The sequence below is a fragment of the Pseudophryne corroboree genome, chromosome 6 (genome assembly GCF_028390025.1).
Source record: "Pseudophryne corroboree isolate aPseCor3 chromosome 6, aPseCor3.hap2, whole genome shotgun sequence".
NCBI classification, from domain to species: domain Eukaryota; kingdom Metazoa; phylum Chordata; class Amphibia; order Anura; family Myobatrachidae; genus Pseudophryne; species Pseudophryne corroboree.
In genome coordinates, this window is record NC_086449.1 from 571,131,849 (window position 1) to 571,397,111 (window position 265,263).

Below are 265,263 nucleotides of genomic sequence, written 5' to 3' on the forward strand. Positions count from 1 at the left end.
GTACCTCAAGGCCATAGCAAATCAGGATTAGTGCCCTTCCCTTTAACTATAGGGGAGGTACTTGAGCTAAGTGGTGGGAGGCCGGTGGACAGGAGGTTTAATATCTCCAGTCCTCCTAGTTTGAAGCTCCACCAATATCATGTGGATAGATCCCTAGTATGTTTTAACATTTCCAATCCCCGAAAGCCGGGAAATTGGGAAGTGTCATGGAATAACCAAACCATGACCTTTTCATACAGAGCCGATAGAATGCCTACAGATACAGAACTTATACGCCACATAGCCGGTAGTGGAAAATATTTCCGATATAGGTATACCCTAGGAAGTAGGACCATGAGAGTTGGAGAGGTATCACCAGGATACTGTGCACATATCGTACAAACTGATACGTGTACTAAACAGATGGGAGAATTAGGGTTAGGAGATTTCATATGGAAAATGTGTAATATGGTAATGTCCTACTCCGTCCCATATGTTCTCCCCGATGATGCATACTTCATATGCGGGAGAAAGGCGTATAAGTGGCTTGCCCCAAACTCAGAAGGGTTATGTTATATTGGAAAAGTACTGCCTGAGGTAATGACCGTATCCCACACTAAAATGAAGGATATTCACCGCAGTGCCCAAGCTCCTTATACTCACACTCATTACGAACACATCGTTAAACGGCACCTAATAGAAAGAACAGAGCATCCGGCCTCTGACCTGATCAATGAATCCACCGGGATTCAATTCCTAATCGCGTTAGATATCACTCGTACCGCCAGAGGAGTGATAAATTATAAATACATATCTGCGCTTGCAAATTTATTAGACAATATCACTGAAATGTATGATGACACATTCAGGTATACCGGAAGGGAGCTCCAAGCTTATAAAACAGAACTGGTTCAGCATAGGATGATTCTCAATTATCTCACAGCTGTGACGGGTGGGTATTGTGTTACCCTAGCGACTCAGTATGGAATAAAGTGCTGCACATATATTACAAACAGCACCGAGGACCCGGTCGAGGTCACAGACAAAAAGATGGATGACATTTTGCAATTAAAATGGGAGTTCCGAAGGAAACACAACCTCACCCTTGCCGCTGTGGGTAATGAGCTGACCAGTTGGGTGTCATGGTTGAACCCGCGAAATTGGTTCTCTGGTTTAGGAGAATGGACCCAAGGTATTATCATGGATGTAGGGAAATTTCTTTTGTGTATTCTGGGTGTCATCATATTGGTTGGTCTGATATTTAGATGCGTTCGGGTTTTAACAAAGTGTAAACGTAGCGCCCGAGTGATGAGTTTAAGAAGTGAAGATACTGTAATAACAACGACTGATTTGGTTTATGACTCAACGATAGAGACAATGTTGTGATGAAAATGTGATTCCACGGTCCGTTTCTTTCACCCGTTTCTCCTTTGTTTTCCTCCAAGGTACAAAGATATCCGCTTGGAAGAAGAATTTGACAACCTTTTACACAGACAACTGATGGACTATGCCATAGACCCCCATATCCCTAGTACCTTTAATTTTACGCTAGCCCAACACTTTTTGTAAGTCTATGGACATTGAGAAAGCTTTTGTTCGCACATTGGCAAAAGCCCAAGGAGACTACAGTCAACATGTACATCGAGACAAGACAAGACAAGACAAGACACAAGACAAGACCTCAATCGGCAAATGTATATTAAACTCACATAGTTTATCACTGCATTTACCATAATTGTTCTTTATCTTCATCTCTACAACCTTCAGGTAATAACACACATAGTCGATAGGGAATATAGGCACAGATATCAGCACTCACATATTCCCCCATTCATGTATCATCAACTAAAATGTGCTCCCCCATTTTGTTGCAACCAAAAGCCGAAAAGAGCTCGGTAAAGTTTGACAGCCCATCCACAGACCCGTACCACGGGATAAGAAGGAATTCAAATGTATACTTCGCTATACCTCGAAGCTTGATTTAAAACACGTATGGCGCGATGATACATGACCCCCCAAACATGGATTCATACACACATGCTTCTGCTATCTCACTAGGTCATACCCTTTTCCTACCTTCTCCTCTCCTCCCCTACCCAACCATAGAAATGTATTATACATGACATATATTTTTCTCTTTTTGAACTGTTTTAGGAAGTGGCAGTTATTGGTGACTGCCAAAGGGTGGACTGTCAAAGTCAGAAAAATATCACGCTACACACTGCCATATATGCACCTCATGCGAGTGCCTGCTGCGTGTGCATGAGCCCTCCCGTGCGTGCGCATACTCTCAGTTGCGTGCACCCGAAGGCGCGAGGTATGCGCATTTACGGTAGAGTTTATGTTCGTCTAGCGGGCGACTCAATCGTAACATATTTTATTCATATAATGTATTTTGTAGATTATGGTCCCTTTGATAGAATCTGAAAGTTTAGTTAATGTAGTATGTTCGGGGACAAAGAGATCCCTCTTTGTTTGATACGAAGGGTCAGACAGGGGTTACACAGTGGTGTTTAGTATCCATCGGAAGAGAATATAATTAGCAATATTCCGGTGTTGGTTTGAAGCGGATTAATCGCTCGTGCGTATAGTTATGGACATAAGAAGTTTATGGACATTTACTATATTTGCACTTTATTACCCATGCGGCGGGAAACCCAGTTTCCCTCCCACCTGAGCAGTTTGAAATAGTCACAGCCCACCTGTATGAACCAACCTATGACCTTTTGTTATAATGCGAAGACGAATTCCTGTGTCCAATGAACAATAAGAATGTAGGGACCATTGTACTGTATTGTGTGTAGTGTATAAAAGGACAAGCCGATCTGGGCCAGCTCTCTACTCTCTTCAACGGTTCTCATTGCTGATAATCGGGAGCTGGATATCCAGAAAAGGCGCTTGCGATTGTTTCCCCTGGTGCGTAAGTTCTCTGCAACCATATTGTCTCTTATTTTAATGTTATAAGCTATTCTCTCTCTCCTTCCCCCTTAAATGTAATTGTATCTTTATTGTATTTTATGTGTAGTGATTCGGTTAGGTATTTTATGTTATCTTGGTAGTGTATAACTTGTATTGTATTATTCTTTTGCAATTGAACGTTCATTCATTTCCTTAAAAGGCGTTAGACCCTTAGACCGGTATTTGAGTGTTTATTATATTGCTAAGGGGTTCTCTGAGCGTCACATACGCTCATACAGCTTTTAAACTAACAAGGTAACACTGTGTTGCATTTACACCTTATCACTGCACAAGGGTTTACAGTATAAGTACATTGTTTATGGTATAGTTATAAAGGTTTAACACTGTGAGCGTCAGCGCCGCTTGTGATCTCCTCGTGGTCCCGAGCGTCCGCTACGCTGATAGCGTATCATTGCGTTAATCGGCAGCCTATAGCGTGCTTGCCTTTACGCTCTAAGCCGTGAGCGAACGTGCCGCTCGTGCGTCTCATCCACGGCTAAGCGTTCGTTACGCTACGTGCGTACTCTTACGGTATTCCATACGCCAATTGCGTACTGTGTTCTTTTACCTTTTAGCGTGTTTTATACAAGGTATAGAATAGGCATTGTCATCTTGCACGGGGGATGGAGAGCAGTGCCTGATGTAACCGCCGGGCTGGGTGGAATACGGCTGTGCAGAGCTGACAAGCGGCTGCAATGTCCAAACGGCTGGATGTTACCTTGCGTGGCACGGTATGGACAGGCTCTCAACTGAAGGCGGCTGACCTGTGCTCCCATGGGCAGCTCCGATTGAGCCTCCCTGCAGTCACCGGTGTATATGGAGGACAAATCGACACTCTGGCGGCGGCTGGTCGATGGTATGTCGTAGTGGCAACAATGATGAAAGGACTGGTTTCCTACACAGGCTCAGGCTGAATCAGACTCCAAGTAGTGTTAACAATAATGAACACCTGTATCCTAACGCGTTTCAACGCCAGCAGGGCGTCTTTTTCCAAAGGCAGGTAACCAGTCCTTTCATCATTGTTGCCACTACGACATACCATCGACCAGCCGCCGCCAGAGTGTCGATTTGTCCTCCATATACACCGGTGACTGCAGGGAGGCTCAATCGGAGCTGCCCGTGGGAGCACAGGTCAGCCGCCTTCAGTTGAGAGCCTGTCCATACCGTGCCACGCAAGGTAACATCCAGCCATTTGGACATTGCAGCCGCTTGTCAGCTCTGCACAGCCGTATTCCACCCAGCCCGGCGGTTACATCAGGCACTGCTCTCCATCTCCCGTGCAAGGGTTAGCGGCTGACCTCAGCAACATCGCTCCGGGCTCTCCCTCTCGTCATCAATATAGCGGCTCGTGGTTTCCGATACAGTGTATTGGCTCACATCATCATTCATTTGAGCGTTAATTCATTGCTGCAAATGTCCTTTTCACTCCAGGACCATTAGAATTAATATTTAGTCACACACTCTCAGGACTGTTCGGGACTCTTATGGAACATGTGAGTTACATGTATGCAAATACAGACTTTTAATTCATTTTAACAGTCACTAATCAAGGTTGCTGTTATATTTAAAACGACACCTCCGGGGTTTTATGTTATGAAATAGCAGGAATATTTATTCTAGCCATAAGAACAGCATTAATTATTCAGACGTAGAGATAAGGTATTCTTATGTTGAATTGTGAACTATACTCCCGGGAGAAATGTTGTAATTATTATCACATTTTATGTATCAAAATAAATGTTTTTTACATTTGATTGTTGAGCGCAACTTGGTATATATTTTCTTACAAACGAGATCTGTAGCCCATAGTCTACAATGGGCTCCTGCCATCTTCAAATGACGGTAGCTGCGGGGGTCCAGTTTTGGGGAATGCTTCATATTCCGGATATTGGTAAATCTGGCAGCATTGCATTCCACATAGAAACCTATGGGGGAGGCAGCTGTCGACGGGAATGGAGGGATCGCAGCTGTGGTCCCTCCTACATACATTCAGTGGATACTTAATATTTGCGGCTAATTTTGAAGAAATAGCCGCAAAAAAGCAATGATAAATGGGCCCCTATGTCAGTTAGGCAACATATTGGCTGATAAACCTGAAATATAATCCCACTTTAATAAGTATGAAGCAATCTTTTCATTACAGCTGACCATGTAGTCAAATATTTTCAAAGGCAATACCAGACCTTATAGCTGTTGGGGATGTATTCCTCACTTTCTGTATCCTTGACTTCATCAGACTTCACTGATTTTATGGCGGCAACTTGGAGTTCAGTGCCCCACCTTAAAAAAAAGGAAAAATATGGTGGATTTGTGTGTGTGTGTGTGTGTGTGTGTGTGTATATATATAATAAATATATATATATATATGCAAATTTATACATATACTATATATACAGTACATATATTATAAACACAACTTACAGAAGTCTATAGATAGCGCTCTTAGCCAGTCTACAGGGACCGGAGCCCACAGTGAATTGGCTGGGCTCCAGCTACAGATGTAACCACGCTCATCCATCCTGTGGGTGAGACTTAGTATGCCGGGCTGTGGCTAGTCTCACCCGTGATGATCAGCTCCATAGAAAGCCTATGGTTGAGGGTGCAAATTAGACTCATGCACATTGTGGCATGTGCATGCATCACGCCAAATAAGTCACACATGTGGCAAGGCGGAGGATGGATGAGCGTGGATACATCTGCATGCTGTGATTTAGCTGTCTGCAGCATGCAGAATCTGCATTCACTAGCAGGACCCATCCCACAGTGCAAGAGCAGGTCAGGTCCACCGTCACTTGCTGCGCTGAGTAGCACTATGCAGGAACCGTCCTGTCCCCTATTGCAGGTATATTAACAGGGCTCCTGGGACAGTGCCAATTAACTCTGAAGCAGCATCTGGTGTGCCGCAGAGCTCCATTGGAAGAGTAGCAGTCACACTTGGATCGTGCTGTGAACCACACAGGTGCTGCTGTACATGCAGTTGCTGCAGTATATGCAGGTGCCCGTTTAGGGATTGGAGACCGGAGGCAGGCGTGGCGTCTCCATTGCCTTTGTGAGTTACGCCTCTGGGAAGCAGGCATAATTAGCACAACATGATTGCAATAAGCAATGGCACTGTTAGAGTTACTACCCGTGTGGGATCGTCCTCACAATTCAGAACAGGTGGTGTCCAGAAATCAGGGGCCTCTCTGCTGCTCCCCAACTGCCCGCCTATCTGGTTGCCTTTCTGTGACTCATCTGTCCAGTCAGTATCCGGTCAGTATCCAGGTGGTTGGGATCCCGACAGTCGATATACCGGTGCCGGAATCCCGACACTGATCGAAAATGCCGCCGCCGACATCCTGACAAGGAGCACCATCTCGGTGCCGGAAACCAGACCGCCGGGAATAGAACAGCTACATAATGGGGGTAAGCTGCAATCAGGGAGATTGCTAGACTTTCAGGGAGTCAGGGAGATTGCTACTATGTCCCTGACAATCAGCAAAAGTCTGCAAGTATGATTCAAAGTTGGAAACAAACCTGTTTTTTTGGGTTGAGCAATTACCTGCTGACTGCACTTGCATCAAGTCACACTGCGCATGTGCCATGATGGTATCGTAATGGTGGGCGCAAAGAGAATTTACTCGCAAAGGTATTGTAGGTCAGGGACCATTTCTGGGAGGTAACAGGGAATGACAGCATTTATGGGTCGTATCTCAGCCTGCGTCTGCAATCCCATATATAGTAACAGTGGCTCCGACGTCTCACTTTCTGCAGCCATAATGCATAATGCATTAGAGTACATCTCTGAATCGGGCCTGATGTCTGTTATAAACCAACAACTACAGAGCCAATACTAATATCATTCTGAAATCCAGTGTCTAACCCTCTGTAGCTCATACACTAACAAATGAAACATTGTCTACCTAGACTAGATATCTTTTGTTCCTATCTGGCAAATGAAAGAGATTTAACCCTATACACATGCAGCCATCTTTTTGGATTACAATGGGATCTCTATGTATTTGTTTATTTTGAGTGTATATTAAACACCAGCACCCACATGAAGTGATCATTCTTTCTTGGGGTTCAGTATGAAATATCGCTGGTCGAGATGTCGGCGGTCACATCGTCTTCCTGACCATGGAGATCCGACATCAGGGGGGTGGGGGGAGTATTTTTACCCCTCCCCTAACCCTAATGGGGTGGTGGCTAGGGCTAACCCGCACCTGGTGCCTAACCCTAACCACCACTCCTTCCCGGGCCTTAGCCCTAACTAGAACTCTGATACTTACCTTTGGGATGTCGACTGTCAGTGTTCCGATGGTAGTCTCCCGAGTGGTGTCGGGATTCCGGCATCGGTCACGTGATGTTTGGCATCCTGACAGCCGGGATGCTAAATGCATCCCCTTTCTGGTAGCTTCTATTGCATATAACACATTTTGTTTATGTGATCAGTTTTAAATTGTTATTTATATGTGTTTTTTTTATTTTAAATAAATGTGTTATATTATTCAAGCTTAGTCAACGCTGTTGTTTTGAGTGCTCACAGGGGAACTGAGCTGCGGAAAGATCAATACTGTATGCCACATAGGGGGTGCTGACAGCTGAGGGGACAGTAATGCATACCTCTCAACTTTTGATTGTTAGGGGTTGGGGCAAGATGCAGCTGGAAAGGGTGTAGGGTATTTGAGTGGAGGGGCGGGGCATCAAATGGAGGGGAGGGACCTAGCACTGACGTTTTCTGCATTTTTGGGGGGTGCCCAACGCTCCCTGAGCGGTTGGGCAGCCTCCGGCTCCACTCCCTGCACTGATAGATGCAGTGCGCATGCGCACGACACCTATTAAGTGATCACCAGCTGCTTTGCAGAGCAGAGCAAGGGTGATCACTGGCTCTCCCAACTGTGTCCCCCCCCCCCCCCCCCCCAATTGTGGGACACTACGGCCCACGGGTGGGACAGCGGGACAGTTTCCAATTAGCAGGACTGTCCTGCTGTATTCGGGACAGTTGGGAGGTATGGTGATGTATGCAACATGGGTTGCTGACAGGTGAGGAGACAGTAATGTATGCAACACAGGGGGTGCTGACAGCTGAGTAGACAGTAATGTATGCAATATGGGGTGCTTACAGCTGAGGGGACAGTAATGTGTGTTACGCAGGGGGAGTTGACAGCTGAGGAAACAGTAATGTGTGTTACGCAGGGAGAGTTGACAGCTGAGGAAACAGTAATGTGTGTGTACGTAACACGGGGAACTGAAGAGACAGTAATGCATGTAACACAGGGGGGTGCTGAGGGGACAGTAATGTATGCAACACAGGATGCTGACAGCTGAGAGGACAGTAATGTATGCAACCCAGGGATGCTGACAGCTAAGTGGACAGTAATGTATGTAACACGGGGTGATGACAGCTAATGGGATAGTAATGTATGCAACACATGGGGTGATGACTGCTGAGGGAATGGTAGCTTCTTTCCATAATGCACTGGTTCCACGTCAAAAACTATTTGGAATAGTAACCTGTGGCAAGCAAAGCGAGATACCGGGCCCGCAGCGTGGCGAGCGAAACGAGCCCGTGAGGGTAAATTGGAGGATCACTGAGTGGGTGGCCGGACAGGGGGAAACCTTAAAAATTGGGAGACTTGCCTGTTCTTCTGGGGGCCGGGAGGGCCACCCGATTTTTGGGAGCCTCCCGGCCATTCTGGGAGAGTAGGCAAGTATGATATAACACAGGGGGTGCTGGCAGCTGAGGGGATAGTAATGTATGCAACACAGGGTTCTGGCAGCTGACGGGACAGTAATGTATGCAACACAGGATGCTGGCAGCTGAGGGGACAGTAATGTATGCAGCACATGGGTTGATAACATCTTAGGGAATATTAATGTATGCCACACAGAGGGAGCAGACCACTGAGGGGACAGAAATGTATGCAACACAGGGGGTGCTGACAGCTATGGGGACACTAGGGTATGCAGCACATGGGGTGCTGACAGCTGTGGGGACAGTAATGTATGTAACACAGGGGGTGCTTTCCTTTGAGGGAACAGTAATGTATGCAACACAGAGGGAGCTGACTGCTGAGGGGACAGAAATGTATGTAACACGGTGAGTTGACTACTGAGGGGGCAGTAATGTATACAACACAGGGAGTGCTGACTGCTGAAGGGACAGTAATCATGTATGTAACACAGGGGAAGCTGACAGCTGAGGGGCCAGTAATGCATGTAACACAGGGGGAGCTGAGGAAACAGTAATGTACAGTATGTAACACAGGGTGTGATGACCACTGAGGGAACAGTAATGTGTGTACCATGGGGTGCTGAAAGGGGAGGCATTTGATATGCCGCCTGTCGGGATCCTTGCGCTCACCATACCGATGCCTGAATGCCGATAACCGGCATACCAACAACTTTTCTCCCTCCAGGGGTGTCGTGTGCCTGGAGGGAGAATAAATAGTGTGGGGCGCGTAGCGCAACATCGTGCCCGCAAGGGCCTCTTTTGCGCTCACCCCGCTGCCTGCATGCCGGTGGTCGGGATCCCGGTGGCGGTATGCTGGGCGCCGGCATAACATACTACACCCAGCTAAAAGAACAGTATTGTATACATAACTCCCAACTGTCCTGCTTTGGATGGGACAATGCCTCTTTTCAGAGACTGTCCCACCCACACGTGCGGAGGAGCACTATCACACTGTGCAGAGCAGTGGGTGAACACTTCACAGTGCATGGACAGTCTCTGGGGGACATCCCAGCATCTCTGAAGTGCTGGGCACGCCCCCAAAATTATGAAAATTGGACATGCAGTGAGGCCTAGCCCCTTCCCATGCAGTCACTCTCCCTTTTTGGGCAAGCACGCATGGTCTCGAAATGAAAATTCAAAATGTTGAGAAGTATGATGTATGCAACACAGCTGAGGGGACAGTAATGTACAGTATGTAAAACAGGTGTAGTTGAGGGTACAGCAATGAATGTGACATGGAGGAGCTGACAACTGATGAAAACCCACCAGCTTCTTTGCATATCACAGCAGCTCCGTACACAGATAAAGGGGGACATTTACTAAGCAGTGAGAAGTTGCCAATGACAACCAATCAGCACTGAACTAACATCTATAATTTGAATACTATAAAATTATACAGATCTGCTGATTGGTTGATGGGGCAACTTCTCCACTGGCTCACTTTTCATCTCTTATCACTGCTTAGTAAATGTCCCCCAAAGCTTGAATAATATAACACATTTAGGGCTAGATGCATCATTGCTTGGAAAGTGATAAAATGGATAGTGAAAAAGTACCAGCCAATCAGGTCCTAACTGCCATGTCACAGGCTGTGTTTGAAAAATGGCAGTTAGGAGCTGATTGGCTGGTACTTTTTCACTCTCCATTTTATCACTTTCCAAGCGATGATGCATCTGGCCCTCTATGGGGGGTATTCAATTGTTTGAAAAGTCAGTTGGGTGACTGTTTTTTCCTATCTAATAGACAGGGAAAAAACAGACACTCAACTGACTTTTCAAACAATTGAATTCCCCCCTATGTTTTATATAGTATGTAAGACAGGAGAGGCTTAAGGGACAGTAATATATGCATAGCTCTCAACTGTTCCTATTTTTGCAGGACAGTCAAATTTTCTTGGACTGTCCTGCAGTGTCCCACGGTGGGGGGACAGTTGGGAGACCCTCTCTCACTTGCTGCCATCAGTGCTTAGTGAATAGACGCTGTGCATATGCGCACAGCATCTATTCACCGTGAGAGAGGGACAGGGGGAATGAACAGCTGCTCACATAGCACTGGGCAGGCCCCCACAGTGATGAAAATGGGAGCTGGGCTAGTGATGATGGCATTCCCATGAAGCCATGCCTCCTTTTTCTGAGCCCTTGACCTTTTTTGGGCGCGCGCGCTGAAGAGTCCTTCTTTAAGGGGACTAGATGTTAGGAGGTGATCGGCGGATGTAATGCCGCCCGAGTCCAACAGCTGTGTGGGAAGCCAGCCGAACTCAGACTTTTTTTTAAAGGCGCAATCACTTACAAAGCATGGTTTTGCCTTGTAAGTGATTGCCCCTTTACAAAAACGTCTGAGTTTAGCCGGACTCAGGCGGCATTACATCCCGCCGATGATGTATGTAACACAGGTGGTGTTGAGGGGACAGTAATGTATGTAACACCAGGGAAGTTAATGGGTCAGTAATGATTGTGACACAGGGAAGCTGAAGAAACAGTAATTGTGGCACGGGGGAGCTGAGGGAAACAATATTGAATGTAACACAGGGGGAGCCAGGAAAATGGTATTGTATCTGACATAGGGAGAGCAGAGGGATAGGATTACCACCTGTCCGGGATTCCTCTGGACAGTCTGGGAATCAACAGTGTTGTCCAGAGTCGGGAGGATTGGAATTACCCAGACTAAACTATAGCATTAACAGCATGAGGGATATGATGGTGCTTTGAGGAATGTAAAGGGCAAGAGGGAGATCTGAGGCATATATAAGGGCATTGAGTCTCTGAACCATTATGAATAGGCATACAGGGACGTTTTAAAAATGGTTGGAACATTACTAGAGGCGTGTAAAGACAAATTGGCTCTGATTTTTAATCAGTGTATTTAGAAACATACAAAGGGGTTATTTATGAAAAATATACAATTGAATAAATGCAGCTACTCATATATGAAGCTATGAGATTGTCAGACAGCAATTAATAAAAAGATGACATATATAACTTTAAAAGCATACATTAATGCAAATATGATACTAATCTAAATGATCAGTACTACTCCTAATCTAATTACTACTATCTATTCAGCGTTTGACGTGTTTCCACACCTAGCAAAGCAGTGCAGGTGCGTTTGGTTACGCAATAGCTGAATCATGTACACTGTAATCTTGGCTGCCCAGCCCATTAGTGTCGCTTTAAAATATTTAAGTACATTTTCCAGAATTAACTTTAAGCCCAAGAACTGGCAGTTTCTCCGGAGTTTTGGCTGACCACAGTTACGTAGAAGTTGGAGTAGTAGAAGTACAGGTAGTAGAAGTAGGAGTAGTAGAAGTAGGGGTAGTAGAAGTAGGGGTAGTAGAAGTAGGAGTAGTAGGTGAGAAAGAAGATTTGCTTATATTAGAGCATGGAAATCATTGTTCCCTTATGCAAATTTGCTTTACACCTCAGTTAATAGGTAGTACTTGATGGCAAGTTCCCTCTGGCTATTGCGTCACAGTTGGCACCAGCAGAGATGTGACCCAGCCTGCCCTGTCTATTGTGATTTATAAACCTGTTCTCCAGTACAGTTAAAACATACAGATTTAGGATACGGTGCTATAAGAAGTCCACCTGCAAGAGCTATGGCTGTTTCCACAGGCATTGGTTTATTTTCCCCCTGGGATTATGTTGTGTTTGCTGCAGTGTTGCTAATCTCTGCAGTCATTGGATTTTATTATGCCTTTGCAGGACGAGGGAAGACCACATCCAAGGAATTCCTGACGGGAGGAAGAAGTATGACAGCAGTGCCAGTGGCAATGTCCCTCACTGCCAGCTTTATGTCAGCCGTCACTATCCTAGGAACTCCAGCTGATGTGTACCGCTTTGGGGCAATGTATAGCATTTTTGCTATATCCTATGCACTGGTAGTCCTTATTAGCGCAGAAATCTTCCTCCCTGTTTTTTATAGACTTAATATAGCAAGCACTTATGAGGTATGTCATAATGGTATTATTATACTGTATGGTAATAGGTTTTATACACTAGTTACACTATTACTCTTAATTGTCCTGTGAATTACATTGTTATATTTATTGAATATCCTGAAAAATATACATCCTACAAGTAGAATATGGAATTGAGTTGCAAAAGACATAGGGGGATATTCAATTGGTGCCGGTTTTGCAGACAGTTGGAAAAACGTCACTTTTCACCAGTTTTTAGGTCAAATATGCATTCTACCTATTCAATCAAAGTGAAGTTTTTTGACTGTCGAAAAAACCAGCACTGTCGGAAAACAAGTGGATCGGCTAGTTACTCGCCGATCCACATGTTTTTGTAAAAAACACGGCTGTTTTAGAAAGTTTACCGCTGATGCAGACATCGACATGTTATCAAGTTGTATCTGCATTGTCGGAATGCTGGCCGGAAACGGCCAACATTGAAAAGGGACGTCTCGGATCCTCTCCATCAGAGAGGATCCAAAGTCAATTGAATATACCCCATAACCAACAGTTGCACAGGTGTGGAGGGCAGAGGAAATATATAGATAGTGAAATAGAGAACAAATCAAAGGCTCAGTTGCAGAATATTAGTGAAATATGAAGAGAGGAGGGAACGGACCGGTTGGAACAATGGGCCTAATTCTGAGTTGATCGCAGCAGCAATTTTGTTAGCAGTTTGGCAAAACCATGTGCACTGCAGGAGGGGGCAGATATAACGTGCAGAGAGAGTTAGATTTGGGTGGGGTGTATTCAAACTGAAATCTAAATTGCAGTGTAAAAATAAAGCAGCCAGTATTTACCCTGCACAGAAACAAAATAACCCACCCAAATCTAACTCTCTCTGCAAATGATATCTGCCCCCCCTGCAGTGCACATGGTTTTGCCCAATTGCTAACAAACTTGCTGCTGCGATCAACTCAGAATTACCCCCAATGTTGGAACATTGTTATGTACATAGCTTAATGCCACAAACTGAATAGATGTCACCATGTGCACTCTGAAGATGATAAAGATTAGTACAGTCACAAACAGTATGAGCATCAAGGATTAATTGAATATGTGGTAACATTTTGTTGACCAAAAAAATGAAAGAAGTTTAACTGGCTAAGGAGTTTCCAGCCATAACGGGACAAACATTCCCTTGTTAAAACTGTACTCAAATACCATATTATTTATTAGATACATGTGAGTCTGGTCAGATAAGTGCTCAGTATGGTGCAATTACAATATATATTTAGGACTCTATGAAATTTACACAAAGAAAACCAAAATGTAAAATTCAGAACTTTCCTGCAGACTATTGTCAGACTACATTCATACTAATCCGCTGCTGGGCGAGATTTGTGGACTGCTCTATTCCATCTACAGTCAATTGTCTTTAATATGCAGCATATGGCCTATTATTTCTCTGGGATTTAATTATTATTATTATTATTATTATTCTAATTCGCAGTGACTAATGCAAATTCTCTTATAGTATTTAGAACTTCGCTTTAACAAATGTGTTCGGATACTTGGAACAGTCATTTTTATCATAGAGATGGTGAGTAGTAAATTATATTCTCGACATTGTCTAAAGTATAAAAAATATATTCTGTTGCTTGTATTGGTGTAATTGGTGTTAATAGAACACAAGGGACGCTTAAGTTGTCCCATGGTGGCAGTAACCACTGCTTCTACGCGAGAATGGGACAACATCTGCTGAATCTAGGCACAAATGACAAAGCACATAAACTCATATGTTTACAACGACCAACTACATAACACAGACACTTAAAAGAATTAGGACTTTTGTCCCTGCTGATGAGAGTTCTATGAGAAGGTGTTCATGCCTCTACTAACGGTACATCAGTTGGTAAGGGATTCCGGCGCCGGTATATTGTGCGCCGGGATCCCGACAGACGTTAAACCGAAGACCACCCCTTTTAGGAGACGGTAAGGAGATCAGAGCAGTACAGAAGCACAAGGCATGCTCTTCATGATCTTGTCATGCCCCCAATGCAGTGTAACTACCCCTTTGCTCTCACTACTGCAATTTTCAACATGAGTATGCCAACGTTCCCTTACTTTCATTAGGTTTATAATAACTAAATTGAAGTCAAACATGCAGAATATAAAAAAAAAAAAAGGAAACGTTTAAATGAATGAGAAGGAAGGTCAGTAATTGCTGTAGTTGTGTTTTTTTCTACAACATCTCACAGGAAAAAGTACTAATTGCGTAACATATCTAAACACTGCAACAAAAGTGTTTTGTCTGTAATATATTTAAATCGGGATAGATCACCATCTTCATGTTTTGTTGTACACTTTGCCGTCTCTCAACTTCTTGACTTGCTAACACTAGTTTGGTATCCTTTTTTTTTTTTCACAAATAAATTCCAGTTATACAGTATACAAAACATCTTAAAACAGTAATCACCAATTCGTGTATAGTGCTAACCTGTATCACAATACCAGAGTGCATGTGCTCCAAGAATTTGTTATCAGAAGGGTGACATTTTTGAAATAAGGTGAAGACACGCTTTTAGAAATAAATGTGAACTATAGTTTTATGTAAATAAACCAAGTAGTTTTGATCATCAAACATACATCTAATTAATCATGATTCATCTTTTAGTTCTAACTAATGTTTTAGTCAAACGTCACAAAGTATGCCATGTCCCTTGGGGGGCATTCTGAAATACTGGGACCCCAGTCCCTTACCCTCTAATAAAAACACCCCTTTAATACCACACAAAGCCGGCCCTAGGCATAGGCAAACTAGGCAAATGCCTAGGGCATTTGGACTGCCTAGGGGCACAAGGAGCTTCTCCTGTTTAAAATGATATACAGCATGCCTTTATTATGAGTGTGACTGCAGCTGTATCTGCATATGAACTGCTACGTTATAGTGCATTCCTGGAAATCACTGTAACGTAGCATTTCGTATGCAGATACGAAAGTGTCCTAGTCACATAGTTCTAGTCACATAGCAATGCAAATAAGATGCATTTTCTGCAAAAAAGGCATCCGACGTTAGCACAGCTGCCAGCTGACTCACGCCAGGCCTCTCCTGCTGAATGGCATATAGAGGCAAGATGTATGAGGCCACATCTGTATCCAAGCAGAGGCAGAGGTCACAGTGTTAGCAACCGTGTGAGTGCTGTGTGCGGGTGGTTTGGTTGTGCAACAGTGTTCGGCATATGTGTAAGTGGCATTATGTGCGTCATTATGTGTATATTTGCATTAATAATGTTCAGCATATGTGTAAGGGGCATTATGTGTGTCATGTGTATAAATGCCTTAATAATGTGTGGCATATGTGTAAGGGACATTATGTGTGTCATGTGTACAATCGCCTTAATAATGTGTGGCATATGTGTAAGGGACATTATGTTTGTCATTATGTGCATAAAGGCATTAATAATGTGCAGCATATGTGTAAGGGGCATTATGTGTATAAGGGCATTAATAAAGGTTGGCATAATGTTTAAGGGGCATTACTGTGTATAAGGACATTAATAATGTGTGTCATATGTGTAAGGGTAGTTACTGTGTGGTATTATGTGTGTAAAGGCATTACTAATGTGTGGCATTATGTGTACAAGGTGCTCTACTGTTTTGCGTAATGTATAGAAAGGGCACTACGGTGTGGTCTAATGTGAATAAAGAGCAATATGGTGTGGTCTAATGTGAATAAGGAGCAATTCAGTGTGATGTAATGTGAATAAGGAGCACTACTGCGAGGAGTAACATATATAAGGTAAAGTGGTTCTACTTTATGATGTAACGTGAATAAGGGGCTTTACGGCATGATATAATGTCAATAAAGTTGCAGTACTGTGTGACATAATTTGAATTAGGGGTACTATTGTGTGGCCATACCCCTTCCCAGCAAGAACATGCCCCTTTTTGGGCTACGCGCCAAATGTGTGCACTATTTCTATTTAAAATGTAGGAGGTAGGAGCACCAAAATGAGGGCTGCTATGGGCGAGGGGTGTCGGTGCCGGGAAAGGGGTGCAGGGTCAGAGGCGGAACTAGTGGCGGTGCTAGGGGGCCCCAACCAAAATCTTGCCTAGGGCATCATATTGGTTAGGGCCGGCTCTGATACCACCACATGCACAAGCCACTGGCATGCACAGGACTGACGTGGATAATCGTCCTCGAATTGGGGCAAAAGTCTTGAGCCGCATATTTTAATATTGGTGTGTCATGCAAAAAATGTGTCATCCGTGTCAGTCAGTGCGTGGAGTGCCGAGATAGCTGGAAAACACTGTCTTAGCAGAGAAAGATCAATGAAAATGACATGGTTTTTTTTAGTAGGCTTTCTGCAGCTCTGGACCATGTACTACCACCCCATAGTTATTATAATCCAACACTGATCAGAAAAATATATATAACTTACAATTATGTTTGATTTTCCAGGTTTTGTATACTGGCATTGTGATCTATGCACCTGCCCTGGCACTGAATCAAGGTTTGTAAATCAATATAAAACGAAATAATTGGATTAGGGCTGAATGATTTCTCCTGGCACATGAAAAACACACTCTGAGACGGAAGTTAGGGTTTACATATCTAGACAATGATGGCTGGAGTTTGGGTTTAGTGTATTTTAGTGAAGAATAAATTAGCACAGAATGGTGGTTGTATTTTAGTATCGGTTTAGTTAAGGATAATGGCTTTTTCCAACTGTTTCAGTATGGGGTACTTGGACTTTTGTAAAATATTCTCATGAGCAATTTTAAGTGCTGAAATCTCCCGGGTCCGACAGCTAGCCTGAGTAAGCTTCAGCTCACACAGGCTGACCGATGCCTGAAATCATTGCGAATCAACAACCAATTGTCACAATGGTCATCTTATTAAGGCCTAAGGCGCAGCACTCGGATCTCACAAAAGCATGTAGAAGACATCTATCTTCTAAGACGCCTCCTGCTGCATTTACATTTTAATTACGCGGAATTGCACAGTTGCTTCCTTGCGGCTGTGCAATTCTTTACAAACACGAATTAGGCCCATAGTACTAAACAATATCAGCATAAATCATAACAAGGAAGCTAGTGTTTAAAAAATCAAATTTGCGATCTTAAAATTAAACGTACCTCTCATATTTTCCACAGTATCCTGAGTTACAGTATATGGCTGCTTGAAAAAAGTCAATGTGCAGCTCACAGAGAGAAAAATGAAAAAGTTAATATAGGAGAGAACAAGCCTACGCCTTGACTCATGTTTACAAACCCTGCACATAACGAAGCGCAGTAAAAAACAACAACACAAAAAGAGTTCTTACAGAAATGGATCATGAGGCTGCTCTTTGGGTTGTGATAAAAGAAAGGTATATACCAGAACTGGCTTACACAATAACACTTAAGGATGGTTTGTGATGAAGTAAATTGTACAATTTATTACACTAAAACATCTTTAAAAACACATATATAGATCTTAATAAAAATTCCACAGTGTTCTCAATGAGGTAGAAATGAATGCATACAAATTTGAATTGCATTGTCCAAACTCCTATATCAGTATTATTCAAACCCTGGCTAGGATCCTCTCTTTATTTTATATATATATATATATATATATATATATATATATACACACACACACACACACATATACATGCATATATATATATATATATATATATATATATGTGTTTTTAAAGATGTTTTAGTGCAGGGTGGCCAAAGCGTTGATCGCGATCCACTGGTAGCTTGTGGAGCTCCCGCAGGTAGATCGAGACCATTTCCGGCTTGGAGCGTTCCCAGTAATGCATTTGCAAGTGTGCGTGCCGTCAGCCGCCACCCGCCACCCGCCATGTGAGGAGCCTGTGCATTTGTTGGATCCAGTTGGTTCCAGTCAGCGGCGGCAGGAAGCGTGACTCAGGAGCAGGCACAGCGTGACAGCGGGGGTCTGCCAGCAGGGAGCCTGAGTCTAAAGCAAGCCAGCCAGCGGGTAGACTCTGAAGCCGACCAGCGTCAGTTCTTCACAGGGGTCTGTTATGCACTGGGAGGGGGAGGGGAGTCTGCACAGGGGTGGCATCTGCACATAGGGGGTACTGTATGTTACACAGCTGTTCTGCAATGGGAGTGAGGAGGGGATATTCTGCACAGGGAGGGGGAGGGTAATTACACAGGGGCTGTTCTGCACACAATCATGACAAGATTATATTTATTAATATTAATGTATTTTTTGTAATGTGAACACTGCTATTGGTGCTGTTATTTAATGTTGTCATTACTAATGCTATTTTTAAATGTGCGCGTGAGTATTGCATACCTCCCAACTTTTCCCTTCTGTAAAGAGGGACACACGCGCGGCTTCGCTCTGAAAATGGGGTGTGGCCTACAAAGGGGGCGTGGCTTCGCGGAGGACCCACGATCGCGAGCCACGCCCCGTTTTCGTCACTGAAGGGGCATGCCCAGCGCTCTGTGAGCTGCTGGCATGCCCCCTCTCCCTCTGTCTCCAATGAATAGACGCTGTGCGCATGTGCACAGCGTCTATTCACCGCTGCTCTGCTAAGCAGGGCAGCGAGAGACAGAGCCACCCAACTGGCCCCCCCCCCCACCCCCACCGCGGGACACTGCAGCCCGCGGGTGGGACAGCGGGACAGTCCCCAAAAAACGGGACTGTCCCGCGAAAATCGGGACAGTTGGGAGGTATGGTATTGGTGTTGTTATTTTATGGCATCATTATTAATGCTATTTTTAAATGTGTGCATCACTATTGGTGTTGTTATTTGACGTCGGTAGATCACCGGTAAGTCAGTGAACAAAGAGTAGATCCCAGGTCCTAAAAGATAGAGTATAGGGTAGAGAAGGGTCGTGGCGCCAAACCAATATGAGCTGCAACCTGCTGGTCAGATAGGCTAACCCCGTGGCCAAGTGTGTAAGTGGCAGAAAAAAGTTTAGACCAGATGGTGTGCGCTAATTGGTGAAAAAAAATGTAGAATAGTACTTCCCTTATAGAGCTTCTAGGCGTGGGTTTTACCGCATATTCATATCACATTGATCCATATGTGGGAGAAAAATGAACATATATAGTGTAATACGTTTAAAATAGAAGGTTTTAATACAGAAACAATGACGGATAAGGTAAAAAATAATAATAATGATATAGGCTCCAAATTTTTGGTAATGAATGGAAAATTACCAGAGAGCAGAATAATACAGGTGTTTAAAAGTTAGCCTTAAAATTCATGTTGACTGCTTGATATTGATAATATTATAAGTCCAGGAGTCAAGTAAAGGTGGAGGTTTACCAGAATGGATGAAGTGAGTGCACATAAGATGTTGCCCAGGGGAGATAACGGCTCCGGAACCAGTACTCCAACGTCCACAACGCTTCGTCTGTCTGGTAAAGCTTCCTGTGATTTGCTTGTCATACAGTGCCGACGCGTTTCGGGATACCTCCCTTCATCAAGGCTGCAGGTCCTAAAAGTCCAGCCATCCCTGTTTTAGTGTAATAAATTGTATCATTTACTTAATCACAAACCGTCCTTAAGTGTTATTGTGAAAGCCAGCTCTGGTATATACCTTTCCTTTTATTGCTTATGCTAGCCATACATCAAGACGATCTTGCTCCAACCAGCCAACTAGTTGGCTGGTTTGAACGATAGTTGGGCAGTGTGTGGGAGCAAACGATAATCAGCCGTTTGCTCCCACACGCTGAAAAACGCCTAAAAACGGTCGGTCCAACTTGTTGGGTAAATCAAACCTGTTTGATTTTTCCCAACTGATCGTTCAGGTGTGGGGGAACTTTCCCCCCAACTGAACGATAAGTAGGCGGACACTGGCCACAGTGTCCACCTACTTCTGTCACCATCACTGCCGGCTGGGGCTGCTCCTGTCACCCCGGCAGGGGAGCGGGAGAAGGACAGGAGCTGCTGCTGTACTAATATTAGTCTTTACTTTGGGGATCTGACCTGCCCTAATACCAGCTGCTGTTGACAGCACACTCAAAATTCTTTGGGGTGTGAACCTAATTGTGATATGTTAATATAAGTATTTTTATATGTCATTAATGAGTCCACTTTCTGGCTGTAGCATAATTATTGTCATCACTGTGGTTTGTCTAATGAGAGGCCTGGGGCCGTACAATTTTAGTAAGTATAGGCAGTGGTTTCACAAGGGGGGTGCGGGCCGCATCCAGGTGTCACCTGCCGATGGGTGACACCAAAGTGCCAGCTCCTGCTCAGTGACAGGAGCAGGGTGCAGGGCTGGTAACAGACATCTTGGGGCCCGGTACAGTGATATCTCTGGGGCCCCCTCGGAGCAACGGAATTTGCTGTGCTATATACAGTAATTATCTATTATTAAATAAATATATATATATATTTATTTATCTACAGTATACAGATTACAGATATATAAATATGTATATCTCTCCTTCCACCCCCACACACACCACAGTCTGTCTCTCCCCAATAACGCCATGATGATTCCTTGCCAGACACTAAGTGGCATACACTTGGGGCCCCTCTGATCCTTGAGGCCCGGTACAGGTGTACCCTTTGACTACCCCTGTCGCCGGCTCCGGCCGGGTGCTGCAATGTAATATTATGTGCAGCACCCCGGCTCCTGTCACCGTGTAGAAGTCGGCATTGCAAATAAGGCATCCTCTGTGTGCAGCCCGTATCTGCCGTACCCCCGAAGTGACAAAAACGGGGGCCGGGAAGACTGTCCACCCCCCCGTCCCTCTAAGCCACTCCCCCATCCACTAAGCCACGCCCCATGTCGAGCCTGCTGCACCGGGTGATGCCTCTGGTAGAGGGTATATTTTTTATACATATATATATATATATATATACAGAGGCAGAACTCTGGGAGGCAACGGAGTCACCTGCCGCCGGGCTCCTGCTTTGAAGGGGCGCACCTCTCCTCCTGTTCTGTGTGTTCAGCGACATTAATCAATTAAGTTAATTGACAGCAGCCGGTATCTTTTCCGTAGCCGACTTCCCCACTAGTCACTGCACCTTACAAATCACATCCTCTTTATTATAGATACACTGGAAGCAGACACCTTACTGATGAAGCTATTTGCTCCTATAAAGGAAACATGAGAATTCTAACTATATGAAGTTATTTCTCTGACAATTATAAGTAACTTCATATAGTTAGAATTCTCATACTTCCTATGCAAGAGCAGATATCTCCATCAGTAAGGTGCATGCTTCAAGTGTAAAAGCTTGTGGGTTCTAATCCTGGATATGGCACTAGCAAATTAATTGTCAGAGAAATAATCAGCATCGTGAGTGACTGAGCAGATCTATGTAGTGTGTGGTTGGACCCCTACATAGATCTGCCTAGTTGCAACGGGTTTTGTAGTAGCTTCATATAGTTAGAATTAGAGATGAGCGGGTTCGGTTTTACTCGGATCTCAAAATGGCATTTTATTGGCTCACGGATGATATATTGGGGGCGGGGGGGGGGGGGGGGGACACACCAATATTTTTCTTGCCTCCGGGCAACTGGGACAAACTTACGCCACTGTATATATATATATATATATATATATATATATGTATATATTTTTTTTTTCTTTCTCTATGATAGCCAAGATCTGTCACTCTGTGACTGTGTGGATAATGCTGGGCGTGGCTAGGAGCTCTCATTGGGTTAGCAGCAGGTCTGTCACACCCAGTCCACAGTTGATTGGGTGAGAAACGCCCTCCCACACAGGTTACATCCACTGGGAGGCTCTGCCCTTTGGCTGCTGTGTGTTCCCAGAGCAGGATTAATAATGGGGCTGTCACTGACCTAGGTTGGGGATGTTGTGAACTCGGGGGCTCTCCCGATGGCAGGGGAGAGGAACCACAGTTGGGTCGGAACAGGGATGGCTTGATATAGGTCTTCCTCATACAGGACTCTGACAGTAAAGCTTGGTGAAAATATTAAAAAACTTTATTGCAGGAAGGGAGCAACACAATGTCACATAGCAGAGAAGGAACGTATGGAGGGAATGTCCAGGCCTATAGGAGAACTTGTGAGCAATGTTAAAGATTCCAGGAAAAGAAGTACTTGTGAGTGTTGGTACAAGATAATAATGACTGAAGAACTTGTGAGTGATGGTTTTAAAGATACTGATGATTTGAAGAACTGGTGAACGGTGGTTAAAGACTCTGATGATTTGAAACACTTGTGAGCGATGGTTGCTGATGATTTGTATGACTTGAGAACGGTGACTAAAGATACTGATGATTTATAGAACTTGTGAGCGGTGGTTAAAGACACTGGTGATTTGTATGACTTGAGAGTGGTGATTAAAGACACTGTAGAACTTTGAGAACGGTGGTTAAAGACACTGATGACTTGTAGAATTTGAGAACGGTGTTTAAAGACACAGATGACTTGTAGAACTTGAGAGTGGTGTTTAAAGACACAGATGACTTGTAGAACTTGAGAGCGGTGTTTAAAGACACTGAAGACTTGTAGAACTTGAGAGCGGTGTTTAAAGACACTAAAGACTTGTAGAACTTGAGAGCGGTGTTTAAAGACACTGAAGACTTGTAGAACTTGAAAGCGGCGTTTAGAACGCAGCCCACGCTGACTCCAAGAAGCACTGGTGACTGGATTGCAGAGGAACACACCAGCCGCTGTATACGCTGGAACTGTGCAGCAACTGGCACCTGGAAGCGCCGCAGACACTAGGGTACGACTGCAGAGAGACTCGCCGGGAACAAGAGCACTGGCATCCACTTCAGGGGAAAAGACGATACTCAGGCGCCGAGGCGCTGCCCGGCGTCTGCCTTTGAATCTCCCGCCTCCGCGGGATTAGCGGAACAGTCTGATGATGTCACCTGCTCCCCGCCCACGAGATGCCAGGTGTCATGGCGGCGCCCCTGCCCCGGGGAACCGCCGGGAGCCGCGCCAGCCAGGCGCCGGAGCCCGTGGACCATCGAAGGCGGAGGCCGCAACACAGACCAGCAGGCACGCAGGGGTAAGCGCGCTGAACGCCGCCTATGGCGTGTGACAGTACCCCCTCCTCCAGGAGTGGCCCCCGGACACTTTCCAGGTTTTGTTGGATGTCTGGAATGGAAAATCCGCACCAGTCGGGGATCCATAACTTCAGTAGCCTTGACCTAGCTCCTCTCCTCGGGGCCAAAACCTTTCCACTCCACCAAATACTGTAGATTCTTGTGAAGATAACGAGAGTCAAGAATAGCTTTGATTTCAAAGTCCGTTCCAGCTTCAGACTCTGCAAAGGTTGGCCTTGGGGACTTTGAATGGAACCGGTTTAAAATGAGGGGGCGAAGGAGAGAGACATGAAAGGAGTTTAGTATCCGGAGGTGGGAAGGTAATCCCAATTTGCAGACAACTGGGTTCAGGACTTGTAACACGTGGTAAGGACCAATAAACTTTGGGGCAAACTTCATAGTGGGCACCCTCAACTGGAGGTTGCGGGTGGAAAGCCATACCCTGTCACCAACTTTGTATTGGGGAGCTGCTCGTCGCTTCCTATCCGCAAAGAACTTTTAGCGGCCAGAAACTCTCTTGAGATTAGCATGAAGTCGACTCCAAATTGGCTGAAGTGCCGAAGAGTAGAGGCTGCAGCAGGAACATCCTCCGGAGGACAAATGGATAATTCAGGAACTTGAGGATGGAACCCATAATTAATGAAAAATGGGGACTCACCAGTCGAAGAGTGGTACAGATGATTATGGGCAAACTCGGCCCATGGCAACAGTTCCGCCCAATTATCTTGCGAGGGAGAAAGATAAACACGGAGAAAAGTCTCTAAATCTTGATTGACGCGTTCAGTTTGCCCATTGGTTTGTGGATGGTAAGCGGATGAAAACTTGAGTTTTATTTGTAAGGCCGTACAGAGAGCTCTACAGAATCTTGCAGTGAATTGTACCCCCCGGTCAGAGATGATTTCCTGAGGTAAGCCGTGCAGGCGGAAATGTTCTCGGATAAATAACTAAGCCAAGTTGGGAGCTGATGGTAACCCAGTCAAAGGTACAAAATGTGCCATCTTAGAGAAACGGTCGATAATTACCCAGACAGTATTGTGACCCTTGGAGAGGGGCAATTCGGTGACAAAGTCCATAGAGATATGGGTCCAAGGCCTCTGAGGAATGGACAGTGGATGTAACAACCCCGCAGGAGGCAAACGAAGAACTTTGTGCTGAGCACACTGAGGACATGAGTTGACATAATCTTGAATATCCTTCTTCATAGTGTCCCACCAGTAAGACCTTCGTAGAAACTCCCACATCTTTTGAACTCCAGGATGACCGGAAAACTTGGAAATATGAGCCCACTGCAACAACCTTGGTCGAAATTTAGCTGGCACAGACATTCTCCCAGGAGGAGGACCCAGAGCGGTGGGAGCCGCTGACATAGAAACTGGACTGAGAATCAAAGCCTTCTCAACAGAATTCTCCTCATCCGAAGCTGTTAAGGAACGGGATAAAGCATCAGCCTCGGTGTTAAAAGTCCCAGCCCGGTACTTAATAACCAACGAAAACCGAGAAAAGAAGAGCGCCCATCTAGCTTGACGGGGATTCAAGCACTGGGCCGTCCTGAGGTACAGCAAATTCTTATGATCAGTGAAAATTGTAATTAGGTGTTTAGCACCTTCCAAAAGATATCTCCATTCCTCCAAGGCAGATTTTATTGCCAAAAGATCCTTGTCTCCAATAGTGTAATTCTGTTCCGCAGGAGAGAATTTGCGAGAATGGAAACCACATGGATGTAACTTCCCATCTGGAGCGTACTGCGAAAGCACGGCACCTATGCCTACCTGAGCATCAAACTCCAAAAAGAATGGTTTTGAAAAATTTGGTTGTTGAAGTACTGGAGCGGACATAAAGGCTGCCTTTAACTGAGCGAATGCTGCTACAGCTTCGGAGGACCAATGACTTGGGTCAGAACCCTTCTTGGTTAGGGCAGTAATAGGTGCCACGATGGTAGAGAATCCCTTTATGAATTTCCAGTAGTAATTTGCAAAACCCAGAAATCGTTGTACCGCTTTCAAGGAAAAAGGCTGAGTCCAGTCCCGGATGGCAGTGAATTTCTCTGGATCCATACGAAGCTCCGTGCCCGAAATGATGTAACCAAGAAATGGAATAGAAGGAACCTCAAAAGTACATTTGGAAAGCTTGCCATAAAGATGATTCTCTCGCAATCGAAGAAGTACCTCTTTGACCTGTATTCTGTGCTCTGTGAGATTTTTAGAAAATATCAGAATGTCATCCAAATATACCACTACACTTAGGTATAGCATATCTCGAAAGACTTCGTTAATGAATCCCTGGAAGACGGCAGGGGCATTGCTGAGGCCAAACGGCATTACCAGATACTCGTAATGCCCGTCCCTGGTATTGAAGGCCGTCTTCCATTCGTCCCCCTGTCGGATACGTATCAAATTATAAGCTCCCCTTAAATCAAGATTGGTGAAAACTCGAGCTCCGCGAACTCTATCAAAAAGCTCCGTAATGAGCGGCAAAGGATACTTATTCTTAATGGTGACATCATTTAGACCACGATAGTCAATACATGGTCTCAGCCCTCCGTCCTTCTTCACAAAAAAGAAACCCGCCCCGCCGGGGAGGTGGAGGGGCGGATGAATCCTTTCTGCAGATTAGCCTTGATATAGTCCGACATAGCTTGGGTCTCGGGCAGTGATAAGGGATAAGTGCGACCCCGAGGTGGTATTTTCCCCGGAATGAGCTCAATGGGGCAGTCCCAGGGTCTATGCGGTGGTAGCTGATCGGCTGCTTGCTCCGAGAACACGTCAGAAAACTCCCGATAGGCCTCCGGAATGAGCCCTTCATCTGACTTGGAAGATTCACGAAGCGGATAGACAGGGGTGAGACAATTTGAATGACAAAAAGAAATCCAAGATGTTATTTGTGTCTAACTCCAGTCGACGTGAGGGTTGTGAAGTTTAAGCCAAGGAAGGCCAAGAACCAGATCGTGGGGCATCTCACGAATCACTAGGAACTCCAGGTGTTTTTGATGCAGAGCTACCACTTGCAGTTTGATTGGTACTGTGCAACTTGAAATCAAACCGTTAGAAATTTGGGTACCATTGATAGCAGTCAACGTAATAGGTCGCTCGACCGACCGTAGCTGTAAACCCAGATCCTGGGCACAGGAAAGGGAAATAAAATTCCCTGCAGCCCCTGAGTCCAGCAGAGCCTTAACGGGTTTGGCTATTGACTCGGAGAACAGAGACACGGAGAGTAAACAGTCCACTGGCGGAGAAGGTTTAGAAGAAACCCCTAGCTCGACTCCTCCGGAACAAGCTAGGACTGCCCGTTTCCCGGGCGAGACATGCAAAACTTGAGAAAGTGATCCGCGGCTCCACAGTAGAGGCAGAGTCTACCCTCACGACGACGCTGACGTTCTTCTGGGGACAGCCGAGATCGATTAATCTGCATAGGTTCATCAGGACTTGGAATAACCGTTTGCTTAGACGGAAGAGATCGGACCCTTGATCGATATGACCGACTACGTTCACCACCTCATTCCTGCATGCGAAGATCCACCTTTACACAGAGCGAGATCAACTGTTCTAAAGAATCCGGCAAATCTCTAGTGACCAACTCGTCCTTTAGACGATCGGAGAGCCCGTTCCAAAAGGCAGCCCGAAGGGCATCATTATTCCAGCGCAGTTCTGAGGCTATGGTCTGAAAATTAATCACATACTGTCCCACTGAACGAGAGCCTTGTCGGACACGAAGCAAGTCTGCAGACTTCGGTCGTCCTGCCGGGCTCATCAAAGATCCTCCGGAATGACGTAATGAAATTGGTGTAACTAGAAACCAATGGATCAGATCGCTCCCATAACGGAGACACCCAATCCAACGCTGAACCCTCGAGCAAAGAAATAATGTATGCCACCTTGGACCGATCAGTAGGGCAGTTATGTGAAAGAAGTTCAAAATGTACCTCGCACTGATTAAGAAAACCACGGCAATTCTTTGGATTCCCATTATAGCGAGAAGGAGTAGGGAGCTGAAGGCGTGACCTGGTTCCAGAGGAGGATGGAATATTACTAGAGACAACCACTGGAGCGGGTACTGGAGCTAGGGCCGGTACTACTGTAGCCAGAGAAGTCTGAATTTGATCCAGCCGGCCAGATAATTCCTGGAGATAATGCATCACCTGGCCCTGTGCTGCTTCCTGACTTTGTACTCGAGAAATCAAGTCCTGGATGGTACTTGCCTCTGGGCTCCGATCCCCCGGGTCCATGAGGCCTGAGTATACTGTCACTGACCTAGGTTGGGGATGTTGTGAACTCGGGGGTTCTCCCGATGGCAGGGGAGAGGAACCACAGTTGGGTCGGAACAGGGATGGCTTGATATAGGTCTTCCTCATACAGGACTCTGACAGTAAAGCTTGGTGAAAATATTAAACAACTTTATTGCAGGAAGGGAGCAACACAATGTCACATAGCAGAGAAGGAACGTATGGAGGGAATGTCCAGGCCTATAGGAGAACTTGTGAGCAATGTTAAAGATTCCAGGAAAAGAAGTACTTGTGAGTGTTGGTACAAGATAATGGTGACTGAAGAACTTGTGAGTGATGGTTTTAAAGATACTGATGATTTGAAGAACTGGTGAACGGTGGTTAAAGACTCTGATGATTTGAAACACTTGTGAGCGATGGTTGCTGATGATTTGTATGACTTGAGAACGGTGACTAAAGATACTGATGATTTATAGAACTTGTGAGCGGTGGTTAAAGACACTGGTGGTTTGTATGACTTGAGAGCGGTGATTAAAGACACTGTAGAACTTTGAGAACGGTGGTTAAAGACACAGATGACTTGTAGAATTTGAGAACGGTGTTTAAAGACACAGATGACTTGTAGAACTTGAGAGCGGTGTTTAAAGACACTGAAGACTTGTAGAACTTGAGAGCGGTGTTTAAAGACACTGAAGACTTGTAAAACTTGAAAGCGACGTTTAGCCCGCAGCCCACGCTGACTCCAAGAAGCACTGGTGACTGGATTGCAGAGGAGCACACCAGCCGCTGTATACGCTGGAACTGTGGAGCAACTGGCACCTGGAAGCGCCGGAGACACTAGGGTACGACTGCAGAGAGACTCGCCGGGAACAAGAGCACTGGCATCCACTTCAGGGGAAAAGACGATACTCAGGCGCCGAGGCGCTGCCCGGCGTCTGCCTTTGAATCTCCCGCCTTCGCTGGATTGGCGGAACAGTCTGATGACGTCACCTGCTCCCCGCCCACGTGATGCCGGGTGTCATGGCGGCGCCCCTGCCCCGGGGAACCACCGGGAGCCGCGCCAGCCAGGCGCTGGAGCCCGTGGACCATCGAAGGCGGAGGCCGCAACACAGACCAGCAGGCACGCAGGGGTAAGCGTGGTGAACGCCGCCTATGGCGTGTGACAGGGGCTGATGGAGCTGCAGCTCCAGGTCCACACCCCAAAATAGGCCCACTGCATCTGCAGCAACATACCAGGGACGTGCAGTCAGGGGAGGCAGGGGAGGCAGTGCCTTCCCTGTCATTAATGATTAAGATAATACAAAGAAGATGCATATGACACATATTCTGTGTCATATGTATCCTCTTAATATTATTCTTATCATTGCTCCCCTCCTTATGTGTTTGGGAGGCACCGATCGTGGTGCCTCCCGTTGTCTCTGGGGAAAGGTATGGGAGCGGGGGGCGGGCACGGGCGGGGACTAGCCAGGGGCAGTAAAAGCCCATTGAAAATATATGGGAAAGCGGCACCATTGGAGGTGCCGCTTTCATACAGGGACGTGCTTTCAACCTATGAAAGCACGTCCCTGTCAGTGAGGCCACAGTGATTGGCCAGCGGATCCATCACTGGATCCGCTGTCAATCACTTTGTGGGCGACGCTGGCGGAGGAGGTGCGGGCGGCTGTATGCAGCGGTGGTGCGGGCGGCGGGATGCAGCGGTGGTGCGGGCGGCGGTGGAGCAGGCGGTGGGTTGCGGCGGCGGTGCGGGCGGCAGAGGTTTACCTTTAGCCTGCAGAGTTTGGCAGCGGAGCCGTACCAGTTTCAAAAATGGCGCCTCAGCGTCATTATTGAAATTCAAGATGGCCGCCGCGAGCCAATCACGGTTTGCCACGTCATCGCCCCGGCCCCTCCGGCTGACTTATATAAGTCAGCGCGAGGCAGAGGAGCGTCAGTCCGACGGCGGAGGAGGAGCTGTGAAGAGCTCCTGAAGAAAGAAGACGCCGAAAGTCCTGGATGGGCGGCGGCTATGCAAAAGAGCTTAGCAGCCGCCGCCCACCAGGTGAAGACGCTGGAAGCCCTGGGGAGGTGGCGCCCCCCCAGGTGAAGACGCAGGAAGCCCTGGGAAGGTGGTGGCCACGCAAAAGAACTTATTTTTAAGACCGTGTGGTGTTTTATTTTAATATTTTCTTTACAGGTGGACTACAGGTGCCAGCGGGCCCTTTATGTCCGGGCATGCTGGCACTTGTGGTTCTCCAAGTGCCAGCATGCTGGGGCAGGCTTGCTGGGACCTGTAGGCCACCTGTAAAGAACAATATTACTATTCTTTGCAGGTGGACTACAGGTGCCAGCGGGCCCTTTATGTCCGGGCATGCCGGCACTTGTGGTTCTCCAAGTGCCAGCATGCTGGGGCAGGCTTGCAGGGACCTGTAGGCCACCTGTAAAGAACAATATTAACACACAATGAACCCCGCACCCACCGCCACCAGGGGTGTGGGGCATAGCACTGGGCTATCAGCCCAGTGCTGGTTATTGCTCGGGAGGGGGGACCCCATTTTTAGTTTTTGGGGTTCCCACTTTCCGAGGAATTCCAACCCTGGGCTGACTGGCTGGGGGGATGATTAATGTTATGGCAGGGGGACCCCACACTGAGTGTCTCTCCTGCTATGGCATTACTCCCCCTGGCTGGTTCTGCCTAGTGCTGGTTTTATTGATGTATCGGGGGACCACACTTTTTTTTTTCTCGGGGGGGAGGGGGGGGGGGGGCTTGTTAGCTGCCAGTGCCTCCCCAACCAGTGACCTCACCGCACGTCACTGCAACATACCCTCCAACAATTTACGGATAAAAATCGCTACAAAATTGAAAAGGGGCATAGCCACGGGTACTGTGGCGTGGCCACACCTCTTTTCCTATACTTTCAATGGAAGTTTGGAGAGCCAAAAATCGGTACAGAGCATAAAAAAGGTACTGTACCTGCCAAAAATGTACAGTTGGAGGGTATGCCATTGCATCTGCAGCAAGTCTCTGTGCTGTAGAAAGGGAAAAGAAATCCTTTTACTGCAGTGTCCGATGTCCTGCTGACAGTCCGCCTGCCCCCTCTGCCATCAACAATCCCCACTCCCTAGCCGCGACGCAGGTGGAACAAAAGCTGCTGTGGTCACCGGCATAGATGTGTATGAAAGCGCCGCACCGGAAGGCTTTCATAGCCCTCCCTGCGCTGCATACTCTCTGAGCCCAGGAGCCTCCTCTGCGCGTGATGTCACAGAATTGCCTCCCTGCCACAGCCGTGTCCAGATCCCCAGAGGCCCTGACTCCGCAACACCGCACCTGGGCTGCCGGCCTGGAACCTAGAGATGGCTAATGTAATGGATAGAGTGGATGATATCGCGGAGGGTAATGTCTGGACGCTGAATCAATGTAAAAGGTGACAGTGCAGTGCAATGCAGTGGGTGTGCATTGTCACTGACACTGCACAGCACTCTCACCTTTTACATTGATTCAGCGAGTCAGCCAGTTCTGCCAGCCAGTCGCTATTGTTAGCGCCGGTATCCCAACCCGCCGCATTACAGGGAAGTAGACGTACTAAATAAACGACACCTCCCAGCAGCCCTTAGCTGTAGTTTATTGAGTACATCTTCTTCCCTGTAATGCGGCGCGTTGGGACACCGGCACTAACAATAGTGACTGGCTGCTTGGCTGCTGTGCAAGTCTCCGGGTGAGCCACTGCCAAAGGGAGGACAGCTGCTTAGCTGCTTCCAGGTGGAGAAGCATTACCCGCCCCTCGCCCCACTCGCAGTACTTTCGGGCCCCATCCGCGGCACCCCGACACCCCCCCTCCACAGCCGCAGTGGCTCTGGACCCGCTCCCCCACCCGCAGCACCCGCCTTCCCCCACCTGCCACACCACCGCACCTGCCCCTCCACCACCCGCGGTGGCTCCAGAGCCCCACCCGCGGCACCCACGCACTCGCCCATCCCCCACCCGTGGCACCACCGCACCAGCCCCTCCCCCACTCATGGCACCTCCAGAACCGCCCTCCCCCACCCGCTGCACCCCCGGACCCCCTCCCCCATCCGCGTCTACCCTGCACCCGCCACTCCCCCAACCACAGCACCTACTAGGTGATTTAATCACCACAAGGGCGTGCAAAGGTTAAGGGGGCGTAGCCCCTTACGATGGTGTGAAAAGCGCCCGTAGGGCGTGATGAATCACCTGGTATATATATAGTCCACATATGTATAGCACACCAAGTAGCCATCCACATAGAAACCAGCACACCATAGATTTTCAAATGCTTTAGTGTCCAAAGATTTTCACAAAAATTCATTGAGAGCAGCAAGTATGACATTGTTCCATCCAAAAAATTGTAAGCTTTAAAACATGTTACTTATGCCAAACTTCAGGAGGTAATAGTTATATAAGGCCCAACAGCGTGACCACCTTCCTCAAGGGCTCCACAATTTCTGACCACGAAACTGCTCCTATAAGTAGCCAGGGCGCCTGTCATAACTTTCACGATCATCTACACCGGTGTTACCTCTCTCACCCTTCACGTCATCTCACCCTTTCGTGTTCACCACTAACTGTGCTGGTGGAATGCACGCCGGCCGCCGCTGGAACGCACTTCCGGTACCGGTCAGTATGGCGGCTCAGCGGTCCGTGTAATGCTAATGCGGTAGAGTGTGGAACGCAACTCAGTTACTGCTGGAACGCACTTCCGGTTCCGGTATGTGCGGCGGCTGAGTGATCTGTGCTCTGTATTTCAAATGGTGATATTTGTGCTCCGGGATACAGGGACTTCAGCACCTGATGTACTTTAAAAAAAAAAAATCTGTTTATTGTAATTTTCAAGTGATTCAATATAAAACATAAACAAAGAACAGGTAGGCAATGAATGAAGTGGATAAACAACATAGCTGTGTATATCTATCCATGGTAGATGGTGAATATTCAACATCGTAGGAAATATGAAACATAAATGGCATATCAGTAATTCGTACCATATGTTGAAAACATTAAATCCTCAATAGTATAGTAACATAGACATAACTAGCGATCCAATAATGAATTAAAGATCGTGGAGTCGAAACAAACTGAGACTTCCATCAGAAACATAGTAGTACAAGATTAGAATAAGGTGCACATACCCCTATGACAAGTCCACACACAATGAACTATGTAAACCAGTCAGAACATCCCTTCCTGGAGCATATTAGTTGAGACAGTAAATACAACTATATAGGAAAGAAGAGAAGAAGAGAAAGGGGAGCAACAAAGAATGAGAATGGGGGGTGGGGATACACATAAGGGTAAATAGGGAGGGGAGGTGAGTATGTTCTATCACGAGGCAAGAGAAGCATCAGTAATTGATACATTGGTATAAATTCGAAAAGTATTAGAACTATATATATATTTTTTTCCCTTTGAGATTATTATAATGCAAAAGTGAAGATTATCATATCGTAGAGTCTTCTAGAATCTTCCTGTGGAGGAACCATTCAGTATGTTCAAATACTCTAAATATTTGAGTTTGTGTGGCCTGATCCCGCAAATCAATATAAAGGCCCCATTTTTTGTAAAAAGATTTAACACCCAGCTCAATATTAATTTGGACCGATTTCCTGTCATAATATAATATCTGTAAAAGTTTACCATGAACTTCTACTAAAGTTGGAGATGAGGACGAGAGCCAGTGGGATAAAATAATTTTTTGGGAAACCGTTACCAAAATTGTGAGAAACGGTAGAGTCCGCCGTTGCCTAGAAGTTAAGTCCCATTCTGAAAAATTTGCACATATGCAGGATAAGGGTGTCGCCGTCACACAGATATGCAACAGCTGATTAATATAAGCCTCTAATTTATGCCAAAAACGCCGGATCAGACCACACTCCCAAAACATATGATAAAAAGAAGCTGTGCGGATATGGCACTTGGAACATTCCCCGGTTTCCGTGGGGTTAAACCTAGCATGTTGTATTGGGGAGATATTCTGAGATATAGGCTCTTTGCAATGTACGGAGATGGACTTCCTGTAGGTAGGGTGAAACCAGAGCTTTCAGAGTAGAAACATAATGATCACTGAGTTGATGATGACTGGTCAGGCCAGGGATGTCTTTACGCCATTGAGCGAGTAGTCTATCCCATCTACAGTCTGCCGTATTCGATGTTAGAATGGTTTAGATCTGTCTAATGCGTGTTGTGCCAGCCCTATGAATATTAAGTGAGATCAGCAATGGGTTAGAAGGAGAGGGTGTGTCCCGTGAAGTAGTGCGTATACGAGTGACTGAATCTAGGTAATGTCGAGTCTGGAGATACATGAAAAAATGAGAATGTGGTAAGTCATAACTCTCTTGGAGGGACGAAAATGAAAACAAGGAGCCTCCTGGGTCAAATACTTTGGAGGAATTAGATAGACCCTTCTCTTTCCAGAGCCGGTAATTCCTGATGTACTTTTAAGTGGAAGCGAGTGCGTTTTTCTTCTTTTTATGTATATATATATATATATATATATATACACATAGACTTTTTGCGATACTTTTTGTGTGGACATATTAATTATTTTGCTTAACGTTGACCATTGTTTTGTTTATTTCAGTCTCAGGATTTAATCTTTGGGGAGCAATGATTGCAACTGGACTACTATGCACTTTCTACTGTTCAATGGTATGTTGTCTTGCTACTTTTGAATTTGTTATTATATGCTACGATTTTGTATTTGCTAAACAAATTAGATTTGTGTCCTCATTTTTATGTTGTGAATTTGATGCTGTTGGTATTCTTAGAATAACAACACTATAAAAATGAGGAACAATGGGCTTGATTCATGTCTGCAAGTAAAGCAAAAAAAAGCACTTAACCTTGTGTCTGGAACAAACCAAGTTGCAATGTAAGGGGAGCAAATATGTTTATATTTTAGTCTGTGCAGGCCAGGTTAATACTGGCTTCTTTTGCATGTAGCCCACAAATGTTGGACAGCTTTATTTTTACATTGCAATTTAGATTTCAGTTTAAACACACCCCATCCAAATCTAAATCTCTCTGCACATGTTACATTTTCCCCACCTGCAGTGCCACATGGTTTTGCCCAGTTTCTTGCTTTTTTTTGCTTTACTTACAAACATGAATCAGGCCCAATATATTACAATAGAATTTGCCCTTTTGATTGCTCTGCATTATATATACGCAGCCATTTTATTCACTTAATAGTATCACAAATGTGTATTATTTGTAATACTTTTCTCATTCCCTTATTTTGCAACCTGGTTTCCATTTTACCTGAATCTGGAGCAGATTCAATGCTTGTAGGCTGTCCTCAACAGTTTATGTATAAATGATATCAGGTAAACTAGTCTAGCTAATCTGATGGGGAAAAGAAGACTTCATTATAAAATAAGTTTACACTAGTTCATGCTTGGTGGGGAATTCAATAGTTTTTTTTGGTGCTCTGGGCCAAACGAAACAATTCAATAGTTGCTCCATTCAGATGCAAATACCACAGGCAACCATTTATTTCTGCTCGCCCCCTACTGCGGTAGTCAAGCAGAAATGTGCAAAAAGTCAGAATTTTCCCACATTTTCCCTGTTACGCCCAGTGTTGACACGATCAATGTCAACTTTGTGAATGTCAAACATATTATAAACTAAACCACTAAACATTACTTAGGAACTTATTAATGATGTTGCTACCCATCTCATAACATCTGCACCCACAATCACACACACTTGTTACCGGCTTACAGTTACACAAATAACATGAACATATCAGAATAGCCGCTGCGTTGTGTACCATTGGCGTGGTAAACTCTGTCCACTTAGTATGTCTCTGTAATAGCAACTTCTAATAGTAATAATTGTGGATATGCATTAAACTCTGGTGGTTTAAGCATAAGTCTATCCTTCTTCCTCCAACACATGGATGCACACGGTGCAATATGGCTTGAAGTCACTGGTGTATCTATAATGGGTGCAGCGCGTGCGCCGTGCGGTACACACAGTGTCCAATGGGGCTACCACAGCACACCTTGCACCCAATTTGTACCCTCTGGAGTCCTGTGTCGGGAGCATCAGCGCTGGACAAATCACTAGGAAAATGGTGCAGAGGCCATTTTCCCGGGATTTTGCGCATGCGCTGTTGGAAACTCACAAGCAAAAGGGCCGCTGCACCATTTTCCTAGAGACGTACGCATGCACACTAGACTCTGGTACAGCGTTAGGGTCCCCAAGTGACCCTAGTGCCCAAAGTCTATTGCTCTGCTGGCTAGAAAGGAGGTGTCCTGGATGGAGACTGCACACAGGCCTCCTCCTCTGTTGATACGCACCTACTTGAAGTAGTCATTGTCATATAGGCTGCCTTCCAAAGAAGGTAACTTTATAGCAGAGGTGATCAAATTGCTGTGTATGTGCACAGTATTAGGTAAATCAGAACATGAATTATCTGTTATACAGCCATGGATCCTGCAAATGTCAAAGGAATCCCTATCAGCTCCGCACTTGATAGAAGTCAAGGTTTTTCTAAATTTATCGCCTGCTCTAGCACTGCAGCAGTGGCGTAACTACTGCCCCCGCAGTCCTCGCGGTGGCTTGGGGGCGAGGGGCTGCGGGGGCGCCACTGACTTAGAACAGATTGACATGCGGACGAGCGTCCGCATGTCAATCTGCGGTCTCCTTCCCTCCGCTGCTGTGTTGGAGGGACACGGAGGGCACTGCGCGCGCCTCTCCAGTGTCCCTCCTGGCTCTCCGGCCGGTGTAATAAAGGAAGTGCCGTTCGTGAGCTCTGATTGGCTCACGAACCGGCACTTTCTTTATTAGACCCGCAGGAGAGCCAGCAAGGACACAGGTGAGGCGCGCGCTGTGCGCTCCGTGTCCCTCCAACACAAAGGAGCGGCAGGGGGGGGGGGAGAATAGGGGAGCAGGCACTGTGGGGGAATATCTGGCACTGAGGGCATGTACCTGGCGGCACTGTGGGGGAATATCTGTAACTGGGGGCATATACCTGGCACTGTGTGGAGGAATATCTGGCACTGGGGGCATTTACCTGGCACTGTGGGGCAATATCTGGCACTGGGGGGAGCAGGCACTGAGGGGGCTTATGTGACACTGGGGGGGAATATCTGGCACTGGGGGCATATACCTGGCACGGTGGGGGAATATCTGGCACTGGGGGGAGCAGGCACTGAGGGGGCATATGTGGCACTGTGGGAATATCTGGCACTGGGGGCCAGTGGCGGAACAAGCAAGCGGTGGGCCCAGGTGCAACAAAATGCTTTGGGGCCCCCCCCCCCCCCCATCCCATCCAAGTCCACCCCATGGGCAGTGCGCGCCGTAGGCGCGCGCAAAAATACATAGTGGCGTGGCTTCGTGGGGAAGGGGTGTGTCCACAAAATAATACCAATTCATAAAACGGTGCACAGTAGTCTCCATTCTTCAAATTACGCCGCACAGTAGCACCACTACACCAGGTAGAGACCCTTTTACTCCTTACAGCGAACAGATTCCCCTTTTTACACATAACGACAGACAGTGTGCACTTTTTACACATAACGGCAGACAGCGTGCCCTCGTTACACATAGCGGCAGACAGCATACACTTTTTACACAATGGCAGACAGCGTGCCCTCGTTACACATAGCGGCAGACAGCGTGCCCTCGTTACACATAGCGGCAGACAGCGTGCACTTTTTACACATTACGGCAGACAGCGTCCCCATTTTACACATTACGGCAGACAGCGTCCCCATTTTACACATTACGGCAGACACCATACACTTTTACACATAACGGCAGATAGCGTGCCCTTTTTACACATTACGGCAGGCAGATTCTACCTTTTTACACATAGCGGCAGGCAGATTCCCCATTTCTCTAACGTCCTAGTGGATGCTGGGAACTCCGTAAGGACCATGGGGAATAGCGGCTCCGCAGGAGACAGGGCACATCTAAAGAAAGCTTTAGGATCACCTGGTGTGCACTGGCTCCTCCCCCTATGACCCTCCTCCAAGCCTCAGTTAGATTTTCTGTGCCCGACGAGAAGGGTGCACACTAGGGGCTCTCCTGAGCTCTTTGTGAAAGTTTTAGTTTAGGTTTATTATTTTCAGTGAGACCTGCTGGCAACAGGCTCACTGCATCGAGGGACTAAGGGGAGAAGAAGCGAACTCACCTGCGTGCAGAGTGGATTGGGCTTCTTAGGCTACTGGACATTAGCTCCAGAGGGACGATCACAGGTTCAGCCTGGATGGGTCACCGGAGCCGCGCCGCCGGCCCCCTTACAGAGCCAGAAGAGCGAAGAGGTCCGGAAAAATCGGCGGCAGAAGACTTTCCTGTCTTCAGATAAAGGTAGGCGCACAGCACCGCAGCTGTGCGCCATTGCTCTCAGCACACTTCACACTCCGGTCACTGAGGGTGCAGGGCGCTGGGGGGGCAGCGCCCTGAGACGCAATAAATCGATAGAAAACCTTTTATGGCTAAAATAAATGCATCACATATAACTCCTGGGCTATATGGATGCATTTAACCCCTGCCAAAACATACAAGAAAACGGATGATAAGGACGCCGAGAAAGGGGCGGAGCCTATCTCCTCAGCACACTGGCGCCATTTTCCCTCACAGCTCAGTTGGAGGGAAGCTCCCTGGCTCTCCCCTGCAGTCACTACACTACAGAAAGGGGTTAAAAAAGAGAGGGGGGCACTAATTAGGCGCAGTATAAACAATACAGCAGCTATAAAGGGAAAAACACTTATATAAGGTTATCCCTGTATATATATAGCGCTCTGGTGTGTGCTGGCAAACTCTCCCTCTGTCTCCCCAAAGGGCTAGTGGGGTCCTGTCCTCTATCAGAGCATTCCCTGTGTGTGTGCTGTGTGTCGGTACGTTTGTGTCGACATGTATGAGGAGAAAAATGATGAGGAGACGGAGTAGAGTGTCTGTAATAGTGTTGTCACCCCCTGGGGGGTCGACACCTGAGTGGATGTACTGTTGAAATTGCGTGACAGTGTCAGCTTTGTATAAAAGACAGTGGTTGACATGAGACAGCCGGCTACTCAGCTTGTGCATGTCCAGACGTCTCATACAGGGGCTCTAAAGCGCCCGTTACCTCAGATACAGACGCCGACACGGATACTGACTCCTGTGTCGACGGTGAAGAGACAACCGTGATTTCCAATAGGGCCACACATTGCATGATTGAGGCAATGGAAAAAGTTTACACTCTTCTGATAATATAAATACCACCAAAAAAAGGGGTATTATGTTTGGTGAGGAAAAACTTCCTGTAGTTTTCCTGAATCTGAGAAATAAAATGAGGTGTGTGATGATGCGTGGGTTTCCCCCCGATAACAATTGATAATTTCTAAAAAGTTATTGGCAGTATACCTTTTCCCGCCAGAGGTTAGGGTGCGTTGGGAAACACCCCCTAGGGGGGATAAGGCGCTCACACGCTTGTAAGAACAAGGGCTCTACCCTCTCTGGAGATGGCCGCCCTTAGGGATCCTGCTGATAGAAAGCAGGAGGGTATCCTAAAATGTATTTACACACATACTGGTGTTATACTGCGACCAGCAATCGCCTCAGCCTGGATGTGCAGTGCTGGGTTGGCGTGGTCGGATTCCCTGACTGGAAATTTGATATCCTAGATAAGGACAGTATATTATTGCCTATAGAGCAATTAAAAGATGCATTTCTATATATGCATGATGCACAGCGGAATATTTGCCGACTGGCATCAAGTATAAGTGCGTTGTCCAATTATACCAGTAAAGTGGTCAGGTGATGCGGATTCCAAACGGCATTTGGAAGTATTGCCTTAACAAAAAAGGGGATGTACCCCAGGTCGCCTCTCAAAATAAGACGCCGTATTATCAGGCGCAGTCCTGGTTGGCAAGCGGACAAAAGGGTTCCTCTTTTCTGCTCGTGACAGAGGGAGAGGAAAATGGCTGCAGAGATCAGCCAGTTCCAAGGAACAGAAACTCTTTTCCGCCTCTGCCAAGCCCTCAGTATGACGCTAGGGCTTTACAAGTTCAGGCACGGTGGGGTCCCGTTCTCAATGAATTTCAGTGCGCAGTGGGCTCACTCGCAAGTAGACCCCTGGATCCTTTAGGTAATATTTCAGGGGTACAAATTGGAATTCGAGACGTATCCCACTCGCCGTTTCCAAAGGTCTGTTTTACCGACGTCTCCCGCTGACAGGGAGGCAGTTTTGGAAACCATTCACAAGCTGTATTCCCAGCAGGTGATAATCAAGATACCCCTCATGCAACAGGGAACGGGGTATTATTCCACACTATTGTGGTATCGAAGCCAGACGGCTCGGTGAGACCGTTTTTAAAATCTAAAATCTAAAATCTTTGAACACTTGCATACAGAGGTTCAAATTCAAAATTGAGTCACTCAGAGCAGTGATTGCAAACCTGGAAGAAGGGGACTACATGATGTCTCGGGACATCAAGGATGCTTACCTTCATGTCAAAATTTACCCTTCTCACCAAGGGTATTTCAGGTTATGGTACAGAACTGTCACTATCAGTTCGGACGCTGCCGTAGGGATGGTCCACGGCACCCCGGGTCTTTACCAAGGTAATGGCCGAAATGATATCCCTTCGAAGGAAGGAAATTTTAGTTATCCCTTACTTGGACGATTCCCTGATAAGGGTAAGATCCAGGGAACACTTGGAAGTCGGTGTAGCACTATCTCAGGTAGTGTTGCGGCAGCATGATTGGATTCTCAATATTCCAAAATCGCAGCTGGTTCCGACGACTTGTCTTCTGTTCCTAGGGATGATCCTGGACACAGTCCAGAAAGAAGGTGTTTCTCCCGGAGGAGAAAGCCAGGGAGTTATCCGAGCTAGTCAGGAACCTCCTAAAACCGAACCAAGTCTCAGTGCATCAATGCACAAGGGTTCTGGGTAAAAATGGTGGCTTCCTACGAAGCAATCCCATTCGGCAGATTCCACGCAAGACTTTCCAGTGGAACCTACTGGACAAATGGTCCGGGTCGCATCTTCAGATGCTTCAGCGGATAACCCTGTCACCGGGGACAAGGGTATCCCTCCTGTGGTGGTTGCAGAGTGCTCATCTTCTAGAGGGCCGCAGATTCGGCATTCGGGACTGGGTCCTGGTGGCCACGGATGCCAGCCTGCGAGGCTGGGGAGCAGTCACACAGGGAAGGAATTTCCAGGGCTTATGGTCAAGCCTGGAGACATCTCTTCATATAAACATTCTGGAACTAAGGGCCATTTACAATGCCCTAAGTCAAGCGAAACCCCTGCTTCAGGGTCAGGCGGTATTGATCCAATCGGACAACATCACGTCAGTCGCCCACGTAAACAGACAGGGCGGCACGGGAAGCAGGGGGGCAATGGCAGAAGCTGCAAGGATTTTTCGCTGGGCGGAAGATCATGTGATAGCACTGTCAGCAGTGTTCATTCCGGGAGTGGACAACTGGGAAGCAGACTTCCTCAGCAGACACGATCTACACCCGGGAGAGTGGGGACTTCATCCAGAAGTCTTCCACATGATTGTGAACCGTTGGAAAAAACCAAAGGTGGATATGATGGCGTCCCGCCTCAACAAAAAACTGGACAGGTATTGCGCCAGGTCAAGAGACCCTCAGGCAATAGCTGTGGACGCTCTGGTAACACCGTGGGTGTTCCAGTCAGTGTATGTGTTCCCTCCTCTGCCTCTCATACCAAAAGTACTGAGAATTATACGGCAAAGGGGAGTAAGAACGATACTCGTGGCTCCGGATTGGCCAAGAAGAACTTGGTATCCGGAACTTCAAGAGATGCTCACGGACGAACCGTGGCCTCTACCTCTAAGAAAGGACCTGCTCCAGCAGGGGCCTTGTTTGTTCCAAGACTTACCGCTGCTGCGTTTGACGGCTTGGTGGTTGAACGCCGGATCCTGAAGGAAAAAGGCATTCCAGATGAAGTCATCCCTACCCTAGTCAAGGCCAGGAAGGACGTAACCGCAAAACATTATCACCGCATTTGGCGAAAATATGTTGCGTGGTGGGAGGCCAAGAAGGCCCCTACAGAGGAATTTCAACTGGGTCGTTTCCTCCATTTCCTGCAAACAGGACTGTCTATGGGCCTAAAATTAGGGTCCATTAAGGTTCAATTTTCGGCCCTGTCGATTTTCTTCCAAAAGGAACTGGCTTCAGTGCCTGAAGTTCAGACATTTGTAAAAGGGGTACTGCATATACAGCCTCCTTTTGTGCCTCCAGTGGCACCTTGGGATCTCAATGTTGTGTTGAGTTTCCTAAAGTCACATTGGTTTGAACCACTCACCACTGTGGACTTAAAATATCTCACATGGAAGGTGACGATGCTGTTAGCCCTGGCTTCAGCCAGGCGTGTGTCAGAATTGGCGGCTTTATCATATAAAAGCCCTTATTTAATATTTCATTCTGACAGGGCAGAATTGAGGACTTGTCCTCAATTTCTACCTAAGGTGGTTTCTGCATTTCACATGAAGCAACCTATTGTGGTACCTGCGGCTACTAAGGACTTGGAGGATTCCAAGTTGCTTGACGTGGTCAGGGCCCTGTAAATATATGTTTCCAGGACGGCTGGAGTCAGAAAATCTGACTCGCTGTTTATCCTGTATGCACCCAACAAACTGGGTGCTCCTGCTTCTAAGCAGACGATTGCTCGTTGGATTTGTAGTACAATTCAGCTTGCACATTCTGTGGCAGGCCTGCCACAGCCAAAAAAATTTAAAATGCCCACTCCACAAGGAAGGTGGGCTCATCTTGGGCAGCTGCCCGAGGGGTCTCGGCTTTACAACTTTGCCGAGCAGCTACTTGGTCAGGAGCAAATACGTTTGTAAAATTCTACAAATTTGATACCCTGGCTGAGGAGGACCTGGAGTTCTCTCATTCGGTGCTGCAGAGTCATCCGCACTCTCCCGCCCGTTTGGGAGCTTTGGTATAATCCCCATGGTCCTTACGGAGTTCCCAGCATCCACTAGGACGTTAGAGAAAATAAGAATTTACTTACCGATAATTCTATTTCTCGTAGTCCGTAGTGGATGCTGGGCGCCCATTGCAAGTGCGGATTGTCTGCAATACTGGTACATAATTATTGTTACCAAAAAATTCGGGTTATTGTTGTAGTGAGCCATCTTTTATAGAGGCTTCTCTATTATCATGCTGTTAACTGGGTTCAGATCACAAGTTGTACAGTGTGATTGGTGTGGCTGGTATGAGTCTTACCTGGGATTCAAAATCCTTCCTTATTGTGTACGCTCGTCCGGGCACAGTATCCTAACTGAGGCTTGGAGGAGGGTCATAGGGGGAGGAGCCAGTGCACACCAGGTGATCCTAAAGCTTTCTTTAGATGTGCCCTGTCTCCTGCGGAGCCGCTATTCCCCATGGTCCTTACGGAGTTCCCAGCATCCACTACGGACTACGAGAAATAGAATTATCGGTAAGTAAATTCTTATTTTTTATACATAGCGGCAGGCAGATTCCCCATTTTTATACATAGCGGCAGGCAGATTCCCCATTTTTACACATTGCGGCAGGCAGATTCCCCATTTTTACATTGCGGCAGGCAGATTCCCCATTTTTACACATTGCGGCAGGCAGATTCCCCATTTTTACATTGCGGCAGGCAGATTCCCCATTTTTTACATTGCGGCAGCCAGATTCCCCATTTTTATACATAGCGGCAGGCAGTCCCCCCTTTTTACACATTGCGGCAGGCAGTCCCAACAAATAAAAAAAGAAAGAGACAGAAAGAAAGAAAGAAAGAAAGAAAGAAAGAAAGAAAGAAAGAAGAATTATACTTACCCTTTCTGTTGGCTCAGGCTCCTCGGTGCAGCTTCCCGGGCAGTAGAGAAGAAGGAGGAGGGAGGTGAAGGAGGGAGCCGCAGCAGCGCTGTGTTACTGGTGGAGGCGCTGCTGCTGCTGCCCCTCTGCTTCCCTATAGGCTGTTCTCAGAGACAGCCTATAGTGAAGCAGAGGAGCAGCAGCAGCAGCGCCTCCACCAGTAACAAAGCGCTGCTGCGGCTCTCTCCTTCACTGAGAGACTGTGACCTGTTTGTATATGAGGGAGGGAGGGACGGACCCTCCTCCCTCCTTCGTGTGCGGGTGGCCAGAATCGTTCCTTATGACGGGCGGGTCACAGGAGCGCTGGTGTGCGGCTGCGGCATGACATACAATGAGTCATTGTGACTCATTCATGTAATGCCGGCCGGCGGCTGTGGGCCCTTGAGTGCGGCGGGGCCCCAGTGCAATGCACTGCCTGCCCCGCCAGTAGTTCCGCCCCTGCTGGGGGCAAATACCTGGCACTGTGGGGGAATATCTGGCACTGGGGAAAGCAGGCACTGAGGGGGCATATGTGGCACTGTGGGGGAATATCTGGCACTGGGGGCATATACCTGGCACTCTGGGGGAATATCTGGCACTGGGGGCATATGTGGCACTGGGGGGGGTATATTTGGCACTGGGGGCATGTACCTGGCACTGGGGGCATATGTGGCACTGGGAGCACGGCCCTACCAACAAGCACTACCCCCTAGCAACGAACATGACACGCAGTGCATGAAACCCCTGGCAACGAGCATGACACCCTGAGCATGAAAATCCCTGGCACCGTGCATGGAACCAAGAGCATGAAACCCCTGGCAACGAGCAGGTAATTTAAAAGTAATTAGAAGCCTTACTGTAGAACTTAATGTGTAATGGGCATTACCATGTGTGGCATAATGTATCATGGACATTGCGGTGTATGTCATAATGTGTCAGGCATTACGGTGTGTTGTATACTATATCACGATCATTGTGGTATGTGGTATAATGTCTCAGGGTCATTGCGGTGTGTGTCATAATGTGTCACAGACATTGTATGTGCTATAATGTATCAGGGGCATTGCAGTGTGTAGCATAATGTATAACGGGCATTGCGATTCCTGTCATAATGTGTCACAGGCATTACGGTGTGTGGCATAATGTGTCGGGGGCATTACAGTGTGTGCATATTGTGTCATGGGCATTATTGTGTGTGGCATAATGTCTAAGGGCCATTGCAGTATGTGGCAACATGTATACTGGGCATTACTATAAGGAGGAAAAATGACAAATAATGTAAGGGGCATGAATCAGGATTATTTTTCTTTCCTGTGGTGGCTAACGTCTGGGCGTGCAGGTTGCAAAACTGGGGTATAAGGTAGACTTTTCCTGCAATGCCACGCCCCTTGATGTGAAGCCACGCCCATTTCAACTAAGCCACACACCCTTTTTGGCGGCACGCGCATATTTGTCCCTTTACTACTGCCAATTATGGGGGGGGGGGGGGCGCCAAAGATTTTTTTGGACTGTGGGAGAAAAATTTCTAGTTACGCCACTGCACTGCAGTACTTGCTTCTCACACAGAGAGGGTAGGTGGCAGAGGCATAAGTTAATTCATATCCCCCCCCCCCTTTTCCCACTCGGCCCAGTTCAGGTATACACACAAAGCCACATATACACGCATACACACACTTACATATAGAAAAATACACACCCAGCCACATTTACACACAGCCATATACACACACACACACACACACACACACACACACGCACGCACACACATTATACCACTTATACACACATAGCCACACATATACACATAGCCACATATCTACATACTCACAGTCACACATACGCAGCCACATTTACACATACACACACACACACACACACACACACACACACACATACACACACACTGTCCCCACACTGACTCTCTCCACCATAAAGTTCCATCTTCTCACCAGTTGACGGGCAGCTGTGGTGTCAGCATGTGGGGGCCGGAGCCGGTTAGCTGTGCTGTGAAACGGGAGCCGGCCATCCGTGGTCCGGAAAACTGAGCTGGGCAGCTGCGCTGTCATGGGGGCGGGAGACGAACAGCCGTGGGGTGTCATGCGGGAGCCAAGCGGCCGGGGGTGTCAAGCTGAGCATCGGCGCTGTCTGGGGAGCCGGGCAGCTGCAATGTGCGGCGGGAGCCGGCCAGCCGTGGTCTGGAAGATGGAGCTGGGCAGATGCGCTGTCAGAGGGGCGGGAGCCGGGCGTGTCATTCGGAACCCGGGCAGCAGCACTGTCACAGGAGGCAATGGAGAAGGTGCCCCCTTCACTGCTGGAGCCCGGCGGCAACCGACTCCATTGCCTCCCGGACTACCACCACTAGGAGGTGGTACTTTTTACCCACTGCCCCACCCTCCCGTTGTGCAAACGCTCGGGAAAGAGGCAGTTGCAGAAGCAGCCAGTCCTCTCCCTACATGCCTTCCAACCCCTGAGACTTTTGGGAGAGGCAATCTAGCTTTCTATTGGTCAGCAGCAGCCCTCTTTGTGGGGGAGCCATCTTTTAATCCTTCCTGCTGCTTATATGGTGTTTAGTGCAATAGAAGCAAAGGGTCAACAATGGTAAAGGATAGGATAATGAAGGAAAAGTGAAGTAAGAAAGTGGACACAATAGGAATGCCCTATATAGGCAAATGCAAATTTGCTTGATACATCAACTTTGTCAGGCGTTTTCATATTATAGTGTATGTATTATTATTCCTTTGTTTTTTTTCCATTTGTATTCCATAATATGTGATAACATGGATCCAATTTTTTATTTATTTTTATAGTCTTTACTAGGTGGGAAATGTACTAAGCCTTAGAGACTGATAAAGTAGAGAGAGATAAAATACCAGCCAGTCAGCTCCATACTTCCATGTTACAGACCATGGGGCAGATGTATTAAGCCTGGAGAAGGGATAAAGCAGTGATAAAAAAGTGATAAGTGGAAGGTGATAACGCACCAGCCAGTCAGCTCCTAACTGCACTCCTGCAGAACATTGCACTCAAATAACTGCTTGTGAATATATACTTGTCTAGTTTTATTGTAAATGAGAGCTGCAGATCATCACTACTGATTGCACTGAAATAGTAAATCGCAAATTGGGTGATAAGAATTATAGCATTGCTCTAGGCATAAGGCATCTGCTTTTATATTAGATTGTGCACATGATGGGTTGCTATTGATAAATTGGAATATTATCTCCTGAGTATAGGCATGAGGGCATGACTGTGATAAATCTCAGTTGGTTGGTTTGTTAGTTTTTTTTCTTAAAACTGTTTTATTACTAGTCATTGCTGGGGGAGGGTTCATTGGAGTTTGGATGTAATCAGTGTATTCACATGCTTGGTCCATTACTTAAAGAGCATTAGGAAGGCTTAGGCCGTAGGCTTGTGGGCCATTACTTCAAAGGACATTATTCAAAGGATAACTACAAGTTTAAAAATAATTTCGACGTTACACCGACGTTAAACCAAAGGAAAACAGAAGAACAACAATCATTCCACAATCTGGGCCACTAAAGGACAGCTTTCAAACAAATGTGAGTCCAGTTCCTCTACACATCAAACTACTCCAGCCTGAGTAACCCATTCTTATAACTTAAATCTGTGATAGGAACGCTGCAAGACCTTTCCACTTCATCCGCAACTACACAAATTTATGTCTATAGCTTACCAAAACCAACTGAATTCTCACCTGTACCAATATTATCTGTCTCTTTACACTCTGAAAAGACATCCACAAACTGCTCACTACAGCTCTCTCTTATGCAAACTCATGTATGTTTTTTTATGCAATGATTGGCTTGTAATTGGCATTGCATGTGTGGGGAAGTTGCACAGTGAAACATAGTTTATTATTGCATGCTCTCTGGTGTTTATCTCCTTTGATCATTTGGTCATTGTGGTCAGATGTACTATATATTTACATTTAGGGAGGTGTATTCATGGTGTAAAGGACACAGTGTGATTCCTGATTAGTAAAAAAAAAAAATATATCAAACACTGAGCAACATCCCCAAACAGGTAATTTCAACTTAAACTTGTCATTTATTTTGTACAGTCTGGACATGGCTACTAATAACAAATGCACAGACAAAATTCTTAAAACTATGTGTGCAAATGCAAGGAGCTTAGGAGACAAAATTCCAGAGCTAATTGCGATAATGACAAGGGATAACCTGGATTTTGTGGCAATTACAGAGTCATGGTGCAATGAAAATCATGACTGGGACATAGCTATACCAGGATACAATTTATTTAGGAAGGATATAATATGAAGAATAGGAGGAGGGGTAGCAATGTATGTGAAAATGCTACTTTAATACAAAATGTTGAAGACAAAACTGAGGCCCTTTGGGTCACCATAAAAACTGGGGAGAAGGATGTTATTTGCATTGGGGTGATCTATAGACCACCAGGCCAGGGGCAGGATTTGGACAGGAACCTATTGTTGGACATCACTAAAATGGCTTTAAAGGGAGAAGTCATAATCATGGGAGACTTTAATTTACCTTATGTAAATTGGGATGGGTCTTTTGCAAGTTCAGCTACAAGTGGCAAATGTCTACATTCCTTACAGGGAGCATCTCTCAAGCAATTGGTGACAGAGCCCACTCGCAAAGATTCAATATTAGATTTAATTCTTACAAATGGTGATAGGATATCCAACATATATGTGGGTGAGCACCTGGGATCCAGTGATCATCAAGCAGTATGGTTTAGTATAAAGACAGGATCCAACTCCTGTCACACAAAAACAAAGGTGTTGGATTTTAGAAATGCTGACTTTGCAAAAATGGGGAGATGTTTAAGTGATTCATTGGCGGACTGGTGGAACTTGGAAGGAGTGCAGGAGAGGTGGGAAAAACTGAAAAGTGCAATACTAAGTGTAACTGATCTTTGTATCAAAAGAGTTAGGAAAATCACCAGGAAAAGGAAGCCAGTGTGGTTCACAAACGAAGTATCAACTAGTGTGAAAGCAAAAAAGATGGCTTTTAGGAAATACAAACAGACTCAAAATAATAATGACAAAGAGGTGTACCTGGGCAGACGGAAGGATGCTAAGAAAGTGACAAGACATGCAAAGGCAGAAGCTGAGGAGAAAATGGCCCAGTCAGTATATAAAGGGGGCAAAACTTTTTTTTAAGTATATAAGTGAAAGGAGAAAATCAAATGGAGGAATAATAAGACTTAAGACAGAGAGTGAGCATTTGGTGGGGGGTGACAAGGCAATAGCAGATCACCTAAATAATTATTTTTGCTCAGTATTTACTACAGAAGAAGGGATGGGGCCACAGTTAAGTTGCAAGGACATTCATAAAAATAAGGTAGATGAAAGTACATTTACAGAGGAGAAGGTCCTAACAGAACTTTCACAACTAGAAGTGGATAAATCAATGAGACCAGATGGGATACACCCAAGGATACTCAAAGAGCTAAAAGATGTGCTGGTTACACCTTTAACAGAATTATTTAACCAGTCACTAAATACAGGTGCTATTCCAGAGGACTGGAAAAGAGCAAATGTAGTTCCACTGCACAAAAGTGGAAGCAAGGAAGAAGCAAGTAACTACAGACCAGTAAGCCTTACATCAGTAGTAGGGAAAGTAATGGAAAAACTATTAAAAGAAAGAGTTGTGGAATATCTTAAATCAAACCACTTACAGGATCCAAAACAGCATGGATTTACTGGTGGGAGATCATGCCAAACAAATCTTATTGACTTTTTTGACTGTGTGACGAAAATAACAGATCAAGGGGGAGCTGTAGATGTAGCATATCTAGACTTTAGTAAGGCATTTGACACTGTCCCACATCACAGACTGCTAAATAAACTTGAAAGCGTGGGGGTGGATTATAAAACAGTTAAATGGATAAGAACCTGGTTGCAGGATAGGAAACAGTCAGTTGTAGTTAATGGAGTGCAATCTATGGAGGAAAATGTTACCAGTGAAGTACCCCAGGGATCTGTACTTGGTCCAGTTCTCTTTAATATCTTTGTTGGTGACATTGCAGATGGTACTGAAGGGAAGGTATGCCTTTTTGCAGATGATACAAAGATATGCAACAGGGTAGACACACCGGGAGGGGTAAAACAAATGATTGATGACCTAGGTAGGCTTGAGAAATGGTCAAGAACATGGCAACTACAGTTTAATGCTAAAAAATGCAAAATCATGCACTTGGGTCTCAAAAACCCAAAGGCTAAATATAGTATCAAAGGTACTATAATGGAAACTACTGAGGAGGAAAGGGATTTAGGAGTCACTATTTCAAGTGACTTGAAGGCAGGAAAGCAATGCAACAAAGCAATGAGAAAGGCAAGTCAGATACTTGGTTGCATAGGCAGAGGAATCAGTAGTAGGAAAAAATAAGTAATAATGCCACTGTATAGGTCATTGGTGCGGCCCCATCTGGAATACTGTGTCCAGTTCTGGAGACCATATCTCCAGAAGGATATCAATACATTAGAGAGTGTACAAAGAGGGGCAACTAAAATGGTGCATGGCCTACATCACAAAACGTACCCGGAAAGGCTAAAAGATCTTAACATGTATAGTTTGGAGGAGAGAAGGGAAAGGGGGGACATGATAGAAACTTTCAAATATATCAAGGGTCTTAACAAAGTTCAGGAGGGAAACATTCTTCAAAGGAAGAGAAACATTAGAACTCGAGGACATACACTGAGACTCGTGGGGGGGGTTCAGGGGAAATTTAAGGAAAAAATACTTTACAGAAAGGGTAGTGGATAAGTGTAATAGTCTCCCATCAGAGGTGGTAGAGGCTAAGACTGTAGAGCAATTTAAACATGCTTGGGATAGGCATATGAATATCCTTACAAAGAATTAAGGTTCCAAAAGGGTTGAGATTGCCTAAAGCAGGGGTGGGGAAGCCGTTTGGTCCGGCCCACCAGCTTGTGTCAGTGAGACACGCTGCCGCTCAGTCCGGCGGCAGCATGTCTCAGCTGTCAGAACAGGGAGGAGAGCGCAGCTGTCGAGCGGGAGCGGCGGCGTGTAGTACTTCAAACCAGCCGCCGGTCCGTGAGCCAATCAAAGCTCGCGGACCGGCAGCCAATCAGGAGCCGCGGCTGCCGGTCCGCGAGCTCTGATTGGCTCTCGAACCGGCGGCTGGTTTGAAGTACTACACGCCGCCGCTCCCACCCGACAGCCGCGCTCTCCTCCGTGTCCCACGGTAAGCAGCACGGAGGGGAGGGGGGAGGGCATCTGTATACCTCGCACTGTGGGGGCATCTGTATACCTGGCACTGTGGGGGCATCTGTATACCTAGCACTGTGGGGGGCATTTGTATACCTGGCACTGTGGGGGCATCTGTATACCTGGCACTGTGGGGGCATCTGTATACCTGGCACTGTGGGAGGCATTTGTATACCTGGCACTGTGGGGGCATCTGTATACCTGGCACTGTGGGGGGCATTTGTATACCTGGCACTGTGGGGGCATCTGTATAACTGGCACTGTGAGGGGCATTTGTATACCTGGCACTGTGGGGGCATCTGTATACCTGGCACTGTGGGGGCATCTGTATACCTGGCACTGTGGGGGCATCTGTATACCTGGCACTGTGGGGACATCTGTATACCTGGCACTGTGAGGGACATTTGTATACCTGGCACTGTGGGGGCATCTGTATACCTGGCACTGTGGGGACATCTGTATACCTGGCACTGTGAGGGGCATTTGTATACCTGGCACTGTGAGGGGCATTTGTATACCTGGCACTGTGGGGGCAATTGTGGATCTGGCACTGTGGGGGCAATTGTGGATCTGGCACCGCACTATTGGGGGCATATGTGTATCACGTCCCATTTTAACTGGCCACACCCATTTTTTTGGCGCGTGCTTCCGGCGCGCACACACAGTACCTCTAAGGGGCAGACCTACTGGGGGGCAGGGTCATTTTTTAAGTTGAGAATTTTTGTATGGCCCCCGAAGGATTTTATAAATATCCAAATGGCCCTCGGTAGAAAAAAGGTTCCCCACCCCTGGCCTAAAGGATTAAAAAAAAAAAAGGGGCAGACTAGATGGGCCAAGTGGTTCTTATCTGCCGTCAAATTCTATGTTTCTAACTGTCATTTTTTAAACCCGTAATGATTGGTTGATGTGTTATCATCTTTCACTTATCACTGCTTTTTCACTTCTCCAGGCTTAATACATCTGCCCCTGTGTTTGAAAAATTACAGTTAGGAGCTGATTGGTTGGTACTCTGACAAGATAGCTGGAATAGTGTTTGAAGAAAGGTATATTTGCCCCAGGTTTCTAACCTATGTATTTTAACAACCCAGGAATATGTTGAGCTGGCTAAAGGATCCTGGGGTTTTGTATAGAGAGTGAAGGCAGGCTCCATCCATTAGGCCCAGTTTGAGTCTTAAGGCCTGGAGGCCAGGGGCTATCTAGTTAGCTCGGATAAGCCGGCGCGCGACGTGACTTATTGGGGATTTTGTTTCGCCTGCCTCAGGCAAGCGAAACCAAATCCCCGGAAACAACTACGTTTTCATGCGAAAACTGGGCTGTTTCTACCGAAAAACACACAGGTTTCAGTGAACCTGTGTGTTTTTCAGGAGGTCAGCTTTTTTTTTACGGAGCGATCAATATTGAATAGCCTGTAAAAAAAATTTGGCAAAACATCGGGAAAAAGTCAGAAAAACGTCAGTTTTTAGGACCCGAAGTTAATTCATGTAATTGGATATCCCGCTCTGTGAGAGAAAACCTGGTACTGAAAACAATTGAGCTATGTTCAGTGAAACTTCTTGTGCTTCTGTAGTGTTTGTCAGGACTGACATATGTTTAGTCTGTGCCAGACAGCAAGGTATTTATTTTGATGCGCCCGGTCTCTGGGACTGCAGGGCAAGGTCTCCCTTGTAAAACCACCTGTATACAGTGCTGTGACTTTACAAACACTTGAGTATTCTACATGTCTTTATACAGGCAGTGTTAGTTAAGAAAAAGTGTACCTATTATAGTATATATTGTACCAGTATTTTGATATATACCTCCGGTTTAGGACCGTGTTGTGTTATACATATATCTGTACATATACTAGTTCAGTGCAGTTTTATTGTCATAATAATTATCTGCATTGCCTGTGACTGTGTGTGCCTGTATCTGCTGTGTGGTTTCACTTTCAGTGTTTCCCAGATATATATATATATATATATATATATATCACTATATTCTGTACCCTAGGGGACTAGGTGCGTCAGGGTCATAAATATAGTGCGTCACAGTATTTACCCAGTACGTGTATTATACTGTGTACTCAGTCACATAATACCGGATTTAATCACTGGTGTTGTGTACTCTGTCTACAGTCACATACTAACAGATTTATTCGCAGATATTGTACTCTGTCTGGCTTTATCGTACTAAGTCGCTCTGTTGTTGCATTTGTGTACAATGTCTAACAAGAAGGCAGTAAGTCTGTGGACACTCCTGCATCATGCAGAGCATGCGCCAAAGATTTACCAAAGGGGGAAGCCGCTGACACTGTTAGAGGCGGAGAAATGCGTAAGAGGCCTCCTATATCATCCGTCCGGTACCGGTCTGAACTTATATCCACCTGCAGGCATCTACACTATTGTTTGGACACTCCAGATATGGCACCTCTAATGGGATAAAAAGCACCAGGAGCCGGGAGGAACCATTACACTGGACTGAAGGATCAAGCATAGATCCATTAAGCAGGTGACAAAAAGGCAGCGTTGCTACATTGATGTTGACTGATAATTGTTTTAAAGCCAATGCAATATAAGGATCAGCATGTTATACTAACTAACATTGTTGTAAGGCTTGATACAACTAACCAAGTAGCTACTATCAGCGGCAACAATTAACACCTTGCAAAGGACTATATACTACCCCTGTGGTGGCCAACGCGTGGCTCTAGAGCCACATGCGGCTCTTTCTTTATTCAAATGTGGCTCCCAACACTCAAAGTCACGTGACCACAAGAGATCTGTAACCCGCTGCACTCCAGCCAGACATGCAGCAGCACTACGTAGACTGAGAACTGAGGGAGCCAAATACACATGGGGGAGCTGGCTGGAGTGACACAGGCGGGTGCTGGCTGGAGGGACACAGGCGGGTGCTGGCTGGAGTGACACAGGCGGGTGCTGGCTGGAGTGACACAGGCGGGTGCTGGCTGGAGGGACACAGGCGGGTGCTGGCTGGAGGGACACAGGTGGGTGCTGGCTGGAGTGACACAGGTGGGTGCTGGCTGGAGGGACACAGGCGGGTGCTGGCTGGAGTGACAGGTGGGTGCTGGCTGGAGTGACACAGGAGGGTGCTGGCTGGAGTGACACAGGTGGGTGCTGGCTGGAGTGACACAGGAGGGTGCTGGCTGGAGTGACACAGGCGGGTGCTGGCTGGAGTGACACAGGCGGGTGCTGGCTGGAGTGACACAGGCGGGTGCTGGCTGGAGTGACACAGGCGGGTGCTGGCTGGAGGGACACAGGCGGGTGCTGGCTGGAGGGACACAGGCGGGTGCTGGCTGGAGTGACACAGGCGGGTGCTGGCTGGAGTGACACATGGGGGTGCTGGCTGGAGTGACACAGGCGGGTGCTGGCTGGAGTGACACAGGCGGGTGCTGGCTGGAGTGACACAGGAGGGTGCTGGCTGGAGTGACACAGGTGGGTGCTGGCTGGAGGGACACAGGCGGGTGCTGGCTGGAGGGACACAGGCGGGTGCTGGCTGGAGTGACACAGGCGGGTGCTGGCTGGAGTGACACATGGGGGTGCTGGCTGGAGTGACACAGGCGGGTGCTGGCTGGAGTGACACAGGCGGGTGCTGGCTGGAGTGACACAGGAGGGTGCTGGCTGGAGTGACACAGGTGGGTGCTGGCTGGAGGGACACAGGCGGGTGCTGGCTGGAGGGACACAGGCGGGTGCTGGCTGGAGTGACACAGGTGGGTGCTGGCTGGAGTGACACAGGAGGGTGCTGGCTGGAGTGACACAGGTGGGTGCTGGCTGGAGGGACGCTGGAGGGACACAGGCGGGTGCTGGCTGGAGTGACACAGGCGGGTGCTGGCTGGAGTGACACAGGCGGGTGCTGGCTGGAGTGACACAGGCGGGTGCTGGCTGGAATGACACATGTGGGAACTGAAGTATATTATGTGAATCTGGCTTTCCAATATATTTTATCCGAATCTGGCTTTTTCAATTATTTGATATAGAAGTGTCATTTTCATTGTATTTTATGTTGGATCTGGCTTTTTCAATGTATTTTATACCAGGGGCGTGGCCTAGCAGGCACAAGGTCACACCCCATTTTTGCAAGTGCGCCTTCGGCTCGAAATCGGCTCATTGATGTACCTAACAAGATTTCTTGGCTCTTTGTCTCTGACTGGTTGGCCACCCCTGTACTACCCTAACAAGTCTAGAGACTAACTAATTAGCTAAGTTTGGAAATCTTGCTTATTAATATCACCGCTGATGTTTGGAACTAATTGCCTTTTGAATTATTGCAATTCTCTGCAGGACTGACCGGCACTTGTGATGAGATTTGTTAATTGTGTAATTGTTTTTAATTTTTTTATTGTGAAAATAAAAGAGCACACCTTTTTATAAGCGCTGTTATTTGTGTATATACTGTGTTTCTTTAAGGGTTGAGTACTCTCCCTTTTTAACAGCTGCTAATAAATTTGTGTGGACTTTTTTAGCATTTAATATATGCGCACGAATTCTGTTTAGCGAGGAGCGCAATGACGGGGCAGGCCTCCCCCTAGGGGACCCCAGGGTGGGAGGCCGACTTCTGCAGTTCATCCAGGTCTGGTTAAAGACCACATCAGATGCATGGGTGCGGGAAATTGTCTCTCATGGGACCGCAGTCTCCTTCAAGAGACGTCCCCCTCGCCAGCTTTGCACCATGCTTATCCCTTCGGATCTGTTAAAGGCTCAAGCTCTACAAAAGGTTGTGGGTTCCTTCCTGAATACAAGAGTGGTAGTGCCGGTTCCTCTGGCCCAGAGAGGCAGAGGTTACTACTCGACCCTGTTTCTAGTTCTGAAGCCCAATGGGTGTTTCCAGCCTATACTCAACCTCAAATCACTGAACAAGTTTGTGAGAGTGTCCAAGTTCCGTATGGAAACATTGCGCTCAATTGTACTGGCTATGGAACCTGGAGACTATATGTTATCACTGGATATACAGAATGAGTACCTGCATATACCTAATGCCATGTCACATCAGTAGTATCTGCGGTTTGCTATTGGCAACCTCCAGTATCAGTTCCAGGCTCTACCATTTAGACTGGCTATGGCTCCTTGGATCTTCACCAAGGTCATGGCCGTAATGACGGCCCATCTCCGTCACCAGGAAGTCAGGATCCTGCCGTATCTGGATGACTTGCTGATTCTGGCAAACTCCCACGATGTCCTCCTCAGTCATCTGCAACTGACGGTAAGCTTCCTACAAGCCCACGGGTGGCTCATCAATTGGAAGAAATCCTTGCTGGTCCCAGCTCAGAGCATGGTGCACCTGGGGGCACTCCTGGACTCACACAGTCAATAACGTTTATTGTCTTCAGAAAAAGTCCTGGGACTTCAAGACAGGATAACATGCTTCCTTTGTCGCCCCAGAGTGTCGATACACTCGGCAAACAAGTACTTGGCCTGATGTTGTCGGCATTCGACATGGTAGAGTATGCTCAATTTCATTCTTACCCTCTGCAGAGGTAAATCCTTTCCAAGTGGGACGGCCTACCTCATCGGATCAGATCTCACATGATCACTTTGACTCTGAAGGTTCGCCTGTCGCTGACCTGGTGGCTACAGGACCAGCAATTGAGCACAGGCCGTCCCTTCTGGATCCCCGACTGGGTCCTGTTGACGACGGATGCCAGTCTGAGGGGATGGGTGCGGTTTTAGAGCAACACTCATCTCAGGGTCGCTGGGCCAAGAAGGAGTCACTCCTCCCAATAAACATCCAGGAGTTGTGGGCGGTATTCAAGGCCTCTGGTACAGAACAGGCCGGTTCAAGTACGGTCAAACAATGCCACTACGGTGGCATACATAAACCATCAAGGCGGCACTCAAAGCCGCATGGCTATGATGGAAGTGTCAAAAATCCTCTGTTGGGCGGAATGCCCTGCAAAAGTCTCCATTTGAACCTCTTGAGACAGTGGACCTTAAATGGGTGGATGACAGGACTTAGGCGCATTGTCCTGTCATCCACCCTTTCTAATATTTCATTGTGAAAGGGCAGTTCTTAGAACTCGCCCAGGTTATTTACCTAAGGTGGTGTCATCTTTTCACCTTAACCAAGAGATTGTGGTTCTGGCCTTTATCTCTTCTGATTTGTCCTCCAAAGAGCAGTCTTTGGATGTGGTACAGGGTCTCCGTATATATGTGGAGAGGCCTACCTCTATCAGGAGGTCAGACTCCCTCTTTGTCTTGTTTGGTTTTCACAAACGTGGCTGGCCTGCGAATATGCAAACCTTGGCCAGATGGAGTAGAATGGTGATTGCACAAGCTTATGTGCAGGCTGGTCTCCCAGCTCCTGCTGCTATTAATGCCCATTCTACTCGGACTGTTGGACCTTCTTGGGTGGCTCGCCGTGGCGCATCTGCAGAACAATTGTGCAAGGGGGCTACGTGGTCCTCTGTGAACACGTTTATTGGGTTCTATGCCTTTGATACTTCTGCCTCCCAGGATGCTTCCTTTGGACGCCGGGTTCTCATACCCGCTAAGGCGCGCCCCCTCCCTTGAGGAACTGCTTTAATGTTTCCCTGTGGAATCCAATGTATCCTGCTGCAGAAAAGGAGAGTTATGGTAGACTTACCATTGTTAACTCTCTTTCTGCGAGGTACATTGGGTTCCACAGGGTGTCCATCCTGACGCACCTAGCTTCTATGGGTTTGTATGGCATTAGCCGCTGGTCCCTTCTCCTGTCATGAAAATGTGGTTCTATGTGATTAACATTTATCTTCTCTCTTACCTGCTCCTACATTGGACTGGTTAACAAAACTGAGCTCACAGTGCCTGGAGGCGGGGTTATAGAGGAGGCCCCAATGCATCCTGGGACAGCCTAAAGCTTTAGCCTGTTGGTGCCTCTGGATAAAGATCCACTCTACACCCTGATGTTTCCCTGTAGAACCCAATGTACCTCGCAGAAAGAGAGTTAACAATGCTATGTCTACCATAACTCTCCTTTTTTAACCTTTGGATTTTTGATACAAAATTTTGAAGTGCATGATTTTGCATTTTTTTGGTAGTAAACTGTAATTGCCACACTTTTGACCAATCCTCTAGTCTACCTAGATTATCAATAATGTGTTTTACCCTTCCTAGTTTGCCTACCTTGTTGCATACCTTCATGTCATCTGCAAAAAAGTATACTTTCCCTTCAATACCATTTGCAATGGCATTGATAAAGATATTAAGAAGCATTGATCCAGTGGCTTTGCAGGAAAAGACTAACTTATACCCCAGTTTTGCAACCTGCATGCCCGGGCATTGGCCACCACAGGAGAAAAAAATCCTGATTCATGCCCCTTACATTATTTGTAATTTTTCCTCCTTATATTAAAACCCAAGAGACATTATGCCACACATCTTAATGCCCGTGACACATTATGTCACACACCATAATGCCCCTTACACATTATGCCAGACATCTTAATGCCCGTGACACATTATGTCACACACCATAATGCCCCTTACACATTATGCCACACACCGTAATGCCCATTACACAATATGCCAAACACTATAATGCCACTGACACATTATGCCACACACCGCAATGCCCCTTACACATTATGACACACTGCAATGTCCATGATACATTATGACACACACCGCAATGCCCATGATACATTATGCCACACACCACAATGCCCTGACACATGCCACACACCACAATGCCTGTGATACATTATGCCACACACCACAATGCCGGACACATTATACCACACACCGCAATGTCCGTGACACATTATACCACACACCGCAATGCCTGTGATACATTATGACACACACTATAATGCCTGTGACACATTATGCCACACACCACAATACCGGTGATACATTACGCCACACACCGCAATGCCCATTGCAAATTATGCCCCACAGTAAGGCTTCCAGTTACTTTTAAATGACCTTCTCGTTGCCAGGGATATCATGCTCTGGGTTCCATGCTTGTTGCTAGCTGTTTCTTGCCCTGGGTTTCATGCTCATTGCCAGGGGTCTCATCCTCTGGGCGTTATGCTCATTGCCAGGGGTGTAATGCTCATTACCACGAATGTAATGCTCATTGCCAGAAGTTTGCTGTGGGTGTAATGCTCGTTGCCAGAGGTGTAATGCTCTTGGTGTCATGCTTGTTGCCAGGGGTGTAATGCATTTGGTGTCACGTTCATTTCCAGGGGTGTAATGCTCATTGGCACCAGCGCATAACACTCACACCACTTCTGGGGTAAAGCTGTAGCGCCGTGCCCCCTGTCAGACGCTAGAGGTCAAGTATAACCTCTAGCATCTGTCTCCTCCAAGGCAGCGGCCATTTTAGGAGGGATATTTAGCAGATTTACATGCGGACAGGTGGTCCGCATGCGAATCTGCTTAAACAGCAGTGGTGCTCCCCAAGCCTGGCGCCTCCAAGCTTCCGCCCGTGCACTGGTCCAAGTACAGATCCCTGGGGTACTACACTGGTAACATTTCCCTCCTGTGAATACACTCCATTTATTATAACTCTGGGGGTAATTCAGACCTGATCGATAGGGTGCATTTTTTGCATCCCTGCAATCAGGTAGTCGTCGCCTACAGGGGGAGGGTATGGTGTGTGTGCAGGTGTGCGTTTGCTTTTGCTGCAGAGCTGCACAAACATAAGTTTGTGCAGTCTCTGCACTGCCCCAGACTTTCTCAGCCGCTGCGTGATCGGGGCCGGAGCTGACGCCAGAAACCCTCCCTCCGAACGCCGGGTCCCTCCTGCGTTTTCCCGGACACTCCTTGAAAACTGCCAGTTGCCACCCACAAACGGTCTCTCCCTGTCAATCCCCTTGCGATCGCCGGTGTGTTCGAAATTTTCGCACCATCCCGTCGCTGACCGGCGATCCCCATTGCTGCGGTCCGTCACACCTGCGCATTGCTGTGCATACACATGCCCCTCTGTTTTCTATCCTGCAACCAAGATCTTATCCATTCAACCATCCGAGGGCGGTATCCTATTAGGTGTGGTGAGTTACTGCACAGTAATAACGGGCTTTTTTAGCCTGATAACACTATAGGGCTATAGAATTACAGCACGTTTTTACCATGCGGTAACTCATCCATTATCAGCCAGTAACACATGGGATCCGTGATAACATTGCAGACCCATGTGTTTACGTCCAATAACGGGTCTCCTGGGGCTGCTTATCAGGCTTCAGCATGGCATGCGAAACAGAATCCCTGATAAATGATGACTTATTACCAGGCTAATAGGATAGCCCCGGGGGAGATCCTTTAGCTGAGGTACCGTATTTGCCGGCGTATAAGACGACTTTTTCCCCCTGAAAAACATGCCTCCAAGCGGGGGGTCATCTTATACGCCGGGGGTCGTCTTATACGCCTGGCATACATATAGCGAGGGGCGTCACTGCCCCTGGTGACACCCGGTGCGGGAAGTCGCGAAACAGGGGCGTGACCTAGCATAAGGGGGCGTGGCCTCACGGGCGGACCCCCGTTTTCAGCAATCCAGGGGGTTAAGAAGATGTTGGCTGCCCCCCCCCCCCCCCCCCCCGTGGAGTGCCTTTATCTCACCTGTGTCCGGTGAGTGTACGGTGAGTGTACGGTGAGTGTACGGCGCTACCGGCGGGTGAAGCTGTGCTCTGGCAAGTCTCTCTCGAATGCAGTGCCGGCTCCTACACAGGGACAGGAGCCAGGTGCTGCACGTATTGTTACAGTGCAGCACCCGGCTCATGTCACTGAGCAGGAGCCGACATTTTGGTGTCACCCCTCGGCGGGTGACACCCGCCCCCACGTTGACGCCACTGCATATAGCTGCCCCAAGGGTTACACTTTTATACATTTCATACACTCTCCTCGGCCCCCCCCCCCATTCTTATGCATACCTTGATACTCCAAATCTCTTATAAAAGACATGTCAGTGCTGCCGCTGTCCTCCCTGCCTAACTGCCTGTCACATTCAGCAGTCACATTCAGTGTGTGGAAGGTGTGCGGAAGAGGGGGTAGTCTTATATGGCGAGTACATAACAAACTCTATATTTTGAGTGGAAATGTTGGGGGGTCGTCTTATACGCCCAGTCGTCTTATACGCCGGCAAATACGCTAACTCACCGCAGCTAATAGGATACCGCCCTTATTATCCAATGCTTTCATGTTTATTTAGATGTCTGCGATGTGGGATAGTGTCAAAAGCCTTACTAAAGTCTAGATAAGCTATATCTAACTATATGACTATAAGCAGTGACATGTCATTTTAATAATTAATAAATACTGAAAAAGCATTGCATGTGTGCTTGAAATGAATTATCATATTGAGTAATGTTAAAAAAAGAGTAAGACGTTTTTGGAACATTATAATCAATAAGCCACTTACTTATTAAAATAATAAGTACATTTTGATATATAAGATCTAGAAATTAAATCTTAAATAGATACATTTTTGAATAAAAAATAAATAAATATTATTATTATTATTATTAATGCATAAAAATCCTCGACAAGTTCAAATCTGCCTTGCTATACCATTAATAAGTCACTATTATACCTCTAGTAGAATTTGCTGGTTCTCGCCTTACCCCTTATACAGTACCTCTCAGTTTAATGAACTATCTATATCCATTATTTGATGTTACATAAATTGAGACTTTGCTGTAATTAGTGGGGATATTGGCCCTCATTCAGCTTCATTAGCAGTTTTGCAATCTTATAAAATCGCATACACGGCCCGTCCAGCACAGGGCAAGGCCACCCAGCATGCACATAGCCGGCAGTGTAATTGCCATCACATCTCTGTTTTGTGGAAGCTTCAGTAGGCAGGCTGCGAAGGCAGGAGCACGGAAGCCATTTTTCGGGTTGAAGCGTTATGTGTGACGTCACGTAGCCGCCCCGAACGCTGCATCGCCACCCTGTACCGCCCCGCAGACGCCTCTGCCTGTCAATCAGGCAGAGGTGTCCGCATAACTGAGATACGATCTCATCTCCCCAGGCCCGCGCATTTTGCAGTGCGGGTCTCGCACGTGCACACTACAGCGGGCTCGGGGAGAATGCGAACGCATCTCAGATGCGTTTGATACTGAATACCCCCCATTATCTGCTAAATATTTTAACAGTGGGTGGCTTTGCTATTATCGTCATATACTTAGACCCAACAGGCAATGCTTACATAACTTACATAAGGATTTTAGTGATTGTTATTAAATATTGAACTTTGAACTTAGGGGGTAATTCAGACCTGAAGTTTCATGAAAAACTGCTCCAAATCCTTTAATTGCCATTTTTTTTAGTAATCCGTATCACATTCCCCATACTTTAATGGGGAATGTGATGTGGCCGTATTTACAAAAAAAAACTATTTTTTTTTAAATAATGCAGTGTGCCCTGTGATAATCTCACCAGCTCAGGCTGGCGAGATCACAGGGCAGTACTGCGATGTACACCCTTTGCCCAGCTTTCTCTGCCCCCTGGCAGAGAAAGCTGTGCGGGGACCGGGCTCCAGTGATCAGCTCCGTATGTCCGATGGACACACAAGCTGATCACAGTGTACAAAAAAAGAAAAAAAAAGGTTAAACCCCCCCCCCCCCCCCCCCCCCAAACATACCAGCTCCGGTGAGTGTTGCTCCCCCATATGCTGCGCTGTGACCCCGGTGCAGTAAAGTGATACAGCAAAACGGCAGCTCACTTTACAGCACCATGGGTCACAGCTCAGAAGAAGGACCCGGCCCGACAGCGCTCACCGGAGCAGCGCAGGGACAGAACTTGACCGCAAGTTCTGTCCCTGCATGCGATAATTGATACATCCATGAGATGTACTCAATTGTTGCAGTGCGAGTTTGGTCGAGTTTATCACCTGTCATCCTCATCATCAGATGGGGATGGTGATAAACAGACCTCTTAACCTTTGCTACTGTATGTATTTCAGCTTTCTTCCTATTTAATGCCATCTTTGCATTTATTTATTTATTTATTGAATGATGTCTGGCCATCTTCTGTTGGCATATAAACACAAATGACCCAGGAACTACTATTTAACAAGCTGCTCTATCTGGTGTCCCATTCTTATTCTTGCAATTTCCCTTTCTATGTGACGCTACCACTTCCCACAACAACAAAAACTTAAGCCCCAATTCTTCTAATGTAAGCATTAAAGTGGAACTCCACCCAGAAGTAAACTGATTGTGGTTGTAAAATTCAGTCATACCTAACTAGATTAAAAGAGCAATTGTTCTTGAGATTTAAGAGATTATCACATCTTGACACCTGCTAAAGGGTAAATTATCCATCCTCATTTTCAGTGAGTAATACATACATGCCGACTATTAAAAAAGCATTTCACAGAGATTGTGAAACCAACACCTATGAACGCGGCGTTATAGTGGAAATGTACTGCTGCGTCTGAGCATTGCTGCTCATTAAGATCTAGTTGTTGGCGAAAAGACAATGATACTATACATTTCAAGGCCTGTTCATGTACTGTGTTCTACTCACCTGTTATTGCATATAAGTGATAAGTGGCCACGAGAAACCTTATTTGAAAATGCGTGTATCCATAGGGATCATGGTGCCTTATAACTAATGCAGGCAAGCAACACTTATGTCTTATCTCATTTGAAAAACATAATAATAATAAATATATATATATATATATATATATATATATATATATATATATATGACCCCCCCAAGCACATAATAGCTATATAATGAGGGTAAGGTGATATTAAGGAGATTGCTAGACTCTTCAGGGAGTCAGGGAGATTGCTGCTATGTCAAGGGATTGCCCACCTCATTTCTGGATACTGGAACAATGTTATGTCTTTGTTGGGTGATCTCACTACCTCGCTAACTTCAAAGGACCCCTTGTATGTATTGTTATGCACACCGATTCCAGGGGTTCCCCCCCCCCCCCCCCCCCCACACACACACACACACACACACACACACACACACACACACACACCTGCTTACCTGTTACCTACTTGGCTGTTGTATAGCAAACCGAAGACAAATTCCTAGTATACGTAAGTATACCTGGCCAATAAAGCTGATTCTGATTCTGATTTAATAAGCTCTGTGGACACTTTTTCAATGCTGCCAAATAGTTAATTGCCCTATATTGTAAGCAGTCTGCTGCACCCTCCATTACTGCTCTAATAAACAGGGTTGGGTACACTGCTTCCTTGGAGTACATTACTGCTCTTCTACCTGATAAAATAAAATAGCTAAGTTCCATGAAGTCTGGGGCTGGGCCCTCGTGGTTCTCTCATTTTAATTGTACCCTGCCTGGACTTGGCAGATTCTCACTTTTGACTCTGTGAATTGTTCTATTATGACAGATAGTCTTTTGCGCTGTCACCTTACTTTTGTATATGTGATACTGAAGATACTTTATTGCCTGGTGAAACTTTCCTTTCCCCTCCTTCCTCCCCCTGATGTCCCCTTTATTATTATTATTCTTATAAAATATTGTTGTTTGCAGATAATGGGGGACATGTACTAAGCAGTGATAAAAGTGAAGAAGTGAGCCAGTGGAGAAGCTGCTCATGGCAACCAATCAGCTGCTCTGTATATGTTTATAGTATGCAAATTATAAATGTTACGTCAGTGCTGATTGGTTGCCATGGGCAACTTCTCCACTGGCCCACTTTTATCACTTCGTTCTTAGTACATGTCCCCCTATATCTTAAAAAAAGCAACTTATAGGTAGTTTGTTAATTTTCAGTAAGGACCATAGTGCTCTCCTTGATATTATGGTTTGAGTAATTTCAGGTCATTGTGTAATACTATTGTTAAACTATTTGCATATTGCTCTTGTGACTAGCCGTTTTATATTTATTGGCTTTTACTACATTTGATTTGCTGATTGTAAAAAAAATTTTTCTATGCCTACTACCTTGATAAATAAAGAGATCAAAAAAAAAGTTCTACAGCATAACATTTTGCAATGTCTTCCTACCTAGGGTGGTCTGAAAGCTGTAATCTGGACAGATGCATTCCAGATAGTAATTATGGTGGCAGGTTTCGTAGCTGTCATCATAAGAGGTATAGTGGTGCAGGGTGGAATCCAGTCTATCCTCAATGATGCCTATTATGGAGAGAGATTGAATTTTTGGGAGTAAGTATTCTATCCCCCAGTATGTTTTATTGCTTACATTGTGTTCATTCATTGATCTTACCCCTTATCTGGAAGTCACTTGTCCCAAAACCTTTGAAAACATAAAAGCAAAATGTTACTATAGCCAAATGACAGTCACCCCAATATACAGAAGATCCAAAGTCCCAAACATTTCAGATAATAGATCCTCCATTGAGGAGACATTCAAAAATTAGGGGACTGGTTTTCACTGTGCTAGAATAGTCTAAATTAGATGGCGATCATCTGAATAATATGAAATACAGTGGACCAAATTGCTATTGGGAACTTTGTTCATTTTAGATGTACGGTGTGCTTGCTATGCATAGATGTAAAATGTAAATGATTGTTTGTCCAACAAAAGCCATAGGCGCCGCACTGTGAAAGTCTTGGAATCTAGCCTCAATGAGAAGTAACATATTTTGTAATAATATTTAACATATTATTGAATTATAAACTTACTTATCTTTTAATATTGATTTTAACATAAAGGGGGGAACTCATCCTATGGTCCTCTATAGATTACATGTTATTTGGTGTATAAAGTGTACAACGTTTATGTTACATGAAAGCCTTTACTTTCCAGTGGGCAGCAGGGAGTAGATATGCTCGATGATACTACTTATGTGTGTGTAGTACATATCTCACCTTACATGATCCTATACCGCTTCTTTTCTATTTTCTGCAGCTTTGATCCAAATCCACTTAGAAGACACACATTTTGGACAATTGTGATTGGTGGAACATTTTTGTGGACGGGAATCTATGGGGTTAACCAGACTCAAGTGCAAAGATATATAGCTTGTAAGACCAGATTTCAAGCAAAATTGTGAGTTGCATTAGTTAAGTGGTTTAGTGGTTTTAGATTCCAAAACATTCTCATGCATTTGGAAAAGCCAACTTTGCCCTCAAGTCATTTAATGAATTCCTTTGTCCAACTTTATTTCATTAATGTTTCACAATAAGAACAAGTTGGTTGAATGGATTAAGAAGAAAAGACAGAACAGACTTGCTAGCTATGTTGAAGTATTACTGCCATAAGAGGTTGTGGATATATCGGGCCCCATAACATAGAATCGTTCTCTGTAATAGAGAGGTATTTATCAAAGCATGAAGAGATATAACGTGGAGAGATATAGAGCACTAACCAATCAGCTTCTAACAGTCCTTTTACAGGCTGAGTTTCAAAAATGAGGAGCGAGTGCTCAGGATTGAGCAAGAAGGAGTTTAAACACTTAGACCTATGATGTATTGCAGTCACTAGGCGGGGAGTGTGAGGGTTATGTTTTTCATGGTCTGTTTTCATAGGTCCAATGAGGGAGCTGTGAGGGAGTATAGTGGGCGGGGCTATAGCATCCATTTTCCTGTGTATGAGATAGAGCTCTGTCTCTTTGAGTTTTTGTTTCCCCTCTCTTTCCTATTTTCCCCTTTTTTGTCAATCCTGGTGCATTAGCGAGACAGAACGGCTGTCCAGTGGCTATGTCAGGGGCATGATTAATTTGGGTGCGTGCTCTAGCAATGCATAGGTCAGCTGGTTTCACTCTCTATGAGATTAGCAGCAATGGCTGTCTGGCCGTGCTGTGCTTGGCATTGTTAGGGGGTTGGAGCCTGGTAAAGTATACTTGCTCTACAAGGCAATTGGCCATGCAAGTATTACAATAGCAAACATTGAGCACTTGGTAAGTTGTTACCCACTGGACATTTGCCTTTCCACTATTATTCAGTAGGTTATTTCGATTGCCTTTTCTTTTTTCTTTTTGGTGTTAATTAATAAGGGATTGACCAGTTTTAAATGCAACAGTGTCTTCATTTTAGGTAAGTGTAAGTAAGTTGTTAGGTTAAGTTTTAAGGTGTGCAATACAGCATCTGACGATAAGTAGTTTGACAGGAGCTAATTGGTTAGTGCTTTTTTCTGCAGCAGGGTACATTGTGTTCCACAGGGAAACATCGGGGTGTATAGTGGATCTTGATCCTGAGGCAACAACAGGCTAAAGCTTTAGACTGTCCCAGGACGCATTGGGGCCTCCCCTATAAACCCCGCCTCCAGGCACTGTGAGCTCAGTTTCGAGTTGGTGCCTGCAGCAGCAGGTCACATAACAGGGGGGCTGCACGTGGCAGCCCTGAAAAGCTTTCTAAGAAGACTTCAAGGGCCGCAGCGCTGATATGTCAGTGTGACATTCTGTGCTGCGGCTCCATCACCTCCCATGCGGCGTAGCATACTCCCATGGCCTGTTCCCACGCAGGTACTTACGGCGGAGATGCTCCGGCTTTAGGCACACGGTCGCAGTCGCTCTCCTGGTTCGCGTGGCTGCTACGGGGAGTAGGTAAGAGTGTCCCCCAGGCGGAACCTGTCATTAAGTTGCATTCCTGACGCGGTCTAGGGAGACACTGTCACCGAGCAGGGACCTCACTAGACCACCAGGGCATAGGAGTACAGGTCGAGTTTACTAACGCCCATTTTAATTAGACTCCATAGTCCCAGGCGGTGAGGACCAGCATAGGGGGAGCTGGCGCTTAACCTGTGTCCCCTCCCCCAGTCCAGGGCGCCATCTATTGCAGATTTTCCCGCCCTGGGGCTGCCTCACACTCTCCCTCACTCCCTGACTGAGACGCTGGGCGCCATCTTCTAAGCATAGCTGCGGCTGGTCTCTGGAACTGCAGGGCAAGGTCTCCCTTGTAAAGCCGCCTGTATACAGTGCTATGACTTTGCAAACACTTGAGTATTCTACATATCTTTATACAGACAGCATTAGTTAAGATAGAGTGTACCGATTACAGTATATATTGTACGTGTATTCCGATATATACCTCCAGTCTAGGACCGTACTGTGCTTTATATATATATATATATATATATATATATATTTACATACCCTAGCAGAATTTGTGATTTTCTGGCCATTTGTCAGAGAATATGAATGATAACTCACAAACTTTTCTTTCATTTATGGTTAGTGGTTGGGTGATGCCATTTATTGTCAAACAACTGTTTTTACTCTTTTTAAATAATAATGACAACAGAAACTACCCAAATGACCCTAATCAAAAGTTTACATACCCTGGATATTTTGGCCTGATAACATGCACACAAGTTGACACAAACAGGTTTGAATGGCTACTAAAGGTAACCATCCTCACCTGTGATCTGTTTGCTTGTAATCAGTGTGTGTGTATAAAAGGTCAGTGAGTTTCTGGACTCCTGAAAGACCCTTGCATCTTTCATCCAGTGCTGCACTGACGTGTCTGGATTCTGAGTGATGGGGAAAGCAAAAGGACTGTCAAAGGATCTGCGGGAAAAGGTAATTGAACTGTATAAAACAGGAAAGGGATATAAAAAGATATCCAAGCAATTGAGAATGCCAATCAGCAGTGTTCAAACTCTAATTAAGAAGTGGAAAATGAGGGATTCCGTGGAAACCAAATCATGGTCAGGTAGACCAACAAAAATTTTAGCCACAACTGCTAGGAAAATTGTTCGGGATGCAAAGAAAAATCCACAAATAACTTCTGCTGAAATACAGGACTCTCTGAAAAAAAGTGATGTGGTTGTTTCAAGATGCACAATAAGGAGGCATTTGAAGAAAAATGGGCTGCATGGTCGAGTCGCCAGAAGAAAGCCATTACTACGCAAATGCCACAAAGCATCCCGCTTACAATACTCCAAACAGCACAGAGACAAGCCTCAAAACTTCTGGAACAAAGTCATTTGGAGTGATGAGACCAAAATTTAACTTTTTGGCCACAACCATAAACGTTACATTTGGAGAGGAGTCAACAAGGCCTATGATGAAAGGTACACCATTCCTACTGTGAAACACAGAGGTGGATCGCTGATGTTTTGGGGATGTGTGAGCTACAAAGGCACTGTAAACCTGGTCAAAACTGATGGCAAGATGAATGGAAAATTTGCACTCATCAGCCCAGAAGCTGAGCATGGGACGTACTTGGACGTTCCCACATGACAATGATCCAAAACACAAGGCCAAGTCGACCTGTCATTGGCTACAGCAGAATAAAGTGAAGGTTCTGGAGTGGCCATCTCAGTCTCCTGACCTTAATATCATTGAGCCACTCTGGGGAGATCTCAAACGTGCAGTTCATGCAAGACAGACCAATAATTTACAGGAACTGGAGGCTTTTTGCCAAGAAGAATGGGTAGCTTTACCATCTGAGAAAATAAAGAACCTCATCCACAACTACCACAAAAGACTTCAAGCTGTCATTGATGTTAAAGGGGGCAATACACGGTATTTATTAAGAACTGGGGTATGTAAACTTTTGATCAGGGTCATTTGGGTAGTTTCTGTTGTCATTATGATTTAAAAAGAGTAAATACAGTTGTTTGACAATAAATGGCTTCACCCAATCACTAACCATAAATGAAAGAAAAGTTTGTGAGTTATCATTCATATTCTCTGACAAACGGCAAGAAAATCACAAATTCTGCTAGGGTATGTAAACTCATGAGCACAACTGTATATATATATATATATATATATATATATATGTGTGTGTGTGCATATACTAGTCCAGTGCAGTTTTATTGTCATAATAATTATCTGCATTGCCTGTGATAATGTCGATATTACCTTAAAACACAAAGCTATACCTTAAAACACACTTTTACCATGGAGCCGCTGCGGCCGATGAACTTAGTACACACGTTACGTACCTTATACGCTATTTGCGTAATGAGTCTCGTACCATGTACGGACTCTGCGTACAAACGCCGCATTGAGGGTTCAAAGTACACGCAGCGCGTACGCACCCAATTAATACACCTTAAAACCTTATACAGTTATTCAATGTAATACACTTTAAACCCTAGAAAGGAAATGAGGACACAACACCGATTTGTAATTAATCTCTGGGCTCCGACACCACAGAGTGATATATCTGAAAGGGGGTTTAACAATACATATTATGCACTACAATACAACAGAGTAAATGGCTACAGTCAATGTACATACGTGAGAATATTCGCATGCGCTTCCCGGTCCGGTCCTCCGCTATTCAGGTTGAAAGCGTTGAGAGTCTTGTGTGTGGCCGGGCAGCAGCAGGCTTTATTTATACAATACTTCCAAAAGCAATACAATGGATACTGTAATCCCTTTGTCCATTGGACACAGGGATGCATCTTTACAGTACAGGAGAGGTCATAGGTTGATTTGAAAAGGTGGGCGATGTCTTTCTTAACTGCTCTTGTGGGTGGTCTCCTCTGGATTCCCGCCGCATACATAATATACAGTAAATACAGTTTATATCTATATTCTACTTCTGCACATAACTAACAACAGGAACATGCGATCTTCCTCAGACCAACACCGGAATGTTTCCCTTAAAATACCCTACAGCTGGATACCAAACGCCACCTTATAACCTTAGTTTGTCCCCTCCTATCATGTAAAGACGAATCCCCTTGATCTGGAATCATTTAAACTGTTGATACTTTCAGATGTGGTGCAGGGGGACTATGTGTACAATGTGCACTATTTGTATTAAATATGTAATGTTTTGATAGCCCTCTATGCCCCCACAAACTCCGCCGTAAATACCCATATCACGCGCAGGAACGCGGGAGCGATCATACGCAAATTGCGGATATGTGCACACACGGCGGAACAAATGCACGCGCAGCGGGCATGTGTGTGTGGTTAGTACGTGATGTGTGTACTGCAATATTTTTCGACATTGACACCTGTGACTGTGTGTGCCTGTATTTGCTGTATGTTTTCCCTTTCAGTGTTTCCCAGATATATCCATCACTATATTCTGTACCCTAAGGGACTAGGTGCTTCTAGGTCATATATATAGTGTGTCACAGTATACATAATACCAGATTTATTTGCAGGTGTTGTGTACTGTGTATTTAGTCACATACTAACGGATTTATTCGCAGGTATTGTACTCTGTCTGGCTTTATCGTACTAAGTCGCTCTGTTGTTGCATTTGTGTACAATGTCTAACAAGAAGAGCAGTAAGTCTGTGGACGCTCCTGCATCATGCAGAGCATGCGCCAAAGATTTACCAGAGGGGGAAGCTTTGTATGATGGTCTGTGTATTGTATGTCATACATCTCCCAGTCAGTCAGCAGCTCCTGTAACCAATCAGGAGCCACCCAGGACTGCATTCACAAACCTACTAGGTACTCTGGTGGAACACATTAAGCCCCCTATGGGACCATCTATGCCACTATGCCATAAATTGTCCCTATGGTTAATCCGCCATGGGCGGAAAATGTGTCTAACCAGTTGCAGCAATTAAATCAATCCTTAGTCAGACAAAACTCTACTAAAGGTCACTCCCATGTCTCTGGGTCATCTAAGCGGGCTGCTTTCTCCTCACAATCCACAAATCTCTCAGATGTTTCATCTGAAGAGGAGGGGGAGCATACTGTCCTGTTGATGAGGATTCCACTACTGTGGCTAAGAAAATTGATCTGTTTAAATGGCAGATGGTGGTTAAAAATCTATTACCCTATTCTGACCATATGGTGGACATCAGCCAGGAACCCTGGTCTAATCCAGGGAAGAAATTCCAACGGTCTAAACGGACCTTGGCTCGCTATCCTCTCCCTGCAGAGTAATGTAACAAGTGGGAAAATCCACCACCGGTTGATTCTTATGTCACCCGCCTAGTGGTGTCATCAACTCTGCCTGTCACCACTGTCACTTCACTGAAGGAACCGACAGATAAGCATGTGGAGGGATGACTGAAATCTATTTACTCCCTTACAGGTGCTGTACATAGACCCACTATTGCAGCCTCTTGGGCTGCAAAAGGTATTGAAGCTTGGGTTCAGGCATCAGAGGAAGAGCTGCCCGAGGATGTATCTGACAATGCCAGACAATACCTGTCTCACATTACCATCGCTGCCTATTACATTCAGGAGGCGTCCTCTGAGGCGGGTGTGTTGGCAGCCAAAACGTCGACTACGTCTGTCCTGGCTCGCCGTATTCTGTGGTTGAGGTCATGGAAGGTGGACCTAGACTCCAAAATGATCTTGGAGGTACTCCCCTTTAACCACTAAACTGACGATTATTTCGCCAAAAACCACTCCGAAATTGTCAGGGTTTTTTATGAGTGAATTAGATGAAGAACATGAATTTAACCCTATCAAAAATGATTTTGGTTAAAAAAATATATAATAATAATATTTTTTTTATTTTTCTAAAATCTTTTACCAAACATCGAAACATCGATCGGGAACATCGCGACCAGCAGAACATCGGAAACATCGCGACCATCGTGGCTTTCATTTTGAAAGCCCGGACAGCCTCGAGGCACACAGGGGGTCTTGGGGGAGTTAATTTACACTTCCCCAGTGGCTGCTATTGTCTGCAGTCACTGAAGGGGGGGTCCTGCTGTGCTGACTAATCAGCAGTGATTGGCAGCACGGCAATCAGTAGGGGAGAGTGCAGGGAGGCAGAGGGACCTTTTCCGGTCTCTCTGACAGCAGCAGTGGAGGGAAGTTTCCCTTCCTTGCCGCTGCTAACACAGTTTATCTGACTGGTCGCATCCTGTGCGACCAGGTCAGATAAAGCACTTGCAGGCATACCCGCATCTGATGCGACCATGCCAGCCAAGTGGTTAAGGAGGACATTTTATTTGGGGAAGACCTTAATAAAATTGTGTCTGAGTTAGCAGCTGCTAAAGACTGCTTTTCTCCCAAATACTAATCCTTCGGCACAGAAGGCTAAAGGTACCGCTTTTCGTTCCTTTCAGCCTCAAGGAAAAGCAATAGGTCAGGCATACCCGAGACAGTCTTGTGCTCCCAAAACCACAAAGCCCAAGGCTAAACAATCCTAGGCAGCCCGTCAGCCTGCTCCTAAACAAGACAAGCCTGTCGCGTGACGGGGCGGGCCTCCCCGGGGGACTCCAGGGTGGGAGGCCGACTTCTGCAGTTCACCCAGGTCTGGTTAAAGACCACTTCAGATGCATGGGTGTGGGAAGTTGTCTCTCACGGGTATGCAGTCTCATTCAAGATCCGTTAAAGGCGCAAGCTCTGCAAAAGGTTGTAAGTTCCCTCCTGAATAATACAGGAGAGGTAGTGCCAGTACCTCTGTCCCACAGAGGCAGAGGTTACTACTCAATCCTGTTTCTAGTTCTGAAAGCCAATGGGTCTTTCCGGCCTATACTCAACTTCAAATCACTGAACAAGTTTGTGAGAGTGTTCAAGTTCCGTATGGAAACATTGAGCTGAATTGTACTGGCTATGGAACCCAGAGACTATATGGTATCCCTGGAAATACAGGATGCGTACCTGAATATACCCATTGCCATGTCGCATCAGCAGTATCTGTGGTTTGCTATTGGCGACCTCCACTATCAGGTCCAGGCTCTGCCATTTGGACTGGCTACGACTCCTTGGATCTTCACCAAAGTCATGGGTGTAATGACGGGCAATCTCCGTCACCAGGGAGTCAGGATACTGCTATATCTGGATGACTTGCTGATCCTGGCAAAATCCCATGATGTCCTCCTCAGTCATCTGCAACTGATGGTAAGCTTCCTACAAGCCCACAGGTGGCTCATCAATTGGAAGAAATCCTCGCTGGTCCCAGCTCAGAGCATGGTGCACCTGGGGGCACTCCTGGACATACACAGCCAGCGACTGTTACTGTCTACAGAAAAAGTCCTGAAGCTTCAGGACAGGCTAAGATGCTTCCTTTCTCATCCCAGAGTGTCCATAAACTCGGCAATGCAAGTACATGGCCCGATGGTGTCGGCATTCGACGTGGTAGAGTATGCTCAATTTCATTCCTGCCCTCTGCAGAGGTTAAGTCTTTCCAAGTGGGACGGCCTACCTCATTGGCTCAGATCTCACATGATCACTTTGACTTCGGAGGTTCGTCTGTCACTGACCAGGTGGCTATAGGACCAGCAATTGAGCAGGGGCCATCCCTTCTGGATCCCCGACTGGGTCCTGCTGACTACGGATGCCAGTCTGAGGGGATGTGGAGCAACACTCTTTCAGGGTTGATGGACCAAGGAGGAATCACTCCTCCCAATAAACATTCTGGAGTTGCGGGCGGTGTTCAATGAATTGACTCTCGCCCTGCCTATGGTACAGAACAGGCCGGTTCAAGTACGGTCAGACAATGCCACCAGGGGGGCATACATAAACCATCAAGGCGGCACTCGAAGCCGCATGGCTATGATGGAAGTGTCAAAAATCCTTTGTTGGGCGGAATGCCATCTGCCAGCAATATCGGCAGTGTTCATTTCGGGCATCCTAAACTGGGAAGCAGACTTCCTCAGTCACCAGGATGTGCTCGCCGGAAAGTGGAGTCTTCATCCGTAAGTCTTTCAACTCGTAGTGGACAAGTGGGGCCTACCAGATGTAGACCTGATGGCGATGGCGTCTCGACGCAATCACAAGGTTCTGGTCTTCGGATCAAGGACCAGGGGTCCTCAAGCAGCATTCGCGGAGGCACTAGCAATTCCATGGAACTTTCGGCTGCCTTACGTGTTTTCTCCAGTGCCACTCCTGCCCAATCTCCTGCGGAAGTTAAAACAAGAAGGAGGAATACTACTTCTAGTCGCTCCAGCGTGGCCCAGACGGCATTGGTTCTCAGACCTGCAGGGTCTATCGACAGAGCGCCCCCTTCTACTTCCTCAGCGCCCAGACCTCCTCGTACAGGGCCCTTGTCTTTATCCGGACCTGGCCAGACTGGCTTTGTCCTTTCATCCACCCTTTCTGATATTTCATCGTGACCGGGAATTCTAAGAACTCGCCCAGGTTATTTACCTAAGGTCGTGTCATCTTTTCACCTTAACCAAGAGATTGTGGTTCTGGTCCTTATCTCTTTTGATTTGTCTTCCAAAGAGCGGTCTTTGGATGTGGTAAGGTCTCTCCGTATATATGAGGAGCGGACTGCCTCTATCAGGAGGTCAGATTCCTTTCTTGTCTTGTTTGTTTTTCACAAACGTGGGTGGCTGCGAATAAGCAAACCTTGGCCAGATGGATTAGAATGGTGATTGCTCAAGCTTATGCGCAGGCTGGACTCCCAGCTCCTGCTGCTATTTAAGCCCATTCTACTGGTCTGTTGGACCTTCTTGGGCGGCCCGCCGTGGCGCGTCCGCAGAACAATTGTACAAGGGGACTACGTGGTCCTCTGTGAACACGTTTATTGGGTTCTATGTCTTTGATACTTCTGCCTCCCAGGATGCTTCCTTTGGACATCGGGTTCTCATACCCGCTAAGGTGCGTCCCCTCCTTTGAGGAACTGCTTTAGGACATCCCCGATATTTTCCTGTGGAACACAATGTACCCTGCTGCAGAAAAGGAGAGTTATGGTAGACTTACCATGGTTAACTCTCTTTCTGCGAGGTACATTGGGTTCCACAGGGCGCCCACCCTGATGCATCTAGCTTCTATGGGTTTGTATAGCCTCTGGTCCCTTCTCCTGTAGTGAGAATGTGGTTCTATGTGACTAATATCTGTCTTCTCTCTTGCCTGCTCCTGCATTTGACTGGTTAACGAAACTGAGCTCCACTGCCTGGAGGCGGGGTTTATAGAGTAGGCCCCAATGCATCCTGGGACAGTCTAAAGCTTTAGCCTGTTGGTGCCTCTGGTTTAAGATCCGCTCTACACCCCAGTGTTTCCCTGTGGAACGCAATGTACCTCGCAGAAAGAGAGTTAACAATGGTAAGTCTACCATAACTCTCCTTTTCACTCTCTACTTCATCTTTCTCCATGCTTTGGTAAATGTGAAAAAATTGACAGTTACCCATATCTTTTAGTACTAAAAATCTATTTACTATTCCTTTTCACAGTTAACAGTACCTACTCACACTAACGCTGTGTTGTATCTGAGTTTAGGATGGGCTTTTTGCTAACCATTACCTGTGGGATATTTGCTCTGTGCATTAGGGGCCCTTCCCACCCAGAGCATAGTCTCTGTACAGTACAGTTCATATGTAGGACAGTCGGGTGGCACTAGATATCCTGGCTGTCGGGATCCCGGCACTCAGCATACCGGCAACTATTTTCCCTCTTGGGGTGTCCACGACACCCCTGGAGGAAGAATAAATAGCGTGGCGAGTGCAGCGAGCCCGCATGGGGCTCTTTTGCGCTCACCAGCTGCAGGCATTCCGGCGGTCGGGATCCCGGTGCTGGTATGTTGGTCGCCGGGATCCCGACAGCCGGGCAAGCGTAGTAGACCCGGACAATCATATCACTTTTTTCCAGCTTCTACTGCTTGCTTGAGAATATTATATAATTTTTTTGTTTCTTAAATAAATTTGCAACTTACTCCTATTAATAAGATCTTTACCCTGCTCCAAATAGTATCTTAAAGCCCTGTAGCTAATATTGGGGGTCATTCCGACCCGATCACTTGCTGCAGTTTATCGCAGCACAGCGATCGGGTCGGAACTGCGCATGCGCCGGTGCCGCAGTGCGCCGGTGTATGCCGGACGGCCGAAGGCCGTCGTTCCCTATCAAGTGCCTCTGCCTGATTGACAGGCAGAGGCGGTCGCTGGGTGGGAGGGGTCGGCACAGCGGCGTTTGGCCGCCGTTATGGGGGCGCGGTCCGGCCAACGCAGGCGTGGCTGGACCTTTAGCACAGCTACGATCAACTCGTAATGACCCCCATTAACCAATAATGTTGGGTGGCAAAAAAACAATAATGCTTACATAGGTTGATAGAGATGGAAATGGGGGCGATTCAATTGTTTTCCCCTGCGGCTACCACTAGGGAGCGCAAAACGGAGCAATTCAATTGTTGCTCTGTTTAGACACCCGTTAGCCATGGGGGCGACATTTCTTCTCGCAGCCTCCCTTACTGGAGTTTGGATGCCCAAAGCAGGACTTTAGATGGGCTTAGTCTTTTTACACAGCTATAACCTGTCTGTTACGGTGTGGCATGCACGATATTCATAGGCGACCAAAAACAATTGAAGTCTGACTAATTGTTTGGTCATCCTAACATCTCGTTTAGATTAAAAATATATACGCCAAAACAATTAAATCGCCCCCAACCACTGGCTTATCTATAACAGGTGCAAGGTGTGCGGTGCACAGGGGTCCCTGGGTGCAGGGGGCGCACAAACACAGCCCACCATGCTTTCATTTAATTATACGTACCTCTCTGAAAATGGCCGCCACTGCACAATAGAGATGTCCCCGGGAACGTGGCGTGGCCAACATGTTCCCGGAGACCTGCACATGCGCAGTACAATCTGGCATATTGCCAGAGTCTGCTGCGCCGCCGGAGAGGAGTGGGCTCAGTCAGAGACTGCACATGACCCCCTCCTCTCTTAAAACGCCTCTGCCCCATTTCACTATTATGCAATAATAGCTATATAATACACAAAAGTATAATTCTTGTATATATATAATATGTGTACGTGATATGAGTTTTTATGTGATCACATTGTTTGTTAGAGAAAAGTATGTGTCTGCAGGAATAATGCAGTCTATAGTGAAAATGATTACAGATATTAGAAGGCACCTCAGCAATTTGTGATCTCTAGAAAAGCACTCAGCCTGCGCCCTAAGCCCTCATATAGACAGGGACTATGATACAGCAGATGTAAAATTGCAGCAGGGGATAATATATGCACTATACTGTTTAATCAATTCTCCTAGGTTGTTACTGTGCCAGTGGTTGTCTTACTGTTTTCTTTATTTCCTATTTGCCATTTTTAGGTCTTTGTACATGAACCTGATAGGATTATGGGCTATCTTGACATGTGCTGTGCTCTCGGGTCTCATACTCTTCTCAAGATATAAGGATTGTGACCCATGGACTGCAAAGAGAGTGTCTGCTCCTGACCAGGTACTTGATAAAACTAAAGTTCACAAGAATGTTCCCAGGAAGCATAGCTGCCAAGGGGAAGGGAGTGTAGCTGCTACAGGGCCATCTTATTGTATAGGAACACTGGGCATCAGAATGGCTATCAGAATGCTGATTGGTATGTAGATGGCTCGAGCTGGCAGTCATTCACTGTGTGAAAGCATGTGGAGAGACCGCACAGGACTGCAGGGGGGTTAATTTATGATTTATGTTTTTTTTATTATTTATTTCATGAGAATGGGTGGGTAGGGGCCAAGGGCATAGCTACCATAGGTGCAGAAGATGCGGTTGCTATGGGGCCTGAGCTGTCTCTGGGGCCTGGCACCCTTCCCCTGCACCTAGTTATGGAGCCCTGCTGGCAGCTATTACCTAAGAAGTGTGCTCTCCCAGCTGGCTCTGCTTCTCCTGAGTCCTAACTAATGCTTAGAGGAGGCGTGGCTCAGTCTGCAGGGACATCCCTGGACCACGGCCACTCCTCCTCCCAGCGGGAGGGGGGGGGGGGGGTGGCGAGAATCTTTAAGTAGTCGGGGGTAGGGGATCTTTAATTCACAAGGGGGGGGGGAGGGTGCCTACTGCAGTTAGGTGGGGGACTGGGGGGCCTGACTGACTAGGCCCTAATTCGTATAGCTACGCCCCTGGTAGGGGCCCCAGTTAATTGCTTTGCCCAGGGCCGACAATGGTGTTAAAATGTCCCGGAGTTGCAAACCAAGTTATTTGCTGTTTCTTCACTTCTGTATACAGTTATGTTTTTTATTATCTTTGCTTAATCAATAAACTGCTTTTGTAATTTATATAATAGCCACATTAGGCTATTTAGGATGTTTAATTAGCTTGGATTGCTTTGTTAAATGCAATATAAACATGGCCACATTTGCTGACTTTTGAAAAAGCATTTCAGGGAGATTGTGAAAGTAACAGCATTCCGTGCGGCTGTGTACTGCTACATCTGAAAGGCGTGTCATAAAAATGACTTACATCCAAACGTAAATGAGCCCCAAAGCAGTTATTAAGAGCTACTTGTTGATGAAAGGACACTGATACTTCTCAGGACTTTCTCATATATTGTGTTTTACAAGAGGTTCCATATAAGTGGGGACGAGAAACCTTATTTAAAAATTCATGTAGGGATAATTGTGCTGTATTATAACCAATGTAAGGAAATAGCACTAATGATCCCATATGAATGTATATATCCCTGATTTCTTTTTTTCCCTCCAAGAATATATCAGCTACATAATGGGGATAAGGTGCAATTGGGGAGATTGCTAGACTCTTCAGGGAGTCGGGGAGATTGCTACTATGACAGGGAGTCTCCCTGACAATCAGGGAGCGTTGGCAAGTATGAGGCATGCATTTATCCTAAAGCAATCTGATATGGACAGTCCATTATTATTTAGATATCTGTACCAAAATGTTATCATGAACAGAAAGAAGTTTTGGATCCGCACTAACCAAAAACAAATAATATTAAGGATATGTGAAGACCAATATTAGGACTGTTATAATCAATATGAAAGTGTTTTATTGGCGGTGCTCCCAGATGTTTTGAAGGCTAGACTACAGTTAAGGTTAGAGAAACAACGACAATTAAACTCTTTTTGGGAGCACTCATTTAAAAAATAATTATCAGCACATTGGCTAAAGTTGGCGTTAAAAAAACTTGAGTACCTGTTTAACAAATGAGCTTCAAGTTAAAATATTTTGGTGAAAATCTGAGTTTATAAGTTTATAGAGTTCCAGAAAATTAAATTGTTGGGAGGAATCCTATACTCACTGCATGATCAGGATGCTGTGTAGATGTAACGTCTGTGCCAATCAACAGTATGTATAAAGATAGTGTAGATAAATAGGAGTGAATCCACAGTTAATTGTCTCCTGAGATAATGCCCACGGCACCTGGTATTCCCAGGTGGTCTCCCGTCCAAGTACTGACCAGGCCTTTCCTGCTCAGGGGTGTATTCAATATCTGTCGGATCTTTTCCAACTAAAGGATCCGACAGGTCAGTATTCAATGCCGTGCCAAACCCGACAGGTTTGGCCCGTTACCAACAATGGCTAACTGACTTTCTTTAAAGTCGGATTAACATTGTCGGAAATGGGGCTAAAACTTGTCGGGTTTGGCCACGCTTCCAACAGCTAACGTAGATTCCGACAATCCACGTGGTTTCCGACAAATCAGGAGTTCCCAACTTGTCGTAAAAAAACAGCCGGCATTGAATAGGTCGGAACCCTTTCTGACCTAAACCGGTCGAAAGCTGCCGTCTTTCCGACAAGACGGCAGCTTCCGACAATAATTGATTACACTCCTTAGCTTCCGAGATCTGACAAGATCGAGCGTATTCAGGAGACCATCAACTGTGGATTCCCTAATCCTTTGAACACTCCTCTTTATCTACACTATAACATAATCCAAACACACATCATTATATTCAACTGTATTCTTTAATTATTTTTTCAGATGAATGCTACCAAAAAGAGTATCATGCCAGTACATTCTTCTACCTTACCCAGTGTTGATGTCTCTTTTTCTCATGTGTGCTTTACAAACTGCCCACTAGCACTAACATAATCCTGCCCTGGGACTAAAGGAGTCCACATGGGGGGTCATTCCGGAAAGTCGTCGGTGCCCAGCGATCGCCTCTGAGACAGAGGCGGTCGCTGGGTGGGAGGGGGCTGAACGGCGGCATTAAGCCGCCGTTTAGTAGGTGCGGTCCGGCCAACGCAGCGTGGCTGGACCGTTGGGGGGGCGTGGCACGGCGGCTGCGTGACGTATCACATCACCGCAGCGGCCAGGAGCTGCGCTGGCCGGGAGTTATTCCACAGATACAAAGGCATCGCCGCTGTGCGATGCTTTTGTATTTGTGTGTGGGGGCCCGGCACTGACATGCGGGGCGGACTAGCCCTGTGTTGGGCGTCCCCCCGCATGTCTGAGTTTACAATCGTAGCTGTGCTAAATTTAGCACAGCTACGATCAACTCGGAATGACCCCCATAATGACTAGACATATGATGGGGTACCCAAAAGAAACAGGAATTAATGATTAATGAATTATTTGTACATTTTTTCCATTGCTCAAAACATTTTTTAAACACCTCCTTATTGACGCCTTTTAGTACTTTTGTTGTTTTTCGTTTCCCACCTTTAATATCAGCAAAACGTTTTCCTTTGAGGTCTCTTTTCATCTGAGGAAATAAATCAAAGTTGCACGGGGCGAGATTGGGTGAATACAGTGGGTGAGGCAAACGGGTCATATCATTTTTGGTTAAAAGTTGCTTAACACTGCGCTGTGCGGGCAGTTGTGTTGTCATGATAGAAGAACCAGTCACCTGTTCTCCACAAATCTGGACGTTTTTCCTCAAATCATGACGCAACCTTTTCAAAACTTCCAAATAAAAACTTTGGTTGACAGTTTGACCCTGGGGTACACATTCTGAGTGCACAATCCCTCTCACATCCAGGACACAAATGAGCATTGTTTTAACATTTGACTTCACTAAACATAGGTGAAAGAGTGAATAACTCGCTGGAAAAACAAACAATCACTGCAGTCAAATGCTACCTTCCCCAGCAACGTCAGCACTCAGCGGGGATAATAGCTCAGAAGGATTGTGCAAACATTCACCTAGCGGCGGAAGCCCGTACTACAAGCTTCTCGCCCTCTAGGACACGATTCCTGTTTCTTTTGGGTACCCCCTCGTATAATATAATTATTGTTATATAGCTCAGCATATTCCTTTGTGCTTGTGCAGTTACAGTATATACCATGAGTGGCAGCATCTTTCAGTTAATATGGTATGGGCTCTCAGCAGGGACGTGCGGTGAGCTAAATAGTTCAGGAGGCACTGGCTAGCACCAGAGCCAGATTTACATGCAATATATGAGCCAAAGCGTACATCTGGGCATTACACACAGTTGCGGCACTGCCTCACCTGCCATAGACTTTTTACTCCAGAGTGTTGGCTATAAAAATGATTAGAATAATGCAAAGAAGATATTTCAAACAAATTCTTTGTGTTTTTCATATACTCTATACCAGGCTTTCCCAACCACGGTCCTCAAGGCACACTAACAGTGCATGTTTTAGTGATATCCAGGCTTCAGCACAGGTGACTTAATTAGTAGCTCAGTTATTTTGAGTTAACCATCTGTGCTGCAGCCTGGATATCACTAAAACCTGCACTGTTGGTGTGCCTTGAGGACTGTGGTTGGGAAAGCCTGCTCTATACCATAGGTTCTCAAACTCGGTCCTCAGGACCCCACACAGTGCATGTTTTGCAGGTCTCCTCACAAAATCACAAGTGAACTAATTAGTTCCACCTGTGGACATTTTAAAAAGTTTCAGTGAGTAATTAATACACCTGTGCACATGCTGGGTTACCTGCAAAACATGCACTGTGTGGGGTCCTGAGGACCGAGTTTGAGAACCACTGCTCTATACAGTCAAAACTCTGGCACAAACGTTAGTATGACAGGAAAGGCTCTGCCTCACCCCACCGCAAGTCACTGGCTTTCAGCATGCTGTAAATAGGTCGGAGGACTCAGGTAACCCGTTTACACTGCCCCTTAATGCGGGTCCTACCCGTGACCAACCCTGCTCGCTACGCGACCCTTTTCCATTGAGCAAAAACCCGGGTTGATGCGCGTTCATGTGCAGAAACTAGTGATGAGCGCCTGAAATTTTTCGGGTTTTGTGTTTTGGTTTTGGGTTCGGTTCCGCGGCCGTGTTTTGGGTTCGACCGCGTTTTGGCAAAACCTCACCGAATTTTTTTTGTCGGATTCGGGTGTGTTTTGGATTCGGGTGTTTTTTTCAAAAAACCCTAAAAAACAGCTTAAATCATAGAATTTGGGGGTCATTTTGATCCCATATTATTATTAACCTCAAAAACCATAATTTCCACTCATTTTCAGTCTATTCTGAATACCTCACACCTCACAATATTATTTTTAGTCCTAAAATTTGCACCGAGGTCGCTGGATGACTAAGCTAAGCGACCCTAGTGGCCGACACAAACACCTGGCCCATCTAGGAGTGGCACTGCAGTGTCACGCAGGATGTCCCTTCCAAAAAACCCTCCCCAAACAGCACATGACGCAAAGAAAAAAAGAGGCGCAATGAGGTAGCTGTGTGAGTAAGATTAGCGACCGTAGTGGCCGACACAAACACCGGGCCCATTTAGGAGTGGCACTGCAGTGTCACGCAGGATGTCCCTTCCAAAAAACCCTCCCCAAACAGCACATGACGCAAAGAAAAAAAGAGGCGCAATGAGGTAGCTGACTGTGTGAGTAAGATAAGCGACCCTAGTGGCCGACACAAACACCGGGCCCATTTAGGAGTGGCACTGCAGTGTCACGCAGGATGTCCCTTCCAAAAAACCCTCCCCAAACAGCACATGACGCAAAGAAAAAAAGAGGCGCAATGAGGTAGCTGACTGTGTGAGTAAGATAAGCGACCCTAGTGGCCGACACAAACACCGGGCCCATTTAGGAGTGGCACTGCAGTGTCACGCAGGATGTCCCTTCCAAAAAACCCTCCCCAAACAGCACATGACGCAAAGAAAAATAAAAGAAAAAAGAGGTGCAAGATGGAATTGTCCTTGGGCCCTCCCACCCACCCTTATGTTGTATAAACAAAACAGGACATGCACACTTTAACCAACCCATCATTTCAGTGACAGGGTCTGCCACACGACTGTGACTGATATGACGGGTTGGTTTGGACCCCCACCAAAAAAGAAGCAATTAATCTCTCCTTGCACAAACTGGCTCTACAGAGGCAAGATGTCCACCTCATCATCATCCTCCGATATATCACCGTGTACATCCCCCTCCTCACAGATTATCAATTCGTCCCCACTGGAATCCACCATCTCAGCTCCCTGTGTACTTTGTGGAGGCAATTGCTGCTGGTCAATGTCTCCGCGGAGGAATTGATTATAATTCATTTTAATGAACATCATCTTCTCCACATTTTCTGGATGTAACCTCGTACGCCGATTGCTGACAAGGTGAGCGGCGGCACTAAACACTCTTTCGGAGTACACACTTGTGGGAGGGCAACTTAGGTAGAATAAAGCCAGTTTGTGCAATGGCCTCCAAATTGCCTCTTTTTCCTGCCAGTATAAGTATGGACTGTGTGACGTGCCTACTTGGATGCGGTCACTCATATAATCCTCCACCATTCTTTCAATGGTGAGAGAATCATATGCAGTGACAGTAGACGACATGTCCGTAATCGTTGTCAGGTCCTTCAGTCCGGACCAGATGTCAGCATCAGCAGTCGCTCCAGACTGCCCTGCATCACCGCCAGCGGGTGGGCTCGGAATTCTGAGCCTTTTCCTCGCACCCCCAGTTGCGGGAGAATGTGAAGGAGGAGATGTTGACAGGTCGCGTTCCGCTTGACTTGACAATTTTCTCACCAGCAGGTCTTTCAACCCCAGCAGACTTGTGTCTGCCGGAAAGAGAGATCCAAGGTAGGCTTTAAATCTAGGATCGAGCATGGTGGCCAAAATGTAGTGCTCTGATTTCAACAGATTGACCACCCGTGAATCCTTGTTAAGCGAATTAAGGGCTCCATCCACAAGTCCCACATGCCTAGCGGAATCGCTCCGTGTTAGCTCCTCCTTCAATGTCTCCAGCTTCTTCTGCAAAAGCCTGATGAGGGGAATGACCTGACTCAGGCTGGCAGTGTCTGAACTGACTTCACGTGTGGCAAGTTCAAAGGGCAGCAGAACCTTGCACAACGTTGAAATCATTCTCCACTGCGCTTGAGACAGGTGCATTCCACCTCCTATATCGTGCTCAATTGTATAGGCTTGAATGGCCTTTTGCTGCTCCTCCAACCTCTGAAGCATATAGAGGGTTGAATTCCACCTCGTTACCACTTCTTGCTTCAGATGATGGCAGGGCAGGTTCAGTAGTTTTTGGTGGTGCTCCAGTCTTCTGTACATGGTGCCTGTACGCCGAAAGTGTCCCGCAATTCTTCTGGCCACCGACAGCATCTCTTGCACGCCCCTGTCGTTTTTTAAATAATTCTGCACCACCAAATTCAAGGTATGTGCAAAACATGGGACGTGCTGGAATTTGCCCATATTTAATGCACACACAATATTGCTGGCGTTGTCCGATGCCACAAATCCACAGGAGAGTCCAATTGGGGTAAGCCATTCCGCGATGATCTTCCTCAGTTGCCGTAAGAGGTTTTCAGCTGTGTGCGTATTCTGGAAGGCGGTGATACAAAGCGTAGCCTGCCTAGGAAAGAGTTGGCGTTTGCGAGATGCTGCTACTGGTGCCGCCGCTGCTGTTCTTGCGGCGGGAGTCCATACATCTACCCAGTGGGCTGTCACAGTCATATAGTCCTGACCCTGCCCTGCTCCACTTGTCCACATGTCCGTGGTTAAGTGGACATTGGGTACAGCTGCATTTTTTAGGACACTGGTGACTCTTTTTCTGAGGTCTGTGTAAATTTTCGGTATCGCCTGCCTAGAGAAATGGAACCTAGATGGTATTTGGTATTTGGTACCGGGGACACAGTACCTCCAACAAGTCTCTAGTTGGCTCTGCAGTAATGATGGATACCGGAACCACGTTTCTCACCACCCAGGATGCCAAGGCCTCAGTTATCCGCTTTGCAGTAGGATGACTGCTGTGATATTTCATCTTCCTCGCAAAGGACTGTTGGACAGTCAATTGCTTGGTGGAAGTAGTAAAAGTGGTCTTACGACTTCCCCTCTGGGATGACCATCGACTCCCAGCAGCAACAACAGCAGCGCCAGCAGCAGTAGGCGTTACACGCAAGGATGCATCGGAGGAATCCCAGGCAGGAGAGGACTCGTCAGAATTGCCAGTGACATGGCCTGCAGGACTATTGGCATTCCTGGGGAAGGAGGAAATTGACACTGAGGGAGTTGGTGGGGTGGTTTGCGTGAGCTTGGTTACAAGAGGAAGGGATTTACTGGTCAGTGGACTGCTTCCGCTGTCACCCAAAGTTTTTGAACTTGTCACTGACTTATTATGAATGCGCTGCAGGTGACGTATAAGGGAGGATGTTCCGAGGTGGTTAACGTCCTTACCCCTACTTATTACAGCTTGACAAAGGGAACACACGGCTTGACACCTGTTGTCCGCATTTCTGTTGAAATACCTCCACACCGAAGAGCTGATTTTTTTGGTATTTTCACCAGGCATGTCAACGGCCATATTCCTCCCACGGACAACAGGTGTCTCCCCTTAAACAAACCACCTCACCATCAGAATCCTCCTGGTCAATTTCCTCCCCAGCGCCAGCAACACCCATATCCTCCTCATCCTGGTGTACTTCAACACTGACATCTTCAATCTGACTATCAGGAACTGGACTGCGGGTGCTCCTTCCAGCACTTGCAGGGGGCGTGCAAATGGTGGAAGGCGCATGCTCTTCATGTCCAGTGTTGGGAAGGTCAGGCATCGCAACCGACACAATTGGACTCTCCTTGTGGATTTGGGATTTCGAAGAACGCACAGTTCTTTGCGGTGCTACTGCTTTTGCCAGCTTGAGTCTTTTCATTTTTCTAGCGAGAGGCTGAGTGCCTCCATCCTCATGTGAAGCTGAACCACTAGCCATGAACATAGGCCAGGGCCTCAGCCGTTCCTTGCCACTCCGTGTGGTAAATGGCATATTGGCAAGTTTACGCTTCTCCTCCGACAATTTTATTTTAGGTTTTGGAGTTCTTTTTTTACTGATATTTGGTGTTTTGGATTTGACATGCTCTGTACTATGACATTGGGCATCGGCCTTGGCAGACGACGTTGCTGGCATTTCATCGTCTCGGCCATGACTAGTGGCAGCAGCTTCAGCACGAGGTGGAAGTGGATCTTGATCTTTCCCTAATTTTGGAACCTCAACATTTTTGTTCTCCATATTTTAATAGGCACAACTAAAAGGCACCTCAGGTAAACAATGGAGATGGATGGATACTAGTATACAATTATGGACGGACTGCCGAGTGCCGACACAGAGGTAGCTACAGCCGTGGACTACCGTACTGTACTGTGTCTGCTGCTAATATAGACTGGTTGATAAAGAGATGTAGTAGTATGTATAAGTATAAAGAAGAAAGAAAAAAAAACCACGGGTAGGTGGTATACAATTATGGACGGACTGCCGAGTGCCGACACAGAGGTAGCTACAGCCGTGGACTACCGTACTGTACTGTGTCTGCTGCTAATATAGACTGGTTGATAAAGAGATGTAGTAGTATGTATAAGTATAAAGAAGAAAGAAAAAAAAACCACGGGTAGGTGGTATACAATTATGGACGGACTGCCGAGTGCCGACACAGAGGTAGCTACAGCCGTGAACTACCGTACTGTACTGTGTCTGCTGCTAATATAGACTGGTTGATAAAGAGATGTAGTAGTATGTATAAGTATAAAGAAGAAAGAAAAAAAAACCACGGGTAGGTGGTATACAATTATGGACGGACTGCCGAGTGCCGACACAGAGGTAGCTACAGCCGTGAACTACCGTACTGTACTGTGTCTGCTGCTAATATAGACTGGTTGATAAAGAGATGTAGTAGTATGTATGTATAAAGAAGAAAGAAAAAAAAACCTCGGGTAGGTGGTATACAATTATGGATGGACTGCCGAGTGCCGACACAGAGGTAGCTACAGCCGTGAACTACCGTACTGTACTGTGTCTGCTGCTAATATAGACTGGTTGATAAAGAGATGTAGTAGTAGTATGTATGTATAAAGAAGAAAGAAAAAAAAACCTCGGGTAGGTGGTATACAATTATGGACGGACTGCCGAGTGCCGACACAGAGGTAGCTACAGCCGTGAACTACCGTACTGTACTGTGTCTGCTGCTAATATAGACTGGTTGATAAAGAGATGTAGTAGTATGTATGTATAAAGAAGAAAGAAAAAAAAACCTTGGGTAGGTGGTATACAATTATGGACGGACTGCCGAGTGCCGACACAGAGGTAGCTACAGCCGTGAACTACCGTACTGTACTGTGTCTGCTGCTAATATAGACTGGTTGATAAAGAGATGTAGTAGTATGTATGTATAAAGAAGAAAGAAAAAAAAACCACGGGTAGGTGGTATACAATTATGGACGGACTGCCGAGTGCCGACACAGAGGTAGCTACAGCCGTGGACTACCGTACTGTACTGTGTCTGCTGCTAATATAGACTGGTTGATAAAGAGATGTAGTAGTATGTATGTATAAAGAAGAAAGAAAAAAAAACCACGGGTAGGTGGTATACAATTATGGATGGACTGCCGAGTGCCGACACAGAGGTAGCTACAGCCGTGAACTACCGTACTGTGTCTGCTGCGACTGGATGATAAATAATGATATAAAAAATATATATATATCACTACTGCAGCCGGACAGGTATATATTATATAATGACGGACCTGCTGGACACTGTCTGTCAGCAGAATGAGTTTTTTATAGAATAAAAAAAAAAACACCACACAAGTGAAGTCACACGACGAGTGTTTAACTTTTTCAGGCAATCACAATATAGTATACTACTAACTATACTGGTGGTCAGTGTGGTCAGGTCACTGGTCAGTCACACTGGCAGTGGCACTCCTGCAGCAAAAGTGTGCACTGTTTAATTTTAATATAATATGTACTCCTGGCTCCTGCTATAACCTATAACTGGCACTGCAGTGCTCCCCAGTCTCCCCCACAATTATAAGCTGTGTGAGCTGAGCACAGTCAGATATATATACATAGATGATGCAGCACACTGGGCTGAGCAGTGCACACAGATATGGTATGTGACTGAGTCACTGTGTGTATCGTTTTTTTCAGGCAGAGAACGGATATATTAAATAAAACTGCACTGTCTGGTGGTCACTGTGGTCAGTCACTAGTAAACTCTGCACTCTCTACACTTCTACAGTACTCCTAAGCTCCAGTAAATCAGGTCAATCTCTCTCTCTCTCTCTCTCTTCTAATCTAAATGGAGAGGACGCCAGCCACGTCCTCTCCCTATCAATCTCAATGCACGTGTGAAAATGGCGGCGACGCGCGGCTCCTTATATAGAATCCGAGTCTCGCGAGAATCCGACAGCGTCATGATGACGTTCGGGCGCGCTCGGGTTAACCGAGCAAGGCGGGAGGATCCGAGTCTGCTCGGACCCGTGAAAAAAACCATGAAGTTCGGGCGGGTTCGGATTCAGAGAAACCGAACCCGCTCATCTCTAGCAGAAACCAGGATTTTTAAAGGCAGTGGAAAGGGGTATAAGAAATGTGTATACTATACACTGTATAACATTGATCAGGCTCACTTTGCAGTGCCTAGAACATTATATTTGGGTCTAAAATTAGTGGTACAGTGCTATTCCTGATATTCACACATTTTGCCTTTGAGTAGTCTCCTCTGAATCTGTGCATGTTATAGTCTTGTCTGACACCTTACAACCTGCATATTATTACAGCTCATGCCATACTTAGTGCTGGATATTCTCCAAAACTATCCAGGAGTTCCCGGCCTGTTTGTAGCCTGTGCTTACAGTGGCACTTTAAGGTAAATCATTTATATTTTAAGATATATGCATCATACATTAATTACTTATCATAGGAAGTGTATATCTTTGTGTACCGAGCTGACTGTTCAAGTAATTTTATGTTTTACAATGTTTCTCTTACGTCCTAGAGGATGCTGGGGTCCACATTAGTACCATGGGGTATAGACGGGTCCACCAGGAGCCATTGGCACTTTAAGAGTTTGAGTGTGGGCTGGCTCCTCCCTCTAAGCCCCTCCTACCAGACTCAGTTTAGAAAATGTGCCCGGAGGAGACGGTCACACCTAGGGGAGCTCTATTGAGCTTTTCTAGTTAAAGTTATTTTTCGAGTTTATTTTTTTACAGGAGGCTGTTGGCAATGGCCTGCCTACAACGAGGGACTAAGGGGGGGAGCAGTGTCCGCCCTGCGGGGTTTGAGCCACTGTCTCCGCTTACTGGTCACTGAGCTGAGGGGTTGGATTGTTCTCCGCCACAGGGGACCGCTTGCCCCAGCAGCATGCCGCCAACCCCTTACAGTGCTGAAGAGGGTTGAGTGTGACACCTACCCCCCTAGCAAGCGGGGAGCCGGTGTGAAGATGGCGGCAACGGGGAGGGAGCGCAGTATTAACTGCGCTCCTATGAAGGTTCAGAGGCACATGGTGCGGTGCTGTGAGGGGTGCCCCCACACTGGTCATCAAGTCTGTCGGGGTCCGCGGATCTCAGCCAGCAAGTTTTACCTCAGGCCAGTATAATTCCTGAAGAGCGGGAATACACCGCCATTAAGGGGGCGGAGCTTCTCCTCAGAGCAGACCCAGCAGCGTTCCAGCGCCATTTTCCTGCCTGCACAGCGCTGGATGGAAGAACAGGTCCCTCCACAGCAACTTCAGCTATCAGTACATGGTACCAGGGGGTTGTATAAGGGATGGGAGGCTGTAAAATGACTGTGTCTCCTATTAAAAGACACAGTCTGCGCTGACAAGGGGTCTCCCTTTGCTGAAAGCGCTGTGTGTGGGTTGGCTCCGATCTCTGTGTCTCTCTTGTGTTTCTTGGGGGGGGGGGATACTCTGTCTGCCCTCACCTGTGTGTGTGTGTGTGTGTGTGTGTGTGTGTGTGTGTGTGTGTGTGTGTGTGTGTGTGTGTGTGTGTGTTGACAATGCTAAATTCCTATGTCGTATAAACAACCCTTATGAAGCTAAGAACACTGTACGCTGTTTACTTAAGAAATACCGTAATGGTACGCTATTTGCGTAACGATCGCTCAGCCGTAGGCGAGACGCTCAAGCGTCACGTTCGCTCACGGCCCAGCGATCACAGGACACGTTAATGGTTATGTCTAGGGGAAAGATTCGCTATGGCGTAGCATACACTCGAGACCACGAGGAGGTCACCAGCGATGCAGACGCTCACAACACTATACCTTGATATTAAACCTTATACCGACGAAACACACAGAATACCTTTAATGTGAGTACAGGGTGTAAATGCAACTTTGTGTAGCCTGACTACCTACAAAGCTGTTTGAGCGTCACCGACGCTCAAGTGAACACTTAACACTATAGTAAATACACAGATACTGTTTTAGGGTTCCGAAGCCTATTATCTGTATTATATCTAGTATACTTGTAAAAGAGTAACACAGTACAAATGATACACTACAATATAACAAAGACTTCCTAACCAAACACCTAACTAAGGGATAAACTACAATACTATCCTGGCCTAACACAATACAATACAATACTATAAAGTTTAGTCTAGGGGAGTTACGAGAGAAAAGAGAAAATAGAGAGAGAGAGATAGACACAGAGGGAGAGAGAGGAATTGGCTCACAGAAAGACAATGATTACGGAGAGAACTTACGCACAAAGGGTATGATCGCCTGCGCCTCGATATCCAGCTCCCGATTATCAGCAGATAACCGTTGATGAGAGAGTGAGAGCTGGATGTGGTCGGCCTGCCTATTTATGCCCCACACACAATGCAATCTCCTGGTCCTACAATCCTTCAGTTTATTGGACACAGGAATTCGGCCCTGTACTGTAACCAAAGGTCATAGGTTGATTCATACAGGTGGGCTGTGCTGAGTTTAAACGGCTCAGGTGGGTGGGAAACTGGGTTTCCCGCCGCATACCTGAGTATGGGTAAATAATAGAAATGGACATAAACTTCTTATGTTCATAACTATTCGCACGAGCGATTAATACGCTCCAAACCAACACCGGAATATTGCTAATTAAATACTCTTCCGATGGGTACCAAATACTGCTGTATGACTCCTGTTAGACCCTTCGTACAATACAAAGAGGGATTCCTCCGCTCAGGGACATTCTATCTAAACCAAACTTACAGAAACTATTGAGGGGAACATGATCTATAAACGACATTAATTGTGAACTTTTGTAACGAATGAGTCGCACGCTACGATCACATAAACTCTACCGTAAATGCGCATACTGCGCGTGCGAGTGCACGCTATTGCGGGTATGCGCTTCCACGGGAGAGCGTACGCATGCGCAGCACGGACCAGTGTGCGGTGAAAATATGGCAGTGTGCATTGAGACATTTTTCTGACTTCGACAGTCCACCCTTTGGCAGTCAATAATAACTGCCACAAAATATTTAAGGAGAAAAATGTAAGTCAGGGGTTAATTGATTTCCATGGTGGGGAAAGGAGGAAGAATGGAGTAGGTGTGAAGAGAGTATGACCTAGTGAGAAAGCAGGAGCATGTGTGTATGAGTCCATGTTTGGGGGGGTCATGTATCATCGTGCCGTACGTGTGGTAAATCAAGCTTCGAGGTATTGCGAAGTATACATTTGAATTCCTTCTTATCCTGTGGTACAGGTCTGTGGATGGGCTGTCAAACTCTACCGAGCTCATTTCGGCTGTGGTTGTAACACAATGGGGATGCACATTTTAGTTGATGATACATGAATTGGGGGGGGTATGTGGTTGCTGCTATCTGTGCCTGTATTCCCTATCGACTATGTGTGTTATTACCTGAGGGTTGCAGAGATGAAGATAAAGAACACTTACGAAAAATGCAATGATATTCTATGTCAGGTTAATGTACGTTCGTCGATTGAGGTCTTGATTGGTGTCGTTTGATTGCAGTCTTCTTCTTTGTGCTTTTGCTCATAAATCGTGAGTAAAGCAAACAACGTCCATGGATTTACAAAAAAATGTTGGGCTAGCGTGATTTTAAAGTTCCTAGGGAAACTGGGGTACCCATGGCATTGTCCATAAAATCTTGTATATCAGGTCGTCTGCTCTTCTTCTTTCCATCTTTCCGTTGTCGGCCCCTTGGCTCATCAGGTCCTTCGTCTACGTGGGTCTTTGTACCTCGGAGGAAAACATAGAAATGGGTGAAAGACGGACCGTATACTCATTACATCATTACGTCATGGTTTCTAGCATTGGGTCATAAATCAAATCCAGGTTAATTACAGTTTCCTCACTCCTCAAGCTCATCACTTTCGTACTTTGTTTACACCTCATTAAAGCCTGCCCGCATCTAAATATCGATCCAATAGATATAACGACACCCAAAATGCATAGGAGAAACTTTCCAACATCCATTATGACTCCTTGAGCCCAGTCTCCTAAACCGGAGAACCAATTTCGCGGGTTCAACCATGACACCCAACCAGTCAGCTCATTACCTACAGCAGCAAGGGTGAGATTGTGTTTCCGACGAAATTCCCACTTTAATTGCAGAATATCGTCCATCTTTTGGTCTATGACCTCTACCGGATCCTCGGTGTTATTTGTGATATATGTGCAACACTTTATACCGTACTGTGTTGCCAATGTAACACAATATCCGCCTGTTACTGCTGTAAGGTAATTAAGAACCATCCTATGCTGAACTAGTTCTGTTTTATACGCTTGAAGTTCTCTTCCAGTGTATCTAAACGTGTCATCATACATTTCAGTGATATTATCTAACAAATTGGCGAGTGCGGAAATGTATTTATAATTCATCACACCTCGAGCGGTACGAGTGAAATCTAACGCTACCAGAACCTGAATCCCGGTGGATTCATGGATAAGATCAGAGGCCGGATGCTCTAACCTTTCTGACAGTTGTCTTTTAACTCGGTGTTCGTAGTGAGTGTGAGTATAAGGAGCTTGGGCACCACGGTGTATGTCCTTCATTTTGTCATGTGTTACAGTCATCACTTCAGGCAATACTTTTCCAATATAACACAATCCTTCAGAGTTTGGGGCAAGCCACTTGTACGCCTTTCTCCCGCATATGAAATATGCATCATCGGGGAGAACATAAGGGACGGAGAAGGACATGACCATGTTACAAACCTTCCAGGTGAAATCTCCTGACCCTAATTCTTCCATCTGCCTAATGCACGTATCGGTCTGTACGATATGTGCACAGTATCCTGGTGATACCTCTCCAACTCTAGTAATCCTATTTCCTAAGGTATACCTATACCGGAAAGATTTTCCTCTACTGGCTATGTGGCGTACAAGCTCTGTATCTGTAGGCATTCTATCTGCTCTGTGTGAAAAGGTCATGGTAAGGTTGCTCCATGACACTTCCCAATTTCCCGGTTTTCTGGGATTGGAGATGTTAAAACATATGAGGGACCTATCCACATGGTATTGGTGGAGCTTCAAACTAGGAGGGCTGGAGATGTTAAACCTCCGGTCCACCGGTCTCCCACCACTTAGCTCAAGTACTTCCCCTAACGTTAAAGGAAATGGTACTAGCCCTGATTTGCTGTGACCCTGAGGTACTTGAGAGCATACCCAACAATCTGTTTGGTTCAACACGTTACCCACTAGAGAGTGATAGTCACTCAATGGATGCCGGTCCATATGGATATTAAAACTAGATTGGCATTGCTTTATGCATCCATCTTCAACCAGATTACCACAGAGCCTACAGATACAATTTTCCTCAGCTAACAATCCATCACAATTTCTTCTATCGGATCGTTTTCTGATACTCGCCTTTGCTTGTTGGATTGGTTGATCTTGGAAAACTACGCCTCCATCATCATAATCGGAACCCATTCCAGAACCTCTCTCGACCTCTATGGTACTCTCGCCGGAACAGACTGCTCTGGTCAACATCATGGTTAACATCAAAATCCGGATCACAGTCTCTTTGGGCAAGTCCATCTTTGAGGAGGAAATGGAGAAGAATGAGAAAGGGGAAAAAGAAATATCAAGGGAGAAGGGATGGGAAGTGGAGAAAAACAATAAAAGGGAGAAGGGAGTCGACAACTGCTTTCGATCTTCAAGGCTCAGGTGCCGCCTCAGTCCTCCTGGAACAGACACTCCAGTGATACAACCTCTACCGTCTGTTCCTTATCACGGGACTTCTCTGGGTCAGCAACCTTCTTGCAGTGGGATGAATGGACCCAAGTCTCTCTCTCAGCAACCTTCAATGCTGTGGTGCTAGTCAATAAGACCTGGTATGGTCCTTCCCATCTATCAATAAGACAACCTGAGCGTAGAAAATTTCGTATCATTACATAATCCCCAGGTTCAATGTCATGACAATTACTATCTGGTAAATCAGGAATCACCAACTTCAGATTATCATTTTGACTCCTCAACTGCTTACTCATGTTAATCAAGTACTTTACAGTTACTTCATTGTTACATTTCAAATCATCCTGAGGGTTAATCATGACATGCGGTTGTCGACCAAACAGAATTTCAAAAGGAGACAGATTAAGAGGGGACCTGGGAGTGGTTCTGATGCTATACAAAACAATGGGTAAAGCTTCTGGCCACGTCAATCCTGTCTCTGCCATTACTTTACTCAATTTATTTTTAATAGTGCTGTTCACTCTTTCGACCTTCGCACTCGCCTGTGGACGGTACGGAGTGTGCAGCTTGCTATCAATTCCCATCAACTTACACATTCCTTGAAAGACATCACCTGTAAAATGGGTACCCCTATCACTTTCAATTATTCTAGGGATACCATATCTACATACAAATTCCTGCACAATTTTCTTAGCTGTAAACATGGCGGTATTTGTAGCTGCTGGAAAAGCTTCGACCCAATTCGAGAAAACATCTATACAGACAAGTACATACTTTAAGTTTCTACATGGGGGCAATTGGATGAAGTCAATTTGTATTACTTGGAAAGGGCCGCCGGCAGGTGGGATATGGGAGGGTTCTGTAGGTATTGCCTTTCCAATATTCTTTCTCAGACAGGTAAGGCATGACATTGCTCTTTTACCAGCATGAGAGGAGAATCCTGGGGCGCACCAGTATGCTCTTACCAATTTGCACATCCCCTCCTTGCCTAGATGAGTCAGCCCGTGAGCTGCTTCAGCCAGACATGGAAGGTATGCCCTGGGGGCCACTGGTTTACCATGTCCATCCGTCCAGAGCCCTGAGGGCTCCTGGCCATATCCCTTTGCCTTCCAGACTGCTCTCTCTTGAGTGGAACACAAATTCTGCATCTCACACAACTTCTGTGTGTTGATGGTATTAAATACCATCAACTGTGTGGTGTCTGTCCGTATGGGGGTAGCAGCTGCAAGCTTTGCAGCTTCGTCTGCTCGGCTGTTACCAAGGGATACTGGGTCTTGGCTATACGTATGTGCTTTACATTTGATAACAGCCACTCTGTCGGGTTCCTGTATCGCTGTTAGAAGCCTTTTTATATACGCTGCATGCGCTATCGGTGTGCCAGCTGCCGTCATGAAATTTCTGAGCCGCCATAGGGCTCCGAAATCATGGACTACCCCGAACGCGTATCTAGAATCGGTGTAGATATTGGCAGACTTACCCTTAGCCAATTCACATGCTCTGGTTAGGGCGACCAGTTCAGCAACCTGGGCTGAGTGAGGTGGGCCTAGCGGTTCCGCTTCTATGGTGTCTTGGTCATCTACGACTGCGTATCCAGTACACAAGTCTCCCGAGTCTGACTGTCTGTGACAACTACCGTCCGTGTAGAACGTGAGTTCTGCATCTTCTAGTGGATTGTCACTGATGTCAGGCCTTGCGGTAAAATTTTGGGTCAAATATTCCATACAATCATGTGCATCCTCCTTTGTATAAAATCCTCCTTCCCCATCACTCTCACCTCCCACCCTTTGTGCCTGTCCAGGCACACCTGGGAGAAATGTTGCAGGGTTTAATGCGCTGCATCTCCTTATGGTGATGTTTACTGGGGCCATTAATGCCAATTCCCATCTCGTAAACCTTGCTGATGAGACATGTCTGGTTTGGGCAGAATTTAATAAGGCAGATACTGCATGTGGTGTATGGATTGTGAGGTTGTGGCCTAGCACGACATCTTCGCTTTTCGTCACTAGCAATGCTATCGCCGCAACGCTACGCAAGCATGTGGGGAGGGACCGCGCTACCGTATCTAGCTGAGCGCTGTAGTATGCAACTGGCCTGCTGGCGTCACCGTGTTTTTGTGTTAGTACACCTGCTGCGCACCCAGCACTTTCTGTTCCGTATAGTTCAAAGGGTTTCCCATAGTCTGGCATACCTAGTGCAGGTGCCTGTGTTAGACACTGTTTGAGTCTCTCAAATGCCGTTTCAGATTCGTCTGTATGCGAAATCCGATCAGGTTTGTTTGAGGAGACCATTTCCTGCAGAGGTAGTGCCAATATGGAAAACCCTGGGATCCAATTACGGCAATACCCACACATTCCTAAAAACGTTCTGATCTGTTGCTGGGTTTGTGGTAGTGTCATGTCTCTAATGGCTTGGATTCTATCAGCGGTCAGGTGTCTCAGTCCTTGTGTTAGACAGTGTCCCAAATATTTTACCTTAGCTTGGCATAATTGCAACTTGTCTTTGGAGACCTTGTGACCTGTGTCTGAAAGGTGAAACAGGAGCTGTTTCGTATCTTTCAGGGATGCCTCCAATGAATCAGAACACAGTAGTAGATCATCCACATACTGTATCAACACTGATCCACTTTCCGGTTGGAAAGACTGTAAACAATCATGCAAAGCCTGAGAAAATATACTTGGACTATCTATGAAACCTTGGGGTAATCGAGTCCACGTGTATTGGACTCCTCTGTATGTGAATGCAAACAAATATTGACTGTCAGGGTGCAGAGGTACCGAAAAGAAAGCGGAGCAGAGGTCAATAACAGTGAAAAATTTGGCAGTGGGAGGAATTTGCATTAGGATGACAGCTGGATTAGGCACTACGGGGAACTGACTCTCGACTATTTTGTTAATCCCCCTTAGATCCTGCACTAGCCTGTAACCCCTCCCCCCACTCTTTTTAACAGGGAAGATGGGACTATTTGCTGTGCTGGACGTTCTTACTAGAATGCCCTGTTGTAGCAAGCGCTCTATTACGGGAAAAACTCCTAACTCCACCTCTGGCTTCAGAGGATACTGTGGGATTTTTGGAGCTATCCTACCATCTTTTACTTGCACTACTACTGGAGCTACGTTTGCCATTAATCCAGTGTCTTGTCCATCTTTTGTCCAAAGTGAATCTGGTATCTGAGATGTCATCTCTTCTACCTGGGATGGGTTCCTATTTGTCATAATGGTGTGTGACATTAATTTTGATGGGGAGTCTAACATATCTCGTACTTCTTGAGCGTGATTCTCAGGTATGTCCAAGAATACACCTTCAGGAGTACAATAAATGACGCAACCCATTTTGCATAGTAAGTCTCTTCCCAGGAGATTGGTCGGTGCCGATACAGCCAGCAAAAAGGAATGCTTGGTGTGCAGAGGCCCTATTGTAATCTCGGCTGGTTTGCTAACAGGGTAGTGCTGGACTACTCCTGTTACTCCTATGGCTGGAACTGTCCTACTAGTGGTTCTCATGCCCACTGTCGAATTTATCACTGACTTGGCCGCCCCTGTGTCTACAAGAAAATTTAAAGTTTTACCAGCTACATTGATTGCAATCTCTGGTTCACTTCCAAGACTAGCAATCAACTTAACTGGCTGCAGATTACAGGTATGGCCACACCCCTATTGGGTATGGTGACCTCCCTGAATCCCAGTGGCAGCAACTACTTGTGGGGGAGTTAGCTGGGAACTACCAGAGGCGTGCCAATCTCTGTTCGGGGGGTATCTTTTTGTTTCCCCTGTATGTGGCTCAAAACTCCGCCTCTGTGGACCCTGCTCCCAATGTCGTGTGTGGTGTTGTTGTCTGGGGGGTTGAAAAGATCTTTGTACATTCTTTGATCTACATTCTCGTGCAAAATGTCCTGGTCTGTTACAAGAAAAACATGTTATTCCACTTGCCTTACCCACAGGATTCGGTGGTACATACGCAGGCTGCCTTGTGGTCAGCGCCTGTATACTTACGGACATCAACTTATCACTTTGCGACTCCCTGTGCCTAGTGATGTTTTTGTCGTGATCAACAGCAGCCTCTCTCAAAGTGGACACTGACAGACCTCGCCAGCATGGCTGCGTGGTCTGTACCCTAGCCTTTAATGTTTCTTTCAAACCATCCATCAGTACAGATACTGCTACTTCTCGATGGTTTGGGTTGGTCTTTATGTCTTCTATACCAGTGTATTTTGCCATTTCTGATAATGCCCGGTGGAAATATTCTGCTGCCGTTTCAGACTCCTTTTGTTTAATGGAGAATAGTTTATTCCATTTAGCAACGGCTGGGAAATATTCTTTTAGCTGCAAATTTATCCTTTTTACATTATCCTGGTCGTACACATCTGTAAGTGGTACCTCTTTGTCTAGTCCACAATCAGCCAAGAATTTAACTGGGTCGACACTGGGGGGTAAGCAAGCTCTTAGCACTACCTGCCAATCCTTATTATTGGGCTCTAAAGTGTTTCCTAGATCCCTGATATATTTTTGGCTTGCCACTAAATCCTTTCTGGGGTCTGGGAATTCAGACACTATGGTCCTTAATTCCATTCTAGTGAACGGGCAATACATGGCGATGTTCCTGATGGGTGTGACTCCTGATGCATCTGTTTTCCCATTGGGAACTACTATCACCTTAACTGGATTAACTCTTATAACTTCACTCTGTGTAGATTCTACAGCTTGGGGTGTAAGTGTTTCAGTGTAATGCATGGTGCCGTACTTACCTGATGACACGACCTCACCTATCCCTCCGCTAGGGGCCTTCACTAATCTCGTGGCTGTTGATGTGCCTACTGTAGTCTCTGAAATGGTGGCTGCAAGAGAGAGAGCTGAAATTGTTGATGGATCGTCTTCTTGATCACACTCCTGGGGAAGGTTCAAAACAGGGTACAACTTGCACGGGTTAATACTTGCATGGGTTATTTGGTTAACATCATTAACATTAACATGGTTACTAAGAGTTTTAGTTTTACAACCCAGTGCGTCTTTCTCCGTAATCAACTTCTCTCCTGATATATATGGTGGAGGAGGAGCTGTGGCTATCAGTTTCCTTACTGCCCCAGATCCTGCCGCCAGAGCCAAACCTCTCTGTATCTCACCTTCCTGGTGCCACAACTGTAAATAATCATAATGCTGAATTCGTCTCTTTGTTGGTTTTACGAGACATATCCTCCTCCTTAAATTTTGTAACACTTCCGGGCTGAAACTACCTATTCTTGGGAATTTGTCCCTGTCTTGTACAGTCATTCGTTCCCATTCATCACATAAAACCTCTGTGTGACTACCGTATTTTTCACACATAATGTATCTTGCCGACCCAACTGGTCGGTTCTCCGAATCAACCTGAACCTGGGTTGATCGCCCCCTACCTGAGCAACTGGCCCCCATCGTCTGTAGGTGTTGCTTAGTCCTCCTTGGATTTTCTGTATCAAGGTTTTCAGCAAGCCTTTACAGACAACCAAATTACTCCACAGTAGGCCGGCGGTGGCGGTTTACCGAGTACCCCACTCACTCGCCCACCTCGACCAATACGACCTGATCACACCGATGTGGTGCTGGCGTACTCGATACAGGGCCCCTATGGAACCTTCAGTTTACTGGAACATATGAGGGATACCCGCAGGACACTTACTCTTTCCAGTAAACGTTGGGGTTGTTAGATAGTTCCTGAGTGACCAGCGAACTTCCCTTCCAAAAATAAAAAATTACACAAATCACGTCAGAATGTACAAATAGCGTTTATGACCTTCGTACACAAATAGTACCGGTCAGGTTTACTAATGCACACAATTACGTGCGGTACAATCGTTCAGCACATAAGCAACTAATCTTATGTGCGGAGCGACCAGTGGAATCGAAAATTTCGGCTGCGAATTCCTTCAGCCAGAGCTTAATGGCCTATATGGGTTCTGCACCAACACCCCAGGCGTTGTGCCACTGGACTTTTATAGCGGACCTTTTTACCTTATGACCTCCTGGTCTTGTTACCTTATGACCTCCTGGTCTTGTTACACCTTATGGTCCGCTATACTCTAATGCTCAAATATTTATTTAACCAGAGATGCCTCCCTAGCCACCGTATATGTCACTTACACGTATGTTCCTTGACGAGTACTCGGCTTTCCTTTTGGTTCCCCCTTTAAAATTGTATAAACACACTCACTCAACACATGTACACTTTTGTTTCTACCTCTATTTCTGCGCAGAAATTGTCTTCAGGCCAAGAGTGTTACCAATTAGGAGCAGGATCTGTTAAACTAAATTTCAGATTTTCCAAAAATAGATTTGCGTTATTTACCGCGTCGCGTTATCTACCGCTGTGCGTTACTTATCGCCTTTGCGCCACTTATCGCTTTTGCGCTACTTATCGCTTTTGCGCTAATTCAACTTTATCACAACTTGAGCTACGTGGGCGTAACCAGACGCTACGTTGCGTAATGTACGCTGCGTGCGTCTGCCTTTCGGATTGCGTACGCTAGTCTTTGTTAGCGACACGTGTACGCAATGCAGAGGATCCACCGTAACACAATATTTATCAATGTAGATGATCCCTGATCATCCACCGCAATCCACACTGCACACTGGCTGCCTCGTCTCTAAGACAAAACCGTGTTCTATACTTTAATTATTACTTTTACTATTAAATAACAGCAAATCTCTTTTTGCACTTTCTATCAACTATAAAATTGGCAAACAGGAATAGTGATATACGAAAAATGAAATATACAAGTGGAAAGAAATGCAGGTATATGCGTGCGTACGCAAGACAAAAGAAAAATAAACAGTTTTAAAAGACACAAGCGTTTTGTTCTTACTTCCGGTTACCGGGTTCCTTCAGCACTCTTTACCTAAGCGAAGCAGACGCTTATCCCGTCAGCAACTGTGAGACAACCTCCCACCCTTTTGCTGGGGGATAAAGTCTGCTGATCTACCTAGTGCAGATGTGAAAAGGACCGGGCGAGCCCGCAATTGACAATGCTAAATTCCTATGTCGTATAAACAACCCTTATGAAGCTAAGAACACTGTACGCTGTTTACTTAAGAAATACCGTAATGGTACGCTATTTGCGTAACGATCGCTCAGCCGTAGGCGAGACGCTCAAGCGTCACGTTCGCTCACGGCCCAGCGATCACAGGACACGTTAATGGTTATGTCTAGGGGAAAGATTCGCTATGGCGTAGCATACACTCGAGACCACGAGGAGGTCACCAGCGATGCAGACGCTCACAACACTATACCTTGATATTAAACCTTATACCGACGAAACACACAGAATACCTTTAATGTGAGTACAGGGTGTAAATGCAACTTTGTGTAGCCTGACTACCTACAAAGCTGTTTGAGCGTCACCGACGCTCAAGTGAACACTTAACACTATAGTAAATACACAGATACTGTTTTAGGGTTCCGAAGCCTATTATCTGTATTATATCTAGTATACTTGTAAAAGAGTAACACAGTACAAATGATACACTACAATATAACAAAGACTTCCTAACCAAACACCTAACTAAGGGATAAACTACAATACTATCCTGGCCTAACACAATACAATACAATACTATAAAGTTTAGTCTAGGGGAGTTACGAGAGAAAAGAGAAAATAGAGAGAGAGAGATAGACACAGAGGGAGAGAGAGGAATTGGCTCACAGAAAGACAATGATTACGGAGAGAACTTACGCACAAAGGGTATGATCGCCTGCGCCTCGATATCCAGCTCCCGATTATCAGCAGATAACCGTTGATGAGAGAGTGAGAGCTGGATGTGGTCGGCCTGCCTATTTATGCCCCACACACAATGCAATCTCCTGGTCCTACAATCCTTCAGTTTATTGGACACAGGAATTCGGCCCTGTACTGTAACCAAAGGTCATAGGTTGATTCATACAGGTGGGCTGTGCTGAGTTTAAACGGCTCAGGTGGGTGGGAAACTGGGTTTCCCGCCGCATACCTGAGTATGGGTAAATAATAGAAATGGACATAAACTTCTTATGTTCATAACTATTCGCACGAGCGATTAATACGCTCCAAACCAACACCGGAATATTGCTAATTAAATACTCTTCCGATGGGTACCAAATACTGCTGTATGACTCCTGTTAGACCCTTCGTACAATACAAAGAGGGATTCCTCCGCTCAGGGACATTCTATCTAAACCAAACTTACAGAAACTATTGAGGGGAACATGATCTATAAACGACATTAATTGTGAACTTTTGTAACGAATGAGTCGCACGCTACGATCACATAAACTCTACCGTAAATGCGCATACTGCGCGTGCGAGTGCACGCTATTGCGGGTATGCGCTTCCACGGGAGAGCGTACGCATGCGCAGCACGGACCAGTGTGCGGTGAAAATATGGCAGTGTGCATTGAGACATTTTTCTGACTTCGACAGTGTGTGTGTGTGTGTGTGTGTGTGTGTGTGTGTGGAGTGTTTGGTGGTCTCCTTTAGCTATGTCCATGGACACTGTGTCATATGCTGTAGAGGATTTATCCTCCCAGGATGATCCCATTCCATGTAATCAGGGTAGCACTGGTTTAGCACAGATACCAGCAGGGGAACAGAGTGGTTTTCCTCTATCAAATCTTGGATTTCTCAGATTTCTGACAGTGTTGCAAGAAATGAATCTGCAACCCAGGTATTACAGAGCTCTATGGCCGTGTGCAATTGTTGATAGAGGCTATCAGGGATGTGTTAAATGTTAATGATACCACACCTGAGCAGGTTGAGGAAGCTTTTTCACTGAAAATAAAAAAGCCTCGCTAACCTTCCCTGCGTCAAAGGAATTGAATGCTATATTTGAAAAAGCATGGAAAAACCCTGAGAAAAAATTCCAGGTCCCTAAAAGGGTCCAGGTGGCTTTTCCTTTCCCTGAGGAGGATAGGAAAAAATGGGAAAACCTGACGATTGTTGACGCCTCTGTGTCCAGACTCTCAAAGAAGGTGGTTTTACCTGTTCCAGGATCTACCGCCTTAAAGGAGCCGGCTGATAGGAAAATTGATAATACGCTTAAATCAATGTATACTGCTTCAGGGGCCATATTACGTCCCACTATTGCTACTGCATGGATTGCAAAGGCAATAGTAAAGTGGTCGGCTACCTTACTTGAGGATTTGGATACGATGGATAGGGATGACGTTGCATTGTATTTACGCAACATACATGAATCTGCAGGTTTTATGGTAGAGTCCATGAAAGACCTGGGTTCCATGGCTGCGGGAATATCTTTCATGTCTGTTTCAGCTCGTCGGGGACTGTGGCTGCGCCAGTGGTCAGCCGACGCGGAATCCAGAAGAAGTGTGGAGTCCCTACCCTATACAGGTCAGGCTCTCTTTGGGGAAGCTCTAGACCCGTGGATATCTACCGCAACAGCGGGTAAGTCTCCGTTTCTTCCCTCAGCAGCACCTGCTCTGAAGAAATCTTTCTCTCCAGCTGCAACTCAGTCCTTTCGGCCTAACAAACCTAGAAAGGCCAGAACACCCAATACCTTCTTTAGGGGAGGTCGGGTTAAGTCCAAGAAACCTGCCGCTGCAGATTCCCAGGAACAAAAGCCTACATCGGGTACGCCTAAGTCCTCCGCATGACGGTGGACTGCACACCACGGTGGTGGGGCCAGTAGGAGCAAGACTCAGACATTTCAGTCATGTCTGGGTATCGTCCGGCCTGGATCCTTGGGTGATAGATATTGTGTCTCAGGGATACAGGCTGGAATTTCAAAGTCTCCCTCCTCATCGCTTTTTCAAGTCAGGCTTACCAACTCTGTTGGAGGACAGCACAGTACTACAAGACACTGTCCAAAAGCTGGTGGAGACACAGGTCGTTGTGCCAGTGCCACCTCACATGCTGACCAAAGGTTACTATTTAAACCTTTTCGTGGTACCAAAACCTAAAATCATTGAACCCCTTTCTAAAGGAGTTCAAGATTAAGTCTCTCAGGGCGGTGATATCAGGTCTGGAAGAATGGGAATTCCTGGTATCACTGGATATCAAGGATACGTACCTCCACATTCGGATCTGGCTGCCGCCTCATGCTTATCTCCGCTTTGCATTGCAGGACTGTCATTTCCAGTTCCAGGCCCTGCCATTCGGCCTCTCCACAACACAGAGGGTGTTTACCAAGGTGATGGTGGAAATGATGATTCTCCTCCGCAAGCGAGGTGTGAACATCATTCCATATCTGGACGATCTGCTGATAAAGGCATCGTCCATGGAGAAGCTACTGCAGTCCATTGTTCTCACAACACGACTGCTCTAGTGTCAAGGTTGGATTCTGAACCTTCCAAAGTCACATTTGGAACCAACCCAGAGGTTGTCCTTTCTGGGAATGATCCTGGATACGGAAGTGCAGAGGGTGTTTCTTCCGCAGGAAAAGGCGTTGGTGATACAAGCTATGGTCCGGGATGTCCTGAAGCCACCCCGGGTGTCAGTTCATCAATGCATTCGCCTATTGGGAAAGATGGTGGCCTCTTACAAGGCTCTCCAGTATGGGAGGTTCCACGCGCGGACCTTCCAACTGGATCTCCTGGACAAGTGGTCGGGATCTCACCTCCACATGCACCAGGGAATTCGTCTGTCACCAAGGGCAAGGATTTCACTCCTCTGGTGGCTCCAATTACCTCACCTTCTGGAGGGCCACAGGTTCGGGATTCAGGCGTGGGTCCTTCTAACCACGGATGCGAGCCTCTGGGGCTAGGGAGCAGTCACTCAAGGAGTAACCTTCAAGGACGGTGGTCAAGCCTGGAAGCCGGCCTGCCCATCAACATCCTGGAACTAAGTGCCGTCTACAACGGTCTTCTTCAGGCGGCCCCTCGTCAGAGAAATCGGGCCATTCAAGTGCAGTCGGACAATGTAACAACAGTAAAAAACAGAACCAAATATTACGCCCAGGCGCTCACAAAACAAATATGCACTTCCCTCAGATTTTTGATGCAGTAGATCTGGGGGTTTCTTCCTTTCAATTTTCAAGATGTATTCATATGCATGAAAGAAAACACAAGACATACACCCCGATCCTCGTGTATTACTGTGAGGTAATATTGATATTCACTCTATGCAATTTCCCATAGAACAATAAGAGAGTAACGGGGAGTCCGCCCTTCCAGGACACTTACAACAATGCAGATGGAACACGCATATCAATAAGATCTTTGTGGTTAATCATCCATCACCATGTGAGCAAAGAATACCGGGGTTGCCCCCTATATAAGGCACTCACGATTTTGCTGATACACAATATGCACGTAAGGTGGGTCTTTTCCTTTCCACTCCTTATTTTAAAAGGCCATGCACTTTTCTCCAAAAGAAATATATCGGAGAAGATGTTGAAGTAAAAAAATATTTTTTTATTTTAACAAACAAACATCAGGTAAAAGCAAATGGTGATCGTACCTGAGTGGATAGAGGTGGTAGGTGTTATACAGAAATAACGGGGCCCCGTTAGTCTGGTCTCCTTCAATCTCCACAAGGGTACGTGTATCCGTCCAGTGCAGGCCTACCCACCAACGTGGGTCCTTGACAAAGACCCTGGCGTTTGGTTCTGTTTTTTGGTGCATCTGTTTGTGTGGAACTGTTGTGATTCCATATCCAATTAATGTTCAGGCTGCAACACATTAGCGCACAGTGGCTTACATAAACCGACAAGGCAGAACGAAGAGCAGAGAGGCAAAGTCAGAGGTGACAAGAATACTCCTCTGGACAGAAAAACACGTGTTAGCATTGTCAGCCATCTTCATTCCGGGAGTAGACAACTGGGAAGCAGACTTCCTCAGCAGACAAGATCTCCATCCAGGAGAGTGGGGTCTCCATCCGGAGGTGTTCAAGGAAATAACAGATCTTTGGGGACTACCCCAAATAGACATGATGGCCTCTCGTCTCAACAAGAAGCTTCGTCGTTATTGTTCCAGGTCGAGGGACCCACATCAGTGGCAGTGGACGCCCTGGTGTCTCCGTGTGTGTTCCAGTCAGTGAACGTATTTCCACCACTCCCACTCATCCCAAGAATCCTAAAACTCATAAGGAGAACAAGGGTTCAAGCGATCCTCATTGCCCCAGACTGGCCAAGAAGGGCTTGGTACGCGGACCTTCTGAATCCACTGCAAGAAGAGCCGAGGCCTCTTCCTCTTCGGGAGGACCTGCTGCAGCAGGGGCCATTCGCCTATCAAGACTTACCGCGGCTATGTTTGACGGCATGAAAGTTGAGCGCCTGATACTTGCTCGGAAGGGTATTCCGAAGAAGGTTAATCCTACCCTCATACAGGCTAGGAAAGGGGTAATGTCTAAACATTACCATCATATTTGGAAGAAATATGTCTCTTGGTGTGAATCCAAGAAGTTTCCTTTGGTGGATTTTCAACTGGGACGTTTCCTCCTATTCCTGCAAGCAGGAGTGGATATGGGCCTGAGGTTGGGTTCTGTAAAGGTCCAAATTTTGCCCCTATCCATTTTCTTTCTGAAGCAAATGGCTCCCTGAGGATCAGACCTTTTTGAAGGGAGTTCTGCATATCCAACCTCCCTTTGTACCGCCTACGGCACCCTGGGACCTTAACGTGGTGTTGCAATTCCTTCGGTCGGATTGGTTTGAGCCTCTACAAGAGGTTGGGGTCAAGTTTTTTACATGGAAGGCTGTCACGTTGTTGGCCTTAGCTTCTGATAGATGTGTGTCCGAGCTGGGGGCTTTATCATGTAAAAGCCCTTACTTGATCATCCACGAAGATGGAGCTGAGCTCCAGACACGTCAGCAGTTTCTTCCGAAGGTTGTGTCGGCATTTCATATCAACCAACCTATTGTGGTGCCAGTGGCTACTGACTCCTCAATCACATCAAAGTCCTTGGATGTTGTAAGGGCTCTGAAGATTTATGTGAAGAGAACTTCTCGTCACAGAAAGTCGGACTCTCTGTTCGTCCTATATGATCCCAAGAAAATTGGGTGTCCTGCTTCTAAGCAGACGATCTCTCGCTGGATCAGGTTCACTATCCAGCATGCTTATTCTACGGCAGGACTGCCGTGTCCAAAATCTTTTAAGGCCCACTCTACTCGTAATGTGGGGTCTTCCTGGGCAGCTGCCTGGGGTGTCTCGGCAGTGCAACTTTGCCGAGCTGCAACTTGGTCTGGGTCGAACACGTTTGCAAAGTTTTACAAGTTCGATACTTCTGGCCTCTGATGATCTGAAGTTCAGTCAATCAGTTCTGCAGGAGCCTCCGCGCTCTCCCTCCCGTTCTGGGAGCTTTGGTACTAATGTGGACCCCAGCATCCTCTACGGACTACGAGAAAATGATTTACAGGTAGGTACCAAAAATAAGAATTTACTCATCGGTAATTCTATTTCTCGTAGTCCGTAGTGGATGCTGGGACTCCGTAAGGACCATGGGGAATAGCGGCTCAGCAGGAGACTGGGCACAACTATAAAGAAAGCTTTAGACTACTGGTGTGCACTGGCTCCTCCCACTATGACCCTCCTCCAGACTTCAGTTAGGATACTGTGCCCGGAAGAGCTGACACAATAAGAAATGATTTTGAATCCGGGTAAGACTCATACCAGCCACACCAATCACACCGTATAACTCGTGATACAATATCCAGTTAACAGTATGATAACAACTGAGCCTCTCAACAGATGGCTCAACAATAACCCTTTAGTTAACAATAACTATATACAAGTATTGCAGACAATCCGCACTTGGGATGGGCGCCCAGCATCTACTACGGACTACGAGAAATAGAATTACCGGTGAGTAAATTCTTATTTTCTCTGACGTCCTAAGTGGATGCTGGGACTCCGTAAGGACCATGGGGATTATACCAAAGCTTCCAAACGGGCGGGCGAGTGCGGATGACTCTGCAGCACCGAATGGGCAAACTCTAGGTCCTCCTCAGCCAGGGTGTCAAACTTGTAGAATTTTGCAAATGTGTTTGACCCCGACCAAGTAGCTGCTCGGCAAAGTTGTAGAGCCGAGACCCCTCGGGCAGCCGCCCAAGAAGAGCCCACCTTCCTCGTGGAATGGGCTTTCACTGATTTAGGATGCGGCAGTCCAGCCGCCGAATGTGCAAGCTGAATCGTACTACAGATCCAGCGAGCAATAGTCTGCTTTGAAGCAGGTGCACCCAACTTGTTGGGCGCATACAGGATACATAGCGAGTCAGTCTTTCTGACTCCAGCTGTCCTGGAAACATAAATTTTCAGGGCCCTGACTACGTCCAACAACTTGGAAGCCTCCAAGTCTTTAGTAGCCGCAGGCACCATGATAGGTTGGTTCAGATGAAAGGCTGATACCACCTTAGGGAGAAATTGGGGATGAGTCCTCAATTCTGCCCTATCCATATGGAAAATCAGATAAGGGCTTTTACATGACAAAGCCGCCAATTCTGATACACGCCTGGCCGAAGCCAAGGCCAACAACATGACCACTTTCCACGTGAGATATTTCAATTCCACGGGCTTAAGTGGCTCAAACCAATGTGACTTTAGGAAATCCAACACCACGTTGAGATCCCAAGGTGCCACTGGAGGCACAAAAGGGGGCTGAATATGCAGCACTCCCTTAACAAAAGTTTGAACTTCAGGTACTGAAGCCAGTTCTCTCTGTAAGAAAATCGATAGAGCCGAAATCTGGACCTTAATGGAACCCAATTTTAGGCCTATAGTCACCCCTGACTGTAGAAAGTGCAGGAAACGGGCCAGCTGAAATTCTTCCGTTGGGGCCTTCCTGGCCTCACACCATGCAACATATTTTCGCCATATGCGGTGATAATGGTTTGCGGTTACTTCTTTCCTAGCTTTAATCAGCGAAGGAATGACTTCCTCCGGAATGCCCTTTTCCTTCAGGATCCGGTGTTCAACCGCCATGCCGTCAAACGCAGCCGCGGTAAGTCTTGGAACAGACAGGGCCCCTGCTGCAGCAGGTCCTGTCTGAGCGGCAGAGGCCATGGGTCCTCTGAGATCATTTCTTGAAGTTCCGGGTACCAAGCTCTACTTGGCCAATCCGGAACAATGAGTATAGTTCTTACTCCTCTTCTCCTTATTATCCTCAGTACCTTTGGTATGAGAGGAAGAGGAGAAAACACATAAACCGACCGGTACACCCACGGTGTCACTAGAGCGTCCACAGCTATCGCCTGCGGGTCTCTTGACCTGGCGCAGTACTTTTCTAGCTTTTTGTTTAGGCGGGACGCCATCATGTCCACCTGTGGCCTTTCCCAACAGTTTACAATCATTTGGAAGACTTCCGGATGAAGTCCCCACTCTCCCGGGTGGAGGTCGTGCCTGCTGAGGAAGTCTGCTTCCCAGTTGTCCACTCCCGGAATGAACACTGCTGACAGTGCTAACACGTGATTTTCCGCCCATCGGAGAATCCTTGTGGCTTCTGCCATCGCCGTCCTGCTTCTCGTGCCGCCCTGTCGGTTTACATGGGCGACCGCCGTGATGTTGTCTGACTGGATCAGTACCGGCTGGTTTTGAAGCAGGGGTTTTGCCTGACTCAGGGCATTGTAAATGGCCCTTAGTTCCAGAATATTTATGTGCAGGGAAGTCTCCTGACTTGACCATAGTCCTTGGAAGTTTCTTCCCTGTGTGACTGCCCCCCAGCCTCGAAGGCTGGCATCCGTGGTCACCAGGACCCAGTCCTGTATGCCGAATCTGCGGCCCTCTTGAAGATGAGCACTCTGCAGCCACCACAGCAGAGACACCCTTGTCCTTGGAGACAGGGTTATCAGCCGATGCATCTGAAGATGCGATCCGGACCACTTGTCCAACAGGTCCCACTGAAAGGTTCTTGCATGGAACCTGCCGAATGGAATTGCTTCGTAGGAAGCTACCATCTTTCCCAGGATCCGCGTGCAGTGATGCACCGACACCTGTTTTGGTTTTAGGAGGCCTCTGACTAGAGATGACAGCTCCTTGGCCTTCTCCTCCGGGAGAAACACTTTTTTCTGTTCTGTGTCCAGAACCATCCCCAGGAACAGTAGACGTGTCGTAGGGACCAGCTGTGACTTTGGAATATTTAGAATCCAGCCGTGCTGTTGTAGCACCTCCCGAGATAGTGCTACCCCGACCAACAACTGCTCCCTGGACCTCGCCTTTATCAGGAGATCGTCCAAGTACGGGATAATTAAAACTCCCTTCTTTCGAAGGAGTATCATCATTTCGGCCATTAACTTGGTAAAGACCCTCGGAGCCGTGGATAGACCGAACGGCAACGTCTGGAATTGGTAATGACAATCCTGTACCACAAATCTGAGGTACTCCTGGTAAGGATGGTAAATGGGGACATGCAGGTAAGCATCCTTGATGTCCAGTGATACCATGTAATCCCCCTCGTCCAGGCTTGCAATAACCGCCCTGAGCGATTCCATCTTGAACTTGAATTTTTTTTATATATGTGTTCAAGGATTTCAAATTTAAAATGGGTCTCACCGAACCGTCCGGTTTCGGTACCACAAACATTGTGGAATAGTAACCCCGTCCTTGTTGAAGTAGGGGCACCTTTACTATCACCTGTTGTGAATACAGCTTGTGAATTGCCTGTAACACTGCCTCCCTGCCTGAGGGAGTGGTTGGTAAGGCAGATTTAAGGAAACGGCGGGGGGGAGACGTCTCGAATTCCAGCTTGTACCCCTGAGATACTACTTGAAAGATCCAGGGATCCACCCGTGAGCGAGCCCACTGATTGCTGAAATATTTGAGACGGGCCCCCACCGTACCTGGCTCCGCCTGTGGAGCCCCAGCGTCATGCTGTGGACTTAGAGGAAGCGGGGGAGGACTTTTGCTCCTGGGAACTGGCTGTATGCTGCAGCTTTTTCCCCCTACCTCTGCCTCTGGGCAGAACGGACGCGCCCTTAACCCGCTTGCCCCTATTGGGCCGAAAGGACTGTACCTGATAATACGATGCTTTCTTTGGCTGTGAGGGAACATGGGGTAAAAATGTAGACTTCCCAGCTGTTGCTGTGGAAACGAGGTCCGAGAGACTATCCCCGAACAACTCCTCACCCTTATAAGGCAGAACTTCCATGTGCCTTTTGGAATCTGCATCTCCTGTCCACTGCCGAGTCCATAACCCTCTCCTGGCAGAAATGGACATTGCACTAATTTTAGATGCCAGCCGGCAAATATCCCTCTGTGCATCCCTCATGTATAAAAGTGCGTCTTTAATATGCTCTACGGTTAGCAATATAGTGTCCCTGTCTAGGGTATCAATATTTTCCGACAGAGAATCTGACCATGCAGCTGCAGCACTGCACATCCATGCTGAAGCAATAGCTGGTCTCAGTATAACACCTGTGTGTGTGTATATATAGACTTCAGGATAGCCTCCTGTTTTCTATCAGCAGATTCCTTCAGGGCGGCCGTATCCGGAGACGGTAGTGCCACCTTCTTTGACAAGCGTGTGAGCGCTTTATCCACCCTAGGGGATGTTTCCCAATGTGCCCTATCCTCTGGCGGGAAAGGGTACGCCATTAGTAACCTCTTAGAAATTACCAGTTTCTTATCAGGGGAAGCCCACGCTTCTTCACACACTTCATTCAACTCTTCAGATGGAGGAAAAGCTACTGGTAGTTTTTTCTCTCCAAACATAATACCCTTTTTTGTAGTACCGGGGGTAACATCAGAAATGTGCAACACATTTTTCATTGCCTCAATCATGTAACGTGTGGCCCTACTGGAAGTTACATTAGTCTCATCGTCGTCGACACTGGAGTCAGTATCCGTGTCGACATCTGTGTCTGCCATCTGAGGTAGCGGGCGTTTTAGAGCCCCTGATGGCTTTTGAGACGCCTGGGCAGGCACAGGCTGAGAAGCCGGCTGTCCCACATTTGGTATGTCGTCAAACCTTTTATGCAAGGAGTCGACACTGTCGCCTAATTTCTTCCACAGCACCATCCACTCAGGTGTCGACCCCGCAGGGGGTGACAACACATTTATAGGCATCTGCTCCGCCTCCACATAAGCCTCCTCATCAAACATGTCGACACAGCCGTACCGACACACCGCACACACACAGGGAATGCTCTGACAGAGGACAGGACCCCACAAAGCCCTTTGGGGAGACAGAGAGAGAGTATGCCAGCACACACCAGAGCGCTATATAACACAGGGATCCCACTATAAATAAGTGTTTTTCCCCTATAGCTGCTTATATTATATATACTGCGCCTAAATGTAGTGCCCCCCCTCTCTTTTTTACCCTTCTGTAGCTTGTACACTTCAGGGGAGAGCCAGGGAGCGTCCTTCCAGCGGAGCTGTGAGGGAAAAATGGCGCCAGTGTGCTGAGGGAGATGGCCCCGCCCCTTTTCCGGCGGACTTCTCCCGCTTTTTCTGGAATTCTGGCAGGGGTATTTTTACACCTATATAGCCTTCCTGACTATATATGGTGTAGATTTGCCAGCCAAGGTGTATTATATTGCCCTCAGGGCGCCCCCCCCCCCCCCAGCACCCTGCACCCATCAGTGACCGGAGTGTGAGGTGTGCATGAGGAGCAATGGCGCACAGCTGCAGTGCTGTGCGCTACCTTGTTGAAGACTGAAGTCTTCTGCCGCCGATTTTCCGGAACACTTCTTGCTTCTGGCTCTGTAAGGGGGCCGGCGGCGCGGCTCCGGGAACGAACACCAAGGTCGGGTCCTGCGGTCGATCCCTCTGGAGCTAATGGTGTCCAGTAGCCTAAGAAGCCCAAACTACCACCAGTTAGGTAGGTTCGCTTCTTCTCCCCTTAGTCCCTCGCTGCAGTGAGTCTGTTGCCAGCAGATCTCACTGTAAAATAACAAACCTAAAATATACTTTCTTTCTAGGAGCTCAGGAGAGCCCCTAGTGTGCATCCAGCTCAGCCGGGCACAAGATTCTAACTGAAGTCTGGAGGAGGGTCATAGTGGGAGGAGCCAGTGCACACCAGTAGTCTAAAGCTTTCTTTATAGTTGTGCCCAGTCTCCTGCGGAGCCGCTATTCCCCATGGTCCTTATGGAGTCCCAGCATCCACTTAGGACGTCAGAGAAATCCTATTTTTGTGTGCAATTATTATTATTATTATAAATAATAATAATAATAATAATAATAATAACCGTTTCCTATATAACGCAGCATATTCCATTGTGCTTGGGCCGTTACAGTATATACCATGAGTATCATGGCAGTGTGTACAGTGTTTGTCACTCTTGCCCATTTTGCAATGGGACTAAGCTGTGCAATACGACAGACATGTTGACATTGACCATAAATCCCATTTTTGGTGGACTGTGCCGTTGTCCAACCCACAGGCCGTAATGTCCCAAGGTGGGGTGGGGGGCAGGTGGGAGGCGGTGAATAGACATTATACCGGTCAGCCGGTATCAAGTGATTGACACGATAATTGTATAGGGGTGTTCCTAGCTTGATTCCTGAAGAACAATCTGCAGTATAATACATTTAACGATTTTGTGCAGAAATATCAGGTACTTTAATATCCCCAGTTTATATGATATAGGACATAAGAAAATAGTTATGGTTACATATATTTTCATATAACCTATAAAATGTTTCTGTCATTAGCACAGTCTCATCAAGTATCAATGCACTGGCTGCAGTAACTGTGGAAGACCTTATAAAACCATACACAAATCTCTCTGAAAAAAAGTTGTCATGGCTCTCAAGAGGAATGAGTGAGTTTCTAAATCAAATTATTATCATTCAGTTATTTCTTCTGATTACAGCTGTATTTGTGATAATGTGTAAATGCAGGAGATAGCTGAATACTTGTTTTAAAAGTAAACCAAAGGTCCTCAACAGGGGCGCAAGTTCATACCAGGAGCCTAGAGCATACCTCCCAACATTGCGAAACCAGTAAGCTGGACTTCTCTCGCTCTGAAGGGGCGTGGCCTAAGCAAAAGGGGCATGGCTTTATGGCAATGCTGTGATCACGGGTCATGCCCCCCATTTTCTGTAACTGTGGGGGCATGCCCAGCGCTCTATGAGCTGCTGATATGCCCCCAGTCCCTCTGTCACTCGTGATTAGTCTATTCACAGCGGAGCTGCTAGTGACAGGGAGCCCCCCAACTGCCCCACTGTGGGACACTGAGGCCAAAAAAAGGGACTGTCCCTCAAAATTCTGGACAGTTGGGAGGTACGCTAGAAGCAATATAGTTGTCTGTTCCCCCACTCGCATTTACTACCAACATCCCAATCCCAGAAGCAATTTACCCACATTCACTACTAACCACCTAGCAGCCCTCAGTCATACATCCCCCTGCCTTCACTGCCAACACCCCAGCAGCACACAGACACACTCCTCCTTCTGTGTTCACTGCCAACACCACCCAGACACCCCCTCCCTGTATTTACTGCCAGCACCCCAGCAGCACCCAGACACACAAACTCCTCCACCTGCATTTACTACCAACACCCCAGCAGCACTTCGGTACACCCCCCACCCCTGTATTCGCTGTCAACATCCCAGCTGCTCCCGGATACACACCCTCTGTCCATTTCTTAATTTCCAATTCCCTAACAGTATCCAGATACTAAGGGGGGTATTCAATTTAGTGCCGTTATTTCGACTGGTCAAAAAAACTGCACTAATTCGACACAGGGTATTCAGTTGTGGGCATCTATGCCCATTTTTTAATCCATTTTCGGTCATGCTGTTTCATTTTTTTTTGTGTCAAATTGGCATGGGCAAAAATTGTGCCAAAAATCGGTCGAAAACGCTGATACCAGTTGAAAAAAAGGCATGGGCATTGAATAGGTTGAATGTAAATTCGACCTTAAAACAGGTGAAAAGTGCAATTTTTTCGACTGGTCGAAAAAAGTCACTAATTGAATACTCCCCTAAGTCTCCTCCGATTAGCTACTAAAACCCTAGCACGCAAACACTACCTGTTGCTGATCAGGGTCTTCCATTTTTGCTATTTGCTGTTCTCACATCAATAGCAGAGACAGCAGGTCCTGTGTGTGTGAGGGTGAAGAGCCAACAAAGAAGGGAGGGTACATTCACTCCAGCCTTTGACCTTTTGTATACATGGATGCGGTTTCCTTGCTGGTGAGCCATTCTAGGCTGGGACTGTACTCCGGGTTGGCTGCCCTATGAGAGGAAAGCCCACAACACATGCACCCCTTCGCTCCTTGCTTATTCCTACTCTGGGTATCATAATGCATAACCTGGAGCAATGGAGGCGGTCAGGATGCCACCTTCACTGTTGGTGCCCGGAGGCAACCGTCTTCCATTGTCTCCTTTTATTTATACTAACAGACTCTGGAGCATATTAATAAAAATTTGTGACAGTCTCCAAATATGTTGAATATCAATCGGGAATATTATTTCAGGCATAATTACCAATGTACAGTCGCCAAGCCGCAGGCCCTGATAAGGGCCCGATGCAGTGATGAGTAAGAAGTAAAGTGATAGCGAACACTCATGTGGAGCTGGCTCTAGACATGTTCCACATGAGTGGCCGAACAAAGGCACCACCCACAGAGGGTGTGCCAATTTTCAGCCGCAATTTTTATTGCCAGGATAGGGCAGTGATTGGCGGGCCAGGCTATATTTCTTAAAATGCAGCGAGTTTTTGGTGGACGATGTGGTGGTCAGTGTCCTACGGTGGAATCATAGTGCTGCTGAGCTGAGAACTCTGGCAGCTGGTAGCGCCGGGCTGCGGTTTTAGTAAGATGCGGGACCTGCGGAGTGCAGGCAGCAGAAGGACCGGTGGACTGGTGAGCTCGGTGCTTGTGAGTGACATGACATGACAGCCTGAGCTGCTGGAGTGACCAGGAGGAGGAGGAGGAGGAGGAAACTGTGATTGCAATGTGAACCAAGGAGGGGAAATTTAAGTAAAGTCATACAGATAGGTATACCGTAGGGACACAAGTCATCTTGTGTTACTTATCATCTTATGATACTAACTACAGAGTGCTGCTTTTATTTAGTGTGTGAAAACAGATGATTTTCAGGGAGAGTGATTTATTCAGGATTACCAGAACATTTACACCTGCTTTAATAATAAATGTTTGTATATTTTCTGCAGCCTGTTCGTATGGCTTACTGTGTATAGCAATGTCAGTAGTCGCATCGCATATGGGAAGCGTGATCCAGGTAAAACCATTTTAAATGAACATTTTATTTTTCTGTCATGCTTAATTCATATGTCCAATATAAATAATATAAGTGATAATATAAATTTATCAACTTATTGCAAAGCTGCATAATGAGATTATTTCTCGCATACATTGCTTTTGGTGACACAGGCTTGCACCTAATTACCAAAACTGTCTCACCTGCAGACTCTAAAGGGGGGTACTCACGGAGCGATCGCTGCTTAAAATCTAAGCAATCTGACTAGATTGCTTAGATTTTAAGCAGCGATCACTCCGTGTGTACCCCTCACATGCAGGCCAATCTAGCAGGTCGTCTCCCCCCACACGCTCAGCACACATCGCGCTGTGCTGAGCGGGGGGAGAGATGTGTGCTGAGCGGTTCGCTCAGCACACATCTCTCCCCATATCGTGCCGTGAATACGGCCCGTTATTACACAGCTTATCTTCCTACTTGCACAATGTTTATGGTATGTCCAAGTTTGCCTCCATTAATTGCAAAGACTTTTGGGAGTGTGTTAAGGTATTTTCTACTTTGGCCGCCTGACTGGACAAAATGGTGGCAAATTTGGTTCTGCCCAGTTGGGAAAAGCTGTATTATTGCTGCATTTATCATGCTGCTAGAGCTCTTCATGCTTAAAGTTCTCCTCGTATCGAGAGGAAGCAGGATGCAATATCAAAATCTGCCACTGGGATGGGGGTGCTGGAGTCCAGTCACCCTGCAAGCCAGTAGTGGATCAGCCTAATGCTGATGCACTGTGTCTTACCTCCCGGCTGTCCCCAATGTGCATGCACAAGAATAAGCAATAGCTGTGAGATCTAATTGCATACCCTCCAAAAATTTACACATAAAAATCGGTACAAATTTGAACATGGGGCGTGGCCACAGGTAAAGTGGCGTGGTCACGCCCCTTTTCCTATATTTTCAATAGAAGTTTGGAGAGCCAAAAATCGGTACAGACCATAAAAAAAGGTACTGTACCTGCCAAAAATGTACAGTTGAAGGGTATGTAATTGAGCAAGCACAGCATATGCTTGAGAGTACTGGTACCACTGTACTGATGGGTACTGCTGGATCCGCTACACATACCTGCAGGTAATCCTGCCAATATGTGAAAACACAATAAACCACGGACGTGCGCTTATTGGTGGTCATTCCGAGTTGTTCGCTCGGTAAATTTCTTCGCATCGCAGCGATTTTCCGCTTATTGCGCATGCGCAATGTTCGCACTGCGACTGCGCCAAGTAAATTTGCTATGCAGTTAGGAATTTTACTCACGGCATTACGAGGTTTTTTCTTCGTTCTGGTGATCGTAATGTAATTGACAGGAAGTGGGTGTTTCTGGGCGGAAACTGGCCGTTTTATGGGAGTGGGTGAAAAAACGCAACCGTTTCTGGGAAAAACGCGTGAGTGGCTGGAGAAACGGAGGAGTGTCTGGGCGAACGCTGGGTGTGTTTGTGACGTCAAACCAGGAACGACAAGCACTGAACTGATCGCACTGGCAGAGTAAGTCTCGAGCTACTCAGAAACTGCACAGAGAAGTCTTTTCGCAATATTGCGAATCTTTCGTTCGCAATTTTGATAAGCTAAGATTCACTCCCAGTAGGCGGCGGCTTAGCGTGTGCAAAGCTGTTAAAAGCAGCTTGCGAGCGAACAACTCGGAATGAGGGCCATTGTTTTTAGTAATAGCTGCTTGATTTTCGTCACTATAAAACAGTATGGTGATGGCAAAATTGTTACATGCTTGCAGATGCAGAATGGTAACTGCTTTAACACGTGGATGTTTGTACTGGTAATGTGTGAGCAGTCTTACTGTATGGTGAGCAGAGGATTGTACACACCAGAGGCCAATTGTGTAAGCAATGACTAGTCAAGGTAGCTTAACCAGACTTTGAGGTTTATTTGTGGTAGTGAATGAACAGCCATACTCACTGTTACATTGGTTGGTTCAATGATGGAGCGGAGCAGGGGTGTAAACATCTCACCAGCCGATGACTGTCTTCTCTCTTAGCATAGCAGTGTAGGGCCCTGGAACAGCTCTTATTGCAGGGTGAAGTTGTGGGTGAAGTTAGGGGCTAAGAGGAGGATGTCCAATGTCTACCATGTCGCTCAGACACAATGGCAAGATGCGCCGTGCATGCACAGATGTACTATCGGTTGTCATCTTGGTTAGGGAATGATGTTTCCCTATAGGAACCACTTTGATGGAGACTACACAGTAGCGCACTTCATTTCTAATACCCCCCCCCCCCCCTTCGCTACAAGCTCTTCCATGTTACATGCATTTACAGCTAAAGCTTCTTCATAGTAACCTGTAAAAAATGTGAGGTTTAACGCATAAAAGAACATCATTACATCAAGTAAGGTTTGGCCTTCTTCTCTGGAACTTTAGCAAAGTCTATCTTTCTGATAATATATGCCACAGCAACAGTCTCTTGAATCAAAACTTTTGAATGTTGTCATTGTCACGATGCCTGATTGTATTTTGGACTCCTGTTTCTTGAAAGATCTCTTTTCCTATTATAGACTTCCATTCACACCAATCAGCCTTTGATATTGGCTTTGGATCTTCTGAGGTACACAAAATGCAATGTTTGCTAACTTTTCATCATATCTTGTGGGTGGCTTGCTGATGTTTGATCAAGCAGATGATCATTGTTGTGGTTGAACTTCCACGCTGATGGTTTCTAGTTCCCCAGCTGTCCTTTACTTTCATGACAATATCAGGGCATTATTCATTTTATTGTCTTTGAATCCAGCTTGCATCTTTTTTTCTTTGGTATATGGAAATAAGCAGTAATTCCAAATGTTGTCATATGCCTTAAACTTGGCTTCCTTTCTGACCAGGCCTCAATTGGTGGCATGTCCTTTACGGCAAATGTTGGAAACAGTTATTTAAGTAGACTTCGGTGGACACGGCTTCCACCCAAAACTGTTTCTCTAGGTTTGCATCCTTTAGCATATACCTTGCTTCTCAACTAGTGAACAATTTGTTTGTTCACAGACTCCATTTTGCTCAGGACTATAAGCAATGGTCAACTGATGCGCTATTCCATATTTTGTCAAGAGTTGTTTCACTTCTTTGTTGAGAAACTGTCTTCCTTTGTCAGATCTCAGAACTTTAAGTCTGCTGCCCATTTGGTTCCCTGTGACTCTCTTGTAGTCTGCAATTTTCTTTGCTACTTCAGATGAATCCTTTATGAAGTATATGTGTGTCATTCTTATAAAGTTATCAATAAATGTCACAAAGTATCCGTATACACTAACAGACTTTACTTCCATTGGTCTATACACATCTAAATGTACTATTTCAAGTCGTGTTTTAGCTCTATTGGTTGACTTTGGAAATTGTTGATGACTCTGTTTTCCAAATATGCAGCTGTCGCACATGAGTTTCTCTGGGGTCTGGGACTCCAAGTCAACACCAAAAAGGTCGACATGTATAAAATGTCAACATGAACAAAGGTCGACATGGAAAAATGTCGACATGAGTTTTTAATGTTTGTTTGGTGTTGTTTTCCTCGTAGAGTGACCAGGAACCCCAATTAGTGCACTGCGTCCCCTCGCATGGCTCGCTGCGCTCGGTTACCGATCCCAATCGTAGTCCACATGGATCGTAAAGTATGAAAAAGTTAAAAAAATGGAATAAAAATGTGAAAAACTCATGTCGACCTTTTTCCATGTTGACCTTGTTCATGTTGACCTTTTGCCCATGTCGACCTAAGGTGTGTTGACCAATTGATGTTGACCTAAGGTGTGTCGACCTTTTTGATGTCGACCTGGGGTCCGGATATCCTCCCTCTGTTAGTCACAGACATTCCTGTGACCTTCCCATTCTACAGCTTTTAAACACTGTCATATCCAAGGCGACCAAATCTTCTGTGCCAGAGTTCCAATGACTGTGATTCACTTATTACTGCATAGCAGTGCTGTGTATCAAGGACATACAATTGCTGGTGTCTTGTGCCTGTAGTGATGATTGTCCCACTTCTGTTTCTCACAATGCACTTTCCTCTAGCAAATTGAACTCTGTGGCCTTTTTGCTCTAGGTCACAAACAGCAATAAGATTTTTGGCACATAGAATACGTTTTGTATTTCTGTGAGTTTGGTTCTTGATTTTAATCCTTAATTGAGCTTTAATTGTCCGAACTTTTCTGGCTGTCAATATTTGATTGGCATTTCTTTTGATCATGTCAGGGTGACACTCAATTATCTTGGGGAGCCAATTCAATGTACTGTAGCTGAAATGTCGTGCTGTACCTGAATCGATAAACCAAGTGTTTTTTTCTGTGGTTATCTGTTACACTCAGGGCCAACAGACTCCTGTCATCCCATTTTTGGCTCTTCACGGGATCCACTCTTCTCTCTGATTAATTGCCTTGTGACCTATCTTATAACACTTGAGCTTGAATTTTCTAAACTTCTTGCATGCAAAGCCTTTAGATTCACATGGTACACGTTCCTAAAACTGTAATAGCTTTGTTCTCACTGTGGGGAAGATATACTAAGCCTTGAAGAGTGATAAAGTGGAGAGAGATAACGTGCCAACCGATCAGCTTCTTACAGTCACTTTTTCAAATACCGCCTGTAACATGGCAGTTAGGAGCTGATTGGTTGATAGTTTTAAATGTTTGCTGCGACACTTTTTAACTCACAATACACTGTGCTTGTTTCTCTCAAATGTGGCTAAAATGGCACCTCAATGCTGGTCTGTCATTTGTAACAAACTTCCCACAGTGCCTGGGGCACGTCTGTATACACTCTAAAGCAGAGGTATATTAAGAGAGGAGGGGGCCAGTGTGCAGTCTCCAACTGGGGCCCCCTCCTCTCTATCGCCAGCCAGCTGAAAAGGGTAGTTGGTGTCACAGCGCCGGGAACTAGTAGACTCCAAAGTGGTGCTAGAGTCTATTGCAAATATGTAGTACTCTGGTGATTTCCGCCGACTGTTCATGTACAAAACACTGTGAAAAATGGCCACTGCGCCATTTTTACCCTGTGACTTTTGCAGGGCTGCTGTAGCACCGCTGGACTTGGGAGAGGCGAGTACTCAAAAATGGGGGCAGCGTGTGCAGTATGGGCCCCCATGGACCCAAGGGGCCCATGTGCACAGCACAAACTGAACCAATTTAGATATACCACTGCTCTGAAGTCTCTGATACCTATTCTACCACTTGTAGTGAAGTGCATAGCTGCACACTCTTAAGGGGGGTACACACGGAGCAATGTTCACTTAACTTCTAAGCAATCTGACTAGATTGCTTAGAAATTAAGAACACTTCGCTCTGTGTGTAGGGGTACTGGTGACAGCGATACGCGACCCCGCGCGTTGCTATCGCCGGTTCTAGATTGGGCATGCATGCATGCCCAATCTAGTGAGATCGCTCATTTCGCCGCTGGGTGAAATGAGCGGTCCCCCCTCCCTCGCTCAGCGGTCTGTGATAGATTGCTCAGCACACATCTCCGGGAGAAATCTCTTGTGTGTACCCCCTTTTAGAGATTTTATGCAGTGCCTGGGACTTGCAGTAGCTTGTGTGCTGCTGTGCCTGTACACAGGGTCGGACTGGCCCACAGTGGTACCAGGGAAACCTCCGGTAGGCCCTACTGCCTGAGTGCCCACTCCTTCCTCTAGGGATCAGGTTCCAGACTGTGCACTTGTATTATACATGGTAGATATGTTGCATTACACTGCACTAGACTATTGTGTATTTCAAGCCTATGTGGAGGCTGGCCACACCCCCTTTGTAATCTGGCCACACCCTTAAGTATGGGCCCCTATCACTGCATTCCCCCGGTGGGCCCTTTATGCCCCAGTCCGACACTGCCTGTAAATACCAGTAGTTAATTGTGTAGGAAATGACCAGTCAAGGTAGCTTAACTAGGCTTTATGGGTTATTTGTGGAAGTTAATGTACAGCCGTGCTGACTGTTACATTGGTTGGTTTAATGATGGAGCAGAGCCTGCAGCGGAGCAGATGTGCAGACAGCTCTCCAGCTGGTGACTGTTTTGGAGGGAAGCAAAAATATTTTGGAAATCCTCACATATGGAGTTCATGTTTAGAAAATAGAATTCTAGAATACAACATATGTTCATGTATGAATTGCTGCAGAGACTCAATGACTATTAATTCTAATCACACAAATGGGTGGTCTTCAGTATGCCGACTGTCGGGATACCGGCGCACAGTACACCGGCGCCGGGATCCCGACAGCCGTCAAACCAACAGATTTTCTCCCTCGTGGGGGTCCACGACCCCCCTGGAGGAAGAATAAATAGCGTGGCACACAGCGTGCCTGCAGTGTGGCGAGCCCAGCGTGCCCGCAAGGGGCTCATTTGCGCTCGCCACGCAGTCGGTATGCCATCGGTCGGGCTCCCGGCGCCGGTACGTTGGTCGCCGGGAGCCCGGCCGCCGGCATTCCATACTACACCCCACACAAATACGTATTGCTGGAGTTCCTTTGTCCAATAAAGCTACATCACAAAGCTGTTAATTTGTTAAAGGATAGCTTAGCATGAAAGCCAGAAGGGAGTACTATGTCTTCAGGATCCCGGCTGTCGGGATACCTGCTGTCAGAATACTGATGCCGGAATCCCGACACTGGGGCTGATTCAGACCTGATTGCTGCTGTGCGTTTTCGCACAGCCGATGGTTGTCAATCAGGTAGAGGCGGTCGCTGGGCGGGAGGGGGCGGTCCGGTAGCATTTGCCCGCCGTTTAGGGGGCGCAGTCCGGGCAACACAGGCATGCCCGGACCGTTGGTGGAAGGGGGCCGCAGTGGCTGCGTGACATCACACGCAGCCGCTGCGACCCATGCAGCAACGAGTAGCTCCCTGCCAGCGCGCAGGAGCTGCGCTGGCTGAGTGCTACTCTTCCAGTACAAAAGCATTGCGCTTTTGTACTTGTGCCGTCAGTATTTATTCCTTAAATACTGACATTTTAAATATCCTGTATTGTCGTTTGCATCATTGTGGTAGTGCTCGATCGTGATCATACATAAACATCCAAAATTAACTTGTCACTGGTTTAGCTAACAATCATATGCTCCTTCATTATGTATATCCCTGTATGAAATAATGGTTGTAAGTTCTTTTCTTTCTAACTAGGGTGGGTCTTACATATTTCTCTATTTCTATTATCTCTGTAAATAAACTGTTTTCTATTTAAGGCAGCATTATCTATATTTGCCATGATCGGAGGTCCACTGCTTGGTCTCTTCTCCCTTGGGATGTTTTTTCCTTTCGGCAATACTGTGGTGAGTAATACTGTACATATATGATTTTGGTGCTTGTCACTTATATTGGCAACACTTGAAAGATGTTCTTTACCCACCAGCCATTCAGTTATTTAGCTATCTCGATACAATGTACCTTTATTACATCTGTATTGTCCAGGACACCCCAATCCCGGCACTATGACATCACACAACAAGCGGGGGATGAGGAAGATGGGCGTCTGCACTTTTCTATGTAGCATGGTGCTTACATAGCCTTTGTGACCTGGGTGATGTTACCAGTGGTTGTACACCCCTCGCTATGGCCCTGGATGTGTCACAGTTTGCACAGGACCCAGCAGCATTCTGACACATTGATAACAATGATTTGCAGGTATATGGGGAAAGGGTGGGGCCAGAATGATGTGATTCTCATAGAACTGTATCATATTGGCTCCTATTACAGGCCACCCAGTGTAGTGACAGAGACAAACCTGTCTCCCTCTCAGGAAGCCATACCATCAGTCCATCAAAGACAGCTTCTGGTTACTCAGAAACCTCCCATGTGTGCACCACTGCATCTCACTAGAAATGGTGCCTATATTATGAAATAGCAACTAATTTATTATTGCCCCCATCATTTCATCATTAGATATTATTACACTCATACAATTTTAAACTCATATTGCCTTCTTAATATAATTATATGTAATGTTTTAATTCCAATATACTCCCACCACCATAAGATACTTATTCATTTTACCCCATAATCAATAAATAACACAACCTATCAACCCAATGGGAAAAAAATTGTTAAGTTGTGAAGGATGTGTGAAAGAATGTAGGGGATTTTGGGGATGCTGATTTAAAAGAATAGGTTTTTTTTTCCTCGAATTGTCTCTATCTCTTCGAATAGTTCTTGAGATAATGGATACCTTCAATTAATAGGGAACATAGCCATAATGCAGGCATATGTGATTCTACCGGAACATTCAAGCCGTGACACAGGCAAATATTCTAGCTGTTCACTCCGCAATCATTCTAGAATATTCCCCCTCTGTATATAAGTAAGCAGCCGCTGTCAGTTGACATTTTGCAGTTCAGTGATTTGCATTGTCTATTGTGTTTTTCTTGTTTTCTCTTACGTCCTAGAGGATGCTGGGGACTCCAAAAGGACCATGGGGTATAGACGGGATCCGCAGGAGCTTGGGCACACTGAAAAGACTTAAGACTGGGTGTGAACTAGCTCCTCCCTCTATGCCCTCCTCCAGACCTCAGTTAGACTTTGTGCCCAGGACTGACTGGACACTCACTAGGGGAGCTCTACTGAGTTTCTCTGGAAAAGACTTTTGTTAGGTTTTTTATTTTCAGGGAGACCTGCTGGCTACAGGCTCCCTGCAGCGTGGGAGTGAGGGGAGAGAAACAGACCTACTTCTTCTTAGTTTAAGGGCTCTGCTTCTCGGCTACTGGACACCATTAGCTCCAGAGGGTTCGATCACTTGGTGCGCCTAGCTGCTTGTTCCCGGAGCCACGCCGTCACCCCCTCACAGAAGCCAGAAGAAAGAAGTCGGGTGAGTATGAGAAGATTAGAAGACTTCAGGATGGCAGAAGACTTCGGTGACCAGGTACAGCGCAACGCTGCGCTCCATGCTCCCCCACACGACCACTGACGGCACTCACAGGGTGCAGGGCGCTGGGGGGGGCGCCCTGGGCAGCAGGTCACTGGTGTCCGGGAAGCCGTCAGAAGCATTTTCGGTGCCTCGGCACCGTTTTTCAGCCCCCGCCGGCATTTTCAAATCTGGCGCGCTGAAGCCCGCCGGGAAGGGGCGGAGCTTAGCGCGTGGCTCACAGCGCCATCTTTTTCTCCTCCACGCGGCTGAAGGAGACGCTGGCCCGGGACCTCCATCACTCCTCGCAAGTAACGGGGAGATATCTCGGGGGGGGGGGGGGGGGGCACAGTGTGGTGCATTATTATTCTTATTTAAAGCAGCGCTGGTCATATATATATCCCTTATAGGGATATATAGGCGCTGGGGTGTGAGCTGGAATACTCCCTCTGGGCTTCACTGTGGGCCTGTCCCCTAGCTGAGACATTCTGAGTGTGTGTTGGTGTGTCGATTAAACGTGTCGGCATGTCTGAGGCCGAATGTGATTCACCGGAGGAGGTTGTTGGGGGTGCGGGTATGGGCCTGGATTTAGGTCTGTCGGCGCAGCCGACACCTGATTTACTCACATTACTAAGTACAATCAATACGAATGTAACTTCTTTATCGAAGAGGTTAGATAAGTCTGAGTCACAGACGCAGGTGTGGAAGAAGTCCATAGAGGAGGCTTTGTCTCAGGTACAGACTCCATCGGGCTCACAAAAGCGTCTGTTTACTCAAGTGGTAGATACTGATACCGACACGGACTCTGATTCTGAGGTCGATTTTTCTGAGGCTGCTTTGCATCCACGTTTAGTGAAGAGTATTCAGTACATGATTGTGGCTATAAAGGATGTTTTACACATTTCTGATGAACCTGCAGTGCAGGAAACAAGGATTTGCTTGTTCAAAGGGAAAAAACCTGAAGAAAAGTTTCTCCCCTCTCATGAAATGAATACTCTTTGTGAAAAAGCTTGGGAGTCGCCGGATAAGAGGTGGCAGATTCCCAAGAGCATTTACATGGCGTATCCTTTCCCCTCTGATGACAGGGAAAAATGGGAGTCATCTCCAAATGTTGACAAAGCTCTATCTCGTTCGTCTAAGAAGGTGGCGCTTCCGTCTCCTGACACGGCAGCTCTCAAGGATCCAGCGGATCGCAAGCTGGAGACGTCTCTGAAGTCCATTTTCGCTAATACGGGTGCATTGCTCAGGCCTTCAGTGGCGTCGGTATGGGTGAGTAGTGCTATTGTTAAATGGACTGAGAATTTAGCTGCTGATATGGATACCCTTGATAAGGATAATGTTCTTCTGACTCTTGGTTATATCAAGGACGCTGCAGGTTACCTGAAGGATGCGGCGAGGGATGTTTGTCTCTTGGCAAGGAGGGCGTTGTGGATCCATCAATGGAATGCGGATGCCGACTCCAAGAGGGCTATGGAAGCTTTACCCTTCAAAGGTAATGTCTTGTTTGGGGACGGCCTGGCGGACCTGGTCTCTACCGCGACGGAGGGTAAGTCCTCTTTTCTTCCCTATGTTCCAACACAACACAAAAAGGCACCACATCAGCAGATGCAGTCCTTTCGTGCCAACAAATACAGGAGTGGAAAAGGTTTGTCCTTCCTCGCATCAAAAGGTAAAGGAAGTGGTAGGAAGTCGCCTGCCGTGTCGGGCACCCAGGACCAAAAGTCCTCCCCTGCCTCTACCAAGTCCACCGCATGACGTTGGGGCTTCCCTGGGGGAGTCCGGACCGGTGGGGGGGCGTCTCCGAGTCTTCAGTCAGGTCTGGATTCAATCAGGCCTCGATCCTTGGGTCCTAGAGATTGTATCTCAGGGATACAAGCTGGAGTTTCGGGAGGTGCCCCCTCACCGGTTTTTCGTTTCGCCCTTACCAGCGTCTCTTCCAGACAGGGAGCTGGTGCTGGCAGCGATACAAAAATTGTGTCAACAGAGGGTCATTGTTCCCGTTCCCCCGTCACAACGGGGGGAGGGGTTCTACTCGAGCCTATTTGTTGTGCCGAAACCGGACGGTTCGGTCAGACCGATTCTGAATCTAAAATCTCTCAATCCATACTTGAAAGTTTTCAAGTTCAAGATGGAATCTCTTCGAGCTGTGATTTCCAGCCAGAAGGGGGGGATTGTATGGCGTCAGTCGACATAAAGGATGCCTACTTACACGTCCCGATATTTCCTTCGCATCAGGCCTTCCTCAGGTTTGCGATACAGGATTCTCATTACCAATTTCAGACGTTGCCGTTTGGTCTTTCCACGGCCCCGAAGGTTTTCACCAAGGTCATGGCAGAAATTATGGTTCTCCTTCGCAAGCAGTGGGTTACCTTTATCCCGTACTTGGACGATCTCCTGATAAAGGCGAGGTCCAAGGAAAGGTTGCTAAGGAGTGTAGATTTGGTGCTGTCGGTGCTACGACAGCACGTTGGGTGCTAAATTTGCCAAAATCTCAGTTGATTCCGACCACCCGGCTGTCTTTTCTGGGCATGATTCTGGACACGGAGGTACAGAGTTTTTCTTCCACAGGAAAAGGCTCTAGAACTGCAGTCGATGGTCAGGGAACTCCTGAGGCCGAAGACTGTGTCCATCCATCAATGTACGCGGGTTCTGGGAAAGATGGTTGCGGCGTACGAAGCCATTCCGTTCGGCAGGTTTCATGCCCGGGTGTTTCAATGGGACTTGCTGAGCAAATGGTCCGGGTCTCACCTGCACATGCACCGGAAGATAAGTCTATCTCCCAGAGCCAGAATCTCCCTACTGTGGTGGCTACAAGGGTCTCACCTCCTAGAGGGACGCCGGTTCGGTATACTGGACTGGGTACTTCTGACAACAGATGCAAGTCTCCGGGGCTGGGGTGCAGTCACCCGAGGCAGGAACTTCCAGGGGAGATGGTCGCTCCAGGAAGCGGGTCTCCACATAAATGTTCTCGAGTTAAAAGCCATTTACAACGGCCTGCTACAGGCAAGAAGCCTTCTTCAGGGTCGATCTGTCCTGGTACAGTCAGACAACATCACAGCGGTGGCGCATATCAACCGTCAAGGCGGCACAAGGAGCAGAGCGGCAATGGCGGAGGCCACAAGAATCACGTGAGCGCTCTGGCTGCGGTTTTCCTTCCGGGAGTAGATAACTGGGAAGCAGACTTCCTCAGCAGACACGATCTCCATCCGGGAGAGTGGGCTCTTCATCAAGAGGCGTTTGCAGAAGTGACAAAGCGTTGGGGACTCCCTCTGATAGACATGATGGCGTCTCGTCTCAACAAGAAGCTCCTGAGGTATTGTTCCAGGTCAAGGGACCCCCAAGCCAGTGCGGTGGATGCCCTGGTGTCTCCGTGGGTGTTCAAGTCGATGTATGTGTTCCCTCCACTTCCTCTCATTCCAAAGGTACTGGGGATCATTCAGCGAGCAAGGGTTCAGGCAATTCTCGTAGTTCCAGATTGGCCAAGAAGGGCCTGGTATCCGGATCTTCAGGAATTACTTGTGGAAGATCCTTGGCCGCTTCCTCTAAGAGAGGACCTGTTGTTGCAGGGTCAATGCGTGTTTCCAGACTTACCGCGGCTGCGTTTGACGGCATGGAAGTTGAGCGCCAGATCTTAGCTCGTAAAGGTATTCCCGGTGAGGTCATTCCTACTCTCCTCAAGGCTAGGAAAGAGGTTACGACGAAGCATTATCACCGTATTTGGAAGTAGTATGTTTCTTGGTGTGAGATTAAAAGGGCTCCTGCGGAAGAATTTAATTTGGGGCGTTTTCTCCACTTTTTGCAGGCTGGTGTGGATGCAGGCCTGAGGTTGGGCTCCATCAAGGTGCAGATTTCGGCATTGTCTATTTTCTTTCAAAGGGAATTGGCTGCCCTCCCAGAGGTTCAGACGTTTGTGAAAGGAGTTTTGCATATCAATCCTCCGTTTGTGCCTCCTGTGGCCCCATGGGATCTTAATGTGGTCTTGCAGTTTCTCATGTCTTCCTGGTTTGAGCCTTTGCGTAAGGTTGAGTTGAAGTTTCTCACCTGGAAGGTAGTCATGCTGTTGGCGCTGGCATCTGCCAGGCGAGTGTCTGAGTTGGCGGCCTTATCTCATAAGAGCCCGTACTTGATCTTTCATTCAGATAGGGCAGAATTGAGGACTCGTCAACAATTGTTACCAAAGGTGGTGTCTTCCTTTTACATTAACCAACCTATTGTGGTACCGGTGGCTAGGGATGCTGTGGCAGTTCCAAGGTCTCTGGATGTAGTGAGGGCTTTGAAGATCTACGTCGCCCGTACGGCTGTTGCCAGGAAAACTGAGGCGCTGTTTGTCCTGTATGCTTCCAACAAGATTGGTCATCCTGCTTCAAAACAGACTATTGCACGCTGGATTTGTAGTACGATTCAGCAGGCTCATTCTTCGGCCGGGTTACCGGTGCCGAAGTCAGTAAAAGCTCATTCTACCAGGAAAGTGGGCTCGTCTTGAGCGGCTGCCCGGGGCGTCTTGGCTTTACAGCTTTGCCGAGCAGCTACCTGGTCAGGTTCAAACACTTTTGCTAAGTTCTTTAAATTTGATACCCTGTATGATGAGGACCTTGCGTTTGCTCAGTCGGTGCTGCAGAGTCGTCCGCCCTCTCCCGCCCGGTCTGGAGCTTTGGTATAAGCCCCATGGTCCTTTTGGAGTCCCCAGCATCCTCTAGGACGTAAGAGAAAATAGGATTTTGGTACTTACCGGTAAATCCTTTTCTCCTAGTCCGTAGAGGATGCTGGGCGCTCGTCCCAGTGCGGACTGTTTCTTGCAGTGTTCTCTTGTGGGTTCACTTAGTTTATACACGGGTTGTGTATTTCTGGTTTCAGCTTGTTGCTGTTGTTTTTTCAATTTTAAACGTATGAGCGCACATATATTCAGAGGTGGTTAATTAGGCTGCTGGTTTGGTAAATAAAATATATTTATTAAAAAAGAACAACAGACTAAATAAACATTTACAGATTAAAAAACATCATACTGGAAATCGCAGAATAAATTATATCATACTTGAAATCACTGAATGAAATTATATGGATACCCCCGCTCTAGCCAATTGGACTTATGTGATTATTTTAGAGCATGCATGCTTATATGATTAGCTGGTTAGTTGGACCAGTATTCAGTCCTCAAATACAGTCCTGATTATTAGTAGCTGTTAATCCCTCCAGGGATTTTTTGGTTAAACAAAAATGAAATAGAGATTGTCCCTGGGTATATGATAACGACACAGTCCTTTTGAATAAAGAAACTTTCCTCAGATGATGTTAATGTGCCAATTTACACTATTTAGTGTGATGTTGGAAGATTACATAACCAATTGGTGACCCGTCGTGGCACTCATAAGGGCAATGCTTACCCTCCACTCTGCGGCGGTACTGGTGTCCACGGCTGGGCTAAGGCACTCTGAGGCTGAGAAGTTTCTTGTCCAGCCGAAGCGGTAACACGCTGCACGCGTGTAGTGTATCTGGGAGCGCTTGGCCGCGCGTCGCGGCTTCCGGGTTGCACAGAGCTTCCGGCTTGCGATGCGCTCCACCTGCGTTCCACTTGACGTCGTTAGGTCACCTGACGCGTTTCTCCGCCTTTTGTGGGTGGCGGTTTCTTCAGAGGTTTAGAGGTCTTGGTGTACGTTCTCTATTTATCCCCCTCAGGGATGTTCCCCATTGGTCACACAATTAATGATCATTATTGATGGCATCTGTATCGTCCTTTTACCAGCCATTTCCAGTTATTTATACCACTATTATGCATACATAAAAGTACAAATATATTTCCTTTTTTCAAAAGACAGAATTAGTATAAATGAACATAGACATGAACATAAACATAAAAATTATCCCTCATGACCACAATGAGGTGTTCTAATGTGCAAATAGCATTCAATTATGTATATATATATACCTAATTAAAATTCAATGAAGAGCAGATGTTTTTTTGTGTATATATGAAACACTACTTAGTATTAGAGAGAGATATATATAATATTTAGACCCAATTGGTTGATGGAATATATATCTCTTTTCAACCAATTTCATGTCTGAGGTATAGCCCCATATATAGAGGGAAGGAAACGTATGATGTACATATATTAATATGAGAAGACATACAAAAATAGTCAAAAAATTAAAAATGCATAATAAAATACAGATGTTTCTGATTTAAAATTCTTCTTAGAAGATAATATGCATATAAAAAAAGGAAGAGGGAAAAAAGGAAGAGGAAAAAAAAAAGAGAAGAGAAAGGGGGAGATATAGTATTTTTACAGATGTAAACCTGTGAAAGAGATTTGTACAAAGATCTCTTTGTCTCACTCTAAGGCAAGGGAATTATGTTGACTGAGTGATATTATGCTACAAGTATATGTTGTACCCGGAAACGTTTTGCCATATTATCTTCTAAGAAGAATTTTAAATCAGAAACATCTGTATTTTATTATGTATTTTTAATTTTTTGACTATTTTTGTATGTCTTCTCATATTAATATATGTACATCATACGTTTCCTTCCCTCTATATATGGGGCTATACCTCAGACATGAAATTGGTTGAAAAGAGATATATATTCCATCAACCAATTGGGTCTAAATATTATATATATCTCTCTCTAATACTAAGTAGTGTTTCATATATACACAAAAAAACATCTGCTCTTCATTGAATTTTAATTAGGTATATATATATACATAATTGAATGCTATTTGCACATTAGAACACCTCATTGTGGTCATGAGGGATAATTTTTATGTTTATGTTCATGTCTATGTTCATTTATACTAATTCTGTCTTTTGAAAAAAGGAAATATATTTGTACTTTTATGTATGCATAATAGTGGTATAAATAACTGGAAATGGCTGGTAAAAGGACGATACAGATGCCATCAATAATGATCATTAATTGTGTGACCAATGGGGAACATCCCTGAGGGGGATAAATAGAGAACGTACACCAAGACCTCTAATCCTCTGAAGAAACCGCCACCCACAAAAGGCGGAGAAACGCGTCAGGTGACCTAACGACGTCAAGTGGAACGCAGGTGGAGCGCATCGCAAGCCGGAAGCTCTGTGCAACCCGGAAGCCGCGACGCGCGGCCAAGCGCTCCCAGATACACTACACGCGTGCAGCGTGTTACCGCTTCGGCTGGACAAGAAACTTCTCAGCCTCAGAGTGCCTTAGCCCAGCCGTGGACACCAGTACCGCCGCAGAGTGGAGGGTAAGCATTGCCCTTATGAGTGCCACGACGGGTCACCAATTGGTTATGTAATCTTCCAACATCACACTAAATAGTGTAAATTGGCACATTAACATCATCTGAGGAAAGTTTCTTTATTCAAAAGGACTGTGTCGTTATCATATACCCAGGGACAATCTCTATTTCATTTTTGTTTAACCAAAAAATCCCTGGAGGGATTAACAGCTACTAATAATCAGGACTGTATTTGAGGACTGAATACTGGTCCAACTAACCAGCTAATCATATAAGCATGCATGCTCTAAAATAATCACATAAGTCCAATTGGCTAGAGCGGGGGTATCCATATAATTTCATTCAGTGATTTCAAGTATGATATAATTTATTCTGCGATTTCCAGTATGATGTTTTTTAATCTGTAAATGTTTATTTAGTCTGTTGTTCTTTTTTAATAAATATATTTTATTTACCAAACCAGCAGCCTAATTAACCACCTCTGAATATATGTGCGCTCATACGTTTAAAATTGGTGTTTAGGGACAGGTCCCTTTGTTCAGGAGGACTCCCAGATCCTCCTTGTGTGAGCTGCAACTAAATATTTAAATTGACAGTACAAATCTAGAGCCCAGTATATATTACCTATAGTCTGTTGTTTTTTCATACTGTTATCTGGTTTACTGTTACTCCGGTTGTACGGTATGGTTGTGGTGTGGGCTGGTATGTTTGTAGCCCTTAGTTTACACAAAAATCCTTTCCTCGAAATGTCCGTCTCTCCTGGGCACAGTTCCTATAAATGAGGTCTGGAGGAGGGGCATAGAGGGAGGAGCCAGTTCACACCCAGTCTTAAGTCTTTTCAGTGTGCCCAAGCTCCTGCGGATCCCGTCTATACCCCATGGTCCTTTTGGAGTCCCCAGCATCCTCTACGGACTAGGAGAAAAGGATTTACCGGTAAGTACCAAAATCCTATTTTTTGTCATATATGTGAAAAATCAGTGTGATTATAGCAAAACTGATGTCCTACTCTGAATCAGCACCACAAAGTTACCCCAAAATCACTCTTATATGATTGACAATAAAAGGAGTGTTGATCATAATGGTTGCTTTTGTAATAAATAAGTGTATTGTGCCGCCTCTTTTATTCTGTGGCCTGACGAAACAGCTAGCAGTTTGGCCATTTGATAAAGGCAATAAAAGTAAATCCAGCTGTTTGGTAGTCCAATGTGTGGTGGATTCAAATCGCCACCAAACACTATTTATAGTAAATTTTTCCCTTTGCATCTATGAATCATGAAATATGATATTCAAACTATAATGTTCTTTACTATGCACATTGTTAAATCTGATCGCATCACTGCCACACTATGTAAAAAAATACAAGTTTATAATAATACTTAACTTTTCATTTGGCCATAATACATGATATATACAATCCTTCTGACCAAGAGCCCGATATAAATCATTTAAAAGTTAACTCCAGTTAACTACTGGTGATGCAGCTGGAGCACCACTAGAGACTAGGGAAGCCAATCCTGGGTCATTTTTTCAATCCCGGGTATCGGGATTGAAAAATGGCCAATCCCGGGACTCCCAGGAGACCCGGGATTGGCTTTTAGCTATGTGGCCGCCTTCTTGCCCCACCCCGCCCCGCACACATAACTCACCATATACGGGCGGATGTGGAACATCCTCTGATCGCTGCTGGCGGCTCCCAGCAGCGGCTGACGGAGGTCACGCTGTGCTGGGGAGCCGGAACAAGGAAGCCGGGCAGCGTCTGAGCATCCTGTGGACGCTCAATGCTGATCCCTCAATCCCCGGTATTGGAGCTTCCAATCCCAGGATTGAATCCCTGGCCATCTTTGGCCCTAAATCCTGGGATCCCGCCGATCCCGGGATTGGCCACCATACTAGAGACTAAGGGGGGCGTGTACTAAATAGTGATAAAAGTGGAGAAGTGACCCAGTGAAGTTGCCCAAGGCAACCAATCAGCATTGATGTAACATTTCTAATTTGCATACTTTAAAAGTATACAGAGCAGCTGATTGGTTGCCATGGGCAACTTCTCCACTTTTATCACTGCTTAGTATATGTCCCCCTTAGGGTACTGTCACCAGGTGGACATGGACTCACACTAGGAGTCTCACAAGTGCTCACTGAGCTGACTGAAATTGTGCCACCAGCTAGCCTGTGTGAATCGTGAACCTAGTAGGGATGGCCATCGACCATCGATAATGAGAAACCATTGCTGGAGGATCACATAGTTTCTCCCTCTTGATGGTAGTCGTGGGCTGGATGTTGTTTTTCAGGCTTGCACTGCAGCACAGAGCAACAAGGCTCTCAGCAAGTAGCCCTCCCACGGCCCTGGTTCACTCACATAGGGGAGCAGAGTGAGAGTGCTGGGAAGGATGTCTGAGGCAAGCCACCCCCCCCCCCCCCCCCCCCTTGTTCTAGCTGCAGTCAGTGCACTGCTGACTTGACAGACTCAGCTGTTAGTCAGTAGCCACTGACTTCTTCATAGACAAGCAGTCTGGCACTTGGCTGAACTAAAGTTAGAAGTCACTAAGTTAGATTTTGTGACAAAGATAAAACTCCACTGCCATTGAGTGAGCTAAGAACATTTCTCTGACACAGCATCTGAGGATTTTTATCGAAGAATATTGACATAGGGACTGTCAATATTCTTAAATCAACTGTGTCTGATGGTGGGTTTAAAAAAATAATAATCTTCTTAGTTATCTGTGTACAGTTTGTTAATAACCAACTGCCCTGTCACCAGTGTCTCCTTTATATCCTAAAAGGAATACAAATACTAACGCTCCTGCGTCATCTCTTAGCTATACCATCTCCTCCCTGCATCATCTCTTAGCCACATCATCATCTACTGGCTGCGTCTCACAGCCACACCATCATCTCCTGCCTGCGTCTCTCATCCACACCATCATCATCTCCGTGTGTTGTCTCTCAGCCACACCATCACCTCCTCCCTGCATCATCTCTCAGCCACACCATCATCTGCTCCCTACGGCATCTCTCAGCCACACCATCATCTCCTCCCTGCGAGTCTCTCAGCCATACCATCATCTCCTCCCTGTGTTGCCTCACATCATCTCCTGTCTGCAACTCTGTTACACCACCAACTCCCTCTTGCATCTCTCTGTGTTGCCATACCATCATCTCCCATCTGCAACTCTCAGCCACACCATCATCTTCTGCCTGCATCTCTCTGCCACGCCATCATCTCCTCCCTAAATCATCTTTTATCCACACCATCATCTTCACCTTGTGTCGTCTCTCAGCCACACCATCATCTCCTGCCTGCATCTATCTGCCACACCATCATCTCCTGTCTGCATCTCTCTGCCACACCATAATGTCCTGCCTGTGTTTCTCTGCCACACCATCATCTCCCACCTGTTTCTTTCACCATCCTCCTCACTTTGTGTCTCTCAGCCTTCCCCTTCACTCTGTGTCTCTCAGCCTTCTCCTTCACTCTGTGTCTCTCATCCTGTGCCCCCTTCACTCTGTGTCTCTCAGACTCCCCCCTTCACTCTTTGTCTTTCAGCCTTCCCCTTAACTCTCTGTCTCTCAGCCTCCCCTTCACTCTGTATCTCTCAGCCTCCCCCCTTTACTCTGTGTTCCTCAGCCTCCCCCTTCACTGTCTCTCAGCCTTCCCATCCCTTCATTCTGTGTCAAACAGCCTCCCCACTCCCTTCATTCTGTCTCTCAGCCACCCCCTCTCTTAACTCTTTAACAGTCCCCCTTCATTCTGTGTCTCTCATCCTCCCCCTCTTCATTCTGTGTCTCGCATCTTCCTCCTGTTCATTCTGTGTCTCTCGCCTCCCCCTGTCTTCTGGCAGCCACTCTTACATCTGCTTTCTGTCTGTATGAGCCAGTGGACGGTGAGGCCATGCATGCACTGCAGGAATGCTCTTTTTAACAGCAGGATAGGGAGGGCCATCTTTTCATATGGGCTCAATGGGCACTTGCCCAAGGGCCCCAGAAGTATAAGGGTCCTAGGCTGATAGCTGAGGCCCCCTTTTTTCCAGGGGTACCAGATGTTTGAAAATCGGCACTGGGGAACCAGAGATATTCGATGTCAAAGCAGTGGTCCCCATCCAAGCCTGTTAATTGCTCTTTACAGCCAGATATCTTGGGTTCTGTCCGACTTCGAGTTTTTCTGAGGGTATACTCCAAAATCTGGGATCCTCTCCTTTCAGTGGATACTGGCAGCATGTCTCTACTGTGTCCAGAACCAGAGATATCAGCCTTCAAGCAGCTGGTCCCTGCTCCAGCTCCACACGCCTGGTATGCAGTTTTATATTTTCATCTGTGGATAGCTCTGGCTCCTGAACTCTTATCCCCATGTCCCCAGTACCTCCTGCAAGGTAGAACTCTCTATTTTTTTTATTCCATTCAAAGCTAAGAAATCTATTTCCAGGAACTAGAGATATCTGCAATCGAGCAAGCTGACCTCCCACCAGAAAATGATGAATATTAAGCCCATTCCACTATTCACCCCACAATACATCTTAAACACCCACTACCACACTGGAAGTCATGTACCAGGGCCCCTTCATTCAGCACAATGCACACTTCTACTGTTTAGTGTTCTCCCTCCTGCCCCATCTGTGCAGTAACAGAGTAATTAGCAGAAATTACTGCTCCAGGTCCTACAAGCAGAGTGGAAGATAGAACACCCCCTACCGCCAGCGGGACATCAAAGCTGCTGCTGATAGCACCCCCCACCCCTACCGCTGGAGGATGGGTTAGGGCCCCAGTGCATTGCTGTGCCCAGGGGCCTACACTGCTGTTAAGATGGCCCAGAGGATAGGGAGAGTGACGTGATGACGGCATCGCACTCCCGGCTGCCTGTCCCCTGGCTTATAGGGGGAGCTGTGACACCACCAAGCACTGGATTTGCTCGGCGATGCAGTATTAACTAATATTGGCTGCAAGGTGGTTGGATGGTACAGCATACCAACTACCAATTTCTTAATGGTACACCATGCCAGCCCGTACCGCCATACTTACACCACTGCTAAATATTTAATATTTGTATTTGCCCAGAAAAGCAGCATGATGGGAGCTATGTTTGCATTTAATAGTTCTGTTATGAGCTGGCACCCAGCTGAAACTTTCCTGCGAGAAGCATAGTATAGTCCACTTGTATACTTGCACTAAATATCATTGAGTGTGTATATATATATATATATATATATATATATATATTAGTGCTGGGCAAGTTAACGCGTTAACTCCATAAGACAATAATGGCGATTAATATTTTTTACTGAGTTAACGCTTCTGCTGCTGCTGCGCCGGAAGCAGTAATTCATCTGACCCCCTGGATGGAGAAGCTGCTGGATGCCGCCGGAGAAGAGGAAGCCGCCAGCTGCCAAAATCTCTTGAGACTGAGACTCCGGTAAGCTTGTCCACAACACACATAGTTTAATGAAAAATAAAATTTGCGTAGGGTCCCCCCTCCTAAGCATAACCAGCCCCGGGCTCTTTGAGCCGGTCCTGGTTGTAAAAATACAGGGGAAAAATTGCGTAGGGTTCCCCCATATTTAAACAACCAGCACCGGGCTCTGTGCCTGGTCCTGGTTCCAAAAATACGAGGGACAAAAGATGTAGGGGTCCCCTGTATTTTTAAAACCAGCACCGGGCTCCACTAGCCAGAGAGATAATGCCACAGCCGGGGGACACTTTTATATAGGTCCCTGCGGCTGTGGCATTACCCCCCCCCAGCTAGTCACCCCTAGCCGGGGTTCCCTGGAGGAGTGGGAACCCCTTCAATCAAGGGGTCCCCCCTCCAGGCACTTGATTAAAATAAAAAAACGGAAACCTGATCCACGCGACTAAAGGGGTTCCATGTTTACACATGGAACCACTTTTCCCGAATGTCGGGACCCCCCGTGACTTCTGTCACTGAAGGTCCCTGTAGCCAATCAGGGAGCGCCACGTCATGGCGCTCTCCTGATTGGCTGTGCACTCCTGCCCTGTCAATCAGGACGAGCGCACTGCCTAGAATGGAGGGGAGCGCTCCTCCATTCTAGTCAATGATGGGAATTCTGTGATCTGCGGTAGACCGCGAGGTTAATTGGCGTCACTCTTGTGGGTGACCCCAATTAACTTTGCGGTCTACCGCAGACCGCAATGTTTCCATCATTGACTAGAATGGAGGAGCGCTCTCCTCCATTCTAGGCAGTGCGCTCGTCCTGATTGACAGGGCAGGAGTGCACAGCCAATCAAGAGAGCGCCATGACGTGGCGCTCCCTGATTGGCTACAGGGACCTTCAGTGACAAGTCACGGGGGGCCCCGACATTCGGTAAAAGGGGTTCCATGTGTAAACATGGAACCCCTTTAGTCGCGTGGATCGGGTTTCCGTGTTTTTATTTTAATCATGTCCGTGGATTACGTCAGAAAAGAAGAGGACCGATCTACACAGGATTATTTGTGAGTATATTTTTTTTTTACAGGTACCCTGTGGATTCTATTGGAGAAGAGGACCGAGGGGCTTCGTGTCAACAAAGGTAAGTATGTGTGTATGTAGGTGTGTATGTATGTAATAAAGTACTTTCACGATGTGTGCGTTGTGTTTTTTTGGGGGGTATTTTTTTGTAGTAGAACTACAGGTACCAGCGGGCCCGTTATTTCCCCGCATGCTGGTACTTGTGGTTCTCCAAGTACCAGCTTGCGGGGAGGCTTGCTGGGACTTGTAGTTCTACCACAAAAAACAATATTCTATTTTTTACACAAAGGCTATCAGCCTCCCATCCACCACCCACGGATGGGGGGACAGCCTCGGGCTTCACCCCTGGCCATTGGTTGCCTGGAAGGAGGGGACCCCTTGATTGAAGGGGTTCCCACTCCTCCAGGGAACCCCGGCCAGTGGTTACTAGTTGGGGGGGTAATGCCACGGCCGCAGGGACCTATATAAAAGTGTCCCCCGGCTGTGGCATTATCTCTCTGGCTAGTGGAGCCCAGTGCTGGTTTTAAAAATACGGGGACCCCTACATCTTTTGTCCCCTGTATTTTTGGAACCAGGACCAGATGCAGAGCCCGGTGCTGGTTGTTTAAATATGGGGGAACCCCTGTGCTTTTTCCCCCCTGTATTTTTACAGCCAGGACCGGCTCAAAGAGCCCGAGGCTGGTTATACATAGGAGGGGGGACCTCACACAATTTTTTTTTCTGTTTTTAAATGCTACTGTGTAAAGTGAAAACTGCAAACCAAATGTTATTGCACTGTTGTTCATATAGAAGTACTAAATGTGCGCAATACACCACTTTTGAATTCATTATTGACTTTAGTGCCTAACAATACGATTAATCGCTATTAATCGCAGAAAATCCTGCAATGAATCGCAATTAGAAATTTTAATCGTTGCCCAGCACTAATATATATATCACCTGTTTGTAATGTTGCCACTCTAGTCGTGTACAATACTGTATATTAAACCTCCATGCACTTATACCCTTTTAATTAGGATACAAAGTAGATACTGCGGACAGTGCAGACAGAATGTAAACAACTAACAGATTTCTTGACAGAGATAATACCCGCCATCAGACTCTGTTGATTTAAGAATATTAACAGTCCCTGTGTCAGTATTCTGATACTGTATAAAAATCCTCAGAGTCTCCTTGGAGAAATGCTATCAGCTCGCTCAATGGCAGTGGATGTCAAAAAATCTGAGTACTGAGTACTTTAATTTATTGAAGTCGCACTGTTTTCTTCTGTGATCTGATGTAGTGAATTATGGCAACAATCGTCTTCTGTCATTTATCTAACACAGCCAGTAAAATAATACTTACAGGCTGATTGGTTGCTATGGGCAACTTCACTTTATCTGTCTCCAATATTTGATAAATCTCCTCCATAATCTTTACTCATAAATTATATATTGAAGAAGATATGCACTTTAGTAATTATTAACATACTTTAAAGAAGCAGATAAATAAATTACCAAGGTAATTAATCTGGCGCTGATTGTGAGCTGTTTTTACAGTGTGCAGCTAAAATAAAAGGATAGTTAGTCCCAATAGTAGAACAGAAAAATATATAAAAAATCAGGCGCTATAGAGCTGGATATCAGATGGAATAAAATTATCACATTTATTCATTCAATATACACAAATAACTCGCTGCAACGAACAATAATATTTAAAAACATACAATTCATTCTAAAAGCAAAGGTATATATATATATATATATATATATATATATATATATATATATATATAAAGGGCATATAAGGCACTGCTAGAATCATTAATAGTATGAATTACAATGCATGAGCCGGGTTTTTGAATATGCAAAGTTCATCCATAGAAAGGCCACAGTCCTGGGAAATGATGATAGCAACAATGGTATTTACCCACTTGCAGTGGAAAGAATGACCTCTTGTAGCTTGAGTCTGGACCCAAAGTAAGTCCTATTTAAAGCTCTGGTCGTGAAACTTGTATCCAAAGTGCAGCTGGAATTCCAATAATGGACATCTAGGCTCCTTTCTTGGAAAGTACAGTAACAACAGCAATGCCCTGCTCCTCCACCAACGCGTTTCGCTGTATGCTACAGGTTTGTCAAGGTGATGAAGCTTAGTGCCATAGTGCTCATTTTTATAGCAGTGCTAATTAGCCCATACACAGAGGCGGAACTACCGCCTGTGCAAGCAGTGCCTTGCACTGGGGCCCACCGCTGTCAAGGGGCCCACAGCCAGCGGCAGTTCACCTCTTCAGTGACATGCCGCTGGCTTTGGGCCCTTTGACAACGGTGGGCCCCTCTCCCCCTCCATCCTCCTTACTCCGATCGGCCAGCCCGGTACACTTAGTGATTGGTGTGCGATGTAAGAGCCCGGGTCCCCATAGGCTGCAGTGAGCCGGCCCCCTGGATGCTGTCAAGGCTCAGGACGACCCTCCTCCCCCAGCTCTCAATCTCGCGCTCTCTCCTGCGCAGGACAGTGATCACAGGCTGCTGCGGGTAACAATAGGTGGATGGGAGGCGGCGGAGCGCTGCTCACACACCAGGAGAAGGAGGGGGGGACCCGGCCACAGCCACCATGAAAGCGGCGCTGGACCTGAAGCCCACACTCACCATCATCAAGACGGAGAAGGCGGAGTATGAGTCCTACTCATGTGCCGGTGAGTGGGCGCTGACGCTGGGGGTAATAGATGGGCAGAATGGCTGGCAGCAGGGCGCCCCAGGCGCGGTGACTGCTCCTGGCCTAATCTGATACATTGTAACAATTTCTGCTATAGTTTAACTCTTCATTTCCCACCGTCCTAGACATTAACAGGGCTGCCCCGGGCAGAGTGCATGGGAAGGGAGCGCTTGGTCCCTGGGAGGGCAGTTGGTACAAGTATTGCCCCAGGGGGGCAGAAACTTGCTCCTTGTATCACCAGTGTTTGGGGGCTTCCTTACACTGACATGCCAGTCATGCTGCTCTGTCTGTACTGGTGACTTACACAACTGTAAGTGATGCTGGAAGGGAGAAGGGAAGGGAAGAGCATTATAGTGCTGGCGGGCTATTGCCGGGCATGTGTATTTGGCAATGTGGGGGCATATCTGGCACTATGAGGGCATATCTGGCACCAGGGGGAATATGTGTATCTGGCACTGTGGGGGCATATCTAGCACTGTTGGGTCATGTGTATCTGGCAATGTGGGGGCATATGTGTATCTGGCACCGTGGGGGCATATCTAGCACCATGGGGGCATATCTAGCACTGTGCGGGCATATCTGGCACTGTGGGGGTATATGTGTATCTAGCACTGCACTATTTGGGTCATATGTGTATTACGCCCCCATTTTCATTGGCCACGCCCCATGTGGCATGTGGCCATACCAATGTTTTGCCGTGCGCGTGCCAAAAGCGCGCGCGCACACAGTACAACTAAAAAAAAATTCTACTTGCCCCACTGTGTGTATGTGTGTATGTATATATATATATATATATATATATATATATATACACATATTATACAGGAGCATGCAAGGAATCTTTAATTTGGAGTTGGGGGGTGGATTTGGACGGGATGGGAGGGGGGCCCAAAGCATTTTGTTGCACCTGGGCCCACCGCTCGCTAGTTCCGCCACTGCCCATACAGTAGGTTACAGGTGATGTTTCATCTATACATTCAATATACAATTAAAACCATAATGAATCCAGCTCTATGTAAAAATGATAGACACAATATTTAGAATGTTACATCTTAATATGTATTTTTCTTAGCCCGAATGTTTAAAGAGATATAATCTTATAATTCAATGGCAGTTCCGGTATAGTTACCGAAAAAGTATTAAAATTTGAAGTAGCTATTACAGAAATTAAATCTAAAAAATGAAAACGGGATATGGATGATTATAATAATGGTCAAATTCGGTCCAATAGGAACAAACATACAAATTATGTAGATAATCATAAGGAGAGCCTCAGAAAAAGTAACATCAATCAAAGTTGGGAAAAACCATCTAAGACCCCAAATTACAATACATGGCAGAAAGAGGAACCTAGGGTTCCCACTGTCCCCATTCATGAAAGAAAAGACTCCCAGATGGGAGCATGTCCCAAGGAGAGCTATCATAAAGAACAGAAAGATCAAAGGAATACACATGATTTTTAGACAGACACGATGGCCAGACCAGGGATTAAATGTAGGCAATAAGAAAAAGACAAGATTACACACCAGAAAGAAACAGAAACTCAAGTATAGAGGACGACGGGGAGGCAGAAATGAGAAATACAGGAGATTAAGGGCTAGGAATATAAAAAACAATGCAAAAAGTATTTTTAGTTTCTGCTGCGGGGTACACTGGGCTCCACAAGTCTGGACAATGGGGTGTAGAGTAGGATCTTGATCCGGGGCACCAACAGGCTCAAAGCTTTGACTGTTCCCAGAATGCACAGCGCCGCCTCCTATATCAGCCCGCCTCCCAGCACAGGAGCTCAGTTTGTCAGTTGGTGCTGCAGTAAGCAGGCACTTAACAGAGGGGCTGCTCCAAGCAGCCCTGAGAAAAGCTTTTTATGAGGTAAAAAGTGAAGACTTCAAGGGCAGCAGCGGTGGTAAATGTCTTGTGACATTCACTGCTGCAGCTCCAGCTCTCCCCAGCGGCGCTGTACACTCCCAAGCCCTGGTTGCCGGGTACCTACAGCGGAGGCTCCGGTTTTCTTCATGTTAGACACACATGGCTGGGGCTCTCCAGGATCGCGTGGCCGCGCTTCGGGAGGTGGTAAGTGGGTCCCGCTCGCGAGACCCGGTCTTTATCGCGATCCGGCGCGGTCAGTGGGAGGCGGGCCGCGCGCGCTGGCGGTGGACACTGTGGATACAGGCGATCCCACTAGATCACCAGGGCATGGGCGCAGGTCAGGTTTTCTCTTAAAACCGATTTTAATATCGCCCACAGTACCCGGTGGTTTTGCCAGCAAGGGGGATAAGGCTTAGACCTGAAGCCCCTCCCCCAGGCCCAGGGCGCCATTTCCAACAAGTGTTCCCGCCCTGAAGCTGCATCTCTGTCTTTTCCTCACTCCCTGTCAGTGTCTGCGGCGCCATTACTCCTCAGCTCACTGTTCCTGGGACTGCTTGGGCAAATCCTCCTCTGTAAAGCCGCCTGGTTGTCAGCGCTGTGCCTTTACATGACACTTAAGTATTCTACCTGCCTTTTTAGTCAGTGTTAGTGAGAAAGTGCATTTAGTCAGGGGTTTATAGTACAATTACCCTGTGATATACATCCAGTTTCTTACTGTGTAGTGTTATATCTATTGACTATATAGCTGTGTAAGCTAGTCCAGTGCAGCATTATTGTCTGTAATAACCTCTGCATTGTACAAACTGTGACTATTTGTGTGTGCATTGATAGCTGAGTGGTGTCCATCTTGTGTCTTTCACTCAACTTGCTATCCCTATATTCTATAACCTGAGGGGGCTTGGTGCGTCAGGTGTTATTTAATATAGGATTTTCACAAAGATATACTGTATTACGTATTTTTCTCTGTGATTTAGGGGGTCATTCCGAGTTGTTCGCTCGTTGCCGATTTTCGCAACGGAGCGATTAAGGCAAAAATGCACATGCGCATGGTTCGCAGTGCGCATGCGGTTAGTATTTTAACTCAAAACTTAGTAGATTTACTCACGCTCGAACGAAGATTTTTCATCGTTGAAGTGATCGTAGTGTGATTGACAGGAAGTGGGTGTTTCTGGGCGGAAACTGGCCGTTTTCCGGGAGTGTGCAGAAAAACGCAGGCGTGCCAGGGAAAAACGCGGGAGTGTCTGGAGAAACGGGGGGAGTGGCTGGCCAAACGCTGGGTGTGTGTGTGACGTCAAACCAGGAACGAAACTGATCGCTATTTGTGAGTAAGTCTCGAGCTACTCAGAAACTGCTAAGAAATTTCTTTTCGCAATTCTGCTAATCTTTCGTTCGCAATTCTGCTAAGCTAAGATACACTCCCAGAGGGCGGCGGCTTAGCGTGTGCAATGCTGCTAAAAGCAGCTAGCGAGCGATCAACTCGGAATCACCCCCTTAGTCACCATATCTCTCCTTTATCTCTGCTGGTGCTGACTACACTGCGCAGGGGTTTGAGTTTAGGGATATAGTGCTGCTAATAATTGTACTGTGTTACCTCATACTGCAAGTTATATCATGTCTGCTTCTGAGGGTAACGGTTCTGGGGCGGAACACACTGCTGGTGTTGCTGAAGCCACAGGCACATATGGGGAGAATATAGCAGCTGTGGGCTCTGGTTCTGGGGGCTCCTTGCCCCCCAGTGGGACTGTGGCAACGGAGGCACATACTGACCCTCCGTGGGCCGCTTTTCCACGCTTCTGCATATGCTAGTTCATAAACTAACACCCCCTATGGGACCCCCAATGCCGGTACAACCGTATGTGGTCCCTGCAGCTAACCTGCCGTGGGCGGACGATTTATCTGCTCAATTAAAGAAGTTGAACCAGTCCCTGACTACTAAAAAGTCTGACCATCGCTCGCCTAAGTCCAAGAGGTCCTCTAAGCGAGCGCTCGTCTCCTCACAATCCACTGCTGTCACTGACACCTCGTCTGATGAAGACAGCACATACACTGACCCCACAGGTTCTGACTCAGATACGGCTGATGGGGAGGGTAGTTCACATATGGATGTTCCTGATCTTTTGGAGGCTATTAAATTAATTCTGCAGATTACGGATGATCCCGAGCCATCCGTTCCTCCTAAGAAACCAGATAGGTTCAAGCGTCAGAAGGTGATTAAACAAATTTTACCTCACTCTGACCACCTAGTGGATATACGTCAGGAACCCTGGCAAAGCCCGGGTACGAAGTTTGTGCCTCAAAAGAAGATGCTGGCTCGCTATCCCCTCGCGCCAGAGCTGTCTAAGAATTGGGAAACGCCTCCTCCAGTAGACTCACATGTGGCTAGGATGGTGGTTGCCTCAGCTCTATCTGTCACTACCGTCACGTCTCTAAAAGAGCCTACGGATAAACGTGTAGAGGGTTGTCTAAAAGCGATTTACACCCTCACGGGTGCTGCACAAAGGCCCACTATTGCAGCTACATGGGCGGCAGAGGCTATTGAAGCATGGGCCTTGGAGTTAGAAGCTGAAATCTCCTCTGACCATGCTAGACAATGCTTGTCATATATTGTCACAGCTTCTCGCTATATTAAAGAGGCGGCTTCTGATGCCGGTATCCTAGCAGCCAAGGCCTCTACTACGTCAGTCCTGGCTCGCAGGATATTGTGGCTGAGATCCTGGTCTGTGGATCTGGACTCTAGAAAAACCCTGGAGGTACTCCCTTTCAAGGGGGATATTCTGTTTGGGGAGGACTTAAATAAGATAGTGACTGACTTGGCTACTGCCAAAACTGCCTGTCTGCCTAATACAGCTCCTTCTGTGTCGAAGGCCAAAGACACGTCCTTTCGCCCCTTTCGTCCTTCAGGTAAAGCAAAAGGTCAGGCGTACCATTAGCAGGCCCGCACTTCCAAACCTGGTAAGCCGAAGCCCAAAAGAGCCTGGGCTGCCCGTCAGCCAGCAGCCAAGACCAATAAGCTTGCCGCATGATGGGGCGGGCCTCCCCCTGGGGGATCCCAGGGTGGGGGGCGGGCTTCTAGGGTATACACAGGAATGGTTGAAGACCACTTCAGATGCCTGGGTACGGGAAGTCATCACTCGAGGTTATGCCATAGCCTTCAAAAACCGACCCCCTCATCGATTTTGCCAGACAGACGTCCCGTCGGACCAGACAAAGGCAAACACTCTGCATTCGGTGGTACAGACCCTCCTGGATACAGGAGTCGTAGTACAGGTGCCTCTTGCTCAGAGGGGCCGGGGGTACTATTCTCCGCTGTTTCCAGTCTCGAAACTGAATGGGTCCTCCCGGCCCATTCTCAACCTCAAGGCACTGAACAAGATTGTGAAGGTTTCCAAGTTCCGTATGGAAACCCTTCGCTCTGTAGTTCTGGCCTTGGAACCTGGGGACTACATGGTCTCCCTGGATATACAGGATGCTTACCTGCATATTCCTATAGCAGTGTCACATCAACAATACCTGAGGTTCGCTATTGGCAACCTCCATTACCAGTTTCGGGCGTTACCTTTTGGTTTAACAACGGCTCCGCGAGTCTTCACCAAAGTTATGGCAGTGATGACGGTGGTACTCCGCCGTCAAGGGGTCAGGATTCTGCTGTATCTGGACGACTTGTTAATCCTGGCAAATTCCCCAGATCTTCTCCTGCGTCATCTGGATATGACGGTCCGGTTTCTACAAGCCCACGGGTGGCTCATCAATTGGAAGAAATCCTCCCTGGTCTCTGCTCAGAGCATGATGCATCTGGGAGCGCTGTTGGACACTCACAACCAGAGGTTGTTCTTTTCTCAGGAGAAAGTCCTGAAACTTCAGGACAGGATTCGTTGCTTCCTTTCTCGTCCGCAAGTGTCGATACATTCGGCAATGCAGGTGCTGGGCCTCATGGTATCAGCATTCGACATGGTGGAGTATGCTCAATTCCATTCTCGCCCCCCTCCAGAAGCTGATTCTAGCCAAGTGGGACGGCCTGCCTCACCGGATCAGGTCTCAAATGATCTCTTTGACTCCGGAGGTCCGTCTGTCACTGCTCTGGTGGCTCCAGGACCGACAATTGTGCAGAGGCCGTCCCTTCTGGATATCCAACTGGGTCCTGTTGACGACAGATGCCAGTCTGAAAGGTTGGGGCGTGGTGCTGGAGCAGCACTCCTTGCAGGGTCGGTGGACCAAGGAGTAATCTCTCCTCTCGATCAACATTCTGGAATTGCGGGCGGTCTTCAATGCGTTGAACCTAGCCCAGCATTTGATTCAGAACCGTCCTGTTCAAGTACAGTCGGACAACGCCACCACAGCGGCTTACATAAATCATCAAGGCGGCACTCGAAGCCGTTTGGCAATGAAGGAAGCCTCACGGAATCTTCGTTGGGCAGAACGCCATCTACCGGCAATATCGGAAATATTCATTCCGGGAGTCCTGAATTGAGAATCGGACTTTCTCAGTCGTCAGGACGTGCATGCTGGCGAGTGGGGCCTCCATCCAGAAGTGTTTCAACTGCTCGTGGAAAGGTGGGGTCTTCCAGATGTGGATCTGATGGCGTCTCGACACAATCACAAGGTTCTGGTCTTCGGAGCAAGGACAAGGGATCCTCAAGCAGCATTTGTGGATGCGCTGGCAGTGCCGTGGAGGTTTCGGCTGCCGTACGTGTTCCCTCCGGTGTCACTCCTGCCCAGGGTAATTCGGAAGTTCAAGCAAGAAAAAGGAAATCTGCTTCTCATAGCTCCGGCGTGGCCCAGACGACACTGGTTCTCAGACCTGCAAGGCCTATCGTCAGAGCGTCCACTTCTACTTCCACAATGCCCAGACCTCCTCGTTCAGGGCCCCTGTGTCTACCAGGACCTAGCCCGGCTGTCTTTGACGGCATGGCTCTTGAAGCTTCCGTCTTAAGAGCTAAGGGTTTTTCTGAAGAGGTCATTAAAACTATGTTGCGGGCCCGGAAACCGGCCTCTGCTCAGATTTACCATCGGGTCTGGCATTCCTACTTTGTTTGGTGCGCATCTAACCTGTCACAACTGAGGGCCTGAGCTGACGGGAGGCAGCCTCAGTTGTAGGGGCTGAGATGTACCGGAACCTGGGAGGTTGTATCAGACCCCTGGACATGTAAGTAACATGAATAATAACTGCCCGAAGGCGTGACCACGACAACTTGGATAAAAGTCAATGATGTTTATTATGACAACTCCGCAACACAGCAGCAGTAAAAGAAAACGTAAAAGTCAGCAAATAATAAATACAGTTCCTGGGTACTACAGGATGGCAGGAGCCACAGGGCACTGGTAGTGTGAGATAGTTCTTATGATCTTCTAGATGGAAAGTCCTTACCAGGCCCGACTGTAGCAATGGAGATAACCCAGGATTGTGCCAGCTGGTGTTCCAGGAAAAGCTGGGTTGCTGAAGGTAAAACAGCTGCTGTGGATACTGGCTGGAACCAGACTGTTGTTAGCACGGAGTGGATACTGGCTGGAACCAGTTAAATAATAAATGAACTTGGGAGCGATGAAATATGAACTGAAATGTAGAACTTGAGAGCGGAGAAATAATAATACCGGTGGAGAGTGGTAAAGTGTAGAAAGGACACCGGCCCTTTAAGGGAAGCTGTACTCTGCTGGAAGCTGAGCTGGAAGCAGGTAATGTTGTAGCTGGAAACAGATGAATCCACAATGGATTGGAGAGTCAGGCTACACCGCAGGTGGAATGCTGGTGCGGGTCTCTATGGTGGAAGTCTTGAGACAGGAGCTGGAACCTGGAAGACAATCACAGGAGAGAGACAAACAGGAACTAGGTTTGACAACCAAAGCACTGACGCCTTCCTTGCTCAGGCACAGTGTATTTATACCTGCAGCAAGGAAGGGATTGGCTAGGCAATTATGCAGATTATCAATACTGAGAACAGATTGGTGGAAATGATCAGCTGACAGAATCCAAGATGGCTGCGCCCATGCAGACACTTGGAGGGAAGTTTGGTTTGTAATCCATGTGGTAATGAAAACAGTAATGGCGGCGCCGGCCACCGGAGACAGGAGGCGCCAGGCTGACAGATGCACATCCAACCACGCGGACACAGCGGAGGCCGCGGCTGACGTAATCGCCACTCAGACACTCTGCATGCAGAAGTTCAGGGACGGCGGCGGAGGCCGCGGGAGACGCCATGCCAGGTGTAATATGGCGTTTACTGTGACAGCGTCCCAGAGTGACAGGAGAGGATACAGGAATGTACACATCAGGATAACAGATGGGATCCGGACCTGGAGCGCTGAGCCAGCCTTAGGAGGCATCTGATGGGTAAGAAATGGCGTCCAGATACCCGGATCGTGACATAACCATTATGACGCTTCCAAGTTTAGTACAGCCAAACTTTTGGCTTTTCTACAGCAGGGCCTAGATTTAGGCCTGTGTCTGGCCTCCCTCAAGGTTCATATTTCTGCCTTGTCGGTGTGGTTTCAGAGAAAAATTGCGACTTTACCTGTTGTTCATACTTTCACTCGAGGTGTGTTGCGTATCCAACATCCCTATGTCCCGCCTGTGGCTCCTTGGGACTTGTCGGTGGTTTTGGAGGCGTTGCAGGAGCCTCCATTTGAACCTCTTGGTTCAGCTGACCTTAAGTGGCTTTCCCTTAAGGTGGTGTTCTTGCTGGCTATTGCCTCTGCTAGAAGAGTGTCGGATTTGGGTGCCTTGTCTTGTAGTTCCCCATATCTGATTTTTCACTGTGACCGGGCGGTTCTTAGGACTCGTCCCGGATATTTACCTAAGGTGGTTTATTCGTTCCACCTTAATCAGGAGATTGTGGTTCCAGCTTTTGTCTCTCCTGATTTGTCTCCCAAAGAGCGGTCTTTGGATGTGGTACGGGCTCTCCGTATCTATGTGAAGAGAACTGCTTCTATTCGAAAGTCTGATTCTCTCTTTGTTTTGTTTGGATTTCACAAACGTGGCTGGCCTGCTCACAAGCAGACCCTGGCCAGGTGGATTAGAATGGTGATTGCGCATGCTTATGTGAAGGCTGGTCTGTCAGCTCCTGTTCATATTACGGCCCATTCTACTCGGTCTGTTGGACCTTCTTGGGCGGCCCAACGTGGCGCGACCCTTGATCAATTGTGCAAGGCGGCTACGTGGTCCTCCAGGAACACGCTGATAAGGTTCTATGCCTTCGATACTGCCGCTTCCCAGGATGCTTCCTTTGGACGCCGGATTCTTGTGCCCGCTACAGTGCATCCCCTCCCATAAGGAACTGCTTTAGGACATCCCCATTGTCCAGACTTGTGGAGCCCAGTGTACCCTGCAGCAGAAAACGAGTTTTATGGTAAGACCTTACCCTTGTTAAAACTCTTTCTGCGAGGTACACTGGGCTCCACAAGGCGCCCACCCTGACGCACTTAGCTTCTTTGGGTTGATATGGCATTAGCCGCTGACACTTCTCTTGTCGTGAGAGTGTGGTGTATGTGGCTACTAACCGTTGTCGTCTCTTTTCCTGCTACTGCATTGGGCTGGTTAACTAAACTGAGCTCCTGTGCTGGGAGGCGGGGTGATATAGGAGGCGGCGCTGTGCATTCTGGGAACAGTCAAAGCTTTGAGCCTGTTGGTGCCTCGGATCAAGATCCTACTCTACACCCCATTGTCTAGACTTGTGGAGCCCAGTGTACCTCGCAGAAAGAGTTTTAACAAGGGTAAGTTCTTACCATAAAACTCGTTTTATCATCAAAAAATTTAACTGAACAATAAATCTCCCTTTTGTGTAAAGGGTTACATTTTTCTCCTTCAGAAACACCCAATCTGTTTGATCTGTATGTTGATTTAATCGTTTTGCAAAAAAATTAGATAAGTACCCGATCAATGAGTCGTTTCCTATTGTTTTATGCTTCTGGCACATACACTTAGTAAAGCAAGATTGTACATTTACTATCGCCTGCCTTATCATCGCCATTATCTGAATAATTAGGAGTGATAACCCTTTCCTTCACACTTCTATAACTATATAAACTTTACTGTCATAACTAGGATTCAGTTACTAATAATATGATAACAAGGATCCAATGACTATTCTTTCTTCACAGCATCACTTCACTCTAATCCTACAGACCTAATAATATCACAGTAATCTACTATAACCAGCCAAAGACACAGTAATCAATATAGTAATTATCCAGTGAGTTACAGCCCTATCGCACTATCTATCCAAATAGGTGGTACCCGCTAACCTAACGGTGCAATTGTAGTAAGGCCTTTAATGGATTTACTTGAATGTTGCTAGCCCAGTTATATAAGTGCACTGATGGGGTCCTTTTAAGTGACAATAAACGTGGTCCTATCATTGCAGCAATGTTAACTGTATAAGGTGCCTATTTATAATTTAATATTTGTTGGATATTCCCCCAAAACAGCCTTTTTTTTTGGGGGGGGGGGGGGGCTCATGCATATATTTAGTATCCCCCAGATATACTATGGAGCCAAAGAAGATATCTCCGATAACTGCTGCTCCAATATCTCCAACAGCGGCTGCAGACCCCATATTTATATGGGGACTATGAAGCTGTCAGATTGACCATGCTTCCCCGATAGGATGAAACCAGATGGCTCCAGATAGCCTATAGACTACTAATTTTTAAGGAGAGGGAGCCTCAACATCTCTGTCTATCTAATGCAAAGGCCATGTAGCCTTATGGAGGAGGTGGTCCTTGGGGGGGTTGATGTGGCAACTGTCAGTCACTGTGACACCTTGCAGGTGTGCAGGGTATCACCGAGTCTCTACTCAGCAACTGGCACAAACTGGAGTCAAAAATGCGTGTTTAATTTAGCATCATATTTCCTTCATCAGGGTGCTATTGTAGGTTTGCTGGTTGGATTTGTTGTAACACTATGGGCTGGAATAGGAGGCCAAATCTACCCTCCATTGCCTGAAAGAAGTAGACCTCTTCCATTGTCTACTATGGGATGTAATTTTACCACTGCTAATAATACTTACTGGAATTCAACTACAGAAATACCCCTACTAACAACAATTCTGCAACCTGACATCAGTGTGAGGTAAGAAAACTTTCAATTAATTTCTTGTACGGTTCCAGTCTTGCTATAAATAATATGGGACAACTACTTTGCTATGCCAGATATTAACATGGAACTAAACCTAGACAGCGTGTAGATTACAAGTCACTTATACAGTGCTTGACTGATCCCATGTCTGGCCCTCAAACTTAACCACAATAACTACATGAGACACCAATGTTGGGTGAAAATCTGGGCATAGTATTATTTAAACGTAACCTGGGTATACATACTTGCTGTATCATAATTAACAAAAACATTAGCACATATACATTTGGCTTCATGTGACTAACAGGATGAACATCACTCACTGTGCATGGATGAGGTTACATCTCATGTGGGCATAGCTGAGGGTTTGCTGCAATCAGTTTTGCAGTATGAAGAGGCAAGGGAAAGGGCAGTGGGAAAACCTACATGAGCAGGAGGAAAAGTTTCTCAGGTTTCAGTAACCCCCAGCATGCTTTCCAGACATGACACAAGGAAAAGTTTTAAGTGGCTTGCCAAAGGTTCGGAAGATGACTTATCATATGACTGATGCTATAACCCTTCTTAATCTTTGAAAAGACAGAGATAGTGCTACTGGAAGACTGGGCATTGTAGGGACAGTGTGCAGGCAGCACTGTGGCGTTAGTACGGAGGGAGGACCTGCAGAGAGACTCTTAAAGGTGTGAACTGGAATAGACTCTTTGGGTGAAATTCAAATGTTTGAAAAGTCGGTTGGGTATCTGTTTTTTTCCTGTCTATTAGATAGGAAAAAACAGACGCCCAACTGACTTTTCAAACAATGAATCTCCCCTTTGTGTACTGTATTTGGAGGAGTGTTAGGATGTAATACATGTTGTGACTGGATGAAGGGCCTAATTCAGACCTGATCGCAGCAGCAAATTTGTTAGCAAATGAGCAAAACCATGGGGGTCATTCCGAGTTGTTCGCTCGCAAGCGGATTTTAGCAGATTTGCTCATGCTAAGCCGCCGCCTACTGGGAGTGAATCTTAGCATCTTAAAATTGCGAACGATGTATTCGCAATATTGCGATTACACACCTCGTAGCAGTTTCTGAGTAGCTCCAGACTTACTCGGCATCTGCGATCATTTCAGTGCTTGTCGTTCCTGGTTTGACGTCACAAACACACCCAGCGTTCGCCCAGACACTCCCCCGTTTCTCCGGCCACTCCTGCGTTTTTTCCGGAAACGGTAGCGTTTTTTCCCACACGCCCATAAAACGGCCTGTTTCCGCCCAGTAACACCCATTTCCTGTCAATCACATTACGATCGCCAGAACGATGAAAAAGCCGTGAGTAAAATTCCTAACTGCATAGCAAATTTACTTGGCGCAGTCGCAGTGCGGACATTGCGCATGCGCATTAAGCGGAAAATCGCTGCGATGCGAAGATTTTTACCGAGCGAACAACTCGGAATGACCCCCCATGTGCACTGCAGGGGAGGCAGATATAACATGTGCAGAGTGAGTTACAGTTGGATGGGGTGTGTTCAAACTGAAATCTAAATTGTAGTGTAAAAATAAAGCAGTCAGTATTTACCCTGCACAGAAACAAAATAACCCACCCCAAATCTAACTGTCTCTGCACATGTTATATCTGTGTCCCCCCCCCCTTCCCCCTGCAGTGCACAAGGTTTTGCCCATTTGCTAAAACATTCGCTGCTGTGATCAGGTCTGAATTGGGCCCGAAGTTCAGTACTTTAGAAGCTGATACACACCACAGGCACCTATCAGAATGCCTACAGTGTACACTTGCCAAAATATCCCCATACATGCTTTAGAACCGCTTTTACTCCAATAGACTAAGGGATGCAAACAAAGACTGGTAAGGCCCCTAGATGTCCTTCACAAATATAGGTGATGGTGGTAGATAGAGGAGAATGTCTATGGACTACATTTATAGTAACATGTCTGTATGAAATAAACTTGTGAATCATTGTACAATGATTAATTTATTGCATACAGATATTGCTGTGAGTTTGTGATCTGTGTTTAGATCTGCCAAAGTATCTTCCCTATTTCTACTCATTCAATAACAATCAAATATTATGAAGAATATTACACTGACTACACTGTCCGTATTTCTTGTCTTGTGTCTTAGGCCAGAACTTGCTGATTATTGGTATTCTTTATCGTACTTATACTTCAGCATTCTCGGAACCCTAGTGACTGCTCTTGTTGGGGCAATTGTTAGTCTCCTATCAGGTATGTATAGAAATGTATGTGTATATGTATATTATGGCAGTGGTTCCAAAACATTTTGGAATCACGGCGCCCTAGAGCATCAGAATGTTTTTCACGGCACCTCCAGGAGAAAAGTTTCTTATTGAGAAACTTAGAAAGATATATTAAATGAAGTAAATTGTGTTTATGTGTCATCCATAAGTTACATTTGTGGTGAGGGACAGGATTAGATTCTGTTTGTCCAAATGTTTTATGATTGGCAGCCACAAGCACTGGTTTTGCCTATTTCATTGACCATAAATCATTTTAATTGGTCCTGGACCACCAATCCAAGGCACCCCTACAAGTGTCCCGAGGCACCCCAGGGTACCTAGGCACACAGTTTGGGAACCACTGTATTATGGAGATTATAGAACTGATCCTCCAGTATGTATTTCCATTGATTTTCTGGATCATCAACAATATGTAAGGTAATAATAAATCACTTTACACTGTATAGATGTGTACATACAGTAAGTTCATTCTGATAACATACCTGTCAGTATTACGATCACAGGGCCTGATTCGGGTGTGGTTGTAGAAAGCATAGCTGCTTGCTTACTTGGAAGCAGCAATAATGCTTACATACTGTATGGTAATGCAGCAGGAGGAGTCTGTTATATGTAGATTCCTCCTGCACGCATGTGTGATCCTCTGGTGTCTCCACGGACACATTATCAAATAACATGCAACACCATTGGCCGGCTGAATGACCCTGAGGTTACACAGACCGGCAGCTGCAGCTCCATCGCTGAGGCCAGGAAGATATCGCCCTTGGCACTCCCACAAAATGGAGGCACCACGGAAACAGCCCATCGCCGCCCCCTCACCACCCCTAAACGGTGGGGACTGTAAGTCACCTGACATCTGCAGCCTTACTGTATCTGGGGATTCGGGACCTGTTCTACACATGCGCAGTATGGGTCCTACGCATGCGCAGTGTACTGGACATTTGTACATTGCATGTTTTCACGCTACTACTACCGCATCTAAATCAGGCCCACAGTGTGGGACACTAGGTTGCCCCTCCCCCCCCATCCTGCCAGACCACGTTCCCAATCCATCAAAACTATTCCACTGACCAGTAGGCTATGCCTCTTGCAGTTAGCGAAACCTGGTGAAACCGTAAAGAAATAGTGCTAGCAGGTGGATAGAGAATGTGGAGAGAGATAAAGTATTAACCAATCATTTTACCTGGGTTTGAAACATGTAAGTCAGGAGCTGATTGGTGCTTTATCTTACTCCACTTTATCTCTCTCCAAGCTTTGATAAATGACCCCAACATATTTTGCATTGTAAGACACAAGACATGCCTAGAATATGATTGAACCAAAACTTATTTTGAGATGGATGGTAAGCTTGAATGAAATAAGCATGTGAATGGCCTTTACTGTGTGGTGCTGCTGCCATCTGCCATTTTGTGTTGTGATCTCATATTGTACTGTTAGGTATTAAGTCCAGTTGGTGTATAAATAACTTATCTAGGGGGTAGTGCTGGGTAATTTCTATGGTGCACAACAAATCAATGATTTGTCACTGTCCAGTTTTTTTGCCTGTGATTTCCCACATTTTGTTTTTATACCTGTTTGACAACTTAAAAATCCCATTATAAACTTTGTGTGAGATTCAGTACCCTGTGATCTGATCAAACCACAGGTTTTCTTGCACGTTGCTAAAGGCCAAACTGCTCATGGGAGCACATAAAGCAAACCGGCCTGCACTGAGACGGTAATCCTGATTCTTTGAAATGGGATGCATTCAGATGGAGCAATGTATGAATTGGCAGCTTACCAAACAGCATAGCAAACTGACTTTAGGGCACAGGTTCTCAAACTCGGTCCTCAGGACCCCACACGGTGCATGTTTTGCAGGTCTCCTCACAGAATCACAAGTGAAATAATTAGCTCCACCTGTGGACCTTTTAAAATGTGTCAGTGAGTAATTAATACACCTGTGCACTTGCTGGGTTACCTGCAAAACATGCACTGTGTGGGGTCCTGAGGACCGAGTTTGAGAACCACTGCTTTAGGCATACCTCCCAACATGACCCTCTCCAGGAGGGACACAATGCTCTGCTTCTGGACTTTTCTCTTAATTTATGATTGCCGGCACCTGTGTAGAACAGGTTAATGGATAAGAAAGGTGTTTCAGTACAGGTGCCAGCAATCATAAATGAAGAGAAAAGTCCAGAAGCAGAGCAATCTGTCCCTCCTGGAGAGGGTCATGTTGGGAGGTATGCTTTAGGCAGTGGCGTAAGTTCGCCCCAGTCGCCCGGAGGCATGATAAGTGTTGGTGCCCCCCCCCCTACATACTGTAGACACACACGCCCTTCATATATAGCTATCCGGCACTCATGTTGAACAGTAGTAGCGTGCTCAGGTGCCTTTCCCAATAGTAATATAGATACACATACAAAGTGGACGCACTCCAAGTCAGTCATCACAATAAAATAGACACCAGCATACCTTTATAGCAAATCTACAGTACTCCCTCACCCACTAGCGTGTCACAATGTAGATGCTTTGGCGCAGTGGTGTGCCGATATACAGTATGTATATATCAAAAGCACACAAACGCCACTTTCAAGAACAATACAGCAGGGGATTAAGTCCGACTGCCCTGGCTCAGTTAATAACAATCCCCATAATTATAGGGATTGATGAGGAGGGCTCCATGTGTAGGCTACACAACAGCTCTTCTTCCTATTTTAACACCATAAGTACCTGTGTAGCAGCCTATAAAGTGGGTGACCCCCGCATCAGCAGTGTGTGGATGGGCTCCGCAGCAGAATGACGGAAGACGCAGAAATAACTCTGATATCCCGCTCAGTATAGGGGACACAACGTCCAGTGACTGCTCTCTACACTTTCACATACAGCAGGCAGGGTGTCATGCAGGGTGGCGGACATGGAGAATTAAGCAGATGTTCATCACAAGGCTTTCTCTCCTAGCGTTAGTCCTGATCACAGTTCAGGGACAAATCATAGGGAAGTGTGGAGGTGGCAGGTCACACTGGAGAAGGAGGAGGTGGATAGCAGCTCCCAGGACTCTAGTCTGCACTCCCTCTCCCCGGCCGGAGGCGAGAACCAGACAGCTGTACTATTGCGAGACCTGTCACATAGAATTTGATGGCAGATAAGAAATACTTGGCCTATGTAGTCTGCCCCTGTACACTCATGCACTAGGGTTAATTTTTGTTGGGAGCCAAATAACCTACCTATCCAGAGTACCTGGTGGAAATCCACGCCAGCAATGGGAGAATATACAAACTCTACACAGTTAGGGCCATGGCGGGAACAAAACCCATGACCTCAGTGCTGTGAGGCAGTAATGCTAACCATTACACCGTCCACACTAAAGGGAGTATGCAAGTCACTTTATTCCATGGACACTAACATACTGCGCACTGATACAGTAAATGATAATACTATATATATATATATATATATATATATATATATATATTCATCTTGTGGTTCAGTACTCACTATTGTATATGCAGTTGCCTGGGTGCCCTTGCTGATAATGATGTATATAAGTGTGGCGTCCTTTCCTTAGATGCTCCCAACACCAGGTGAGAGATACTGCATGGCACTCCAGGACTTATTTAAATCAATAAACTTTTACCGCAATATATCAACGATTCTGGGTTATGTATTGCAGTAAAATGTAATTGATTCAAAGACGTCCTGGAGTGCCATACAGTATCTCTTACCTGGTGTTGGGAGCATCTAGGGATGTCACACTTTGCCTCTATATATATCTATCTATATCTATATATATATATATATATATATATATATATATATATATATATATATATATATATATATATATATATATATATATATATATATATATATATATATATATATATATATATATATATATTTTTTTTTTTTTTTTTTTATAGGACTGTGAGCCTGACACTCCTTTGAGGGTACAATTAATTCTTGCTGTGGTGCCCTCCTTAGGTCAAAGCAACGGTCTCATATAGATGTAGAATTCAGTGGCACTCCACAGACTTGTATACAGTTAATACTCCATACTTTATTTAATTCATGGATTAATTATTTATTATTAATATTTCTCTAACGTCCTAAGTGGATGCTGGGGACTCCGTAAGGACCATGGGGAATAGCGGCTCCGCAGGAGACTGGGCACATCTAAAGAAAGCTTTAGGACTAACTGGTGTGCACTGGCTCCTCCCCCTATGACCCTCCTCCAAGCCTCAGTTAGATTTCTGTGCCCGACGAGAAGGGTGCACACTAGGGGCTCTCCTGAGCTTCTTAGTGAAAGTTTTAGTTTAGGTTTGTTATTTTCAGTGAGACCTGCTGGCAACAGGCTCACTGCATCGAGGGACTAAGGGGAGAAGAAGCGAACTCACCTGCGTGCAGAGTGGATTGGGCTTCTTGGCTACTGGACATTAGCTCCAGAGGGACGATCACAGGTCCAGCCTGGATGGGTCCCGGAGCCGCGCCGCCGGCCCCCTTACAGAGCCAGAAGAGCGAAGAGGTCCGGAAAAATCGGCGGAAGAAGACGTTCCTGTCTTCAATAAGGTAGCGCACAGCACTGCAGCTGTGCGCCATTGCTCTCAGCACACTTCATACTCCGGTCACTGAGGGTGCAGGGCGCTGGGGGGGGGCGCCCTGAGACGCAATAAAACATTACAGAAATACCTTACATGGCAAAAAATGCATCACATATAGCTCCTGGGCTATATGGATGCATTTAACCCCTGCCAGAATATACAAAAAACCGGGAGATAAGGCCGCCGAAAAGGGGGCGGAGCCTATCTCCTCAGCACACTGGCGCCATTTTCCCTCACAGCTCAGTTGGAGGGAAGCTCCCTGGCTCTTCCCTGCAGACAGAAAGGGTTAAAAAAAGAGAGGGGGGCACTAATTAGGCGCAGTATTAAAACATACAGCAGCTATAAGGGGAAAAACACTTATATAAGGTTATCCCTGTATATATATAGCGCTCTGGTGTGTGCTGGCATACTCTCCCTCTGTCTCCCCAAAGGGCTAGTGGGGTCCTGTCCTCTATCAGAGCATTCCCTGTGTGTGTGCTGTGTGTCGGTACGTTTGTGTCGACATGTATGAGGAGAAAAATGATGTGGAGACGGAGCAGAGTGTCTGTAACAGTGATGTCACCCCCTAGGGGGGTCGACACCTGAGTGGATGTACTGTTGAAAATTACGTGACAGTGTCAGCTCTATATAAAAAAACAGTGGTTGACATGAGACAGCCGGCTACTCAGCTTGTGCCTGTCCAGACGTCTCATAGGCCGTCAGGGGCTCTAAAGCGGCCGTTACCTCAGATGGCAGATACAGACGCCGACACGGATACTGACTCCTGTGTCGACGGTGAAGAGACAACCGTGATTACCAGTAGGGCCACACGTTACATGATTGAGACAATGGAAAATGTTTTTATACATTTCTGATAATACGAGTACCACCAAAAAAGGGGTATTATGTTCGGTGAGGGAAAAACTACATGTAGTTTTCCTGAATCTGAGAAATAAAATGAGGTGTGTGATGATGCGTGGGTTTCCCCCCGATAACAATTAATAATTTCTTAAAAAGTATTGGCTGCATACCCTTTCCCGCCAGAGGTTAGGATGCATTGGAAACACCCCCTAGGGGGGATAAGGCGCTCACACGCTTGTAAGAACAAGGGCTCTACCCTCTCATGAGATGGCCGCCCTTAAGGATCCTGCTGATAGAAAGCAGGAGGGTATCCAAAAAAGGTATTTACACACATACTGGTGTTATACTGCGACCAGCTATCGCCTCAGCCTGGAGGTGCAGTGCTGGGTTGGCATGGTCGGATTCCCTGACTGGAAATATTGATATCCTAGATAAGGATAGTATATTATTGCCTATAGAGCATTTAAAAGATGCATTTCTATATATGCATGATGCACAGCGGAATAATTGCCGACTGGCATCAAGTATAAGTGCGTTGTCCAATTCTACCAGTAAAATGGTCAGGTGATGCGGATTCCAAACGGCATTTGGAAGTATTGCCTTTGAAAGGGGACATTTGGGGTCGGTCTTTTAGACCTGGTGGCCACGGCAACAACTGGGAAATCCACGTTTGTACCCCAGGTCGCCTCTCAAAATAAGACGCCGTATTATCAGGCGCAGTCCTTTGTTGGCAAGCGGACAAAAGGTTCCTCTTTTCTGCTCGTGACAGAGGGAGAGGAAAAAGGCTGCAGAGATCAGCCAGTTCCCAGGAACAGAAACCCTTTCCCGCCTCTGCCAAGCCCTCAGTATGACGCTAGGGCTTTACAAGCTCAGGCACGGTGGGGGCCCGTTCTCAATGAATTTCAGTGCGCAGTGGGCTCACTCGCAAGTAGACCCCTGGATCCTTCAGGTAATATCTCAGGGGTACATATTGGAATTCGAGACGTCTCCCCCTCGCCGTTTCCAAAAGTCGACTTTACCGACGTCTCCCTCTGACAGGGAGGCAGTTTTGGAAGCCATTCACAAGCTGTATTCCCAGCAGGTGATAATCAAGGTACCCCTCCTGCAACAAGGAACGGGGTATTATTCCACACTATTGTGGTACCGAAGCCAGACGGCTCGGTGAGACCGATTCTAAAATCTAAAATCTTTGAACACTTACATACAGAGGTTCAAATTCAAGATTGAGTCACTCAGAGCAGTGATTGCGAACCTGGAAGAAGGGGACTACATGATGTCTCGGGACATCAAGGATGCTTACCTTCATGTCAAAATTTACCCTTCTCACCAAGGGTACCTCAGGTTATGGTACAGAACTGTCACTATCAGTTCAGACGCTGCCGTAGGGATGGTCCACGGCACCCCGGGTCTTTACCAAGGTAATGGACGAAATGATATCCCTTCGAAGGAAGGAAATTTTAGTTATCCCTTACTTGGACAATTCCCTGATAAGGGTAAGATCCAGGGAACAGTTGGAGGTCGGTGTAGCACTATCTCAGGTAGTGTTGCGGCAGCACGATTGGGTTCTCAATATTCCAAAATCGCAGCTGGTTCCGACGACTTGTCTTCTGTTTCCTAGGGATGATCCTGGACACAGTCCAGAAAAAAAGGTGTTTCTCCCGGAAGAGAAAGCCAGGGAGTTATCCGAGCTAATCAGGAACCTCCTAAAACCGAACCAAGTCTCAGTGCATCAATGCACAAGGGTTCTGGAAAAAAAATGGTGGCTTCCTACGAAGCAATCCCATTCGTTAGATTCCACGCAAGAACTTTCCAGTGGATCCTACTGGACAAATGGTCCGGGTCGCATTTTCAGATGCATCAGCGGATAACCCTGTCACCAAGGACGAGGGTATCCATCCTGTGGTGGTTGCAGAGTGCTCATCTTCTAGAGGACCGCAGATTCGGCATTCAGGACTGGGTCCTGGTGACCACGGATGCCAGCCTGCGAGGCTGGGGAGCAGTCACACAGGGAAGGAATATCCAGGGCTTAGGGTCAAGCCTGGATACATCACTTCACATAAATATCCTGAAGCTAAGGGCCAGTTACAATGCTCTAAGCTTAGCGAGACCTCTGCTTCAAGGTCAGCCGGTGTTGATCCAGTCGGACAACATCATGGCAGTCACCCACGTAAACAGACAGGGTGGCACAAGAAGCAGGAGGGCAATGGCAGAAGCTGCAAGGATTCTCCGCTGGGCGGAAAATCATGTAATAGCACTGTCAACAGTATTCATTCCGGGAGTGGACAACTGGGAAGCAGACTTCCTCAGCACGACCTCCACCCGGGAGAGTGGGGACTTCACCCAGAAGTCGTCCACATGATTAAAAAACTCGACAGGTATTGCGCCAGGTCAAGAGACCCTCAGGCAATAGTTGTAGACGCTCTGGTAACACCGTGGGTGTACCAGTCAGTGTATGTGTTCCCTCATCTGCCTCTCATACCCAAGGTACTGAGATTGATAAGATGGAGAGGAGTAAGCACTATATTCGTGGCTCCGGATGGGCCAAAAAGGACTTGGTAACCGGAACTTCAAGAGAGGCTCACGGAGGATCCGTGGCCTCTACCTCTAAGAAGGGACCTGCTCCAGCAAGGACCCTGTCTGTTCCAAGACTTACCGCGGCTGCGTTTGACGGCATGGCGGTTGAACACCGGATCCTGAAGGAAAAAAGGCATTCCGGATGCAGTCATTACTATCCTGATCAAAAGCCAGGAAGGATGTAACCGCAAAAACATTATCACCGCAATTGGCGAAAATATGTTGCGTAGTGCGAGGCCAGTAAGGCCCGACGGAGGAAATTCAACTGGGTCGATTCCTACATTTCCTGCAAACAGGAGTGTCTATGGGCCTGAAATTGGGGTCCATTAAGGTTCAGATTTCGGCCCTGTCAATTTTCTTCCAAAAAAAAAGAACTAGCTTCAGTCCCTGAAGTTTAGACGTTTGTAAAAGGGGTACTGCATATACAGCCTCCTTTTGTGCCTCCAGTGGCAATTTGGGATCTCAATGTAGTTTGGGTTCCAAAAGTCACATTGGTTTGAACCACTTAAATCTGTGGAGTTAAAATATCTCACATGGAAAGTGGTCATGCTGTTGGCCCTGGCCTAGGCCAGGCGCGTGTCAGGATTGGCGGCTTTATCCTGTAAAAGCCCTTATCTGATTTTCCATTCGGACAGGGCGGAATTGAGGACTCGTCCTCAGTTTCTCCCTAAGGTGGTTCCAGCGTTTTCACCTGAACCAACCTATTGTGGTGCCTGCGGCTACTAGGGACTTGGAGGAATCCAAGTTGCTGGATGTTGTCAGGGCCCTGAAAATATGTTCCAGGACGGCTGGAGTCAGGAAATCTGACTCGCTGTTTATCCTGTATGCACCCAACATGCTGGGTGCTCCTGCTTCTAAGCAGACTATTGCTCGTTGGATTTGTAGTACAATTCAGCTTGCACATTCTGTGGCAGGCCTGCCACAGCTAAAATCTGTAAAAGCCCGTTCCACAAGGAAAGTGGGCTCATCTTGGGCGGCTGCCCGAGGGGTCTCGGCTTTACAACTTTGCCGAGCAGCTACTTGGTCAGGGGCAAACACGTTTGCTAAATTCTACAAATTTGATACCCTGGCTGAGGAGGACCTGGAGTTCTCTCATTTGGTGCTGCAGAGTCATCCGCACTCTCCCGCCCGTTTGGGAGCTTTGGTATAATCCCCATGGTCCTTACGGAGTCCCCAGCATCCACTTAGGACGTTAGAGAAAATAAGAATTTACTTACCGATAATTCTATTTCTCGTAGTCCGTAGTGGATGCTGGGCGCCCATCCCAAGTGCGGATTGTCTGCAATACTTGTACATAGTTATTGTTACAAAAATCGGGTTATTATTGTTGGGAGCCATCTTTTCAGAGGCTCCTCTGTTATCATACTGTTAACTGGGTTCAGATCACAAGTTATACGGTGTGATTGGTGTGGCTGGTATGAGTCTTACCCGGGATTCAAAATCCTTCCTTATTGTGTACGCTCGTCCGGGCACAGTTTCCTAACTGAGGCTTGGAGGAGGGTCATAGGGGGAGGAGCCAGTGCACACCAGTTAGTCCTAAAGCTTTCTTTAGATGTGCCCAGTCTCCTGCGGAGCTGCTATTCCCCATGGTCCTTACGGAGTCCCCAGCATCCACTACGGACTACGAGAAATAGAATTATCGGTAAGTAAATTCTTATTATTCAAGTCTGTGGAGTGCCACTGAATTCCACATCCCTCTCTCTCTCTCTCTATATATATATATACATTTACTTTTTCTGGTGCCCCCACAAGAAGTTTTAATATATTGCTGGGAGGTGCTGCACTTAGGATCCCTTCAGTAATGACACACACAGCAGCACCTTTATATAATCAATATTTCAATCTGGTACTATAGATTGTCATCAGGTATGGTATCCTGGTGACAATCTATAGTACCAGATTGAAATATTGATTATATAATGGTGCTGCTGTGTGTGTCATTATTGAAGGGATCCTAAGTGCAGCACCTCCCAGCAATGTATACAATAAGACCCCCCCCCCCCTCCCGCGCGCGCCCGCCCACCCAATCACCGGCATTCGGCACGCACGATAATGTGACCGTCACAAGGATGGGTAAGTGAGGCTGCCCTGGACCTCCACTTACCCGCAGAGCCGGAGCACACAGCGGCTGGCCGGTGGGATTTTCCCTCAGAACGCTGAGGGTGCGCATGCTGCTACGAGCTCCTCCTCCTCTGGTGACAGGTTCCAGGCTGCGAGTAGCTCCTCCAGTCCTCCTGATCTGCGGGCTCCCCCTGACACTGACACGAAAGCTCCTCTTCAGGAGTCAGGCAGCGGGAGACAGTGTGGAGGAGATGCGCCCCCTTGAGACCAGGAGCCCGGCGGCAGCCGACTCCACTGCCTCCCAGAGTTCCGCCCCTGGCTTTAGGGCATATGTAATAGGGTCCGTTTTTTTAAAAGCTGCAATAATTTTCAAGGCATGGATTTACCTTGTAAATGATTGCTGCTTTAAAAAACGTCTGAGATCAGCCAGCATCCCACACCTCTGGCAAACTCGGACCCTATTACATATGCCCCTTACTAATAAAAGAAAAAAAGGAGACAGTTCCAACAGGTAAGACAAGTAAAGACTCATCATTTCTCTAACGTCCTAGTGGATGCTGGGACTCCGTCAGGACCATGGGGAATAGCGGGCTCCGCAGGAGACAGGGCACATCTAAAAAAGCTTTTAGGTCACATGGTGCGTACTGGCTCCTCCCCCTATGACCCTCCTCCAAGCCTCAGTTAGGTTTTTGTGCCCGTCCGAGAGGGTGCAATCTAGGTGGCTCTCCTAAAGAGCTGTTTAGAAAAGTTTTTTTTTAGGTTTCAATCTCAGTGATTCCTGCTGGCAACAGGATCACTGCATCGAGGGACTTAGGGGAGAGATTTCCAACTCACCTGCGTGCAGGATGGATTGGAGTCTTAGGCTACTGGACACTTAGCTCCAGAGGGAGTCGGAACACAGGTCAGCCTGGGGTTCGTCCCGGAGCCGCGCCGCCGATCCCCCTTACAGACGCTGAAGAGACGGCAGAACGGAGGTCCGGAAAGCAGGCGGCAGAAGACTCCTCAGTCTTCTTGAAGGTAGCGCACAGCACGGCAGCTGTGCGCCATTGTTGTCACACGGCTCACTGACTCAGTCACGGAGGGTGCAGGGCGCTGCTGGGGGCGCCCTGGGCAGCAATATAATTACCTTTAGTGGCAAAATAAATACATCACATATAGCCATTAAGGCTATATGTATGTATTTTAACCCAGGCCAGTTTCTTAAAAACCGGGGAAAAGCCCGCCGAAAAAGGGGCGGAGCTTATTCTCCTCAGCACTCAGCGCCATTTTCCTGCTCAGCTCCGCTGGTGAGGAAGGCTCCCAGGTCTCTCCCCTGCACTGCACTACAGAAACAGGGTAACAAAGAGAAGGGGGGCATAAATTGGCGATATTTATATATTAAGAGCGCATATATAGTAAACAACACCTTCTAGGGTTGTTTATATACATTTATAGCGCTTTTGGTGTGTGCTGGCAAACTCTCCCTCTGTCTCCCCAAAGGGCTAGGGGGTCCTGTCTTCGATTAGAGCATTCCCTGTGTGGCTGCTGTGTGTCGGTACGTGTGTGTCGACATGTATGAGGACGATGTTGGTGTGGAGGCAGAGCAATTGCCGATGATGGTAATGTCACCCCCTAGGGAGTCGACACCGGAATGGATGGCTTTAGTTATGGAATTACGTGATAATGTCAGCACATTACAAAAGTCAGTTGACGAAATAAGACGCCCGGCAAACCAGTTAGTACCGGTTCAGGCGTCTCAGACACCGTCAGGGGCTGTAAAACGTCCTTTACCTCAGTCAGTCGACACGGGTACCGACACAGATGAATCTAGTGTCGACGGTGAAGAAACAAACGTATTTTCCAATAGGGCCACACGTTATATGATCACGGCAATGAAGGAGGCTTTGCAGATCTCTGATACTGCTGGTACCTCAAAAAGGGGTATTATGTGGGGGGTGAAAAAACTACCTGTATTTTTTCCAGAATCAGAGGAATTGAATGACGTGTGTGATGAAGCGTGGGTTAACCCCGATAGAAAACTGCTAATTTCCAAGAAGTTATTGGCATTATACCCTTTCCCACCAGAGGTTAGGGCGCGCTGGGAAACACCCCCTAGGGTGGATAAGGCGCTCACACGTTTATCAAAGATACGGCCGCCCTCAAGGATCCAGCAGATAGGAGGCTGGAAACTACACTGAAGAGTATATACACACATACTGGTGTTATACTGCGACCGGCAATAGCCTCAGCCTGGATGTGCAGTGCTGGGGTAGTGTGGTTGGATTCTCTGACTGAAAATATTGATACCCTGGATAGGGACAGTATTTTATTGACTCTAGAGCAATTAAAGGATGCTTTCCTTTATATGCGAGATGCTCAGAGGGATGTTTGTACTCTAGCATCAAGAGTAAGCGCGATGTCCATATCTGCCAGAAGAAGTTTATGGACGCGACAGTGGTCAGGTGATGCGGATTCCAAGAGGCATATGGAAGTATTGCCATATAAAGGAGAGGAATTGTTTGGGGTCGGTCTTTCGGACCTGGTGGCCACGGCAACTGCCGGCAAATCCACTTTTTTACCTCAGACCCCCTCCCAACAGAAAAAGACACCGTCTTTTCAGCCACAGTCCTTTCGCTCCTATAAAAAGCGACCAAAAGGACAGTCTTATCTGCCGCGAGGCAGAGGAAAGGGTAAGAAAGGGCAGCAAGCAGCCCCTGCCCAGGAACAGAAGCCCGCCCCGGCTTCTACAAAGCCATCAGCATGACGCTGGGGCTTTACAAGCGGACTCAGGAACGGTGGGGGGTCGACTCAAGATTTTCAGCAATCAATGGGTTCACTCACAAGTGGACCCGTGGGTCCTGCAGATAGTATCTCAGGGTTACATGCTGGAGTTCGAAAGGTCTCCCCCTCGCCGGTTCCTAAAGTCTGCTTTACCAACGTCTCCCTCAGAAAGGACGTCGGTTTTGGAAGCCATTCACAAGCTGTATTCTCAGCAGGTGATAGTCAAGGTACCCCTCCTACAACAGGGAAAGGGGTATTATTCCACACTATTTGTGGTACCGAAACCGGACGATTCGGTAAGGCCTATTCTAAATCTGAAATCCTTGAACCTGTACATACAGAAATTCAAGTTCAAGATGGAGTCACTCAGAGCAGTGATAGCGAATCTGGAAGAAGGAGACTTCATGGTGTCCTTGGACATAAAAGATGCTTATCTACATGTCCCGATTTACCCCTCACACCAAGGGTATCTCAGGTTCGTGATACAAGACTGTCATTATCAGTTTCAAACGCTGCCGTTTGGGTTGTCCACGGCCCCTCGGGTCTTTACCAAGGTAATGACCGAAATGATGGTTCTTCTACGAAGAAAAGGCGTATTAATTATCCCTTACTTGGACGATCTCCTGATAAGGGCAAAGTCCAGAGAACAGCTGGAAGTCGGTGTAGCGCTAACACAAGTAGTGCTTCAGCAACACGGGTGGATTCTAAATCTTCCAAAATCTCAATTGACCCCGACAACACATCTGCTGTTCCTGGGCATGATTCTGGACACGGTTCAGAAAAAGGTATTTCTCCCGGAAGAGAAAGCAAGGGAGTTATCCGAACTTGTCAAGAACCTCCTAAAACCAGGAACTGTGTCAGTACATCAATGCACAAGAGTCCTGGGAAAGATGGTGGCTTCGTACGAAGCGATTCCATTCGGCAGATTCCATGCACGAACATTTCAGTGGGATCTGCTGGACAAATGGTCCGGATCGCATCTGCACATGCATCAGCGGATAACACTGTCACCGAGAACAAGGTTGTCTCTCCTGTGGTGGTTGCAGACTGCCCATCTGTTAGTGGGCCGCAGATTCGGCATACAGGACTGGGTCCTGGTGACTACGGATGCCAGCCTACGAGGTTGGGGAGCAGTCACAAAGGGAAGAAACTTCCAGGGCGTGTGGTCAAACCTGGAGACGTCTCTTCACATAAATATACTGGAGCTAAGAGCGATCTACAATGCTCTAAGCCTGGCAAAATCGCTGCTTCAGGGTCAGCCGGTGTTGATCCAGTCCGACAACATCACGGCAGTCGCCCACGTAAACCGACAAGGCGGCACGAGAAGCAGGAGTGCAATGGCAGAAGCTGCAAGGATTCTGCGCTGGGCGGAGAATCATGTCGTAGCACTGTCAGCAGTGTTCATCCCGGGAGTGGACAACTGGGAAGCAGATTTCCTCAGCAGACACGACCTTCACCCGGGAGAGTGGGGACTTCATCCAGAAGTTTTCCACATGATTGTGAACCGTTGGGAAAAACCAAAGGTGGACATGATGGCGTCTCGCCTCAACAAAAAATTGGACAGGTATTGCGCCAGGTCAAGAGACCCTCAGGCAATAGCTGTGGACGCTCTGGTAACACCGTGGGTGTACCAGTCAGTGTATGTGTTCCTTCCTCTGCCTCTCATACCAAAGGTACTGAGAATTATACGGAAAAGAGGAGTAAGAACAATACTGGTAGCTCCGGACTGGCCAAGAAGAACTTGGTATCCGGAACTTCAAGAGATGCTCACGGAGGATCCGTGGCCTCTACCTCTAAGAAGGGATCTGCTTCAGCAGGGACCTTGTATGTTCCAAGACTTACCGCGGCTGCGTTTGACGGCATGGCGGTTGAACGCCGGATTCTAAAAGAGAAGGGCATTCCTGAGGAAGTTATTCCTACTTTAATTAAAGCCAGGAAAGAAGTGACCGCACAACATTATCACCGCATTTGGAGAAAATATGTTGCGTGGTGTGAGGCCAAGAAGGCTCCAACGGAAGAATTTCAATTGGGTCGATTCTTACATTTCCTGCAAGCAGGATTGTCTATGGGCCTCAAATTGGGGTCCATTAAAGTTCAAATTTCGGCCTTATCAATTTTCTTCCAGAAGGAATTGGCGTCAGTGCCTGAAGTACAAACTTTTGTCAAAGGTGTACTACATATACAACCCCCAATAGTGCCTCCAGTGGCACCGTGGGATTTGAACGTGGTTCTAAATTTTCTCAAATCTCATTGGTTTGAGCCTTTAAAATCGGTAGATTTAAAATACCTTACATGGAAGGTAACCATGCTGTTGGCCCTGGCTTCAGCCAGGAGAGTTTCGGAGTTGGCAGCTTTGTCATACAAAAGCCCATATCTGATATTCCATTCGGACAGGGCAGAATTGAGGACACGTCCTCAATTTCTCCCTAAGGTGGTTTCGGCATTTCACTTGAACCAGCCTATTGTGGTGCCTGCGGCTACTAGCGACTTGGAGGACTCCAAGTTACTGGACGTTGTCAGAGCATTAAAAATATATATTTCAAGGACAGCTGGAGTCAGAAAATCTGACTCGTTGTTTACATTGTATGCACCCAACAAGTTGGGTGCTCCTGCGTCTAAACAGACGATTGCACGTTGGATATGTAGTACAATCCAACTTGCACATTCTGTGGCAGGCCTGCCACAGCCTAAATCTGTAAAGGCCCATTCCACAAGGAAAGTGGGCTCATCCTGGGCGGCTGCCCGAGGAGTCTCGGCATTACAACTTTGCCGAGCAGCTACGTGGTCAGGGGAGAACACGTTTGTAAAATTTTACAAATTTGATACTCTGGCTAAAGAGGACCTGGAGTTCTCTCATTCGGTGCTGCAGAGTCATCCGCACTCTCCCGCCCGTTTGGGAGCTTTGGTATAATCCCCATGGTCCTGACGGAGTCCCAGCATCCACTAGGACGTTAGAGAAAATAAGAATTTACTTACCGATAATTCTATTTCTCATAGTCCGTAGTGGATGCTGGGCGCCCATCCCAAGTGCGGATTGTCTGCAATGCTTGTACATAGTTATTGTTACAAAAATCGGGTTATTACTGTTGTTGTGAGCCATCTGTTCAGAGGCTACTTCGTTTGTGTTATCATACTGTTAACTGGGTTCAGATCACAAGTTGTACGGTGTGATTGGTGTGGCTGGTATGAGTCTTACCCGGGATTCAAGATCCTTCCTTATTGTGTACGCTCGTCCGGGCACAGTACCTAACTGAGGCTTGGAGGAGGGTCATAGGGGGAGGAGCCAGTACGCACCATGTGACCTAAAAGCTTTTTTAGATGTGCCCTGTCTCCTGCGGAGCCCGCTATTCCCCATGGTCCTGACGGAGTCCCAGCATCCACTACGGACTATGAGAAATAGAATTATCGGTAAGTAAATTCTTATTTTTTTTCACAATGTATAAAAAAAAAAATAAGTTTAAAAAAAACCTCCCAGATGTTTAATCATGTGGTTTGTCCAGAACTGCATGCATTTTAGGGGTTTGTACTGCTCACGACCTTGGATTTTGTGTCATACAGCAGCTCCTCGAACGTGCAGTAGAGCTTAAGTTTAAGTGAAGCTGAAAAGTTCATGTGTGACAGGGTGTTAGCTGTGGGTACGGCTACTTGTGTAATTGAAATAGTACTATAACTGGTTCAACTTGAATTAACAGAAACAATTAAACACTGGATAGCTGAAATACTGTGGCTGTCAGCTCAAGACAGAAGCAAGAAATAGAAGCGGATTATATAAACTTTACAGTATCTGTCTTATTTAACTCATGAACAACGTTGTTGAACATTTTGTACGTGACTAGTGAATAGTTCCTAAATTGTGGCGTGTTTCATCATGTATATTACACTTCTGTTACTTTATGTCTGTCAATGGAAATTGACAAACTTGCTAACTTTTTCAATCTCCTCTCTGAGAGAAGTCTGGAGAGGGGATGCTGATGGGAGCCCGACAGCCGGCATACCGACACTTAATCCCCCTCGTGGGGGTCCACGACCCCCCTGGAGGGAGAATAAAATAGTGTAGCGCGCCACCGTGCCTGTAGCGTGGCGAGCACAGCGAGCCCGCAAGGGGCTCATTTGCGCTCGCCACACTGTCGGTAAGCCGGTCGGGCTCCCGGCGCCGGTATGCTGGTCGCCGGGAGCCCGACCGCCGGCATATCGTAATGAACCCCATGCTGATGACACCTTTGCAGGCGGGCCGGCTTGCCACTTCATTAGGGCCCGCCCCCATCATGGCAAAATGCTGTAATTTGCGGGTCCATGCTGAGGGGGCAGAGCAAATATGGTGCCATTTTTTGTCATTTTATCCCTACCCCCTCCATGCGGACCGAGATGCCCCATATTATCTCCCCATCCTGTTACTTTATTAGGCAGGGAAATACCTGAAAAATCACAAGTCTTTCGCAGCATTCGGGAAAGTAAGTGAGTATGCCTCATACACTATTGCTGCAGTCATGCCAAACAGCCCTTCTCAGCGTGCCAGGCCTTGTGTGACTCGGCTTATGCCGAGCATCTTTATCACTTCTTTGTTGCTTGAATGTGCATCTTAAATGCAATGCGATGTGACACAACTGCTTTACAAGACTTCATTGAATAATTTGATGTGCAACATTTGTGTGAGAATGAGTCTGAATATGTAAGCAAAGTGCTACCATACAGTGACCAAGGTTTTTTTCACGCCAAGTTCCGCCAAATGTATATAATCTGCGATTATGTACATATTTAAAACTAATTCCTGTGCAGTTAAATCTTAGTATGGTGTCTCTGGTACAGATAGAGTAGTAAAGTAGTAGTAAAGTTACTTTAAGCTTGTCATTGTAGTTTAATTGGTTTTGAAATGCGTCACTATTTACAGTACAAATGTCATCAACCATATTCATATACTCTACAGGAGGACTGAAACAAAACATAAATCGTGACTTTGTCTTTGGAAGACAGGATTGTGCATTTGACATGTTGTGCTGCTTTAAATCTCACAAAGTAAGGAAACATTTGTATATGGATTATACTGTATGTCTGTTGGACAGCAGACACCAAATCATTTTAACTATAAGAATTTACAAAATGTTACTATCAGTATTGTACTCCATGTTTTAGCTTTTGAGTGTGCTAATTCTTAAACCAGTACTCACTGATGTGCAAGTGAAAACGCATATATATGCTATATGTGGTAAACTTACTGGGCGGTGCCTTTCAATACCCCCCGCATCTTCAGTAGTTTCAGCTGCTGGATTTAAAGTGGCAATAATATTAAATGCAAAAGATTCTTGGATATATATATATATATATATATATATATATACACACATATATATATATATATATATATATATATATATATATATATATATATATATATATATATTTATTTTATTATTATTTATTAACAGTTTCTTATATAGCGCAGCATATTCCGTTGCGCTTTACAATTAGGACAACAGTAATAGAACAAAACTGGGTAAAGACAGACAGAGGTAGGAAGGCCCTGCTCGCAAGCTTACAATCTATAGGGAAATAGGCATAGATACACAAGGATAGATGCTACCTATTGCATAATGGTCCACCAGATTGCTAGGTTCTTAATGGGTTGTATGATGATACCCCACAAAGTTATCCAAGTGTCAGGAGGGTGTGAGACTAAAGAAAGACAAGATATGTGATGTTATGAATACTCTACAGAGGATGTAATTAGATAGGGAAGCACTGAAGGTTATATATATATATATATATATACACACATACAAACAAATTTGTTGGTATATATATATATATATATATATATAAATGTTCCTTTAAATCCAGTATTTGAAACCACCAAAGATGCAGTGTCTTTGAAAAGCAACACTTAGTAAGTGTACCTGTTTGTGGTTTACATGAGTTTTGAATTGTGGTTCAGATGTAGAATACCTGCGGTTGATATTCTATGAGTGCATTCTAGCACCTAGGAATTAATTGACATTAAATTAATGGAAAATATTTTTGTTACCAGAGCTGTGCAGCTCCACTGAGGCCTATGTTTCTACAGGTATTAGAATTCATTTCAATAGCACACGTATACAGTCATTAAATGAATGAGCTTCAGGATGGATGGGTCTTATTATTATTTATTATTATACTTTTATTTATAATGCGCTGACAAATTATGCAGCACTGATATATTTTATTTATAAAGCACTAACATAGAAATAGGGTCATACATATCGGGGGTAAAATAGAGTAATACACTGTTCAGACAGCGTTCCAGTAGGGTTACAGCCATTTTAGTTTTCAGATTTATGGCCATTTTCTTACTATTTAGTTCCAGTCATGTGCCTTTATATGCTTCTGAGCCCACTTATCTTCCTTCATATGCCAGCCCAGAAACTCTTAGGCATCTTTATATGCCTCAGAGCCCCATCATACCCGTTTTTATGCCTCAGAGCACCATCATGCCCCCTTATATAAATCAGATCTCTCTCATGCACTTTTATGCCAGCCTATATCCCCTCATGCGCCTATATATGACTTCTAGCCCCATCCATGCCACTTCATATGCCTCAGAGCCGCCTTCTATCCTTATATACCAGTCCGGAGTCCTTATTGCCTCTTTATATGCCTCAGAGCCCCATCATACACATTTTTATGCCTCAGAGCACCATCATGCCCCCTTATATAAATCAGATCTCTCTCATGCACTTTTATGCCAGCCTATATCCCCTCATGCGCCTATATATGACTTCTAGCCCCATCCATGCCACTTCATATACCTCAGAGCCACCTTCTATCCTTATATACCAGTCCAGGGTCCTTAATGCCTCTTTATATGCCTCAGTACTCCCTCCTGCCCTTATATGCCATCCCAGAGCCCCTTATACAACTTTGTATGCATTAGAGCCATATCATTCCACTTTATATGCTTCAAAGGCCCTCTTACCCCTTTATACAACTCAAGGCCAGCCCCCTTATGCACCTATATTTCTCTAACGTCCGAAGTGGATGCTGGGGACTCCGTAAGGACCATGGGGAATAGCGGCTCCGCAGGAGACTGGGCACAAAAGTAAAGCTTTTGAACTACCTGGTGTGCACTGGCTCCTCCCCCTATGACCCTCCTCCAAGCCTCAGTTAGATTTTTGTGCCCGAACGAGAAGGGTGCACACTAGGTGGCTCTCCTGAGCTGCTTAGTGAAAAGTTTAGTTTTAGTTTTTTTATGTTCAGTGAGACCTGCTGGCAACAGGCTCACTGCATCGAGGGACTAAGGGGAGAAGAAGCGAACTCACCTGCGTGCAGAGTGGATTGGGCTTCTTAGGCTACTGGACATTAGCTCCAGAGGGACCGATCACAGGCCCAGCCATGGATAGGTCCCAGAGCCGCGCCGCCGGCCCCCTTACAGAGCCAGAAGACAGAAGAGGTCCAGAAAATCGGCGGCAGAAGACGTCCTGTCTTCAACAAGGTAGCGCACAGCACTGCAGCTGTGCGCCATTGCTCTCAGCACACTTCACACTCCGGTCACTGAGGGTGCAGGGCGCTGGGGGGGGGGCGCCCTGAGACGCAATAAAAACACCTTGGATGGCAAAAAAAATGCATCACATATAGCTCCTGGGCTATATGGATGAATTTAATCCCTGCCAGAATACACAGAAAAACGGGAGATAAGGCCGCCGAGAAGGGGGCGGAGCCTATCTCCTCAGCATACTGGCGCCATTTTCCCTCACAGCTCCGTTGGAGGGAAGCTCCCTGGCTCTCCCCTGCAGTCACTACACTACAGAAAGGGTTAAAAAAGAGAGGGGGGCACTAATTACGCGCAGTATTAAAAATACAGCAGCTATAAGGGGAAAAACACTTATATAAGGTTATCCCTGTATATATATAGCGCTCTGGTGTGTGCTGGCAAACTCTCCCTCTGTCTCCCCAAAGGGCTAGTGGGGTCCTGTCCTCTATCAGAGCATTCCCTGTGTGTGTGCTGTGTGTCGGTACGTTTGTGTCGACATGTATGAGGAGAAAAATTATGTGGAGACGGAGCAGATTGCCTGTAATAGTGATGTCACCCCCTAGGGGGTCGACACCTGAGTGGATGAACTGTTGGAAGGAATTACGTGACAGTGTCAGCTCTGTATAAAAGACAGTGGTTGACATGAGACAGCCGGCTACTCAGCTTGTGCCTGTCCAGACGTCTCATAGGCCGTCAGGGGCTCTAAAGCGCCCGTTACCTCAGATGGCAGATATAGACGCCGACACGGATACTGACTCCAGTGTCGACGGTGAAGAGACAAATGTGACTTCCAGTAGGGCCACACGTTACATGATTGAGGCAATGAAAAATGTTTTACACATTTCTGATAATACGAGTACCACCAAAAAGGGGTATTATGTTCGGTGAGGAAAAACTACCTGTAGTTTTCCTGAATCTGAGAAATTAAATGAGGTGTGTGATGATGCGTGGGTTTCCCCCGATAACAACTGATAATTTCTAAAATGTTATTGGCATTATATCCTTTCCCGCCAGAGGTTAGGGTGCGTTGGGAAACACCCCCTAGGGTGGATAAAGCGCTCACACGCTTGTAAGAACAAGGGCTCTACCCTCTCCTGAGATGGCCGCCCTTAAGGATCCTGCTGATAGAAAGCAGGAGGGTATCCTAAAATGTATTTACACACATACTGGTGTTATACTGCGACCAGCAATCGCCTCAGCCTGGATGTGCAGTGCTGGGTTGGCGTGGTCGGATTCCCTGACTGAAAATATTGATACCCTAGATAGGGACAGTATATTATTGCCTATAGAGCATTTAAAAGATGCATTTCTATATATGCGTGATGCACAGCGGAATATTTGCCGACTGGCATCAAGTCTAAGTGCGTTGTCCATTTCTGCCAGTAGAGGGTTATGGACACGACAGTGGTCAGGTGATGCGGATTCCAAACGGCATTTGGAAGTATTGCCTTATTAAGGGGAGGAGTTATTTGGGGTTGGTCTTTCAGACCTGGTGGCCACGGCAACAGCTGGGAAATCCACGTTTGTACCCCAGGTCGCCTCTCAACATAAGAAGACGCCGTATTATCAGGCGCAGTCTTTTCGTGGGCAAGCGGGCAAAAGGTTCCTCATTTCTGCCCCGTGACAGAGGGAGAGGAAAAAGGCTGCAGAAATCAGCCAGTTCCCAGGAACAGAAGCCCTCTCCCGCCTCTGCCAAGCCCTCAGTATGACGCTGGGGCTTTACAAGCAGAATCAGGCACGGTGGGGGCCCGTCTCAATGAATTTCAGCGCGCAGTGGGCTCACTCGCAAGTAGACCCCTGAATCCTTCAGGTGATATCTCAGGGGTACAAATTGGAATTCGAGACGTCTCCCCCTCGCCGTTTCCTAAAGTCGGCTTTACCGATGTCTCCTTCTGACAGGGAGGCAGTTTTGGAAGCCATTCACAAGCTGTATTCCCAGCAGGTGATAATCAAGGTACCCCTCCTGCAACAGGGAACGGGGTATTATTCCACACTGTTGTGGTACCGAAGCCGGACGGCTCGGTGAGACCGATTCTAAATCTAAAATCTTGAACACTTACATACGGAGGTTCAAATTCAAGATTGAGTCACTCAGAGCAGTGATTGCGAACCTGGAAGAAGGGGACTACATGATGTCTCGGGACATCAAGGATGCTTACCTTCATGTCCCAATTTACCCTTCTCACCAAGGGTACCTCAGGTTTATGGTACAGAACTGTCACTATCAGTTTCAGACGCTGCCGTATGGATGGTCCACGGCACCCCGGGTCTTTACCAAGGTAATGGCAGAAATGATGATACTCCTTCGAAGGAAGGGAATTTTAGTTATCCCTTACTTGGACGATTCCCTGATAAGATAAGATCCAGGGAACAGTTGGAGGTCGGTGTAGCACTATCTCAGGTAGTGTTGCGGCAGCACGATTGGATTCTCAATATTCCAAAATCGCAGCTTATTCCGACGACTCGTCTTCTGTTCCTAGGAATGATCCTGGACACAGTCCAGAAAAAGGTGTTTCTCCCGGAGGAGAAAGTCAGGGAGTTATCCGAGCTAGTCGGGAACCTCCTATAACCGAGCCAAGTCTTAGTACATCAATGAAATGGTTCTGGGAAAAATGGTGGCTTCCTACGAAGCAATCCCATTTGGCAGATTCCACGCGAGAACTTTCCAGTGGGACCTGCTGGACAAATGGTCCGGGTCGCATCTTCAGATGCATCAGCGGATAACCCTGTCACCAAGCACAAGGGTGTCTCTCCTGTGGTGGTTGCAGAGTGCTCATCTTCTAGAGGGCCGCACATTCAGGACTGGGTCCTGGTGACCACGGATGCCAGCCTGCGAGGCTGGGGAGCAGTCACACAGGGAAGGAATTTCCAGAGCTTATGGTCAAGCCTGGAGACATCACTTCACATAAATATCCTGAAGCTAAGGGCCATTTACAATGCTCTAAGCTCAGCAAGACCTCTGCTTCAAGGTCACCCGGAGTTGATCCATTCGGACAACATCACGGCAGTCACCCACGTAAACAGACAGGGTGACACAAGAAGCAGGGGGGCAATGGCAGAAGCTGCAAGGATTCTTCGCTGGGCGGAAAATCATGTGATAGCACTGTCAGCAATATTCATTCCGGGAGTGGACAACTGGGAAGCAGACTTCCTCAGCAGACACAACCTCCACCCGGGAGAGTGGGGACTTCACCCAGAAGTCTTCCACATGTTTATAAAACTCGACAAGTATTGCGCCAGGTCAAGGGACCCTCAGGCAATAGCTGTGGACGCTCTGGTAACACAGTGGGTGTACCAGTCAGTGTATGTGTTCCCTCCTCTGCCTCTCATACCCAAGGTACTGAGAATTATAAGATGGAGAGGAGTAAGCACTATATTCGTGGCTCCGGATTGGCCAAGAAGGACTTGGTAACCGGAACTTCAAGAGATGCTCACGGAGGATCCGTGGCCTCTACCTCTAAGAAGGGACCTGCTCCAGCAAGGACCCTGTCTGTTCCAAGACTTACCGCGGCTGCGTTTGACGGCATGGCGGTTGAACGCCGGATCCTGAAGGAGAAAGGCTATTCCGGATGAAGTCATTCCTATCCTGATCAAAGCCAGGAAAGATATAACCGCAAAACATTATCACCGCATTTGGCGAAAATATGTTGCGTGGTGCGAGGCCAGTAAGGCCCCGACGGAGGAATTTTTCAACTAGGTCGATTCCTACATTTCCAGCAAACAGGAGTGTCTATGGGCCTGAAATGGGAGTCCATTAAGGTTCAAATTTCGGCCCTGTCAATTTTCTTCCAAAAAGAACTAGCTTCAGTCCCTGAAGTTCAGACGTTTGTGAAAGGGGTACTGTATATACAGCCTCCTTTTGTGCCTCCAGTGGCACCTTGGGATCTAAATGTAGTTTTTGGGTTCCAAAAGTCACATTGGTTTGAACCACTTAAATATGTGGAGTTAAAATATCTCACATGGAAAGTGGTCATGCTGTTGGCCCTGGCCTGGGCCAGGTGCGTGTCAGAATTGGCGGCTTTATCCTGTAAAAGCCCTCATCTGATTTTCCATTCGGACAGGGCGGAATTGAGGACTTGTCCTCAGTTTCTCCCTAAGGTGGTTTTCAGCGTTTCACCTGAATAAACCTATTGTGGTGCCTGCGGCTACTAGGGACTTGGAGGACTCCAAGTTGCTAGACGTTGTCAGAGCCCTGGAAATATAGGTTTCCAGGACGGCTGGAGTCAGAAAATCTGACTCGTTGTTTATTCTGTATGCACCCAACAAGCTGGGTGCTCCTGCTTCTAAGCAGACTATTGCTCGTTGGATTTGTAGTACAATTCAGCTTGCACATTCTGTGGCAGGCCTGCCACAGCCAAAATCTGTAAAAGCCCATTCCACAAGGAAGGTGGGCTCATCTTGGGCGGCTGCCCGAGGGGTCTCGGCTTTACAACTTTGCCGAGCAGCTACTTGGTCAGGAGCAAATACGTTTGTAAAATTCTACAAATTTGATACCCTGGCTGAGGAGGACCTGGAGTTCTCTCATTTGGTGCTGCAGAGTCATCCGCACTCTCCCGCCTGTTTGGGAGCTTTGGTATAATCCCCATGGTCCTTACGGAGTCCCCAGCATCCACTTAGGACGTTAGAGAAAATAAGAATTTACTTACCGATAATTCTATTTCTCGTAGTCCGTAGTGGATGCTGGGCGCCCATCCCAAGTGCGGATTGTCTGCAATACTGGTACATAGTTATTGTTACCAAAAAATCGGGTTATTGCTGTAGTGAGCCATCTTTTCTAGAGGCTCCTCTGTTATCATGCTGTTAACTGGGTTTAGATCACAAGTTATATGGTGTGATTGGTGTGGCTGGTATGAGTCTTACCCGGGATTCAAAATCCTTCCTTATTGTGTACGCTCGTCCGGGCACAGTATCCTAACTGAGGCTTGGAGGAGGGTCATAGGGGGAGGAGCCAGTGCACACCAGGTAGTTCTAAAGATTTACTTGTGTGCCCAGTCTCCTGCGGAGCCACTATTCCCCATGGTCCTTACGGAGTCCCCAGCATCCACTACGGACTACGAGAAATAGAATTATCGGTAAGTAAATTCTTATTATGCCTCAGCACCTCCTTGTAATGCCTTATGTGTATCATAGAAAGAGACTTTACCCACAGGTAAAGGTATTTTTTGTCATAGCAATGCATTCTTGTTCAAAGTCAACCAGGTCATTTTCAGGCCCTTATGCAGCATACAGCCACTCCTTAGGATATATGCTACATGGATTAAATCAGCAAAAACTGATGCAGTACATTCAGCCAAAGAGGAGCATGACTGCACAGGCCAAAAGGAAACTGCTGATCAGACCTATAATGTGGCTCCAATTTAAATGCATATTCAAGCTAGGCCAGGGACTGGGAACTTTGTTACCTCTTGGAGCCCCTGTGTGAAACTAGTGGAATTTTTATTTAAAGTTAATACATTATTAACTGTTACTAGTTTGTATGTAATAGCTAACATGTTACTGTACTATATTCTGATTTTTTTAGGATGACAAAACTGAAGACTTGAAACCACAAGTAGAAAATGGACATGACAACCCTGCATTCACACAGGATGATTTTAATCTTTCACAGCTTAAATGAAAATCCATAATAAATAAAAGACACCTTTGTATGTCACAATTATTTTCCTTTTACAGTATCTTAGGTATCGTGCATATGCTACATCTGGCAATTACCAATACTATCTAAAGGTGCCCACACATGGTGCGATATGACCTTCAGGGACACATAGCTGGCGACGCGACCTGGTGGGGTGCCAGGATTGGCAAGTGCGCACACCGATGCCGGCAATGACAAGCGATGGTGGGGGAAGCAGGGCCATGCTGCATCGGGCAGAATGGCATCATTTGCCACCTCTTCAGACCTTTCTGCATGTTGAAGAGATCTGAGGAGGCGACGAAGGACCCACAGGTGCACACATTGCCATCATTATTGTCTGTACACATGGCACTTTTTAAACGATCGGAAACGCCCACATTGTTTAAAATATCGTGCTGTGTGTGGGCACCTGTAGTCTCCTTGATTTATTTATGCAACTGTTGTTGTGATGTGGTTTTTGGAAATATTTTTAGATTGTTAAATAGGTCGATGCCTATTGGTCGACAGTGAGTAGTTCGACACAGGAAACAGGTCGACAAGGCCATTAGGTCGACATGAACAAAGGTAGACATGATTTTTTTATGTTTTTTTGGTGTTATTTTCTTCATAAAGTGACTGGGAACCCCAGTTAGTGCACGTATCCCCTCACATGGTGAGCGAGCTTCGGGCAAGGTGCCTCGCTGCGCTTGGCACAGGTTACCATTCCCAATTGCAGTCCACGTGGATCGTAAAGTAAGAAAACAGTAAAAAAACTCATGTCGACCTTTTTCCATGTCGACCTTGTTCATGTCAACCCAATGGTTGTGTTGACCTAATTCTGGTGTCGACCTAGTCACTGTCGACCAAAAGGCGTCGACCTAAAGTGTGTCGACCTAAGTGCTGTCGACCCAGAGTCCAGATATCGTAGCTATCAATGGTCTGGTTTATTAGCATATGAACAGATTTCACCACCTCACATAATATGTTACATGCACATGAGACAAGGAGTGCTGACCAGTCCCTATCTGAGAATCCTTTCTGAGGTGACCACGTCCATGGCACAATATATTTCTCTGACGTCCTAGTGGATGCTGGGTACTCCGTAAGGACCATGGGGAATAGACGGGCTCCGCAGGAGACTGGGCACTCTTAAAAGAAAGATTAGGTACTATATCTGGTGTGCACTGGCTCCTCCCTCTATGCCCCTCCTCCAGACCTCAGTTAGAATCTGTGCCCGGCCAGAGCTGGGTGCTCCTAGTGGGCTCTCCTGAGCTTACTAGAAAAGAAAGTATTTGTTAGGTTTTTTATTTTCAGTGAGATCTGCTGGCAACAGACTCACTGCTACATGGTACTGAGGGGAGAGAAGCAAACCTACCTGCGTGCAGCTAGCTTCTGCTTCTAAGGCTACTGGACACCATTAGCTCCAGAGGGATCGAACACAGGGCCCGACCTCGATCGTCCGTTCCCGGAGCCGCGCCGCCGTCCCCCTTGCAGAGCCAGAAGACGGAAGATTCCGGGAGAAAATCGGCGGCTGAAGACTCCGGTTTTCAATAAGGTGGCGCACAGCACTGCAGCTGTGCGCCATTGCTCCCACAGCACACCACACGCTCCGGTCACTGGTGGGTGCAGGGCGCTGGGGGGGGCCGCCCTGGGCTGCAATTTGTATACCTTACTTGGCAAAAAGCACATAATACAGTTCTAAACTGTATATGTGCCTAATCCCCCGCCATAAATATTATTAAAAAAGCGGGAGAAGCCCGCCGCTGAAAGGGCGGGGCTATCTTCCTCAGCACAGCCAGCGCTATTTTTTCTTCACAGCTCCGCTGGAAGGACGCTCCCCAGGCTCTCCCCTGCAGTATACACTTCGGAAAGGGTAAAAAAGAGAGGGGGGGCACATAAATTTAGGCGCAATTTTTGATAATAAGCAGCTATTGGGGGAAAATTTCACTTTGTATTAGTGTAAATCCCTCTGTTATATAGCGCTCTGGTGTGTGCTGGCATACTCTCTCTCTGTCTCCCCAAAGGACTTTGTGGGGTCCTGTCCTCAGTCAGAGCATTCCCTGTGTGTGTGTGCGGTGTGTCGGTACGGCTGTGTCGACATGTTTGATGAGGACGCTTACGTGCAGGCGGAGCAGGAGCCGATAAGTGTGATGTCGCCCCCTGCGGGGCCGACACCAGAGTGGATGGATATGTGGAAGGTATTAACCGACAGTGTCAACTCCTTGCATAAAAGGTTTGATGACGTAACAGCTTTGGGACAGCCGGCATCTCAGCCCGCTCCTGCCCAAGCGTCTCAGAGGCCATCAGGGGCTCAAAAACGCCTGCTACCTCAGATGGCAGACACAGATGTCGACACGGAGTCTGACTCCAGTGTCGACGAGGATGAGACAAATGTACAATCCACAAGGGCCATCCGATGCATGATTACGGCAATGAAAAATGTGTTGCACATTTCTGACATTAACCCGGTTACCACAAAAAAGGGTATTATGTTTGGGGAGAAAAAGCATCCAGTGACTTTTCCCCCATCTGATGAGTTAAATGAATTGTGTGAAGAAGCGTGGTGTTCCCCGGATAAGAAATTAGTGATTTCTAAGCGGTTACTAATGGCGTACCCTTTCCCGCCAACGGATAGGTTACGCTGGGAGACATCCCCTAGGGTGGACAAGGCGCTCACACGCTTATCAAAAAAGGTGGCACTGCCGTCTCAGGATACGGCCGCCTTAAAGGAGCCTGCAGATAGAAAGCAGGAGGCTATCCTGAAGTCTGTGTATACACACTCAGGTACTATACTGAGACCTGCTATTGCTTCAGCATGGAGGTGTAGTGCTGCAGCAGCATGGTCTGATTCCCTGTCAGATAACATTGATTCCCTTGACAGGGATACTATTTTGCTAACCATAGAGCATATTAAAGACGTAGTCTTATATATGAGGGATGCACAGAGGGACATTTGCCGGCTGGCATCTAGAATTAATGCAATGTCCATTTCTGCCAGGAGAGTATTATGGACTCGGCAGTGGACAGGTGATGCTGATTCTAAAAGGCACATGGAAGTTTTGCCTTGTAAGGGTGAGGAATTATTTGGGGACGGTCTCTCGGACCTCGTGTCCACAGCAACAGCTGGGAAGTCGACTTTTTTACCGCAGGTTCCCTCACAGCCTAAGAAAGCACCGTATTATCAAGTACAGTCCTTTCGGCCCCAGAAAGGCAAGCGGGTCAGAGGCGCGTCCTTTCTGCCCAGAGGCAGGGGTAGAGGGAAAAAGCTGCACCAGACAGCCAGTTCCCAGGAACAAAAATCCTCCCCTGCTTCCACTAAGTCCACCGCATGACGCTGGGGCTCCACAGGTGGAGCCAGGTGCGGTGGGGGCCCGTCTCCGGAACTTCAGCGACCAGTGGGTTCGCTCACAGGTGGATCTCTGGGTTCTACAAGTGGTATCTCAGGGATACAAGCTGGAGTTCGAGACGTCTCCCCCTCGCCGTTACCTCAAATCAGCCTTGCCAGCCACTCCCAAGGAAAGGGAGGAAGTACTGGCGGCAATGCACAAGCTGTACCTCCAGCAGGTGATAATCAAAGTTCCCCTCCTTCAACAGGGACGGGGTTACTATTCCACAATGTTTGTGGTACCGAAACCAGACGGTTCGGTGAGACCCATTCTAAATTTGAAATCCTTGAACACTTATATAAGGAAGTTCAAGTTCAAAATGGAATCGCTCAGGGCGGTTATTGCAAGCCTGGAAGAGGGGGATTTTATGGTATCACTGGACATCAAGGATGCTTACCTACATGTCCCCATTTACCCACCTCACCAGGAGTACCTCCGATTTGTGGTACAGGACTGCCATTACCAATTCCAGACGTTGCCGTTTGGTCTGTCCACGGCACCGAGGGTATTTACCAAGGTAATGGCCGAAATGATGATACTCCTTCGAAGGAAGGGAGTTATAATTATCCCGTACTTGGACGATCTCCTTATAAAGGCGAGGCCCATGGAGCAGTTGTTGGTCGGAGTAGCACTATCTCAGGAAGTGCTACAACAGCACGGCTGGATTCTGAATATCCCAAAGTCGCAGCTGGTTCCTACGACGCGTCTGCTGTTCTTGGGTATGGTTCTGGACACAGAACAGAAGAAGGTGTTTCTCCCGGAGGAGAAGGCCAAGGAGTTGTCATCTCTGGTCAGAGACCTCCTGAAACCAAAACAGGTGTCGGCGCATCACTGCACGCGAGTCCTGGGAAAGATGGTAGCTTCTTACGAAGCAATTCCCTTCGGCAGGTTCCATGCAAGGATCTTTCAGTGGGATCTGTTAGACAAGTGGTCCGGATCGCATCTTCAGATGCATCGGTTGATCACCCTGTCCCCAAGGGCCAGGGTGTCTCTGCTGTGGTGGCTGCAGAGTGCTCATCTTCTCGAGGGCCGCAGATTCGGCATTCAGGACTGGGTCCTGGTGACCACGGATGCAAGCCTTCGAGGTTGGGGGGCAGTCACTCAGGGAAGAAACTTCCAAGGACAATGGTCGAGTCAGGAGACTTCCCTACACATAAATATTCTGGAACTAAGGGCCATTTACAATGCCCTAAGTCAAGCAAAACCCCTGCTTCAAAACCAGCCGGTGCTGATTCAGTCAGACAACATCACGGCGGTCGCCCATGTAAACCGACAGGGCGGCACAAGAAGCAGGATGGCAATGGCAGAAGCCACAAGGATTCTCCGATGGGCGGAGAATCACGTGATAGCACTGTCAGCCGTGTTCATTCCGGGAGTGGACAACTGGGAAGCAGACTTCCTCAGCAGGCACGACCTCCACCCGGGAGAGTGGGGACTTCATCCAGAAGTCTTCCAGCTGATTGTAAATCGTTGGGAAAGGCCACAGGTGGACATGATGGCGTCCCGCCTCAACAAAAAGCTAAAAAGATATTGTGCCAGGTCAAGGGACCCTCAGGCGATAGCTGTGGACGCTCTAGTGACACCGTGGGTGTACCAGTCGGTCTATGTGTTCCCTCCTCTTCCTCTCATACCAAAGGTACTGAGGATAATAAGAAAGAGAGGAGTAAGAACTATACTCATCGTTCCGGATTGGCCAAGAAGAACTTGGTACCCGGAACTACAAGAAATGATCTCAGAGGACCCTTGGCCTCTGCCGCTCCAACAGGACCTGCTACAGCAGGGGCCCTGTCTGTTCCAAGACTTACCGCGGCTGCGTTTGACGGCATGGCGGTTGAACGCCGGATCCTGATGGAAAAGGGCATTCCGGTTGAAGTCATTCCTACGCTGATAAAAGCTAGGAAGGATGTGACAGCAAAACATTATCACCGCATATGGCGAAAATATGTTGCATGGTGTGAGGCCATGAAGGCCCCAACAGAGGAATTTCAGCTGGGTCGATTTCTGCACTTCTTACGGTCAGGAGTGACTATGGGCCTAAAATTGGGATCCATTAAAGTCCAGATTTCGGCCCTGTCTATTTTCTTTCAAAAAGAACTGGCTTCACTGCCTGAAGTTCAGACGTTTGTTAAGGGAGTGCTGCATATTCAGCCCCCTTTTGTGCCTCCAGTGGCACCTTGGGATCTCAACGTAGTGTTGGATTTCCTAAAATCACATTGGTTTGAGCCACTTCAGACCGTGGAGTTGAAGTATCTCACGTGGAAAGTGGTCACGCTTTTGGCCTTGGCTTCGGCTAGGCGTGTGTCAGAATTGGCGGCTTTGTCATGTAAAAGCCCTTATCTGATCTTCCATATGGACAGGGCAGAATTGAGGACTCGTCCCCAATTTCTCCCAAAGGTGGTATCAGCGTTTCATTTGAACCAACCTATTGTGGTCCCTGCGGCTACTCGGGACTTGGAGAATTCCAAGTTGCTGGACGTAGTCCGGGCCCTGAAAATCTATGTTTCCAGGACGGCTAGAGTCAGAAAAACTGACTCGCTGTTTATCCTGCATGCACCCAACAAGCTGGGTGCTCCTGCTTCTAAGCAGACTATTGCTCGCTGGATCTGTAGCACGATTCAACTTGCACATTCTGTGGCTGGACTGCCGCATCCTAAATCAGTGAAAGACCATTCCACGAGGAAGGTGGGCTCTTCTTGGGCGGCTGCCCGAGGGGTCTTGGCTTTACAGCTTTGCCGAGCTGCTACTTGGTCGGGATCAAACACTTTTGCAAAATTCTACAAGTTTGATACCCTGGCTGAGGAGGACCTTGAGTTTGCTCATTCGGTGCTGCAGAGTCATCCGCACTCTCCCGCCCGTTTGGGAGCTTTGGTATAATCCCCATGGTCCTTACGGAGTACCCAGCATCCACTAGGACGTCAGAGAAAATAAGAATTTACTCACCGGTAATTCTATTTCTCGTAGTCCGTAGTGGATGCTGGGAGCCCGTCCCGAGTGCGGACTTTCTGCAATACTTGTATATAGTTATTGCTTAACTATAGGGTTATTGTTCTGAGCCATCTGTTTAATGAGGCTCAGTTGTTGTTCATACTGTTAACTGGGTATAGTTATCACAAGTTGTACGGTGTGATTGGTGTGGCTGGTATGAGTCTTACCCTGGATTCCAGATCCTTTCCTAGTAATGTCAGCTCTTCCGGGCACAGTTTCCCTAACTGAGGTCTGGAGGAGGGGCATAGAGGGAGGAGCCAGTGCACACCAGATATAGTACCTAATCTTTCTTTTAAGAGTGCCCAGTCTCCTGCGGAGAAGGTCTATTCCCCATGGTCCTTACGAAGTACCCAGCATCCACTACGGACTACGAGAAATAGAATTACCGGTGAGTAAATTCTTATTTTTGTCCACACCCTCTGCAAAGCACACAGCCAGGAAGTCATCTGTTTATCTAGTGGTCCGAGTGCCCATGACAAAGTATGGCGTCCCCCCATATTTGAAATAGGGAAGGTGTGTGTGCTGAAAAATGGGCGTGGCCACACAATTGTAACACCGATTCAAATTACACCACACAGTAGTGCCCCTTACTCATATTACACTGCACATTAGTGTCCATTATTCACGTTACGCCGCACAGTAGTACTCTTATAAACATGTCACACAGTAGTACCCATTATACATGTTACGCCACACACTAGTGCCCCTTGTTAACATTACACTACACAGTAATACCCCTTATACATATAAACCTCCTAGCGGCTGAGGATTGCCCTGTGTGTGCATCAAAAATAGTCAAACAATAATACTTAATAATTAAAATGAAGACACGGAGACATGGATTTGGCAGAATCATTGTCAGCTATTTATCTAAATGAACTATGAAATGTAATGATTGTGTTAGATAATTAAAATTAAAAGTATGGCGGCAAAGAAAGAACAGCGATAAACAGCACTAACCCAAAATACACCTCCCACTCTATAAAACCTTGAAGCAAACCAACTAAAAACACAAAAGGTATCCACTCAACCTTCTCCCTTGACTACCCACCCGTATGGGTGATGAGGCTGCTCCCGTAATATTGGTCCAGCAGATTTATAACAGTCAATGAAGGTGAGCACACCTAAAAACCAACCATCAATCAAAATCCAAACAATTTCCGAATCAAAAACAGGTAACTTGCTGTTCTTTCCCGCCTCAAAATATCTGACGCAGAACTACCCACATCTATATACATCAAATAGGGAGGGAGGGTGGGAAGACTGTAACAAAAGAGGCTGACCCAGCCCCCTCACCAGACTCAAAAATATACTTAAAACCTCATCCTCTACCCTTATAGGACATTCCCAACACATGATGCCCCACGCAGGCACGCTACTAGCCTACTAGGTTTATCCCACTTTATTCCTATTCAGTCATTTCATTCTCCTTATGCATAGTAGTGTTCCTTATATATATCCAATGAACTTAACACTCTGTTTAAGGTTAAAGATGCCCCAGTGTCATCCAAACATAATACAATAATAGTCCATACTACAACCACAGCAAATGTGTTCAAACTTTTCGGAATTTTATTAGATCTTCAGAGAACCTGAAGGAGGAATACAATTCCGAAACGTTAGAACATATTTGCTGTGGACGCAGTACGGATTATTAATGTATTGAAGTTACACTACTGCTGTATGGTCCAGACAACGGGGTTTGGAGCCCCGAAACGTTGACTTATGGGATTACACATTTATTGATTCATTGCTGCCTCTGAGTGCTGTTTCTTTCTTTGGACGCCTATACACACACACACACATATATATATATATATATATATATATATATATATATATATATATATATATATATATATATATGCAAGTTACACTGTTTTTACTGTTTTTACATTATGCAGTATTATGTAGTGGAATCCGTCTCAAATATTTCACAAAGTTGTGGAATGTGTATAGTTCAGGTTAATACCAGATAGTAATTGTTTGTGAAAACAAAATGGCTACTGCCATGCTCTATTCCCTTTAATAATACTAAAACCTGAGATGCATAGGGTTGTGGCATTATAATAGTATTGTGAAATTTGTGCAATTTAGTAAATTATGTTATTATAGGTATAATTATAGGTTGAAATCAGTGTTTTATGGATTAAACAAACTGCAGTTATGGAGTCAGTGTAATTTAGTTTGTACTGTGACATAAGAAAAGAACCACATGGCCGCCCCACCTCCATACAGTTTAGTTTGCAGGCAATGTGGCCTAATGAAAATGGAGTGCATTCACAGGAGGGAAATGTTACCAGTGGAGTACCCCAGGGATCTGTACTTGGACCAGTGTTTTTTAATATCTTCATTGGTGACATTGCAAATGGCATTAAAGGGAAAGTACTGTATGCCTTTTTGCAGATGACACAAAGGTATGCAACAGGGTAGACACACCAGGTGGGGTAAAACAAATGATTGAGGATCTAGGTCAGGCCTGGCCAACCTGTGGCTCTCCAGCTGTTGTGAAACTACAAATCCCAGCATGCCCTATTACAGTTTTGTTATTAGGGATTGTTGAAACTGTGGCAGGGCATGCTGGGACTTGTAGTTTCACAACAGCTGGAGAGCCACAGGTTGGCCAGGCCTGATCTAGGTAGACTAGAGGAATGGTCAAGAGTGTGGCAATTACAGTTTAATGCCAAAAAATGCAAAATCATGCACTTGGGTCTCCAAAATCCAAAGGCTAAATATAGTATTAATGGCACTATACTGGAAACTAGGAAAGGGATCTAGGAGTCACTATTTCAGATAACTTAAAGGCAGGTAAGCAATGTAACAAGGCAATGAGGAAGGCTAGCCAGATGCTTGGCTGCTTTGGGAGAGGAATCAGCAGCAGAAAGAAAGAAGTAATAATGCCACTGTATAGGTCATTGGTACGGCCTCATCTAGAATACTGTATTCAGTTCTGGAGGCCATATCTTCAAAAGGATATTAATACTTAGAAACTGTACAAAGAAGGGTAACTAAAATGGTGCATGGCCTACATCACAAAACATACCCAGAAAGACTAAGAAATCTCAATACTGTATGTGGAGCAGAGAAGGGAAACGGGGGACACGATAGAAACTTTCAAATATATCAAGGGTTTTAACAAAGTCCGGTAACATTCTCCAAATGAAGAGAAGAAATAGGACACGAGGACATGCACTGAGACTGGAGGGGGGGGGGGGGGGGGGGTTCAGGGGAAATTTGAGGAAAAATTACTTCACAGAAAGGGTAGTGGGCAAGTGGAATAGCCTCCCATCAGAGGTGGTAGAGGCTAAGACAGTAGAGCAATTTAAACATGCATGGGATAGACATGAGGATATCCTTACAAAGAAATAAGATCAAACAAGGTTAGAGATAAAAAAAAATAATGTAAAAAAAAAAAAAGGGGGCATACTAGATGGGCCAAGTGGTTCTTATCTGCCATCAAATTCTATGTTTCTACGTAACGAAGGAGCCATGTGTTCGCTCCTCGGGAAACTTAGCTATATACTGCTCTGTATATCTCTCTATGGGGTCTATTCATGAAGCAGTGAAAAGTGAGCCAGTGGAGAAGTTGCCCACGGCAACCAATCAGCATTGACGTAACATTTATAATTTGCATACTATACAATTGTACGGAGCAGCTGATTGGTTGCCATTGGCAACTTCTCCACAGGCTCACTTCTCCACCTTTTTCACTACTTCATGAATAGACCCCTATATATCTATTTCTATATCACACTATCCCTAAACACACATATACACACGATCATTAAATAACCATATATATATAGATTCATATATATATATATATATATATATATATATATATTTATCACCCAAGTGTTTCCTCAGATAAATGTGCCTCACCATTTATCAATAGTTCCCAGATTTACTATAAAGTGCATGAAGTACATTTCCCCTGAAATCTATAAACATGCGTCATATAACACATATGCCTCACTCCATACATTCTGGCAGCCATGTTAACGCTTTGTTCTTTGTTAGAGCTGATCACACTTGACTGTCACGCATATGTAGTTAAAACGTATTGAAATATTGGATGTTAATTGACAATGTGAAAATACTGTTTGATAATAAATGTCAATGTTATTGAGGATCAATTGTAATGAAAATATATTATACTTTACCACATCTGGTGTGCAATCTTTCTTGAATAGAATGATTCTAATGATTTTAAAGTTATTATTCCTGTTATAACCTTGCGAGTAGGTTACTAAAAAGGTATATAATTAATGATTACTTATTAGAAGTTACTAAATGATAAAAAAATTGTATATTTGCTTTAAAAATATGATTTCTCTGACGTCCTAGTGGATGCTGGGAACTCCGTAAGGACCATGGGGAATAGACGGGCTCCGCAGGAGACTGGGCACTCTAAAAGAAAGATTAGGTACTATCTGGTGTGCACTGGCTCCTCCCTCTATGCCCCTCCTCCAGACCTCAGTTAGATTTCTGTGCCCGGCCCGAGCTGGATGCACACTAGGGGCTCTCCTGAGCTTCTAGAAAGAAAGTTTAAAATTAGGTTTTTTATTTTACAGTGAGACCTGCTGGCAACAGGCTCACTGCAACGAGGGACTAAGGGGAGAAGAAGCGAACCTACCTGCTTGCAGCTAGCTTGGGCTTCTTAGGCTACTGGACACCATTAGCTCCAGAGGGATCGACCGCAGGACCCGTCCTTGGTGTTCGTTCCCGGAGCCGCGCCGCCGTCCCCCTTACAGAGCCAGAAGCATGAAGATGGTCCGGAAAATCGGCGGCAGAAGACTTCAGTCTTCACCAAGGTAGCGCACAGCACTGCAGCTGTGCGCCATTGCTCCTCATGCACACTTCACACTCCGGTCACTGAGGGTGCAGGGCGCTGGGGGGGGGGGGCGCCCTGAGCAGCAATAAAAACACCTTGGCTGGCAAAATTACAATATATAGCCCCAGAGGCTATATATGTGGTAATTACCCCTGCCAGAATACAGAAAAAAGCGTGAGAAAAGTCCGCCGAAAAAGGGGCGGAGCTATCCCTCGGCACACTGGCGCCATTTTCTCTTCACAGTGTAGCTGGAAGACAGCTCCCCAGGCTCTCCCCTGTAGTTTTCAGGCTCAAGGGGTTAAAAAGAGAGGGGGGGGGGGGGGCACTAAATTTAGGCGCAATATTTGTTATACAAGCAGCTATTGGGGAAAACTCACTCAGTGATAGTGTTTATCCCTACAGTATATAGCGCTCTGGTGTGTGCTGGCATACTCTCTCTCTGTCTCCCCAAAGGGCTGTGTGGGGTCCTGTCCTCAGTCAGAGCATTCCCTGTGTGTGTGCGGTGTGTCGGTACGGCTGTGTCGACATGTTTGATGAGGAGGCTTATGTGGAGGCGGAGCAGACGCTGAAAATGGGATGTCGCCCCCTGTGGGCCGACACCAGAGTGGATGGATTGGTGGAAGGTATTAACCGACAGTGTCAACTCCTTACATAAAAGGCTGGATGACGTAACAGCTATGGGACAGCCGGCTTCTCAGCCCGCGCCTGCCCAGGCGTCTCAAAGGCCATCAGGGGCTCAAAAACGCCCGCTCCCTCAGATGGCAGACACAGATGTCGACACGGAGTCTGACTCCAGTGTCGACGAGGTTGAGACATATACACAATCCACTAGGAACATCCGTTACATGATCTCGGCAATAAAAAATGTGTTACACATTTCTGACATTAACCCAAGTACCACTAAAAAGGGTTTTATGTGTGGGGAGAAAAAGCAGGCAGTGTTTTGTTCCCCCATCAAATGAGTGAATAAAGTGTGAAAATGAAAAAGCGTGGGTTCCCCCGATAAGAAACTGGTAATTTCTAAAAAGTTACTGATAGCGTACCCTTTCCCGCCAGAGGATAAGTTACGCTGGGAGATATCCCCTAGGGTGGATAAAGCGCTCACACGTTTGTCAAAAAAGGTGGCACTGCCGTCTTAGGATACGGCCACTTTGAAGGTACCTGCTGATAAATAGCAGGAGGCTATCCTGAAGTCTGTATTTACACACTCAGGTTCTAGACTGAGACCTGCAGATAGTGCTGCTGCAGCGTGGTCTGTAACCCTTTCAAACAGGAATACTATTTTGCGAACATAAGACGTCGTCTTATATATGAGGGATGCACAGAGGGATATTTTGCCGGCTGGCATCCAGAATTATTGCAATGTCCATTCTGTCAGGAGGGTATTAGAGACCCGACACTGGACAGGTGATGCTGACTTTAAAAGGCACATAGAGCCTTATAAGGGTGAGGAATTGTTTGGGGATGGTCTCTGGGACCTCGTATCCACAGCAACAGCTGGGATGAAATTTTTTTACCTCAGGTTTCCTCACAGCCTAAGAAAAGCACTGTATTATCAGGTACAGTCATTTCGGCATCAGAAAAGCAAGCGGGTCAAAGGAAAAAGCTGCACCAGTCAGCCAGTTCCCAGAATCAAAATTCTTCCCCCGCTTCCTCTGAGTCCACCGCATGACGCGGGGGCTCCACAGGCATAGCCAGGTACGGTGGGGGGCCGCCTCAAAAATTTCATCGATCAGTGGGCTCGCTCACAGGTGGATCCCTGGATCCTTCAAGTAGTATCTCAGGGGTACAAGCTGGAATTCGAGGCGTCTCCCCCCCGCCGTTTCCTCAAATCTGCCTTGCCGACAACTCCCTCAGGCAGGGAGGCTGTGCTAGAGGCAATTCACAAGCTGTATTCCCAGCAGGTGATAGTCAAGGTGCCCCTACTTCAACAAGGACGGGGTTACTATTCCACACTGGTTGTGGTACCGAAACCGGACGGTTCGGTGAGACCCATTTTAAATTTGAAATCCTTGAACACATACATTAAAAAATTCAAGTTCAAGATGGAATCGCTCAGGGCGGTTATTGCAAGCCTGGAGGAGGGAGTTTACATGGTATCCCTGGACATCAAGGATGCTTACCTACATGTCCCCATTTACCATCCTCATCAGGAGTACCTCAGATTTGTGGTACAGGATTGCCATTACCAATTCCAAACACTGCCGTTTGGACTGTCCACGGCACCGAGGGTCTTTACCAAGGTAATGGCAGAAATGATGATACTCCTTCAAAAAAAGGGAGTTTTAATTATCCCGTACTTGGACGATCTCCTTATAAAGGCGAGGTCCAAGGAGCAGTTGTTGGTCGGAGTAGCACTATCTCGGGAAGTGCTACATCAGCACGGATGGATTCTATACGTTCCAAAGTCACAGCTGGTTCCTACCACACGCCTACTGTTCCTGGGGATGGTTCTGGACACAGAACAGAAAAAAGTGTTTCTCCTGCAGGAGAAAGCCAAGGAGCTGTCATCTCTAGTCAGAGACCTCCTGAAACCAAAAGTATCGGTGCATCACTGCACACGAGTCCTGGGAAAAATGGTAGCTTCTTACGAAGCAAAATTCCATTCGGCAGGTTCCATACAAGAACCTTTTAGTGGGACCTCTTGAACAAGTGGTCGGGATCGCATCTTCAGATGCATCGGCTGATAACCCTGTCTCCAAGGACCAGGGTATCTCTACTGTGGTGGCTGCAGAGTGCTCATCTTCAAGAGGGCCGCAGATTCGGCATACAGGACTGGGTCCTGGTAACCACGGATGCCAGCCTTCGGGGCTGGGGGGGCAGTCACACAGGGAAGAAACTTCCAAGGACTTTGGTCAAGTCAGGAGTCGTCCCTACACATAAATATTATGGAACTAAGGGCCATTTACAATGCCCTAAGTCAGGCAAAACCCCTGCTTCAAAACCAGCCGGTACTGATCCAGTCAGACAACATCACGGCAGTCGCCCATGTAAACCGACAGGGCGGCACAAGAAGCAGGATGGCGATGGCAGAAGCCACAAGGATTCTCCGATGGGCGGAAAATCACGTCTTAGCACTGTCAGCAGTGTTCATTCCGGGAGTGGACAACTGGGAAGCAGACTTCCTCAGCAGACACGACCGACACCCGGGAGAGTGGGGACTTCATCCAGAAGTCTTCCAACTGTTGGTAAACCGTTGGGAAAGGCCACAGGTGGACATGATGGCGTCCCGCCTAAACAAAAAACTAGATATTGCGCCAGGTCAAGGGACCCTCAGGCAATAGCTGTGGACGCTCTAGTGACACCGTGGGTGTACCAGTCGGTTATGTATTCCCTCCTCTGCCTCTCATACCAAAGGTACTGAGAATAATAAGAAAACGAGGAGGAAGAACGATACTCGTGGTTCCGGATGGGCCAAGAAGAGCTTGGTACCCAGAACTTACAGAAATAATATCAGAGGACCCATGGCCTCTACCGCTCAGACAGGATCTGCTACAGCAGGGGCCCTGTCTGTTCCAAGACTTACCGCGGCTGCGTTGGACGGCATGGCGGTTGAATTCCGGATCCTAAAGCTAAAGGGCATTCCGGAGGAAGTCATTCCTACGCTGATAAAAGCCAGGAAAGAAGTAACCGCAAACCATTATCACCGTATTTGGCGAAAATATGTTGCGTGGTGTGAGGCCAGGAAGGCCCCAACAGAGGAATTTCAGCTGGGTCGTTTTCTGCACTTCCTACAGTCGGGAGTGACTATGGGCCTAAAATTGGGTTCCATTAAGGTCCAGATTTCGGCTCTGTCGATTTTCTTCCAGAAAGAACTGGCTTCACTGCCTGAAGTTCAGACTTTTGTAAAGGGAGTGCTACATACTCAGCCCCCTTTTGTGCCTCCTGTGGCACCGTGGGATCTCAACGTGGTGTTGAGTTTCCTGAAATCACATTGGTTTGAGCCACTTAAAACTGTGGATTTGAAATATCTCACGTGGAAAGTGGTCATGTTATTGGCCTTGGCTTCGGCCAGGCGTGTGTCAGAATTGGCGGCTTTGTCATGTAAAAGCCCTTATCTGATTTTCCATATGGATAGGGCAGAATTGGGGACTCGTCCCCAGTTTCTCCCTAAGGTGGTATCAGCTTTTCACTTGAACCAACCTATTGTAGTGCCTGCGGCTACTAGGGACTTGGAAGATTCCAAGTTACTGGACGTAGTCAGGGCCTTAAAAATTTATATTTCCAGGACGGCTGGAGTCAGGAAAACTGACTCGTTTTTTATCCTGTAGGCACCCAACAAAATAGGTGCTCCTGCTTCTAAGCAGACTATCGCTCGCTGAATTTGTAGCACAATTCAGCTGGAGCATTCTGCGACTGGATTGCCGCATCCTAAATCAGTAACAGCCCATTCCACGAGGAAAGTGGGCTCATCTTGGGAGGCTGCCCGAGGGGTCTCGGCTTTACAACTTTGCCGAGCTGCAACTTGGTCAGGGGCAAACACGTTTGCTAAATTCTACAAATTTGATACCCTGGCTGAGGAGGACCTTGAGTTCTCTCATTCGGTGCTGCAGAGTCATCCGCACTCTCCCGCCCGTTTGGGAGCTTTGGTATAATCCCCATGGTCCTTACGGAGTTCCCAGCATCCACTAGGACGTCAGAGAAAATAAGATTTTACTCACCGGTAAATCTATTTCTCGTAGTCCGTAGTGGATGCTGGGCGCCCATCCCAAGTGCGGATTGTCTGCAATACTTGTATATAGTTATTGCCTAACTAAAGGGTTATTGTTGAGCCATCTGTTGAGAGGCTCAGTTATATTTCATACTGTTAACTGGGTATAGTATCACGAGTTATACAGTGTGATTGGTGTGGCTGGTATGAGTCTTACCCGGGATTCAAAATCCTTCCTTATTGTGTCAGCTCTTCCGGGCACAGTATCCTAACTGAGGTCTGGAGGAGGGGCATAGTGGGAGGAGCCAGTGCACACCAGATAGTACCTAATCTTTCTTTTAGAGTGCCCAGTCTCCTGCGGAGCCCGTCTATTCCCCATGGTCCTTACGGAGTTCCCAGCATCCACTACGGACTACGAGAAATAGATTTACCGGTGAGTAAAATCTTATTATTAATTCCAGACAGACAAACAGAAAAACACACCTATGCACATCAAGCGAGAATATACCCAAGCCAATCCGATCTGTCAATTAAAAATAGCGATCAGCAGACAATAATGAGAATTGACGAAATCCATCATGTTAAAAATCCCAGACTGGCTGGTCCCAATCATTTTTGGGTGGGATTGGCAAATTGATGATTTCCAACATCTTGGATTTCCCTGTCCCCAGACCCAGGTATTGGGAGATTAAGGAACTGCCCTGATACTCCACTGATGTAATGACCCCTTAAAAATAGTGCCTTTTTCTCTAACGTCCTAGTGGATGCTGGGGACTCCGTAAGGACCATGGGGAATAGACGGGCTCCGCAGGAGACTGGGCACTCTAAAGAAAGATTAGGTACTATCTGGTGTGCACTGGCTCCTCCCTCTATGCCCCTCCTCCAGACCTCAGTTAGAATCTGTGCCCGGCCAGAGCTGGGTGCTCCTAGTGGGCTCTCCTGAGCCTGCTAGTAAAAGAAAGTATTTGTTAGGTTTTTTATTTTCAGTGAGCTTCTGCTGGCAACAGACTCACTGCTACGAGGGACTGAGGGGAGAGAAGCAAACCTACCTGTCTACAGCTAGGTTGCGCTTCTTAGGCTACTGGACACCATTAGCTCCAGAGGGTTCGAACACAGGCATCTGTCCTCGATCGTCCGTTCCCGGAGCCGCACCGCCGTCCCCCTCGCAGAGCCAGAAGAACAGAAGCTTGAAGACGGCGAAAACGGCGGCTGAAGACTCCTGTCTTCATCTAAGGTAGCGCACAGCACCGCAGCTGTGCGCCATTGCTCCCAGCACACTTTCACACTCCGGTCACTGTAGGGTGCAGGGCGCTGGGGGGGGGGGGGCGGCGCCCTGGTCAGCAATTGAAGTACCTTTTTGGCATAACATACATATATACAGTCAGGCACTGTATATATGTAAAAACCCCCGCCATTTTTTTCACACAGAAGCGGGACAGAAGCCCACCGCTGAGGGGGCAGGGCCTTCTTCCTCAGCACACCAGCGCCATTTTCTCTTCACAGCTCCGCTGGAAGGACGCTCCCCAGGCTCTCCCCTGCAGTATCCAGGTACAAGAAGGGTAAAAAAGAGAGGGGGGGCACATAAATTTAGGCGCAAAAGACATAAAATCGGCAGCTATTGGGTAATCACTTATTATAGTGAATATCCCTGGGTTATATAGCGCTGTGGTGTGTGCTGGCATACTCTCTCTCTGTCTCCCCAAAGGCCTTTGTGGGGTCCTGTCCTCAGTCAGAGCATTCCCTGTGTGTCTGCTGTGTGTCGGTACGGCTGTGTCGACATGTTTGATGAGGAGGGTTACGTGGAGGCGGAGCAAGTGCGGATAAATGTGGTGTCGCCGCCGTCGGGGCCGACACCTGATTGGATGGATATGTGGAAGGTCTTAAATGATAATGTAAGCTCCTTGCATAAAAGGTTTGATGACGCTGCAGCCTTGGGACAGCCGGGGTCCCAACCCGGGCCTGCCCAAGCGACTCAGAGGCCGTCAGGGTCTCATAAACGCCCACTATCTCAGATGGTTGACACAGATGCCGACACGGAGTCCGACTCCAGTGTCGACGATGATGAGGCACAATTACAGCCTAAGATGACCAAGGCCATCCGCTACATGATTATTGCAATGAAAGATGTATTGCACAATTCAGAGGTTAACCCTGTCCCTGACAAGAGGGTGTATATGTTTGGGGAGAAAAAGCAGGCAGTGACTTTTCCCCCCGTCACATGAATTAAATGAGTTATGTGAAGAAGCGTGGAGTTCCCCTGATAAGAAAGTGGTGATTTCCAAAAAATTACTGCTGGCGTACCCTTTCCCGCCAACGGACAGGTTACGTTGGGAATCCTCCCCTAGGGTAGACAAGGCGCTGACACGCTTATCTAAGAAGGTGGCCCTGCCGTCTCAGGATACGGCCGCCCTAAAGGATCCTGCGGATAGGAAGCAGGGAGCTATCTTGAAGTCAGTGTATACACACTCTGGTACTCTACTGAGACCAGCTATTGCTTCAGCCTGGATGTGTAGCGCTGTAGCAGCATGGACAGATACTCTGTCAGAGGACATAGATGCCCTGGACAGGGATACTGTCTTGCTAACCCTGGGCCATATAAAAGACGCCGTCTTATATATGCGGGATGCCCAGAGGGACATTTGCCTGCTGGGCTCTAGAATTAATGCAATGTCCATTTCTGCCAGGAGGGTCTTATGGACTCGGCAATGGACAGGGGATGCCGATTCTAAAAAACACATGGAGGTTTTGCCTTATAAGGGTGAGGAATTGTTTGGGGATGGCCTCTCGGACCTTGTGTCCACAGCGACAGCTGGAAAGTCGACTTTCTTGCCTCAGGTTTCCTCACAGCCTAAGAAAGCACCGTATTGTCAAATGCAGTCCTTTCGTTCTCAGAGAAGCAAGAAGGTCAGAGGTGCATCCTTTCTTGCCAGAGGCAGGGGTAGAGGAAAGAAGCTGCACCATGCAGCTAGTTCCCAGGAACAAAAGTCCTCCCCGGCTTCCACTAAGTCCACCGCATGACGCTGGGGCTCCACAGGCGGAGCCAGGAGCGGTGGGGGCGCGTCTCCGAAAATTCAGCAACCAGTGGGTTCGCTCACAGGTGGATCCTTGGGCTATACAAATTGTATCTCAGGGATACAAGCTGGAGTTCGAAGTGACTCCCCCTCACCGTTACCTAAAATCAGCCTTGCCAGCTTCCCCCATGGAAAGGGAGGTAGTCCTGGCGGCAATTCACAAGCTGTACCTCCAGCAAGTGATAATAATGGTCCCCCTCCTTCAACAGGGAAGGGGTTACTATTCCACACTGTTTGTGGTACCGAAACCGGACGGTTCGGTAAGACCTATTCTGAATTTAAAATCCTTGAACATTTATATGAAAAAATTAAAGTTCAAAATGGAATCGCTCAGAGCGGTCATTGCAAGCCTGGAAGAGGGGGATTTTATGGTATCTCTGGACATCAAGGATGCTTACTTGCATGTCCCCATTTATCCACCTCACCAGGAGTACCTCAGGTTTGTGGTACAGGACTGTCATTACCAATTCCAGACGTTGCCGTTTGGTCTGTCCACGGCACCAAGAGTATTTACCAAGGTAATGGCCGAAATGATGGTACTCCTTCGGAAGCAAGGAGTTACGGTTATCCCGTACTTGGACGATCTCCTCATAAGGGCGAGGTCCAGGGAGCAGTTGTTGATCAGCGTAGCACACTCTCAGGAAGTGTTGCAACAGCACGGCTGGATTCTGAATATTCCAAAGTCGCAGCTGATTCCTACTGCCCTTCCTGGGTATGATTCTGGACACAGAACAGAAGAAGGTGTTTCTCCCGGAGGAGAAGGCCCAGGAGTTAGTGACTCTGGTCAGGGACCTCCTAAAACCAAAACAGGTGTCGGTGCATCACTGCACGCGAGTCCTGGGAAAGATGGTGGCCTCATACGAAGCCATTCCCTTCGGCAGGTTCCATGCGAGGATCTTTCAGTGGGATCTGTTGGACAAGTGGTCCGGATCGCATCTTCAGATGCATCGGCTGATCACCCTGTCCCCGAGGGCCAGGGTGTCTCTTCTGTGGTGGCTGCAGAGTGCTCATCTTCTCGAGGGCCGCAGGTTCGGCATACAGGACTGGGTTCTGGTGACCACGGATGCAAGCCTCCGCGGATGGGGGGCAGTCACTCAGGGAAGAAACTTCCAAGGGCTGTGGTCAAGTCAGGAGACTTGTCTGCACATAAATATACTCAAACTAAGGGCCATATACAACGCCCTGAGTCAAGCGGAGCCCCTGCTTCGAGACCAACCAGTGCTGATTCAGTCAGACAACATCACGGCGGTCGCCCATGTAAACCGCCAAGGCGGCACAAGAAGCAGGGTGGCGATGGCAGAAGCCACAAAGATTCTTCGTTGGGCGGAGATTCACGTACAAGCACTGTCAGCAGTGTTCATTCCGGGAGTGGGCAACTGGGAAGCAGACTTCCTCAGCAGACACGACCTCCACCCGGGGGAGTGGGGACTTCATCAAGACGTCTTCACACAGATTGCAAATCGATGGGAACTGCCACAGGTGGACATGATGGCGTCCCGCCTCAACAAAAAGCTAAAAAGATATTGCGCCAGGTCAAGGGACCCTCAGGCGATAGCTGTGGACGAGCTAGTGACACCCTGGGTGTTCCAGTCGGTATATGTGTTCCCTCCTCTTCCTCTCATACCCAAGGTACTGAGAATAGTAAGAAAAAGAGGAGTGAGAACAATACTCATCGTTCCGGATTGGCCAAGAAGGACTTGGTACCCAGAACTACAAGAGATGATCACAGAGGACCCATGGCCTCTGCCTCTTCGACAGGACCTGTTGCAACAGGGGCCCTGTCTGTTCCAAGAATTACCGCGGCTGCGTTTGACGGCATGGCGGTTGAACGCCGGATCCTAACGGAAAAGGGCATCCCGGATGAAGTGATTCCTACGCTGATAAAGGCTAGGAAGGATGTAACAGCTAAGCATTATCACCGTATATGGCGAAGATATGTTGCTTGGTGTGAGGTCAGGATGGCCCCTACAGAGGAATTCCAGCTGGGTCGATTTCTGCACTTCCTACAGTCAGGTGTGACTATGGGCCTGAAATTAGGGTCCATAAAGGTCCAGATTTCGGCCCTATCCATTTTCTTTCAAAAAGAACTGGCTTCACTGCCTGAGGTTCAGACGTTTGTAAAGGGAGTGCTGCATATTCAGCCCCCTTTTGTGCCACCAGTGGCACCTTGGGATCTTAACGTTGTGTTGGATTTCCTGAAATCCCACTGGTTTGAACCACTTAAGACCGTGGAACTACGTGGAAAGTGGTCATGCTGTTGGCCTTAGCATCGGCGAGGCGTGTATCAGAATTGGCGGCTTTGTCATGTAAAAGCCCTTATTTAATCTTCCATATGGACAGGGCAGAATTGCGGACTCGTCCCCAATTTCTCCCAAAGGTGGTATCATCGTTTCATTTGAACCAACCTATTGTGGTCCCTGCGGCTACTCGGGACTTGGAGGACTCCAAGTTGCTGGACGTAGTCCGGGCTTTGAAAATATATGTTTCCAGAACGGCTGGAGTCAGGGAGACTGACTCGCTGTTTATTCTGTATGCACCCAATAAGCTGGGTGCTCCTGCTTCAAAGCAAACTATTGTTCGCTGGATCTGTAGCACGATTCAGCTGGCTCATTCTGCGGCTGGATTGCCGCATCCTAAATCAGTGAAAGCCCATTCCACAAGGAAGGTGGGCTCTTCTTGGGCGGCTGCCCGAGGGGTCTCGGCTTTACAGCTTTGCCGAGTGGCTACTTGGTCGGGTTCAAACACTTTTGCAAAGTTCTACAAGTTTGATACCCTGGCTGAGGAGGACCTTGTGTTTGCTCATTCGGTGCTGCAGAGTAATCCGCACTCTCCCGCCCGTTTGGGAGCTTTGGTATGATCCCCATGGTCCTTACGGAGTCCCCAGCATCCACTAGGACGTTAAAGAAAATAAGAATTTACTCACCGGTAATTCTATTTCTCGTAGTCCATAGTGGATGCTGGACGCCCGTCCCAAGTGCGGATTTTCTGCAATACGTGTATATAGTTATTGCTTAATAAAGGGTTATTGTTATGAGCCATCCGTTGAGTGATGCTCTGTTGTTGTTCATACTGTTAACTGGGTAAGGTTATCACGAGTTGTACGGTGTGATTGGTGTGGCTGGTATGAGTCTTACCCTGGATTCCAAAATCCTTTCCTTGTAATGTCAGTTCTTCCGGGCACAGTTTCCCTAACTGAGGTCTGGAGGAGGGGCATAGAGGGAGGAGCCAGTGCACACCAGATAGTACCTAATCTTTCTTTAGAGTGCCCAGTCTCCTGCGGAGCCCGTCTATTCCCCTGCGGAGCCCGTCTATTCCCCATGGTCCTTACGGAGTCCGCAGCATCCACTACGGACTACGAGAAATAGAATTACCGATGAGTAAATTCTTATTTTCTCTGACGTCCTAGTGGATGCTGGGAACTCCGTAAGGACCATGGGGAATAGCGGCTCCGCAGGAGACTGGGCACAAAAGTAAAAGCTTTATGACTAGCTGGTGTGCACTGGCTCCTCCCCCTATGACCCTCCTCCAAGCATCAGTTAGATTTTTGTGCCCGGCCGAGAAGGGTGCATGCTAGGTAGCTCTCCTGAGCTGCTTAGAGTAAAAGTTTAAATAGGTTTTTTATTTTCAGTGAGACCTGCTGGCAACAGGCTCACTGCATCGTGGGACTAAGGGGAGAAGAAGCGAACTCACCTGCATGCAGAGTGGATTGGGCTTCTTGGCTACTGGACATTAGCTCCAGAGGGACGATCACAGGCTCAGCTTGGATGGGTCCCGGAGCCACGCCGCCGGCCCCCTTACAGAGCCAGAAGAGCGAAGAGGTCCGGAAAAATCGGCGGCAGAAGACGTTCCTGTCTTCAATAAGGTAGCGCACAGCACTGCAGCTGTGCGCCATTGCTCTCAGCACACTTCACACTCCGGTCACTGAGGGTGCAGGGCGCTGGGGGGGAGCGCCCTGAGACGCAATAAAACACGTTTTAAACCTTATATGGCTAAAGAAATGCATTACATATAGCTCCTGGGCTATATGGATGCATTTAACCCCTGCCAGTTTTCCTAAAAAAAGCGGGAGAAAAGGCCGCCGAAAAGGGGGCGGAGCCTATCTCCTCAGCACACAAGCGCCATTTTCCCTCACAGCTCCGCTGGAAGGACGGCTCCCTGACTCTCCCCTGCAGTCCTGCTACAGAATCAGGGTAAAACAAGAGAGGGGGGGCACTAATTGGCAGATAATACAAATACAGCAGCTATAGAAGGGAGAAACACTTATATAAGGTTATCCCTGTATATATATAGCGCTCTGGTGTGTGCTGGCAAACTCTCCCTCTGTCTCCCCAAAGGGCTCGTGGGGTCCTGTCCTCTATCAGAGCATTCCCTGTGTGTGTGCTGTGTGTCGGTACGATTGTGTCGACAGGTATGAGGAGGAAAATTATGTGGAGGCAGAGCAATTGCCTGTAATAGTGATGTCACCCCCTAGGGAGTCGACACCTGACTGGATGGTCGTATGGAAGGAATTACGTGACAGTGTCAGCACTTTGCAAAAAACTGTTGACGACATGAGACAGCCGGCAAATCAGTTAGTGCCTGTCCAGGCGTCTCAAACACCGTCAGGGGCTCTAAAGCGCCCGTTACCTCAGATGGTCGACACAGACCCAGACACGGATACTGACTCCAGCGTCGACGGTGACGAGACAAACGTAATGTCCAGTAGGGCCACACGTTACATGATCACGGCAATGAAGGAGGCTTTGAACATTTCTGATACTACAAGTACCACAAAAAGGGGTATTATGTGGGGTGTGAAAAAACTACCCATAGTTTTTCCTGAATCAGATGAATTAAATGAGGTGTGTGACAAGGCGCTCACACGCTTATCAAAACAAGTGGCGTTGCCGTCTCCTGATACAGCCGCCCTCAAGGAACCAGCTGATAGAAAGCTGGAAAATATCCTAAAGGGTATATACACACATACTGGTGTTATACTACGACCAGCAATCGCCTCGGCCTGGATGTGCAGCGCTGGAGTGGCTTGGTCGGATTCCCTGACTGAAAATATTGATACCCTGGATAGGGACAGTATATTATTGACTATAGAGCATTTAAAGGATGCATTACTATATATGCGAGATGCACAGAGGGATATTTGCACCCTGGCATCAAGAGTAAGTGCGCTGTCCATTTCTGCCAGAAGAAGTTTATGGACACGACAGTGGCCAGGTGATGCGGATTCCAAACGGCATATGGAAGTTTTGCCGTATAAAGGGGAGGAGTTATTTGGGGTCGGTCTATCGGACCTGGTGGCCACGGCGACGGCTGGGAAATCCACCTTTTTACCCCAGGTCACCTCTCAGCAGAAAAAGACACCGTCTTTTCAAACTCAGTCCTTTCGTCCCCATAAGGGCAAGCGGGCAAAAGGCCACTCATTTCTGCCCCGGGGCAGAGGAAGGGGAAAAAGACTGCAGCAGGCAGCCTCTTCCCAGGATCAGAAGCCCTCCCCCGCTTCTGCCAAGTCTTCAGCATGACGCTGGGGCTTTACAAGCGGACTCAGGCACGGTGGGGGCCCGTCTCAAAAATTTCAACGCGCAGTGGGCTCACTCGCAAGTGGACCCCTGGATCCTGCAGGTAGTATCACAGGGGTACAAATTGGAATTCGAGACGTCTCCCCCTCGCCGGTTCCTGAAGTCTGCTCTACCAACGTCTCCCTCCGACAGGGAGGCAGTATTGGAAGCTATTCACAAGCTGTATTCCCAGCAGGTGATAATCAAGGTACCCCTCCTACAACAGGGAAAGGGGTATTACTCCACGCTGTTTGTGGTACCGAAGCCGGACGGCTCGGTGAGACCGATTTTAAATCTGAAATCATTGAACACTTACATAAAAAGGTTCAAATTCAAGATGGAGTCACTCAGAGCAGTGATAGCGAACCTGGAAGAAGGGGACTATATGGTGTCTCTGGACATCAAAGATGCTTATCTCCATGTCCCAATCTACCCTTCTCACCAAGGGTACCTCAGGATTGTGGTACAAAACTGTCATTATCAGTTTCAGACGCTGCCGTTTGGATTGTCCACGGCACCACGGGTCTTTACCAAGGTAATGGCCGAAATGATGATTCTTCTTCGAAGAAAAGGCGTCTTAATTATCCCTTACTTGGACGATCTCCTGATAAGGGCAAGGTCCAGGGAACAGTTAGAGGTTGGAGTAGCACTATCTCAGGTAGTGCTACGTCAGCACGGGTGGATTCTAAATATTCCAAAATCGCAGCTGATTCCAACACGTCTACTGTTCCTAGGGATGATTCTGGACACAGTCCAGAAAAAGGTGTTTCTCCCGGAGGAGAAGGCCAGGGAGTTATCCGAGCTAGTCAGGAACCTCCTGAAACCAGGACAAGTGTCAGTGCATCAATGCACAAGGGTCCTGGGAAAGATGGTGGCTTCTTACGAAGCGATTCCATTCGGAAGATTCCATGCAAGAACTTTTCAGTGGGATCTGCTGGACAAATGGTCCGGATCGCATCTTCAGATGCATCAGCGGATAACCCTATCTCCAAGGACAAGGGTGTCTCTCCTGTGGTGGTTGCAGAGTGCTCATCTTCTAGAGGGCCGCAGATTCGGCATTCAGGACTGGATTCTGGTGACCACGGATACCAGCCTGAGAGGCTGGGGAGCAGTCACACAGGGAAGAAATTTCCAGGGCTTGTGGTCAAGCATGGAAACGTCTCTTCACATAAATATCCTGAAACTAAGGGCAATTTACAATGCCCTAAGTCAAGCAAGGCCTCTGCTTCAGGGTCAGTCGGTATTGATCCAATCGGACAACATCACGGCAGTCGCCCACGTAAACAGACAGGGCGGCACAAGAAGCAGGAGGGCAATGGCAGAAGCTGCAAGAATTCTTCGCTGGGCGGAAAATTATGTGACAGCACTGTCAGCGGTGTTCATTCCGGGAGTGGACAACTGGGAAGCAGACTTCCTCAGCAGACACGACCTCCACCCGGGGGAGTGGGGACTTCACCCAGAAGTCTTCCACGTGATTGTAAACCGTTGGGAAAAACCAAAGGTGGACATGATGGCGTCTCGTCTCAACAAGAAACTAGACAGATATTGCGCCAGGTCAAGGGACCCTCAGGCGATAGCGGTGGACGCTCTGGTAACACCGTGGGTGTACCAGTCAGTGTATGTGTTCCCTCCTCTGCCTCTCATACCCAAAGTATTGAGAATCATAAGAAGGAGAGGAGTAAGAACTATACTCGTGGCTCCGGATTGGCCAAGGAGGACTTGGTACCCGGAACTTCAAGAGATGCTCACGGAGGACCCGTGTCCTCTACCTCTAAGAAAGGACCTGCTCCAGCAGGGACCTTGTCTGTTCCAAGACTTACCGCGGCTGCGTTTGATGGCATGGAGGTTGAACGCCGGATCCTGAAGGAAACAGGCATTCCAGATGAAGTCATCCCTACCCTGATCAAGGCCAGGAAGGATGTAACCGCGAAACATTATCACCGCATTTGGCGAAAATATGTTGCGTGGTGTGAGGCCAAGAAGGCCCCTACAGAGGAATTTCAACAGGGTCGTTTCCTGCATTTCCTGCAAACAGGACTATCTATGGGCCTAAAATTAGGGTCCATTAAGGTTCAAATTTCGGCCCTGTCAATATTCTTCCAAAAAGAACTGGCTTCAGTGCCTGAAGTTCAGACGTTTGTCAAAGGGGTACTGCATATACAGCCTCCTTTTGTGCCTCCAGTGGCACCTTGGGATCTCAATGTAGTGTTGAGTCTCCTAAAGTCACATTGGTTTGAACCACTCACCACTGTGGAATTAAAATATCTCACATGGAAAGTGGTCATGCTGTTAGCCCTGGCTTCAGCCAGGCGTGTCTCAGAATTGGCGGCTTTATCATATAAAAGCCCTTACCTAATTTTTCATTCAGACAGGGCAGAACTGAGCACTCGCCCTCAATTTCTCCCTAAGGTGGTTTCAGCGTTTCACATGAACCAGCCTATTGTGGTGCCTGCGGCTACTAGGGACTTGGAGGACTCCAAGTTGCTGGACGTAGTCAGTGTTAGGTTCCTGGTGCTCAGAACAAGGGAGATGTTATGAAGCGAGTCCAGAGCACCAGGACGTAATGCTGGGAAAGGGGAATGGAAAGGGAATAGCCCCTGGCGCCCTATCTCCGTTGTCTCACCCGTGCTGTCAGTACACTCTTGTGAGACTATGGTTGCTTGAGCCCATGGCAGCCGCGTTTGAAGGGCGGATTACGTCTGCCCAACTTCGATGCCCCCTCAGGTCTTAATGAGAGACAAAGAGTGAACCGAGACAGGGTGATAACAAGGGGCCCTCTGACTAAACAACAAGGCCAGGGGCTACTAACAAACCTAAAACCAAAGTATGTGCGGCTTGCCGCCAAAGGAAAAGAACAAAGGAAATGCTGACCACACGCCGACACAATACTTTTGTGTACCGGCGGTGACAGCATAAGCAGAACCCTCTGCAAAACACCAGTGACAGAAATAATAAGGGAATACAGCGGCCTAAGCCAACGGACGCGGCCGTGCCGCTACTCACGGAACCGGTACGAATACTGGCAAACGGACAGGAACTCCCAATGCTGCTGACACAGACTCTCAGAACTGGAGGACAGGCAGAATCCCAAACGACAGACCGGTGGACACCAAGAAGCCAGAAACTTGCACAGGCAAAGGTACTGGACCTCAGGACAGGAACGCCTCACGGCAGGACACGGGATCAGACATAGGAATCGACACAGGGACTGACACAGGAATCGACACAGGAAGCTCAGGAACTAGCAGGAACCAAGCTCAGAACTCAAGCAGACTGAAAACCCAGGAATATCACCAGCATCTGTGAATTGCAAACAGCCAGCATATAACAGAGAGGCCCAATTAATAATCCCATGCAGCTGCCTTGTTGCATGATTCCAAACTGACCAGATGCAATTAGCAGCCAGGTGAGGCTGAACACAAGGGAACAAGCTGCAATTACACAGACTCACCAGCGGCAGCAGACAAGAGTATTCTAAAACAGAGCAACAGGAAATCCTGGCATGCAAGACAACTTTATAAACATAAAATAGGAATGAACCACTACCTGTGGTTCATAACAGTCAGGGCCCTGAAAATATATGTTTCCAGGACGGCTGGAGTCAGAAAATCTGACTCGCTGTTTATCCTGTATGCACCCAACAAGCTGGGTGCTCCTGCTTCTAAGCAGACGATTGCTCGTTGGATTTGTAGTACGATTCAGCTTGCACATTCTGTGGCAGGCCTGCCACAGCCAAAATCTGTAAAAGCCCATTCCACAAGGAAGGTGGGCTCATCTTGGGCGGCTGCCCAAGGGGTCTCGGCTTTACAACTTTGCCGAGCAGCTACTTGGTCAGGGGCAAACACGTTTGCTAAATTTTACAAATTCGATACCCTGGCTGAGGAGGACCTGGAGTTCTCTCATTCGGTGCTGCAGAGTCATCCGCACTCTCCCGCCCGTTTGGGAGCTTTGGTATAATCCCCATGGTCCTTACGGAGTTCCCAGCATCCACTAGGACGTCAGAGAAAATAAGAATTTACTTACCGATAATTCTATTTCTCATAGTCCGTAGTGGATGCTGGGCGCCCATCCCAAGTGCGGATTGTCTGCAATACTTGTATATAGTTATTGTTACAAAAATCGGGTTGTCTATTGTTGTGAACCATCTTTTCAGAGGCTCCTACGTTTATCATACTGTTAACTGGGTTCAGATCACAAGTTGTACGGTGTGATTGGTGTGGCTGGTATGAGTCTTACCCGGGATTCAAGATCCTTCCTTATTGTGTACGCTCGTCCGGGCACAGTATCCTAACTGAGGCTTGGAGGAGGGTCATAGGGGGAGGAGCCAGTGCACACCAGCTAGTCATAAAGCTTTTACTTTTGTGCCCAGTCTCCTGCGGAGCCGCTATTCCCCATGGTCCTTACGGAGTTCCCAGCATCCACTACGGACTATGAGAAATAGAATTATCGGTAAGTAAATTCTTATTATTTCCAACACACTGTCTGCTTGGTGTTACATCTCAGAGCATCCCAGGTCCTGACACCTTGATTTGCCCCAAAGCATCTGTGTTATCCTGGCACACCCTGTTCTTAAAGACTGAGGTCTGGAATCTCTTACGCAAACAGCTATAAGAACAAATGCTCTTTATTACAAACATCAGGCACGGCTCAGCAAACACAGCACTTCCAGTAATATCATGATTACCTGATCTTTACCGTATTTCACTCGCGCACGCAGAGGGGTTTCCAAAAACCTGGAAACCCCCCTGCCCGCCAATCCATCTGCGCAGTCGACTGATGTTTTTTTTTTATTCGAATGTAGCCCATACACTTGTGCGATATGGCATACAATCCTTTGATTTCAACCGCATCTGTGAGATAAGGATTGTATGCACATTTTAGGTACCATGCGACGCGATGCGCGGGCATGCTGGTCGAATGTCGCGTCGCATGGTCTTATGTGCTGCACTTAATATTTATCGCATCACAGTGCGATTGCATGGGTTTTTTAAAACACATGCAATATATCGCACTGCAATGTGCGATGGGCACCCGCCGGGAGCGGACGGCGGCCGCTCCCACTCGGCAGTGACGTGCCCATCACATGATTACCATGTGATCTATCGCATGATCGCATGGTAATCACTTTGGCATTTCAGGTGCGATTTCATTGCACCTGAACTGCCGGTGCGGTGCCCGTCGCGTCGAGGGGCATCACACAAGTGTATGGGCATCTGCGGGTATGTGACGGTGAGGGGGGGGGTGCGGTACATCATGGAGATGGGGCTTTAATTAATGATGCTGGCCCGTGACCCGAGGGGGTGGAGGTGCGGCAGCGTTTATAGTAAGTAATGGTGGCTGATGCATAATGGCTGTTTTTGTTAATGTGAAGAGGTGTGTGCGCGTGTGTGTGTGTGTGTGTGTGTGTGTGTGTGTGTGTATACTATGAGTGTGTTGGCTATACAGATACTGTGTGTCTTTGTGTATGTGTGTGTATGTCATATGTCCGTGTATGTATGCCACTATATGTGTGTGTGTCTACTGTATGTATGCTGTGTATGTGTGCGTGTTTATATGTATGCTGTGTGTGTATAGAGTATGTATGCTGTGTGTATGTATGCTATATATGTGTTTGCAAGTATGCTGAGTGTATGTGCTACTGTATATACTGTGTGTGTATGCTACTGTGTGTGTGTGTGTGTGTGTGTGTGTGTGTGTGTGTGTGTGTTTATCCATGAGTATGTGCAGATGTATGTTTGTATGTATGTATATATACCAACCAGGAAACATGCTATGATGTGGATTCATTATTGAAAGCTTGTAGAAGTGCCGACCACTGTTTTTGCAGGAAAAAAAATAAAAAAAAATTCAAAAATTCAAAAATAATATGATATATATATATATATATATATATATATAATTCCTGTCTCTTTAAAAGAGTGGGACAGGGCCTAAACACATGATATAAGCATGCTGTGTATTTAAAATCCAAAAGATGTCTGTGAGCATTGCTCAGATTTGTGTAAGTCAGTGTAGGGACTGACCAAATGGGAAGGCCGTGAAGGGGCTGGTCAGCTTAACAAACTATTGCAATATTTTGGAACTAACATTCCCTGAATTCAGATGAATTACAGTTTGAAGTGTTAATACATCTGTATTAGGTGAGTGCTGAATTTGTATGATTTTTTAATTTAAATAGTGTGGTCACAATACCACTGGCACCGCGGATGTATGAGTGCTGTGGGTTTTTGCCTATTGTTTATATATATATATATATATACTAGGTGCTTCATCGTGCCCTACGGGCGCTCTTCACACCGTCGGAAGGAGCTACGCCCCCTTAACCCCTGCACGCCTTTTTGGGGTTCAATATTTGTATTATATAGCGTATTACCTGGGTTGCTAGTTTTGGTAGTGGTTAAACATTGGAGGACGAAAGGGCATCAGATGTTGAAGGGGGCGTAGCCCCCTGCGACGGTGTGACCAGCAGAATGTAGCGGGGGGGGGGGGGGACCGCGGATGAGGCAGGGAATATATAGATGCTGCGGGTGGAGGGGGGTTGTGGGACCTATAACTATGTGATTGTATGTGTAACAATATATAGGAGACGGATAAGGATGTATGTGGTATAGACATACCCGCATGAAGAGGTATATGGTGTTATTAGACACAGAGGGGAGTGCTGGTACCATGAGGAACAGGGGCAGCTGTGTCCTGTCTCTACACCGTCTGATCCTTCAGGTGAGAAACGCGGGCACGTGACGCACGCGATCGCTCTGTGTGTCCGCATGCCTCAGGTGCACCAGTCCCCTCTGCATGCGCTATCTGTGCGCCCCCCTGAGGTGCAGTAGGAGGAGGGAGCGGGGCCTTGCGCTGCTCCCAGGGCCAATGGCCGTGGGCAGCGCACTCACGTGCTCGGTGTGTGAGGGATAACAGGAGACGGCAGAGTGGAGCATCCCCAATATACCGGTAATTACAGGGGAGGGGGGTTACGGCTCCTGGCCTCCTGGTGCCGGCTTGTCAGGGAGGTATCCAGGAGCTGGTGGTATGAACCCAGCATGGAGGCAGCAGAGCATAGACAGGGTATGAATAGAGTTTGGATGGGTTCTCATCAGTGAGGGTCACACAGATACACAGCGAGCCGGGCACGGTGTGGGGCGAAGAGAGGGTGCTGTGTGGTGCTGGTGTGTGTGTCACTGGCAGATTAAGGTCATCATAGGCCTGGACCTGAAATTTCTGCAGGGCCTATTAAGGGCCACTGCAGGGGGTGTACCAGCACGGCAGGTGTGTGGATACTGATATGGGGGTGTGATCAGTGCTGTATAAATATTTTGTACATTAATCTGTAGGGCGGTAGAGAGCGGATACAGAGATGTGGGGCGGCAGGGAGGGGACACAGAGATGCGGGGCGGTAGGGAGGGGATACAGAGATGCAGGGTGGTAGGGAGGGGAGTCCCCAGTGAGGAAGCTGATGGAGAAAGGAGGGGAAGTAGTGGAGGGGATAGAGACACGCAGAGCGTTAGGGAGGGGACACAGAGATGCAGGGCAGTAGGGAGGGGATACAGAGACGCGGGGCGGCACGGAGGGGATACAGAGATGCGGGGCGGCAGGGAGGGGATACAGAGATGCTTGTGGTAGGGAGGGGATACAGAGACGCGGGACAGTAGGAGGGGATACAGAGATGAAGGGAGGGGATACAGAGACGCAGGCCGGTAGAGAGGGGATACAGAGGTGCGGGGCGGCAAAGAAGGGATACAGAGACGTGGGGCGGCAGGGAGGGGATACAGAGACGTGGGGCTGCAGGGAGGGGATACAGAGACGCGGAGCAGCAGGGAGGGGATACAGAGAAGCAGGGCGGCAGGGAGGGGATACAGAGACGCGGGGCGGTAGGAGGGGATACAGAGATGCAGGGAGGGGAAACAGAGATGTGGGGCGGTAGGGAGGGGACACAGACGCGGGACGGTAGGGAGGGGACACAGAGACGCGGGGCGGTAGGGAGAAGACACAGAGACACGGGGCAGTAGGGAGGGGACACAGAGATGCGGGAGCGGCAGGGATGGGATACAGAGACGCGGGGCAGTAGGGAGGGGATACAGAGACACGGGGCGGTAGGAGGGGATACAGAGATGCAGGGAGGGGATACAGAGATGTGGGCGGCAGGGAGGGGATACAGAGACATGGGCCGGTAGGGAGGGGATACAGAGATGCGGGGCGGCAGAGAGGGGATACAGAGAGGCGGGGCAGCAGGGAGGGGATACAGAGACGTGGGGCGGCAGGGAGGGGATACAGAGATGCAGGGCAGTAGGAGGGGATACAGAGATGTAGGGAGGGGATACAGAGACGCGGGGCGGTAGGGAGGGGACACAGAGACGCGGGGCGGTAGGGAGGGGACACAGAGACACGGGGCAGTAGGGAGGGGATACAGAGATGCGGGGGCGGCAGGGATGGGATACAGAGACGCGGGGCAGTAGGGAGAGGATACAGAGATGTGGGGCGGTAGGAGGGGATACAGAGATGCAGGGAGGGGATACAGAGACGCGAGCGGCATAGAGGGGATACAGAGACGCGGGCCGGTAGGGAGAGGATACAGAGATGCGGGTTGCAGGGAGGGGATACAGAGACATGGGGCGGCAGGGAGGGGATACAGAGACACAGGGCGGCAGGGAGGGGATACAGAGACGTGGGGCAGCAGGGAGGGGATACAGAGACGTGGGGGCAGCAGGGAGGGGATACAGAGATGCAGGGAGGGGACACAGAGACGTGGGGCGGTAGGGAGGGGACACAGACGCGGGGCGGTAGGGAGGGGACACAGAGATGCGGGGCGGTAGGGAGGGGACACGGAGACGCAGGGAGGGGATACTGAGACGCCGGCAGCAGGGGGGAATACAGAAACGCGGGCCAGAAGGTAGGGGATACAGAGACGCGTGCCTGTAGGGAGGGGATACAGGTAAAGCCAGGGGGGGTTCTGGTGGAAGTGGGCAGTGGTGGAAGTGGTGACAGCGTGACCCCACATACCTAGGTGACCGGGGTGGCAGGTCTCTCTCCTGGCCCCCAGCTCGCACCTGACACTCTCAGTAGGGCCCGCTGTCCGTGTCCCCGTCTCAGGGCTTTCGGGCGGCAGATCAGGCCCTGTGGTGTGGTGTCCGGGCCTCTGGCGATGGTGGAAGGCAGCGGAGTAAGTTCACGTGCGTGGAGGAGGCGGCGGGTCTCTGGCGATGGTGTGTGCGGAGGTGGCGGCGGGTCTCTGGCGATGGGGTGAGCGGAGGAGGCGACGGGTCTGTGTACGTGGCGCAGGGAGGGCTATGAAAGCCTTCTCCTGCGCCACCCGTCCCTCCTAAATGTGTATGGCGGCAGCGGCAGCAGTTGTTGTTGTTCCCCCGGCGCCGCGGCCGGGGAGTCAGAGTGTGCTGATGGCGGAGGGGGGAGATGGAGAGGCAGCGGGAGGAAGGAAGCTGCACATGTGGTGGGCTCTGTGACTCCGCCCAGCGTTAGAGCGCCAGGCACAGAGTCACAGGGCTATTATATAGGAGATACCAACAAATTCTGCCAGCACTCAGTCAGATATGCAAATGGCTCCAGTGCTGCATCCACTTGAATAATGCACAATTTCCCGTAGAAAAGCTGGCACTTGTATAAAACACCATAAGTGATGTATTGTATGATCGATGTTTCAGGGTACAACCCCCTTTATCAAGATCACACCAAGCAAACAAAACATTTACAACTTACCCATATAAGAAGCTCACCGCACTGTGCACGTCAGACTCCCGCCGGCACCAGCCGCCCAGGACGCTTCCGCATTACCATGCCACACTTCCGCCCATGCGTTTTACAAAAGACTGGAAGTCTGCCTTGCGCTCCACCCGTTACCACGGAAACCCCCCGTGTATACAGTTGTCACAGGGCAGTAATATACAGCCTCTGAGACGGATCCAGTCGGCGCATGCGTGCTGCGGCTACGTTCACTGATGCTGCTGCTGTGTTAGCAGGGATCTGACCTAATAAACCAAGAATAGAAAAGTGTAAAAACATATTTAAAATTGAAGTGTATACATTACTCTCAATGCACACAATCATATTCAATAATCAGCATATATAAGGGGTAATTATATATTGAAATAGTATAAATTACTACTGTATAGAAATCATGTGACTTTCCTAAATATAAAAAAAATAGATGTATCGCCAAGATAATATGAGGCCACAGCCTAAGACTATGTCATACTAATGAGTTCCAATTAATTCTTTCATTGAGCCCATTAGGGTGTATAGTATTCATCCTGAAGATCCAGATTGTCTCAAGGTTCAACAATTTCCTGGCCCTGTGGGCCAGTGGGCCTATTTTGGGGTGTGGACCTGGAGCTGTGCCTCCATCAGCTCCATTGTTAATCCTGCTCTGGGAACACACAGCAGCCAAAGGGCAGAGCCTCCCATTGGATGTAACCTGTATGGGAGGGCGTTTCTCGCCCAATCAGCTGTGGACTGGGTGTGATAGACATGCCGCTAACCCAATGAGAGCTCCTAGCCACACCCAGCTTTATCCACACAGTCACAGAGTGACAGATCTGGGCAATTATATAGGATATATATATATATATATATATATATATACACACACACACACACACACACACACACACACACACACACACCTATATAGGTAGATATATATACACACACCTCTCTCTCTCTCTCTCTATATATATATATATATAAAATTTGAATTCCCGACCGCGGCCCATAAAGTCCCTTCATAGGCTCGGTGCGCTCACCACATTTCATGCCCGGTGGCTTGCTTCGCTCGCCGTACTATTATCCCCTCGGTTGGTGGCGTGGACACACCAATCAAGTGGGAATAGTGAGCGTTTGTCAGGATTCTGACCATCAGGAAATTAACTGCGACATATATATATATATATATATATATATATACAGACAAGAATGTGAGAATGTCTATATATATATATATATATATATATATAGACAAGAATGTTCTACCAGTGCTATTTATGTAGCAATTACATAATTACTTAAAATGACACTCCCAATTTACTGGGTGTCAGCTGACCCTTAAATATACAGTATTGGTTGGCTACTGAGAAAGTATGTGGTAATGGGGGATAAGGGTACAAGCGACCAATAGTATCAATCTGAACAGGGGAATGTCTCATAAATATGTTTAAAAAATTAGCAAAATAAATATAGTAAGAATATAACAAAATTTTTTATTTAAGTAACACAGGGTCTAAAAAAATATAAAAGAATTTAACGTTCAGATAGTCTGAATAAAAACAATTAAAATCGAGACATAAAAAAGAGTATAGAAAGCTTAACTGAGGTAGTAGGAGGTCAGTGGGGAAAAGCCCAACACGTTTCGTCCTTCAGAACCTTGAAGAAGTCTGAAGGATGAAACGCATTGGACTTTCCCCCACTGACCTCCTACTACCTCAGTTAAGCTTTCTATGCTCTTTTTTATATATCTCGATTTTAATTGTTTTTATTCAGATTAGCTGAATGTTAAATTCTTTTATAATTTTTTAGACCCTGTGTAACTTAAATAAAACATTTTGTTATATTCTTACTATATTTATTTTGCTAATTTTTTAAACATATTTATGAGACATTACCCTGTTCAGATTGATACTATTGGTCGCTTGTACCCTTATCCCCCATTACAATATATAGAAAATCCTGCTTTTGCCCCTGTATTGAAAATACTTTTAGGAGTTCAGGTTCTGATTTGCATGTAGTTTTTACTGTCAAGTTTTTACTATGCAGTTTTTACTGTTTTACTGTGAAGCTCCTCCACTCACCCGGTCATTCAGCCTTATTATATGGGTATTTAGACATCACTTTGAACCATCTGACCTCCTCTTTTTCCACTAATATGCTTATGGATACATTTTTATCAGGACAAGCACATCAGAAAACCTCACAATCTCATCAGGAGAAATGCTGGGCTGACCAACAATGGCGCCAGATGCTGATAAACAAGTTTCTTCTCCAGCTTCTAAAAAAAGGTGCAGCAATAGCTGAGGTTCAGATTCACCACAGGTACACAGATCCTCTGACACCCTTGTTTCATATGATGATGTAGTGGCAGCAATCAAGTCCACTATGGGTCCCTTGCTGACTCAAGCTGTTGATGATATCACTACTCAGCTTCAAAACCCCACACAGAGAGTGTCTGAAACTGAGCAGCGAGTGGGTGGGTGGGATTTTTTCAACATCTAGCTGACTTGCAATGGGAGATTCTTAAGCTGAAAAGGAGACTCATCAGCACCGGAATAAGACTGATGACATAAAAGACAGGCCACAAAGAAACAACACTAGACTTGTGGGGCTGCCGGAATCACTTAAAGGTGAAGCCTTGGCCCAGTTTGTCCATATCACCCTGCCATCATTGCTGGGCATTGAGAAGAAATGTAGAGACTTGGTAATTGAGCGTGTTTATAGAGTTGGTCTTACACCTACAGTAAATCATCAGATACCCGTCCTAGCGTTACCTTATTTCGTTCCTTGAATTACAGTATCTACACGTCCTCACATTTTGGTCTGCTTCGAGGAAGAAGAAATCAATTTCCTGGCAAGGCACAAATTTCTATCTTTTTCAGGATTTATCAGCGTTATCTAGAGCATGCAAAGTTTTCTCCCTTATTTGTTGGCAGGAGGGGGCCTGGACTGCACACCCCAGCTTCTTTCAATGAAATGTGCTACCTTGCTAGGGCTCAGTACTGCAATATAGGAACAAAAATGCAGGTGCATTATACCTATCAGAATTATAAGAAATGTAATTGTACATCTTAACAGAGGTTCTTGGCATACATTGACCAATATATGAGCCTGCCCACCATTCATGAAGGTGACCTCATCGAACAGGTTACTAACATTAAGCGGGTTCACCTCTACGGTGCAGGGCACCCCTAAAGCACCTCAGCCAAACCACCCCAGGGCACCATACAAATGTGTCCCCTATTTGTTCTCGGCTAGTGCAGGATAAGGAAAAAATTAATTTGAGTCCTTTATATGAATGGAGAAGCTACCCTCAGCACTAAAATGTGCTTCTATAGTTGCTGGTCCTGAGGGGCGCTTAATATATGACAAACACATTCAATGTCCCAGTGATTCTTTCGTATTAGCCAAATCGTACTGATATTGGTTTCTCAGGGACGATCCAAAATACATTTTCTAAAATAAGACCATCATATATTAATCTGCTCTTTCAATAACAGCACTTGTAGTCTCAGTGAAGATCAGCCTGATGGCCACAGAGCTGCAGAAATTGCCAGGAAAATGTCCACTGCGCCATTTTCCCAGAGATCTGCGCATGTGCATTAGGGTCTCAGACTCTCTACAGCGATGAATCGATACCTGCGCCCGGCAGAGAGGAGGGGGCCTGGATGGAGGAGGCTGCAAATGGGCCTCTCCTCTCTTAAAAATCCCCTGCAGCAGGGACATTTTTGCTGGTACAATTCAAAACATCTGCCAGAAAAAAACGCTCACTACAGATATGCTGGCATTGCACAAAGCTCCTGTGAAGATGACGTTTCACTGAAAGTAATGTTTTTGAAGGTTGTTGGGGAAAATGGAAAACTGTTCAAAATTAATGAAACTTTGGTTAGATTCTTGCAGTGTTACCCTACACCAATTTATAAATAAATTAGAGATGTGTGGCGGAAACTTTTCGTGTTCTGTGTTTTGGTTTTGGATCTGGATTGGTTTTGCCAAAACCACCCTTTTTCTGGTTTTGGATCTGGATGATTTAAAAAAAAAAAACACAGCTAAGATCCCAGAATTTGGGGGTACTTTTGATCCTACGGTATTATTAACCCCAATAACATTAATTTCCACTCATTTCCAGTCTATTCTGAACATCTCACAATATTGTTTTTAGGCCAAAAGGTTGCACCGAGGTCGCTGGACGACTAAGCTAAGTGACACAAATGGATAGCACAAACACCTGGCCCATCTAGGAGTGGCACTGCAGTGGCAGACAGGATGGCAGTTTTAAAAACTAGGCCCCAAAGAGCACATCATGCAAAGAAGAAAAAGAGGCGCAAGATGGAATTGTCCTTGGGCCCTCCCACCCACCCTTATGATGTATAAACAGGAGATGCACACTTCAACAAACCAATCATTTCAGCGACAGGGTCTACCACACGACTGTGGCTGAAATGATTGGTTTGTTTGGGCCCCCACAAAAAAAGAAGCAAGTAATCCCGCCACCAAATAAAGAAGCAATTAATCTCTCCTTGCACAAACTGGCTCTACAGAGGCAAGATGTCGTCCTTATCCTCCGATTCCTCACCCCTTTCAGTGTGTACATCCTCATCCTCACAGAGTATTAATTCGTCCCCACTGGAATCCACAATCACAGGTCCCTGTGTACTTTCTGAAGGCAATTGCTGGTAAAGGTCTTCCTGGAGGAATTTATAATTCATTTTGATGAACATCATCTTCTCCACATTTTGTGGAAGTAACCTCCTGCTCCAATCGATGACAAGGTTAATGACTGCACTAAACGCTCTTTCGGAGTACGCACTGGAGGGGGAGCAACTTAGGTAAAATAAAGCCAGTTTGTGCAAGGGCCTCCAAATTGCCTCCTTTGTCTGCCAGTTTACATACGGACTGCCTGACATGCCTACTTGGATACTGTCACCCATATAATCCTCCACCATTCTTTCAATGGTGACAGCATCAAATGCAGTGACAGTAGACATGTCAGTAATTATTGGCAGCTCCTTCAGTCCGGACCAGATGTGAACACTTGCTCCTGACTGCCCTGCATCACCGCCAGCGGGTGGACTAGGAAATGTTATCCTTTTCCTCGCAGCCCCAATTGCGGGAGAAAATGAAGGAGGAGCCGTTGATGGCAGGGCCGTCTTTTCGTATGGGCTCAATGGGCTCTTGCCCAAGGGCCCCATGAGTATAAGGGCCCTAGGCTGATAGCTGAGGGTCCCCTCTTTCCAGGGGTACCAGATTTTTTAAAATCGGACCTGGGGAACCAGAGATATCCGACTTGAAAGCAGTGGTCCCCATCCAAGCCTGTTAATTGCTCTTCCCAGCCAGATATCTCGGGTTCTGTCTGACTTAGATATTTTCTGAGGGTATAATCCAAAAGCTGTGACTCACCCCTTTTGATGGAAACTGGCAGCTTGTCTCTACTATGGCCAGAACCAGAGATATCAGCCTTCCAGCAGCTGGTCCCTGCTCCAGCTCCACACACCTAATATGCAGTTTTATAATTTTGTTGGTGAATTGCTCTGGCTCCTAAACTCTGATCCCCAAGTTCCCAGTATCTCCTGAAAGGTGGGACTCTCTAGTTTTTTATCCCATTCAAAGCTAAGAAATATATTTTAAGGAACTTGAAATATCTGCAGTCAAGCAAGCTGCCCTCCCACTGGAAAATGATAAATATTAAGCCCACTCCACTATCCACCCCTCCTCTACGTATTAAACACCCCCTACCACCCAGGAAGACATGTACCAGGGCTTCTTCATTCAACCCAATGCCCCCTCTACAGTTTAGCCCCATCTGTGCCGTAAAGGAGTAATTAGCAGAAATTACTGCTCCAGGTCCTACATGCTGATCAGAAGATAGAACACCCCCTACCGCCCACGGGACATCAAAGCTACCCCCCCACCTCTACCGCTGGAGTATGGGTAGGGGGCCCAGTACACTGCTGTGCCCCGGGGCCTACACTGCTGTTAAGACGGCCCTAGTTGATGGATCAGGTTCCACTTGAGTTGACAATTTTCTCACCAGCAGGTCTTTGAATCTCTGCAGACTTGTGTATGCCAGATAGAGAGATACAACACAGGCTTTAAATCAAGGATCTAGCACGGTGGCCAAAATGTAGTGCTCTCATTGACCACCCTTGAATCCTGGCAAAGCGAATAAAGGGCTCCATCCACAAGTCCCACATACTTAGCGGAATTGCTCCATCTTAGCTGATCCAGCTGCTTCTGCAAAAGCCTGATGAGGGGAATGACCTGACTCAAGCTGGCAGCGTCTGAACTGATTTCACATGTGGCAAGTTCAAAGGGTTGGGGAACCTTGCACAACACAGAAATCATTTTCCACTGTGCTTAAGTCAGGTGCATTCCCCCTCCTTTGCCTATATCGTAGATGGATGTATAGGCTTGAATGGCCTTTTGCTGCTCATCCATCCTCTGAAGCATATAGAGTGTTGAATTCTACCTCGTTACCACCTCTTGCACCAGGTGATGGCAGGACAGTTCAGGAGTGTTTGCTGTTGCTCCAGTTTTCGGCATGCAGTTGCTGAATGTCAAAAGTGGCCCGCAATTTTTCGAGCCACCGACAGCATCTCCTGCACGCCCCTGTCATTTTTAAAAAAAATTCTGCACCACCAAATTCATTGTATGTGCAAAACATGGGACGTGCTGGAATTTGCCCAGATGTAATGCACGCACAATATTGGTGGCGTTGTCAGATATTACAAATTCCCAGGAGAGTCTAAGTGGAGTAAGCCATTGTGCGATGATGTACCTCAGTTTCCGTAAGAGTTTGTCAGAGTTGTGCCTCTTACGGAAATCTGTGCTACACAGCGTAGCCTGCCTAGGAACGAGTTGCCGTTTGTAAGATGCTGCTGCTGGTGCTGCTGCTGTTGTTGCTGCGGGAGGCAATACATCTACCCAGTGGGCTGTCACAGTCATGTAGTCCTTAGTTTGCCCTGCTCCACTTGTCCACATGACCATAGTTAAGTTGACAGTGGGTACAACTGCATTTTTCAGGATACTGAGGACAGTTTTCTCAATGTCCCTGTACAGTCCGGGAATCGCTTGCTAGTGAAGAGGAATCTAGATGGGATTTGGTACCGGGGATACAGTACGTCCAACAACTGTCTAAATCCCACTGCACTAATTGCGGATACTGGCCCTCATTCCGAGTTGATCGGTCGCAAGGCGAATTTAGCAGAGTTACACACGCTAAGCCGCCGCCTACTGGGAGTGAATCTTAGCTTCTTAAAATTGCGACCGATGTATTCGCAATATTGCGATTACTAACTACTTAGCAGTTTCAGAGTAGCTCCAGACTTACTCTGCCTGTGCGATCAGTTCAGTGCTTGTCGTTCCTGGTTGACGTCACAAACACACCCAGCGTTCGCCCAGGCACTCCCACCGTTTCTCCGGCCACTCCTGCGTTTTTTCCGGAAACGGTAGCGTTTTCAGCCACACGCCCCTGAAACGCCGTGTTTCCGCCCAGTAACACCCATTTCCTGTCAATCACATTACGATCGCCGGAGCGAAGAAAAAGCCGTGAGTAAAAATACTTTCTTCATAGTAAAGTTACTTGGCGCAGTCGCAGTGCGAACATTGCGCATGCGTACTAAGCGGATTTTCACTGCGATGCGATGAAAAATACCGAGCGAGCAACTCGGAATGAGGGCCACTGTACGCACGTCTAACACCAGCATAGTTGTTATGGCCTCAGTAATCCGCTTTGCAACAGGGTGACTGTTGTCATATTTCATCTTCCTCGCGAAGGACTGATGGACACTCAATTGCTTAGTTGAAGTAGTACAAGTGGTAATCTGTCTACCCCTGTGGGATGATGATCGACTCCCAGCAGCAACAACAGCAGCGGCAGATGCAGTAGGCGTACTACTCAAGGATCCTCTGGAGGAATCCCGGTTAGGAGAGGACTCGTCAGTCATGCCAGTGACATGGCCTGCAGGACTACTTACGTTCCTGACTGAGGAGGAAATTGACATTGAGGGAGTTGGTGGTGTGGCTTGCATGCGGTTGGGTACAACAGTAAGAAGGGATTTAGGTGTCAGTGGACTGCTTACGCTCTTAACCAAAGTTTCTGAACTTGACAATGACTTCTGATGAATGCGCTGCAGGTGACGTATAAGGGATGATGTTCCTAGGTGGTTAGCAGCCTTACCCCTGCTTATTACGTATTGACAAAGGCAACACACGGCTTGACACCTGTTGTCCGGATTTGTGGGGAAATAATTCCACACCAAAGAGGTGGGTTTTTTTTGTATTTTGCCCTGGCATCACAATGCGCTTTCTCATCCCATGGACAACAACTGTCTACACTGGAGCATTATTCAAACAAACCACATCACTATCAGAATCCTCATCGTCAACTTCCTCCTCAGCGCTAATTACACCAATATCCTCCTCATCCAGGTGTACGTCTACAGTGACATCCTCAATCTCAGTATCAGCAACTGGACTGGCGGTGCTCCTCCCAGCACTTGCAGGGGCCGTGCAAATGGTGGTAGGAGCCTCCTCTTTCCATACAGTCTTGGGAAGGTCAGGCCTAGACATCACAACCGCGGACACACTTGCAGAGCCGGCCCTAGCCAATATGATGCCCTAGGCAAGATTTTGGCTGGTGCCCCCTAGCACCACCGCTGGTTCAGCCTCTGACCTTCCACCTCTTTCCCAGTACCATCACCCCTCACCCATAGCAGTCCTTATTTTGGTGTTTGTACCCCCTATATTTGAAATAGGAATAGTTCGCACATTTGGCGCACAGCCCAAAAAGGGGGGTGTTTGCTGGCAAGGGGCATGGCCACACACATTAACCCCAATTCCAATTACGCCACACAGTACTGCAACTTTATTCACATTTGATCATGTGATAGTGTCTACAATTCATATTACATCCCACAGTAGTATCACTTTACCTTATTAACGTTACTCCTCACAGTAGAGCCCCTAATTCACATTACATCACACTGAATTGCTCCTTATATTCACATTACACCACACCCTATTGCTCTTTATTCACATTAGATGACACAGTAGTGCCCTTTCTATACGCAACGCCACATAGTAGAGCACCTGAGCACCTTATACACATAATGCCACACATTAGTAATCCATTTATACACATTCAACACAGTAATGCCCCTTACACATATGAGACACCTTATTACGGTCCTTATAAAAATAATGCGCCTTACACATTATGACAACCTTTATTAATACCCTTTTACACATAATGTCCCTTACACATATGCCGCACATTAATGCCCTTATACACATAATGATACACAGTGCCCCTACACATTTGCTGCACATTATTAGTGCCCCTATACACATAATGACATACATACAGTAGTACCCTGTTACACATATGCCGCACATTATTAATGCCCTTATACACATGACACACATAGGGCCCCTTACACATATATTGCACATTATTAATTAATTTTTACATGACACACATAATGCTCCTTACACATATTCCGAACACTACTGCACAACCAACCCACTCACATGCACACAACACTCACACTGCCACTAACACTGTGACATCTGCCTCTGCTTGGATACAGATGTGTCCTCATAAATCTTGCCTCAATGCTAACGTCGGCCACACCTTTTTTATTTTATTTTTATGAAAATGCATCTTATTTGCATTGCTATGTGGCTAGGATGCACAAGCAGCTTCTGATGATTAAAATGATATGCTGCATGCCTATATACTGCGTGAGACTGTGGCTGTATCTGCATATGAAATGCTACATACGGAATATAGGCATGCCGCATATCATTTTAATCAGCAGAAGCTGCTGATGCCCCTAGGCATATCAAATGCCCTAGGCAATTGCCTAGTTTGCCTATGCCTATGGCCGGCTCTGCACACTTGGACTCTCCTTGGGGATTTGTGATATCTCTGAACACACAGTTATTTTTTCCTGTGCTTTAACAAGCTTCATTTTTTTTATTTATCGAGAGGGAGGAGGGCTTCCATCCTCATGAGAAGCTGAGCCACCAGTCATGAACATAGGCCAAGGCCTTAGCCTTTCCTTGCTACTTCATGTCGTGAATGGCATATTGCCAATTTTACATTTCTCATTAGATAATTTCTTTTTTTTCTGAATATTAATTTTTGCTTCGTGGATTTTACATGCTCTCTATGACATTGGGCATTGGCCTTAGCAGACGACGTTGATGGAATTGCATCGTCAATGTCATGACTGGTTACTTCAGCAGCTTCAGCACTAGTACTAGGAACTGGAAGTGGTTCCTGATCTTTCACTATTTTTTCTAATTGTTGTTCTCCATTTCACAGGACAGCACCCTTTTATTATTACAGCACACATAACAATACCCCTTTATTTTCACAGCACCCCTGTATTCTTACAGCATACAGGACCAGTGTACTTTTATTTTAACAACACAAGCACTCCTGAATTTTTAAAGCATACAGGGCCAGTGTAATAGACAAGTGAGCTTTTATTTTAACAGTAGCACGCCTGAATTTTTACACCATACTAGACAGGGCCAGCGCCCCTGTATTTTCGCAGAATACAGGACCAGTGTGCTTTTAACAACTGCACCCCTGCATTTTTACAGCATACAGGACCAGTGTGCTTTTATTTTGACAGAAGCACCCCTGAATTTTTACAGCATACAAGACTGGGTCAGCACCCCTGTATTTTTACAGCATACAGGACCAGTGTGCTTTTATTTTAACAACAGAAGCACCCCTGATTTTTTTTACAGCATACAAGATTGGGCCAGCACCCCTGTATTTTCACAGCATATAGGACCAGTGTGCTTTTATTTTAACAACAGCACGCTTGAATTTTTACAGCATACAGGAGGACAGTGCCCCTGCCCCCTGTACAACACAGGGACAGCCAGGACAGCAACACCCATGTACAACTGCAGCACCCCTAACAGCACATGAAACACCAATGACAGCCAGGACAGCACCCCTAACAGCACAGGTACACTATGGTGACAGGAGAAGCACCCCTACAGAGCACACACTGACCCCACCCGACGCCACCACCCACAGAGAGACAGAGGTCTGTCTCCCCCACTCTCTGGAGTGAAAATGCCGGTGACGCGCGGCTGTTTATATGGAATCCAAAACCCACGAGAATCCGACAGCGGGATGATGTTTTTCCTCGTTCTGGTTTCCGAGTCTGGCGGTAAGTCCCGTGCCGGACTCGGATCCGGGCTCGAAGCATGATGTTCAGGGGGGAGGTGTTCAGTTCTCTGGAAACCGAACCCGCTCATCTTTAAAAAATAAAAAAAAAGGAGAAATATTTTTTGGGAGTTTGCTGCTATGGTATTATATCTAAGATTAAATCACTGCTAGACAGTTGGAAACTTTTACCTCTTTCACTTTTATTTCGAGCAGTTGTCATAAAATCAGTTCTCTTTCCTTAAATGACTTCATTCAAATGCTCCCGATTGCTCTCTCTAAAGGCAGGTACACACTAGACGTTTTTGAACCAATAAAAATAAAGATAAATACGTCCCTTAAAATTTCCCCATCTGCAGAATAAAAGATAAAGTGTATACACACTGACAGAAATAGTGAGCAATATCGTTCAGTGACATCATCCCTCCCATCCCTGAACATGCAGTCATGAAAGATATAGCCTAAATTGGACTGCATGTTCAGTTGATAAATGATAACGACCCGCGGGGGCGTGCATTACTATCGTTATCGTGCATAGACACTTGACGATATGCGCAATAATATCTTTATCTTTATTATGCATATGGTCCACTTAAATCATGTAGTGTGTATGCCCCTTAAAGGTGACCAAACTTTCCTTACCCAATTATTCTCAAGATTTTTATGGCAGAGTAAACGTCCTAGAATTGCAATGTCAGGTACGTGCGGGCCCGCGGGTCGCATGTGACATCCTCTGATCATACATGCAGCCCATATTATCCAACGTAATTGTATGCACATAGTACTATGGGGGTCATTCCGACCTGATCGCACGCTGCGCTTCTTCGCAGCCATGTGATTGGATTGGAGCTGCGCATGCGCTGCAGCCGCTTTGCGCAGATGCATTGTTGCCCGTTGCTGGGCAGCGACACCTCCAACGAAGAAAGTGGTTGCAGCGGCAACCGCAAGAAGATTGACAGGAGGAAGGCGGTCCGGGCGTCAACTGACCATTTTCGGGGTGTGGAGATCCGAACGCAGGCGGATGTCTGACGTCAATTCCTGGACCTGCCACGCTGAAGTGATCACACAGGGTAAGTATGTCTAGCTCTAGTATACTTTTGCACAAAACCTTTTTTGCATAGCACGGCTTCACAAGCGAACGCAGCCTTGCTAAGCAAAATACAACTGATCCATAGGCGGCGTTTACCTGATCGCACGGGCAGCAAAAAGTTGCTGCGTGCGATCAGGTCAGAATGAACCCCTATGTTTTATGCACATACAATGCATCATTCAATCAGCATCATTTGAGTGTATGCTATTTGTGAGTCATACAGTGGATCGAGAGATGATCCATCATATAGCGGCGCACGATGGATCGTAAGATCGTATGCACATCATGTGTCATAAAAACACCAAATCATGAGTCCGGGACTGCCAGGGAGCTGCCGGGGAGTTCAAGGGAAATTGTGAGACGACTCGCAGCTGATGCTGGTCACTCTAATGTATGGCCAGCCATACGCGCACGCAGGGGGGGTTTCGGAGTACCCAGAATCCCCCGATTGGCCGCCGATCTATCGAGGAGCTGTCCAATTTTTTTTTCTCTGTGGTAGATCCATAGCGCAGCCTCGCAGTGTAGGTGTACACTTCCTGCGCATCTCCAGGCTGGCCGCGCGCATGCTGGCAGAGAAAGCAGCTCCTCTCAGGCTGAGAGATGAGAAGCGCCGGCGCAGCAACATTGTAACAGCGCTGCAGTGCTTATAGCTTCACTAGCGGCCAGCAGGCAGGCATGGACTCTGTGAGTGAGGCAGTGCGAGGTGAGACATATGCCGGGGGCGGGCACCGGTATTCTTAATAGCGGAGATGTTTGACAAGGGGCAATGATGGTGCCCTGTACTGTCCATCCATGAAGGGAGGGATGATAGTGCTGCTACGCTGTTTGTTTATGAGAAGGGGGGGATGTTGGTGCTGTGTCTGTCTGTGGAGGGAAGGGGGGTTGCTGGGGGGTGATGGTGCTCTGTCTGTGGAGGGACAGGCGGGTTGCTGGGGGGAATGATGGTGCTCTGTCTATGGAGGGTAGGGGGTGGGGGGGGGGGGGGGGGTTGCTGGAGGGAATGATATGCCTGTGCTGTTTATGGGGGGGAATGATGGTGGCTGTTACACACACAATTGAATAGCAGGCTGCCCTCATTGCAGGAATAATCAGACAACAGATGAGGGGTTCACCAACGTTTCAATGCTATTCAGTTCAGCATATGCTCTATCTGGACCGTCCATGGCGCCATCTGCTCGCAGGTTCCCAACGCAGAAGAATTACATCATATTGGGATGCCAGAATCGGCGTTACGGAGGGAGCCGCACCACCTAATGTTGAATTGAATAACAATGAAATGTTGGTGAATTCTTAGTCTCTGATTATTCCTGCAATGAGTTCCGCCTGCTATTCAGTTGTATATACTGGAGACGCAATGCTAGAGTTATTAGGGACGGCATCTGCACTTACATTATATTACATACTGAGTGGAGTGCTGCGTCATAAGGATATACCTAGAATCTGACAGATAAGAACAACTTGGCCCATCTAGTCTGCCCATGCGCACACACACACACACACTAGGGTTATTTTTCTTATTGGGAGCCAATTAACATACCAGTATATTTTTGGAATGTGGGAGGAAACCAGAGTACTTGGAGGAAACCCAAGCAGCACGGGGAGAATATACAAACTCCACACAGTTCCCATGGTGGGAATCGAACCCATGACCTCATTTCTCCATCCATACTGCTTTACAGTCAACAGAGGGTTGGCAATGTATATTGCTAATGTGTATTAGCACAATGCTTAAAATTAGGTACAGTAAATACTGTGCTGAACCTAATAAGTTGCAGCTAGATAATTTACTTTAATCACTACATGGTTCCACAGTATACAAGTTAAATTATAAAATAAGAATTCCCTTTAGCACATACCTTATGCAACTCCCATAAAACAATAAATTTTTTCATTGATCTTTAAAAAAAAATGCTACACCTGGCACTTCAGGAAGGCACAATCCACATGACAATAAAATATAAAATGTATGTTTTATTAAAAATCAAATATAAAAATACAAGTAGTACTCCCGGGAGCTAATTAGTCATAATTGGTGTACACAATGACAGCATACAGCATTACTTGTAACATTAATTGCAATGTATATCTAATGTTACTGTAGAATCACGCAGTCTCAATAATTACAGGACAATGGCAGATTATATAGTCCTTCTAATGATTCTTAATAGACTCACATGTACAGATCATTAGGATACTCAGCTCCTTACTTATAGTAACAGGGAGTAAAGAGGGCATTACATGTGTAATCTTCACTACTACAGGGGCATTCTGTGTATAAGCATCACTACAACAGGGAGCGTCATGTGTGTAAGCATCACTACTACAGGGGGTGTTAGGTGTGTAAGCGTCACTACTACAGGGGGCATTATGTGTAAGCATCACTACTACAGGGGGCATTATGTGTGAAAGCATCACTACTAAAGAGGGCATTGTATGTGTAAGCATCACTACTACAGGGGGCGTTACGTGTGTAATCATCACAACTACAGAAGGCGTTGTGTGTGTAAGCGATACCACTACAGGGGGTGTTAGGCGTGTAAGCATCACTACCACCAGGCGCGTTACGTGTGTAAGCATCACTACTACAGAGGGCATTGTGTGTGTAAGAGGTACTACTACAGGGGGTGTTAGATGTGTAAGCGTCACTACTACAGGGGGCGTTATGTGTATAGGCATCACTACAACAGGGAGCGTTATGTGTATAAGTCACTACTACAGGGGGCGTTATGTTTATAGGCATCACTACAACAGGGAGCGTTATGTGTATAAGAGTCACTACTACAGGGGGCGTTGTGTGTGTGTAAGTGTCACTACTAAGGGAATGTTATGTATGTAAGCGTTACTACTACAGGGGGCGTTATGTGTGAAAGTGTTACTACTACAGGGGGCGTTACGTGTGTAAGTCTCACTAATACAGAGAGCGTTGTGTGTGTAAGAGTTACTACTACAGCAGGTGTTAGGTGTGTAAGCATCAATACAACCGGGGGCATTGCATGTGTAAGCGCCACTACTACAGGGGGTGTTAGGTGTGTAAGCATCACTACTACAGGGGGAGATATGTGTATAAACATCAGTACTGCAGGGGGGCGGAACGTGTGTAAGCATCACTGCTACAATGGGCGTTGTGTGTGTAAGCATCACTACCACAGAGGGCTTTGTGTGTGTAAGTGGTACTACTACAGGGGCATTATGAGAATAAGCGTCAACACCACAGGGGGCGTTACGTGTGTAAGTGTCACTACTACAGGGGGTGTTATGTGTTTAAGCATTACTACGACAGGGGGTGTTATGTGTTAAAGCGTTACTATTACAGGGGGCATTACGTATGTTAGCATCACTACTATAGAGGGCATTGTGTAAGCAGTACTACTATAGGGAGTGGTAGGTGTGTAAGCGTCACTACTACAGGGGTCATTATGTGTGTAAGCATCTCTACTACAGAGGGCATTGTGTGTGTAAGCGTCACTACTACAGGGGGTGTTATGTGTATAGGCGTCACTTCTACAGGGGGTGTTAGGTGTCTAAGTTTTACTACAACAGGGAGCCTTATGTGTATAAGCATCAGTACTACAGGGGGCGTTATGTGTGTAAGCATCACTACAACCGGGGGCGTTATGTGTGTAAGCGTCACTACTACAGGGGGTGTTATGTATATAGGCATCACTTCTACAGGGGTTGTTAGGTGTGTAAGTTTTACTACAACAGGGATCCTTATGTATATAAGCATCAGTACTACAGGGGGCGTTATGTGTGTAAGCATCACTACAACCGGGGGCGTTATGTGTGCAAGCGTTACTACTACGGGGAATGTTAGGTGTGTAAGCATCACGACTACAGGGGGCATTATGTGTGTAAGCATCCTTACTACTACAGGGGGTGTTAGGTGTGTAAGCATCACTACTACATGGGGCGTAACGTGTGTGTCACAACTATAGAGGGTGTTATGTGTGTAAGTGGTACTACTACTACAGGGGGTAGTAGGTGTGTAAGCATCACTACAGGGGCCATTATATGTATGTGTCACTACTACATAGGGCATTACGTGTGTAAGTGTCACTACTATAGAGGGCGTTGTGTGTGTAAGTGGTAATACTACTACAGGGAGTGTTAGGTGTGCAAGCGTCACTACTATAGGGGGCGTTATGTGTATAACCATCACTACTACAGGGAGCACTACATGTGTAAGCATCTCTGCTACAGAGGGTGTTATGTGTATAAGCATCACCACTACAGGGGGGCGTTATGTGTGTAAGGGTCACTACTACAGAGAGCGTTGTATGTTTAAGTGGTACTACTACAGTGGTGTTAGGTGTATGTGTCCCTACTACATAGGCATTATGTGTATAAGCGTCACTACAACACGGGCATTGTGTGTGTAAGAGGTACTACTACAGGGGGTGTTAGATGTGTGAGCGTCACTACTAAAGGGGGCATTGCGTGCAAGCATTACTTACTGTGTGTAAGCATCAGTACTACGGAGGGTTGTTAGGTGTGTAAGCGTCACTACCACAGGGAGCGATATGTGTGTAACCGTCACTACTACAGAGGGAGTTGTGTGTATAAGCATCACCACTACAGGGGGCGTTGTGTGTATGCGTCACTACTACAGGGAGCATTATGTGTTTAAACATCACTTCTACGGGGGGGCGCTACGTGTGTAAGCTCCATGACTACAGAGGGCATTGTGTGTGTAAGTGGTACTACAGGGGGTGTTAGATGTGTAAGTGTCACTACTACAGGGGGCATTATGTGTATAAGCATCACTTCAACAGGGGGCATTATGTGTGTAAGCGTCACTACTACAGGGGGTGTTAGATGTTTAAGCGTCACTACTATAGGGGACGTTATGTGTTTAAGCATTACTACTATAGAGGGCCGTTACGTGGGTAAGCATTACTACTACAGTGCGTTAGGTGTGTAAGAGTCATCATTACAGGCGGGCATTACATGTGTAAGCATCACTACTACAGAGGACGTTGTATGTTTAACCGGTACTGCTACAGGGGCATTATGTGTATAAGTGTCACAACAACAGTGGGCATTGTGTGTGTAAGCGTCAATACTACAGGGGTGTTAGGTGTGTGTCACTAGTGCAGGGGGTGTTAGGTGTGTAAGCGTCACTACTACAGGGGGCAATATGTGTGTAAGCATCACTACTACAGGGGGGTGTTAGGTGTGTAAGCATCACTTCTACAGAGGGTGTTATGTGTATAAATATCACTACTACAGGGGGCGTTACCTGTGTAATCGTCACTACTACAGACTGCATTGTGTGTGTAAGCGGTACTACTACAGGGGGTGTAAGGTGTGTAAGCATCACTACTACAGGGAGCGTTATGTGTATAAGCATCACTACAACAGGGGGCGTTATGTGTATAAACATCACTACTACAGGGGGTGTTAGGTGTGTAAGCATCACTACTACAGGGGGTGTTATGTGTATAAGTTGTGTGTAGAACAAGACCAGGGTAAGATTTACTTACCCCGTGCGATCAATCCAGCAATTCAGGTCCCGGAATTGACATCAGACATCCGCCCTCCAAATGCCTAGACACGCCTGTTTGGATCTCCACGCCCAGAAAACGGTGAGTTGACGCCTAGTTCCGCCTTCCTCCTGTTAATATTCTTGTGGTCGCTGCTGCGACCACTTTCTTTGTTAGCGGTGTCACTGCCCGGCGTCAGCCGTTGCTGGGCAACGGCGCACATGCGCAATGCATCCGCCGCGCATGTGCAGTTCCAACCCGATTGCACGGCTGCGGAGAAGCGCAGCGTGCGATCTGGTCGGAATGACCCATTGTGTATGCAAGAGGTACTACTACATGGAGTGTTAGGTGTGTAAGCATCACTCCGACAGGGGGCGTTATGTGTTTAAGCGTCACTACTATACGGGGCATTACATGTGTAAGCACTAATACTACAGTGGGGATTAGGTGTGTAAGCGTCACTACTACAGGGGACGTTATGTGTATAAGCGGCACAAGTACTGGGGGGTGTTACGTGTGGAAGCGTCACGACTACAGAGGGCATTGTATGTGTAAGCGGTACTACTACAGGGGGTGTAAGGTGTGGAAGCGTCACTACTAGAGGGGCATTATGTGCATAAGCATCACTACAACTGTGGGCGTTATGTGTGTAAGCGTTACTATTACAGGGGGTGATAGGTGTGTAAGTGTCACTAGTGCAGGGGGTGTTAGGTGTGTAAGCGTCACTACTAAAGGGGGCATTATGTGTATAAGCGTCACTACTACAGGGGGGAGTTACGCGTGTAAGCATTACCACTATAGGGGGCATTATGTGTGTAAGTGTCACCACTACAGAGAGCGTTGTGTGTGTAAGTGGTACTACTACAGGGGGCATTGTGTGTAAGCTGCACTACTACAGGGGGTGTTATGTATAAGCGGCACTACTACTGGGGGCATTATGTGTATAAGCGGCACTACTACTATTGGTAATATGTGTATAAGCAGCACTACTACAGGGGGCATTATGTGTAAGTGGCACTAGTATTGAGAGCATTATGTGGATAAGTGGCACTACTACTGGGGGCATTATGTGTACCGGCAGTAAAACTGGGAACTTTATGTGTATAAGTGGCACCATTGCAGGAAGCATTATGTGTATAAGTGGCACCATTGCAGGGGGCATTATGTGTATAAGCGGCACCTCTACTGGGGCATTATGTGATTAGCAGCACCACTATGGTGGGCATTAGGTGTATAAGCAGCACCAGTACTGGGGGCATTATGTGTATAAGCGGCACCACTACTGGGGGCATTATGTATAAGTCACACTACTACTGGGGGCATTGTGTATAAGCAGCACTACTACGTGTGGTGTAATGTGAATAAGACTGTGCTACTGTGTAGCATCATTTTAAATGGGGGTACGTGTGGCCACGCCCCTTCCTTATGAGACTACACCCCTTTGTAAAGTATGGGAAGGCGCAAGTTTATAGTTTGCAGGGTAGGGCGCCAAACACCCTAGCACCGGCCCTGCAGTAAAGCAAGTGCTTATTGGTCAACGTTTTAATCCTCTCTCCCTGTTCTGGCGTTTGCTGTACTGTAATTTACAGTGACATTCAGGTATCACTGAGTGCTGGCCGGATTTGCTGCTGGTTATCCATTACACTCAGGAGCAGTTGCTGGAGTGTGTCAGGCTATAGTACAGTAGACTATATATAAATATATATCTGCATATATATTATTTAATGTATTATTTTTTTACTGTAGATATTCTATCTAAATTTCTATAAGAAAATAATACATATATTTACCGTACATGATACAGAATGCTGCAGCATGTTTGTGTGATGGTCACCATAAAGTCACGCCAGCTCCTAACTGCTAAGATATCAATGCCAGGCAGAATGTTTATTACATGTTTTGTTGGTAATTGCTATTTTCTATTTATTGCACCTCCTGATTGTTTTGATAATGAATAAGAGCAGCTATCTGACAAGGGGAGTGACAAAAATTAAATATGCCTGTCCCTTTTGTAGTTTGTAGTATACAGCAAGCACCACTATGGCGTAGTACAGGGCCGGTTCTTAGCCTTTGTGGCGCCCAGGGCGAAAGTTTCCTCTGGCGCCCCCCCTTCCTCGACAGGCAAAACAGGGTTAGTGCGCGCCGTAGGCGTGCGTACAAAATAGGGGTGTGGCTTCATAGGGAAGGGGCGTGGCTACATTTATACCCCCTGTAGTTGTGCCCCCGGTAGATGTGCCCCCAGTAGAATTGTGCCCCTGTAGTTGTGCCCTCTGTAGAGTTTTGCCCCCTGTAGCTGTACCCCCAGCAGAGTTGTGCCCCCTGTAGGAGGGAGACAGAGCAAAAGAGGGAAACGGAGAAAGAGAGAGAGGGAGAGACGAAGAGAGAGTGGCAGACAGAGAGAGAGCGATGGGAGACGGACAGAGAGAGAGAGAAGGACGGAGATGGAGAGAGAGGGGCGAAGACGACGAGGGAGGAGATGGAGAGAGGGAGGGGCAGAGATGGAGAGGGGAAGACAGAGAGAAGGGGAGACTGAGAAAGAGAGAGAGGGGATAGATGGAGAGAGAGATGCAGACTGAGAAAGAGGAGGAGATGAAGGGAGGAAGACAGAGGGGTGAAAAGGAAAGAAGAGAGGGGGAGACAGAGAAAGAGAGAGAGAGAGGGGATAGATGGAGAGAGACAGACTGAGAAAGAGGGGGAGATGGAGAGAGAGAGGGGGATGAAGAGGAAGGGAGGGGGAGACTGAGAAAGAGGTCGAGCAGCACTTGCCACCTGTAGTACTCTAGCATTGTTTTTTTCCTACCGTCTGTGTCTTGTGCTGCTGCAGCTGCGCCTCGCGTGGAGATGGCCAGTACCTCTGCTTCCTGCCAATTGATTTTTGGTGCCAGGGACATCAGGGGACAGGAGGAGGGTGGAATATAAATATGAAAGGGAAGTGAGGAACTGAGAGAGTGGCCCCTCCTCCCCCTATGGTCGGGCAGTCCCACAAAGGCAGCATTATTGAGTATAGGGGGGAGGGGCAGAGACAGAGGCCCCTTCTCCCCAATTGAAAGGAGACTCAACACATAATTGGCAGCATCACAATGTTTGGGAGGAGGGGGAGGCGCACGAGAAGAGAGGGGAGGAGATGGGAGATAGTCCCTCCTCACCGCTCACAATCTGTAGCACGGCACTATTAAGTCCGTGGGGCGGACACGCTTGAGCGGGGAGTAGAGGGAAGAGTGGCTCCTCCTTCCTCTCCGGCCGGGACCCCAATTATGTGCTGCATTATCAATGATCATTACGGATACAAACGGGCAGTGGCGTCTGTCAATGTGACTCTTTGAAATGCCGGCGGCTGTGGGTTCCTTCACAGCGGCGGGACTCGGTGCAATGCACCGCTGCTAGTTCCGCCACTGGAGAATTGGGAGCGGCGGCAGCGACTCTCAGGATGCGGCGCCCCGGGCAAATATCCTGCTTGTCTGCGGAAAGAGCCGCTCCTGGCGTAGTATACAACAGTATGCGCCCGATTCTGAGTCAGACAAAGTTTCCGTTTTGGATGTAGTGGAGTGATGTTTTTCGTCTGAGTTACACAGCGCATAGCGGGTAATTCAGATCTGATCGATAGACAGCGATTTTTGCTGCCCTGCGATCAGATAGTTGCCGCCTACAAGGGAAGTGTGTTTTCGCTGTGCAAGTGTGCAAACGCATGTGTAGCAGAGCTGCACAAACTGATTTTGTATAGTCTCTGCGCAGCCCAGGACATACTCAGCCGCTGCAATCACATCAGGCTGCTCGGGACCAGATTTGACGTCAGACACCCTCCCTTCAAACGCTTGGACAAGCCCACGTTTTTCCAGATACCCTTCCTGTTAATCTCCTTGCGAACATATGCAAATGGATCTTTCGCACAAACCTGTCGCTGACCGGCGATCTCCGTTGCAGCCGTGCGCCGCACTGGCACAGTGCATACGCATGCGCAGTTCGGATCTGATCGCCGCTCAGCAGCGATCAGATCTGAATTACCCCCATAGATCCTGATGGTGTTGGTACAGTGTCACAGTACATAGAGACGCTAAATCTCACATTGGAGGCCATACTCAGACATGTTGGGGCAGTACCCGGTGGGGGTATACCTGGTGCAGTAGGTTAGAACTAGGAGAAACTCCTGTCTAACATTGACAGCAGATTCACATTTTTTCTATTAGGTTTGAGATACTGTACTATTTACACCAGTCTGTCAGAGTTTGTATTTGGACAATGATTAATTCATTTTTCTCGCCGCCGGATTGGATTGCATATATTTTGATTATAAATATTATATTTATTCGAAATATTTAACCGTTTATGCTGCCGCTGCCAAGCGCTTTTTAATTTGTCTTCTAATTGTCCTGTTTGATTTGTCTTTGTAATTGTTGTTTGTTTATGTGTTCTCAGGAGATTAAATAATATTTTTTTAATCATTTGTAATAAAAGTTAGGTTTTAACTTTTGAAAAGATCTTATTATTCCTTCACAAGAGTGCGCCCACAAAGAAGTCTACTTTCTTTTTCTTGTACCTCATAAATAGATGAAGAAATTTCAGGTGCATAATTCAATTTATTGCATCACATTATACAAGCATAAAATGTGGCTTTATGCCCAAGAACCTTTTCTGCTTGAAAATGTAATATTCTCCGTTTAGTTTTGGCTATGTACAAACATGAGGCTTCTTGAACTATGTACACATATTTACATTTATATAGGATGTACAACAATATAGAAACTTTCCTCAGAAATATCTGAAGTACAAAAACATATTGCGCTGTAAACAGGTTTGCAGTTCCAAGTCTGGTGATCGAATGGAAGATATCCTATAAGTCAGAGACTAGTGGGAATATTCACACTTTGTAAAACACCGGAAGCAATATGCAAAATAAACAGTACAAAAAGGTGGAAAAATGTCTGACTGAATCCTTTTCTGTATATAGAGTTTAAATAGCAGAAGGTGTCTTCCAGTGATCACATGCTCGCTGTGTAACTAGAAACACGCAATGTCACATAGCAAGATCATTTCACAGTAGATCAGTTGCTGGGTTCAAATGCTGTGCCGTGGCCTCGTATCTTGTTTCCATGCAATAAGTTGTAAGATACCAGTTCTAGTTCTCTGTAAAGAAAGGTCATGTAGTTAGAGGACATTAGTTTATGTCTTTTTCCCCCCAAAAAAGAAACTTATTTTATAGATGGCTCAAAATATGAGGCCTGTTTATCATTAAATATTTGTGGGCTATTTCCCAATAACAGCCATTATCAGCGTATATTGCCAATATTTAGTATCCCCAGATGTACTATGGAAGGATCCAACAGCTTCCATAGTCCCCATAGGTTTCTATGGGAGATGCAAAACTGCCAGATTTACCAAGCCCTGGAATGTGATATCTGGTGTAAAGTCTAGTATGCAGAGCCATACCCTCCAACTGTACCTATTTAATAGGTACAGTACCTTTTTTTTATGGTCTGTACCGATTTTTGGCTCTGCAAACTTCCATTGAAAGTATAGGAAAAGGGTTCTAATTTGTACCGATTTTCATGTGTAAAATGCTGGAGGGTATGCAGAGCCGTGTGTGTGTGTGTGTGTGTGTGTGTGTGTGTGTGTGTGTGTGTGCAGAAATGGTGGCACTCAGAGTCTTAAAGAAAGATGCAAACCGTGCTTGAATTAAAGCACGGTTTGCATCTTTCTTTAAAACTCTGAGTGCCACCATTTCTGCACACATACATTGGGTCGCTGTACCCTTGGGAGGCACCAGAGCACTTACTTCTTTTGGATTAGAGACACTAGTGCCGGATAGTCGGATCCATATATATGAATATAATATATATATATAAATATATGTGCCGTAACTAGACATTTTAGCTCCGTGTTCAAGAAACAGCATTAACGCCCCCCCCCTTATTCAAAATTGGGCCAGTGCGCGCCATGGGCGCGCGCCAACAATATAGGGGTGTGGCTTCATGGGGAAGGGGTGTGGCCGCAAAATAATACCAATTCATATTACGCTGCACAGTAGTCTCCATTATTCAAATTATGCCGCACAGTAGCTCAAGTACACCAGGTAGAGCCCCTTTTACACATTACGCCTGGTAGAGTCCCCTTTTTACACATTACGGCAGGCAGAGTCCCCTTTTTACAGAGTACGGCAGGCAGAGTAACCGGTTTACACAGTACGGCAGGCAAAGTCCCCCCTTTACACAGTACGGCAGACAGAGCCCCCTTTTTACACATTACGGCAGATAGAGTCCCCTTTTTACATAGTATGGCAGACAGAGTCCTCTTTTTACACATTACGGCAGACAGAGGGGGTCATTATGACCCGATCGCACACTGCAGTTTATCGCAGCGGTGCAATCAGGTCAAAACTGCGCATGCGCCGGCGCCGCAGTGCGCCGGCGCATGCCAGATGGTCGAAGACCAGGAGCAGCGACGAGCAACTCCCGGCCAGTGCAGCCGCGTCCGTAAGTGCCCGCTGCGGAGGGTGGCCGCAAGGACCGGGGGCCCACTGGAGCAAATGGGGAGGGGGTAAGTCCGTTATGGATATAAATTCACTGTATGTCACTGTAGCTTTGTCTGAGGAAGGGGAAACTATCCCCGAAGCGTTACAAATAAAGCACGTCCCACGGGGCTTTTATGCATAATATGATGATTGCCTAAGAAGTCTCTGAGTGCCGCCTAGTACCTTGAAACTCTGTATATATGTGTTTGTGTTCACAACAGCACTATCTCCACATGCGGCACGCCTTGGCATAAATGTAACAAATCTCATGGGCTAGTTGAATAACGTTTCAGTGCCCCCTTTATTAAATCGGCCAGATGAAAGTGCATTTATTACATTTATGCCAAGGAGTGCCGCACGTGGAGATAGTGCTATATATATATACAGGTATATATATATATAATTATAATATTACAGGTTGAGTATCCCTTATCCAAAAGAACACACTTTTGGTTCCCCTACTGAGATAATGACACATATACAGGTTGAGTATCCCTTATCCAAAACGCTTGGGACCAGAGGCATTTTGGATATCGGACTTTTCCGTATTTTGGAATAATTGCATACCATAATGAGATATCATGGTGATGGGACCCAAGTCTAAGCACAGAATGCATTTATGTTTCATATACACCTTATACACACAGCCTGAAGGTAATTTTAGCCAATATTTTTAATAACTTTGTGCATTAAACAAAGTGTGTGTACATACACACAATTAATTTGTTTCATATACACCTTATACACACAGCCTGAAGGTCATTTAATACAATATAACTTTGTGTATTAAACAAAGTTTGAGTACATTGAGCCACGGAAAACAAAGATTTCAATATCTCACTCTCACTCCAAAAAGTCTGTATTTCAGAATATTTGGATATGGGATACTCAACCTGTATATCTATATTATATTATATTATATATCTGTATAATATATCTATATATATAAATAATATATAATATATATATATATGTCATTATCTCAGTGGGGGACCCAAAAATGTGGGATTTTAAGATTTGGATAAGGGATTCTCAACCTGTGTATGTATATGTGTGTGTGTTTGTGTGTATATATGTATATATATATATATATATATATATATATATGAGAGAGAGATATGCATGCATACATACATACATACAGTGCATCAGGAAAGTATTCATAGCGCTTCACCTTTTCCACATTTTGTTATGTTATTGCCTTATTCCAAACTGGAATAAATTCATTTTTTCCCTCAAAATTCTACACACAATACCCCATAATGACAGTGTGAAAAAAGTTTTTGTTTGAGATTTTTGCAAATTTATTAAAAATAAAAAACTAAGAAATCACATGTACTGTACATAAGTATTCATCACAGCCTTTGCTCAATGCTTTGTTGATGCATTTTTGGCAGCAATTACAGCCTCAAGTCTTTTTGAATATGATGCCACAGGCTTGGCACACCTATCTTTGGCCAGTTTCACCCATTCCTCTTTGCAGCACCTCTCAAGCTCCATCAGGTTGGATGGGAAGCGTCGGTACACAGCCATTTTCAGATCTCTCCAGAGATGTTCAATCGGATTCAAGTCTGGGCTCCGGTTGGGACACTCATGTTCATTCACAGAGTTGTCCTAAAGCCGCTCCTTTGATATTTTGTCTGTGTGCTTAGGGTCGTTGTCCTGCTGAGAGATGAACCGTCGCCCAGAGTGCTCAGGAGCAGGTTTTCATCCAGGATGTCTCTGTACATTGCTGCATTCATCTTTCCCTCTGTCCTGACTAGTCTCCCAGTTCCTGATGCTGAAAAAACATCCCCACAGCATGATGCTGCCACCGTCATGTTTCACTGTAGGGATGTTATGGGCTTGGTGATGAGCAGTGCCTGGTGTCCTCCAAACATGACGCCTGGCATTCACGCCAAAGAGTTCAATCTTTGTCTCAGACCAGAGAATTTTGTTCTCATGATCAGAGAGTTCTTCAGGTGCATTTTGGCAAACTCCAGGCAGGCTGCCATGTGCGTTTTACTAAGTTGTGGCTTCCGTCTGGCCACTCTACCATACAGGCCTGATTGGTGGATTGCTGCAGAGATGGTTGTCCTTCTGGAATGTTCTCATCTCTCCACAGAGGAATGCTGTAGCTCTGACAGAGTGACCATCCGGTTCTTGGTCACCTCCCTGATTAGGGTCCTTCTCCCCCTATCGCTCAGTTTAGACAGCTGCCCAGCTCTATGAAGAGTCCTGGTGGTTCCGAACTTTTTCCATTTACGGATGATGGAGGCCACTGTGCTTATTAGGACCTTCAAATCAGCAGATATTTTTCTGTACCCTTCACCAGATTTGTGCCTCAAGACAATCCTGTCTTGGAGGTCTACAGACAATTCCTTTGACTGCAATCTTGGTTTGTGCTCAGACATGCACTGTCAAGTGTGGGACCTTATATGGACAGGTGTGTGCCTTTCCAAAGGATGTTCAATCAACTGAATTTACCACAGGTGGACTCCAATTAAGCTGTAGGAAAACCTCAAGGATGATCTGTGAAAACAGGATGAGCTTCAATTTTGAGCTTCATTGCAAAGGCTGTGAAAACTTATGTACATGTGATATTCTTAGTTTTTTATTTTTAATACATTTGCAAAAATCACAACAAAACTTTTTTCACATTGTCATTATGGGGTGTTGTGTGTAGAATTTTGAAGGAAAAAATTAATTTATTCCATTTTGGAATAAGGCTGTAACATAACAAAATGTGGAAAAGGTGAAGCGCTATGAATACTTTCCGGATGCACACATTTGTAGAAAAGCCTAGTATGCAGAGACATATGTATAAAAACCTAGTATGCAAAGTCATACATGTAGAAAAGCCTAGTATGCAGAGCCATACATGTAGAAAAATCTAGTACGCAGAGCCATATTTGTAGAAAAGTCTTGTATGCAGAGACTTATATGTATAAAAGCCAGAGGCGTATCTAGGGTGGGGCAATTAGGGTACTGGGCCTGAGTGCCGTGACAAGTCTGACAGAGGGGGGGGGGGGGGGGAGAGTGCAGCTGGCCAGGTCAGTGTACCCTGTGCAGGGTCTGCCCTGGACATTTCAAGGGTGTTTAATGAATGAAGAGCTCTACCAGCCTCCCACTGCTCCACCTCCGATCTGTATTCTGTACCATCCAGGGGTGGGCGGGTAGTGTGGGACTGGGTAGCCACACCCGATGCCTTTGCTAGGCCAATAGGAGTATGTAAGGGCGGGGATGGGGAAGTAGCCCACGGAGCATCATGGATGGGTGGGATGACCGGACCCCGGAGGCTCTGCACCATGTATGTGTTTTTTTTTTTACATTTACATGTTTGCCATATCAGCAGTTTGCGCCACCACAGGGCCTCGCAGGAGGGAGGAAGGCAGCGGTCCTGCAGGTGTGACAACTCCACGTGTGGGTGAGTGACCACGGCCGGGGATGTTTGCTGATTTGGCGTGCAGCAGCATCCGCCAGGTCACACCACACTGCCTTTTGCTCTCCTCATTGTTGGCTCCACCCCCGCACACTGCTGCGGATGTAAGCTGCTGCGGGTCCTGACTCCCACTCCTCCTCCTTCCCCATGCACGGTTGCACTGACTGGGAGACTTCAGCAGAGCGGAATCGTAATTTCTTACAGCAATTTGGAAATGTTACATTGTACCTACTGTCTCTATCTCTCTCTCTTTCTGACCCTGCTCTCTCTCTCTCTGTCCCTACTGTCTCTCTGACCCTGATCTCTCTCTCTGTACATGTTGTCTCTCTCTGACCCTGCTCTCTCTATCCCTACTGTCTCTCTCTGACCCTACTCTCTCTCTCTGTACCAACTGTCTCTCTCCAACCCTGCTCTCTCTCTCTCTTTGTCCCTACTGTCTCTGACCCTGCTCACTCTCTCTCTCTCTCTCTCTCTCTCTGACCCTGTTCTCTCTCTCTGTGTCCCTACTGTCTCTATATGACCCTGCTCTATCTCTGTACCTGTTGTCTCTCTGACCCTACTCTCTTTCTCTATCTCTCTCAATCCGTACTGTCACTCTCTGACCCTGCTCTCTCTCTCTGTCCCTGCTATCTTTCTCTGGCCCTGCTCTCTCTCTCTGTCCCTACTGTCTCTCTCTCTCTCTCTCTGTCCCTGCTGTCTCTCTTTCCCTGCTCTCTCACTCTTTGTCCCTGTTGTCTTTCTCTCTGTCCCTGTTGTCTTTCTCTCTGTCCCTGTTGTCTTTCTCTCTGTCCCTGTTGTCTTTCTCTCTGTCCCTGTTGTCTTTCTCTCTCTCTATGCCAGATGTCTCTCTTTGACCCTGCTGTCTCTCTCTCTGACCCTGCTGTCTCCCTCTCTCTATTCCTGATGTCTATCTCTGACCCTGCTGTCTCTCTCTGTCCCGGTCTGCCACTCTATATCCCTGCTGTCTCTCTCTGTCCTTGCTGCCTGTCTGTCTGTCCCTGTCAGCCACTGTATATTCCTGCTGTCTCCCTCTGTCCCTGCTGACTCTCTCTCTCTGTCCCCACTGCCTTTTTCTGTCTGTCCCTGCTGTCTCTCTCTCTCTCTCTCTGTCCCCACCAAAGGCGAAACTAGGTTGGGGCGAGCAGCGCATGTGTCCTGGGCGCCATGTCAGGTCTGGCCAGGGACTGTGCACCTGACGACCCATTGCCTATCGGCTATGTTCACCAGTGCCCTATGGACCGGCAAGACCTACAGACTCCCCAGCAGCTCTTCCTCCCCATGTCTTCTACTGAATTAAATCCGCCCCTTGTGATGATGTCACCCCATGCAAAGCTGTGTCAGGGGAAGAAGAACTTTGGTGGAGCTGCGGACTCACGTCGGAGAACGGAGGTAACCACACAGTCTGGCAGAGGAGAGCGATCCAGTCATAGAAACCTTAGATTTTAGGTGAGTATATTTTTTATCCGGCTTTTTTGATGTATTTTTTCTCTGCTTTTCCTCTCCCGCCCATGTCCTCTTCTGTGATCCTGGTCACCCCACAGCCTGTCACGACACTCCCACTGACCCTACTCACAGCCTGTCTCCCCACACCCACTACCCCCACTTACAGCCTGTCACCCCATACCTGCTACTCCCCCTTCTCACTCACAGCCTGTCGCCCCACTCCCATTGACCCCACTCAGAGCCTGTCACCCCATTCCCGTTAGCCCCACTCACAGCCTGTCACCCCACACCTGCTACTCTCTCTCCTCAATCATAGCCTGTCGCCCCACACCTACTGTATGCTTCTGCTGCTTCTGTCCCTACTGTATGTTTCTGCTGCCTCTGTGTCACTACATCCCTGCTACTTCTGTCCATACTTCCCTGCTGCCTCTCTCTGTCCCTACATCCCCGCTGCCTCTCATGGTCTGTCCCTACATCCCTGCTGCCTCTCCCTCTCTCTCTGTCCCCACATCCCTGCTGCCTCTCTTACTGTCCCTGCTGCCTCTCTCCCTCTGTCCCTACATCCCTGCTGCCTTTCTCTCTGTCCCTGCTGCCTTTTTGTCTCCATCCCTACGTCCCTGGTGCTTTTGTCCCTGCTGCCTCTCTCTGTCCCTATGTCCCTGCTGCCTCTCTCTGTCCCTACATCCCTGCTGCCTCCCTGTCTGTCCCTATTTCCCTGCTGCCTCTCTCTGTCCCTACTGCCTCTCTCTCTGTCCATATGTCCCTGCTGCCTCTCTCTGTCCCTACATCCCTGCTGCTGCTCTGTCACTGCTGTCTCTCTGTCCCTGCTGTCACTCTCTCCTTGTCCCTGCGGCCACTCTGTCTCTATGCCCCTGCTGTCACTCTCTGTCTCTGTGTCCCTGCTGTCACTCTCTGTCTCCCTGCTGGCACTCTTTGTGTCTGGATCCCTGCTGCCTCTCTGTCTTCCTGCTACCACTCATTGTGTCTGGGTCCCTGCTGCCACTCTCTCTCTCTCTCAGTCCCTGCTGCCACTCTCTCTCTGGGTCCCTGCTGCCACTCTCTCTCGCTCTCTGGGTCCCTGCTGCCACTCTCTCTCTCACTCTGGGTCCCTGCTGTCACACTCTGTGTCTGTGTCCCTTCCATCACTCTTTGTCTCTGTGTCCCTTCAACCACTAGAGCTGGATGCTGCCGGTGTGGGAGCAGGAGCAGCTTGTTGGTTGGATTGTGTATTTGTGCCCTGTGTGGCATAATGTGTATTTATGCCCTAATGTGTGTATGGAGTACTACTACTGTGTGGCATGATGTGTATAATGGGTACTGTTGGCATAATATTTATATGGGGTACTACTACTGTGTGGCATAACATGTATGTAAATGTTTTGGGGTTTTTTGTATTCCATTCTGAAAGCCGTTTTATGGCCCTCATTCCGAGTTAGCTGCTTTTAGCAGCTTTACACACGCTAAGCCGCCGCCTAATGGGAGTGAATCTTAGCTTCTTAAAATTGCGAACGAAAGATTCGCAATATAGCGAAAAGACATCTCTGTGCAGTTTCTGAGTAGCTCGAGACTTACTCGGCATCTGCGATCAGTTCAGTGCTTGTCGTTCCTGGTTTGACGTCATAAACACACCCAGCGTTCGCCCAGACACTCCTCCGTTTCTCCAGCCACTCCCGCGTTTTTCCGCACACACCCATAAAACGGCCAGTTTCCGCCCAGAAACACCCACTTCCTGTCAATCACATTACGATCACCAGAACGAAGAAAAAACCGTGAGTAAAAAACCTAACTGCATAGCAAATTTACTTTGCGCAGTCGCACTGCGGACATTGCGCATGCGCACTAAGCGGAAAATCGTTGCGATGCGAAAAAATTTACCGAGCGAACAACTCGGAATGACCCCCTATATCAATTAACCAGTTTGTATATCTATAGAGGATCATGCTTTTATAGATTTGTTGGGGTTTTTTTGTGTTTTTTTTTGGGGGGTGCACCGTTTTTCATCTTGCCATGGGCTCCAAAAAGCCTAGTTACACCTCTGATATAAGCCTAGTATGCAGAGCCATACATGTAGAAAAGTCTAGTACGCAGAGCCATATTTGTAGTAACGTCTAGTATGCAGAGCCATATTTGTAGAAAAGCCTAGTATGCAGAGTCATATTTGTAGAAAAGTCTAGTATGCAGAGCCATATTTGTAGAAAAGCCTAATATGCAAAGCCATATTTGTAGAAAAGTCTAGTATGCAGAGACATATATGTAGAAAAGTCTAGTATGCAGAGCCATATTAGTAGAAGTGTCTAGTATGCAGAGCCATATATGTAGAAAAGTCTAATATGCAGAGTGATATCTACTGTAAAGTCTAATATGCAGAGCCATATGTGTAGAAAAGTCTAATATGCAGTGCCATATGTGTAGAAAAGTCTACTATGCAGAGCCATGTGTGTAGAAAAGTCTAATATGGAGATCCATATCTGTAATGTTAACATGCTAATGGGGAAGGTTGAGTAGTTGCTGAAATTGCAGGTAATTACTTTTTAAAAAAAGTATTGAAAATAGCTTGGGGCACACGTGACTCAGGGTCCAAGGTAACTGTGATTTCCTAGCTAAATAAATATCAGTATATCATTTTGTGTGTGTGTGGATTACTACAATGCTTTTGATAAATATACCTTTTTGTTTCAATTCCACCAATATTTTCTCACTATATGTGTAACTTCTAGATGTTTTCCATGTATTACAATTGTCTAATCATCTCTTCTTTGAGGAGGTTCTTCCCTCCATATACGTGCACTACTGCCAGTTGTCCAGAGAACACACATTTTCTATGCCAGACATTTCTTCCCAGATACTAAGCAGTTATTTGAGCATTTTTCCATCTATTCTACCTTCTCATTGGCTGCCTTTACCCAGTACCAGTGGCTGTGTGCAAAGAGAAGGAGCAGACACATACGGTCATGAATTAAGATGGTCTCCCTGCCAATGTACCATAAGACACTTGACTAAAAAATATATTGTAAACATGAATTTCTTAATAGAAAGTTCCTCTATAAGAAAATAAAAATAGCCATTTAAAAAACAAACAAAAAAAACCCACAGAACCTGAATGTGATATTGGACATCACTGAGAATACACATTTGTGATTTCCAAATAAAACGAGTACTTTAGACATGAAGTAACATGCCTTGAAAGACAGTAGTCATGACAAGTGAAGTACTGCCACTACGCTTACAGTGGCCACCACTTTCTACACAGTAAAACCTGCTTTTACTAAATGAATGGTTACTTATACAGAATGGGCGGGATGTAACGAAGGATGCCGGCCGAATTCAGATTTTTTTTAAAGGGGCAATCATGTTCAAGGCTAAACCATGCCTTGTACAGGATTGCCCCTTTAAAAAAAAGTCTGAGTTCATCCAGCATCCCGCATGTTGTGCAATATGTCAGTATTATGGTCTCTCAGGCCTACAGACCCTGTGTGACAGCTTGTGGCGGTATAGATGATATAGTGTAAGTACTGTAATGTACTGTACACTGGCGCCCCAGCACACTGCAGTTGTCAGCAGTAATTATACCTTGGTAAATATTATCTCTCTTCATTCCCAATTAGGGCCACTCGTTATGCTGATATTTCTCATTTTTCTTCCTCTCTTTCTTCTCCTTTTGTACTCTCTCCAGTTCTGCTTCATACATCATTTCTTGTATAAGGTATTTTTCTCTTCGCATTCGATCCCTCAAGTCTTTAGGAAGGTCTGGTATCAGGTAGGAGATCAGATTCTTTATGCAAAAGACCAGATGCTGTAACACAAAATGTGTAATATGATGTATTTATAAAACAGCAGACATATTCTACACAATGCGGAGAAGCCTACAGTAGGTAATACACACACATGCAGTGGGATGTCATGGCGTCTGAGTTTGCTGGAGGTGCGGGATGCCATTACATCCTGCCGTTACTGTACAGTGTAAAAATCCACTATTTTCATATTCACATAATTCCTTAATTTAGCATCACACGTCTTTTACTTAATTTACTCTTATACATACATAATATATATATATATATATATATATATATACACACATATATGTAGATATATTTATTAATCCACTCCCAACCAAAAAAATGTTGTTACATAAAATACTAACAATCCCTGAAATGATCCAATGTAATCCATTTTAATTCATTATGATCACTTACTCAATCTCTTACTTTATTATTCATTTTTCCATAACGTTTGCACATGATATCTTCTGACCCATCACCAAATATCCTTCTAATATGAAAACACCATAATAAATAACACACACTGGGCGATATTCAATTGATTATCGCAATGCAGGCAACTGAATAATTCCGGGCACTCAATCCCAGTGCTACTCAACATTACACTTAATTGAATTGCCACCAATGAGGTGAAACAATCTCCTTGCTGTAGACTGATTTTAACATATTTGGTTGTTATCGCTTTACATTATTCACAGCTTCTGAGATTGCTGACTTATTTTGGTGCCCAGCTGTGGCAAATCAAGGGGATAGATTAAATTAAACTTGCACTTACCTTCACGTAGGACATCCGTTCCCAGTCCCCCCCACATACACACACCCTCCTGATCCAGTACAATGTTGCTATGTGGGACCACAGGCACGCTGCACTTGTGTGCATCATGTAGCTTGGAGAAATGCATTGTATTTTACTAGCGGCTCTAATTTGTGTTTTATATTTATTGTTATGTATCATATATAGCACACATAAAATGTGTGTGTGTGTGTGTGTGTGTGTATATATATATATACACATACATACATACATACATACATTTCTGCACACAAAAGCACATTATATACACATATTTGGGAGTGCTGCTGGTGTGTCATTGTAAGCGCCTGGGTTCTCAGACGCACAGCCACAAGCAGAGCTGGCCGTGGTCCGACGGAGTCTCGGTGATGCAGCTGACGGTGGCATATAAGGGCGCACCAATCGTTACTACAACATGCACAGGTGCTAAAAGTGGGTGTCTCAGTCCTTGACCATTTGGGCGGAGGGATGTACACAAGGGAAGGAGTTTATAATGGTATTTGCACAACTTGCAGATGGGAGTCTGCCAATACTGTACATGCTGCTGTGTGTAATTTTGCGTGTTGCTCAGGTTTAGGCCCATAGTGTGTGTATGTATATAGGGACGTGCGGTGAGGAAAATGGCTCAGGAGGCACTGGCTAGTAGCAGAGCCAGATTTACACACAATATATGAGCCAGAGTGTACATCTGGGCATTATATACAGGTACAGCAGTATAAACTCCAGGAAATTTGATGGGTTTTGATCAGAGATGGGCAGAAAAGATAGGTGGGAGGCACTGCCTCACCTGCCATAGACTTTTTACTCCAGAGTTTTGAGTATAAAAATTATTAGAATAATACAAAGAAGATATTTCTAACATATTCTTTTTGTATTTATTTGTATACTTTATGCAGTAAAAACTCTGGCACAAACGTTAGTATGACAGGAAAGGCTCTGCCTCACACCACCGCACGTCACTGTAAAATATAAGTGTGTAAGGGACAAGGTCGGTGTTAGGTTTATTGGCACCCTAGGCAAACCTTTAGCCTACTGAACCCAGGAAGGTGGTGATTGGGTGTCAGATCTGGGATCTGTTTTTTAATGCAACCAGAAGGGGGTAGGGGTTATTTCTAGTAGAATTTTGTTTTTAACGGTGAAGAAAAATGTCTTGGGTACGATATCCCAGCAGTTGAAATCCCGACAGTCAGGATGTCCACAGCGGCATCCCAGCGTTCCAAATCTTAATAGAGACTGGTAAATATTTTAACCCCAACTCTAATACTAACCCCCCCCCCCCCCACAGCCTAACTGCAACCCCCCCCCCTCCTGCAGCCTGACCCTAACCAAGCCCCCCAACCCCATAGCCTAAACTTAACTGCACCCCCCACACTGCAGCCTAATTGGTAACCGCCCCTCCCCCCGCAGCCTAACTCTAATTCTCCCCCTAGTGCCTTACCCTATTACTGTCGGGATTCTGACAGTCAGGATCCAGACTGACGGGATCCTGACTCCATGCCATGCATTGTCTGTCGCTCATTAGAAGTCTCAGCTTAGCCAGATGGGGCTGGTAGGTGATTAATTTTTTTACATAACTATCTTTAAAAAATTCCAATAGCTATTTAAACCATACCCACTACAACAGTTTTTGCCACACCCATTTTACCTTTGTGAGAACTGTTAGAATAGGAGGGCCACTTGTTTTTGTCTGCCCCTAGACTGCAAGTTGTAAGCAAGCCCTGCTTGTTTACCATAATGAATGCACTGGAGCAGAAATATTTTTTAGCTGTTTTATTCCCCACTTATCCTCCATGGCCAAAAACAGGTCGGTAACCTTTCTGTATTCAATACCTTGTCATCTGCTCTTAATGCTCCGTTCAGCCAGCACTACTGACAGGGGGGCAGATGTATTAACCTGGAGGAGGCATAAGGATATGATAACCCAGTGATAAGTGCAAGGTGATAAACGCACCCGCCAGTCACCTCCTAAATGTCAATTTACATATTGGAGCTGATTGGCTGGTGCGTTTATCACCTTGCACTTATCACTGGTTTATCACTTCCATATGCCTTCTCCAGGTTAATACATCTGCCCCAATGTGAGTTGGGTGCAGGGGAGATGGGCCCCCTAAGTCTCTGGATACCAACGCAATTCCACCCCCACCCCTACACTACAGTTATGCGTCGCCCCTAGTTGTCAATAAGAATGAAGGACAGGAATTGAATTCGAGAGAGTGATATTTATGATATATTTCTGCAGCGGGGTACACTGTGTTCCACAGGAAATACATCGGGGTGTAGAGTGGATCTTGATCCAGAGGCACCAACAGGCTATAGCTTTAGGCTGTCCCAGGATGCATTGGGGCCTCCTCTGTAACCTCGCCTCCAGGCACTATGAGCTCAGTTTTTCAGTTGGTGCTGCAGCAGCAGGTCACCATAACAGGAGGGCTGCACTGGGCAGCCCTGAAAAAGCTTTTTCTGACAGAAAATTTCTTCAAAACTGGGCTGTCAGCGCTGTATTTCATGGTGACACTTCAGAGCTGCAGCTCCATTACCTCCCAAGCGGCGTCGCATACTCCCGCAGCCTGCTCCTGGGTACTTGCGGTGGAGACTCTCCGGCTTTAGGCACACATTGTCGCAGATGCTCTCCTGGTTCGCGTGGCTGCTACAGGGAGGAGTTAAGAGGGTCCCCCAGGCGGGACCCGCCATTAAATCGTGTTCCGATCACGTCTAAGGAGATGGACTGCGACGCTGGCGTGGACACTGTCACCGCGCAGGGACCCCACTATATCCACCAGAGCATAGGAGTACAGGTCGGGTGTACTAACGCCCCTGTTAGTAAGGCTCCATAGTACCATTGGTGAGGCCCAGCATAGGGGAGTCGGCGCTTGACCTGTAGCCCCTCACCGGCCCAGGGCGACATCTACTGCAGATATTCCCGCCCTGGAGCTTCCTCATACTCTACCTTACACCCTGACTGAGACGCTGGGCGCCATCTTAGGTGTAGCTGCGGCTGGTCTCCGGGACTGCAGGGCAAGGTCTCCCTTGCAAAGCCGCCTGTATACAGCGCTGTGACTTTACAAACACTTGAGTATTCTACATGTCTTCTTTATACAGATAGCATTAGTTAAGAAAAAGTGTACCGATTACAGAATATATTGTACGAGTATTCTGATATATGCCTCCGGTCTAGGACCGCAATGTGTTTTTTATATATATACAGGTTGAGTATCCCATATCCAAATATTCCGAAATACGGAATATTCCGAAATACGGACTTTTTTGAGAGAGACTGAGATAGTGAAACCTTTGTTTTTTGATGGCTCAATGTACACCAACTTTGTTTAATACTCAAAGTTATTAAAAATATTGTATTAAATGACCTTCAGGCTGTGTGCATAAGATGTATATGAAACATAAATTAATTGTGTGAATGTACACACACTTTGTTTAATGCACAAAGTTATAAAAAATATTGGCTAAAATTACCTTCAGGCTGTGTGTATAAGGTGTATATGTAACATAAATGCATTCTGTGCTTAGACTTAGGTCCCATCGCTATGATATCTCATTATGGTATGCAATTATTCCAAAATACGGAAAAATCCGATATCCAAAATACCTCTGGTCCCAAGCATTTTGGATAAGGGATACTCAACCTGTATATATATATATATATATATATATATATATATATAAAATATTGTGGCAGAGACAGCATTTGTCCATGTGAAAGTAATGTGGAGGATACAGACCAGGTTTTGGAAGAAGTAGCAGAATCCTAGGTGTGTGATCAGCAGCACCTGGGATTTCCTGATATAAGGGTTTCCAGGTCAGAGTCACCTTGCTCTTGACGGTGGACTAGCTACCCAAGTGATAGGCCGGTTTGTGTGGGTTAGACTAGGGACCACTGGAGCCTGCCATGCTGAGAGTGCCTGTATGCTACTGCCTGTAATGCCGACTGCATATGGATTTACCTTGCTATGTGGTGACTTGCTGTTCAAAATAAACACCAAAAGTGTTCATCTGAGTCCCCGTGTTTGTGATTCTCGTCACACGTGCTGTAGAATGCGAGCAAGGACACGGTGTACAGCAGAAACTGTTGGTAAGCATATCAGTGTTTAAACTGCAAGTTTTCCCTTTTCTTTCCTTCCTCTCTGGTTATGCAGTGCAAGTGGCAGCCTTAAAGGGCCATAGCATTATAGGCAGACTGTTTGCTGTTATGTGTTAAATAGCCAGCAAAAAAGATGGATGTCGGCCTGGACTGTTTGATAAGCCTGGCACATTATATTAAACCTCCTAGATTTGTCCTTAAAGGGGCCATGCAGGGTAATATGGAGGAGTTACTAAAACAATTTGCTGAACTTGCAGCTGGGCAACAAACCCAGATTCAGATGTTACATGAGGGGCAACGAATCCAGGCTGAAAGACAGCAAATTTAAATTCAAATGTTGTGCGATGAGTTAAAAGAGCAAAAAAAATAATCTGAGCCAGAGCGGGAAAGGCTACTAAAGCGCACCACAGCAGATGATATAGAGGCATTCCTTTGAGCGCACGGCCACACAGTTGGGATGGCCTGCGGAGGAATGGTCTGACAGGCTGGCTCCCTGTTTAACAGGGGAGGCAGAGCGGGCATATGTGGACATGACTGTGGCTGAGGCACGCTCCTATCCAGGCCTGAAAAAGGCTATACTGGATAGGATTGGAGTGACGGGGCCCAACAAAGCCCAAGAATTCCATGACTGGCGGCTGGAGGGCTCGGAGACTCCCAAGATTCAGCTGGCCAAACTAGCCCGACTGGCAAGGGCCTGGTTGCAGCCGGATAAAAACTCTGCAGTACAAATTGCACTGGGCCAGGCTATGCGGCTGTTAGACCACTCGGTCAGGCTGACCCCCAGACATTTGAGGAGTTGGCAGTGGTGATTGAGCAGCACCTGACGCTGGGAAAGCTGAATAAAGCCAGGTCACCTAAACCCAGAACTCAGGTCCCAGTAGTAAAACCAAAGGCTCCGCCTTCCTTGGTGTGCTTTGAGTGCGGCGAGCCTGGTCATGTGCGGCAGGACTGCCCGAAACAGGGCGAGCCAATGGATTGCAGTGCGGGAAAATGGAGCAGGGCATTGGTCAACATGGCGGCGGGGGTATCCCAAGCAGAGTCTTCCCTTTTCTGGGTGCAGGTACAGGTGGAAAGTCGGGAGATTTGGGCCCTGGTGGATACCGGCAGTGAGCTCACCATTGTTGTGGTCAACGTGGTTCCTCCGGGAGCTGACAAGGTCCAACCTCCTGTCAGGGTGTTGTCGTTCATGGCTATGTGGAGAAGTGCCCACATGTATACTTACTCCTGACCGTTCAAGGTCGGTCGTTAAAGGTGGTAGCAGCGGTGACCTCCAGACCCTCATATCCACTGATCCTGGGCTGGTACTTTCCATTGCTGCAGGAGCTGGTTACCTGGCATGCTACCAACAAACCGTCAACCACCTAAACAACTCAGAAGCCACAGACCAGCGACTACCAAAGTTTAGCATCCGGGGGAGAAGCTGCCGGTCCCAAACCACCCCAAGAGACTGAGTCCGAGGCCCACTGGAACCCAGTTGGTGAGAAGATATCACTGCAGGACTTTTGGAGAGATCAACGCGATGACAGCAATTTGGTACACGCCTTTGAGACTGTTGAAGTAGTTAACGGCAGGGTAGTTGATGCTTTACCATCCGAGGGTGTACCATATTTTGTTTTGAAAAATGATTTGCTATATTGTGTCGCTACTTTACAAGGGAAAAAGGTAGATGAGCTCTTGGTTCCCCCGGAAACTGGAGCGTTTGTGTGTTAGAAGCTGCCCATACGCATTCGTGGGGTGGCCATCTAGGGGAGGAGAAAACACTCCAACGCATCCAGTTAAGGTTCTTTTGGCCCGCCATCTATGCTTCTGTTAAGAGGTATTGTCAGGAATGCCCAGTCTGCCAGAGGACAGCCCCTCGGCCAGAGTTTAGAGCTCCACTGGTACCCCTCCCTATCATTTCCGTACCTTTTGAGCTAATTGGTATGGATCTGATAGGGCCAGTGGAAAAATCTGCTCGAGGGCACCAATACATATTGGTGGTAGTTGATTATGCCACCAGGTACCCAGAGGCTATAGCCCTGCACAATATGAAATCTAGCACTATTGCTAGAGAACCAGTATACCTGCTTAGGAATACTGAAAGAGGTCTTAACAGACCAAGGTACACCTTTCGTGTCTAAACTCATGAAAGATTTATGTCGGTTGCTAAACGTAAACAGGATTACCACCTCGTCTACCACCAGCAGACAGATGCCTGGTAGAAAGATTTAATAAAACCCTTAAGCAAATGATAAAGAGGACAAGAGAAACGAGATTGGGATCTGCTCCTACATTACTTGATGTTTGCAGTCAGAGAGGTACCCCAATCCTCTACAGGGTTTAGTCCCTTTGAGCTCCTCTATGGGAGACAGCCCAGAGGAATTCTAGATCTCTTAAAAGAAGGGTGGGAAGAACAACCATGCCAGGACCCTAATGTTGTTCAGTCTGTGGCCAAGTTATACGTCCGACTAAGGAAGATTGCGCCACTACTGAACGAACACATGGAAAGGGCCCAACAACGTCAGAAACAGGGGTATGACGTCACCTCAGTCAACCGGTCCTTTGATCCGGGAGACAAAGTGTTAGTGCTGGTGCCCACCACAGAAAGCAAGATGTATGCACAATGGTGGGGCCCTTATGAGATCATCAAGGCAGTGGGACCTGTCAATTACAGGGTCCGACAGGAGGGAAGAATGAGGGAGGTACAGGTCTACCATGTAAACCTGTTGAAACCCTGGAAGAAAATTGCCAATTGGCCCTCTTTGGTAGCTAAAAAGATTTCAGAATTCCAGGTACCCATTGAAGTCACGCTTACTCCTGATCAGATCATCCAACATGATGTTGTGAATCCACCCGGGGTGGTCATTAAACAGAGGCAATATCGCACACCCGAAGCGAAGCGGGCAGCGGTAAAGCAGGAGGTGGTAGGCTGTGTACCTGGGCGAATGACACAGGTAGGGGTGGGCGAGGCAGAGAGCTCGCCTGAAAATAGTGTAGTTTCACCAGGGTGGTTGAATCTAAGGGGGGAGGAGTGTGGCAGAGACAGCATTTGTCCATGTTAAAGTAATGTGGAGGATCCAGACCAGGTTTTGAAAGCAGTAGCAGAATCCCAGGTGTGTGATCAGCAGCACCTGGGATTTCCTGATATAAGGGTTTCCAGAGCAGAGTCACCTTGCTCTTGACGGTGGAATAGCTAGCCAAGTGATAGGCCGGGTTGTGGGGGTTAGACTAGGGGCCACTGGAGCCTATCAAGAGTCTGCCATGCTGAGAGTGCCTGTATGCTACTGCCTGTAATACCGACTGCATATGAGTTTAACTTGCTATGTGGTGAATGGCTGTTCAAAATAAACACCAAAAGTGTTCAACTGTGTCCCCGTGTTTGTGATCCTTGTCACAATATATATATATATATACACACACATATATTAGTTCAGTGCAGTTTTGTTGCAATATAATAATTATCTGCATTGCTAATGTGACTGTATGTGCCTGTATCTGCTGTGAGGTTTCACTTTCAGTGTTTCCCACAGATCTATCACTATATTCTGTACCCTAGGGGACTAGGTGTGTCAGGGTCGTTTATATAGTGCGTCACAGTATTTACCTATTACGTGTATTCTTCTGTGTACTCAGTCACATAATACCGGATTTATTCGCAGGTGTTGTGTACTGGGGACTCAGTCACATACTATCGGATTTATTCGTAGGTATTATACTCTGTCTGGCTTCATCGTACTAAACCACTCTGTGTTGCATTTGTGAACAATTTGTAACAGAAAGGGCAGTATGTCTGAGGACGCTCCTGTATCATGCAGAGCATGCGCCAAGGATTTACCAGAGGGGGAAGCTGTGTATGATGGTCTGTGTACTATGTGCCATACACCTCCTAGTCAGTCAGCGGCTCCTGTAACCAATCAAGAGCCACCCTGGGTCGCGTTCTCAAACCTACTGGGTACTCTAGTGGAGTGACTAACGCCCCCTATGGGACCACCTGTGCCATTACAGCCTCAAATAGTCCCTATGGCCAATCCACCTTGGGCGGACAACCTGTCTAACCAGTTGCAGCAGTTGACTCATTCCGTGGTCAGACAAAAATCTACCCCAGGTCAATCTCGTGTCTGTGGGTCATCTAAGCGGGCTGCTTCCTCCTCACAATCCACAAATCTCTCAGATGTTTCATCTGAAGAAGTGGGGGAACATACTGTACTGTCAGACACTTAATCAGGCGTTTCTGACGAGGATTCTACATTGCAAGTTGACGTCCCTGCTCTAGTGGTTGCTATTAAGCAAATACAGGTTGAGTATCCCATATCCAAATATTCCGAAATACGGAATATTCCGAAATACAGACTTTTTTGAGTGAGACTGAGATAGTGAAACCTTTGTTTTCTGATGCTCAATGTACACAAACTTTGTTTAATACACAAAGTTATAAAAACTATTATATTAAATGACCTTCAGGCTGTGTGTATAAGGTGTATATGAAACATAAATGAATTGTGTGAATGCACACACACATTGTTTAATGCACAAAGTTATTAAAAATATTGGATAAAATTAACTTCAGGCTGTGTGTATAAGGTGAATATGAAACATAAATGCATTCTGTGCTTAGATTTAGGTCCCATCACCATGATATCTCATTATGGTATGCAATTATTCCAAAATACGGAAAAATCCGATATCCAAAATACCTCTGGTCCCAAGCATTTTGGATAAGGGATACTCAACCTGTACTACAAATCACTGATGATGAGGATTCTACTACTGTGGCTAAGAAAACTGATATGTTTAAACGGCAGAAGGTGGTTAAAAGTCTATTAACCAATTCTGACCATTTGGTGGACATCAGGCAGGAGCCCTGGTCTAATACAGGGAAGAAATTGCCTCTGTTTAAACGGGTCTTGGCTCGCTATCCTCTCCCTGCAGAGTTATGTAACAAGTAGGAAAATTCACCGCCAGTGGATTCTCATGTCACCTGCCTAGTGGTGTCATCCACTTTGCCACTCACCACAAAGAACCGACAGATAAGCATGTGGAGGAGTGCCTGAAATCTATTTACTCCCTGACAGGTGCTGTACATAGACCCACTATTGCTGTCTCCTGGGCTGCTAAAGGTATTGAAGCATGGGTTCAGGCAACAGAGGATGAGCTGTCCGAGGATATATCTGACAATGACAGACAATACCTGTCTCACATCACCACCGCCTATTATTATATTCAAGGGTGTGTTGGCGGCCAAGGCGCCAACTACGTCTGTCCTGGCTTGCCGCATTCTGTGGTTGAGGTCATGGAAGATGGATCTGCAGTCCAAAAATACCATGGAGGTACTCCCTTTTAAGTGAGACTTCCTATTTGGGGAAGACCTAAATAAAATTGTGTCTGAACAGGCGGTTGCTAAGACTGCCTTTCTCCCAAATACTAATCCTTCTGCTCAGAAGGCAAAAGGTACCACTTTTCGTTCCTTTCGACCTCAAGGGAAAGCAAAAGGTCAGGCATACCCGAGACAATCTCGTGCTTCATAAACCACTAAGCCCAGGGCGGCCTGTCAGTCTGCTTCTAAACAAGACAAGCCTGCCGCATGACGGGGCGGGCCTTCCCCTGGGGGACCCCAGGGTGGGAGGCTGACTTCTGCAGTACATCCAGGTCTGGTTAAAGACCACTTCAGATGCATAGGTGCGAGAAGTTGTCTCTCACGGGTACGCAGTCTCTTTCAAGAGACATCCCCCTCGCCAGCTTTGCACCACGTTCATCCCTTTGGATTCACTAAAGGCACAAACTCTGCAGCAGGTTGTAAGTTCCCTCCTGGACACAGGAGTGGTAGTGCCGGTGCCTTTGTTCCAAAGGGGCAGTGGTTACTACTCGACCCTGTTTCTAGTCCCGAAACCCAATGGGTCATTCCGGCCTATACTCAACTTCAAATCACTAAACAAGTTTGAGAGAGTGTCCAAGTTCCATATGGAGACACTGCGCTCAATTGCGCTGGCCATGGAACCCGGAGACTATATGGTATCCCTGGATATACAGGATGCGTACCTGCATATACCTATTGCCAAGTCACATAAGCAGTATCTGCGGTTTGCTATTGGCAACCTACACTATGAGTTCCAGGCTCTGCCATTTGGACTGGCTGCGGCTCCTCGGTTCTTCACCAAGGTTATGGCTGTAATGACGGCACATCTCCGTCGCCAGGGAGTCAGGATCCTGCCGTATCTGGACAACTTGCTGATCTTTGCAAACTCCCACGATGTCCTCCTCAGTCATCTACAACTGACGGTAAGCTTCCTACAAGCCCACAGGTGGCTCATCAACTGGAAGAAATCCTTGCTGGTGTCAGCTCAGAGCACGGTGCACCTGGGGGCACTACTGGACACACACAATCAACGTCTGTCACTGTCTCCGGAAAAAGACCTGAAGCTTCAGGACAGGATAAGATGCTTCCTCTGTCACCCCAGATTGTCGATACACTTGGCGATGCAAGTACTTGGCCTGATGGTGTCGGCTTTCGACATGGTAGAGCTCCATTTCATTACCACCCTCTGCAGAGGTTAATCCTTTCCAAGTGGGACGACCTACCTCATCGGATCAGATCTCACATGGTTACCTTGACTCCAGAGGTTCGTCATTCGCTGACCTCGTGGCTACAGGACCAGCAATTGAGCAGGGGCCGTCCCTTTTGGATCCCCGACTGGGTCCTGCTGACGACAGATGCCAGTATGCGAAGATGGGGAGCGGTGTTGGAGCAACACTCTTTCCAGGGTCGTTGGACCAAGGAGGAGTCCCTCCTCCCGATAAACATTCTGGAACTGCGGGCGGTGTTCAATGCGTTAACTCTCGCCCTGCCTCTGGTACAGAAGAGGCCTGTTCAAGTACGGTCAGGCAACGTCACCACGCATACATCAACCATCAAGGCAGCACTCGAAGCCGCATGGCAATGATGGAAGTGTCAAAAATCATTGATGGGCAGAACGCCATGTGCCAGCAGTATCGGCAGTGTTCATTCTGGGTGTCCTCAACTGGGAAGCAGACTTCCTCAGTCGTCAGGACGTACACGTCGGAGAGTGGAGTCTTCCTCCAAAAGTCTTTCAACTCCTAGTGGACTCGTGGGGCCTACAAGAAGTAGACCTGATGGCGTCTCAACACAATCACAAAGTTCCAGTCTTCGGATCAAGGACCAGGGATCCTCAAGCAGCGTTCGTGGAAGCACTAAACATTCCATGGAACTTTCGGCTGCCATACGTGTTCCCTCCAGTGTCACTCCTGCCCAGGGTTTTGCAGAAGTACAAGCACAAAGTAGGAATACTAGTTCTAGTCGCTCCGGTGTGGCCCAGACGGCATTGGTTCTCAGACCTGCAGAGTCTATCGACCGAGCGTCCTCATCTACTTCCTCAATGAACAGACCTCCTCATACAGGGCCCTTGTCTCTATCTAGACTTGGCCAGACTGGCTTTGATGGTGTGGCTCTTGAAGCATCACTTCTGAGAGCCAAAGGATTCTCTGAGGCGGTCATTCAAACTATGTTGAAAGCCCGTAAGCTGACGTCTGCTCAGATCTATTAAAGGTCTGGAATTCTTACTTCACCTGGGGTGCTGATAAGAACTATGATGCGTACAGATTCAAAACATCCAGAATCCTGGCTTTCCTGCAACACGGCCTGGACTTAGGCCTTCGCCTGGCCTCCCTCAAGTTTCACATATCTGCCTTGTCAGTGTGGTTTCAGAGAAAAATTGCGTCTATACCTGACATTCATGCATTCACTCAGGGTGTGTTACGGATTCAGCCTCCCTATGAACCCAGGGGCGGATTGGGACGCCGGGACACCGGGCTAGTTCCTGGTTGGCCGGTCCCATTGTCCCCTTAGCAGGCTGACTCACCCCTCCACCTGGCCTCCGGCCGCGATCGGAGCTCAGCTCCGATCAGGCAGAGCTTGGAAACGGCCCCTGCACACAGTGCACAGCAACTGCCAGTGATGCTGCAGTCCGTGCAGCACTTCCTCATACAGCAAGCTCCGGACTAGGCATGACGTCATGTAGGGGGCGTGGCTAGCACTCGGCACTGCTCTGCTGCAGAGAAGTGACTGAACCGACTACAGGGGCAGAAAGAGGTTCAGTAGCTCAGTGCAAGGTAAAGTACAGTAAGATGTAGTAGAAGAAGGGATGAGGGAGAGGACAGAGAGGTATATGGATTACTAATGAAAATAAAAGTGGAGTGAAAGAAAATAAATTTAGGTGGCAAAGAAAAGTATGTGATAGAGAGAGAGAGAGAGAGAGAGAGAATAAGGCAAGTAAGAGGCTCTATGTCAGGGATTAGGAAGGAAAATATGTCCGTAAGCTATTATGGAGAAAAAGGAAGACAAAATAAATGAGACTAAAGTATAAAGACTAAAGAGGCTTCAAAGAGAGTAAAGAGTCAAGAAAAGGGAACAGGTACTTGCATGTTGTAATATAGAGGGACAGGGACTTACTTGCGGTTGTAATATAAAGTGACAGGGACTTGTGTGTTGTAATATAGAGGGACAAGTATTTGCATGTTGTAATATAGAGAGACAGGTACTTGCGTGTTGTAATATAGAGGGACAGGTACTTGTGTGTTGCAATATAGAGGAACAGGGACTTGCGTGTTGTAATATAGAGAGACAGGTACTTGCGTGTTGTAATATAGAGGGACAGGTACTTGTGTGTTGCAATATAGAGGAACAGGGACTTGCGTGTTGTAATATAGAGAGACAGGCACTTGCGTGTTGTAATATAGAGGGACAGGGACTTGCGTGTTGTAATATAGAGGGACAAGTACTTGTGTGTGTTGTAATACAGAGTGACAGGGACTTAGATGTTGTAATATAAAGGGACAGGGACTTGCATGTTGTAATATAAAGGGACAGGGACTTGCATGTTGTAATATAGAGAGACAGGCACTTGTGAGTTGTAATATAGAGGGATAGGGACATGTGTATGTTGTAATATAGAGGGACAGGGACTTGTGTGTTCTAATATAGCGGGACAGGGACTTGCGTGTGTTGTAATATAGAAGGACAGGGACTTGCGTGAGTTGTAATGTAGAGGGACATGGACTGTTGTACTATAGAGGGACAGGTACTTGCGTGTGTTGTAATATATAGGGACATGTACTTGGGTTTGGTAATATAAAGGGATAAGGATTTGTGTGTTTTCTAACACAGAGGGACAGGGACTTGTGTGTGTTGTAGTATAGAGGGACAGGTACTTGCGTGTTTTGTAATATAGAGGGAAAGGGATATGTGTGCGGTATAATATAGTATGAGTATGTAGTATGAGAGCGTGGGCAGATAAAAAATTAAGGAAACTAAAAAGAGAAATTTGGAGAAAGTAAAGGACGAAGAGTAAAGATAATGAATATTACTATGATAAAATAAAGGAGAGACTATATAATAAGTGAAGTGGAACAAGAGTAAAGTGTAGGGCATGACAGAATGTACAAAGAAGAAAGAGGATAAAAAGTACAGATGAGACAGTGCTGTTCGGTATAATTTACCATCTGTATCCCGACATCGGCATCCTGAGCGGTAGAATGCCGGCAGGGGGTCGAGCAAAACGAAGCCCCTTGCAGGCTCGGTGGCAAGCTTCAATCACCTCAGGTTCTATTCTCCCTCTATGGGTGTTATGGACACCCATAGAAGGGAAATGATCTACTTCACTGGTATACTGGCGGCAGCATGGTGCCCCCCGCCATCGGGATCCCGGCATCGGTATTGTGACAGTCGGGATCTCGACGAGTTAACCGCATACCACAAAATGTAACAAAAATATAGTGTAGGAGCATAAGGAATCTAGCAGAACTAAGGATTCAAGTTCAGAATATGGGATCCCTTGGATTAGTATAACTACACTGGTCAAAACAATAAATGTACCATCGTGGGCTTGCGTCGCTTGCCATACTTCGGGCGGGGCGGCTCGCTCCACTTTGCTTGCCACAGGTTACTGTTCCCATTAGATGTCCACGTGAATAGTGAAACTAATAGACCAGGGTTCCCATGTTCTGAACTTGAGCCAGACTAAGCAATGACCACTGATTAGGACAGTAAAGTACTGTATATAGTGAGAATAGACAAATGCCACCATGGAAGGGTTATGTAGTAGAATTAGCATAAATGGTAGAGGCCTAACTGCAGCAAAAGATGCAAGGACGGCTGTGTCAGGCTCTATGAAGAGTATCCCACCCCTTTCAACATACCCCACCCCTTCAACAGACCCCGCCTCCATTAGGGCTGCTTCCAGAAATTTCCCGGGCTGGTTTTCCATCCCAATCCGCCCCTGTATGAACCTATTGAGTCAGTGGACCTTAAATGGTTCACAGGTCCTGTTTCTGCTGGCCATTGCTAGAAGGGTGTCGGTCTTAGGCACTTTGTCCTGTCATCCACCCTTTCTAATATTCCATCGTGATCGGGCAGTTCTGAGAACTCGCCTAGGTTACTTACCTAAAGTGGTATCATCTTTTCACCTTAACCAAGAGATTGTGGTTCCGGCCTTTATGTCTTCTGACTTGTCCCCCACAGAGCGGTCTTTGGATGTGGTAAGGGCTCTCCATATACAGTATAGGTGGAGAGGACTGCCTCTATCAGGAGGTCAGATACCCTTTTTGTACTGTTTGGTTTCCACAAACATGGCTGGCCTGCGACTTGGCCAGATGGATTAGAATGGTGATTGCACAAGCTTATGAGCAGGCTGGACTTTCAGCTACTCCTGCTATTAAAGCCCATTCTACTCGGTCTGTTGGACCTTCTTGGGCGGCCCGCCGTAGCGCGTCTGCAGAACAATTGTGCAAGGCGGCTACGTGGTCCTTATTGAAAACATTAATTAGGTTCTATGCCTTTGATACTTACACATCCCAGGATGCTTCCTTTAGACACCGGGTTCTCATACCCGCTACAGGGCATCCCCTCCCTTGAGGAACTGCTTTAGGACATCCCCAATGTATTTCCTGTGGAACACAGAGTACCCCGCTGCAGAAAAGAAGAGTTATGGTAGACTTACCATGGTTAACTCTCTTTCTGCGAGATACACTGGGTTCCACAGGGCGCCCACCCTGACGCACCTAGCTACAATGGGTTCGTATGGCATTAGCCGCTGGTCCTTTCTTCTGTCGAGAGAACGTGGTTCTATGTGACTAACATCTGCATCTCTCTTACCTGCTCCTACATTGGACTGGTTTACGAAACTGAGCTCACAGTGCCTGGAGGCGGGGTTACAAATGAGCCCCCAATGCATCCTGGGACAGCTTAAAGCTTTAGCCTGTTGGTGCCTCTGGATCAAGATCTACTCTATACCCCAATGTATTTCCTGTGGAACCCAGTGTACCTTGCAGAAAGAGAGTTAACCATGGTAAGTCTACCATAACTCTCCTTTTTTCATTTATTTTATACTGTCATTTTACAGAGTGGTTGTAAAATTATTCTTTTAAGGGCATTATTTTTGCTGAATAAATGTGGTATTTTTTGTTAAGATAACTGCCTGGTGTAAAAATTCTTCCCATGTTCACAGTATTGGGGTGAGGTAAGTAGCCTGTTAAGCACTGATTTGGTGCAGGTGTCACTGTCAGCTGACTCCAGGTACACCCTGTGTTGTGATACCAACAAAGAGTGGGTTGTTTCTTAGTAATACCAGTTACTACAGGAAACTGTTTGGCATGAAGAAAAAAACAACATACATGGTGGTGGGCACCAGAGACTTTTAGTAAAGTGGCAATATTCTGCCTATAGGGGGTCATTCCGAGTTGTTCGCTCGCAAGCTGCTTTTAGCAGCTTTGCACACGCTAAGCCGCCGCCTACTGGGAGTGAATCTTAGCTTATCAAAATTGCGAACGAAAGATTAGCAGAATTGTGAATAGACACTTCTTAGCAGTTTCTGAGTAGCTCCAGACTTACTCGGCATCTGCGATCAGTTCAGTCAGTTTCGTTCCTGGTTTGACGTCACAAACACACCCAGCGTTCGCCCAGACACTCCTCCGTTTCTCCAGCCACTCCCGCGTTTTTCCCAGAAACGGTAGCGTTTTTTCACACACACCCATAAAACAGCCAGTTTCCGCCCAGAAACACCCACTTCCTGTCAATCACATTACGATCACCAGAACGAAGAAAAATCCTCGTAATGCCGTGAGTAAAATACCTAACTGCATAGCAAATTTACTTGGCGCAGTCGCACTGCGGACATTGCGCATGCGCATTAGCGACTAATCGCTCCGTTGCGAAAAAAAAATAACGAGCGAACAACTCAGAATGACCCCCATGGTGTCTTATCATGCACAAATCAGACAAATCATCACATCTTACCTCAAACACAATGATAAAAGCTAAGCGTGCAGCAAGAACATGCCAAAACTGTAGTGTGTAAGCGTATGGCTCAGAAGCGTGAGGTGGATCTCTGTAGTCTCGGTACCTTAAAAACATAGAAC

The 265,263-nt window shown here is 46.8% G+C and overlaps 2 protein-coding genes and 1 long non-coding RNA gene across 4 annotated transcripts in view; 1 reads left to right on the forward strand and 2 right to left on the reverse strand.

The window, feature by feature from the left end:
- The first annotated feature begins 12,218 nt into the window (after positions 1 to 12,218).
- Positions 12,219 to 180,906, forward strand: LOC134932951 (sodium-coupled monocarboxylate transporter 1-like). The gene is made up of 15 exons (XM_063927828.1): positions 12,219 to 12,599; positions 14,086 to 14,151; positions 17,014 to 17,065; positions 34,361 to 34,428; positions 64,715 to 64,869; positions 65,576 to 65,716; positions 77,543 to 77,672; positions 89,130 to 89,218; positions 114,032 to 114,141; positions 116,500 to 116,567; positions 123,731 to 123,817; positions 152,473 to 152,681; positions 154,802 to 154,905; positions 172,674 to 172,762; positions 180,772 to 180,906. The coding sequence occupies exons 1-15, from the start codon at positions 12,249 to 12,251 to the stop codon at positions 180,865 to 180,867; spliced, it is 1,815 nt and encodes a 604-aa protein (XP_063783898.1). The 5' UTR covers positions 12,219 to 12,248; the 3' UTR covers positions 180,868 to 180,906.
- LOC134932952 (uncharacterized) lies at positions 64,729 to 153,082 on the reverse strand. Its single transcript, XR_010179541.1, has 3 exons — positions 153,011 to 153,082; positions 64,931 to 64,960; positions 64,729 to 64,839 (listed from the first exon to the last, which is right to left on the reverse strand). It is a non-coding gene; the product is annotated as an uncharacterized LOC134932952 (long non-coding RNA).
- A 56,469-nt stretch (positions 180,907 to 237,375) lies between the features above and the next one.
- Positions 237,376 to 265,263, reverse strand: part of ANO4 (anoctamin 4) — a 416,268-nt gene continuing 388,380 nt past the window's right edge. For both annotated transcript variants that reach the window (XM_063927829.1, XM_063927830.1), the window contains 3 exons: positions 265,142 to 265,247; positions 247,761 to 247,983; positions 237,376 to 237,942 (listed from right to left, as the gene is read on the reverse strand). In XM_063927829.1, coding sequence (XP_063783899.1) covers positions 247,792 to 247,983; positions 265,142 to 265,247 — 298 coding nt within the window. In that variant the 3' untranslated portion in view covers positions 237,376 to 237,942; positions 247,761 to 247,791. The remainder of the gene's footprint in view (positions 237,943 to 247,760; positions 247,984 to 265,141; positions 265,248 to 265,263) is intronic.

Bases quoted from the DNA above. Each gene is read 5' to 3' on its own strand.
- LOC134932951 (XM_063927828.1), top strand. From the start codon at position 12,249: ATGGCTGTTTCCACAGGCATTGGTTTATTTTCCCCCTGGGATTATGTT. The intron at 12,600-14,085 runs GTATGTCATAAT...ATTCTCTTATAG, and splicing joins ATATAGCAAGCACTTATGAG to TATTTAGAACTTCGCTTTAA. The intron at 14,152-17,013 runs GTGAGTAGTAAA...TTGATTTTCCAG, and splicing joins TCATTTTTATCATAGAGATG to GTTTTGTATACTGGCATTGT.